We start from the raw sequence: 256,884 nt of genomic DNA on the forward strand, positions 1-256,884 counted from the left end.
AGGAAAAAAAATAGCTCACAGAGTGTTCAAGAGCCGCCTTTTCTGGCAGACTCCAGGTCACTTCAGGTGAGGTCAGCCACCTGGGTGTTTGTGAACATCACAGAGAAGAGAAGGAACAAGAAGCTACTGCTCAGGCTGCCCTTTATTTGACTCACTTTCAGGCTTCTTTAGGAGTTACTCATTTGAGTTTCCATTCCTCAGAATCTCTCAGCTCTTGAAATACATGAAAATAGATATGTTCACTTGATTTTATATGATAGATTCTAGTAACAATTGCTTCATCTTTGCACTCAACTCAGATCATGATGAAAGATGTTTTTATTCCAGAGTGCTCTGTTTTTGGGAAAGTCTGTTATTTAATGGACTTTTAATATAAGGCTAAAAGGAGCTGTAAGGAAATGTAAAGAAATACTATTAACTCTTTGCTCACTGATACCTCTCTATCATGAACATACTAATATCAGAGAAAATTATATTGGCAAAATAACCTTTTTGAATTGTTCCCTAATATTAATTCTCATGCTAGTGAATAAACCCTATATTGGCAAGGAAACTCATTTATTCTATATTCACTTTTCTATATAGTGAGAAAATATTCGATTTTTTTATCAGATATTGGGGGTCTTATAAAATGAGACTTGAAGTGGGAATTTACATTTTTGTGGATCCAATATATAGAATTGTACTGAATAAACTGTGTAAAACTCACTTTTTCCTACCCTTTCTTTTGCTTTTAGATGTATCTATTAACAACCAGAAATTGGTATGGGGGTTGGTTTAGGGTTTAAAGATCAAAATTCATTTTTGTCATTTGGACATTAAAATCCAATTTTATTTATTGAAGAGAACACAGTCAGTTTTGTCATGAATCATATGACTGTACAGATGTAGTTCAGTTCCTGGACTCAATTTTGCTCCAGTGCTATTACATAGGCTTAATGGTTGTAACTTCATAATGAATCTTAATATCTAGCAGTGTCCAATTCTCCATATTTCTTCAAAAATTTCCATGGTGACTCCTGGCCTTTAAACTACCATCTATACTGAAAATCAGTTTGGGTACTTTCATTATGACTAAGGTTGTAGCTAAGCTCTGGATGAATTTGGAGAGTTATGGTATGTTTACAATACAGTGTCTTTCAATCCATAGACATAACACTTGTGTAAGTACAGGAATAAATTGAAAAAAAGGTTTAGCGTGAATATGTAGAAGAGGTAAACATTGACTTCACCACCACTCTTTAGAAACCTAGACACTTCATCATTTCTTTTGGATATCTAGTTATCTTCATTTCCACAAAATTTCATACCACCTCTCTCTATTCAACAGTCACTCATCACATAGTTTCACAATATGGAATTACGATGAGTTAGTCATTTTAAGAACTATTAGTTATGATGGGGGTCATAAATTCTGTATCAGAAAATATTTTTATTATTGTCGCAGTTAACTATCATCACAATACCATTATGTAATATCAAGCAAAAAAAAACCCACCACTCATGGAATCGTAGAGGCATATAAGAATAAGTTCACAAATCTGAAGATTATCTAGACAATGTCTGAGTCATAGGACTGAAGTAGGGAGCCTTTGCTCTGTGTGTCTCTCATTTTCCTTCTAAGATTAGTGTGCTATACAGGATGTTAAAAAATTCTTCATCACTCTACTCCTTGCAATTGCCAAGTACTATCTTAAAATTACTCATAAAACAATTTAGCATCATGTTACAAACATATAAGGGCAAAATAACAAGTTCAGTCGTATGTGCTAGTCTTTGAGAACTAACTATGTCTCTGCTAGGAACATGATTCATCCCTACAGAGCATACTACAAAAAGAGCCAGACACTGGTGACTCATTCCTCTAATACTAGCTATTCAGAAGGATGAAGGCAGAAGATTGAGGTTCAAAGCCAGCCTGTATAGGAAAGCTTATGAGTAAGTTCTTATAGGGAGAGCAGAAGTACTAGTGAGAAAACTGTTTTCCAGTGTTTCTCAAGTCTTTGACTTCTGATAATCTACTATTCACTGCAAGTCAATGGACAAACCCCAAATGAAGGAGTAGACTCCATCCCTTAAAATAGGGAATGTTCAGGGTATAATTTTTTAACAGTAACCTAACATGTTATTGTTGAAAAACATTATAAATTATTAAACTTTAAGATGTTGCTAGCTGTTTCAGTGAGATAACCAAAGTTAACAAAGGCATTATATCAACCTAAGGATTATTCTTTTTGTATGTATCTGTATAAAATGGAGAGGATACCTATCATGGCTTCCCTACTGGATTAAGTTTGCATCCTTTCAAAATTTGGCAAGGTCTTTCTTCATCTGGAAACTTCCCTAATGTCTCCCACTGCTGGATAGTTTTTTAAATATCCACCACTTGCCAACAGTATTCACACTGTGCATTAATCCATTAAGGCACTTAATACATTTGTTAGAAATGGAATTTGTTTTTCCAGCATGCAAAGAAGGTTTTCACATGTCTGCACTCACAACTGCTCTGTTATCATCAATACTGTGGATCTGCAAGGCAAGATTAATTCCTATTTCTTTATCTCAATTATTTAACATTTATTGTTGATAGCTCACACTGAAGGAGCAAATGAATGATTTCCATGAACATGTCGTGAGCCCATCTTCCCAGGATATGTTTTGTGCCTCCTAGAAAGAAGGAATATATTTAAATTTAATGCTTTCATCTATTTAGATAATTTATATAGACCCCCAAAATGGAAAATTTTCCAGTTGGGGAAATTAATTCAACATAAGTCATTATTTTTGTTATTTTTGTATTGATGGGGCTGGAACCCAGGGCTTTGTATATACTAGGCAAGAAATTGAGCACTGAGCTATATCATGGCCAGGAGCATTATCTTGACTTAAAATAATAATCAGTTGCCTGCTAAAAGTGTTTTATGTGACTTCAAAAAGAGATCAAGTATTTCTACACCTACAGTATTTCTATCATTTACCACTTCAGATTCTTTGAAATTGCTTATTGAGATTTAAAGAAAGAAAGGAAAGGAACACAAAACAAAACCAAAACCAAAACACCAGGAAAATGTTCACCGTCCTGAAGGAAAAATGGTTCATGCTCAAACTGACTTTAAAGACAGCTCTAAGCAGCAGCCATACACATGTGACTTGCACAGCTGGCATTTGCTCATCCTACTTCCGGCAAGATTACCTCCTTTTTCCCCCCAATCTAAAGATACGTTCTTTAAGTTTACTCACTGGCAAGATGAAAAGGGAGTCCACATTCCAGAAGATAACAGAAACTTTTTGACCATTTTTTTTCATTCTATTTTTTGGGGGGGCTGTGGTAGACTACCTGGGAATTAAACCCACAGCCTCTGCCTGAACACTAAGCAAGCACTCTACCAATTGAGTGGTAGCGCAAGTGTAAGTAATAGCTAACTTTCTGGGCAGAGACTAGAAGTAAACATATATGATTGTATGTAATATATTCCCTTCTTGTACCACTACCAGGGCTTGAACTCATGCTGATGCTGAACTGACCTTCTGTCTGGCTTTTTGAGAGTTATTTTAGGAATGGACTTTTTGTCAGTCCTGGGGATCAGGGCCTGGGCACTGTCCTTGGACACTCTTCGCTCAAGGCTAGTACTCTGCCACTTGAGCCACTTCCAGCTTTTTCTGTGTATGTGGTTCCATGGAATCAAACCTAGGACTTCATGCTTGTTAGGTGAACACTTTATCACTAAGTCACACTCCTGGCCCAGGAATGGATTCTTATAGACATTTTTTTCCCCTAGACTAGCTTTATACTTCAATTTTCCTGATTCCAATCTTCTAACTGGATAGAATTTTAGGTGTGAACTACTAGCATCTGGTTATATTCGCTCTTTATGCATCTAAAACCTCAACATTCAGTTTAAGGGCTGGGTGCCGTGGCTCACACTTGTAATCCTAGCTACTCAGGAGGCTGAGATCTGAGGATCACAGTTCAAAGGCCACCCAGGCACTAAAAAGTCCATGAAATCCTTATCTCCAATTAATCACCAGAAAACCAGAAGTGGCACTGTGGCTCAAGGGGTAGGGTAGTAGGCTTGAGCTGATAAGTTTAGGGACAACACCCAAGCCCAGAGTTAAAGTCCCACGACTGACAAATTTCAGTTTGAGTGCCTTGTGTGTACATTTTCACTTATTTTATCCTCTTTGCTAATAATAATTTAATGTTTCTCAAATAATGCATATCAAACTATAGAAACTAGATAATAGTAAAATTTAACTAGTAAAATTTAAATTAGGTCTCATTTCAAAATTATATTCTCATTTTGGAAAATATAGATCATCATAGAGTTGCATTAAAAACTGTGTGTGTTTTGCTGAGTGTAATAGTGCACCTACAATCTTTGCATTGGTAAAGATGATGTAGGACAACTACAAGTTTGAAGCCAGCCTCAATGAGTGTGTGTGTGTGTGTGTGTGTGTGTGTGTGTGTGTGTACTTAGACACATATATTTTAAATTAAAATACACAAATACTGTAAATGTTGTTCCTTAATTTGTCTTTAACTTTATAATATATGCTAAGTAGTATTAATATCCATAGTTCTATTTCTTCTTTAGGGATTTGAACTCACGGCCTTGCACTTACTAAGAAAATACTCTATTACTTCAGTCACACCCCAACTTTTTTTGCTTCAATTTATTCATGGTAGGATCTCATGCTTTTGCTTAGGGCAAGTTTCAAAATAAAATCTGTGTAGCTATGATTATAAAAGTGTACCACCCTCTGCAGCTCAGTTTTTGAAATGAGAATTTCTCTTAAGTTTTTGCCCACTAGGTTGAACACAAATGACAATCCTCCTCTGGAGGGGAGGGAAAGTGGGAGAAAAACATGGGAAGAGGCAACAATGTTCACGAAGTAATGTATCCACTACCTGATGAATGTAACTGTAACCCCTTGATACATTACTCTAATAAAAAAAATCAAATTTTAAAAAGAAAATCTTCTTGGGACCAGGAGTTTGGCCTAGTGGTAGAGTGCTTGCCTAGCATGCACGAAGATCCGGGTTCAATTCCTCGATACCACATACATAGAAAAAAAGCCAGAAGTGGTGCTGTGGCTCAAGTGGGAGAGCTCTGACTTTGAGAAAGCCCAAGGACAATGCTCATGCCCTGAGCTGAAGCCCAGGACTGGCAAAGAAAAAAAAAAAAAGAAAATCTTCTTTCATCTCTATCCACCTCTCCCACATCTGAGATGAAAGGCATCTGCCACCGTGCTCAGCCATCCATAGTTTTTTTTTCTCTCTTCCTTTCTTTTCCTTTTCTGACCTGAGACCAGGAGTTGTACTCAGTACCTGACACATTCCCTCAATGGCTAGTGCTGTACCAACTGAGCCATGACTCCAATTCTCCACAGTTCTTAATTATCCACACACTATATTAATATCTGAATTAAGTTTCATTATGCAATTGTATAATAATTTATCTTGCCCCTTTGAGTGCACATTTAGGCTGTTGTCAGTTGTTTTCACAAGGATCACTTTAGCAAATATTCATGTAGCTATAAAATTTCAAAGCCCAGTGATTTCTCCCCTTCATATGTTTTAGGATAAATTCCTAGAAGTAGATTAGCTATATCAAGATATATGCAAAATACATATATATATACACATACATAAAATATACACAAATAGAAATGTGTATATTTTTAGATAATATACATTTAAATATTTATATATGATATATGGTAAACCTATATATTACATGTTAGAACACATTATAATGTATATAGTTTTAAAGTTACAGGCAATATATATTAGGAGCTTTTTCTGCCTTTTGTTCTCTTCTGTATTTTCTGGGAACCCTGAGGGACATGGGATTTTATGAGCTATGGTTCTACTGTATGCTCAACTGTGCAAGTAGAGATTAATCCATGTCACACACACACACTATTATCTGTTTTGTTGTGGCTCATCTTTACAGAGAAACCCCTTAAGAATTCATTGTAGCTTCCCTGGGATTTCATTGTAGCTTCCCTGGGAAATAGCCAGCCAGAAGTTTCAAATCTCAAGTCAAATGTCATGCCAGCAACAGTAAAAGGGATTGCTGTTGGCATTTCATTGTTGAAAAGTATGGTTGAAGTAACTGCAAATGGCAAACTTCTATTCCTGAGAATTATCGAGTTTTTTTTGACAGAATTTCACAAGTGGCAATATGATCACAGTATTTGTTCTGTGGAAATAACAAGAAATCACTGGAGAGAGGGGTCGTTGTTACTCTGAAACTGATAGGTAACATTGGCATATTACTGTCTTCCACATCTTCCCATTCAAATTTCTAGTGTGGAGCATAGTTCATTGTAGGCAGTTAGTAAATATTTATTTAAAGTTGGATGGATAAATGAATGAATGTTGTCTGTGATTCTTAATGTGCAGAATTTATCTATAGATAAAATGTTTTAGCCAAGACCAGCACATACCAGCATTATTTTGGAGTCTCATTCAAGTCTGCAAGATGATATAGATGTAAAAATGCTTTTAAATAAGATAAACATATTTATTTTTAAAAAAATAACAAATTTATATCACATGGCTGAAAATAAGGTAAATGGGCTGACCCAATTAAGTAATCCTAGTTGATTCTGGAACTTTGAGTGTTAATATTTTAGGAGTGCAGCTAGCACTAAGTATTGGGCAATGAGAAATAAGACTGTGGCTATGGAGGAGTAGGGGCATAAATCTCATTGGAATTTTGCCTGTTTACACAATGATCACACATATGCACACACACACATATAAACACACATATTTTTTGATGATCTGAAGACAATACTAATGTTTTAGGAATTTTAAAAAATGCATTGTCTATTCCTGCATAACAAATCAACGGAAAACAATGCCCTTAAGCAACACATACTTATTTTGTAGTTTCTATGAATCATGATTCCACTTATTGATTAACTGGGGCCACTCTCCTAGGTGTCAAGTAAGGCCCTTATCATTTCAGGACTCCTGCTTCTGATCCAGGAGGCTGGCTTAGTAGTAGAGTGCTTGCCTAGCATGCATGAGACCCTGAGTTAGAGTCTTTGGTACCACATACACAGAAAAGGCCAGAATTGGTGCTGTGGGTCAAGGGTAGAGCGCTAGCCTTGGGAATGATCAAGGACAGTGCCCAGGCCCTGAGTTCAAGCCCCAGGACTGACAAAGAAAAAGAAAGTTCTGCTTCTTGGTTTACTCATGAGGTTTTTGGACTCATGTTGGACTGAAGTCCTCCTTTCCTCCCTGGCTTTGTTCAGATGCCTCTTTCAGTTCCTTGCCATATGACATTACTCATTATTGATGCTGGCTTCATCATTTTGAACATATAAAAAGAAAGAAAGAAAAGGGAGGAAAGAGGGGAGAAGAGAGGAGATGGGAGGAGGGAGAGGAATGGACAGACAGAGAGAACAGGATGGAAGGAAGTTACAGTGTTTTCAAATCTAATCAAGTACAAAACTTTCCACTCCTTTTGTTGCATTCAAGTGCAGAACAAATTATTTTAAGGATGGTAGCCACCTTGTGAACACTATGATATGAAAATGCCTTAGAGCCATCTGAGAAGTTTGCCTGCAACTGAATTTATTAAGGGTAGGTACTATATCTCTGTATCTACATCTATTAATTCCTTCTCATCCCATCTCATCCTCTCATCTCTCATCTCACTCCTTCTCCTCTCCCCCACCTGTTTTCTCTTCCTCCCACCCTCCTTTAGGTTATGGCAGCATTGATTACTTTTCTCGACATTTCCTCAAAACTGATTATGCATTCACCTTTCAGGAAGTAAAACCTGTTTTAGCTTCATGTTGAGAAGAATGTTATGACGTCATTAGCAACAAGACTAATGAAGTTTTCCTGAGAATCTGCTCTCTGCAAGGACTACAATGATATTGAACTCATTCATTCTCTTAAAAAGTAACAACCATTTGTTGAATATCCCCTACCTACTGTATGCAAAGCATTTTAGAGACATAAAGATGAGCATGGGCCAGATCCTGTGGCTCACGCCTATAATCCCAGCTACTCAGGAGGCTGAAATCTTAGGATCATGGTTCAAAGCCAGAAGGAACATAAAAATCGGTGGGACCTTATCTCCAATTAACTACCAGAAAACCGGAAGTGGCACTGTGGTTCAAGTGGTAGATCACTAACCTTGAGGTGAAGATCTTAGTGACAACATCCAGGCCCAGAGTTCAAGTCCCATGATCAATGAACAAACAGATGGGTATCAATGTCACACTGTTTGTTCTATAAGTCATTAAAGAAGTCCAGTGTTCATGCTCAAGTGATTTGCTGGATGTGACTCAAGCAAAGAAAAACTGCTACTCAGTTTTTCATTATGCAAGTCCTTCCTCCAACAGCATTTTGTGGCCAATACAGCTGAACTAACCTCTATAATCTCTGTTAAAACCTTGAGGGTTAGCCCAGACTGTCAACCCAAGCCAACCGCCCTGTGGTTCTCAATGTGTGGTGATGATGAATCACAAGCATCAGCATCATTTGAAAATTTGCTCCACATAAATATTGTTAGGCTTTCCCCTGGACTCAAAAAAATTGAATTTTGTAAGGGTGGCACTCAGTAATTTGGGTTAGGAAACTTCCCAAAATGATTCCAGTTAAGAACCTCTGACTCCTTGATTTTAGAGAAAGCAGGTTCCTCAAACTCCAGGTCACAGAGTTTGCTTGGATCCAAACTCCACTGTGGGGATTTGGCTTAAAAACTCTGACATGAAAGACACCTTTTCTTCCATTGTATTTCAGCTGCATGTCACTTGTCCATCCTTTCCACTTTCTGTCTTCTATGTAGCCTACTGCATTCCTCAAATGGACTTTGTCCTTGATCTTTAGATTATTGTTAAATAAAATTGGGAAAGCTAGCTATTTAAGGCTGGACATATATACACACATAATCAAAGAAAGGACTGAATGAGATGAGTCCTAGTAATAATAATCAAGGTAGATATAAACTTGGGCTGAATTCTGGGGAATGATTGTTTTGTTACAGTTGGAAGGATTGGAGAAGGTGTTAAAGAAGAGATGGTTACTTAATCTAGGATCTGAAGAAGGAGAAGCATTTTAATAGACTGACAAGTAGAAGGATTGTGTTTTGACACATACCTGAAGTGATGTCAGAGGTTTGTAAGATTCTGTAGGTTTAGCAACTATAATCGCAGCTTTTTTTCACAACTTGCAGCATTATCTGCTTCAGCCTAGAGTCTTCCTAGTCTATCACAGTTCCTTTGTTAAAAACCCATTGTCTAAGTTTTCTTCTTTTTCATCTTGTAAATATTCTGAGTTTGATTTGGCCTGAGACTATTACCTAACAAAACAAGTACATCCAGACACATCGGTAGCTGATGGAGACAATTTGAGAGTTAATAGCCTGAACAAGAGCATATGAAAGAAATTTCACTTTGGTCTTAGCCCAATAAAACATCAAAGCTGGTTGATAATTATGGATGTGAGTGATGACTTGTGAGAATTGGTTGGACAAGAAGAGAAGAGTGGGTGTTAAGAAAAAAAATTAATTTCAAAAAAAGAGGAAAGAGCCATGATAAATGAGCATTAGTGATCATGTTTTACTTAGATTCAGAATGTTAAGATAGATTATAGTGATTTTCAAGTGGGCAAAATTCTGCTTCATGTGGACATTTACAATGCCTAAAGACATTTTGGGATGTCATGAAGGAAATGAGCAAGAGAGTCCCGGATGTGGTATTCTATAGGCCTCCAAATGGGTCAAGGTCAGGACTGTGGCTGAGCATGTTATCAACACAGGACAGTCTGCCCATCAATCCTGTAAAGGTCAGCCAATTCCAACTGTTAATTCTGAACTTGAGAAAACCTGGATTTAAACGTACATTCAAGTAAGCCATTTGTAACAACAAGCCTCATTTCTTACAATTAGTGTATGTCTAGGATTCTCCTCACAGTGGATCATAATAGCTCAAAACCTGTGTACCTGTGGACATAAAGGATAATGCTAAGTGAAATGAACTACAGATTATGGAAACAAGAGGTTTATCTTTGTGATTGTTGTTCTTAATGTACTATTTCAAGCTATTTCTTTTCTCTTCTTTTCCCCTTATGGTTTATCTCATTTTGTTACTGTATCCGAATGCGGTACCTGGTATATTGTATATGCGTTTATTTGTTTATTTGAAAAAGGGAAGGTAAGGGAAAAACAAGATGAGTGAGAGGGCATGGAGGAGGGAAAGTGGGGAAAGTGGGAATGGGTAACAATGTTCAAGAAGTAATGTACCTGGGGGGAGGGAAATGGGGACAAAAACAGAGAAGATGGGATATCAATGTGTGAGAAGTAATGCACCTACTATCTGGAGAATGTAACTGTAACCCCTCTATACATTACTTCAATAATAAAAAATAAAATGAATAAAAGAAGTAATGTACTCACTTCCTGATGAATGTAACTGTATCCCCTCTATACGTCACCCAACAATAAAATTTTAAAAAGTACATTCAACATCTATTTTATTTGGTGGAGACTCACCAAATGCCAATAAGGATGTGGAGAAGCCAAGTGGAATCATTCAGTCACTGCTTGAGAGAGAGTGTAATGCTATGATCACTTGGGAAATAATTTACAGATATTTCTAAAACTAAGTCTGTATTTCTTTTGCAGGCCTAATAAGTGCACTCCAGGGTGTTTGTCCAAATGAAAGAGAAATTTGTTTTCAGTCAAAAAAAATTCCTGTGTGCAAATATTCAAAGCAGGTTCATTCAGAATAACCCCAAACTCAAAACAATGGCTTACAATGGGACAAAAATGTAAACAAATTATAGCTCATTCATGTCATGGAATATTACTCAGTAGTTGAAAGAGTCGATTATTTGTAAAGACAACTAGGTTGAATCTCCTGAGAATCACACTGGGTGAAACCATACAATCCCAAACGTCACATATTGAATGGCTTCATTTATATACTATTCTTGAATAGTAAATCAAATTGCAATTTTAGTGGACGCCAGACAATAAAGATGGAGCAGAGGAGTAGGAGGGAGGTGGGTGCAATTTTCAACACAAACTTACTTGTGAAGAACTTGAATAGAATTAAACACATATGCGTGTAAGCACACATACATGCTAATCAATACAAATCAAATTAAGGAAAGGTTAAAGAGTTTGCTATACTGTGTCACTGTCCATACCCTAGTTATGATCAGTTTTCAAGATGCTTCAGTAAAATTGAACAAATACACACAGAGTGTAAATTTATTGTTTTTACTGAGACACAATATAGGTACAACTTTGAATATAGTAGGATAATTCAATATATGTAAATAATATGTAATGGTCAACTCTTGGTTAAAATGCTTCTATTTCTGTGAATATTAATAATTTCTATGAGCTAAAGGTTTTATATTCTTTTAATTATTTTGAATCCTATCATAGATCATGGTAACCAACTATAACAATACCATGTTACCATACCCCTTACTTTGCCACAGAAACCAGAAGTGATTTCTCCACACTTAGATAAGGTTCTGTATATCTAAGTTCTTCCTGTCCTTCTACCCTTCCCAGTCAGATAAATATGTGATTCCTACAAATGACTGAGAGCATATCGGACTTGCTTTTCCCATGTATAGCTTATCCTACTGAACATAATGCTTCCCAGTTCCATTCACAATGCTATAAATGGTAGAATTTTATTTGTATGGATGAATGATTTTCTATTGTCTATATGTACTGTAGTTTCCTTTCACTTACCCATTCATCTATTGATAAGCACTCTGGTTGACTGTGTATCTTGGCCACTGTAAATAGTTATGACAATAAATATTGAGACTACAGTTTTCTCCTTGATATAGTGACTTCATTTCTTTTAGATATATAACATATCAGTGTGATTACTGTATTATCTGATAAGTCTAGTTTCAATCGTAAATGGAATCTTCATATTATTTTTCATAATGGCTGTAATAATGTATATTCTCACTAGCAATACATGAATTCCCTTTTCTCTCCTGTCCTTTTGAATAGTATGTGAGCAGTATCAACCTTTGAGCCTGAGATCTTATGCTCTATCTTGGCTATTTTGCTCATAGGTGGAGTTCAGATTTTTGCTGGTTGATTGGAAATAAGAGTCTCAAGGATTTTTTGGGGGCCTCATACTGCCATCTTCAGATCTCAGCTTTATGAGTACCTAGGATTATAGGTGTGGGCTCACACTGTTCTTAATTGAGTTATTTGGTTTTTACTATTCAGTATTTGGTTACTTGTAATTGGGTTTAGTTTTATGATTCATCCTTATAATAGTCTAGACTTTAATATGCATCGTCAGAATAGTTATGAAATATTTTCTTCCATCCCATAATTTGTCTCTTAATTGATGGACAGCAGTCTATTAGTTTAAAAACCTAATTTGCCTAATGTACTTTGGTTGCCTGTGCTTTTGACCTACTATCTAAAAATTTCTGTGCCTAAATCATTGTCTTAAATATTTACCCTCCATTTTCCGGTACTATTTTTAGTTTTAGGCCTTACCTTTCACTCTTTGGTCCATTTTTTTTAGTTAATATTTTGGTCTGGTTAAAGGCAAGTTCTATTTTCATTCTTCTTTATATGTATATCCAGTTATCTTATTTTCATTTTTCTTTATATGTATCTCTAGTTATCCTAACACTTTTTATATTGAAAAGACTGCCTTTCTCTAATGTTACTCTCAGTGTCTTGTTTACTTAAAACATCAGTTCCCATATGCATATGGATTAATTTCTATCATTTCTAGTCTGCTGTAATGCTCTGTGTTGTTTATGTTTGTTCTAGCCTATTTTTGTCCAGTCCTAGGGCTTGAACTCAGTTCCTAGGTACTGTCACGGAGCCTCTTTGTGCTCAAGGCTAGCACTCTACCTCTTGAGCCACAGCGCCACTTATAATCAACACACACTTCTAATTAGAACTCCACATGATATTAGCCATGTAAATGTTGAGTGTAAGTGAGATGTATTCTTTTATTGTCAGTTAGAAATACATCTTTATTTCTTTTCTTCAAAATGAACAGTGATTTGCTATTCCCATTAAAATGGTGTTAGTAACTTACTTCTAAACCAGCTACTATCATACCTCTAGTACTAACAGAAATTCAGACAATGGTGGATCAAACATGGAAAATCTGCTTTGGGAAGTGAAGGATATTGCTATTTCTGAAACTGTGCAAAGTAGAAAGCCAGAGGAGAGAATAAGGTTAGGTCTTTCAACTCTCTTCCTTTTGATTTATTTGACACATAGAAGATAATTATAGTCTACATGTCAAGACAAGATAGAAGCAGTGTCAGCGTGATTTCCGAGAAACAGCCTAAAAGTTACAGAGGACAATGATATTGTGCCTCTGTAAAAGGTAAAAAAAATCTCTGTAGCTAGTAATCAATATGATGATTATAGAAATTAACTGACAAAAATTTTGAGGATAAAATTGGATTAGATAAAAAAATCTACTTACTTGAATAAAAGTGGTATCAGGTCTACACAATAATTTTGAAAAGTGTATGAAAGTTTCTTACTGTCTAAGATTTTTAAATAGCTTAATTAATTGCTAGGTTAATTGCAAGAATTCTTGTCTTGATTCTGTTCTGAGTGAAAATATATGTATTTTACTATGTGGGAGTTGTTTTGTTTTTGTAAATTTTATTTTTTTTATCAGGAATAATAGTTATGTAAGATAGGTAACGAGAGTGTTTCTTTTAGGACAATGTCACCCTCATTCTCTCCCAGTTTTTTTCTTCTATTTTACTATTTAGGAAATATTTGCTTATAGCCTTGATAAATATATTTGCTTCAATTAAGAAATATGTTCTTGGTGAATGTAACTGTAACCCCTCTATGCATTACCCCGACAATAAAAAATAAGGTAAAATATTAAAAAAAGAAATATGTTCTTATTTGTAACTAATAATTTTATTACCAATTTGCACTTAATTTTAGCACATTAATCTCCACATAATCAATTTTTTTCATTTTAATTATGCAAAACATTTTCTGATGTGAAATTGCCATTATATATTTAGCTTGGGCAGTATTGGCAAGCACCCACCATATGAGTCATGCTTTCAATCTCCATTTTTTTTGCCTTAGCTTATTGTTTGGATAGGGTTTTGTATTTTTTTTCTTTTCTTTTTGTTTGTCATGAGGCTTGAACTCCCCCTGGGCGCTCTCCCTGAGCTCTTCAGCTCAAGGCTACAGTCTTACCCCTGGACCTAGGCGTTGTCCTTGAGCTCTTCAGCTCAAGGCTACCACCTTACCCTTGAGCCAAGCCCCACTTCCAGTTTTCTAGAGCTTAATTGGACATAAGATTCTCAGGTCCTTTTGTGCCCAGGCTGGCTTTGAACCATGATCCTCAGATCTCATCCTCCTGAGTAGCTAGGATTATAGTTGTGAACCACTGCACCCACAGGGTTTTGTACTTCTGACTGACCAATCTTGGACTCTGATTCTTTTATCTCTATGTCCTAGTAGTATCTGGGATTATAGCCATGGGCCACCAAGCTGGGATTGTTTATTGAGATAAGGTATTATTGGTTGTGCCCACTGGTCTTCAATCTTGATCTTTCTATATCTGCATACAAAATAGCTAGAATTACAGGTGTATGATACAATATACTGTCCTTACAATTAATTTCTCATGTCTGATATGTATTGTTTAATATATATATTAATATTTGATTTCTTAATGCAGGCATTAAATATATAAATGAGATTAAATGAGATTAGTCAGTAATTGTCTTTAAAGGAATAGGATTCTCTATATCTGATTTTCATCTCAGTAGGGTTTCTCTCACAGAAATGAATTTGGAGCTTTATAATTTCCTTAGAATTGGAACAATTTAGAAAGAATACACATGATCTTACGTGAAAGATTTGATACCCTGAATAATAGGGGCTTTTGTTGAGGAAGAGAAAATCTTAAGAATTTTAAAAAATATATGGCTTTATTAAGTCTAAATTAAGTCAGAGTTAATAACTTATTTTCTCAGAAAAGTGTTCTAATCATGGAGATTTGTCAAAGCTATTAGATTATAAGTCTGTAGTTACCATGCATATTTTTCAATGTCTTGAACAAAGCACTATTTGAAAATACTTATCTTCTGCTTACCAGCTATTTGTAAAAGAAGTCTGGATTGAGGCAGACTGATAGCTTGACCTAATGAAAGGCAAGGGTCAAAGCATGGTGAGAATGCTGAAGGGGTGACACTAATCAAGATACATTGTATTCATAGACTGCTTTGTTAAATGGCACCTCCTTTGTATAGCCACTTAAAAGATAATGAAAAACATTAAAGCAAAGAAAAATTGAGTCTCAGAGTTTTAAGTGTCTTTTACTTTCAGAAAGACTGGATCTAAGCACAGGCAAAATTGGCAGTTTTCTGGATGGCATAAACTAAGGCAAACCAAATACGTATTTGTCTCACATTCTTTATCACATCTTTGTCTCAATAATTAGCAATTCCACCATTAAGATAATGTCCAGCATAAGACTTGGGAGGTTCTGGCTTGAGTACAAATATGTTTTGCATAATCGGTGTCACATTTCTCATTTCATGTCACCACCAATTTATTCAGTCCTAACAGACTTGTGGACACTTCCAGGGGCCTATATAACCATAGTTATAGTTTACAAATACACATGCATCTAAGTACTTGGAACTGAGAAATATATCAATGCTAATTGTTTTATAAGCTCTATAATGGATTTTATTCCATGTCAGGCAACTTAGGCTTAATTGTGGCCTCAAATTTTCTAGCATTTTTGATTATCTAAGAATAATTCTAGTTTTGATGTTTAATCTTGATTGTGATATTTGGTGAGCTAAGATATAATCTATCAGTAGGAAAATATAGACTCCCCATAGCAAGTGCAGTCTTGAGCATACATAGATGTCCTCCGACCACAAATGAGCAGGTGGAAAAATTAATTAACAATAGCAGAACTATCAATAGGTATTGAACCAACGGCCTGGAAATTTAGTTGTTCATTACTTTTGAAATTTACATTGACCAAGATACATCTTACATTGCTTGGCTTCTCTATTTAAACAGAAGGAATGCTTAAAACTACCTAAGTAGCAAAACCAATGGAAGTAATAAGCTAGTTTTCTTTAATTCTAAAAATGGAGTCTTGGAGACTCCTACATAGTGTATTTATCAAAGCTAGTAGTCTGAAATTTAACTGGCCATGTGTAGCTCTCTCTATGCATTGTCTTCCATCAGCACTAAGTCTGAGCATAATAAATATCGATCCCTATACCTCATAGGGATTTGGGGTGATGTGATGAGCTGCTTGTGTAAAGCTCCTTAGAGAAAGCAACTGATAGGATACAGCACTTCAAAATGCATGGAAAAATAAATCAATGGAGCCCTTATCAAACAAGATTAGTGCATAGCTACATATATCACCCCTCAGTATTCTGAAGAAAATCACACTCTTTTGTTTAAATCAAACAAGTGTTAAAACTTCATTCTTTTGCCCCATTAGTCCCAAGGAGATAGATGCAAAGAAATCGCAGAATGGAAGTACCCAGACAGAATAAAGTTAGGGACTGATTTCATCTCTGCTGTGCATGCTAATGCCTCCCCTAGGAGGGTTCCACACAAGAATGAAAGAGTTGCCTTGATGCTGCTCACACTCCTGTACTACTTTTTGGATACTGAACTGTGTGCTCAGCTTCATGGGAGTTCTTAGAGGACAAGAAGGTTTCCTGTTAGCTTATTCGAAATCAGCATTCTCACATTGAGTCAGTGTATCATGTGAGCTACATTCTGATGTTCCTATTGAAATGCTTCAGAGAGGTTCTAGGTTTGTTTCTGTTTCACAAAATTCAAAACACTTATACTTAATAATATTAGTTTTGGTGTATATTTCAGGGCAAAAGATGATGCTTGAGTTCAGAAGGGATTGGCAAATGAATGTAATTCTAGCATGTGCCTCACAAATTAAGTCATAGCCTTGTAACGTAACTCAAATACCAGTGATTTCCTAATTTGAAGGTCACATAAATCGCATGAGGCTCGTATTCAAATGTAGTCTTTTTTACTTAGATGGTGGTTGTTAGTTTATAAAATATGTTATGTACTTTCCCAAGCTTCAGAAAGAAAAATGGTTTACCCAAGACCCATAGGGCCAAATCAGGACAAGACCCAGAGGTTCTGTTGTTCATTCTCCAATATGATAATACTCTCTCTCCAATGAAGTGCATTTCTTTGTACTCCACAATCTATTAATTGGGCCTTTCTGCTTTCTTTTTTAAATTTATTGTCGGGGTAATGTATAGAGGGTTACAGTTACATTCATCAGGTAGTAGGTGCATTACTTCCTGCACTTTAATACCCATTTTCGAGGTTTTCACCCTGTTTCCCTCCCCACACCCCTCCCAACCATCTTGTTTATCCCCCTTCCCTTCCTTATTTCAAATACACACATATATAATATACCAGGTAACAAAGTCAGATACAGTAACCACATGAAATTAACCATAAGGGGGAAAAGAGAAAAGAAATAATAGTACATTAAGAAAAACAATCACAGAGATACACCTCTTGTTCTCACAACTTAGAATTCATTTCATTTAGTCTCATCCTATATGACCTATGTGCCCAGCTTTTGAGCTATTGTGATCCTCTGCTAGGAGAGTCCTAGCTGTGTACTAATTATTACAAATGAGGAAAACCATTGAGCCTAATGACATCACCCCATTTGTAAGTGGAAAGACTTGGAAAAAAATCATATTAACTGAAGTAAGCCAGACCCAAAGGAACATAGGCTCAATGGTTTCCTTTCTGTTTTTCTATTTTATTTTATTGTCAGGGTGATAAGCAGAGAAGTTACAGTTATATTCCTCAGGTAGTGGGTACATTACTTCATGAACATTGATACCCCTTTAGGGGTGGGGGAAGTGAAAGTGGGAGAAAATATAGTCTTATTCCATAACATTGTGTGAGATTGGAGATACTGCATTTCTTAATATCTTACAAAGTGATGTTCACAGACCAGAGTATGAGGAAGAGAGCTGTACAGACATACAATGCAATTATTCTTTAGCTTAGAATGGTAGGATAAGAAGAAAAAGTGCAAGTAACAAGGTAATGAAGGAAGTATGGAAGTGTCTGGATTTTCGTACAATACTTGAGTTTCAATCTAGTGAACAGCAGATAATTTACTATCATTGTACAAATTAGAGTTGGATGATGTTATAGTTCTGTATGACTCAGCCATTTAAATTCTGTACAATAAGAAACTAGAAACAGTGGAGATTAGTTGTACATGTTCTCTTCTGAACCTACATCCCATTGCAGTTCCCAAAAGGATACATTTTTCACTCCCTCATGGTTCCTTAGGTAATTAGGAATAAGCTTCTGAAGTGTGACATAAATAGCTTTCAAGAAGCATCAGTGTTAAGATAAAAACATCTTTTACTTCAAGGTTATTGTGGGCATCTCATATTAGCAAGAATGGGAATAGCAGTTGGTAAAGCAGGACTTTCCTTTTTAAGTGGGTCAGATGATGGACTATTCAGGTCTATTCATAATCATCCAAATATTTTAAAGGTTGAAGGTGCATCAGTGGCAGATTGACTTGAACTTGGAAGGAAGTGTCAGAAGGAATCTTTCCTGCTCTGTTTCCTTCAGGGTGAGGAAAGGACTCTTAGATTATATAGAAGGCAAAATTGGAGCTACTTCATCCTTGAGTGAAAATGTTATCTTTGAATATTTGGTGATTATAAAGTTTTCTAATAAAAGGTACAACACTGAAGGTAAAACATACTCAAAATTAGATGGCAATAGATTACAAGGTTGAAAAAAATTAGCTTCATTTTTCTGGGCAGATATATTATTCTTATGAAAATATCCTAAAGCTGAATTTTTACTACTAACTGCATATTCCCTAATAGCAGTGTTTGGTTTATTATGCTTTACTTTGTTCAAACGTGATTTATGATGACTATTGAATTGCCTTTAAACTCACTCTAAAAATTAAAACTCATTGGTTTTAAGATATTGAAAACCAAGATCATCTTAATATCTCTGAGGGTAGGAAATGATAACCTTCATTTTACAACTCATCAGAATATTAGTACTAATAACTTTATAACAGCCTTTACATTGGGTGCATTTATTAGAAATTCTGGGAGGTCTTGCTTATAACCCTGTCTAGAAAAATGAGGTATACACAGAAATGACCTCCAGAGTTACTCTCTAAATTGTTATGAGCTGATCCATTAGAGAAAACAAGACACTCAAAGATGGCATAATGTTGATTTTACCCCTTTATAAATGGATTGAATTTCCACTCTTCCAATTATGTAATTTTTTTGCTGAGAAGCCCATATTACAAAATCTTATTACTGATATTTAAGGGACAAATCAAAGTTTTGACTGGAGAGGTCTTTTATTGACTTCCTATGATTAAAGGATAAAGAGAAGATTGTGCATTTCCAGTCTTCCATTGCCAGCTGCTGGTATTTTGACTGCAAATATCAACTTATATTTCCCTTTAGCATTCTTCAAAAATAAAATAACAGTGAATCTAAGAATTAGAGGTAGCAATAGTTCAGATGGTTTTGCCTTCAGCTGAGACCCCCAGATGGCTTAAGGACAAATGATCAGGTTCTTATTCTAAGAACTTTTATTTTAATAATTGGTGCAGAGTATGTGTTACCCACCGCTGTTCCTTACTTAATTAGTTTGCTTTTTGATCAAATGCTTTAATGAGATGAGATCTAATAAATCATGTGAAAAACAGTAAAGCTCTTAATTAACATGTGTTGCCCTGATTGATAGTGATAGAAAACCATAGCCATGCTGACTAGACTCACAAGGGCACCTTCAACCAACATGGTATTATGAACAAACAAAGCTGAGTGCCTAACAGAGAAAGTCTGTTCTCACTTAAGAACTAACCATGAGGACTTCAGATCACAATTTAACTATAATTCTTTTTCTTTTCTTTAACTTATGATCCGAGCTACCAGTTTGAAGGCTGAAAACATTAATGGAAAACATAAACCAACAAATACCAACGAAGTTTATTACTAGTCAACAGTATTTATTGAATAGATGCTATGTGCCCAGGGTTCTGCTTATGTGGCTCAAGTGGTAGAGTGCTAGCCTTGAGGAAAAGGAGGTCAGCAACAGTGTCCAGACATGAGTTCAAGTCCTAGAACTGGCAAAATAACAACAACAATAACATCAACAAGGTATATATAGATAGTCCAAGCTTCACTAAGTGACATAGGCCAGTCAATTTTATCCCATAGACTAATTAGATTTGCTGAAAGATGTTTTCTTCTGACTTCCCAGCTAGCCTGAAATCCTATGGGTGAAGAACAACTAACTGTAAGTCCCCAGAATAGAATAACCTCATAAATGGAATTTATACACAAGAGAAGACTCACTACATCTTAAATTTGGTTATATGAAAAGGATAGATCAGGAATAGAGGTACTAATACATTTTTTTACTTCTTTATTCACTGCTCCAATTTTTTGTGTGATACAGTTTTCCTGCTTTGAAAATGAGAAACAATGGGCAATAACACAGAAATCCCTTTTCAATTTCTACCTCACAAGAGTGTACAGCTTCTACTTCACCTACCCGAGACATACCCCCAAAGGATGACCATACTAACTTCACTGTTAAAGTACGTTTTCTCTGTGTGCTCAACACATAAGGGTTTGGGCCTCAACCATCAAGTTGGCTGATGATGGAACCCCATCAGCTAAGAATTCTGGGCTGGGCAGTTTGGAGCTGAAGGGAATTCATGAAGTTGTTTTTGTTTTTGGCTTTTCCTCATCTCCTGATTCCAGATCCCTTCTAAGAGCATTGGGGTGGCAGGATGAAAAAAAAATCTTTCTCAGACCTGTGTAACATTCTTTTGTATTGTGTCAGGTCAAATGAAATGAGTAGGCCTTGTTTGAAAGACTGATACACACTGGTATACACTACTTCTCAAACGAGGACTTTCAAGTCTTCAGGAGATTTATAGTCGGGAAATGTTATAAGGCAAAGTGTTCAGGAATACTGGGGGAGGAAAGCTATTATTCTGAGTATCTCAGTTTTAGAAAATATATCAAAGAAGACAGAAAACAATCCTGGCAGACAAAGTGAACCAAGATATCTCATGAGATCCTCATGACCCACCGCCTTCTTTTGGACCATGGAGAGAAACAGAGAGCATCTTGTGTATCATAGAGTTAGAAAAACTATTTTAAAAGGTAAAAGGACTACATAAGAAATATAAAAGAGGCTGTAGGGAAATTAGGGAAGAGATTTGGAAGAGAGTTACCCTTTCTAGCTTGACCCTTCCCTTGTCCAGAGATTCCAAAGGAACAATTGGAAAATGTTTCTTTCTTCCACATGAGAACATAAATATAATTTCTTAAAAATCAGGCAAAAGAAAAGATACATATTACATATTTGCAAAAAAAAACTACTTGTGTGCACTTGACAATCAGTATCTGAATTGAGTAGAAAATTAAATTATCTTTAAATATATCAAGATGTTCATAAACTACGTCTTCATACTTCTTTTAAGAAAATTAGGTGAGAACAAACATTCCTTTAAGAATATTATTTTAAGCTGGGCGCAGTGGCTCACGCCTGTAATCCTAGCTACTCAACAGGCTGAGATCTGAGGATCACAGTTCAAAGCCAGCCCAGGCAATACAAATACTCTTATCTCCAAATAATCACCAGAAAATGGGAAGTGGGGCTGTGGCTCCAGGGTAGGGCGGTAGCCTTGAGCTGAATATCAGCTCAGGGACAGTGCCCAGGCCAGAGTTCAAGCCCCATGACCCCTCCCCCCCCAAAAAAAACCAATATTAAAAAATACTTATCCCTGGGCCTGGGTATTTGGCCTAGTGTTAGAGTGCTTGCCTAGCATGCACAAAGAATGGGGTTCGATTCCTCAATACCACATGTATAGAAAAAAAAAGCTGGAAAAGGTGTTGTGGCTCAAATGGTAGTGCTCTACCCTTGAAAAAGTCCAAGGAAAGGGCTCAGGCCATGAGTTCAAGTCCCAGAACTGGCAAAAATATACTGAGCCCTATCAATAGAGAAAAGTACAAATATTCATACAAATGAATCCTTGTGCTTAATTCTGATGATTTTTGAATACAGAGATATCTTATCCGTGAAGCCTGTTAGAGAATAACCGTCCTTGCTATGGTCTCTAAATTTCTACCACCCTTCTTCCTTAAGTGTATGCTTCTCTTGTGTTGTAGGTTCCTACATGTCTTGTCATCTCATACATACAGCTCATCTTTCATTCAAATGTTAATGGTTCTCATTTAGAACAAGAAAATAGGAGTTCTGGCTTTTTACAGGACACTGTTCCAGGATAGAATTTCCCTTTATTTATGATCTGTGTTAGAAATTGCTGATATCATGAAAGGAAACTATTTCAGATTTTAAAAGAAAAAAGAAATCCTTTCAACTTGAATAAATGATGGAAGAGAGATTCCAGTGTTTCCTTTTACATTTTATGGCATCATTAAGAATGGAAAATGGGGGTGGGGCAAGGTGCATTAACACTGGGGCTTGCGTGGCTGAATCCTGCTGCTCTATTTCTTATGTAAGAACATTTTCAGAATAGTTTTGTTAGGGAATCTAGTCTGAATAAAATATTGAAGTATTACACAAGAGTGTCCCTGTCTCAACACAAATAATTTTTTATAAAAATGGTCCAAAGAAGTACGTAGGCCTATGAGGCCCTGCTGTGTACAATGACCAAGTTGATTATAACAATCTGGAATTGCTATCATCCTGTATAATCCATTACACATTGACTGAGTGTGAGTTATCTAATTTTCCAACTCATCAGGTTCTTCTCAAATCATTTCAAATTCTCACGAATGATCAAATTCCAACTATTCTGCCCAGTAGAGATTTATTATTGTTTACTCTCAAGCGTCTGCTTATTAGTCTGTTTTGAGATACTCAGTGCTTTAATCTGCCCTGTATCATGGTATAGTTTGCATCATATTGGTGTTAGGAGACTTGAGTGAAGATTGAATTTTAACCAGTGATCACTGGCTAAATGTTTTATTAACCTTCATTAACAATTTGAAACACCTGAAAAAGTAGTTAGGAGCTTAACACCAGGAAAGCCAGGAATTTGATTTCTTATCATGATTTTCAGAGATTGGCAATGTAAAATAGGTTCAGCTGGATGATTCTTCCGGGCTTAGAGTACTCAGCTTGTCTCACTGTACAGCTGTAATCATCTGGTGGGTGGGATGGATCTGAACGGTATAGAATGATCTTGGCTGGGAAAAGAGTGGTTCACAGTCTCCCATTAGCCTTTCAGCTCACCTGGTTTGGATTGCACGGGAAGAATGCAAGTCTAACCATAAAGCCTTTTTCAGATATTTGCTTGTATTGTGTTTGTGGTGGTTCACATAAAATCTAAAGTATAGTCTAGAATTACTGTGGGAGAAGTACCACAAAAGAGCCTGGAAAGGGAGAACAATTAGTGACTTTTGTTGTAATCTACCAAAAATCCATGACATGAAGCTGATGCTATATCAGCTTAAAGAAAATTAAAAAAAAAACAACTCCTCTATTTCTAGGTAATCTACGCATTAGATATGTCTTTTCCCAATTCATTTTTCCAAAGTTGCTACCACTTTCTAATATTCAAAAGTCAGTGCATATGTTAGTAGTGACTCTTTGCTCCAATATAAGTTTGCTCTTATTACATTGTAAGTCATATTTTACTTAAACAACTTTCAAAGTCAAGCAGTCCCAACAAGTTATTGGTTCTTAAACAAGTTATTGGTTCTTATTGTTTTGGTGGGTTTTTTTTTTACCAGTCCTGGGGTTGAACTCAGGGCCTGAGCACTGTCCTTGGGCCTTCTCAAGGGTAGAGTTCTACCACTTGAACCATAGAACCATTTCTGGCTTTTTCTATATATGTGGTACCGAGGTATCGAACCCAGGTCTTCGTGCATGCTAAGCAAGCACTCTACCACTAACCCAAACAACCAACCCCTTATTGGTTTTTAATGTTCCTTTGAAGGAAAGACTTATAACCAATTCATAAAAATTTAAACTTTGCAAACCACACAGCCTTTAGCTTTGTATGTGATTTGGACAGAAAAATATAGTCTGATTTATTAACTATGTAAATATTAGTTATAGTCATTATATTAGAAAATATTTATCTATAGATCTGCATCAGAGTCATCTGGAATGCTTCCTAAAGTGTCAATTTCTGTTTCCCACCCCAGGTCTAGTGCCCAAACCTCTGCTAGAGTCTTAGAAATTTGTCTTTTACACATCTAAGAAATTTTTATGTCAAAGTGTGTAAACCACACCTACCTAAACACATATACGTACACAGAGACATGACGGACAATAAAAGAAAAGCCTTTTTAGGAAAAAGTACTTCAAGTGTGGGTTCATTCGTTTCTCATCATTGTGACAAAAGAGCTAAGAAAATTCTACTTATGAGAAAGATTTATTTTAACTTACATTTTCAGGGGCTTCAGTCTCTGGCCAGGCAGCGTCATTGCTTCTGGGCTTTTGGCAAGGCAGCCCATCTTGATAAGGTACTGGAGGTAGAACAAAGCTTTTCACCCCACTGCAGCTGGGAAACAAGGAGAAAAAAGAGGAGGGGGAAGAAACGCAAGATCACTTTCAAGGCAGCCCTCAATGACTTAGCTACCTTCAACGAATCGAGTCTCTACCTCTTAAAGGTTCCCCACCTACCAATAATTCCGTGAGATAGCAACCAAGTGTATAACACATGACCTTCAAAACACCTTTAAGACTTAAAACCTAACTATATAGTGAATATTTTCTCCTGGAAGTTTGCTATAATGCCTGTTCATACTTAAGTGCATCATAGTGTCCATTTCATAGGAACAGTGATTCTAAGAACCAGCACTTATTAAAGCACATCTGAGATCCCCTTTATCATTTGATTCATTAAGGCTGAGATGTGGCTGAACCTTTTAAGTTTTACTACATTTTCAGTACTGCTACCCTTATATATTCCAGGCTCCTTGTCTCACAGACCCCAATCCCTGTTTCCTGACTTCTTTGTATGACCAATTTTTAAGATACTTTCTCTATTTCATGATTAGTTTTTACTACTCTTTTCCAAGTACATGTGTTTCAATTGGTCTTCCACTCCCTCAGACTTCGCTTGCATTGGGTAATGAACATATTGGATTCATCTGGTGTTTTCTTAAACTCTGCCAAGTGTACTCCAACCATTGTCTTACTGGCATTTTTCCTATGATGCTAAAACTGTTCATTTGGTCCCTCCATTTCTTTTTTTTTTTTCAGAATGAAATAAGATGGCTCAAGGCCCAGTCAAGTAGTGCTGTTTGTTCTGTAAAGTTAGAATATTGCTGTCTCAAAGATCACAGATCAGTCTCTCAAGGATGTCAACCTGTTCCTTATCATCATTGCTTCTCCAGGGGTATGCCAGGTCTCATCCAAAGCCTACTGACTTAGGGAGGAGGCAAATGTGTATGATTGTGCTTTCAGCTGCTTGGAAATTCACTGCAACAAGCAGAGAATAAAACATTCCTGTAAATGTTATCTGTGTGCTGGGAATTAAACAATGCATCAAGTTATGATATTGCTTTCTCTCTTCTCAGTGGATAAATGTGACTTTGGTTTTACCCATTCTATCCAGTTTGTCTTGAGTGTAAGGAAAGGGAAGAGAAGACACAGATGTAAGTCTAAATCTCCTCGGATATTCTCACTATCTGTGCTCAGATTGGAATGCAAAGGATGGAGAACTCATTCCTCTCATGAGAACCATGCTTATGCCATTGCTAGAATGTCATATATTTCCATAGTGTCATGGCCAGTCATTCTTTTCCTGGTCATGACAAGCTGATTAACTCCTTCGATGACTTCGAGGGAAATGTAATTTGTGACTCTGATATCAGGTATATTCTTTTTTCTACACTGTGGCAGAGAGATTTTTTTAAGCCAGAACGGTGATGCTATAGTGGTCATAAAATTTGACCTTAGCATCATCCGTTAGAATTTTCAAAATCAAAACAATGTCTCCTATATCCTAGGGTCTGTTTATCTGAGGAGGGGGTGGGATACTTGAGATATCATGCAGACCAATGAGCAGAAGTTCACTTCTTTACTGAGAAAATTTGGACCTTGTACTCATATCCATCTGTTCTCACTTCCATATAAAGTTAAGATACTTTTGAATCTAAGTGATAATACAATAAAGTTCTTTAAATTTTAAAAATAAATCCATTTTTAATATTTATACATAGCCATTGGAAAGCAAAAGCCTGAATATTGCTTAATTCAATAATACAAAATATGTAGTTATCTGATTCAGGAACTGATTTTTGATTCATACCTTAGGTTGAAATCGCTGTTGAGTAAGTTTATATTTACAAGAGACAACTTCCACCAATCATGTCAAAACCTTCTTGGGTGCCAGTAGTTCATGCCTGTAATCGTAGCTAATCAGGAGGCTGTGATCTGAGGAGTGTAGTTTGAAGCCAGCCATTGAAATGATAGGCATGTGCTACTGTTCCCAGCCATTGTGCTTTTTCCATCAATTTCTGCCTCCCAAATACAGGTATTGAGCCACTACCCCAATATTCTGTGTGTTTATTTGTGCATATATTATTTCAACTACAAGCTGATTACTTTAATGTAGTTGTCTGACAAATGCATATTGACAAACCACTATAATGCTAACCATTATTGTAAGAGTGTAACAGTTTAATAATCTATAATATTTTTCTAATTATCTTGCTTTCCCAGAAGCTTGTAATTAAATTTATTTGTTAGTTATGGTGACTAATTTCATAGTACAATTTTATTCTTTTTTTTATTACAGCATTGTTTGAAAAATGATCCCTGACTCACAATTTTAATTCCTTTTACATGTTCAGTATCCAAATACGTAAGCATATTTATCTTTCATCTTATTTCCGTACTTTTGCAAAAAGGTTGAATATAAATTATTTGGAGCTGGTAGTAATCAAATTTGATTCCATTTGGGTTAGTCCTTGGAAATTAAGATGATATTAGTTCAGGAGTTTAGTCAAGTAGATAGGGCCAGCCAGGTGCTGTTCAAGCCTGTTGTGACTCAGAAGACAAAGGCCCAGATGCAGAGGCAGAGCAGGATGAGCTGGAGAATCTGCAGCTTTCTGAGAAGGACTGAAGGCCTCCTGCAGTGTCCCAGAGGGTGACGTCTGTGTAGTTAGAGATGAGTAGACAGTAGTCAGGGCTTTATTATTAACAACACAACTTGCCAAATGTACCAAGAGTTGTGCTTACCTAGAATAGTAAAGTCAACCAATACAGTAGACACTGCAGCTGCCTGTGTAAGGGGTTGTATGCCATCTGATGCCAGGCTTCTTCTACCTCCTTTTCTCCTTTTGTCTTAGGTTTGTTCGCAGAGCTTTGCACTCCTTTTGAGACTTGTTTCCTTTCATGTCACATGTATTAAGATTGAGGACCACAGTTTGTAGCCATGCTTGGCTGGAAAGTCTAAAAAACTCTATTTCTAATTAACCAGAAAAAAAAAACATTTGACAGGAGGTATAGTTAAAGAGGTAAAACACCACCCATGAGCAAAAACGCTGAGTGGGGGTATAGGCCCTAAATTTAAGCTTGGTATTCACACACCCACACACACACACACACACACACGCACACACACACACACACACAGAAGGTACATCTATGGGAGAGGTAGGAGAAATAGGGAGAATACAAGATGGTCTGAGAGAGTGGTTATATAGAAAACAGAGGCCAATGGAGACTTAACACTAAAGTTGACATTGAACATTCATTCTTTCCTTTATTCTCTACAGTTTTAGTGGGAACTTGGAACTATGGTGAGTGCTTGTACACTGTCACTGAGTGACAATCTAGAACTTGATGCAACCAGTTCCAATTAAATATTGGAGATCCAAGGAAGTTATTTGTTTTTATGTCCAGGCTAGTTTTCAGTGGATCTCCTGCCTTTAGTTTTGATCTATATTGCTGGATTCCACTTTTCCACCTGGTAGCCTAATTTGTGACTGCTTGACCTCTCTCAACCTCTGCAAAGCCTTTGCTATCTGCTGCATATCTCAAAGTCAGGACTAAGTGAATATTAGGCCTGCTCATGATAGCATATCTTGCTGAAGTCAATGGCAAGTCAGGAGATGGGGATGAAATTTCATATAGGCAGCTGGTACTGCATGCAAACTGGCAATTTAGAGTGAAAATCCAGCTGCCTTCCTTAAGCTTTTTCACTCTAAAACAATGGGTGTTTACTGGCAAGAGAAGAGAGGCCTGTAAAGGAAAAAAAAAAGAATAGAGGATAGAAAATCACCCAATCTTCATTACTAAAATTAGAGCCTTATTACTTCTCTTCACTAGATATTCTAATAAGCCAATTATATGTTGCTACAGAGAGTTTTCTTCACTGTGCTACTACAAATGAATTATATGAGATTCATAAAAAGACTTCTCACTTCAGAGCCTGTGTGTCATTATGACAAGTGGGCATATAACAACACACATACAGACACATGCGCACACACACAGAGTAGTAAATTTTTTCTGCTAATTCAATGGAATTTAGTCATATATACAAACCTGTATCTTAGCATACTGTTACATGTAAGATAACATTGTAAATATTGCTTCAGAAAGTGGAACAAAAAATCAACAAAATATTTCTATTTTATCAAACTGAATACAATTAAAATAATTAAATGCATGCATACATTAACAAGTTGGACTAGCCATTTGGTTTAATTATATAGCCCAGACTTTTAAAAAAATGTTCTATAACTCACGATTGGTAATCTCTAAACAGTAAAAACATTCTCCCATAGTGAATAGAAATGCAGAATCTGAAATAACCTTTCTTGGCATCTTCTTATTTTTTACATAGAATATGTATGCTCAGTGAAATTGACTTAGGTAAGAATCTCCAGGGAATTATTCATTGAAATTAGTTGTGCCTGGTCATAATAGACTATGGATTGCAAGTATGTCTATGAATAGTATACATAATGAATTAACTAAGATAGTTATACACATCATTATGATACTATTTCTTTAATTTTGGGGAAATCTAAATTTATTCATAAGACTGTTGTGAGTCATTACCATATGTATATAATTTTAATGCCTCTGTATATCACCTTGATAATAAACTTAAATTTTGAAAAAAGTAAAATAAAATACTGAATATTTTGTTTATTATTGTAAGATATAAAGGTCCTAAATGGAGTGTGTTAACAGAGGTTTTATTTTTATTTATTTATTTATTTATTTGGGCTTGAGCTTAGGGCCTGAGCACTGCCCTTGGACTTTCTCAAGGCTAGAGCTCTACCACTTGAGCCTCAGCACCACTTCCGGCTTTTCTCTATGTATGTGGTACCAGGGAATCGAACCCAGGTCTTCATGCATACTAGATAAGCACTCTACCACTAGGCCAAACTCCTGGCAAGCAGAGGTATTTTTTTGTCATCATCATCATCATTGTCACAATGTTCACTCTTCATAATGTACTTAATTTTTATACAAACTGAGGTAATTATTTTTCCCTTTAGTATTGGAGCAAACTATGTCGTAGTGCAGCTACATATATGATGTTTAAATTCAAAGTATACTATCAATCCACTTATTTGTTATATAATCACAGTGTTAAGTATTCATTATTTGGAACTCTTTTTTAATTTTTTTATTTTTTTGGAGCTCTTCTTAAAACATCATTTAAGCCCAGCATGGGTATTCCCAGTGATGTAAATATAGACACAGTCAGTGGCCTGAAGGGCAAAACTGCTGCAAGCAGTATATTTTTTTGCCAGTCCTGGGCCTTGAATTCGGGGCCTGAGACTGACCTTGGACTTTCTCAAGGCTAGGGCTCTACCACTTGAGCCTCAGCACCACTTCCAGCTTTTTTCTATAAATGTGGTACCGAGGAATCGAACCCAGGTCTTCATGCATGCTAGGCAAGCACTCTACCACCAAGCCAAACTCCCGGCCTGCAAGCAGTATTTTTATGATCTTTTGTCTTCTGTGCTTCTTCCTCCCCCAGGTCCCAACCACCTGCACCCCCAAAGGCAAATCTATTCCCTATCTGGCCAGATTTCCTGCAGCAATGCTCCTGCCCTTTCCCACCTAGCTCCCAGAGTGAGGAAGAAAGAATCAAGGAAACTCAGGAGCAGCAGAGGTTGGAGCACAGCTCTGGCTCCTAGTCTGTTTCCAGGGGCAACTTCAAATTTCTTTCCAATAAACAATGGCTCAAGGTTTGTTCCTGGATCTGACTTGCCCATATCACTAACTACTCAGGGTCACAGTTCAAAGCCAGCCCTCAGCAGAATAGTCTATAAGACTGTTTTCTCCAATTAACCATCAAAACAAAGAAGAAAAACACTGGAAGTGGAAGTGTGACTTAAGTGGTACAGTGCTAGCCTATAGTAGAAACATCTAAGCGTCAACACAGAGGACATGAGTTTAAGCCTCCATACTAGTATTAAAATAGAATAAAACAAAAAGTAAGAGAAAACATTATAATGAAAATTTCAAACTCACAAATGAAGCCTTTGTAGCCTACCCAGGTCATGGAATGTTGTAAACTGTTTTTCAGTCCCCTGTGGCTTCATTCCAACCAAAGGTGGATCAATAGCTAAGAAGGAAATCCTGGAACAACAGATCTTTAACCTACCCTAACCCTTAAGTTCACATGGCACTAGGTTGGTTACTATAGTCTGAGCCCTAAAGGCCACAGGGCTAGGGAATTCTCAAGGACAATCCCAACAAGCATTCAAACTCCACAGCTGACATTGCCATTCTCATCTTGGTCTAGAGCCCTTTGTATTCTATTGAAAATGTGTTCTTTTCCTAATAGACTTTCTTGTCATTTTTACTGTTTTGCATATTAGTTTGTACACCCCCCCAATTCCAGATAGGTATTTTGAGATATTTCATATAGTTACTGTAAAATAAATAGAAAAGAAATCAAGAAAGAAGTCCCTATTCCAGGCTGCAGGATGAGAGCTGAGGGAATTTGGTACAGAATAAAAGGTCAGTGAAACAAGATAAAGAGGACAGAAACAAGTCCTCAAAGATGGGAAATTAAGTTATCACCAATGTGGCCACCACACACTGGAGGTGAGAAGGAAAGATTGTTTAGTAGGTGGTGAAGAATTAACTTCTGCCTCATTCCCCCAGGTCAAGCAAAACATCAGGTGTGTTCTCACCGGCTTGCTCCCAGCTGGGCCACTTCCCCCAGGTTCAGTGGAAAGTCTCCATCACCGCAGGCAGGACATTCCACTCTGGACCTAATTGGAAATATTCACCCTTAGTCCCCTCCCCCTAGTAACTACAGCTTCCTTTTTACTCCGTTGTTCCCTTGTTAAAATCCATATAAGATGGACCCCAAATCCAGTCCCTTGCACAATCTCCAAATCTGCAGGCAGGTCTGTGTCAACAGTCTCATCAAGCCTGTTGAGAATCAAGTCCTGTCTATTCCTTTTCATTCGCCTCCACTTTCCTAACAGGTAGCTCTTGCTCTGTGGAGAAATATAAGCCAAGTCATGTTTTGTGTCTGTTGAGACCTAGAGACTTGAATCTCCCTCTATAATCCGTTCCCTTAATATGTCTCATCTCTTGCTCTTCTCCCTGTCTTGTCAGAGATTAAAGTTTTCTATCTTGAGTGTTATGTAAAGGGAAGCATATATTAGTTAATGTTTTGTATAGGACTCTTTTCTTTCAATACTGTAGTAATGAAAACTTTGTGATGTTGTATCAACATTCGACAGATTAATGGAACAAAAAAGATTCGTTAAATATGAAACAGATTAAGTACAGATGAAAAGAGAGGACTTGGATTCTGCCCTAGTACATGATTTAACCTAGGAAATCAGTGAGTAAATAGCTTCTATACCTATTCACAAACAAAAATTGCATGAATCGTTACTTCTATGGAAAGAATGCATTTTCTTATTCATACCATATATACAAAGCAGTTGCAGATTGGTAAAGAATGCAAATGACAAGAAAATTGAAACTCACCAAAAATATGATACAATAGCTCTTCAACCTTTGGGTATGGAGGGTTTCTTTAATATGATAGGGAATGCACAAGCAAAATAAATTCATGCTGAACTTAAGTACATTAGAGTTCAGAATTCCCATTCAATTGCCAGACCATAAGCAGTAAAAGGCAAACCCTTAAAATTCCAAATATCGTAATCTTCCCTTAATGGTAGTTTCACTTTCCAGTTTTACTTAACATAACCATAGTTTGAAAATATCAAATAGAGCATGATAATTCATAACTTCTAAATTGTGTCCTATTCTGAGTAGCATTCTAATCCCACTCTATTTCATCTCAGTCATGAGTCATCCCATTTCCTACCATGTCTCCATTCTATGTGCTATTCACCCGTTATTCAAGTGGTAGGTGTTAAGGGGAGCAGGGAGTGTTAAGGGGAGCAGGGACTGGCGCCATCCGGAATGCCTAAGAGTTCCCTGCCCCATTGTGGAGGGTCGACAATGGTACAGCCCAGCCACCTTTGCCCTTCTAGGGAGGGGCAACCTTGACCTTCTCCCCACCCCCATGAGGAGGGATATCCGCTTGGGTGGGGAGGGCCCCCTTTGTATGGAGACCTTCCCAATTTCCCACCAACTCCAACTAAGGTGATAGGTAAATTCAAACACTGGGCTGTAACCCTATTGGCTACCTGCGTGTGGCCGGAGCTGGCAATAGTCCCTCTGTGTATGTGACCATCCCATTGGCCACCTGTGTGGCCAGGTTCGACCGCCTGGGTTTTGCCCTTAAAAACCCAGCGTGAGAGCCGCTCGGGGTCACAGTGTCAGCTCCCGAGTCTGCACTGTGTCCCTGGCCGGTCAGTTCTCCATCTACTTCCCCAATAAATTCACCTTTTTATACGAGACTGTGTCTGTGTGGTGGACTCTGGTGGGACGTGGAATCCCCACCTGGAGGGATGTGGAATCCCCTCCTCTTGACCCCATAACAGTAGGTGCCTCAGTTAGCAGACCAATATGTTCTCGCACTCGTGTTCAAGTCAGATTTATCTGGTAACCTGGTGCTATATCACAATGTCTGTCTGTGACATTCATTTTCTTTCATTTCATCACATAGATAGTGTATTACCTCACATCATCACAAGAAGGTTTCACATAACTTTTATTACAGTGTGTTATAACGGTTCTACTACTAATTGTGGTTTGTCTGCTATTGTGACTAATTTACAAGTTAAACGTTATCATAGATTTACTTGAATAGAAAAAGAAATCCTGGTGTAGGACTTGAAGAAGAGTAGGGGATCTATGAAATAATAATGTCTCAAAAGTCAGTAAAAATAAAAGCAAGTGTGTTTATCAAAAAAGAGAGACATAAATAAAAATCTCCCTCATTCCGTAAATAATGTGAGGACGCTAATAGAGGATACAATGAGATGACAAGTCATGTCTACTAGATTAACAAAATGTAAAAGTCTAACAGAGATGATTATCAGAATCTAGAGATCCAAACACCTCTTGAATTACTGATAGATATATAAGTAAGAATAACTTTGGAAATAATTTGACATTACCTTGTAAAATAAAAATACATTTTCATGCCAAAGATATAGAGAATACAATTATATTTGTCAAATATTCAGAATATGTGGAGTGAAAAAATATTGTTTGGGAATGTATACGATTTTTGTGGAGTTTTGCTTTTTTTTTTTTTTTGTCGGTCATGGGACTTGAACTCTGTCCCTGAGCTCTTCAGCTAAAGGCTACCGACCTATCCCTGGAGCCACAGCGTCACTCCCCATTTTCTAATGGTTAACTGGAGATAAGAGTCTCAAGGAATATCATGCTCCAGCTGGCTTTGAACTTGATCCTCAGATTTCAGCCTCCTGAGTAGCTAGGATTACAGGTATGAGCCACTGCGCCCTGCTGTATACAAATTTTGATAAAATCATACAATAAAGTACAGAAATGCTAAATATAAAATTCAAGGTAATAGTTACCTCAGAGGTGGGGCGAGGCCCAGAAGAATCAGGTAGCGCCATATGGACAACTTCAGAGGTTCTTAACATAGATTATATGATGAACGAATTGTTTTTTTCAATCGTGGGGCCTGGGAACTGTCCCTGAGCTCTTCAGGCCAAGGCTAGCTCTCTACCCCTTGAGCCACAGCCCCACTTCTGGTTTTCTAGTGGTTTATTGGAGATAAGCGTCTCATGGTCTTTAGTGCCCGGGGTGGCTTTGAATTGTGATCCTCAGATCTCAGCCTGCTGTGTAGCTAGGAATGCAGCCATGAGTCACTGCGCCAAGCTCTGAATGGCTATTTTACTATACTTGGAACTTCATATATAACATGATCTATATCTATAATATGTTTAATAACAATATAGTACCCATAAATGGAGGTTTTTCTACAACTGTACAGTATAGTATGGTAATCAAAAGATGAAGAGCTATTTAAAATTAAATTACTTAAAATGAAATAAAATTAGAAATTGATCCCATCATTCACACAGACCCCATAGACCTATGTGTGTCTATGGCTACCATATCTTATGGTTCACATTATTGGCTAGCACTGTTCTAGAACATTCTTATCTCCCTAGAGGTAGATACTGTTTTATCCACTTGTTACAAAAGCAAGTAACTCACTGGATTTCTGTAAAAAGCATCTTTATAATTCTGTCAATAACAGCAGTAGGAGATGAATCAAAGATTTACTTCCTGTGGACTTTGTTGATTCTCTTGGTTAAAGGAAATGCCATTAAGAAATTTGTCAAACATCATAGTTCAGTTCATTTAACTCATCAAGTACCAGCATGAGCCTGATTATTCTTTGGCTTCAGTAAGTCAAAGACTCTTTCCATGCATATATGTTCACTAGCATCACCACAGTCATTAGCCAAATTTCATTTATTAGTGGTATTTATTGTATAAGTATTTAATGGCATTCAAAGGAGATAAATAGGTAGGCAATGATCATCTACAATGAGATATCCAAGTACTACAGAGCAAAAGCAAAGATATCTTCTTTCTCACTTACTTTTTAGTTCCATCTTCAAAACAGGCATTGCTAAGAAATGTAGTTCAGATTCTGTTATTATAATATTTATCTGACTGTGTGTGCCAGAGGCAGACAGTGGAGAATCGGGATTTAGAATTGTGCTTCTTTCTATACTTTCCAATATTAAATACTTTTTAATATTATGAAACTCATATTTTTACCTGTTGTGTGAGTGAAGTTTGGAATTAGACAGAGGATAAACTTTGTTTTATTTTCTTGTGTCTAAGCTATGGATTTCTCTCCCGTTTCACAGAAAACTTGCATTGGAATTTCAAGTCCAGACTCACCGATAAGAAAGAATATTCTTTTCCTTACCAGGCCATTGTCCAAAATAGGTACAATGTGTTTGGGACTTTAGGAGAAGAAAAGATCAGATCCCAATGATGCTTTAACCTTTGGGCAAAAGTCATTTAATACCATTTGAAGCTTCCTTATACCACCAAAGAGGTACTAGTTAGAGTCAAAATTAAATAAGAACTTAGAGAAGTAACAGTGATGAGCCTAGTTGTAGATATAAAAGGACTAGGACCTAACTTCTACTAGGACTTAACATGTCTTCTTTTTTTCATATATTTTTATTGTAATTAATAGAAGGGTTACATGATATTTGCCAGATAGAAGGTGCATTATTTCACATACATTGATACCCTTTCACATGTCTTGGTCCCCATTTGCCTCCCCCCTACCCCTCATCTTTTTCCCCCCTTCCCTACCCAATTTCAAATAACCAAATACAAATATATCCGATATATCAGGTAACAAAGTGAGATACTGTAACAATATGAGATACCCAAGGGACAGCAAAAGACATGAGAGGTAACATAGTACCTTAAGAACAACAATCATTCATTATATGGCTTATGTTTCTATATCCTGGAAGTCCTTTCATTTAGTGTCTTACTATATGGCCTTTTGTATCAAGGTTTTTCTCTATTGCAAATCTCTGCTAGGAGAGCCCAAGGTTTGTACTGATTATGACAAATGAGGGAAACCATTGACCATAAGTTCCTTTGAGTCTGGCTTACTTCACTTAATATGATCTTTTCTAAGTCTTTCCATTTCCTAACAAATGGGGCAATGTCATTCTTTCTGACAGCAGTATAGAATTCCATTGTGTACAAACACCATATCTTGTTGATCCACTCATCAACTGAGGGACATCTAGGTTGGTTCCATATCTTTGCTATGGTAAATAGTGCTGCAATGAAATTGTTGTGCTAGCGGATTTAGTATGTCCTTGTTTCTGGACGATTGGGTAAAAGCCAAGTAGTGGAATTGCTGGGTCATAGTGGAGCTCTATGTTTAGTCTTTTGAGGCACTGCCATACTGCTTTCCATAGTGGTTGAATGAGTTTGCACTCCCACCAACAGTGTAGTAGTGATCCCTCCTGGCCACATCCCCTCCATCACCTGTTGTTATTAGTTTTCTTGATCCTGGCCATTTTAACTGGAGTGCGGTGGAATCTTAGAGTTGTTTTGATTTGCATTTCTTTTATGACCAGAGATGTTGAGCATTTCTTCATGTGTCTATAGGCCATTTTTGTTTCTTCTTTAGAGAAGACTCTTTAAGTCTTTGGCCCATCTTTTAATGGGATGGTTGTTACTTTGGAGATTAGTTTTGGAGTGATTCAATTTTTTGAGCTGTTGATATATTTTAGATATGAGGCCTTTGTCTGTTGGATGGTTGGTGAAGATCTTCTCCCACTCTGTAGGCTTCCTAATTAGTTTACTAGCTATGTCCTTTGCCATACAAAAGCTCTTCAGTTTAATGCAGTCCCACTTATCCAGCCTTTCTCTGATTTGTTGTGATTCTTGGTCCTTATTATCAACATGTCTTCTTAAACAGATTGTCTCTCACTTGATTGCTGGCCATGGTGTCATTTTAATACTAATCAGTACATCCTCAGAGGTCAAATTGATTTCCAACAGAGCCTAGATTACTCAGGCAATGTTGAATCTCTGTTCCATTCTGAAGAGACTCAATTTTCCTATATTTTGCTGATTAACCCAGGTTTGTTTCCTCCAGTTACTTGTTTAGTTTTGTTTGTTCACTTGTTTGTTTAATATCATTTATTGTCTAAATCACTGGAGTCAAGTAGGAGATACTCAGGAATTTGAAATGCTGTGCAAAAGGAACCTTCTTTCTGGTCCTCAAGTATTAGCTGTGTACCAAACAAAATAGATCTTTCTGTATATGCACTGCTATTTTTAGATGTCTGCAGGTGTCGTGATTAATCAAATACAAGGTGGTATAAACATTTTTTTATCATCCTAGTTTAATGCTTTCTCAATGAACAAATACTGGAAAAATATACTTCCTCCTCCTCCTCCTCCTCCTCCTCTTCCTCCTCCTCCTCCTCCTGCTCCTCTTTCCCCTCCTCCTCTCCCTTACTACTTCTTTTTTTCTTTTTTTCTCCTCTGTTTCTTCCTTGTTTTTCCTCTCTCTCTCTTTCTTTCCCTCTTTCTCTCTTGCTCTCTGTGCCCACACCTGTATTTGTGCTAATACTAGGGCTTAAACTTAGGGCATGAGCGCTGTCTTTAGCATTTTTTGCTCAAGGTTGTTGATCTGGGGATGGGAGTTTGGCCTAATGGTAGAACACTTGCCTAGTATGCACGAAAACCCGGGTTCAATTCCTCAGTACCACATACATAGAAAAAAGCTGGAAGTGATGCTGTGGCTTAAAAGGTAGAATGCTAGCCTTGAGGAAAAAGCCCAAAGACAGTGTTCCGGCCCCAAGTTCAAGGCCCAGGACTGGAAACAAAAAAAATAAAATAAAAAGGTTGGTGCTTACCTCTTGAGCCACTCCTTCACTTCTCTTCTTGATGCTTAATTGATGACACTTGCCTCAAGGGCTTTCTCATTCAAACTAAGTTTGAACTCTGATCCTCAGATCTCAGCCTCCTGAATAGCTAGAATTACAGAAGTGAGCTGTTTCAGGTATCAGGCAGGGGTTGTGTGCAGCTAACCTATTAGTGACCACTCTGTTCAGAAAACACTCTGCCTGGGTTTCAAAGTGCAGGAAAGTAGGTAGGCAGCTGCTTTCTGAGAGAAGGCATTTCAATGTGTCATATAACTCTACAGTACTGGTTAAATGGTCACCATTATCTGTTCTACTTCAGTAAGTTTCAATTGAAATTGGTGGGGGATGACAGAAGGGGAGACTGAGTCAGGTGATGCACTCATGCACCAGTCCCGTGATCAAGAGATAAGATGTGATGACTATGACATGTAGTGATTTTTTTCACAGGTAAATTAATTGGAAAAACAAAGTACAATCTGATAAGTGATGCATGTCTTGTGCTTAAAACCTGAACAAGGAGGACAGAAATTTCTCCACTAAGAAAATTCCTTCTGTATAATCAGCTTTCTTAGCTCACTTCCATTCTGCCATTTTCACCTCACATTTCACTTCATCAGCTAGTATAGTTCATAACCTTGGTAATAACTGAGAAGGAAAAGGGGACACAGAAAATCTTCATGGTTGAATGACTCAAACAATGAAAATTCTGTGTCCTTGATGCTAAATCAGTACTAGGAGCTTCTTGTGTCAGAAAAATACCTTGAGAGAGAATGGAGAGATTAGAGAGTAGAAGGAAAGTATGGGTTAAGGAGATCAAAGCAACATCTCTTTCTAATACTTCTATAGCATTTTATTAAGCTAGCTTATCATAGTTCCAAATACATATAGTAACGGGTGGATTCAGCATGTGGCACAATCCACACATAATAAGTATTCAATGCATACTAACAGAAGCTGACCAATTCAAGATCAATTTAGGAAACTGTTTCTTTCTCTTTTGCCAGTCATTTTCTACCAAATGTTAGACTGAGATTATAATCAGAATTACATTTGAAAATATGATCATTTAGCCCTGATACTGTGATCAGAAAGCAATATTTTTATATAGGGAAACATCATAAACAGCTTCTTGTCTCTGTTTTTTTGAGTATTATTTTACAATTACAAAGATATAAGGGACTTTCTTCATTTAAAAATTAGTTTACTATAAATTAGCTCAAAACCAAGGTTGTACTTTGACCTACACTTCATTTACTGCCCGTGACTGCAAAGTTGGTTTTGTCCACTTATGTTATTGAAACCATCTTAGTTCTTCCTTTTATAACTTTCTTATAGACTTTCTTGTAGTTTTATAATTAATTAGAAATCAGTAATAGACCAGCATCAGTAGAAATCTGAACATATTAGAGGAAGCATCTCATTTCCTCTTTCCAACTTCTTAATTTGTTTTTAATATATTTTTATTGTAATTAATAGAAGGATTACATTATATTCACCAGACAGAAGGTACATTACTTAACAAACATTGCTACCCCTTTGCATGTATTAATTTGGTTTTATGAAAAGAATAACTTACTAATTGTTTGAATCATGCAAGCACAAGAACACCTTAAACAGCTATAGATACAAGATTCCCATACCTAACCTCAGAAGTAATATTAAAAAAGGATTGACAAGGCATCAAGTAAATACCAAGGTGATGATGATGATGCAGGTATGCAAGCCATGCTTTAAGTGGCACCTTTCACAGGGCCTAGATGAGTTAATGGAGCTATTCAAAATAACTATCATCTTCCTAGAAAATGAGGTGTCAATTCAAATAATCCTGATGATAAATGAGGACAGAAAACAAGACCTGAGCATCTTAAATCCTAAGCTCTGGCTATATTAGAAATATTATTTTTCGACAAGCTCCAGTTTGACAAATATTATTTCATAGGTGATTGTCATGGCCCAGGCCCATAAATTCTGTTGCAAAAGCAGCCTGTGTGTACTTTAAAATATATGTGTACTTTAAGGAAAGCCTGCTTTCCTATCTTGAGAACTACTGGTTCAAATGAAACTTGAAGTCATTCCAGTAAACTGCAAAAGGCAAAAACAAAGGCACTCTGGTGAATCAAGTTACTTTCTAGGACAGCATCTTAAAATACCCTAATCTAAGGGGGAATGAATGAACTTATCCCTCTGGGAAGTGAAATGCAAATTCAGAAAATTTAAATGAACTCACACAAGTTGATTGTCACACTCACGTTTCATTGGAAATTATGCTACATACCAGCAGACTCTCTACAAAAGAGCAGATGAGATGTCCTTGAGTGTCATTGAAATGCATTCATAGCATCTGATGTCCTCATGCTGTTAATTTATTTGCTTTGCTATCTATCAGATAAATGGAGAGCATATTGAAGAATGTACTTAAATTCAATTCAAAGGCACTGAGGACTTCTGAGATACAATAGGTACACTTCAACTGTGTTCCCACTAATTACAAATAGAAACTCTGGACAGACTATATGAGGTAGTTACATAATGATGTTACATAAACTCATGAAAACTTAATGATCATCATCACTTGCTTTGGATATGCGTTTAAAATCACAATAAGATATCACCATGCAGTTATCAGTATGGATTACAAAATACTTGTCCATAACAAATAATTAAGGTACAGAGTAAGCAGAGACCTCATGCAATTCTGCTGGGAACCACCAAATGGAGCAGTAATTCTTGAAAACAATGTTGTAGTTTCCTAAGGAAGTTAAAAAAAAAAAACAAACACCAAATGAACCACCATTCTTAAGTGATTATCCTTTGGCTTAATCCATTCTTTCTGCCATAATAAATACCCAGTGCTGTGTAATTTATTAAGAAAAACAGCATTTGATTCCTCATTGGCTGGGAAGGCCAAAATCTAGGTGCTGGCAGGTTTTGTATCTGTGAGGGCACTGCGTTTCCTCTCAAAGGTACCACTTCTTAATACTATTTCACTGAATGATAGGCTCCACCATTTGTATACTGGGTAACACAGATTATCAAATCATACGATCTAGAAAAATGAGAAATATATTTCAAAACTTGTATAAGACTATGCACGGTGCCTTTAAGTACAAATGATTTTCAACATGTGAAGGGTTTAAATTGTGATAAATGTGTACATAGAAGACTATTCGATAATGTAAAGAATGCTAGGCTCGATAAATAATTAACATGAATCTCCAATATTTGTCATAAATGAGAGGGATTGGTTTATAAGTGGCTATACTTACAGAACGTTATGTTAACATAGCGTGGATTTTACCCTCTATAGATTTAAAAATAAATCAAATTTAAAATAGTGCTTGATGAGGCTTAATATATGTATATATATGCATATTCCAGGCCTAGTCATTCTCCTTTGTTTACATCAAAAATGCATCTGTTAATGCACACATGTTGAAGAAATGCATGAAACAATTCATAGTAATACTGTTCACCAGAGCCTAAATCTTTAAATAACCCCCCACAAATGTCCATAGATTACATCAGCTTTACAAAGAGTTTCCTGCTTCCAATATAACTGGAAAAGAAAGAATGGACCCAAATGACATTATGATAGGGTTGAAAAGAACATTTTGGAGGGGACGGGTTTTTTCAGAAGCGAATGTGTCTAAGTCCTGTTCTAGTTAAAGAAACTGGTGGTCCTGTAACATTCCCGATTCCTATCTACACTCCTACGAAAGCTCTTCTATGTCTGTTCAGTACTAGTAAGGGGTTTCTTAAGACCAGGGCTTTTTTACTGCTGAAAACTGTGGGCCAACCACAATAAAAGTGAAAGAAACATGCATCATGCTCTTTTTCAAAAAGACCAAATCTCCCAATGACCCTACATCACTGGAGTTATTGAGCTTTCAAACTTGTCTGCTCTATTGAAGCACCCGAATAAGTTTCACAGAAAAATTGGGTAACATTTCCAGCAGTTCCTGTATTTATAAAAACAAAAACAAACCATTAAAACACCCTAATTTAGATCAGGACAGCCCTTCCGAAATTCCCTAGTCTTCTGAGCTTGAGGCTGTCCACAAAATACCTGGCCTTTAATCGACTCTCTATAAGATGCTTCCTTTCATCTGCCATGTTAAGTGTAGGACTTGGTCGCCTGTGTCACTTCAGAGGGATGCCAGTTCAGTAGCAGCATCAGGACAAATGATTAAATTAATGTTTTTTCAGAATGGTTGCTGGTAATCAGATTCAGCCAGGGCAATCACATGTCTCTGTGCAATGAGAACTCACAGATGACCTAGTGGCTCTTGAGATTTTTCAATGTCAGTTCGGTTCTCTTCCTAACATTATGGCTTTTGATATTTTTATCTTATATTAGGTGACCGCCACTTAAAATATAGATCCAATATAAAACAAAATGTTTTTACCTAATAAAATAAAGGATTGGAGTAAACTTTCTAAAAACAAAAACAAAAAACAGAGGTTACTTTGTCTTACTCAATAACCATGATTGTTGCAATTGTGATTAGTGAATTATCTTAGCATGAGCAACAAGGTGGCTAGATTCTCTAAACATCAAGGAATTATAATGGAGGCCAATAGACTTGGGTTCTGCTGTGTGTGTGTGTGTGTGTGTGTGTGTGTGTGTGTGTGTGTGTGTGTGTGTGTGTGATTGCCAGTCCTAGGGCTTGAACTCTGGGTTTGGGCATTGTCCCTGAGCTTCTTTTCTTTTTGCTCTTCAACTTGAGCCACAGCCTGGTTTTAAAAAAATTAGTCATTTATTGGAGTTAAGAGTCTCATAGAGTTTCCTGCCCAAGCTGGCTTTGATTTGTGATCCTTAGATCTCAGCCTCCTGAGTAGCTAGGTTCATAGGTGTGAGCTATGGGTGAAGGCCACTTTGTGTTTTGAATTCATTATATAAATACAATCGTATACGTTATGAGACAAGCAGAGACTGATCCTACTCCATCTTTCAATGTTAGCACTTGGTGGTTTAGCTCATTTTTGCTAACATTTTCCCCATGCTCACCTCGTTTTATTATAGGTCTTTGATATTTCCCATGTGCTTTTATTCTGAAAAGGTTCACACTATTTTCCTGATTCCTTATGAATCCTCACAATATGTGCCAGAGGTATCCACTGTCAAATGCCAGGCCCATTTTACAGATGGAGGATTTGAGCAGTTTAACAAAAGGCATGTCAGTCATATTCTCAAAAAAGTGAGGATCCAAACCAACTGTGTCCTGGACTTGTTGCTTCCCCCACTGTTGCTCTCCTTATTAAGGAATGTGGCTTCTCCTGGTTCCACTCTGGTGCTGGACTTCAGCTGGTTACTAGGCAACTTGAGCTATCACAGCCTGACTGGTTCAAAATATTGGTACATCAGAGTCTTAGAAAAATTAGGTGAAATCTTTTTATTGTATACATGTTAAATTTAGTCTGGTACTGTGCCATTTGCAGCTTGGATCTGCCAGGAAAACAAAAGAAAAGAAATAAACAACAACAAAAAAGCAAGAACAATTTTTAAAAGCTTTGAACAGCTACCAAGTACTATGCATCTGATAGATTGGGTTAATTATAAGCTGATAGTTATCCAGGTGTCTTAGAGCACAGAAGAGAATAAAGTACGGGCTCCTTGTTCTAAACAGCTTAGCCTCCAACATACTCATATAAATCCTTGTACCCCATGGGGAAATGATGTAAACAGTATGATGAAGGGTCAAGATAGAGGACAGAAATCATACAATAACTAGAGCAACCTGACCTTAGTTTCTCTGTGCTTTGGTAACTTCAAGAAGAGAAAGCAGAAAGGTGAAGGGTAAAGGAACAAATTACCTGAACTTCTTATTTCTAAAGCGTAGAAAGGAATTCATCATAAGAGCAAGAAGAGAAAAACATCTCTGCACAGCTTTTTTTTTTATAATTCCAAGTGTGTATATCCATGTGGGCTTAGTTATATGAAATGAGTTTTGTCCTTGGGGACAGAGAAGGTACATGATGTACTGCTAGGCTTTGCAAACAATAGCTGAGCCCAAGATCTACACCACAGTTCTGGAAGATACAGTAAGGGAGTGGTAGACAACCCTGACCTCGCCATGCAACCACGTGGCATGTTCCTTAGAGAGTTTTTACCCTTTAATAAAGGAAGATATTGGGATTAAGAAAAGAACAAAAAATACCCTAAATTAATTCTGTGTGTGTGTGTGTGTGTGTGTGTGTGTGTGTGTGTGTGTGTGTGTGTGTGTGTGTGCGCTAGTAGTAGGGAGTACTAGGGCCTTGAAGTCTCCCTTGGTCTTCTTTCTCAAGGCTGGTGTTCTAGTATTTGAGCCACAGCTCCAGGCTGCCATTTTGCTGATTAGCTACAAAATGGAGTCACACAGACTCAAGTGAAACATAATCTTTCAGATCTCAACCTCATTAGTAGCTAGGATTAGAAGAGTGAAGCACTGGTGCTTGACAAAACATTTTTTTTTGTTTAAAAAATATTGCAAGAGACCAGGAGCATGGCCTACAGGTAGAGTGCTTGCCTAGCATACACAAAGTCCTGGGTTTGATTCCTCAGTACCGCATACACAGAAAAGGCCAGAAATGATGCTGTGGTTCAAGTGGTAGAGCTCTGGTTTTGAGAAAGCCCAAGGACAATGCTCAGGCCCTGACTTCAAGCCCCAGGACTGACACCATGTGTGTGTATAGGGGGGTGCGTGTGTGTGTGTGTGTGTGTGTGTGTGTGTGTGTATTGCAAGCCAGGCTCTGGTGGCTCAGGTGTGTAATCCTAGGTACTCAGGAACCTGAGATCTAGGGATTGTGGAAGCCAGCCCCAGCAGGAAAGTCTGTGAGACTCTCATCTCTCCAGTCAACCATAGAAGTGGGAATTAGAGGTGTTACTCAAGTGTTAGAACAGTAACCCTGAGAAAAAATGCTTAGGAATAGTGCCCAGTTGCCAAGTTCAAGCCCCAAGATGAGCACTAAAATCACTAAATCTAACATAATCTCAAATGTTAATTATGGGGTTTTAAAGGCAAAATAATTAAAAAGGCAGTTTTTCAACTCTTCTCAGGTTTCAATATTGAAAATATTGTCAAATACTTTCAAAATTATTTTGAAAATCAATTGATGGAAAAGTAAATGGAAATAGAAATTGCAAATATATATATTAAGTTTCCTTAATGATTGAGATGAAAACTACAAAATAAAGAGGAAAAATTCAATAGGGAACATATAAGATTTAGAGAGCTATAAAATTATTGACACACAAATTAAAAACCTTAGAAGTATGTCATACTCTTCAACATAGTCTCTTTTTAATATATTATATTGTATTTAATATATATTTATTTTATATATTAAATAAATATTATATTTAATATATATTGCTAGTGCTAGGCTTGGGCTCAGCGCCTGAGCACTGTCCTTGGCTTTTTCAAGGCTAGAGCTCTACCACCTGAGCCACAACACCACTTCTGGCTTTTTTCTATGAGTGTGGTACCAAGGAATTGAACCTGGGTCTTTGTGCATGCTAGGCAAGCACTCTACCACTAGGCCAAATCCCCGCTCTCTCAACATAGTCTTAATATTATGTCTATACTACCATTTTCCATATAAAGATATTCATTGAGTTCGTTTTAAAGCAAAATTCTGACAGGAGTTATGTTGAAATGTATTTTTAAATGTGTATAAGAAACCAAACTATATACAAACATAACTCATATAATGAATGATTGTTGTTCTTAATGTACTATGTTATCTCTCAACTCTTTTGCTGTCCCTTGATTATCTCATATTGTTACAGTATCTCACTTTGTTACCTGATATATCGGATATATTTGTATTTGGTTATTTGAAATTGGATAGGGAAGGGGTGGAAACCAAGATGGGAGGAGGGTGGAGGGGAGGGTAATGCGGACCAAGACATGTGAAAGGGTATCAATATATGTGAATTAATGCACCTTCTATCTGGCAAATATCATGTAACCCTTTTATTAATTACAATAAAAAATAATAGCAAAAAAAGAAACCAAAGTATGCAACAATTGCCACGAATACTTTTGCAAAGACAGAATATTTGTCTTTCTTGTTACTGAAATGAAAGACTATTGTCTTCCAGAAATTTCTCAGTGTCTGCTGCAGGGGTATTCAAAAGGATAGTTATGTTCAAGCTGTCACTGAACCATGATTGGGATATCAGAATTCAATTTCAGCACTGTATTTTTTTTAATTTAGGAAAGGAAACAAGAAAGAGAAGTGATATTCAGGTTTTTGTAAAATTACATGTTATGATTAGGTAAGCTATGGATCTGAAAAGCTGTCCTCACAGTCCTTTTCCTATTGTCTTATGCTTTGGGGCTTTGAGGGGGTTTTTTGTTTGTTTTTTGTTTTTTTTTGCCAGTCCTGGGCTTGAGCTCAGGGCCTGAGCACTGTCCTTGGACTTCCTCAAGGCTAGAGCTCTACCACTTGAGCCTCAGCACCACTTCAGGCTTTTTTCTATGTATGTGGTACCAAGGAATCGAACCCCGGTCTCCATGCATGCTAGGCAAGCACTTTAACCACTAGGCCAAACTCCTGGCCCCGGCTTTGAGTTTTAAACATTTGCTTTTTTAACCGGGTCCTCCTTCTTGGATAGATTGGTTGGCTTAAAAAAATCTAGCACCATCACTCCCTGCTTTGCTTGTAATTCTGTGATCTGGCACCATTTCTGGAGCTTTGTTCTGCTTTGGTCCACTTGGATTTGACCCAATTTCCAGCACTTTCTCTCACTTGTTCTTTCCATTCAAGCTGTTCCAGAATTCCAGATTTAGTCATAGGCTCATTTGGAATCATACTTTTTCATCCCTAGTGGATTGTAACAAGTGTCTAGACTCAGATTTGAAAGTGGGGCCATGTCTGATACATCACCAGGCATCTCAATTATAGCTGCATTAATTTGCTCAGTGGTGAATGGAAAAGTACCATGTCTAGGTGGACAACACACACACACACACACACACAAACAAACAAAAATAAAAAACAGAAATGCTTTTCTTTATAGTTCTAGGACTAGATGCCTCTACTTAAGCTGTCAACACTGGTAATTTCTTTTGAAGACCTCTCTCCTCAATTTATAATGATGTCATGTTCCCTGTGTCTTTATATTATCTTACCTTAGTGTGTCTTGTGTCTTGACTTTGTATTCCTATAAGAACACTGGTTGTATTGGACTAAGGCTCAATTTCAATGACTTCATTTTACTTAATTACTTTTGAAAACTCCAGGGCTGAATGCAGTCACATCTTGAGCTACTAGAGGTGAAGACTTCAGTATATGAATTTAGGGCAAACACAGTTTTAGCCCATAAAAATTAGTCCATAACCCATCTTCCTATACCCAGTATACATTTCTATCTTCTTCCTAAGGGACTTTGGGCAAGGTTTTTCATTTCTTCTCTCTGAAATGAAAAAAAGTGCCTCTTGGAAGTGTTTTGACCATGAAATAAAAATAGACATATAAAAAGTGCCTGAGTCATAGTTACCACTCAATAAAGGTTAACTATTATTGATATCTTTGAAGGTCCAGATTCTCCACAGACTCCAGTAAAAATACTCATAAAATACTTTCAAAAGTGAAATGTATTTACAGTTGTTCATTTGCTTAACAAATATTTACCAAGAAGTTATGTAGCATTGATTCTAATTATTTCTGGTGATTATTTTCTATGAAATTACTATGAATCTTGACTTGCAGAATACTAAATCAAGTTATATTCTTTGTGCCTGGTAGGCAAGCACTCTACCACAAGCCCAGACTCCTGGCCCTCAAATTATAATCTTGTTAGCCCCTAGTCACAACATTTTTGTCAACTGATCAATACATAACCATCTTTCATATATCTGTCTGATTAAGTGAATCTTACTTAATATATATTTTGATTACTGACATTGAACTCATGGCCAATAATGTGATTATGCATGCTTGAAGTAAGTTTTATATAATGTGTATTTACTTTCTGAGCTTTATAAGTGGGTATTATTGCAACATTCTCATATGTACTTCAGCAGTATTCACCCAATCAACCTTCCTCTGGATCCCTTAAGTTAGTCTTATTTTTCCATCGATGTTCTTTTTTCTTTTTTTTTTTTGGCAGGGACCAGGATGTGAATTCAGGGTCTTAAACTCTCCCTCTCTCTGCTTGGTTCGTTGGCACTCTACCATTTGAGCTATGCTTCCAACCTGGCTTTTTGCTGGTTTTTTTGGAGGCTGTCAAAATTTCCAGGCAACTGTTGAACCGGGATCCTTTGGATCTCAGGCTCCTGTGTAGCTAGGAGTGAGCCACCAGCACTGGACTGTCACTGCCTTTTTGGCTCAGGACCAGTAGATTGTACTTTAACACTACACTTGGAAGTCATGTTAGTTTTACTATATGTTGCTGCTAAGTATGGAACCTGAAGGCTTCATGCATGCTAGGCAAATGCTCTACCACTAACTTATACTCCAGCCCCCAAGGGCCATTTTAAACAGTGAATCCACCAAGAAAGCACAAAAAATGTAAAAAGTGCCATCCAATAGCCCGACTAAAGGACACTTATTTATAGCCTGAGATGTGAAAGAAGACAGTGTCACTTTATTCAACCTCAGCTGAGAAGACACATGCATACTGGTAAACTGAAGATTTTTTATTGCTCTGCACATGTCTATGAAAGACTATGAAAGTGCTATGAGTACTGATTTTGAGATCATAAATAAATTTCAGCAAGGAAGAAAATTTCTCAAATAATGAAGACAGACTATGTCACACACACTATTAGATCATTGCAGAATGAGGCAGTTTCTTAAGTGATGATTACTGTCTATAAGGGGTATAATGGCAAAAGAAATAATGAAAAATCTATGAATTTAGAGAGTCATTGGGTATGATCTGATGCCTTCAATCATTTGGAGAGGAAGGGGATCCAAGCATATGTCTCTTGTAGGGCTTCTGTGGTCACCCCACTTGCAGAGTAATTTGTTTATCTTTCTAGTGAGTATCACAATCAGGGAAGATCTTAATGAATTCCAAACTGAGTTATGTAATATGTCAGTATATCATTGTGCATCCTCTGTCTACAAAGAGATGCTTGTGTTTGACTGAGATGGGACTAGTGTTATTTCTTAATTCAAATAGTCTCTGGATTAAAGATTCTCCCTCTTCAGGACCATTCAGTGCTCTATTCCATGTCAACAGTCAGTGTTCTGCAAGATGTCATTGCACAGTCTCTTTAGGATTTGTAAAATCTAGCCCTGCCACTTAATATTAAAGCAGAATTACTCATTTTTTTTCATTGGTCATGGGTCTTGAATTCTGTGCCTGGACGTTGTCCCTGAGCTCTTCAGCTCAAGGCTACTGCCATACCCTTTGAGCCACAGTGCCACTTCAGTTTTTTGGTGGTTTAATTGGAGATGAGTCTAATGGACTTTAGTACCTGGGCTGGTTTTGGACCACTATTCTCAGATCTCACCCTCCTGATTAGCTAGGATGACAGATGTGAGCCATCACGCCCCATTTTAGAAATGCTTACTTTTTTTTTGCCAGTCCTGGGCTTGAGCTCAGGGCCTGAGCACTGTCCTTGGACTTTTTTCAAGGATAGAGCTCTACCACTTGAGCCACAGCACCACTTCCAGCTTTTTTCTATGTTTGTGGTACTGAGGAATCGAACCCAGGCCTTCGTGCATGCTAGACAGGCACTATACCACTAGGCCAAACTCCCGACTTCACCCTACTTTTATACTCATTCTTCCACTGATGTTGTCTCTACAGGAAAGCCAATCATTAATATTTTCTTCCCAACAGTATGTTTCCAACATCACTATTCACAAGGTTGGCAGGAAGTAAAGTGATGCTTTCTCCCTCGAAAGAAACAAAAACAAAGGAGGCCAAAAAGGATAATTCAGTGTTTCCTGACTAGGAACAAATGCACCATGATCTTGCACATGATAGTTGAACTTGAACACTGTGTGGCATGAATTTCAATGTCATTTTCTGTCTGTAATCACATCCCTTGAGAACTTAAGTCTGTGGCTGGAGAGAGCAGGAAAGACACAGATTTGAGTTAAGCACAGTTGAGTTTGTTTTTGTTTTGGAAAAAAATCACGTCTGAAACTCTGAAAAAATTGTTCAGATCAGAATCTATGAAGTGAGCTTAGAATAGATTTGAGTGGGCAGATGAACAGAGCAAAGGCCGCCAGGCTCCCTTCACAGGCCAAATGCTGAGTGAAGTAATAACATCACATTGGCAAAGTTCTTTCCAAATGAGTTGCTAAAATCCCATACGTAAGCCACTCAACAAACTCCTCTTTAAATGATATGTATTAGATTTACTTAAGACAAAATTATTGTGGGTAGAGGCATGAGGGGGAAACTGGGGGAAGGGAAGGAAGGGATGACATTGTCCAAAACAAGAGTATACTCCTTACCTGACTTATGAAATGATAATCCCCATGTACAATACTTTAATAATAACAACCAAATATTTATAAAGATGAAAGCATGAGAATGGCTTATGAATACTGAGCAAAAGTGATCCAAAGGAATGCTTTCTAACTAGTTGATAGATACAGTTTAAAAATGGGGCCAGGAGCTTGACCTAGGGGTAGAGTGCTTGCCTAGCATGCACGAAGACCCGGGTTCAATTCCTCGGTCCCACATACACAGAAAAAAGCCAGAAGTAGTGCTGAGCCTCAAGTGGTAGAGCTCTGGCCTTGAGAAAGTCCAAGGACAATGCTCAGGCCTTGAGTTCAAGCCCAGGACTGGCAAAAAAAGTATTCCTTATTGGGACCAGGAGTGTGGTCTAGGGGTAGATGTTTGCCTATCTTGCATGAAGCTCTGGATTTGTTTCCAATACTACATACTCAGAAAAAGCCAGAAGTGGAGCTGTGGTCAAGTGGTACAACACTAGCCTTGAGAAAGCCCCAGGTCAGTGCTCAGATCCTGAGTTCAGGCTCAGGACTGGCAAAAAAACCAAACAACCTATTCCTTATTACTCTGTTAGATTGGGATACTAAGTTCATGAACTGTGCAAGGCATACAATATATAGGTAATTTTCATCAAACAAGATATTATTTTTTTCAAAACCTTTTAGGTGAAAATAAAAAAGTTGAAAGATGGAATCGTTGAAAAAAATTCTTTTCTAGGTTCTAGAAACTTCTACAATAAACTAGAAGTTAGGAAGAACAAGTAGTAATACCTGGCAATAACTGCAAGTCACTTGAATGGCAAGTGACCCTTAGTAATATGTCAAAATGACATGTGATCAGATTCCAGAGGAAAAAAATCAAGGTTCGGGAGAGAGTACTGTCTAGGGCAGAGAGAATTAAGCATATAGAATATGTCTTCATGTGTGTTAATTAGAAGTTGTGGGGTCAGTCAGGAAGAAGAATTAGCAAGCTGGTATCGAATATTGTATTCTTCAAGTTGAAGCATTTTGTGAGTCAGAAATCTAATATGACATGGAAATTTATCCAGGAACAAAATCAGAAGTATTGTTAGAGAAAGTTCTGGGGGGCTTTTTGGTAGGGTCCCCACACATCCTGTTTTGGGACTTTTTCATGTTAACATTCAAAGGCTTGCAACCTTTCACTCCTGGAAAAAAAATGAGGATAATTGGTTACTCTAATGCTGTGTGATACTAAGCCAAGACATGTCATCTTCTGAATAAGAAAAGATCTGTTCTATGAATATGAAAAGATGCAGCCAATTCACAGAGAATGGTAGAGCTGGGACAGGGAGTTAAGGATGTACCTTAGATCACATAGATCTTCTGAATGTCATGGGATCTTCTGAATGTCTCTTCATCTCTTGGAATTTTAGTTTCCACATTCTCAAAATGCTTATTTGGAACTAGAGCCATGCATCTCAATCTTTTCTATTTTCTACCTTTCAAAGAAACAAAGCTCTTACTTAAAATGAAATATTACCCAGAAAGGAATACCTAAATCAGAGAAAGCAGAGATGATAAATTGAAGCTAGGTTAGGAGACCTATGAAAAAAAAAAGGTACAGTTTTTTTCAATACCAGGCTGGGAACTCAGAGCCTTGAATTTTCTCTCAACCTGGGTGCTTATGGCTGTATTCTACCACAGGAGCCATGCTTCAAGCCTGGCATTTTGCTGGTTGTTTTGAAGACAGAGTCTCCAAGACTTTTCTACCAATCCTGTCTTTGAACAGTGATACTTGGGAGTTGCTCAGGGTAGCATGAGCCACCAGCACCCAGCTCTGAAAATTATATTTTCAGAGCCACAATGGTTTTAGAGATGGCCTTACTGTGTCCTAGTTTGTGATCTTTTGGATAAATGCCCAAGAGTGAAATTGCTGGATCATAGCAGACCTACCTTTTTGATGAACCTAGCTAACTAAATTCAACAACTAATAAAAAAGATATATACTACAGTCAAATGGGATTCATCCCAGGGATGCAAGGCTGGTTAAGTATATGTAAATCAATAAATATATTATAACACATTAACAGAAGTAAAGAGAAAAAAATCACACAAATGTCCCAGTAGATACAGAAAAAGCCTTTGACAAGATCCAGCATCTATTTATGCTATAAGCTCTGGAAAGGCTATTAATTCACAGAACATTCCTCAATATAATAAAAGCTATTTATGACACGCCTTCGCTAACACTATACTTAATGGTAAGAATCCTTTTTGTGCCTATTCCCTTTTGCCTTGTTTTCAAAGTGTACAGCAAAAAAACATTGTTGGTTGATCTTTGATTTTAAGAAAATACAGGTATTCAAAGTTAATACTTAGAAACTTCTAGAATATCATGTAACCCTTTTATTAATTACAATAAAAAATTAAAAAAAGGAACTTCTAGATTAGAAATCCTTTGTTTTTAAAAGGTAGTCCCCACAAACACATTGAAAAACACATGTAGATAGGACCTCACTTGACAAAACATCTGATAAACAACTTAGCATATATATATAATGAATATTTAATGTTTCTTGAAAGAAGTGCTTTTCCAGGTGATTAATATATAATTATATATTATGTTATATATTATTATATATTATATATATTATTTTCCAATTGTTTTCACAGTATTAAGAATCCTGAAAAGTCCCCATCACATCATTACATTTACAAAGGACTCCTTTCTTTCTCTGCTCATCTGTTGGTGGCTGTTAAGGAAACAAATTAATGTTAACATTTGTTCAAAACATAGCTCAGAAAATCTGCTTCAGAAGCACACAGGATGCATTCTGAAGCCAACTAGCATTTCTGATTTGTGTTACTCATGCCATTTCTCAAAGCTGTCAGGGAATAATTAAAAGTCAGAGGAGAAAATTTAATTCTTTTTCTGTTAAGGTATAGTGGCTTTAGTGGAAAACAAGCATTAGCATTTTCAGAGGAGGAGGAGAACAGTGCCTGATTAAATCTAAAGAAAACAATCAATTCTAAGCCTATGCTGTGGTCACTTTATCCATTAGCTACAGGACAAGAGTGGCATTTGGAGCAGACTTTTCAAGGCCTTGGCACTGGGCCATTTCTGAAGCACACAGTCATTATGGAGCCATTTAATTAGCACATTTTGCATGATTGCCTATGGACACAAGACTGGCAATGTGCCACTTAGCTCTTTTAGGGTCAGATAATGACTGGGGAGAAGACCAGCTTGCAAACTCATGGTAATAGGAACTTCCTGTTAATTCCATTTTTCAATATCTGCCATGCCTAGCATAAGGCCTAGATCATAGTCGATACTTTGTAAAATGTGCGTTGAATAACTAAATGAATGCTTCCTTTCTTAGATCAAATCTAAGATACATCTGGAAACCTGATTCTATCACTAATCCAGTCCAGGATACCTGGTCCTACACAGTGACAACATGACACTTAAACGCAAAGCTTTGCAACTCTAGAGATTACACTTTACTACAGCCTGTCGAAAAGATGACACTAGAGATGAAATCCCATTTCTTTCCCAGTTTGAGCGGTTTCAGTGTGTTTGATAGTAAGAGTCACCCATTTTTCAGGTCTCACTGGCACTGTTACCCTTCACTTCTCTTGCTCTTCTAAAAAGAGGGATGTATAGTGGTGCCATGTATACTTCTGACTAGAAAGATAATATCGGATGCTTTTACTATTCTCATGTATCAAATATATTCTGGCCTTGTCTTGATGACCCCCAATTTGGTCCTTGGAGGTTCAAAGGGAGACTTTGTTGTGATCGACTGGAGAATGAAGTAAAAGTATAATCTGTTTCTAAAAATCCATTTTAGTCTTACGGTTACCTTGTTAGTTCCCAATGTCTTATCTACTGTATCACTCTTAAGCATCCTTCATATGACAATTTTGAATACAGCAGTAGAACACAACAATGCTTAGTTTAAGTAATCATGTCCCTTTCCAAGTAAACTGCCCCCTTTCCTTTGACCAGACAAAAAAGAAAATAGATATGATTGGGAAGGGGTCGGGAAAAGGAAAAGGGAGAGAAACATGAGAAGGCGTATCAAGATTCGAGAAGTGATGCATTCATTACTTGATGAATGTAACCGTAACCCCTCTATACATTATCCTGACAATAAAATGCAATAAAAAGAAAATAGATGAGCTCTGTGTTATACCCAAAAGGGTAGACAATATAGGCTCTGTTGTATTTAAGAGGCAAAAGATTTTCAGAAGCATGAACTCAAAATCATCTGATTTGTCATCGATAATTCTATTTAGTAGCTTTATGAAGAGGGACTTGGGACTTAAAGGATTGGGAGTAGGAGAAAAATAATGGTGAAGGCATGAGTTAGGATCAGAGGAAAGGAGAGGTTGGAAAAGAAGACAAGCAAATAAATAAAAAATGTATTAAAAATTCAAACTCAGCATTTCCGCTGTCTATTGTTGGTTTTCAAGGCATTTTGAAATGGTTTTCATGTCATATTTAAGTGTAATATGCCTTGCACCTAAGTAAATTATATAAATTACAGTACAGTTATAGTTGTCAGAGCAGAGTAAATGTGTGCTAGAAATGATGTAGAATGAGAAAAATAATATTGGTGGACAGTTTACAAAAGAAGTAAACAAAACAACAAAAATTAAAGGTTAGAGAAAAGAGTTTGAATCGGGGCAATATAGGAAAAGGTCATGGCTGGAAAATGAGGATGAACTTAAATGGAGTAATTGGACAGATGGACCATTTACAAAGACTTTTGATCAGAACTAAAGGGAAACAAATTACAGGTGGCAACAACAGCGTGACTCTGCTAACATTATAGGCCTGAAAATTTGGGAATAGAATGTTATTGCCAAAATCAGAAAAAGATCTGTAGCTATAACAGAGAGTTGCTTCTCAGGAACTGTGACCTCCAAGAGAAAAAGAAAGCCTTTGCCAAAGGGAGCCGCTGAATAAATCCCCCAATCTCTCTTTACTCTCTAACTCACCGGCTGGTACTTTTTAAAATGTTATTGTCACTGTAGAGCTGATACACAGAGGGGTTACAGTTATGTTTATTAGGCATCAGGCAATGAGTAATGAGTACAATTCTTTTTGAACCATTTCTCCCCTTTCATGGCTCTCTCCCTGTTTCCACCCACAAGATATCGCTCTCCCTGTTTCCACCCACAAGATATCGAGTTCATTTTTCACATAGTGTCTAGTGACTGTTGTATTTGTTTATCCTTGTTCCACCTGGTTCTTCCCTTACCCTCTCAAATACAAGCAAACAAATAAGACAAAAAGAGAACAAAAACAGCTACAATGGTAACTAAAACATTGCTTTCGTTTCCTATTCTTGGAGTTCATTTCATAGACTTAACTGGAAGCCAGATGCCAATGAAATCTAGTCTTTTCTGTGTATAAACATCAGCCTCCAGATGCACAGAGCAAGAGGAAGGAAGGATAGAGGATCTGGAAGGATAAACAGATGAAAACAAGGTATCCAAGGAAAACAAACTATCAAAGAGCCACTGACCCTTGATGATGAGAAGATGGTGAAAGGTGCTATCTCTAGGCATAATGGGTCAATTTATCATAACAGAATCAAAGGGACTGAAGTCCATAATAAGACTGCCTTTGATATAATTATGTGTTAAAATATGAATTGTGGTATCCTTCTCTTTTGTTAATTGCTTTCATCGAACACATTCATGGAGTACAATGTAATATTTCAATACATATATACAACAGGTACTGATCAAAGAACAATGAGTATTTCCATCTCCTCATCAGTACTACAAGACAGGAACTTCTAAGTTATTCCAGTTGTTCATAAATTACACAGTTGTGAGTTATAGTTACCCTACTCTTCCATTAGAACTTACTACTTTGTGAAATGGTATTTTGATTGAAATATATAATAATGATTATCAAAGACTGGGAATGGTGAGGAAATGGAGACAAGACATTGCATAATGGATAGCAAAACATATCCTTTTATTTCAATATTCAAGTGTCTTTTACTGACCCAAGAAAATGGTGTGTTACTAATTCTTAATATGTATTTTATTCTTATCTCTATCGATGCAACTTTGCATATATTATATTCATCCCTTCCTTAGGGAATCCTGTAACTAAATAGAAATGCTTAGTTTCTAATTAAATGATGGAAACTTGGAAAACTAAGTTTCCTGCATTTAGATAAAAGTGAATCTAGTTTTACAATATTATTTGGCTTTATCTTTAAGGTAATGTAAACTATTACAAAATAGCCTTATTTAAGAGGAAAAATATGAATAATTACTCTTTAGTTCATTATGCTTGGGCTATGCTGATCTAGAAGCAGATACAGCTCAATATATTCCATGATCCCAGTCTCATTAAACCCATTCTGACTTCCTATTTTTTGTGCATGAAGAAGACATAACCCTTTCTCTGTACATCAACTTTCTAATACCAGTGACTTTTAAAGGCTTTTTACCTTGTGTAAATATAATCTCCATGTACTCATATATATAAATTGATTCAAGTAATTTAAACATATTTTAAAACTATTAAAGTCAATAATCTAAAAGCTGGTTTATGTTTTCTTTCCAGAGACTCAGATAATAACATATCTAAAGAACATTTGGACCTTTTTTCTTCATTCACATATATTTTACATTTATTTATCATCCTCAAAATGTATCCTTTTTATTTCAGTAGGAAATAGTGAATACAATTATCTACAGAAATAAGGTAAGTGATTAAGAAGGAAATTATATAACTATTCTCTTGGGATTATGATACTAAAAGCATTCATTGAATGCTCATTGAAGAATAATAACAACTGACACTTAAAGTCCTTTAAGTCTATGACCCTGTTACTCATGTGATTACATGCTTTTGAAATGAGAGAATGGTAAATAGGAAGATAGTATTATCTCCTAGTCTACTGAAGTGGCAATCGGAGCTGAGAGGGTTAGAACAACTTGTACAAGATTGCAGAACCAGTAAGAGATTCAGAACTTGAATACATCTAAATTTTCATCATGTGCCACACATGTAAAGTGGGATTAGTGGGTTTTTTTAAAGGCATCAATTTTTTAAAAAATCATAATTGATGCTGATTCCACCCTTTCTTCACTGTCTGGTCCACACACCAACCATTTGCCAAGAATTCCAGCCATTGGTGAGTCCTACATGTCTATCCTAAAAGGAGCTGGAAATACATTGGTTTAACATTTTAGCAAATGAATTTTCTATTGTTTTGTACATGTATGCAGCTTCTGGGTCTTGAACTCACTGCCTAGGCACTGTCTATAAGCTTTTATTGCTCAAGGACAGCACTCTACCTCTTGAGCCACATCTCCACTTTCTGCATTTTGGAGATCAGTGTCTTACAGGTTTTCCTACCCAGGCTGGCTTTGGACCACAAACCTTAGATCTCAGTCTCCTGAGTAGCTGGGATTCCAGGTGTGAGCCACTGGTGTCTGGCAAGGTTTGTATTCTTAAAGACAGCAATGGAATTCTCCTTTAACCTTCTCATATACAGTGAACTAATTCTAGCACCTGGATCTGTGAGAACCCATTCTTCTCTGTATTTGGTGACATCTTTGTCAAGTGGTGGACAGAATCAGAATTGGATCAATTGCAAGCAAGCTTGGAGTGAAGTGGAAAGATAAAGATTGCTTCTTCTGTTCAGGATGCCCTTTAAGCCTTTTCCCCTACTCTTCCCTGTTATTGAATCACTGTAGATCTTTACTCAGATTGATTTTGATGCAATTCCTGGCTTCCTTTAATAAAAATTTCCCTTTTGTCATTAAAACTTACTTTTGCTTGAAACTAACATATACTATTAATGTGTAATTATGGTGTCCCATTTGCATGGAAATTTCTTTGTTAGTAACTTTTCTTACATTTTGCTCTTTGCTTCCAGGAGTATTTTTTTCCTGAAGTAGTTGTGTTTTCATTTTTACTTCTTTCTTGAAGTTATTATAATTATAATTATTACCATCACCACCATGAATACCAGGCCACATGCTCCCTCTGCATCCTTGCATTGCAGATACTCTATCACTTGAGCCATACCTCCAGCTTGGCTATTTGTTGGTTAATTGGAGATGGAGACTTTTGTAACCAGATTTATTTGACATCTTATGGATCTCAGTCTCCTGAGTAGCTAGGACTATTAGTGTGAGTTATTAATACCTGGCTTTGAAGTTATATTGTTATTAAATGTTACTAGTTTTCTTTGTTGAAAATACACTTATTTGCACTTGTTTTTGTTTGTACAACAAATTTGCAGATACTTGATCCTAGGTTGGCAGGTATACTCCCCTAATATATTGAATAAGTTATTTTATACCTTCTTGTCCTCTTTGTATTGCTGAAAATTTAGCTGTCCAGTTATTTTTCACATAGTATCTTCAAATTGATTTCTGAAAGATCTCAAGGTCTTTTCTTGGTCTTTGGATTTCTACTTTGACTTGTGTACAGTGTGTTTAATTGTAGCATGCTTCTATCTGGCCTGAATTTCATTGCAATTCCCCAGTCTGATGACTTAAAATTATTTTTATCAATTCTGGAAAGAAATGTTGTCTCTTTAAAAAAATCACCCCTCCTAATGTCTATTTTTTTCCTGTTTTGGACCATAGAAAAATAACAATGCTTTGTACAGAATTTACATGCTAAAAAGCTTGTCATTAGCTGAGGTACCAGAGGTTCAGATATGGCATGGGCCCATCCACCTACCCACCCACCAGGAGCCTCCAGTCTCCTGACTCAAAGACCACCATGCTCCACAAGTATTCATATGCCTGCTCTGGTCTAGGGTAGGAGTTGGGGGTGGGGACAGGACTTGTTTTTGTTTTTGTGTCTTTTTTTTTCTTTTCTTATTTTCTTTTCTGGAAGTACAAAGAAATGAGAAAGAAGTTTTCATGCTATGTTTCCACAGAAACAATATTTCTTAGAAAAATTCCTTTATGGCAGCAAACTCCTAATTGACATGTGTAAGACATTCTCCCTCTGTTTCTTCTATATTTCTTACATGTTTCTTAACTTCTCTCTCATGTTATCAAATTCTTTGTCTCTGTGTATTACATTCTGAGTAAGATTTTTGGTCTATTGTCCAGTTGAATAGTATGATAACCAAATAGTTCATTGGCTTTTACAGTTAAACTTTACATTTTTCATTTCTAGAGATTCTTTTTGTTTACATTTTGAATCAGTTATTTCTTCCTCATTTTCCTTTGTAATTGCTAAACAGGTTTATTACCTTTATTACAAATTTGATTATTCTAGTATATGATGGATGTGAGTATCTTACCCTATTAGTCATTGCTTCTACAGGCTCTTATGGCTTCTTTATTATATTACTTATTCAATGATCTACATTTGCAACTCATATCCACCATGCCTTTAAGTGAAGGAAAGCCTTCAAGTACATGTTAGAATTTGTATCCCCCAAATGGATTATTGTTCCTCCTATCAGAGACCTTAGCAATCATCAACTTTAAATACATTACTGCTTGAAGTGTTTCTATTATAGAGTCAGTGTGAATTAAGATCACAAACGTTACAGCATTTTCTTGTGGTTAGAAATTCTTGTCCTTTCTAATGCCATTTAGAGTCAAACCTGAGATGAGCTTGTCTTATTGCTATCTCTTCTTGTGTAGCATACTGTGTGGCTTACCCCTCTTCTCCCAAGTAGACCACTCACCTTGCCAAGGCTATAACCTTTCTCTCATTGTCCCATCTTATACGGGGAAACTGAAATTATAAGAACCTAGAATCAAAATATACTCAAAAGGCACTCTGCTTTTTTTTATATTTGTATTTTACTCTGAATTCATGCTTTCTTAGTTTAAGTCTCTGATAATTTCCATTAGTTCAGGGAAATCTCAGCTTTCCTTTAAACATATATATTTTATCCATAAGTGTTATGTGTTTTATGGTAAAAGGCTTTGTCTCTGTCTAATATTTTTGTTACCTGAATTAGAAGGTGATACATCAGTTTGCAAATAATTGAAAAATGCTCAAGAGGGATATGGTGGAGTCAAGGCAAGTCCACTTTTAATTTGTTAGGGAATCTCTATAATGAATTTCATAGTGGTTGTACTACTATACATTCCAACCAACAGACCATGCCTTTAACTAGTCATGAAACATTTGTGTGTATATAGGAAGCTTAAATACCAGTCAAATCTTTATGGGTTGACAACTCACTACTTACAGTTTCATTCTTTCTATATTTCAGGATCTTGGATATTATAGAGTTAGAATATCACACCTTTCTTTAGTAACATATATGGGTAACTAACAAGACTGATTTTGTAAATTGCCCAAGAGTCAGTGTTTAGATTGTGAAGAATAGATAGAAAAAAGCACATTTTAAAGCTTGTTTGTTAGTATGATAATTTTTCCCAATGATATCCTGTCCTAGAACTCCACATCTCTATTTATTTCTCATATTTTGCCCATATATCATAGATCGTTGGAAGCTAAAAGCAGCATTTTGCCTTATCTTTAAGGAAATCTGCATTACTTTCCTTTATATTGATGCATAGGTGATTGACAAGAACGTCTGTGCCAAATGCTTTAACCAGCTAGCACCTATATACTTTCATGATAAATAGGTCAGCAGGCCGGGAGTTTGGCCTAGTGGTAGAGTGCTTGCCTAGCATGCATGAACACCCGGGTTCGATTCCTCGGTACCACAGGCATAGAGAAAAGCCAGAAGTGGTCCTGAGGCTCAAGTGGTAGAGCTCTAGTCTTGAGAAAGTCCAAGGACAGTGCTCAGGCCCTGAGCTCAAGCCCAGGACTGGCAAAAAAGAATAGGCCAGGATTGACTGTAATGAATTTAACTATACTTTAGCTGCTAAGTAAAAACTTACTTGCCTATACACAGCTATTGCTAGTTTTCAAATTCAGAGAATTAATTATTTGCCAAAATTCAGCCTATTTTTAGCATTGTCTGCATCCAAGGCAATCCAGAAAATGCATTTCATGAGGCACAAGTAAATATGACTGAAGTCACTGACAAAAGTTTAAAATAAAAACTTACCCCCCCTCAAATATTCTAAAATGAAAGTTAAGTCACAGCAGTTTTCATGTTAGTGGTAAAAACCAAACTTATCAATTTGAACACAAATGATAATGCAACCATGTCTCTATTATTCATTATTTTCATCTTTATAATTGTAGCAAAGGAGGAATTTTTCTAACAATCAGATTGAATTTAATTTGTTCTCCAAATTATTATTTTTGTCTTGTCAATGAAAAAATTCTGCATTTCTCACATTAACCAACAGAGGTGCAATCATGTGCCATGAATCATTGCTGGGCATAGAAATTAATTAAAGTGTTGGATACATTTGTGGTTTATGAACATTGAACACTAATAACAAGAAGAGTTCCAGTCTTTAAATGACTTCCAAGTTATGTAATAAAAAAAACACTAGACAGACATCCAGTCGTCAGAATGGAGCCTGGAAGAACAATGATTTTACATTTAGGTTTCCCAGCCTTGAAGCTTGCATTGCAGCAAGCTGAGTATCTTCTGCATTCTGTAAAATAATGAGGAGAAAAGCAAACTATCTGAGAGAAGGAATATGGAGTGACATCAGCTCTTTAGACATTCTTGCTTTATGCACAATGCTGCCCATTGAAAATAGACTTCAATTGCTTAATGTTTTATGCTTGGAGCAACATTCAGGAACTATGATTCCCTTTTCATTTTCCTTCTTTTTGTCATTCCTGTCATCCCAACAACTTAGCCAAGCCAACAGAATGGGCTTTATGACCACCTTTCACTTACAATCTAACCAGTTGTGAAGGAAATAAAGGATATACGGGCAGGTGAGTGACTATGAAAGTCAAGAGCCACCGTGAAGTCTGCAATGATTGCGTAGAAGTCACAGACTAAGGGAAAGGTTTTCTACCTGATCCCTAATTTGTGCTGGTTAATTTTAGCTATCCAATTGACTGGTAACACATACCTAGCCAGATACTGTCAAAACATTATTTCTGGGTGTGTTATGACAGTATTTCTGAAAGAGTGTGTGAGTCAGTGGAGTGAATGGGAAAATACTTTCCTCAACGTAGGGCACATCAGCCAGTTGGCTGGGAATTTTCTTGCCCTTCACGATCACAAGTCAACACTGTCAAACATTGATATTACTTGGCTTTTCAGGCCTTCAGTCTTGAATTGAGAGTTACACAATTGCCTTCTCCTTTTCTGCAGCTTTCAGTGTTGAGTTGTGACATGCCACCTGTTTCCCAAACCTTCAACTTTCAGATAGCATGTCTCCTGATGGGGACCTTCCTGATTCCTGTACTCACATGCACCAATCTCTATAATACATCATTTCTCATCTACTTGCCCATCTGTACACAATATCATATGTAAGTGAGAAATATTAATCATTAATCACTAATTAATCTCATGAGAAATGGATTTTAATGAATGTCATAGTGATCAGATATCCTCATGTCAGAAAGTTTTCTTACCTGGAAATTTATTCTAAGATAGGAACATATAGCGAAAAGATGGTCTCTTTGTGAGTCTCTCCTGTAATTCAACAGCATTTTCCTAATTTGAAATTGGCTTTATTGCTCTCTGTGGGGAAACATCCCTTGATAATTAAAGATTTGATAGAACAACTTTTTGCCTTCTCTAATTTGCCTTAGACAGCATGTGCCAATTATAAACTAATAGGTGATTTCTTAAACTCAACCTAATTGTACCAAATGAAGGGAATAATGCCTGCATTAGAAGGAGACCATTTTCATACATGAAGATTCATAAGAGTTTGCTAGGAATCCTAGTGTATGGTATTTATATATTAGAAAATTTCTCATTCTTATAAGAATAAAATAAAATTTTAATAAAATTTTAATAAAATGTTTCCATTCATGACATTTGTGTATATATGTGTGTATACATTAATGTAATAATGACCAAAATTCTCTCAAGAAAGCGCACTGATTTCAATGGCATCAAAACATAATTATTAAAAAAACAGTTGTGGATATTGAGTGTCTAGTGATGTAAAAATTAACATCAATCACAAATGATGAGGAATTATTCTGTTCACCTTGGTAGTAAATATAGAAAGCATTTGTCACTTGGTAGTAAATACAGGAAGTATCTCTTACTTCAACATGTTGAACGGAGGAAGCTGATCAACTTACATGAATGTTAGATCCTCATTAAAATTTTGTATTGTTGGCCAGGAGTTTGGCCTAGTGGTAGAGTGCTTGCCTATCACGCGCGAAGACCTGGGTTCAATTCCTCAGTACCACATACATAGAAAACAGCCGGAAGTGGTGTTGAGGCTTTTAGTGGTAGAGCTCTAGCCTTGAGAAAGTCCAAGGACAGTGCTCAGGCCCTGAGCTCAAGCCCAGAATTGGAAAAAAATTGTATTGTTGTTCTTCCATGTACCATGGGCTTCAAACACTATGGAATGCCATGTAGATATGAGGTGCTCTTACAGCTTCTTTGTCAATAAGTGACAGTGATCTTCATAAGAAATATATCTATTTCTTGATATCAATTTCAAATTTAAATGTAACATCATAGAGAGAGAATGTTGTGCATTGCCTAAGTCAGAAATCTTGTTTTTCTGACAAAAGTGTAAATGATGGTGCCCTATGCTTCAACCAATTGTAATTGGGTGAGCTAGAAGCATTTGAGGAGAGGACTTAGGATTATGATTGCATTGAAAATAAGGCATTTTCAAAGTTCTTATAAATTACTGCCTTGAAGGTAGAATTGTCAAGAAGCAAAGTCAAAACACAATTTTTTTTGATGTCTTTCTGAATACGGTTTATTTCACATCACATGAAGATTATGTAAGTGACATTGTTTCCTTTGACTAAGTAAAACTTTGCCAAAATTTCCTTTGTTTAGCAAAACATAAATTTTAACCATCAGTAAATAAAAGGAACTGAGATTTAGAGTCTAAAATAAGCCCAGTCGGGGCCGGGAGTTTGGCCTAGTGGTAGAGTGCTTGCCTCCCACGCAAAAAGACCAGGGTTCGATTCCTCGATACCACATACATAGAAAGAAGCCGGAAGTGGTGCTGAGGCTCAGGTGGTAGAGCTCTAGCCTTGAGAAAGTCCAAGGACAGTGCTCAGGCCCTGAGCTCAAGCCCAGGACTGGCAAAAAAAAAAAGATATATTAAATAAGCCCAGTCTCAATGGCTCAGACCAATAATCCTAGATACTCAGGAGGCTGAAATCTGAGGGTTGAGGTTTAAAGTCAGCCAGGGAAGTAAAGTCCACTAGATTCTTATCTCCAACTGACAGCCAAAAAACTAGATGTGGATCTGTGGCTCAAGTGACAGCGTGCTAGCCCTGAACAAAAATAAATAAATAAACGAATAAATAAATAAAGAGCCCAGACTTAGTCAGGCACTGTGGCTCACCCCTATAATCCTAGCTTCTCAGGAGGCTGAGACCTGAGGATCGATGTTTAAAGCCAGCCGGGGGAACTAAAGAACGTGAGATTCCAATTAGTAGAAAACAGGAATTGGGGCTGTGGCTTAAGGGGTAGGGTGGTAGCCTTGAGCTGAAGAGCTCAGGGACAGCGCCCAGGCCCAGAGTTCAAACCCCATTACCCCCCCCACCACACACACACACACACACACACACACACACACACACACACACACACACACACACATACAAAAAGCTCAAGGAGAGCACCCAGTCTCTGAATTCAAGCCCTGGGACCAGCACCCTGCCCACTCCCCACTCCCCACATAGAGTCTAAAACACTTTCTCAGCTAAGATTTCCTATGAATTTTAAGAGAATTTACATAGAAATTTTGAATGAAGCAATACTATCTGCATTTTACATGTTATGAGAATAAAGCTCAGAGAGATTAAATGACTATTCCAAGATCACTAAACCAATGAGTGAAAGAGATAGAACTTGAATCAAGTGCATCAGATTCACACTCTTCTGTTTTGGTTTTCACTTAGGATCTAGATTCTGGAGCCAATAAATTTGGCTTCTTTGTGAATAATCAGAGTTGTAACGCGTTAATTACCCAATAAGTAACTTTTGAATAATCTATTTGTGAACCATACATCATTACCTATTTTATTTTGCTTAAGCAACATTTTTAGGCATATATTTAAAATTTTGTGTTTCCTATCACCAATCCAACAATGCCTATTGCCATTACCACTGAACAGATAAGGATACAATGTTGGACTGAGTCTGCTCTCCCTGTTCATTTCTAAGCTAATTATCTAAGTGTGAAGTCAGCTTTCTGTTTCTGAAGCTGAATACCAGAGAGAATCAACTTAAAGAAGGAAAGACTTATTTTGGCTCATTGATTGGAAGGTTTTAATTCATAGTTGTTTGGCCTCCTCACTGTGGGATTGTTTTGAGACTGAATATCTAGGGACCAAGACTTCAACATATGAGCCTTTGAGGAACATTTGAGATCCAAACTATAACACAACACACACACACACACACACACACACACACACACACACACACACACTATGCAAGAATGCACTGTATGAATCCAGGTTGCAGAGTATTGACACATCCTATAATTGTTAGAGTTATGAAAGTCAAGCAAAGTCTTCTTGAAATAATAGAACAGGAGGCTAACTGTGAGTTCACTGTGTCATAAGAGAAAAATACTTTAAGCAAGGAGAGGCCAGTGACATAGATGTAATAGAAATATCTAGTAAATTGAGAATACAAAAAATTCCTTTGGCCTCAGTTACAGGGAATTCATTGTGAGATTGAGGCCTGTGTGTATAGATTGACAGGGCTGGAATACAAACTGAAAAAGTGCTGAGAAGTAAAATGAAGAGATTAGACCACATCTTCTCCAAAGTACTTTCCAAATGTAAAAGAATATAATGCTGTAATTGCATGCTGCTTTTCAGAATCTCCGTTTGTTTCACATTACCTTATGCCTAGCTAATACCATGGCTCTGTTGTTGAAAGAAATAATTGGAAATACTAAAAGACTGTATTGTTTTAAGTATCATTTCCATCTTAAATTTGTGGCAAATAATTTTCTTCTATTTTTCCATTTTTTGAAAGAATCTTATGGGAGGAAGCTTCTATTATTTTTCCATTTAGCACCAATTGAAGAAATATATTTCTAAGAATTAATTTTATTATTTGAGACCGTATGGCAGGGATAAAATCATGTCTAGAGTGTCCATGTGGATGAATTTGGTAGTGAGCAGATTTGAAGCTGCAATCCAAGAATGTCTCACATAACACTATTCTGTTTCTTTTCAATGGCATCATGTTTTCTAGGATTTGAGAGATAAAAAATCCTATACATCCAAAGAATTGATTTTTATGGAAGCAGAATAATTGGGTATATTTGTATTCCATGTCAAAAGTGTTTCCAATTGTTAATGGCATACTAAGCTGGCAGAAGGGCACACAGAGCCTTGCTATTCAAAGTGTGATATGGAGGATTAGCAGCATCAAATGCAGTTAAGAACTTGTTACAAATTTCAGGCTCCAACTCTGACCTGTGGCTGCAGAATTTGCATTTCAACAAGGTCTTCAAGTAATTTATATGAAAAGATGAAACGAATGTGCACATCTCATATATTTATACATATATACTTTTTTTAAAGAAAAAGAATCTTTGTTACTCTGCTATGTTATATAAAATCATCCAAGGAGAAGATGGTTTATGAAACAAAAGTTAATGATGTTATTTTGTTTTTAAATTAAGCTTTACAATGAAATGCAGTGATGACTAACAAGCTACATTTACAGACAAAAAAAATGAGTTACCCCACTCATGGTAGGAGAAGCATATTCTTTTTTCATTCACTCTTTCCAAAAGCTGTTAATTACTTGTGCTGAAATATTTAACTGTTTCTCCAAATTTGAGATGGCAATATTATATGGCACACTTTTGCCCTGGACTTATTAACTTTTACTGTATTTTCAGACTCTCTAGCCAATATAGAAGTTCTACATATTGTTATCATGATGCTTGCTGGTGATTAATATCTGGGATGGGCAGATGAAAGCCTCAGTCGCACTTTTTTCCCTGCTCCATTGTTAACCTACAACCCAGTTCTAACCTTTAACCAAGGGAGGAAAAGATTACTACTGCCCCCTGCTGGCTCACTGTCTTTTCAGTCTCCACTCCTCTACATGTATGTGACTTGAGAGAAAAGATTCCCGAGGATTTTGAGCCTCTGAAGAAAGCTTAGTTAATGTAAGGGGCTTTCCCTGGTCCACAGGAAGAGGGTTCCTTTGGAAACAAGAGGCTAAAATCAAACAAAAACATTCAAGAAGGCACGAAGGCGTGAAGGGATGTTCAGTTAAATTGTTGATCTTTATGAACCGTTTTCTGCACACGCGATTCATTCTCTATGTCAAAGAAATGTCCTCTCTACTTCAGCACAGGACGTCTCTTTTGCCTCCGGCTTCCACTGACAGGGAGTGAGCTACCCACACCCCTATTATAATCTCAGTAGTCTGAATCATGTTCTCTGTTTCCGCAGTTTTCTTTCCTCACGCCTAAACCCTATTCCCTTCTCTTTTCTGCTTTCAAACTCCCGTCCCGCCCACCCACCCGCAGTCTTAACATTTCCAGGCGCTCAGACCCCAGACTTTCTCACCCTCCCTCTTCTCCTCTGACTTCTGGTCCCCTCTATTGTCATCGCACCCCTTTCACTGCTGCCAGTCACTCTCAGCCTTCAACAGCAGGCACATCCCCTCTAGAATGCTTCTCCCCGACCCCCGCCCCAAGCTACCGAAAAGGGAAACATGCGCACTTCAGAGCTAGGAGCTGTCCGAGTGCTGAAATTTATAGGCTGGGTAAGATCACGTCTCCGTCTCTTTCTGTAGCCCTCATTCCAGCACAGGATCTCAGCGATTTTTGATTTTTTCCCTCTTTCCCTCAAACACTCAGGCGCACAGAGTCTTTTTCTCTCCCCCATTTACAACTTCTTTTCAAAAGAGAACATTTTCTGGAAGAAAGGGCTTTGCTATATAAAACAAAAGCCACAGCAACCCGACTTTCAGCGTGGCATTGTCGCCAGCCCCCTTTACATGGGGATGCGATTAAGGTAGCAGTGTTTTCATTATCCAGGAAAGCAGCTGGGGGGGGGGGTTCATCAGTTCTGAGGCTTTGTCTTTCCTGAGCTAAGTGATGGTCCTGAGCCTCGGTTTGACCTGACCATGATGCCCAAGACTGGCACTTTATGTTTTTTCTCAGCAAACTACACAACCCCAAATCTCTTTTTGATTTTCAAGGAAACCAGATTCCTGCCAGAATTCGAATCTGGACAATAAATAGATACTTTGTCCTAGCTTCTTTCTGGAATCATTTCGGGATATCTTCCACAAGCATCACAGAAACAGGAATGAACCGGCAGCTAGTGAACATTTTGACAGCCTTGTTTGCATTTTTCTTAGAGACAAACCACTTCAGGTAGGTGAAACGACTTTGCATGTTGATATTTGCCACTTGAAAACTGTTGCGAACGAAAAGTGTCATGCAATTATCTTTTCTTTAGTGCTCTTGTTCATACTATTTTAATTTTAAAGAAGAGAGTCAGATTTCTTTTGTTCATTAAAAAAAGATTAATAATGGTGGGAGGGTGGAAAATTGTCACAAAAGCAAGTTTTATGGTGAATCTGTACTCTATGCATTTCTACACACATTTTCACACTCACTGCGATACAAAGGTAATCTGATGAGTTGCATGCTCTTTATATTTCTATATAAGGTTAATGGGTTTTCTTTCAAATTCTTTCTGGAAGTAATTTAAAGAAGACATTGGGTGTAATGTTTTTCGTATGGTAGAGTTGATTAGATTAATTTCCCTGGAGCATGCTCATTTTATATAAAATACAAAAGAACCCTGATTCTCAGCCAACTTGGGACTTCTATTATATTTCATCAACTAAAAGAAGCATGCTATGAGTATTATGGTTCATAAATTTTCTTAAATAATCAAAATCTCTTTTTACTACTCTACTGACTTTGGAAATTAATTGCTTACCAAATTTAATTAAAATGACATGTATGTATTAATGTCTTATGAGAAATAGGGTGTGCATAAGTAAAATCATTATTTGCAAGTTCACATATTTTTCTAATTTTCAAGTCAATTGATACCTGAAAATGTCAATTTATTATCAGTAACTAGAATAACCATCTAATAAATAACACGCAGAGTCTAAGACAGGAATGAAATAGGAAATGCTTCATTTAATTTTTATAAAATTTTATGGTATTTTTTCACAGAATCAAGAAAAATGGAACACATAGAAATAATGCTATGGATACTGGGGAAAATCCCACTATGTTCCTTTCAGGTTCACATGTCCTACTGTGAGAGATTATAGGCTGGGTTTCTTTAGAATCATCTTCACTATCATCATCATCGTCATCATCTCCTCCTCCTTCTCCTCATCATCACCATTCCCACTACCATCATAATCAAATAACACTTGATTAATAAGATGAATCTGCATATGTGAATGTGAGTATTTCTTAATAATTATATTAATGTTAACTTCTACTAAATGCTTAAAACATCTTGGCACTTGGATTTCAAGTCTTTTCTTTGAAAATTTGACAATAATGTGGCATAATCTTAGTGTCAGAATTAACAAGTGCTAAACTGTTGAAAACAAAGCTCATAAAATTATACTTTAGTGACAGTCAACCAGTATACCTATGAAAGAATTAATATTCCTATAAACCTAACATGATCTTTTCATAAGCTCTTTATCACTTTTAACATAGATATGAAAATATGGCAAACCAACTTTTTGTGTAAAAAAGAGAAGTGATTTCAAAGTTTATTTTCATTAATACTATATTGGAGGGTCGACAATTTGAATACTCACAAACAACTGAAAACAAACAATGGAAACAATAGATAGGCTCATTATTGACCAAGATGATGTTAAAATTCTAAGTAAAAATTCTCTTTTAGACACCACACTGAAAAACATTAATAGTTGTTAACTGGAATAGAACCTGGCAGGTGAAAATGTATGTATATGATGATTGCACTGCTCACTTTGTTTAATCCATCTTTTTATAGATTTCTTATGAGAGATAAAAACTTACATATAAGGATGCAATCCTGTAATTTTTTAAAGTATAGATTTATATCATTGCATCAGTTTCAAAAATTGTCATCTCCACATCTGTAATAATTCTCAAAATAAAATTTCAGTTTTTATGCTCCCATAAAATCTGTAACCTATATATATATATTTATATATTATATATTATTTCATTTCAAACATCTTATGGTTAAAGTTTATAAAGTTGGGTGACATGACTCGGGATTTATACTTCTTTTAAAGTTGACTTTACATACAAGTTCAGCAGTTGATATGTGTTCTTATTTTTCTTCCTTTTTACTGTATATTTTGATTTTCTTTATGAAGGGTTTGTCATTCAACAAAGCAGTTTATGAATACAGTGCCACTCTCCCACCATATCCCTTACCTCAGTTTTCTTAATTTTTAGGTTATCCATTGAATTTTTGCCATTCAACAAAGCAATTTATATGTACAATACATCTTGATCTTTGACATCCCTTCAAAATCTTCACCTCCCTCCTTAAACATACTCATTCCCTTAGTTTTCTTAATTATTTGGCATACACAATGCATTCTTGTCTGCATTCTACTTCTACCCCTCTTGTCTCTTCAAGTATATATTTTGGGGGCTTTAACTAAGTCTTCCTAAAGAATTATACTATTTTTATTCTCCATAGAAAAGTAGGAAATATATCTCCTAAAATGTCATTTAAATATTCTGGGACTCTTAGTTCTCAGTAGACAAAAATGAAATTATTGCTAACAAAGTGAATGATCTCTATAGGGAGGCTTTCTGCAAAGACCATGACTCCAGGTCTGGAAAACAACCTTCGCAGACCCTATCGCCTTCAGATTTCTTGGATAAATTAATGGGAAGGACATCAGGATATGATGCAAGAATCAGGCCAAACTTTAAAGGTAGGTGCTACTTACAACTTATGCTAAACCTTTGAGAAATATTCTAGATGTCTGAACAGTTTAGTGTGCAAAGAATTTTGGTCTCTTTATGGAAAAACAAGCAAAGCTCATCTTATTTTAGCATTCTTTTCAATTAGTCATTAATTTGAGCATCTGAAATTCTACTTGTTGCTTGCCACGTTTCAGAAGTTCCCTTGTTGGTGCTCTATTCCATAAATCATACTAGCGCCAAAGATCAGTACTATCCTTATTTTGCCTTCAGTGGAACTATGACTGAAAGCGAATACAAGACAAATGTTAGTGTTGACAATCACAAACCACCACAAGGATGCATGGCAGACTTAATGACTATACCAAAATATTTGGATGGTATCTAAGTATGTTTAAAGCTCATGATAAAATACATTTTTTACACATTTCCAGGACTGAAGTTTTTGATTTTGCAACAAGAGGCTGCAAATTTAATATCTCTGAATTTTTTAAATCCCACTTGACATTTTCTATTTATGTACTTGAAATCATTTGGGTGGAGATAAAGCAGATTATAGAATTAGAAATTGCACATGCCAAAATTTGTGGATATTTTTATTCTTCAATGAAAAGCAAATGGAAGAAAATTTTATTTTTTTTCTTGTTTAACATCATAGAAATATACCAGATAGCTTCTAGGAGTTTTTCTTTTGTCCATTTGTTTTATTTTAATTTTCATTTAGAAAAAAATGTTATAAGAAGAAAATCACCAATAAAATTGAAATCTTGTGATGCTTTCATTTTAAATACATATTACAATGACAGGTAGTTTATAATTTAACTTAACATAATGTATTATAAAGTATTTATGTTATTTTATAAAAGGAGAAACTTATCATCTATATACTATGTAGTAATTTATGCATTGCTCTGTAATTTTTTATTCACAATTTAATTGCATTGTTTCCCTTGAGTTTTGATTTTTATTGCTGGAAAATATAAGAATTACAATAAGTTCTAAATTCATTTGTTCTTTAAGTGCTACACCTCTGAATCTACTCAGATATGGAACATTTCATAAAGAAAATATATCAAAAATTTGAAAAAACAAGTATTCTTATTTAAAAATATTTCCAAAAGAGATCAAGTAGCACAGAGCCAAATTTTCCTGAAAAAAGAAAAGTAAACCTTCAACATTGTCCCTTTTCCAAGAGGTTTGTGGTCACTGCATTGGAAGTCAATATTTGCAAGAAAAACATGTGGAAAACGAGCCAAGATCCAGCTTCCAATGAGATTGGATTGCTCATTTCATACCTGGGTTATGTGCAATACAGGAACTGCTAGGTGCTTTGGAAAGGTGAAAGATGAAACAGGTGTGTCAGTGTGTGTGTGTACCTATCAATAATTTGAGAGGCGAGAGATGTTGTGTGAATGCTTGTAGCATTAGAAATAGTTAAAATCACTAAGGAGACTGTAAGCCCTCTATACATTATCTCGATAATAAAAAAATAAAATAAAATAAATCCCTAAGGCAGTTTAGACAAAACACTACAGGATTCCACCAGTTGCTGTCTATGGAAATCGAATCATGGAGGTGGTCTAGAGATGGAAAGACATTCAGGTTTGTAAGGTTTGTGAGCACCTCTCATGTCACTCATTGTTCATTAAGGTCAAGGTACCTTTACAAAATGGAAATGGAAATGAAACAAATATCAATGATACCATTGCTACTTTAAGTGACACAGAAATGAGGCATCTTTTGAAGTGATTTTTTTCCTGATTGTTCTGAGGATGTCTCTCTTTGAAAATGGCATTTGCCATGGTCCTAGAGAAAAATGAATAGAGTAGGCAAAGTTGAGCCAAAGCATAATGACATCTTTGTGATTTACTTGCTATGTACTGCCTTAAGTACAATGACTTAGAGAAATGGGGTAATTACTGGAAACTATAATTTATTAACTTCACTGATTTTTTCTTCTATTGAACTCTGCACTTCAATGAATACCACTATTTTTATGAACTTTATTTACATAGACTATATCAGATCAATTTTTTGAACATCTCCCAAATCCTTCTATTTGGGGGAGCTTGGCTTTTCCAATGTAAAAGATCTTCCATTATTTCTGAGTGAATCAATTCCCTCCTTTGGTCTTTCCATAGAAATTTACATATCTAACATGATCCTTTTTCATATTTGTATTTTCTGAATCCACTTTATACTGTATTTGAGACAGGACATAGATGTGTTCTTTTATATGTACACACAGTATTGAAGACCTACTAAAATTTTAATGTTGAGATAAAATATAAACAATTTCACCTTTTTCTCCAGAATGAGAGACAAGAGAGAGAAGAAAATGTAGATCAACTATGAAGACTGCTGTTTCCAATTAATTGTCATAGAAGTTGAGGTGGAAAATTTGTCAGTAGTTACAGTGGTAAATAGAAGTGATCATAGCTTAGTCAATGAGAGAAAAAATGTTAGGGACAATAGATACCTAGCAACATTATATTTATTTGGCAAGATATCAAAGAAAATTAAATAGGTAAAAATGAAGAGCGATTAGAAAATCCAATTGCGTTTAAGATAGTGATAGTCTCCCTATGAGTATTCCAAAGCAAATAAGCTACAACAACAATAAACATTATCAAGCATGCAGCCAGTGGCTCACGCCTGTAATCCTAGCTACCCAGGAGGCTGAGATCTCAGGATCACAGTTCAAAGGTATCCCAGGAACAAAAGTCCATGAGCCTCTTATCTCCAATTAACCATCAGAAAACCAGAAGTGGTGCTGTGGCTCAAAGTGCTAGAGCACTAGCCTTGAGTTGAAGAGCTCAGGGATAGCACTCACGCCCCGAGTTCAAACCCTATGACTGACCAAATAAATAAATACATACATAAATAACTACCATCATCTTAATAATATTGATAATGATCAGCAATTAATAAAATAGAAAGGCAAAATGTGATTACAAGAACAAAAGCATAAGCCAAATGTGGGCTTTTGAAGTAAAAAAAAAGGCTATTCTGGCAGCCTTATTCAATATTAACACATTTTTCTGTTTCCCTTGTTGCCATGCATCAGCAAGAGAAAACACAAATGCATATGCATAATTTTTTATTGGAAATAAATTTCCCTGAATACTTTCAAGTCAGTAAAATGTTGCATGTCTTTCCCATATCCCTGATGGAGTCTGAAAGATGTCATAATGGGCATACATACAAGAAAGAAGATGGATGTTAGCTAGAAAAGGAAACCAGAAATGATTCAGAGTTAGGCTCTGTAATTGAGAGACATTCTTAGAAACTCTAAGAAAAAATAGCTTTTCTGATGTGCTAAAGCACAAGTGTATAAACAAAGTCATGAGTCAGAGTTGCCAACTGAATTCTATCTATAAGGTCCATAGAGACCTGGGCCACATCTTCTCAAAATACAAAATGTTTAAATCCTCAGTACAGATAACATTCTAGCCATGTCCATTAACAACTACCTTGTCCTAGTACAATGGCAAATGATGATTGTATATTAACAGAGAAGCTTCTTTCCTTACTTGGTGATTTGTCTACATTTAGGTGATTTATCATGGTGTTATTCCACCATCCAATCAGATTTTCTTTCATCAGTATTTTTATATAACGAAAATGTCATTTTTAACATTATACTTTTAATGAAATTCTCAAAGCTGGGTAAAATGCATTAACTCTGTTTCTCTCTTTTTGAAACAAAGCCTCTATTTTAATGAAATTTTCTTTGAGATGAAATTAACTTAGCATTATATCACACATTTCATCCCAACGTGAATAAATACATTTCACTACAGCATTTTGGGAGGAAAAGGATCAGAAGTAGATAATACCAGGAGATAATAAATTCATTCCATTTCTTTGTGTATACCAGGAACACTAATTTTTTCATGTCTAAAACCTAAATTTGGAAGTCTGATATGTGACATTAAAAGATACATTTTGTGTGCAAGATAGTTTCCTGAAATTTGAGTTAGCAGCTCAAGTGATCGTTCAGATATAAGTACACCTAGATTGGTCTATTTTCATGACATCAGAGGTCTTCTAGTTTTGCCCATTGATAATGTGTAGCTCAATAGAGTCCAAGTTCAAATGTAAATGGAAACTCCAATAAGGGGCACTTGCACAGTAGGACACTTGAAAAGGATATTTCTCTCATTTAGTGAAAATGCAGCTACAACATGATCATTTCTCTGATCATTCGATTGCATTTGGACATTAGACATTACTATGGATGTTGATAAACAGAAGCAGGATACTTATGAGAATCAGAATTACATTTGAATGTACAAAATAGCAGAACTATCCAAAAGAGCAAATCCTTGGTTATGCTGAAATTTTGGTTTTATAAGGAGTTTCAAAAGACAATTAATGCAACTATAAATCAACTTGGTAGAGCTTATGGAATTATCTGGTTTATAAATTACACAATTACATTGTTCACAGTAAAAAAAAAGAACAAAAACATAAAAAAACATACTCTGCTTAAATTCTGTGTCTCCTAATCAACAGGCTTGAGGTAAATTGCCCCTTAAATGCAGAGAGGAAAAGAACTCTAATGGAACAATGCCAATGTTTAAACACACTAGAGTCATTGTTAGAGTTATAAAGGAAAATGGATTTTCAGATGTCTATAAATGTCAAGCATGAGCCAGATTTAAAGGACACAAATACAGCATATAATTTTTGAGATGCTTTTAATTATGCTAAGGGAATTCATTTTAACTGACCTAGTAAGCCCAGTTGCAAGATAGTTGACATTTTGTCTAGGAAAACATTGGTTTTGGCTAAATATATTGTGCATAGCTACCAACAGGGATTCTTCACTGAAGAGACTGAAAGACAACTAAGGGAGAAAGAAAAGAAGATAATAAAATAACATGGCTGAGCTTGGCACTGATGGCTCATGCCTGAAATCCTAGACACTCAGGGTCTGAGATCTGAAGACTGAGATTCAAAACTCGAGAGAACAGGAACATCCATGAGATCCTTAGTTCCAATATACTCCCCCCCCCCCAGAAACCAGAAGTGGAGCTGTAGCTAAAATGGTGGAGCACTAACTTTGAGCACACAAAGCTCAGGGAGGGTGCTCAGGCCCTGAGTTCAAACCCCAGGACTGGTAAATTTTTTTAATTACTTGGCTGAAAGAATTGATTTAAGATTAGTTATTACAGCATTACCCTACAAAACACATTCAGTGTGCATATATATGAAATGTGGTTCGTTTTTAATACATGCATTGGAGTGTCTAATAGATTAAATATGTTGCTAATATTGATGTAATTGTTTCAGCAGTAATTTCATCCTGGGATGTGTTGTGGGTTTTGCTTTAAGCACAAGACAGAATGCCAAATCGCTTTAGGGCAGCACTTTTGAGATCTGCTTTCCTATCTGTCCTCTTCTGTTCCTTGCATATGTGGTGGAGCTTTGAAGAGGAAAAGTCTGAGTGAGGAATTAGAAGGGCGGGAGGAGAGCCCTTCCTATGTGTTTCCAGGGAATAGTGAATGCTAAGGACAGTTGCTTGTTTCCTACTCCTTGAACTGATCTGTTTGCAGCTATGTATTGTGGTAATTTTGTTTCTTTAGGAATGTTTTAAAATCACACTCCCACAGAATTTTTCTTTCATTTTAAAAAATCAACTATACATGTAATATGGTTTCTTCTGCTTACATGTAAATACTTCAAGATGTTGATTTCTGAGAATGACTTCATATCCAACAAAATAGTTAAGATCGACTTTATCAGGTATTCTCTAAGAAAGAAGATGTCTTTTATCAGATATTCTGTAAGAAGGAGCATTTTTACTTCCCCTCCTCAAATGTACAAAGAAAACAAAACATCTGTTTTCTCAATTTTGAAGCTCAAAGTCTGTAATGTGAGCATGCATGCAACTGGCAAACCACATTGCAGCAATTCAAGTTAGATGATGAAATTCAATATAACTTATTAAATATAATGTACAATGTTCAAAAAGTTTTCTTGTGCTCTTTGGTTTTATGTTTGCCACATGTGTATTATAAGGAACATACCGAATTGAAGGATTTAGGATTTAATATCAAAACAAATTTGTGACCAGAAGATCTATCTCTATCTCTCAAACCATGCTTTTACAAACCATTTCAAAACTACCCAAGGACCATATTTTCATGACAATGAAATGATAAATCTTGGAAGAGATTGATATGATTATCTTGACTTGAACCTTACATAATATAGTTGCATATGAAAACATCACATTGTACCTCATAAATATGCATATTGTATATCAATTTAAAATTTAAGGCATATTCTGGGCCCTACTTTTCTCCAGCTCTGCCTTTTCAAAATGTTTAGATCTTGGAATTTTTAACAGATTAATTCATTTTTTACACTCTAGGAATTGTAGAAGGAAAGAAGTTTCCCTGGAAGTGGTGCTGTGGCTCAAGGGGTAGGGGGGTAGCCTTGAGCTGAAGAGCTCAGGGACAACGCCCAGGCCCAGAGTTCAAGTCCCATGACAGACAAAAAAAAAAAAAGAAAACAAAAAGTGTTTCCCTTTGTACTTGAAAGATGATAACTTCTCTGTAGTATTTTTTTTCTTAAAACAACATTAGATCCATACTATCTTACCAAATAAAGCTAGAAATCTCACAAAACTAGAATCTGGTTTTGACTGTAGTTTTGACAGCTGTGATTCACACATGCCACTTAACCATTCCTGGTTTTATATTGTCAACTTCAAATAAAGGAATAGGATGTTTCTATAGGTCTGTTCCAACCTTGCTCTTGTCTGTCCTACCAGTCTAAATTAATATCTTTGGGAATACTCTTCCATCAATTATTAATCTAACCACAGAAGAGCTTAAGTACATCCAGTCTTCCTAGAGAATTGGTCTCTCCTCTGAGAAATTACTAGTTCTTTCCAGAATTTTTGCTCTTGTCCATATTTTATTTCCAATTCCAATGTTAACAAGAGTGTCAGTCTTCTGTAAGAAGACCCTGGAAACTTCCAAGGAGATTCTTAAAGAAATCAAAGATGTACAATTTGAGTCTTGGTTTTGATTTGATTGTTGCAAATTTAGGTACGAATAAAGCTACCGGAAAGGGAGCCATCAGGTTTTGTAAGATCAGCATCTGGTTAAAGATATATCACAAAACACTATTCCTATGAAATGTTCTCTATAAGATTTTAAATGTAAAGTAAATATGGAAAATTCTGTGAAACCACATCTGAAGACACTTAATATTTATTGCTATTTAAGAAGCTTTGAGAAAACTTAGAGAAAATGAACTCACAAAAATGTCTTTCCAATACTCAATTGATCATATCCTGGGAATATTAGTATTGTTTGAAATCATTTGGAAAATTTCATCTTCATAAAATCCATAAATCTAAACTACTATCATAAAAACAAAGGATAATAGAAACCCAAAATTCAAATAAAATAAAATGATATTCTGGAAAGATAATGTCCATAAGACTAAAAAAGCTCATATTTAGTAAATGAAACTTTCATTTCAATGCATGATCATCACCAGCATCCTAATGCCACAAGAGAATTTTTCAAGTAGTTAGAATGTTATTGGAAGCTATTTGTCTCCGGCTTTATTTAGTTATATAAAGAAATAGGGGTATTAAAAACAAATAGCAAAGAGACATTAATCAGAGTAGAAAAATATTTTATCTAAAACCTATCTAGTAATTTCTATAATATTATAATTTATAAATATAATGTACAACATTCACAATAAATTTCTTGTGCTGTTTTTTCTTTTTAGTTTTTCGATTTTAGCTTAATTTTCCATTTTAGTCTTTATGATTTTTGAAAATAGAATATCAAATACATGTTTCAAACTAACTTTTTTTGAAGTTGAGCCATTTCCTCAGTATAACATGATGACGTCTCGATTTCCACAACTGTTTGTTGAGATCTTTTCCATGACTTCCTTGAAATAAATTTTAAACATAGGCTAAATATGCCATTTACAAGTGAAATTAATCAATATGATCAACTCATATGAAGTGAACCTTAGTTTCCTCACCTACTATAATTAAAGTATCTTCTATGCTGATTTGCTTTATGATCATGCCTGATATATTTAGATATATAAATTCTCACTGAAACTTTTTTTTGTTGGAGATAGATACAGAAGAAATATCTTTGAAATAATCACTATATTATTAATAGATTATAATAGTATTAATAGTATTATAATAGATTATAACTAGTATTAGTAATAGATATATATTCTTAAATATATTATATATTTTGATTCTTTCTTACTAGTATCTCTCATACCTTTTCTCAGAATGTCATCATAGAGGGTGATGGAGAAATAGTGAAGTTACCTTAGAGTGTAATCAACAGCTCTGGATCAATATTAGTTGTTTAAGTAGAGTACACAAAGACACATTGTTGACAGACTAGCTTTACATTAAACTTGCATTCAAAACATTGCTTCAAGATATCCATAGCATTAACATTGCTAGGTTTCTAGTGTACAATCCACAGAGAATATAATACTAATTGAGTGTTTCTAGTATTTGAGGGTTGGCAATTGCAGATATAGCACACCCAGAAGAGGAACTGGGTGAACACTTATTATAAAGAAGTTATTTGCCATGTATATCCTTCACTTATGTCTGTTGTCAGATTTTGTTTTGTCCAGCCTGGGTGCCTGATTCAGAAGCACATGTTTCTCCACAGCCAGGGGCCATTGGAGAAAGCAGAAAGGTGTTTTTGCTAATTCCTTAGCTACAGATGTCATGGAATATAAGGAAAGCATATAACTCTACCACTTGAGCCACATCTCCTCTTTCAGCTATTTGGAGCTTAAAGATAAGAATCACACAGATGTTTCTGCCTAGGCTGTCTTTGTGCCACAATCCTCAGATCATATCCCCTTAAATAGCTAGTATTAAAGGCAAGAGCCACCAGCAAAGATAGAACTTTTGTCTAGAATTCTGAGTTTTGCCTTCCAGATTCAGTGTCTCTCCAAAATATCAAAACTTAAGACATCATCCCTGTTTGAAAGCAAATATGTGTACTGTGAATAAAAGAGGTGACAGTAAAGATTTTGTCTTTACTCAGAGGGTTTTTAATAGGTAATTGCCACACTACCTTCTCTCTCTAAAACTTGAGACCACTGAGTGTTGGCACCGATAATATTATATTATTTGGTATATTTTACTCTGGCTTAACCCCTTCCCATTTCTTGGAGTTAGTAACCACTACATCACCAATGATGTACTTGACATGATAAGCATCAAACAAATCCTGTATTATCAGTCATATTTTCTCTAGCTCTCCAAAACCAGGAAGAATTACCCATAGTCTGAGATATGTGTTCTTTTTATTTCCCCCAAGCACCTACATTTCTACACATCACATCTGTCTATCATACACATATGCCTCATTTATACGTACACTTGATTCCAATATTCTGAGAACTATTTCCTCTTTAAACCCAGCAGGTAGCTTCTTGTTCCATTGGTCTCTTGAATTCCAACAAAATTTATAACATTCAGGGACTTCAGCAAAATGCATGCATTTGACACTAGGGGCAAGTATCATGAAACCCACGAAATAAAAATTTCCTCTACGAGAGACTGTATTTATCTCAAGGAGAAAATTCTACTTTTCTACTTGTCAACTAGATTCTGTGAGTAGGACAATTACACACATATTGTATTTCATACCTACTTTTGAAAACCAATTTGTAAAGTGTTTCTGGGTAAAAAATATTCTACAGTGCCCACCCTTCTTTGAATGTATTTAAGAGATGCCAGTATATATTTAACAACACTGTGACTTAGATGAAGGATCGTTAAGGAGCTCAGAGGATATAGATTGACAGGTTGCAGCTTTCATGATTAAATTATTTCTTCATTGTGGGCCGTTACTCATTCAAAAAATATAATAATTACATAAGAATTTGGTGCCAAGTGATAACAGCATGTGCCATAATAAATAAGGCATCCATAAAATCTCAAGTGAGAAGGTACTCCTCAGGTTCTGACATTTCATATAAATGCCAGAATAAATTATGTGCTCCAGTCAAAAAGCAAAACACTTGACTAACAATATCCATTGGTGACATCAGGCAATATGCCATGTAGAGTGCAGAATGATGTGGCAGGTGCAAAGATGGCAAAGAAATAAACAGTGGATAACTAGATCCTGAAGGAAAGAGAATATAAAAATATACATAGATATAACATACACACATATACATATAAATACACACATATATATACATATATATATATATATATTGTAGTGCAACTGCTGCAGGGTGCCTGGTGTCTGAATGCACAGAAAACAAGCGAGTGCAGAGCTCAAATCTTACTAGTGTTTTAGGCCTCTAAGGACTCTCAAAACTCTGGGACTTCTCATCCCTTTCAGATAAACTCTGTAACTCTGCATATGGTTTACCAGAGTTATCATGGCTAAGTTGTTGACTATTTTTATATCTGATGCTGGGCTTCCTAAAAGCAAACCCTGTCTGCAAATGATGTATTAAAGGTAGGCAATCAGGGAAGACATATATATCAGGGTGAAAAATCAGATAAGGAAGATGGAAAGCCAAGCAAGGATATAATGTGAGCTAAAGTTGTTGAACAGAGGTTAGGGTCTCTAGGGTCCCTCAGGGGAAGTCTAGAGTATTGACGATGTGCAGAGTAGTCTTGAATGGAAACATAACTTGATTACCATTTTCTCTTCTGTGTCAGTGTTCAGTTAAGGACTGCTCACAGGGTGTGCACAGGTGAATAGGGGTGCATCTTAGGTACTTTCATCTCTGTGCATGTGAACAAGTGATTTTCAGTAGCTGCCCCCCTCTTTTTTTTTGGTCAGTCATGAGGCTTGAACTCAAGGCCTTGGCACTGTCCCTGAGCTCTTTCTATTTCATCCCATGCTAGTGCTCTACCACTTTGAGTCAGCTTCACTTCAGATTTTGTGGTAGTTAATTGGACCTAAGTGTCTCACAGGTTTTCCTGCCAGAGCTGGCTTTGGTCAGCAACCTTCAACCTCCTGAATAGTATGACCAGGCCAGGAAAGGTATTTTTGAAAGACCACAAATACTAGCTACTGGAAAGAAATAAATGTAAAATATGATGGGCTGGATCCAATGAAACTAGATAGAACTTCTATGTTGTTCATTTCATTGTTCTTCTGTCTCTTCTCTCTCATCTCCCAATTTTATGTTCCAGTCTCAGTGCTACATTCCTCAAGCCTTTTGCTTATGGTGTTTGGAATTGGAAGTGCTCTTTATCATGCTAGCCTTAAATAAGCCTGCTCTATATGTATCTTTCACATTTCAATTTCAACAAAATCTCAAAAAAATCTCTAAACCCTTCATCTAAAATGTGAGCATTTTATTGCGTACTTCATTGTCTCATTTCATCCTAAACAGTTTCAAAGAGACTGGGATTGGGATTATCTCATTTTTCATGATATACTTATCAAACACTTATCAGGTACATACATACATACATACATATGTACATACACATACATACATAGATGATAGATTATGTATAGATTTATATAGAGATAGGTAGAAAGATAGATAAGAGAATAGATTGATATATAGATACCAGTATTAAATTCTATAATCTTTACTAATAAAGTGGAAATGTGAGTGATGGAACTAAAATAGTAAATTGTTATCTTCCAAAATTCACTTTATTGAGAAAATTTGTATTTGTTATCTCATTTGTTTCCTTGCCACACTTTCCTGCATAGTAAACAATAAGAATTTTGTTTAAAATTCTTATTATTTAGGGAAAAATGATATTTTGCTGTCAAATGGGACTCATGCAAACACTACCTTTGCAGACATGTAAAGCTTCCAAAGGAGAGGAATGTAGGTCATTGAAGAACAATGACAACGTCATTTATTCTTGATCTGTAATACTTTATTGGACATATTTTTAACAGCTATATACTTTTATGAGTTGAATCTAATTTATATTTTAAGCCCCGGGTTATTGTGTGTACTTCCTACTTTCTGGAGGAACTTAATAAACTGAGTGGATTATTTCACATAGAAACATAATTAAACCTTAATTATGCATATGCTATGCAAATGCATACCCTACACTATGGTAGGCACCAGAGAAAGAATCATTAAAATGAGAATTATTAACTTTCCAGATTTCTAACCCAAACTCTTAATATCTCAGCCACTTTTAGTTTACCACTATTTCAGGGCTAATCACACTTATGAAAGCTTTATTTTTAATGCCCAATACTGAATAGTGATGGATGGTGGCATCTAAGCTACATAGTAGAATACACTGGCCTAACTGCCCAAAGGTTACTCTTCTCCACATCTATAGTGTTTAGTAAATAAACGCCACAGGTAATCAAATAACCCTCGTTGTTATTATGTGATATTTTAAAAATGACTAGGCAGGTCTGATTGTGAATGTGATATCAGGTTCACTTCATGGTTATAGCCCTCACTTTTGTTTGGCTCTCTGAAATAATTCTCCTTTTGTAGAATAAAAAAGGAGAGACAGAAAACAATGGATGGAGTAAAGTTTTCAAAAGGCCAGGAAAGATGGATCTCAAGCTACCTGGAAAGATTATCTCTTGCACTGGAGGAGAAACAGCATTCTCTTACTCTGTCAATAACTTTTGAAATGGAGGTGGAGGTAGTTGCCGTAAGATCCCATGCAATGGCCTCTCCCTTCTTAATGAAGTAGTATTCTGTCATGTGCCACAGAGATGCCTCTCCTACCAGCATACACTGCTCCCAGATACAGTCACTATGAAGATAACAAAGAGTACTAAAATCCTCATGGACTTTTACTATCATCCTTAGATGTACAAAGGAGTTTCTGGTCACCACAGCAGTTTATGAATACAATGCATCTTGATCAGTGTCACCCTTTTCAACATTTTTACCTCCCTGCAGCCCACCCTTTCCTTACTTTTCTTACAACAGATTCTTTTTTATTAAAGAATTTATTAACATTGATTTTACATCATATTTCAAATGACACGTTTAACAAACAAGTATTTAAAAAGAGAGTCTCTATTAGAACAGATTCTTGACTGCATTCTCTCTCCCTTCCTTTCTTCCTTTGTCTAATGCTCTCCCCTTATTCTCATCCCTCTTCTGTAGGTACCCATTTCCTACTGCTTATTTTGTTGCACTTTGTCTTTCTAAGGATTTTCCCTATTTGAGATATTTTGCTATTTGTTTGCTCTGTGACAGAGCAGAACACCAAGACTTGGGGAAACTGTTAACAATCTAAAACATCATAAAAGTATTTTTATGCAAAATTAGTGTTCAATGGGCATATTCAGTAGGAGACAGTTTGTGTATTTTACATATTTTAAACTAAGACTCATGAAATCAAACCAAATCTAGATAGAATTCTCAGACATAAGATGAAGGGATATATTTCCTTACTGTACCCATCCACATATTTCATAAATTTCCCATTGTAGAGTTCCTGAAATAATTAATAGTAACATTATTAGCTTATATTAATGGAGTTCTAAGTTCTAAGGACTTCCCATATTAATTCATTTAATTTTTCTAGCAACCATATAGAGAAGGACACGCAAATTACAAATTTTTATTTGAAAAATAAAGAAATAAAATAGAAGTGTTACATGTTTTCTCATAAGCTAGCATTAGTAAGGGTGAAGAAGTGGCTTTGATTTCCATCCCCTTCACCAACTCAGTTACCTTCATTACCATTGGTGAGTGATATTGCAAAGGCCTTCAACGATTGTCTTGATGTATACCAAACTCATAAGCGACTATTGTTCTGATTAACTACATAGTCATTTTAGTGGTTTGGGTGTGTAGAGACCTGTATGGGCTTTCTGAATGATTTGCTTCAGGATCTGCTTCATGATCTCTTTACTTCCAACTTCCTCAGATCTGAGCACATTTTTTGCCAGTCCTGGGCTTGAGCTGAGGTCCTGAGCACTGTCTTTGGACTTTCTCAAGGCTAGAGCTCTACTGTTGAGCCTCAGGACCACTTCTGGCATTTTTTTCTATGTTTGCTAGGCAAGCATTCAACCACTAGGCCAAACTCCTGGCCCCTGAGCACATTTTTTGATGAATAACTAAAGGAATAGGTGAAGTGGATCTTCTCTAATAAGAGAACATCTTCCTGCTTGAATGTACTGGAACTAGCTTAGAGGTAGGGAGGTGTGGCTGGTGGCAGGAAAATTAGTGTGTGAGGACAAGAGAAGGATTACAGAGACTGCATTCTCCACATTCCACAATTTTTGTATGTAACAAATGGAGCATGTAATTTTATATCATATTTCAGTCAAGATTTATGATGTATTTAAACATAGTCTGAAAATCCTGCCTATGATACACCCAAGCATACCACTCCATCTGTCATATTATACAGTCTTATAGTAAGTACACTTTCTAGGAGACTTCACTGTGTGGCCTGGGGAATATTTAATAATCTCAATCATTTAGACAGAGTAAGAGAAAACTAAATCTGAGATCTAAAATCCATGTTAGAATTATTTTTATTATTACTCTGAAAATTCCAAACTTGCTGGGGAAACAGAAATGTGTAGGTTCTGAGGGTTGCTTGCTGGGATACCATTCTTTTTTTTGCCAGTCATGGGGCTTGAACTCAGGGCTTAGGCACTTTCCTTGGACACTTTTTGCTCAAGGCTAGCGCTCTACCACTTGAGGCCACAGCTCCATTTCTGGCTTTTTCTGAGTATGTGGTACCGAGGAATCGAACCCAGGGCTTCATGTACACTAGGGGAGCACTCTACCACTAGGCTATGCTCCCGGCCCACTGGGATACCATTCTTTCAGAACTAAGGAGACTTTCATAACATTTCCTTGGTCTTAAGACCACTTCATATGACAAAATATTAGAGGGAGATGCTTATGGTGAACTCAACTTGTATGGACCGAGGAACTTCCAGAAGCATTCGCAGATAACTTCTGTGCTTCATAGAGGTGTAACACATTCCTGAGAAAATGAAATAATACATAGGCAGCCTGTCTTAATGACACAAACCAATTCTTAAACGTATAATCATGGAACCTCACATGAAATTATGTTATAGAGACTAGAAGTTCTGGATAAAGGGAGTTGACAATGGCTGAAGTATAAGGAAAAGACGAAAACTTAGTGAACACTTAGAGTATGGATAGGCTTTACAAAAGAAATGTGCTCTAAAGCCAGGCACTGGTGATTCACACCTGCAATCCTAGCTACTCTTAGAAGGCCTGGATCTGAAGACCATGGTTCAAATCCAGCTGGGGCAAGAAAGTCTCTTGTCTCCAATTAACCACCAGAAAACCAGAAGTGGCACTGTGGCTCAAAGAGTAGAGCACTAGCCTTGAGCTGAAGAGCTCAGGGATAATGCCCAGTCCCAAAGTTCAAGTCCCACGACTGACCAACAACAACAAAAAAGTGTTCTTCTTATACCACGCATCATATTAAATGTGATACATGCATATTCTCATTTGTTCCCTCCAAATTTGACAAGTACTATAGTTACCAATTCCCATTTTCCTGATCCAAAAATTAGTATTCAGAATCTTCATAGCTGGCTAGCTGTGAAAGACTGAGCAGCTGAGCAAATCCAGGCAGCATGATGTTAGGGCCCTGTACTCACCCACTGTACTGTTCTTTATTGTGGCCTATGAAAGCTACTATTGTGTGTGTTTACAAATGCATGCACATATGACTGGAGATGAATGTTTGAAGAGTGCAGAGTAAACTCCAAAGAGAAGACTCTCCTGGGAAGATTCTTGCCTTTTGACTTGGAAGACTTTCTACTTCCATTACCTGAGGGTTTGGGAATTAGGCCATTTCTCCTGAAAGGACTTTCTTTTCTACAATGTGGCTTTATTATGTTTGGTACAAGATAAAAACAAATCAGAATCTTTTTAAGGCCTCAGGAACCTGGTCTCTAGTGTGAAAGAATCATAGATATAGACTCCCATTCTTTCTCCTTGGCAAACTGTCCAAACTCTCCTGTTTTCACATTTTAATCCTCCAGCGGTCAAAAGAGCCCACAAAATGTTCTGGTGTCTAGACTATAAAGTCCTTTACTGCAAGGGTAAATTCAGCTGTGGGGAATGAGAAGCCATATGGCATCTTCTTTCTTAGAAGGGATGCTCTATTCAGCTTAGCACTAGAAATCCTAGCACATAGTTGGCCGGTTGGTGACTTAAGACTGTAATGCTAGTCTAGAAGGCTGAGATCTGATGATCCCATTCGAAGCCAGCCTCAGCACAAAAGTCCCTGAGCCTCTTACCTCCAATGAACCACCAGAAAACTAGAAGTGGCACTGGGATTCAAAGTGGTAGAGCGCTAGCCCTGAGCTGAAGAGCTCAGGGACAGTGCCCATGCCCAGAGCTCAAGCCCTGTGACTGACAAAAAATAAAAAGCATCCTATTACACTGAGATGACACTATAAAATAGAATCTGTGTTCTTCTTTTTGTATATGTGAAAGAGATACATTAATCCCTTGCAAAAGATACAGGCTAGAAAGCCAGTGGCTCACGCCTGTAATGCTGGCTACTCAGGAGGCTTAGATCTGAGTATTGTGGTTCAAAGCCAGCCCAGGATAGAAGTCCATGAGACTCTTTTGTCTAATTAACCACCACAAAGCTAGAACTGGCACTGTGGCTCACAGTGGTAGAGCTGAAGAGCTCAGGGACAGTGCCCAGTGCCAGAGTTCAAGCCCTATCACCACCAACAAATTTTTACCTTACTATCATACTATATATCACTTGGACCCATCTGCATTTTTCTGCCTTGAAAGATTATGAGTTGGTTGAATACAGACTTTGAGTATATTTTATATGTATTTCCACAACCTTACAAAGCACCAGTGTCAACATTCCAACGATATCAACCTCTTCTAGCTTGCCTACCTTGTCTCCCTTACCATGTCTCATTCCCCTCACTTCCCATCCATTTTTTGTTAACATTCCTCATCAACTACTTTCACATGATCCCTGACTTCAAAGAAATCAAACTAAGTAAGAAACTTACATACACAAAGTGTGTATTGCATTGAAACCCTTTTTAGTATACAGGATCAAAAAGATGTCTGGTGTAACACGAGATAAGACACGGAAGAGTTATGCATGGGAGCTGGGATCTTTCACTCAAATGTGAGCACTTATACCCATTATTCCAGGGTTTCCCTCTGAAGCAGGGAAGCAGCTGTCCTAGTTGTTGGTACGGACGAGTACATATGAGGAAATCTGCCTTTTATTTATAGATCTCTTGCTGACATAGAAAACCTGTTTCCTAACAGTACAGCAGTGACCTTCTCACCTTTAAAGAAATGGTGCAGAATGCCTAAGGAAATAAGTCTCCATTAGTGGGAAGATACAAAAACCAAGAAAAGGAAAAGGAGAGCTTTCAATGCTGTTAATTGGCAGACTTTATCCTTAAAAATATCTTTTGAAATTCAATCACTCCAATACTAATCATCAAAGAAACAATCATCCCATTAAAAGATGGGCCAAAGACTTAAAGAGAGTCTTCTCTGAAGAAGAAATAAGAATGGCCTAGAGACACATGAAAAAAAGCTCGACATTTCTGGCCATAAAATAAATGCAAATCGAAACAACTCTAAAGGGGCCAGGAGTTTGGCCTAGTTGTAGAGTGCTTGCCTAGCATGCAAAAAGGCCAAGGTTCGATTTCTCAGTACAACATACATAGAAAACCACTCTAAGATTCCATCTCAATTCAGTTAGAATGGCCAGGATCAAGAAATCTAATAACAACAGATGCTGGAGGGGATGTGGCCAGGAGGGATCACTGCACTGCTGGTGGGAGTGCAAACTCGTTTAACCCCTATGGAAAGCAGTATGGCAGTTCCTCAAAAGACTAAACATAGAGCTCCCCTATGACCCAGCAATTCCACCACTTGGCTTTTACCCAGTCGTCCAGAAACAAGGACATACTAAATCCACTAGCACAACGATGTACATTGCAACCCTATTTACCATAGCAAAGATATGGAACCAAGCCAGATGCCCCTCAGTTGATGAGTGGATCAACAAGATGTGGTATTTGTACACAATGGAATTCTATGCTGCTGTCAGAAAGAACGATATTGCCCCATTTGTAAGGAAATGGAAAAACTTAGAAAAATAATTTTAAGTGAAGTAAGCCAGACTCGAAAGAATATAGGCTCAATGGTTTCCCTCATTTGTCATAATCAGTAGAAACCTTGGGCTCTCCTAGCAGAGATTTGCAATAGAGCAAAACCTAGATACATAAGGCCATATAGGATGATGCTAAATGAAAGGACCTCCAGGATATAGAAACAAAAGCCATGTAATGAGTGATTGTTGTCCTTAATGTACTATGTTATCTCTCATCTCTTTTGCTGTCCCTTGGTTATCTCATATTGTTACAGTATTTCACCTTGTTATCTGATATATAGTATACATGTTTATTTGGTTATTTGAAATCAGATAGGGAAGGGGGGAAAACAAGATGAGGAGCTGGGGTAGGGCAAGGAAAATGGGGACCAAGACATGAGAAAGGGTATCAATGTATGTGAAGTAATGGACCTTCTATCTGGTAAATATAATGTAACCCTTCTACAATAAAATATAACTGGAAAAAAATCTTTTGCTAGGGGCCAGGAGCATGGCCTAGTGGTAGAGTGCTTGCCTAGCATGCACAAAGACCTGGGTTCAATTCCTCGGTACCACATACATAGAACAAAATCCCGAAGTGGCATTTTGGCTCAAGTAGTAGAGCTCTAGCTTTGAGAAAACCCAAGGACAGTACTCAGGCCCAAAACCCAAGCCCAGGACTGGCAAAGAAAATGTCTTTAGATAGATAAATAGAAAGTGCTGGGTTTCCCAACACTGCAACGGCCATGAGCAGGATTTGGGTTTCCAAAGGTGTATAATGTCTTAGAAAAAAAAACTTTATTATTTAAATAATTTTTAAACAGGCAAATTCTGGTAAGGTAAAAAGATAAAATTATAACTCATACAGGTATAAAATTAATAATATGTTAGTTTTTCTCTAATTCATTAATCAATGAGGAAACTAACAAATGGCATAATCAGTTCCAAAGAAATTCGGAAGATCAGATACAGATCAAGCACGACCTGATAAATATAACTCTTACCCCTCTATACATCACCCTGACAATAAAATACAATAAAAATAGAATACTGAAATGGAGCTGAGCACCATTAGCTCATGCCTGTAATCCTATCCACTCAGGTGGTAGAGATCTGAGGATCACATTCAAAGCCAGCCTAAGTAGGAAAGTCTCTGAGACTTTTATCCCCAATTAAACACCTAGAAGCTGAAAGTGGAGCTATGGATCAAGTGATAGCATGCTTGCCTTAAGAACAAAAGCTGTGACAGTATCCAAGCCGTGAGTTCAAGCCCCAAGACTTGCACACAAAAAAAGAATACTGAAATGGATGTAAAATTTTTCTCTATTTTCTCAGAGTGGGAAAAGGAAGTCACTTGAACCTCTACTGGACAGAATTTGTGTGTCTATAAACAAGAGATATTTTACCTTGCTATCAGTTGTACAACTTACACAGTTTTAAAATTGTTTCCATAGAAACAGTCAGATAAAAATGAAGGATACAATAGACATAAAAACCTATGACTCTATAGACATAATGTTTTATTTCTTAAATTAATATGTTTCTATGACATACAAACCCTTAGCCTAATTTTGAGTAAGTTCTAAATACTAAGTCCCAGTGATTGTAAATAGTTTCCCTCCTTGAACACTTGTTTGTTAAACTTGTCATTTAAATTATGATGTAAAAGGGGGGGAGGGTAATGGGTACCAAGACATGTGAAAGGGTATCAATGTATGTGAATTAATGCACCTTCTATCTGGCAAATATCATGTAACCCTTTTACTAATTACAATAAAAAAGAAAAAAAAAGAAAAAATATGATGTAAAAATCAACATTAATAAATTCTTAAAAAAAATAAAAGCTACTTTTGAGCTATATTTAAAAAATGAAGGATACCATACAGATCATGTAGTTTCCCACTGAATTTAAACATTCTTCTCAACACTCATGATTATTACACTTAATCATGTAATATTTCTCCAATATGGAGAGAGAAGAAGACTTTTCTGGAGTCTTTCCCTTACCACTGTGAGTAGGGATGAGAGTACTAAGTGCTCAAGAAAAGTACAAGTGATTGTAAAACAAAACCCTTGATAGGAGAAGGAAATGATAAACGAAAGACAGCTGGCATTTCACACACATCATATCCTTCCTTTGTCCCTGTAAGGCTGAGTGTGAGATATTTTATCTTTTATAAATTAAGACACTGGAGTAAATAGTGTACACAGTCACACCATCAGTGCCTAGCAGAGCCACGCTACAGATCAAGTCCTTCTGGCCCTAATGCTTCCAACTTCTTTAGTACTGATATTTTATTGCACAAAAGATGTAAAATAGTTTTCTTTTCATCAATATAATTCCATACTCATTCACTCGGTAAATATTATGTGTTTCGTACTCTAGTGATTGCCCAAAGGAGTCCATGCCCTGTCTAGAGATGACTAGAAAAAAATTAGGCTGTAATAAAACATGGCAAAGGTCATAGAACTATGGAAATGGCAAAAATGATAATATTCAGAAGGAGAAAATCATGAACAATTTCATAATCACTTGAATTTGATGAACAAGAAGAGTTGAATATAAAATCAAATTTGTGTATGTTTATGGATCTATACCAGTGATTCTATAACTATAACACCAAGAACGACGTGGCTTCTTCCTAAAATTATCAATGCAAAAAAGATTTTCAGGTTGTTAAGACATAACAAGTTGAAGAACTTGTTATTCATTTTGCAAAGTAGTAGCGGATTCAATTAACCAGAGAGGATCGTATTTAATTCTATTCTTATTATTTCCTACAATATAAGGAACTGTCATTTGGGTTCATGAGAAATTTTCAGTCCTTTTATTTCCAAACTATTTTCAAATAGCATTGAAAATTGTCTTCTTCTAAGGATAAATGGATTTTTATTTTTTATCTTCAACAATCCCAAGATGAAAAGAACTCTGTATTTTCCTGCACATTTCCATTATGACATTTTATTTTGGCACAAACAGAAATATATGTAGATTGCACTTAGAAATTATTTTCAACTTGAAAGTTCCATTTTGTCTCTGACATATTTAAAATAAGAAATAAACACTGTTATCAGAGGCAAAATGCCATGATTCTCCCAAATGCAAATGACTAATTTAAGGTCACCATGATCTTCCAATACACAAAAAATTAGCAGTTCACTTGTTTTAGAAAGAGGCTTGGGAAAAATAACCTCTCTTAGATGCTTGGTTGGGCACACACTTTGTTTCGCCTGACAATTCTTTCAAAGTGATTCAAGGGATTCTCAGCAAATTGTTTCTGACTTGTCACAAATGCTTTATTTCCTTATATTCCGCCCCATAATCTACCATCTAATTTTAAATAATAATTGGTAGAATACCAAATAGAGTGGCACAGAATTAGTACTCAATACATATTTGTTAATTTTGTGAGTGTTTAAAGTTTTAAACACAAAAATATTAAAAAATCAACAAATTGCTGCATTTAATTACTTAATGAACAAGCTCGAGTAAAAGTGAAAGTGATGCTGCCTACCTAATACAGCTTATTTTCACAAAAAGTATGTTTATATATTTTATAAATCTATTTTAGTGAACTATATGTTATTTTTCCTTAATGTCATATAACTAGTAAATATTTATACCATAGTAATATTTGTCAAAAAAGAATAATCTGCAGTTAATTTCATAGTCATATGAAATGTGATTCTTGTTGAATAAGTTTTTCATTCATTCTGCCATTTTCCCTCCTTTAAAAAAATAATTTAGTGGCCCTCAACTGGCAGCAATTTACCCTCAAAAGTAAACCACCTACATTACATAGAAAACCTCCTCACAGCAAAGAATGTTCTTCCCTGTGTACTATTACTCCCAAAGTTGAGACTCTATCTGAAAGAAAGAAGCTAGCAATAATCATCTGAAACCCACAGTGGCCACATCACTTTGCCAGACAATTAAGCACATGCTTATGCATAATTCCTAGAAGCAATAATGGCATAAAAATGTTTGAGTCCTGTGAGAAGTTCTGCAGAGATAAAGATACCTTAATAGAGATAAGAGAGATGAAAATGGTTAAGATTAGAGCACATTTCATTAAAGACTGACATAAGTGGATGTCAAACTTAAGTTATAGTCTCACGAGTTCAGCTTATATTACATTCAAATGACGTTCTATCTTTCAAGGCTCTTTACTTCTCATGAGTATCCACATACCATACAACACAGGACACCCTCACAAGAAACTGTATATATCGATACCAAGTCCCTAACTCTTTAAATTTACATCTTCTTGCTTCATCTATGAGCTTTATTTTTCCTTTATCTCTTGACCTTATAAAAAAGATCAGTCTGTTACAAAATCTTATTCCCAAGGAAATTTAACTTCTCTAAAAGTCAATAACATGTTTTTAATATTCCATATTCATCCAACAACCTCTCACTAAAGCAACTATGATACTTGAATACATGTTAAATTATTTACAAGAAATAAAATGCAAAATGAAAATGCCATTCTTGTCTATTTGTGTCAAGAGAGAAAAACATAACATTTTCATCTCAGAACTCAAAGATTGTTCCATTTGTTAAAGTAATATTTCCTAAAAATGATGCTGGAAAATATCTGGTATGAAACAAACCAAGAATGTTAGCTTGTACTCCTTGTATTGGTGTCATAGAAGACCGCATATTCTTTTCTAAATAGACATGTCATAGAGCTTAAAAAAATTCACCTCAGGCTAGTATGTAGCTCGGTGGCAATGCACTTTTCTAGCAAGTGTAACGTCTTGGGTTCAACCTCCAGTACCAAAAAGAAAAGATACAATGTTTGTGAAATAATGCACCTTCTATCTGGTGAATATAATGTAACCCTTCTATTAATTACAATAAAAATATACGAAAAAAGAAAAGGCATAAAAAACTACAGTGACAAAATCCCAAACAAAAAAACATGATGATTCTCATTATATTAGAAAGTGTTTGTCAATATATAGATAGATACATATGCATATAAATATTAAACAATAAATCATCCACAAGATTGTATAAATATAATCACTCTATGATTATAAAGGAAATATTTAAAGACAAAAGACATATATTAATAAAACAGTCAATTCATTAAGAAGATATAACACTTCCAATACATGCAACTATATATCTCAATAATCTTTCTACAAATATTTTTAATCATGACATTTAGAACCACATAACTAATCCTATTCAACCTTTTCTCTGAAGCAACACTAATCTCAACTCCAATTATTATTAACTAATGAGGAAATCAAACAGAATGATTAAATAAAGTCTTCCTATTTGGTACACTAATTAGTTCCATTACCTTGACTGTTAGAATTAACTCTGTCCAGAATTCCACAGGCTGATTGTACTCTTCAATAGCTTACAATAGAGTTCTAGAATACACAAAGCAAACATTGATAAATTTGATGGGAAAAAAAATAAACATTCTTACAATAGTAGTTGAAACAAGGGTGTTCACTGAACTAGGTTGCTGAGACATTGTTGAGTGAAGAGAAAGCAAATTTCCTCAGGAAAAATAGAATGAATAGATGGTTTGGGGTAACATATTCTTCTCTCAGAGAGCATTATGGGAAAATGCCATCATTGCAATAAACATAAACTTCAGCAAAATCTGAAGCCTAGAGTCACCAGACAGGGACTTACCTATTGAAAAAAGGCAAAGGGATAATAAAACTAGCCATCTTGTCTCTAGTTTCTGGGTGTCAGGAGAGAAAAGCAGGCTCTGTTCAAAGTACATCTGAAATGTGAATATGGCCTAGTGGTCGAGTGCTTGCCTAGCATTCATGAAGCCCTGTGTTCAATCCTCAGTACAACAGAAACAGAAACAGCTGAAAGTGGCTCTGTGGCTCTAGCAGTAGAGTACTACCCTTGAGCGAAAAGAAGTTCAAGGACAGTGCCCAGGCCCCAGTTCAAGCTCCAGGACTGGCAAAAAATAAATAAGTAAAAATAAATAAAGTAAAATGGGATAGTCTCTGTTTTATACCATATTAACTCATGCAACAATATACTTGAAATGGCTTTTTGCTTATCTTTTTAAAAAACTTAATTTCCTTTTTGCATTTCTTTACATTTTTTTCATTGGGGTTCACTATAAAGAAGATAAAGAAGATAAGGTATTGGGGCCAGGAGTTTGGCCTAGTGGTAGAGTGCTTGCCTAGTATTCATGAAGACCCGGGTTCGATTCCTTTGGTACCCCACATACATAGCAAAAATCCGGAAGTGGTGCTGAGGCTCAAGTGGTAGAGTGCTAGCCTTGAGAAAGTCCAAGGACAGTGCTCAAGCCCTGAGCTCAAGCCCAGGACTGGCAGAAAAAAGAAGAAGATAAGGTACATTTAGAGGTGTCAAGCTATTGAAAGGAACCTGGTTATTTAAAGTAACTCACACAAAAGGAATTGCATGGTATTCTGCCATCAATATGATAAAAAAAACGCTAGCGCATTTGGATCTCAGATTTCAAGTTATTTCATCACTATGAGACATCCACTGTCTAAAACATGGATGATTCTAAGGTTAAAAGAAGCCACTCATCCAAGAAATACCGTTATATCATTTTATGTCAGTGAATTCAATGATATGATTTTAGCTTATATTTTCCAGAAATCAAAACTCCTTGGTGTAAGTTACCATCAGTTAATACTCATTATCCAAACTACTAGCCAGAATGTTATCATTGTGCAACTGTAGGTAAGATTTTTTTTTTGGCAACTTCACCCTCATTTTAATTTTATTTACATCTCTAGCTATTTGCACAGATGTTGATGGAGCTGAGTTTTTGCTTCAATGTCTATTGCAATATTCTTATTACGTTCTGCAGGTCCTCCAGTAAACGTTACTTGCAATATTTTTATCAACAGTTTTGGATCAGTCACAGAAACCACTATGGTAAGTGTAACAATGCCGTTGGCAAGAGAAAAACGTGACTCAATTATGCCATGAACACAACCTGTCAAATTTTCTATTGTTCAACTTGCAGGGCCTCCTGTAAATGTTACGTGCAACATATTTATCAACAGCTTTGGGTCAATAGCAGAAACTACAATGGTGAGTGGGACTGAGCATTGAAGCCATTGTGTGAAGGAATGGGATATGGGATCAGAGCACTGGTGCATATTTGGGTGACATTTACTGAGTGCCAATATCCAACTTCAGCTCTAGAAATCAGTATACTCCTTCATTTTTAAAGTCATTTGCCAAGTGTTCATTACATAAAATTCAAAGATCTTTTATCCAGCTAACCAGAGAAGGTAAGCCCATTGGCTCACATTTTAAATGTGTTGAATTTATAAGGGATACACACACACACACACACACACACACACACAAATTCACACATGCACACATAGTATTGTTGACAATGAAATGTACTGAGTTCATACCAATTATACACACACCATAAAAGTATAAACATAGATTAATTAAAAGATAATCATAGAATACATGCAAACATCTTTCACTCATTTGAAAGAGATTTCAGATATTATAAAATCTGCCAAGAGTTATTATTATTATTATTATTATTATTATTATCATCATCATCATGTTACTTGTGACATACCTTTAGTCTATATAGTACCAAACTATAGTATGAGGATTGCATTTGAGGTGAAATATTTTCTTGATATCCTTGTAATTTCTTTTAAGTCCTTAACCAATTTTATTCTAATTTGCATGCCTATGTAAATTATGCAATCATATTATTGAATGAGACCAAAATAAAATATAGCTGTTTTCCTAATAATACTTAAGAACTAAATAAATGAGCATAGTGTCAGAGAAGTAAAAAACATGATTTGCCTGTTTAGTCATTTTCTCTTTTTGGTTGCTAAGATCATGTACCACATTGTGGTGCTTTTGCTACTAGGAAGAATTAATTTATCTCTTAGCTTTCGGTGCAAAATTAAACATAATGCAAATACACTACTCATTTTAATATTACTCTGAAAGAGCATTGTCCACAGACAAAACTTCTGGGACTTAGGCAGGATGTAGGGCTTAAAGAATTATATGTAAATAAGGTATTTTTGCTAGAGATATAAATGACTCTTAAGAAAGATTAAGCATAGAAAAATAACCTAACTCTGGACTTGGCATTCAGTTTCTGTCTCTGCACCACTTTCTTTTATTCTTCTAAGATGGAAACATTTCCAGTAGCCCAAACACAGTCACCAGCTTTACACGATGGCATTCAATGACAATATTTGCACGACCTAATGCTGATTGCATTAATTAGACTCCTAAGTTGCTTTGATTAAATCCCCTCATTGCATCTTACTCTCAATCAAAAATGTAAATGTGCACCTTTCAGTGTTCATTAATGCAAGACTAAGCTAAACATTTAAGGAAATGAAAATGGAAGGAATGGGTATTCTGTTTTCCTGTCATTAAGAGTTACAACAGAGGCCATTTAGAAAATTGACCATGAAGGCGCTTCCTGAACACTTAGCAAGTGTCCTTTGTCATGTTCCCACCAAAATGTTTGTAAACAACGGTATTATCTTCACTTGTGTATTCTACTATGTAACACAGATTCAATTGCATGGTTAGGTGATGTGTATTGTGCTCCTTTTATTTTACCTGACGTTTGATGTAATGACAAATTTCTTTTGGCTTTTCTTTTCCCTTTGGTCATTTTAGTGTGGAACTATATTTATTTGAAAATCGATCATGCTTGTGTGATAGAAAAAAATCTGGCTGGGCGTGGCCGCTCACGCCTGTAATCCTAGCTACTCAGGAGCCTGAGATCTGAGGATTGTGGTTTAAAGCCAGCCCGGGCTTTAAGTCTGTGAGACTTATCTGGAGATAAGTTAACCACTAGGAAATCAGAAGTGGTGCTGTGGCTCCAGGGTTAGGGCAATAGCCTTGAGTTAAAGAGCTCAGGGACAGCGCCCAGGTCCAGGGTTCAAGCTCCAGGACCGACCAAAACACATCTCATGCCAACTAGGCTGTATTGGCCCACTTTCTCTGTAAAAGGTCAGTAAGAAACACTTACGTTTTTGAGAGCCAGATAGTCTCTGTTACAACTGCTCACTTCTGCCCTTTTGGCAGGAAAACAGCCAGAAATGATAGTAAGCAAATGAATGTGGCTGTGCTCCAGGAACATTTTATTTGCAAAAATAGGCGGTGGCCAAATTTTCCAAATCCTAATTAAGGAATCAGTATTTAAATGGACATAATTCAGTTGTTCATGAAAAGGTGACAATTGTTCCATATAAAAAGGGTCTTGGCTTTGGGCACCCTGTCTTAATTAGGTCAGGCTACTAAATAAATAATATAAATTGAGCAGCTGACAAACAGCAGCAATTTATTTTTTTCAGTTTGGGAGGCCAGAAGTCCAAAATTAGTGTTCCAGCATGGTCATGTTTTGGTGACAGATCTATTAAGGTTGCACCATTCATTGATTTCTTGTATCTTTACATGATGGAAAGAAAGTTTTCTGAGGCTCTTCATCATTGAATTACCTCCAAAAGCTGTTAATCCCATAGTAAGAGGGGTTAGGATTTAAACGAGGAAGTATGAGAGGACACATGTAGTCTACTACACAGACACAAAACATTACCACGTCCCAAACTTTACCAAAATTCTAAGATGACTTCGCTGACAAACTTCCTAAAATTGGACATAGAATCAAAGAATTAAATATAACTAGAATCTTCCCTCAACCCGTTTTAATTGGAATCAGACACTTTTGTTTGTGTACACAGTGATGAAGCCATAGAAGACATTGATCAGTACTGACCTTGGGGATGATAATTTTGTTTTCCCTACATTTTCTGAAGGAATTTTTTTTCCTGAGTATGCTTTTGATTTTTGAGTTTCTGCCTCTGTTGATTTTTGTCCTTTATACTTTTACTCCATTTCAAAATATTAGTATTGAAGGATGTAATGTTGAAATGGTTATCCGGGGCCGGGACTTTGGCCTAGTGGTAGAGTGCTTGTCTCGCATGCATGAAGACCCGGGTTCGATTCCTCAGTACCACATACATAGAAAAAAAAAAGGCAGAAGGGCGCCGGTGCTGAGGCTCAAGTGGAAGAGCTCTAGGCTTGAGTAAGTCCAAGGACAGTGCTCAGGCCCTGTGCTCAAGCCCAAAACTGGCAAAAAAAAAAGAAATGGTTATCTGTTTCAAAAACTCACCATGACTCTCTGTATGTCCTATATAAGCTGTCTATCTTATGGTTAATGACATTCCTCTAATTTCTTGTTGATAATATCTGCCCACAAAAGATTGACCTACAGACCCAATATAAATTTCTACTTCTTTGAGACATGAGTATAATGTGTCTGCACAGCATGACACATCTGTGATAATCTAAGGAAAAGTTTTCTAAATAAGCACGATAATATACATAATTCAAAAATACAGTTTTAAATTAAGATACACAGGTAACTTTTAGTAGCCATTCAAAAATGACATGGATTAACATTACTTCATGGAACAAATGTATCTTCCCAAAGATATGGAAGGCTAGTGAGAGATATATAATGAGACAGATGGGATCATGGTTTAGAAATGTCAACTTATCATTTTTTAAATTTCTTCTTCTATTTTCTTTACTTTATGATGTCAAATGAATTAACAATATAGAGAATATATTTTCAATATTTTCTTTTCTTATGTAAGGATGTGGTTTGATAATATTACCAATGTCAGTAAAGGCCAAGTTTGCATATATTTGTAGACAACTTTCCTCAAGGCTGTTCATCAAGAGAATGTAGAATATACTTTCTTCTCAGCTTCCAAATGACTTCCCATAGAGATATGGGTAGAGAGTGCGTGATTTGAGTCTATGGACACTGAATTGCTACCCATACCACAAGCTTAGATCTTGTTCCTCTCCTTGTTTAATGGATAGAGCTAAAAGTGCATAAATATGTTTACTCAGGGAATATTACCAGATTCTAATTTTGGCTGTTCCTAATTCTAAAGATATATTCCCATTTGGTGTTGGTTACTGCTTCAGGGTGAAGTGATACCAGGCTTCTGTTCTGAAATCACATTCCTTAGGAACTGAGGACAGCAGTTTCTTTACAAAAATATCTATTTGTTTTATAACAACTGAAAGAACACTGAAGGTTTCCTTTTATTCTATTGCTACATAAACAAGTTACAAGAGAATGCTAACTAATAGTATATGACTATATTTCATATTCCTGATACCTTAAGGAAGATATAAGAAACTATTAAAAATCTGGTATTACCCTTCTATTAATTATAATAAAAATATATTAAAGAAAAAAACTCTGGTATTCTCTTCAAGTGGATATATGAAGTGAAGCTGGTATTTAAATTACTAATATAATATTAAGACTTAATTCATTCAAATAACCTGTCTCCCTCTTCCATAAATTTAAACCAAGTACCATATAGTGACAGTGGAAAATCAATCACACAAGCATATCTTTGTCTTTGATACCTTTATGACATAATTAGATTGAATAACATATTTATAAAATAAGACAGTAATAGTAAGGTTTAATAGGAATACTTGTAAGAAACTGAGAATCTCTATGTACAAATGCTAAGCTAAATATAACAGTGTCAGTATAATTCAACTTAAAGGAACCGTCTTTATGGCATGGGGAGGGCATTAGAAGGTATCAGAAAAAAATTCTGGAAACCCTAAATTTGACATAAAACAATAATATGGAGTGTGGCTAAACACACTTACACTTGTTAAGAATATAACAAAATGATGTGGCTTACACATAGTTTTTGTATATGCTGAATGCTTCTGTTACCTAATATAATACCAAAATAGTCAACCATGGGAAAATAAATTTTAGTACAAGGAAATCTTTCATATATTTGAAGTAGAATCTCTCCTTGGAGAAAGAAGGAAATATAAAAGAAAATTCAGTCTGCATTTAAACACATTTCTCAATATTTACCTCGCATTTAATATTTCATTAAACCTGGAAGCAAAAGTGAATGGAAAGAAAGACTACAAAACAATATAACTGTTCTCTTGTGATTTGGTATTATTATGAGAGAACTAACCTATCTGTAAATGAACAGAAGTGATATATGGATAAATCATACATGCCAAATATTTACCCTACATTGAAAATGACAGTGAACTGGAAGATTTACAATGCACAGCCCCATAAAATTCTTTTCTTTGGCATCTACGGGCACATTATTTTATTTTTAGACTGTTAAGAATTGCTGTTTACTTTACAATACTGTATATCATATATAACATTATAGACCAATTTAATTACTATACCTTAAAAAGGGTATCTATAATGCAAAGTTCTGGCAAGTATCTTAGTTCATATAATTCCTGCAATTGTATGAAAAAATATATTTTATCCTCTTTTATATTTATCCTTGCTTACAAATAATGAGAATATTATCTCACTAGAAACATTAAATGCCTAAAGGTTAATTTAAAATAAATTGTTTCATCATTTTCTATCTAAAGAATTGAAGACAGAAAATGAGCAAACAATGGAAAACACTCATGGGAAAGATTTTCTAAAAATGTATATTAGCTTTGAAAATCTATATCAATATATTTTTCTTAAAGGTCATTGTTTTTGTATTGCATGTCAATGTCACTTGTTTAATGTATTCTAGACTCTGAAGTGTGTCATTAAATCATTCTCAGGCTCAAGGGAGAATGACAAGAATGTTCATTGTGATTGTCTGTCTAGTACAATATAACTGGATTCTCATGTCTTTCCCATCCTAGTATTACTTCCTGACGGTTGTTGCCCCACCCACCCCCAACCCAACGGTCAAAAATATTTAACTCATTCACATCTGTTGTTTCCAGTATCCATTACTTCCTACATTTAACTGTCCTTCAGAACCTGTTAAGAGTGGGAATCTTCTTTCCTATTTCCCTTTGCTATAAGCATACAAACTCCTGAACAATTTTGTTAAGAAATGAGCAACGATAGGGCGCTGATGGTTCACGCCTGTAATCCTAGCTACTCAGGAGGCTGAGATCTGAGGATCAAGGTTCAAAGCCAGCCAGGGCAGGAAAGTCCATGAGACTCATCTCCAATTAATTAACCGCCAGAAAACCAGAAGTGGTTTTCAGGGGTAGGGTGGTAGCCTTGAGCTCTGAAGAGCTCAGGGACAGCACCCAGGCCGAGAGTTCAAACCCCACGACTGACAGAAAACAAACAAACGAAAAACGTGTGTAAGGAACAAGAACAGAATCAGAAGCAGTGAACTTGGAGTCAAATGGGAATGAACACATATATCTTCCTTCATCATGTCACTGTTTTATAAAATTTTCATTACCCAAATGACATAGTGGATTTTCCTCTACCCCAGAGAATTGGAACAGGTAGAAATTGGAAGTCATATGATTTCTTATTTGAAAAGTCAATTCAGGCTGGGCGCAGATGGCTCAAGCCTGTAATCCTAGCCACTCAGAAGGCTGAGCTCTGAGGATCGCAATTCAGAGCCAGCACCAGCAGGAAAGGCCGTGAGACTCTTATCTCCAATTAACCACCAGAAAACCGGAAGTGACTATGTGGCTCAAAGTGGTAGAGTGCTAGCCTTGAGCTGAAGAGCTCAGGGACAGCGAGACAGTGCCAAGGCCTAGAGTTCAAACCCCCCGACTGAAACAAAAAAGAATCAAGTTTATTTGACAATCTGCCATTACAGATTGATTACTATACTCCTCATACTTTCCCAATGTAAACTCATCCTGAATACAAGTTGTGTTCTGGTTTGGTTGAATATTATTTCGTTTCTTTGACCCCACTCCCAATGAAAGTGATTATTTTGACCAAGATCTGTATAGCATGGGTTAAGAGAGCAATTTTAATTGCATCTTATGTCAATGGGGGCAATAAGTAGCTCTTGTGTATGACATTTCTGTAGGACTACCGTGTGAACATTTTTCTGAGACAACAGTGGAATGATTCACGATTGGCATACAGTGAGTACCCAGATGATTCCCTGGACTTGGACCCATCTATGCTAGACTCCATTTGGAAACCAGATTTATTTTTTGCTAATGAGAAAGGTGCCAACTTCCATGATGTCACCACTGACAACAAATTGCTGCGGATTTCAAAAAATGGCAAAGTACTCTACAGTATTAGGTAAGCCTCTAGTGGTTGTGCCTTGTTTCATTTCCATTTCTCTTCTGTACTAGAGCTCTTAATTTCCAGGCCAGGATATATGTGGATGTTTGAAACTGTGGTCTCTTATATTTCATTTGAATTTTATAGTTAATAGAGAACACAAATGTTCCCATGGTGGAGAATGTGATTCTCCCATCCAAAGAATGTAGTTTTCTAGGTTTGCAAGTAGTTGTTAGCACTATGTAAATACCTAAGCAAATGTATTTTGATTGTTTCAATGAAGAAATAATAGGTTTACCATTTCAATTGTCATTAGGCATAATGTATACATTTTCATTGCCATAATTTTGAGGTGATTGTTGATGTGGCACTATGTCAGTCTTTAACTTTTCTTGGGCTTGAACTTGGAACAGAAATATACTAAATTCATTTGTTTGTTTTTCTCACATCTCTATCACTTTATTTTCTTTCTTTGGCATTTGCTAGCATTGGGTAAATAACACCAGAAGATCCTTAGATTCAATGTGAACATTACAAAATTCATTTTTAACTCAAATATTTTCTCCATACCCTTTATCATCTCAGCCTTCAAACAATATCCTCCTTTTCTGATTGCTAATAGCAATTTCAATATAAAAGGCTCTTATTTCTTACCAACTTATTTTTCGTTATTTTCATGCATGAATAAAACATAAGAACATGGAGTTTTGAAATCAGATTTAAAATCAAATGCAAGCTTTGGCATATATTAAGTTATGTGACTTCTAGCACTAAGTTACCTTAATTATAATCGGGAAACCATTTTACAGGTTTCTGGGTATTGTTATGAAAATGAAAGATATAGAGGTCAGCAAGTATTTTCTTTTAAAGACCAGATAATAAGTGTTTCAATTTTGCAGGCTAGATTGCCTCTGTCCAACTACTGACCTATGTCGCTGAGTTCACAAGCAGTCAGAGACAACATGCAAACAATTGGGCTTGGCTTGTTTCACTTAAACTGTAATTCAAAAAATGGATATTGGGGTCAAGGAAGATGAATAAAGGTGATACATCTTATCAAAGTACATAAGCATGCATATAAATATCACAGTGAAATGCCTTTGCACAATATAATTTTTTTTCAAATTTCATTTATGAAGTAGATGGTGCTGGGCATGGATGGCGCATGCTTACTACAGTCCAAGGTATTCGGGAGGCTAACATTTGAGGATCTTGGTTTGAAGACAGCCCAAGGAAAAAAGACTGCTATCATCAATTAACTAGTAAAAATCCAGAAGTGTAGGTGTATCTCAAGTGGTAGAGTGCTAGATTTGAGCAAAATAAGCTAGTGAAAGAAGCCATGAGTTTAAGCCCTAGTATCACTGTGCACAAACAAGCACGTACATGAGTGCACGCATGTGTGCGTGTATACACACACGCACACACACACACACACACACACACACACACACACAAACACACAGGTTGGCCACAGTCTCTCATACAGAGTACATGAATGGAGATATATATATATATATATATATATATGTATATATATATATATAGTGGTGGGTCATGGGGCTTGAACTGGCCTGGGCGCTGTCCTGAGTTCTTCAGCTCAAGGCTACCGGCCCTACCCCTGGAACCACAGCACCACTTTCAGTTTTCTAGCGGTTAATTGGAGATGAGTCTCAGGTCCTTTTGTGCACCGGGCTGGCTTTGAACCTTCATCCTCAGAACTCAGCCTCCTGAGTAGCTAGGATTACAGGTGTGAGCCACTGTGCCCAGGATGCTATTTATATTTTTAAATCAATGTTCTTTTTAAATAATGAGCTTTTTGAGTCCGATATGCTTGGGATTCTATTTGTGACATCTTCCAATGTAACATATAGAAGAGAGATTTAGTACTATTGCTATTTTAAAAGCCCTTAATATAATACCCTCATTGTTCCAATTTTATTACCCTTCCAAAAATATGGGCAGTTAGTATTGCATGTATTTTTTTACAAGTTTGCGGATTCATTGCCTTAACAACTCTGTATATAACTTGGTTCTTAGATGCTTATTTTATTCTTATACTTATTAATTATATAATTTCCTGTTGACTTACATCTCCTTTGTCTTATGGAATCAAAGAGGCTGCTCATTGGAAAAAGGTGGCAAAGTCACTGCTATCACAAAGAACTAGGAAACTTTGCCCAATGTCCATACCATTTTTTTTCAGGAAACAAAATATTCTGCATGGTAATTCATTTTGTTTAGTGTAAGATTCAGTGTTGGGCATGACCTAAGTTGATGTGACCTGATGAAATGGGACATATGTAGAGCATGGTGCTGGGAAGGAGAGTTATAAAAAGCAACACAGGGTATCAGCTGCTTCACTGAATCCTCCAGGCTTTGGGTGGTGTTTGCTCTAGTAAATACCTGGCATTATTCGCTGTAAAATCGGGTTGCTGTTCTTTTCTGTCAATCTATGAAGGGCATTCCATTCTAGTACAAGAAGGGTATATGCTTCCTAGATCTGGATCCAGAGGTATTTTTGTGTCTCTGGTTCCCAAGTACAGCATAATTACAGAGTCTGCAATATCCTATGGTGGGCTATGGGGATTCTCTGAAATGAGAAAGAAAATCCTTGTTGATGGAAAACTGGAGATGTTATTTTAGAGAAACACGAGCTCTTGGCAGGTTTGAATTTCAGGAATGTAACTTATTTACCTAGCAGTATTTTTTGTTCTTATTTTCCTTACATTTTTATTAGCTTACATTAGTTATACGGGGGGGGGGGTATTCCATTGTTACATTTCCACAGATTCACAATATATTCCAATCAGCTTTCTGTAAACAGTAGAGTTAACTTTGCATGTAAATTAAAGTCCAAAGATTTTAAGGCCTAACCAAACCTAAAAAGGACTGAAGGGTGGAAAATGTCTGGCCCATGGGCCACATACAGCTGTGAAATCATATAGTGCATGAGAAGATAGACATCTATGCTTCTTGTTGGCTGCCTGTAGCCTCTGTCCATATTGATAGTTTTGTAAAGCCGATGAATGATGTTACAAATATCTAAATGGCCCTTGGCAGGAAAAATGTTTCTGCACTCCTAGCTAATTTTAGAACAAGCAAGATCGTAATTCCCAACATTTTGTACAACTGTTTCCCAAACAGTACAGGCCTAGAAGAGGGAGTAGTTAACTAGAACTAGACACTATTCAGTACTTCTAGATTCATAGTAGAATAATAAGGTGATGCTTGAGTGCTGTACATGTTATTGCCCAAACAATATATGCTGAGTTTAGTATAATGGATTGGTGTAAAGGATAGAATATAATAGGACATGGTAAGGAAGAAGAAAGGAAAAAGGGGACAAGAAACATGACCAATGTTTCATTCCTGAGACTTGTTTTCCTTCGAATTTTGTTACTTCTCAGACTCTCCCAAACCACATGTAATTATAGGAGTGTTCCTCTGCTAAAGCACTCCATATCTCCAAAGCATCTGCTCACCTTCTCAGTAACCTTTATCTGACCCAAAACTTATTCTTTATGACATCTGATGTGACATACTTGTTCATTCTTTTTGATTCAGTTCACCATTCCAAGAGTTGATGATTCAGTCTTTGAATAGTGTTTGAGTTGTAACAGAGAACCCATGGGGATTGACATATCTTCGTCCTTTAATGACAGTGTATAGGTACACTGAGTGTAGGTGGAGTGTGGATTTCTAGAGACACCCAGCTGTGTCCCCAAACAATCCTGTCTAATGACCAATTCTATCCACACACATAAAAGGCCAACTTCTCCCACATGGCCTACCACATTTGACTCATCCTACAGTTTGATGCAAGAACTTCAAAATATTCTAACTTTAGTTATAGAATAATGTTTAATGGGATAAAGAACATTATTCAGATGTCAGAACTGAAAACAATATGAACAGATCTACTTACATGTTACCAACAATGATGTTCTTTTATCTTAATCTCAGTTTGGATGAGATACAGAAACCTCTGTACTTTGCACTGTAAGTCAGCTATGAAAATACATGATCTCATTGGGCATATTTAGACCATATTTATTTTTGCAACTCATACTCCAGGAAAATTGCATTGTTATCTTCTTAATGTTTTGTGACTCGATTGGCTGTATAATTAACAATTACACCATAAGTGTTCATATCAAAATTAAGCATGAAATTTTGAGGAAAGTGCTGGAAATGCCATAGAAACCACAGTGATTTCATTCTTCTTAGAGGGGAGTAAGTATGTGGCATGCACATACACTGATGGATTTGGCAGTGTTGAAAAGAGGGTCATATTGGAGAAGGGTCTGTAAAACTAGGGCTCAGTAATATAGAAGCATTAAGATCCAATAGATAAGTTTTGTGTATGACAGATCCTCATAATGTGCTGGAAAGCTTTGTGGATGGAGCTCGAAGATTCATAAATGCACGCTGTGGAGAATAATGTTGCTTGAAATGTAACAGAGCAAGGACTCCATCTTTGTTTGAAGGAGACAGGGGAATTGTTCAATTGCATGCATGGAAGTTGTTTTTGTCCATTTACTTGACTTGACAGGCATTGCTAAGATTTTCCTCCCTTTGGAATGATCTTTCCATTCCATTAACATTCACAAAAATTTGTTCTTCAGGTAATGAAAGTGAGATGGTATCTCAGGGCAATGTGAGATCTGCACTTCCTTCTATTATTTATTGAATCCTCTAGAATCACAGATGAGTCTCTCCCATCCCATCAGGTCATCGTTCTGTCTCAGTTTATTTTGGAAAGTGTGTCTGAAAGACCTACAGATTCCAAAAGACTACCCAAAGTATAGGTCTCTGAGCTCTATCCCACTATGATTCTGGAACTCCAAATGACCTCCCTCTTATTTTGAAATCACAAAAGTACTTCCTGACAAACAAAACTAGTTCTTCCTATGTATTAAAACTTGAACTAGCAAGAGGAGAATGACTTGTGAATCTTAGGACTCTTGTTTTCCAAACTGAATAGCCAATTCTTTAGGAGAGGTACCTGATTTAAAAGTGGTAGATGTAAGATTGGGCTCCCTGTGGTTTAAGTAGGGGCTTGTAACCATTCAACATGTTGTTTACACAATGACAAATACTCAGTAATAAGCTTCCACTTAAGAAATTTCTCAGTCACAAACTAGATCATTTGGACCCAGTGATTCAATCAGTAAGAATAACTAGGAAATATTATTTTAAATATGTTAACATTGATACACGTTTAAACAATTCTACAGAAAGAGTTTACTGGAGCAACAATTGACTAGATGTGTAGGCTAAGTAAATCACAATTTAGGTTTGCTCCAGCAGAGATTAAGAACTACTCTACTACTACTCATTATCTAAATTTCCTCTTGCCAAAGGGGAAAAGAAACCCAGAGGTTCTGGTGGAGCTGCTTGACTTCTGTTGACTTAGGCTTCTTTTTGGAACATGCTGTTACTTTTCAAAGACTCCCTGGATAGCATTAATCCCAAAATAAACAGGTATAATATTGCCTTGTTTCTCAAGGGACACACAAATTACTTGGGTTCATTCTCATAGCAGAGGCCTGAAAGAATGGCACTCCAGTTTAAAAATGGGAAAATTTTGTCCATCTGAAAGCCTAGTAGTCTCTCTAGTTTCTTCTTGCTTGTTGCATTTAGAATTACACACCAATATCTGCACTATGGAAGGCACAATAATTATCATTGGAAAGTTATTAAAAGGCATATATAGTTATATATGTACTTTATATAATTATATACATACGACACACTCTCTGAGCAAAGCCATTTCATATCTGAATGGTTATTTTAAAGGAGTATGAAACATAAAGTTGTTTCATTTTACTAGGAATATTTTGCTAAATTTGATCAGGTTGATAAAGGATAGAAAGCAAAAACTGAGGCAGAAGATATGACAGAATACTGGGGGTTAAACAGATGACAGTTTAAGGTAAGAAGTTATTTAACCTTTCTCATATTGTTACAATATTTCACCTTGTTATCTGGTATATTTAATATGTGCTTAATTGGTTACTTGAAATTGGATAGGGAAGGGGGGAAATCAAGATAAGCAGGGGGAGGGTGGGAGGGAAATGGGGACCATGTCATAAGAAAGGGTATCAATGTTTGTGAAGTTATGCACCTTCTATCTGGTGAATATAATGTAACCCTTCTATTAATCACAATAAAAATAAAAAAAGAAGTTATTTAACCTTTCTCCTAACTGAAGAGGTTTTTTTTCAGTTCCTTATTCATACTAAATACTGAATTTCTTACTCACCTCTGAGTTTGCTAAAGATAAAAGAAAGTGGGTTGGGAGCTTAGCCTAGTGGCTGTGTGCTCACCTAGCAAGCATAAAGGCCTGGGTTTAATTCCTTGATTCTGCAAATACAGAAAAAGCTGGAAGTGGAGCTGAGGCTCAAGTGGCAGAGAGCGAGCCTTGTGCAAAAAGCATCTAATTGTAGTAGTCTGGTCCTGAGTTCAAGCCCTTGGAATGGCAAAAAGAAGAATAAAAAAAGATAAAGGAAAGAAATAGGGAGACAGTTCTCTCCATTCTATCTTACCTGTCTCTTATACATATTCTCTATTCGGTAGCTGCACTGCATGGGCTCCACTCACCCACTACAATAGAAGTCATAATCTATCAAAATGCCAGCCAAGTAATGCACAATTATGCTCTTAGCTGTCAATGGGAACTCAGATACTTAGATTCTCTCAAAACTACATTTGTAGTTCATAATAATGCTGGCACTTGTTCTCTTTGCCCTTTTGCCAAAAGTAAGATAATTTCAAACAACAGGTTGAGAAAATTGAGTTAATAATACTTCTTTCTTGACTTCATTCCCATTGTCAAACAGCTGTAACAATAGACATAGAGTGATGATTGCCATTATTGTCATGTGAAGGCTGATAACATTTCATCTTCACAAATATTTCACTGTGAACCTGAATAGTAGGTGTGAAATAACTTTGGAGTTTAAAATGTATCTGAAATGTGAGCATTAATGGTTTAATTTGGTGATATGAGCCATTTTTCCCCCGCTTCAGTTTGTCCCTTTCTAATTCAACACCTCCAAAACATTTTTATTGAGGAAATAGCAAAGCATTTGGAAAAGTTTTAGATGCAGATTTATCAGTTGCTCTCCAACTGGAATCCAGTCCATATTTGGACTTAATTAACATTGGCTAACCATATGTGTGCACATTTTCTGAAGGGACCACACACAGATGGGAACAGATATTATATTTTCATCCTTCCCTGCTAGCACTGCTCAATGCGTATGGGTATTTTCTATGATGGCTTTGTAATGTTTGGTAAACACAGAGCATCCTACCCAGCTACATAGATTTTCGGCAGAAGAGAAGAACAGAAGGGCTGATGAGCCAGGCAGCATTGCCATTCATGTCCTCCATTATCTCCAAAGCAGCAAGAAAAATCAGGACCACTGCTTCTATTGGAATCAAGTGAGAGAAGAGACAAGTTATTTCTTGGGGACCAACTTTGAATTTAGCACCAACGTAGATTTGGGGCCTTCCGCTCTGTGGCAAACTAACCATCCATTTTGGGCCTCAAAGCCTCAAGTAGGTCTTTATGACCTTTTCTTGTTACTCAGTTGATGACATGATTTAACAAATCGCAGAGTGATTAACTTCCTTTTTATTATTGGAACATATCCATTTCCAAATTAAAAAAAAAAAAACATCTAGAAAGAAAACTTGAAAAAGCTGCTGTTCCATTCCCAGCTGAGACCAGATGCAGGAAGAGTTTCCTGCTTGTTGGAAATTTTTCTCAATGTGGTCTTTGATACTGCAAATAATTTTCACTCCCAAATTCTGGGTCTCTATAGAATTGTTACATCTTCCACAAAGGTAGGAGTAATTGTCCATGAACCCTGTCCTCCTTGAATGAAAGTGGAAAGTTCATTTTATAAAATAATCAAATACAGTTAAAACTATGATTAGGAATACAAAAATTGGATTGTTTCCAGTAGCAAATTGAAGTTCATGCTGTATGTTCTTGTAAGCTACACTCATTCCTTCTACTATTATCTTCGAATTTCTCAAAGGCAAAGCTTTCAAAATTCAGATGACATTTCCAGATTGTCACTTCTTCATTCACTTAAAGTATCCACCAACATTTTGATCAGTCTTATAGGAAAAGCATAATTTTGTTCTTATTTTGTAAATTGGTAAGTTGTATATTTTACAAAGCACAAACAGGTATTATGATTTATGAATACAACTAAAATAATTAAATGAAGCAAACATTTATTCATCCTCTCAAATATTTATTTTGGTAGCAAGAACATTTGAAATTTATTCTAAGCAATTTTGAAATGTGCAACATGTTATTTATTAAATTTACCATACTGAGCAATGTATCTCAAAGAACAGATTTTCCTTGTGTCCAATTGAGGCTCTGTAGCCTTTTGCAGCATGATTTGCAATAGCCAAGTTATGGAGGAACACATTTTTTTATGATGATAATATTTCCTATTTAAGAAGCAGAAAAGAAAAACCGAATTTCATTATAGTAATAACAACTGTAAGACCATGGATATTTTTGAGGCTCTTCATATTCAGTAAAGCATACAATTCTTTTGTAGGTCATGGGGTTTGAACTCTGGGGTTGGGCACTGTCCCTGAGCTCAAGGCTACAGCCCTACCCTTGAGCCACAGCCCCATTTCCTGTTTTCTAGTGATTAACTGGAGGTAAAAGTCTCACAGTCTTTAATGTCCTGGCTGACTTTGAACCTCAAACCTCAGATCTCAGCCTCCTGATTAGGTAGGATTACAGGTGTGAGCCATCACACCTGGCAGTATACAATTTCTTTTAAACTAGATTTTTTTCCTTTTTTAAGAATTAATGATATTAATCTCAACATAATTACATTTTCCGAAAAAAATTAGGAGTGAAAACTATTAATAGTATAAAAGACCATGTTGAGAAAACTTCCCAGAGAAAATAACTGGATGCTTTTACATTTCTAATCAGACCTATAAATGAAACCACAATTGACAAATATTGTGTCTAAAATGCTGTTTGAATCCAATCCTTTAAAATGTATAAAAACACTACTGTTCTCAAGGAATAATCATGTTTGGGTTCTCAAAATAGTCCAGAAAAAGATTGCTGATTAAATTAGTAATGAGGGTGAAGTAATATATATTTAAGAGGCAAAGGGGGGAGAAATGGGGACCATGACATGAGAAAGGCTATCAATGTATGTGAATTAATGCACCTTCTATCTGGTGAATATAATGTAACCCTTCTATTAATTACAATAAAAATATGTGAAAAAGATTACTATAATAATAAAATGCTGAATAAAATGAAATTTTATAATTTTATTTTTCAGTTATTGTTTGAAAAGGCACACTTAATTACACTAAGGTGAGAAAATTGATGAATAGTTTTTTTCTGGATATTTTCACATAGTTTATACTTGTCAACAGCAAAAAATGCAGAATAAATACAGAATAAAACCAAAACATGAATCATTTCACCAACCAGAAATGTGTTCTTAATATAGTCCTGTGTTTATTTCCAAGACTGAAAACATAATTTCCCATAATTGTCATCACTGCTTTGTATCTTGGATTTCTCAACCATTGCTATATTTTTATGACTTTGAAGATTGTCAGCATAGAGTTTTTATCTACTCTAACTTGAAATCTCAAGCCTTGCTTTCCTTTAAACCTTGTGCCACAAATTTTAGTTTCTTGGGGTTTTTTGTGGAGTGAATATAGCAAAAAACCTTATAAAGTAAAGAGAAGGGAACCAGCAGGGGAGAGTGAGAATGAGCAGAATGTCAAGGATGAGTTTGGTATACAGTGCCACAGTCAGAGAGAGGTTTGAACACAAAAACATGTGTGAGGGACAAGAACAGAATCAGAAACAGTGAACGTGGAGTGAAATGGGAATGAGCACATATATCTTTCTTCATCATTTGATTGATGAAGAAAAAAATGTTTAGCGTCAATATCTTGCTTAGGCTGCAGAGATGATTTTGGCAAGATCAGGAAGAGAACCTTGATCTGCATAATTCAATCCTAACATCCTTCATTGAATCCTGGAGGTATGGAATCATTTCTGAGCAAGAACTTCTTTGAAGAATACAGAGGAACATGGTGGGGAGAAAGTTAATAGCTTAATGAATATCCTGGTGTAAGGCTCATCAAAAGCTAATTGAAACTCAGAAAGTTTAGGGGAAGACAAAAAGAAAGCTCTTAGTGGGTACAGACAGATTTAAATTCCCCAAACCACCATCCTTAGATGGGTTTTGTAGGTTAAAAACTACTTTCTATATTTTTCTGTAATAGATGCTACAATGTATTGTTAACCCATCCAGGTAGACCAGTAAATGAAAAGTCTGTGATATTAATTTAGCAATTCCCCCATTTGATGCAAAAAGAAATAAAGCTCATCATAATCAATTATGATGATCACATTTATTGTCTTTGAACCAAGGCCCATGGATCTAAAGCATAATTCTAGCACAGTACAAATCCCATGTCTTTTGGACATCAGTGTGGGTAAGAGCTCACTGTTCATCTTACATCATTTCTTAGTGACTGAGCTTGAGACCAGTACCATTGGTGGGAGAGATAAAAGAAAGGATCAAAAGATGGGAAACAGAGAATAAGGCCTCATAATAAAGTACTATAATATTTTTAAATTTTACTTATGACTACAATTTTCATGAAAAACCAAAGTAGTTCTGTGTGTAAAACTTAGACTTCAGTATGAAAAGCAATATATTTTGCTTAATACTGAATGGGTTTTTGTTTGTTTCTCAAGTATTAGATCTCACAAATTGAAAACGAAGTTTTGTGTTTTTTCTTCTTTCTAAGACTCACCTTGACCTTATCCTGCCCTATGGACTTGAAGAACTTTCCAATGGATGTCCAGACTTGCACAATGCAGCTGGAGAGCTGTAAGTCACTACTGGTTGAACTGATTGCTTCCTTGTTTTATCCAATGACCTGATTCTTTTAGTGCATCATTAAGGAGGAAAAACCCATAAGACTCATTCTTTACCTACTTAGCAATGCTCAAGGTCCTAATGAAAGGACAGGTGTGTGTGTGTGTGTGTGTGTGTGTGTGTGTGTGTGTGTGTGTGTGTTTCTCATAGGAGCAGCTCATTATCTGTATACTATAGACAACAGTTCAATTTAACATAAAAATAAATTGTCTTGCTTCAAAGAATCAGGTCTCATTTAGTAATCTTTTCTTTAAAATGAGAGTGTCGCCTTATTAGTCACTCAACCTATATAATGAAATCACTCTATATCAGAATATTGAGCTTCTTTCATCTACTGCCTCCATATACCATCACTACTGAGGGAATTCTTTCAGGAGGGGACAGTGTTTTTGAGTACATGTTATAGAGGTCTCAGCCAGACAAGGATACAATAGGGGACTTAAGGACCAGGAATATAAATCTGTGGTAGAGAATTTGACTAGCCTGGGGAAAGCCCTGGGTTTGACCATGAGAAATAATTAAAAAGAATGAAGAACATGAACTGCGATGGAATAAGACTGAAAAACTGGCATCTTCCTTAGATAAGCAATGAATACATAAAGCAATAGTGAAAGAAGGAAGAAATACCATCTATGTTGTCCATTTTATGCCCTAGCTCAGGTGCCACCGAAATCTTTGACATTTGCCCTTAGCTGCTGATTGCTTCCAAGGTAATGGAATTTTCAGTTAAGACAGGTGGGATTTCTTCTGACTTGGTCTTTCGGTTTCTCTGCTTGTAGAATGCAAAGACTAATAAGTATTATTGACCTAAAGGGATGTTAGGAAATTTAATGAGGTAGGGGCATGAAAATACTTTTAACTTCTTGGTTTAGGAAAATAATAAGTGTAAAAAGATACATCTTAATTTAAGAAAAAAATGAAATGGTGACAGGTTTTCTTTCTGATCATTTAAAATCATTGTAGATGTCCCTTGAAACTTCCTCTAGAAATAAACAAAACAAAGAAACATCTTTGTTTTAAGACACTGTCAGAGATGAAATGAGAATTTCTGATTATAATAGGTCTTATATATCCTTTTTTTCCCTATTACCCCTTCTCTTGAGAAAGTAGTTGAGGAAAAACCCTTTTTTTAACATAAGGATTTCTTCTTCATGTCTTCTTTGCTAGTTGAAACTCTCCCCTTGTTTCAACCCAACACATTTATTTTCTCTGTAAAAGATTAGCCATAACTGTCAAGTGAGACTCATCCAAGGCTTAAGAATCCAATTAGTAAGTATGTGTGGGTCTTACAGGATCTCGAAATAATGTAATCAATCAGCAATGAATTTCCTACTAACTTTGTGTGTAACCAGGGGAAATGGCATTATTTTTTACGTCAACGTTTCTTCCTTGCCACCATTTAACTTCCGTCTGCTCTATGCCAAGGCTTCAGGGGGCTAATGACTATTCTCATCACGAGGCTCAGTAGAAAGAAGTATTTGTTGGAGGTGACCTGGATGTAATCATAGAGTTTATTGGACGAAAGGGAGCCCTTTTTCTTCGTGGAACACCAGTACCAATTATACAGGATCCATTGCAATTCCTTGCTTTCTATGTTCTTATTTTTGGTTGAATTTGAAGGATGATTAAATGAAAGAGGAAAATAGATGCCAATTAAGTTTGGTATTGATTTCTGGGTAGCTTGGGTGAGTCATAGTCTTTCAGTAAACAAGACCAAGAATCTATAAACTTAATAAATATGCTGAGGTTATTGGCCAGTTCAAACCACTTCTCACTTCCTTTGTCCTCATCCCTCTCATTTTCAGAGTTAAAATATCATAAACAAAAATGAAGGCAGGAAAATAATGAGTGAAAAAAAGCAGCTGTCATTTCTGGAATGGAGAATGATGAAGAAACGCATGACAAATAATGACCTAGTTAAGCAGGAGCTTGGTGACAGAGCTAACTTTGGTTTATGAAACCATTAAGTATCTTACTTTGGGTAGTTCAAGTCATATAATGATATGGCCTTACATAACAGAGAATCTGTTTCATCTCATATTAATGATTTTGAGAAGCGAACTTATTTATCAAGACATTACCATGAATGATTCTTCTTTTTTTGTCTATCCTCTCAGGTTATAGTACTTGGCTGTAACCTTTCCCACTTGTTGAAAGTAAATGACAAACTTCTGTAATCCACATCATTTTCTATAAGTAAAGCTAGTAGACCCTAGAAACAGGGCCAAATTTGCAATGTTTTAAGCAGGCCTGTAATAAATTCATTCTCAGTAGTACAAAGAATGGTTTCATTTGAACTACTAAGACTGGCACCATAAATTAGATCATTATACTGGACTGCCACAGACATAAGTTTTTCAAATAAAGGCAGTCTTCAAAGGAATTTTGTGTTTGTTTGTTTTTCAGAGATAGCCAGTAAAGAGGCAAGAGAAAAGAGGCTTTATAGACTCCATTCTTTCATTACACAGAAATAGCTTGCCATATTCAATTCCTTTGACTCCAATGACATGTAGCTGTTGTGGTGATTACAGCTATGTTATTAAGAATGCTTTGCAAATGATTGAACCTGTTTCTGTTAGATGATGTCCTTATTTGTTTATTTACATGTCTATATTTCCAAGTTCCTTTGAAATATACACTCCATTTGTCACTATTTCTTACTCCAGTTGGATACACAATGAATGACCTGATATTTGAGTGGTTAAGTGATGGCCCAGTGCAAGTTGCTGAGGGACTGACACTGCCTCAGTTTATCTTGAAAGAAGAGAAGGAACTTGGCTATTGCACAAAACACTATAACACAGGTAAGTTTGCGTTCCCATCTTAACCTAACTGGGCTCCATTTGCTACTTAGAGTACATAGTACATATCTTCTTATCTTAACTGATGCACATTCACCAAGCAAATGTAGCTCAAAAACCCCCTGACAGATAGAATTTCTATACTTACTGGAATAGATCAGTGAGCACAGTAGTTAATTTCTACAAAACAAAGAAACGGAGAAAAGTGGTGATCTTTTGTTATTCTCTTGCTAAACATCTGCTGTCAATTGATTCTAAGGAAAGGTGTAGGAGACCTCATTAAGGGTGCAGGAAACAAAGCCTGCTCATTGCTGGCATCCAATCTTCATATTGGATCCTGAGCTCAATTGGCACACCCAGCCTTAGTGGAAGAATGCAGTAATAATGAGGGTTTATAACCCCAGAAATAGAGCGGTTCTGCTCTACAGTCCTGAAAAATAATAGGAGTTTGGATGAACATCATCTGGAGACAAACTCTTCTGGTCCTAAAGTCATATGGTATTAGTACTGCTGATAGACATATGCTGCGTGGACTGGAGACAGTAGCAACAAGTGCACATCTGTTGTTGTGTGGATGATTTTTATTTTCCCAGTAAAGTTGATTTATTTTCCTACAAATGTCTTGGTCTATGGATATCATGGAAAGAGACAATCAAGGCATAATGGCTTGTCCAGGTAACTGGTTGGGCCTTGTGCTGAGCAGACGAGCTCATGAACACTGGTTGCAGCAGTAAATACATATTTAGTATGAAATAACTAAAATCTAACTTCAAGATCAGTATTCTCCTGACCAGAAAGAATTCACCTTATGTCTTACCATTTATGTGGAGTAAGTCAAATAATCTTCTTTGTTGGCCATTTTTACTTGTATGGTTACTCAACCCCAGAACAGAGCCTGATTCCTGTAAACTCCTATCATTTATAAATATTGCTTTCATTTTTACTTCCTTCACAATTAAATAATTTTGAATACCTCCTGATATCTTGTTTATTTGTACTTGTTTTGAAAACAGAGCAGTTTAAGGCCCATTAAATACTTGGAATGTTCGTCCAAGGACTCTTCAGGTGTATCTCTATTATTTGTTGAATTAAAAAATAATTGAATAGATTATGTCACTCCATATGAATCTATTTTACAATAATGTTAAATTAGGCTAGTGAAATTGAAAGATGAATTGAATTCAAATTATAATTTCAACGATTATTTCCTACTTCTAGGAAAGTTTACCTGCATTGAGGTCAAATTTCACCTGGAACGCCAGATGGGATATTATTTGATCCAGATGTACATCCCTAGCTTGTTGATTGTCATTTTGTCCTGGGTCTCCTTTTGGATAAATATGGATGCAGCTCCTGCCAGGGTTGCACTGGGCATCACCACAGTCTTAACGATGACAACCCAGAGTTCTGGTTCTAGGGCATCTCTGCCAAAGGTAAAAAATCTCCTTGCTTGACCATGAATGATTGCAGGGGTTCATCAACATTCTTGTGGGGTAGAGAATTCTGTGAGGACAGAATACAGGCTCTATTGGACATGCAGTAAGAGAGTGAAGAGCTGAATCTGAGAGCATTATGGCTCTGAGGGTATACAGAAATCTTCAAAATCAGATAGGTTAGAGAAAATTGAAATCTAGATTAAAAGAGAAGAAAACCAGGAATATAGCCTAGGGATCTGAAGAAACACTGGAATGACTCTTTAATCTCAGATGTTTGTTTATGAGTCATGACACTTGTAGGAATTAGAGTAGTAAGAGAAATATAGCTTATGTGGGATTTTTAACCATTTCTTAATGAGAATATTTCAATACAAATATCCAATGAAGTAACTTGCAATAATTTAAGTTTGAAATAAGATAGTGGACAGTCCAATAGGACATTAATGTCTAATATTAGGGTGCAGAAAATCAGGTAGATGGATTTTTGCTAAACATTAATTCCTTTAGTGATTGATTGGTTATTTTTGACTGACACAACTACTTATAGAAGGATTAATGAAATTTCTCCAAGATTGTAAACCAAAAAGGGGGAGCATAGGGGATCCACATAACACCAGAAATGGTTGCAGGTTAATGATTCCTTCAAGTCTATGTGATCGGTTCTTACGAAAGGCAGGCTGTCTTCATTTGTAAATATTGCTTAGATAAGTAATGATAAATGTAGTTTTTGTGCTTTCCACTTTCATAGAGTGCATTGAGCCATTGGTTTTGATTTTCCAGTTTAGTATTCAGTGTAGGACTCTGTCTCATACTGGTTGAACAGTCTCTCCACAATCCAGTTCCAGGAAATAATTGAGATGTAATCCCTCGCCTTTGCTGGCTTGAGCTTATGTTCAGGTGTGCTGCATCTGACATGACAAAGAGCATTAGATCATGTTCTACATTATCTCCTATGTTTGGAAAATAAGATGACAATATTGAGGTCTCTGACTAGAATATAAATGGACTAAATAAGTACTGGGGAAACAATAATACAACTTAATTACATTCCATTTCTCCAAAGGTAAATATTATCTTTGTTTGCCCATAAAGGAACACATAGAGCCTTCTCTGATACTTTTTGTCTTTTCTGGAATAACAAATAATATAATGCACTCATGTTATATGTCTACTGGAATACAGATATCAGAAATACTAGCAGCCTTTTTTTTCAGCTACATAATCACAGACCATGGACTTAATAGAAACTCTAATCTGTATAGTGCCCCCACCCCAGACATGTTCATTTGCTTATTTCTCTGTAGGTTTACATTATTGCATCACTGCATGTCAGCTCATGAAACCTGAGGATGCACAACCATAGACTTTATAATTTAGTAGGAATCTCAAGTATTCGTGACAAACTGTGAACAGATCATGTAAAAATATGAGTTAGCCTTCGACTGCCCATTGCTATGAGAAGTCATTTATTTTCCAAATGAGAGCTTGCATTTATATAGATTTCTTATTCGTCCTAGGAAGCTATTATGATTCTGCATCAACAGTCAAAACCATTTCTACATAAGTTGTCACTGATAAGTGTTCTTTTAATGCCGATGTAATCAAGAGCTCAGAAAAAGCAAAAGAGATTATAAATCAAGTCATTTAATACTTAGTTCTGAACTCATGGTGGTTATCCTTTCTCCACTAGTAAGTTTTTTTCCTCCTATGTATACATTTCCTAGGCTATTACTAAACATGGCTGGCTCTCAAGTAAGTGAGAGGAGATATGACTCATATGGATGGTGATGAGAAACCAAAATGAGATACAAAATGACTCAGGAAAGATATCAAATTGACCACAGACTTACTTATACATATACATCCATACCAAATACTCTTAATTTATAAATACTCTGATCCCCAACCAGATATTCTACTGTGCTATTTGTAGAGCTGTTCCAGAGCCCATTGCAACACACATTTTTACAGAGAAAAATGTGTGCACTGCAATTTGAAAATAAGGCATGCTAGCCAGGCACCAGTGGCTCCTGCATGTAATCACAGCTATTCTGGAGATTGGTGTGTGCAAGTACCAGGGCTGGAAATCAGGGCCTTAGACCTCTCATCTGTTTTTTCTGCTCAAGGCTGGCACTCTGTCACTTGAACCACACCCCCCACTTCCACCTTGTTGTTTTTTAATTGGAGATAAGAATCTCACATACTCTTCTGCCTAGGCTGATATCCAATCATGATACTCAGATCTCAGCCTCCTGCTTAGCTAGGACTACAGGTGTGAACCACCGGTGCACAGGATAAACATTCTTAATTTTAGACATTTATTCCTATGAAGACAACTTCATTGATTTTGCTCTTGCTTATATACACAACATGTGATTCATGTATAGTATGTCTGTAGACATTTGGTTAGTGAATTAATGGAGAGTATAGAAAATGCTTACAGTTAAATGGTATTCCCAATATAATTTAATTTGTGATTCATCCATCCATACATCTTTTGCAATTAAAACTTATTGAATATTTTCTCTGTGCCATACATCACACTGGGAATCAATCAGTAAATGAAACACAGTCCTTACCCTCAGGGGTTTGTAATCTGGTGGGCTAGAAACAGGCACTTGGAATGTTGATTATTAAACAATATGGAATACAAGGACATGGCAAAGAGAATGTTTAGTCTATTAAGAAAAGGAGGGAGTGATGGAGGGAGGATAGAGAGAGGGAAGAAGCAAGAACAGTGTTAGCAAAATGGCCTGAAGGAGGGAACCTGAGCTGAAGCTCTGAAGCATATTAAGTAGGTGAAGGAGGAGGAAGTAAAGGTCATTCCAGGCAATGAGGACCTTCTACTAATAGTGTTTGGGCTACATTTCCATCATAAGGTTTTTAGAAGGCAATCTGGGCAGGTTTCCAGCATGTTTCCCCAATTTTAAACACATTTCCAGTAAGAACCTTGTGTTTATGGAATCCAACATCGTTTCATGACTTCCTGCCAACCAAAGCTTTTTATTTTCATTTTGTTTTCCTTTCATAAGTTCAGCCCCTATCCTAAATCAAATGCCATAGGTACTTTCTCATTTGAAGCTGTATAATTGGCTTTTAAATATCAATCTGTGCCCACCTCCAAGAAGTTGTTCTTCTGGCAATGTTCTAAACATCTGGGGCATGAAGCCCCCATTGGCCCACTAAAGGCAGATGTATTGCTGCCTTTCCAACCCACAGGAAAATATCAGGATGAACTGAATGGAAGACAGTGACACGTTAGGCAGGCTTGATATCTAGTCGAGGTTAAATAATTACTTTCCTTCACTTCATACTTGATATTGCAGCTTCATGATTGAGAGCTACATTTGAATCCTCATTTGTGACCAGAGTCCAGATACGATAGCGGTAGGACAAGCACTGGCAAGGGACAGCAGGCGTGTGCAGGTTTGCAGGTGATTCTGACAGCTCCACAACTATTTCCTTGGAGCAAAAATGGAGAGGCATTGTCTTTAACCATTATTAACTATGGTGCCCTATTTTCTGCATAAGGAAATTTCCCCTTCATTGTCAGCCATCTGGTCAAGTAAGACCAGCTGGACCATTTCAAGCAGCTGCCAGCATAGGACAGGCATGGAATTTAAAACAAAAATCTATGGCAATCTTGCCATATCTAGTCCCTCCTTACTCCCCACAGGAAGGCTTCTAACTAGAAACTGCAGTGAGAGAAAAAGCTAAAGCACTAAGAGTGCTAAACACAGGAGTGTTAAATTATGAAATTGTTTGGATGTCTGTTTTATCACTACAACATATGGATAATTGCTGCTTGAGTCAGATACATCCTCAGCTAATTGCAGTAACTTTGTTAAGTCAGGTGTGTGTGTGTGTGTGTGTGTGTGTGTGTGTGTGTGTGTGTGTGTCTAGTTTGGTTTGATAAATTATGAGAATCTTATGAAATTCTTGGATAAAAGATTAAAAAGAAAGAACGCTCCACTTCAGTAACTCGATCTGTGGGCCTGCTTACTTTAGCCAGATGTCTACATAGAAGGGAGACTTTATGAGCTTTCCACTCTGACATTTCCCTAGCCACAGCAAATTGAAGGGTCATTGATGCAGTAAGTGTGTGATAGAAATATGCAGAGATAACATGTGTGGATTCCCTTAGGACAGAGCTGGTGCATAGCTAGCAGTCTAGTTTGAGAATGTTGGAACGTTTCTCAAGAAAGTCGACAGTGGAAATCATTCAAGCTTTTCTTCTTCTCAAATCCTGGTAAGGCTTATACATTTTTGTGAGGGGTAGCATTTGAGGTCCAGGATTACTTTTGAAATCTTCATCCATTTTCTTAAAATTGGCAACCCTGGCTCATACAAGCTAATGGCTTTTGTCTTCTAAATATTTCACAATGAGGAAAAATATTGTAGAATATGCAACATAATGTGAGGGACTGTGTTACATGCTCAGGATAAAAAGGAGATTCTGACCTCTACACATGACATACAGCTGAAACTTCTTTTGGTAAAAATGACTATGATAGGTGCCGGGAGTTTGGCCTAGTGGTAGAGTGCTTGCCTAGCATGCACTAGTTTGACTCCTCAGTACCACATGCATAGAAAAAAGCCAGAAGTGCTGCTGAGGCTCAAGTGGTAGAGCTCTGGCCTTGAGAAAGCCCAAGGATAGTGCTCAGGCCCTGAGCTAAAGCCCAGGACTGGCAAAAAAATGATTGTTAATTTCCTTCCCTATTGGCACATCTTTATATAATCATATTTTCTTATTTTTGCTTGCAAATTTCGCCATATGACTTAGCGTGGACTATAGGCTGTGGCAAATATGGCATGGACACTTGAAGACTGATTTTTAAAAAGAGAGTTGAAAACTGCATAACAGAGCAAGGCTTCTGTCTGTCTTTAAGATCCTATGACTAACTACCATTCCATGAACAAGGCCAAAGCTAGACAGTTAAATTGGAGACACATGACCCAGTGCTTTCAGTCACCATGGTAACAACTAGCTAACCTTTGAGACCATCAACTGCCATTTGACCATAAATAAGTCCAGCACCACCCTGTGACACAAACATGACTCATCACAGTTGATCCTAGTTCAAAATATTGATCCATAAATGGACCCACTGATCCATTTGTCCTCTATAAACAAATAAGTGGCCATTCTTTTAAAGCATTCTTTCGGTAGTTTGTTACATAGCAAAAGGCCATGATGGGATTGGATACAAAGAACTATGGCTGATTAATGAAAGATATTTGGCCTAAAGTGGAACTTCCTGGTAAAGGAGACATGTGGAGGCAGAGCCTGAGATACCCTTCTTTGAAAACAGATGGTTTTTGTTGTAAACAAATTCCACAACATCATTATGTTTTCAAGGAAATGATCCATATCAACTACACTATTTATGGAAGAAGTTTATACAACTGTATATGGTTCAGTCTGGTGGTATTCTTTCTTCATAACTATCAAACCACTCTTAAGACACTTATTCAAGGTAGCTTTCTCAATAATTTGGAAAACTTTCTTCATAGTTTTCTACTAGAAGTCCCAATGAGGCAATTGTTGAGTGACTATCTCTCTTTATAAAACATCAGTCAGAGCTCCAAAAGTAGCCAGATGCCAGGGTTTTTTGGAGGGTACATTTCTTTATACTGAATAAACATCTCCAGAGAAAATTGAGTGCTTCTATATAGACAATGCCATGCATTTATTTACCTAAAGGGCATTATGTTTATGAATTAGAATAGAGATAAGGCACAGTAGGAAATATCAGTAAGCTACCTACTGATGTATTAATTATCTATTGCTGTGTAAGGAACTTTGCAACTTAGAACAGAATCAATTTATTAGTTCACACTTCTATAGGTCTAAAGTCTTCCCTACAGGGATAGGCTTTCATGATCATGGTTTGAGAAGGCTGGAAGCAAAGTGTCAGCTGGGCTGAATGGTCCTTTTGAGGTTCTTCAGGGAAAATCTGTTTCCATAACCATTCTTGATTTGGGCACAAATCTGAATCTTGCAGCTGTAGAGCTGTAATTCTCTACTTCCTTGATTCTAGATGGTAGTTTGGGGGCTACCTTTAGTTTCTAGAAACTATGCACATTCATTTCCATGTGGCTTCATTCCCACACAGGCCTGCAACAACGCATTGAACCCTTCTTCTACCTTGAATCTCTGACTTCCTATAGCCCCAGACATACAGGGCTCCTTAATTAGCCCAAACCTGCTTAATAATCACCATAATTTAAGGTCAGTTGATTTTTGGATCATATTAATATTTACAAAATCCCTTCATAGCAGTTCCTAGATTAGTGATTGGGTTAATAAGCAAACAAGCAGGAGTGTTTACACCAAGACTTCACATCTAACAGAGATTGGGTGGCCAGAATTTGTTTTTCGAGCTCCAATGTGCAACCCTTTTTGGATAGTCCCTGAAACCACTTTGTCTTTTTATATTGTATTTTCAACCTATTAGGAAAAAAATCCTTTTTATGAGTTCTCTGTTGAAAGTTCTTCTATAGATATCTATCTCAGTCAGAGCAAAAGTCACTGTCCTCAAAGTGGGCTGCAGTGTCACACCCGATTCAATCTTGGACTTCTCTCTCATTGACTTACTCACTTGCCCACTGTTCCAGCCTTGCTAGCCTCCTTGCTATTTCCTGATCATGCCAGGCACAGGCTGCTTTCTCCAGTCCATTAAAATGGCTTCTGGGCTTGCAAGGATTTGCTTGCAAGTACTTAAATCACTAGTTTCCCTGCCTTCTTCAAATCTCCATTCACATATTGTCTTCTCAACAAAGCCTTTTCTATTACTGCTCCTACTGCTCATGCATTCACTTTATCTAGGCTCAATTCAACTCAATCAATCCTACATTACATATTAAACAGGCCCAAAGATTGCTAGCTAGTCCTTTCATCATGAGGATTTTATGACCCACTGCAAGTATCAGAAGCAGCCAGTTATGATGACATGATTATAATCCCGGCTGCTCATGAGGAAAATCACTCTTCAAGGACAGCTTGGGCAAAAATTATTAAGATTTCCATCACAACAAACACTGTGATCCCAGCTACACTGGCATAGGTAGGAGGATTATGGTTCAAGACTGGCCTTGGGCAAACACATGAGACCCCTATCTGAAAAATAACTAAAGTAAAAAGTGCAAAGACTGTGACTCAAGTGGTACAGTGCCTGCCCAACAAGAATGAGTTCAAACCCCAGTATGGTCCCCCAAATGTCAGAAAATATCATAAATACAAAGAGAAATAAATATTATGAGATGTCAAAGAAGAGTCATGTTAATATTCAGTTTGTAAATAGATAAGGTTTCTGTGGATGCAGCAACATTTAATTTGAAGTAGAATTTTAATAAGTGAAATTGAGAGAATACCTCAAATAAATACCAAATAGGAATAGGTACTGAGGATTTGAGAGAAAAAGGTAGTTATGCTGAGCCAGAATCTCTATTGCATTCAGGAGTGAAGTAGAAACATAAAGAAATGTAAACTCTTCTCATTAATACAGACAGAGATTATTAAACTCCTCTCCTTGGTCTTTTGTATGATTCTGTCTTATATTTAAGTTTTATATTTCCCTGTTACTTGACTAGACAATTCATACCTTTAGGGAATTCATTATATAAAATGTATATCTGAATCTGTAGCACAGAATGGCAGTCAGCAATGAAGCAAATACACTTGAGTTAATAAATATTAATATTTTAAAATAAGAGGTCATAGGTGGAAACATTAACTTTAGCCCAAACCACTTAGATTTACCTGATAAACAAAGGAGCTCTTCAGATATTTAGAAACTAGCTCAGAGGTTGAGAGTGGAATAATAGATCATGCATAGCATGGACAGAAAGTTCACAAGACCCTATCTTAACAAATTAGCTAGGCAATAGTGATTTATGCCTGGGATTTGAACTATGTGCAAGGCATAGGTAGGAAGTTTTAGTCCAAGGATTGATCAGAAGGAAAAATGCAAAGAGCCACCTCACAAATAAAGAAAGAAAAAATAAACATACAACAACAAACAAAAAGCCTGCCTAAGCAAGCATAAGGCCCTAAACTCAAACCCTAGTACTACCAAAAGAAATAAAAACAGTAGCCCATTTGACAGGACTACAAAATTTTCACTCTTCATATTATCCACATTATTATCCTTTCTTGTATTTTTTAATATATTTTATTGTAATTAATAGAAGAGTTACATTATATTCACCAGAAAGAAGGTGCATTAATTCACATACATTGATACCCTTTCACATGTCTTGGTCCCCATTTCCCTCCTCCCACCCACACTCCTCATCTTGTTTCCCCCCCTTCCCTATCCAATTTCAAATGACCAAATACAAATATATCCAATATAACAGATAACAAAGTGAGATACTATAACAATATGAGATAACCAAGGGACAGCAAAAGAGAGGAGAGATAACGTAGTACATTAAGGAAAACAATCACTCATTATATGGCTTTTGTTTCTATATCCTGGAGGTCCTTTCATTTAGCGTCATACTATATGGCCTTATGTATCAAGGTTTTGCTCGATTGCAAGTCTCTGCTAGGAGAGACCAAGGTTTCTACTGATTATGACAAATGAGGGAAATAATTTAGCCTATGTTCCTTTGAATCTGGCTTACTTCACTTAATATGATTTTTTCCAAGTCTTTCCATTTCCTTACAAATGGGGGGGGTGTTGTTCTCTCTGACAGCAGCATAGAATTTCATTGTGTACAAATACCACATCTTGTTGATCCACTTATCAACTGAGGGACATCTGGGTTGGTTCCATATCTTTGCTATGGTAAATAGTGCTGCAATGAACATTGTGGTGCTAGTGGATTTAGTATGTCCTTGTTTCTGGGCAATTGGGTAAATGCCAAGTAGTGGAATTGCTGGGTCATAGGGGAGCTCTATGTTTAGTCTTCTGAGGAACTGCCCTACTGCTTTCCATAGTGGTTGAATGAGTTTGCACTCCCACCAACAGTGTAGTAGTGATCCCTCCTGGCCACATCCCCTCCAGCATCTGTTGTTATTAGTTTTCTTGATCCTGGCCATTTTAACTGGAGTGCGGTGGAATCTTAGAGTTGTTTTGATTTGCATTTCTTTTATGACCAGAGATGTTGAGCATTTCTTCATGTGTCTATAGGCCATTTTTGTTTCTTCTTCAGAGAAGACTCTCTTTATGTCTTTGGCCCATCTTTTAATGGGATGGTTGTTTCTTTGGAGATTAGTTTTGGAGTGATTCCATTTTTTGAGCTCTTGTTATATTTTAGATATGAGGCCTTTGTTGTATGGTTGGTAAAGATCTCCCATTCTGTAGGCTTTCTAGCTTGCTTAGGCAGGCTTTTTGTTTGTTGTTGCATGTTTATTTTTTCTTTCTTTATTTGTGAAGTAGCTCTTTGCATTTTTATTTGCTTTGCTTCTTCTTTTTTTTTCATACAAGACCTTACTATGTTTCCAGGCTGGCCTAAAAATTGCTAGAATGGTCTCAAACTCATGATCCTCCTGCCTCATCCTCCAAGTGCTAGGGTTATAATCCTGAAACATTATGCCCAGCTTCAAGTTTAGTTTTCAACAAAGCTTTTGGTAAGATATCTTTCAATTATACATAGGTGAATTCCGTTAATTCTTTCATCATTTACATTTGACCATAATTAGTAGGCACTTGAAATACAACTTCTATGTTGCAATTCTCCACAATGTATTTCAAGAAGAAAATCCATATAGATAAGTACTAGAGCCATATTTTTTTCATCAAAATGTTAATTAAATGAATTAATCTTTATCTTTGAATATATTTTACATGGAATTAGGAATAAATAATTTAAATGGGTTCAAATAAATCAGTGCTATATTAAAATGAATATTAAAGCTTGGGAAGTGAGTTAAAAGTTTATGTGTTCAATTAATTATGTAGCAGCAGACAAAATTTCTTATGGCCAATTTAACCTATGTAGACAAGAAAACAGATAAAGTTTTGAAATCTCCTGGGGTGGGCTTATCAATGTTCAAGGAGTAATGTACCCACTACTGTAACGCCTCTGTTCATATTCATCACCCCAACAATAAAATACAATTAAAAGACATTTAATCACCAAAAAAGCAATTTGTAAAATATGCGGTGTCTCACAAATACATTGTTTCTACGAGAAGCACCAAAATGGTTAGCATTTAAATGAACCTCCTGTATAACAATAAGAGTAAATAACAGCAGAATTATAAATCAAATCTGTCATCACGCCTGAGAATATAAAAAGGTGGAATCTGACCTCACCTGTGCAGCAGGCAGAAGAAGATACCCAGAATCTTTTAAAAAATAATTAATTTATTTGTTTTTATTGTAATGTATAGAGGGGTCACAGTTACATTCGCCAGATAGTAGGTGCATTACTTCTCACACATTGCTACCCCTTTCTCATATTTTTGCCCCCATTTCTCTTCCCCCACCCCTCCCAGTCATCTTGTTTTCCCCCCTTCCCTTTTCTATTTCAAATAATCAAATAAATGTATATACAATATACCAGGTAGCAAAGTCAGAATCTTATAATGATGAGGTGCTAGGCATAGATAGTGATGTCATCCATTAGTAGGATCTGTTTACATAATACCTGTGTATCTGTGAGATGATATAGATGATATCTTATGAGCCAAAATGAAATTTGTTGGGAAATGTCACCAAATAAGCAAATAAAAGTTAAGAGCCCAAGACTATATACCTGTTCAGAAGGAAATGGCTTATATGACAAGGAAATAATGTAGATCTCAAAATACAAGCAATTTCTCTCATAGGCTTTTTAAGATCTAGAGAAGTTATTCTGTTCTTTGTGTAAATGTATCAGGTAAATGTCAAATGAAATGTGTCTTTCATGTTGGAAACGACTACTAAATAGGTGTTTTGAGCAGTATAATCTCCATCTGAAAATTGTGGGGACCTAATACTATTCTGTGAATGAAAAGAAAAATTCTATTTCTATTCCTTTCCAAATGCAATCTCTACTTCTGGTCTCTTGAAGTTCAATTGGCATTGAGTCAAACAAAAAAATTACATGTTGGTGATATGTCTGTCAAAGGCAAACAGAAATCAACTGAATGAATTGCCATCTTCCAAAGCTATAGCTATCAAAGACAACAAAATAATGTAGAATTGGATTATAACTCAACTTAAAAATAAATATCCATGCCCCCATACTGAACTAAATAAATATAAATATATTGGAGCAATTTAAATATCTCAGACAGAATAAAAAAATTACATGTATGCTTTATCACCAAGGACATAAAGCCTAACTCTTCACTACTTAAGTGAGGGCTTCCCATAATGATTTTTCTCCAAAGAGTAAAGTGTATACAATTGTAAAAAGAAACTTTATAGCCATATAATGTGAAGCTACTTGAAAGGACCTCCAGGATATTGAAACGAAAGTCATATAATGAATGATTGTTGTCCTTAATGTACTATGTTGTCTCTCATCTCCTTTGCTGTCCCTTGGTTATCTCATATTGTTATAGTATCTCACTTTGTTATCTGATACATTGAATTTATTTGTATTTGGATATTTGAAATTTGATAGGGAAGGGGGGAAAACCAAGACGGGTGGGGGATGTGGGGGGGGAGGGAAATGGGTACCAAGACATGTGAAAGGGTATCAATGTATGTGAATTAATGCACCTTCTATCTGGCAAATATCATGTAACCCTTTTACTAATTACAATAAAAATAATAAAAATAATAAAGAAAAAAGAAAAAAATTAAAAAATTAAAAAAAAGAAACTTTATAGTGTAGAAAACAGAAAGAATACTACCTCAGCCAGTGATAAGCCATGTTGACAATATGTACCGTAGACATGATATGACCAAAAATGGCACTTTGTCTGTGGTCCTGCTCCAAGCCCATAATCTTGGCATAACCATGAGTAAAAAATGTAGTTCCAAAGTACAAGGTATGATATTTAATTCCTAAGCAGTATGTCTCAAAACAATCAAGGCCATCAAAAATGAGCCTGTGTAAAAATGAGTTGATAAGCACAGCTTGTGTCTAAGGGTCTCAGTAGCTATAAGGAAACGAGTCACACACACACACACACACACACACACACACACACACACACACACACACCCCTGACATATATATATATATACATATATATAGAGAGAGATGGTATATATTTATATATATACCATCTATAATTATATATATATACAATGTCTATGGATAGATGGCATATGATATAGATGATGCATATCTAGATATATCATATGATCTGTATAAATTGATTATCTGTGTCTATAGATGATAAGCATGTATACATGATATATATTTATATTGAGATATAAATAAATGACCTAGATTTATATATCATATGATATAATATAGATGATATATGGATTCTATATATCATATTTATATTTATATACCTGGCTGCCAAGAGTCCCACCAGGTACGTGGTGGTGAACTATGGGAGAATTAGATCAAGAAACAGAAGAAGTTGGGGCCGGGAGTTTGGCCTAGTGGTTAAAGTGCTTGTCTAGCATGCACAAAGACCAAGTTCGATTCCTCGGTACAACATACATAGAAAAAAGAAGCCGGAAGTGGTGCTGAGGCTGAAGTGGTAGAGCTCTAGCCTTGAGAAAGTCTAAGAACAGTGCTCAGGCCCTGAGCTCAAGCCCAGGACTGGCAATAAATAAATAAATAAACAAACAAACAAACAAACAAACAAACACAAATAAATAGAAGAAGCTATCCCCTGGATGGAGAGAAAGTATCAAGGCAGCTCTCATCCACTAAAGGAACAGAGGTGACCATATATTATCTAAGATTGAGGAGTATGGGAAAGTGACTTTGCAGAAAACATAAATATTTCACACTTTGGCAAATGTACAGATCCAAAGTCCCTTAGTTATACTTCTAAACTCCCCGAACCACGGGTTTATCATAGATTATTTGGCAGGTCAACCTGCTCTGAACTGATGGGAGGCTAATTACAGGTTCCCATTTAGTATGAATAGTCATACTGTTTGCAAAGAAATATTAATGAGCTTGATTACAGGATCTTCCCAGGTTTACGCTAGTCCCAAATAGTGTGTAATAAATTGCATATGGTATTATGATAGCTTAATAAAATATGAAAAACTAAATTACAGTGCATAGTTGTTCCCATAGGTTACATAAGGGAAACATTTATATTAGTACACATATTAAAGTGCATAAATATCAATCTCTATATATGTCTAGAAATAAGAACAATATAAATGAAGACCCCACAATTTTTTTTTGAAATCCTGTAAAGCACTTGTAAGAAAAAATTCATAATGTCTATACTCTTTGGAGATCATATATACATTAACTCAATAGTAAAACATTATTTTAAAGTGTCTATAGTCCTCAAATATCTATTATGTTCTTTATTTTTGCCATGAAAGCAAGGCTTGGACATAAGCAGGACAAATACTCATATGACTTTTAATCACAAGCGAGTAGTACCTACAGAAGCCTTGACTGGAAAATAAAATAAAATCTTGGCACCAGGTTTTCTAACAACCAGGCAAGTGCCTCCCTATATCATCTTGAAATATTAAATTGGAGTTTTGAACACAGTTAAAAGCGTAAGAAACTATAAGGAAGTTACTTTATATGTGGGCTCTTTGATGCTTAGAGGACTACATAAAGGAAGGCTTGCCAATGTTTTTGGGAAAGAACCTGCACAAATTGATTCATGCATGCCTAGCATGCATGAAAACCCAGGTTCAATTCCTCGGTACCATACACATAGAAAAAGCTGGAAGTGGTGCTGAGGCTTAAGTGGTAGAATTCTAGGCTTGAAAAAGACCAAGGACAGTGCTCAGGTCTTGAGCTCAAGTCCAGGACTGGCAAAAAATTATCAACACTCAGAAAAAAATTCTCTTCTGCAATGCAATTATTCATGTTTTTCTATATCCAGTGATAATGCAATTCCATGACCCTATGTGTCTATTCTGCTTATTACCCATCAGCCTCAGATGCTACCATTGGCAACTGTGGTGTTTTCTTAGAGTTTTGTGGTATTTCCTTGGAGTTTTCCAAGTTTTTGTTTTGTTTTGTTTTGTTTTTAAGACAGGATTTCAGTGTGTGGTCCACGCTGGCCACAAAATCACTACTCACCTCCAACTGGCCTGTTACTTGTGATCCTCTGAGACTTTCATTGCCTTTATTAAGATTCCAAATTCTTATAATGCCTGAGGATCACACCAAATAATAACTGAAATTCGGCCTTTCCTGCCAGAGTAAGAATATTTGAATGCCTCTCAGGTTTGTCTTTGTTTAAGGCCAAATAATTCTCAAGAGTAATTTTGTTAAAATACATGTAATACAAACTGCACCATGAAAAAGTCATAACAAAACCTATTTTTCTAATTTGCAAGGCAGGAGATAGGTTTGGATAGGAACATAAAAGTCCAAAGCTGGGTCCAGGAAAAAAGGAAGACCTTGTATAAAAAAATAATAATAATAAACAAAAAAACTGGCCTGGGTAGTGCAAGTGGTAAGGCATCTGCCTAGCAATCATGGGCTCAGAGTTCAAAATCAAATACTTTTAAAAATGTAAAGTAAAATAAAATTTGCAAGGAATTTAGAAAGATATGTAGGCTGATGAAGGAGACATAGGAAGTGTAATAGAAACAAGTGAATGTAATCAATGTATATTATATACACGTATGAATATGTCACAAAGAATCCTTGACTGTATAATTAATATAGGCTAAAAAATACTTCTTTCTTTGGTCGTGGGAATTGAACTCTGGGCCTGGGCGTTGTTCCTGGGCTCTTCAGCTCAAGGGTACCACTCTACCACTTGAGCCACAGGGCCACCTCTGGTTTTCTGGTGGTTTATTGGAGATAAGAGTCTCATGGACTTTCCTGGCCAGTCTGGCTTTGATCCTCAGATCTCAGCCTCCTCAGTAGCGAGGATTACAGGTGTGAGCCACCAGGGTCCAGCCAAAGTATTTTTCAAAAGAAAATTTTATAGGAAAAATCTAAGTGAAGTAAACACACCATTTTGTTCTTTGTGTATATAATAAGAATAAATCCATGTATCCATAACTAGATGAATTGTGAAAAAAATCATGGCTGAATGTTAATCAGTACATGAAAATTCTTACATGGGTATTATGGGAAGTTACTGTCTTGATGATATCAACTGCTAAATGATGTGATTCCCTTCCAAATCGAAAGAGTCAGTGGAGAAAACATGGGTGGTCTGTACTGTTCTCTCTTCCCTCCTTAAACCCAATGGCCAATGAGCTGGATGACTAAAAGAGTATTCCTAATTGTGCCTTGAAATATCTCTTTCCTATGAAATTGTTTCTGACATGCCACTGGCACATACAAAGGGGTACTGATGAGGACTTATTTCTTTCAATATTATGAAGAGCAGATTCTCATTAACAACAGGACTGGTAAGCAACAAACCCAGGCAAATGGACTTATTGAGAGAAAAAGACCATTGCCCTATAAGTTACTGGCAGAGAGAAGGTTCTTGGACTTAGGCAATTTCCTCCCTTCCACACTGACTTGCTTTCTCTGACCATTACGATGCTCTTGGATAGATAGCTTTTATAGCAGTGTAGTGTAGATTCCACAAAATGATTCTTGTGAAATCCAAGTGCCTTTTCTAGTAAAGCGCTTCTGTGTCCTGGGCTGCTTGGAAGTGGAACTCTATTCTTTTCCTCCTAAATCCTTTAGTTAGCATCCAGAGCCAAAATGAACCATTTACTAGTCATGACGATGTAGAATTTGGCCTAGTCCCTCCTAAGGCATACACTAATGGAGCCACTAGGCATATGCTGGGTTGTTGAAGCCAAATGGACTAGAAAGAACATATACAACAGGCTTCAGTAATTATTTCAGTAGTCATTTCATATAGACAGTCCTCGAGGTTTAGACATAATCTTCCAGATCAGTATGGGAATGCTTCCCACATCAGTATGTGAATGCTTCCTCATTTGTTGGGTAATGTTTCCAACTTCTCTTGATTGAATACACACAGTAAGCACCTAACCTGACAACTCAAGACTATTATCAGTTGGGCACGGTGGCTCATGCCTTTAGTCCTAGCTACTCTGGAGGCTAAGATCTGAGGATTATGGTCCAAAGCCAGCCCGGGTGCTAAAGACCATGAGACTCTTATCTGCAATGAATCACTAGAAAACAGGTAGTGGGGCTGAGGCTCAAGGGGGTAGGGCAGTAGCCTTGAGTTGAAGAGCTCAGGGACAGCGCCCAGGCTGAGAGTTCAAGGCCCATGACCCACAAAAAAAGGAATATTATCAATAACCAATATTTATGAAAGGCTTGCTATACCTTAAACATTGCTCTAAGAAGTATACTTTATTTTACTTCATCTGATTTTATTTTGTCAAGTACAATGGTTTCAATTTAGGGCCTTGTGCTTGCTAGGCAAGTGGTTCTACTGCTTGACCCACACCCTCAGCCTATTTTTTTTTCACTATAGTTAGTTTTCACACAGGGTCTCACATTTTTTTCAGAATATTGGCTTCCGACGGCAACTCTCTTACCTATAGTCTTCAGATTGCAATCCTCCTCTCTATATAGCCTCTTGTGTAGGCGGAATCACAAGCACCTGGTACCACACACAGATAATTGATCAAAATTGTGTCTTGCTGACTTTTTGCTGAAACTCACCTCAAACCACAATCCTACGGATCCCCACCAACTGAACAGATGAAATTCCATCTTAGAGCTTTATATAGCTTCAAGTTCTGACCCGCTACTTCAGAAGGAGTCATCTGGCACGCAAACGACACTGTCACATACCTTGAATTTACATATCTCATCCAATCACGAAGTTTCTGAGTGGAACTTTATCTCATCTCTGATAATACATAAAGAAAAGAAAGCCTACCATAAGGTATTCTGATCTTGGGGAAAATGATTCTTTTAAATAATTTTGAACACACCACACCTATCTATTGCTGAAACAGTGAAAAGTTCAAGGCTGGCCTTGAACAAATAAGTAAGGAAAGAAAATAAGGAAAGTAAACATTTAAATTGATCGCCACTTATAATATTTATCTGGGCTGGGCACTAGCGGCTCATGCCTTTAATCCTTGTAACTCAAGAAGCTGAGATTTGAGGATCGTAGTTTAAAGCCAGAGAGATTCTAATCTTCAATTAAACACCAAAAAGCTGGAAGAAAAAAGCCAGAGTAGAAAAGGATGCTTGTAGGTTGCAAAAGATATATTTCCTGGAATAATAGACCCTCCTCATATGTCAAATCCAAGAAGTATATTGCTTTTTCTTGGACTAGTAATGATTGATGCCTTCATTTTTTCCTTCTCATTCCTGATGGCTGTACATGGTTCATATGCTTATTGAATTATATTGTTCATTCTCTTTCTTTGAGATGGGAGATATTTATTTACCAAAAGAAAACAGAAAAGTACCAAAAATGATAGTAAACTTTTATTTTGTATTTCTTTTTAATCCTACAATTTGCTACTGTAAACCTATGTATGCAAATCACTGAACCACTTTTGAGCCAAAATACATTAAACATAGAGGCAAATACAGTATAATTCCCAATTATTTGTATTTAAGATAAAAGAGAAAATAGAACAAGAATATACCAGCCAGGTGTTGGTGTCTCTCACCTGTAATCCTAGCTACTCAGAAAGGTTGAGATCTAAGGATCCATTCAAAGCTAGCCCCAAGCACAGAAGTCCACCAGACTCTTATCTCCAATTAACCACTAGAAAACTGGGAGTGATGCTGTGGCTCAAAGTGGTAGAGCACTAGCCTTGAGTTAAAGAACTCAGGGCCAGCGCCTAGGTCCAGAGTTCAAACCCCATGACAGACAAAAAAAAAAAAGAAGAAGAAGAAAAGAAAAGAAAAAAAAAGAATATACCACTTCTTAGCTTTAAAACCATTTCACAGAGGACCTGCTAGATGTAGTGTACTATCAGATAAAGTTTGTCCCAATTAAGACTGGCCATTTGTATTCTCAAACTTTGCTGTCTTCCTTTTACTGATCCTCTGTGAACTGAGAAATTTACAAATCTAGTAAAAATAGTTTTCCTGCTTTCTAATCTGTCTTTATGAATGTTCCATTGAACCCATCCTCCTAATATAAATGGGGACAACTGGATGGTGTTCTAGCAGGACCGAATGAAAGTTATATGGAAGAATTCCAGAGCCTCAAAAAAAAAGACCAATTTAGTTTTATACTTTTTATATACCAACACATCTGTTCACATTGATATTATTATATATTATGTTCTTTCATGTTTAACACTATACCATATGATAATGTACTATTACTATAAATGAAGCAATTGAAGAGTATACTGATTATCTATATCTAGATTGTATGGATGGACGATAAGGGGAATGGATAATAATAAGAACCTGACATTTCAAAATTCAAAGCTGTGTACCTATAGCTCTGTTCTAGGTTCTTTTAATTTTTCAAGTTTGTAGAAATCCTTGTGCTTTTATTGACTGATTATTTGGCCCCTGGGCACTGTTTTTGAATTTCTTATATGATTGAATTAACACTCTAGATTTAATAACTCATTTTATAAAAATGAATGTAGTATGGACTTTGCCTTGCCTACTTCATAATTTTATAAACTGAGACAAGGTGAGTTCAATAACTTGAATTCTTTAGAAAGGGAGCATAATAAAACTGGAATATGAATTCAGAAAATCTTGTTGAAAAGGCCAAGAGGAGGTTGAGAAATTAAACTTCCTTGAGGGATCTAGATTGTCCCAGACTAGTGTAGAAGGCGATGGCAATGTACAGGAGGATATGTGGCAGCGAAGACTGAGGAATATAGTTGAGATGTAGAAATTTTACACAGGTGGAAAAGGTCCATTTGCAGTGAAGAGGGGACATCCCACTTTGGCAATAAAGTCACATCTTTGCCTGGGGTAATAAAAATATGAAGTAACTGGAATTCAAAATTCCCTTCACGCCATCTGTGTCCCATGACTTTATAAAAGACAGTGACAGCCACCTTCAGGCCAGGTTTTCACAACTGCAAAAACCTGAGTGAATCAGGCAAAATAGGTCAACATAGCTTTTCAACATTCGTTGTACAGAGGATGTCATGGAGGAAGCATGAACAGATGGTAGACAGTGCACAGAGGGATCCAAAAGCATCTCACTAAACAAAGTGAAATGCAGATGGTGCCGCAGAGGAAGAAGTTTAGGGATTCCCTTAGTCACATGGAGACTCAGGAGTCCAGAATCACTTGCAGGGAAATGTCAAAAAAGACATTTACCTCAAAATGCTTCCCCAAACAAATGTATTTGTTCTCAGCTGTGTGGTTGAAAAAATGCCTGATTCAACTTAAAGACTGATTTCAACAAGGACATTAACAGCTTATATTCACATGGCACATCAAATTTCCCATTCATTGGTTATTCAATTTCCAGCATCTTCAGTGGAAGGCAGGACTAGGTCTCTTTTCCCAAGGTGTCAATTAAATGCTGGAGTCTGAATGTACCTCAGTTGGAATCCATTTTCCCGAACTCTCAGTATGATGATAAATAGGACAATCTGGAGGGTATGTCCAGAAGGGAATAATGAGTATCTACAAATAGAGCAAAACATTCTATAAGCCAAGAGATAGATATTTAGAGAAAAGTGATGGAAAATTATGGATAGACAGCATTTATTTTATTTAAGGTAGATTAAAGGTAGAGGTTTATGATTATGTAAATAAAGAAGCCCTCACATTTATGTGGTCATTTAGTCAAATCACAGGAAGGCACACAAAAGTGGTAACTTTGGAGATGGGTAAGACAGATGTGGGCAGAATAAGATAGAGAAAATTTCTAGAAGAAACAACATGAACGGAAGGGAAGAGGAAGAAATTAAGAATATAGATGAAGAAGAATGAGTTGTTCAGTTTAATTGTTGAATTGGATATGTGAAAGAGGAGAACAGAAAATAAGGCAATACAGGTTGAAGTATCACATCATAAACAACTTTTATTGCCAAACTAAATATTTTGTAATTCATTAAGATTTTTTAAGAGGAAATAATCATTTTTAACATGGAAAGAACACACTTGATGCATAATAAGTTTCAATACAGAGTGTAATGTGATATGGAGTTTAGGAAGTAATTACTTAACAATTTAAGAAATTAATATTATAATCACTTTAATTTATTCATTTGTAAAAATAATAAATGAATAAGGGCTTAAATATGAGGCATAGGGCTGGGAGTTTGGCCTAGTGGTGGAGTGCTTGCCTAGCATGCACGAAGGCCCAGGTTCGATTCCTTGGTACCACATACATAGAAAAAAAAAGTCAGAAGTGGTGCTATGGCTCAAGTGGTAGAGTTCTAGCCTCGAAAAAGCCCAAGGACAGTGTTCAGGCGCTGAGCTCAAGGCTCAGGACTGGAGGGGGAGGGGAGTTTCAGGTCCTTTGGGCTGGGAGTTTGGCCTAGTGGTAGAGTGCTTGCCTAGCATGCATGAAGACACAGGTTCCATTTCTCAGTACCACATACATAGGAAAAAGCTGGAAGTGGTGCTGAGGCTCAGGTGGTAGAGCTCTAGCCTTGTGAAAAATCCAAGGACAGGGCTCAGGCCCTGAGCTCAAGCCCAAAACTGGCCCCCCCAAAAAAATATGAGGCGTAGTTTAACCATATGGTACCTATAAGATTTATCACTGTGAATTAAAGTTTATATTCTGCTGGAGAATATGAACCTTTAAATAATTAGAATTAAGTAGTACAAGGTAAAAGCATGTTTGGAGACCAAAACATGAGAAAGGGTATCAATGTTTGTGAAGTAATGCACCTTCTATCTGGCGAATATAATGCAACTCTTCTATTAATTACAATAAAATATGTGGAGAAAAAGAAAAAAGCAAGTATACAAGAGGGTTTTGATGAACTCTTCCCAGAAAAAGCATTGAGGAAATAATATTTGAATCAATTCCTAGATAACCAGAGGTCTTAATATAGGGACTAGAATAAAACTTGGTGCATCATGTGCCTGCCCCTCTCACTCTCCAATTCACATTTAATTAAAGAAAGCACTAGAGAAAACTTCTGGAATATTGGTTTAGACAGCTGATCATAAAAAGCATGTCACATGAAAGGAAAATGATAAAAATATGACATTGCTAAAACTATATTGAGGGCTGAGAATGTTACTCAGTATTACAGTGTTTACCTAGCATTCATGAAGCCCTGGTTTCTATTTCTCAGTACCCCATAAACAGAAAAAGCCAGAAATGGCCCTGTGGCTCCAGTGGTAGAGCATTAGCCTTGAACAAAAGCTCAGGCCCTGAGTTCAAGCCACAGGACTGGCCAAAATAAAATAAACCAAAAACAAAAAAGCCTATAGACACTTAGAAAACAGGAAATAAACATAGATTTGGAGAAAACATGTGCAAGTAATATAATTCAATAGGAAGTATACATCTAAAATAAAAATAATAAATTAAAAAAAACACCTCCTGGGCTGAGAGCTGAGCCTAATGGTAGAGTGCTTGCTTACCATGCACTAAGACCTGGGTTCAATTCCTCGGTACCACATAAATAGAAAAAAAAGCCAGAAATGGTGCTGTGGCTCAAGTGGAAGAACTCTAGCCTTGAGAATTCCCAAGGATAGTGCCCAGGCCCTGAATTCAAGGCCCAGGACTGGCAGCAAAAAAACAAAACAAAACAAAAAACCCAGATCCTATAATTCAATAATAACAAGAGCAACAACCCAATAAAATGATTGGCCAAATATTCAACTGATACCACAAAAGTAAATACATTAAGTACCAATAAGCACACAATAAGATGCTCCCCATTATCAGTCAGTAGGATAATACAAAATAAAATCACAATAAGATACTTTTATTTATCTTCTGTATGTGCAGTGTCTCATGCCTGTAATCCTAGCTCCTCAGGAGGCTGAGATCTGAGAATCATGGTTAAAGCCAGCCCAGACACAAATGTCTGTGAGACACTTATCTCTAGTTAACCACAGAAAACTAGAAGTAGCTCTGTGGTTCAAGGGGTAGGACAGTAGCCTTGAGCTGAAGAGCTCAGGGACAATCCCTAGGCCCAGAGTTCAAGCCCCATGACCCACAAAAAAAAGTCTTTTGATACCCATTGTATAAACCAGAATCTTCATGTATTTCTAGTATGAATAAAAAATGTTAAAGCCCAATTGAAAATGATAATATGATGGCATATCATGAAATTAGAGATACATATAGCATATAAAAACAACCCTATTGCTAGGATTGACCCAGGAATGAGTATAACATATATGTCACACAAAGACTTGGATATAGATGTTCAGAGTAATTTTTGTCACACTATACAAAAATTGAACATAAGCAAAATCTCCATTAACAGTTAAATGAATAAATATACTATGGTATAAACTATGGTATACTTACAATATAATACAATATACTATAGTTATACTTAGAATACGAGATCTAGTGGTTATGACTAAATACATTTAGTTATAAATAATAAATAAATATTTACCTACAGAACTAAAACTAAATTAAAGTAGAATGAGAATAATAAGCTCACTACTTTATAATGAAATAGTAAACAACTCTAAATAAACTTAACTTTTAATACTGAGATTAAAGTGCCTTTTGTTATTGTTGTTGTTATTGTTGGCTTGAACTCAGGGCCAAAGCACTGTCACTGAGCATTTTTGCTCAAGACTAGTGCTCTAACTCTTCGAGCCACAGATGTATTTCTAGTTTCCTGGCAGCTAATTAGAGATAAGAGTCTCGTGGACTTTCTTGCTCAGGCTGTCTTTGAACTGCAATTCTCAGATTTCAGTCTCTAGAGTAGCTAGGATTATAAGCATGAGCCACTAATTCCTACCTATTAAAACGCTGTTTTAAAGTAAATAAGGTACACAATTCCACGTTATCTTTCTCCCTAATATTAACAATGTTGTCTTTATCTACCTAATTTCATTTAAAATGTACTCTTCTCTAAGTCTTCTTCCCCACCACCCACTGGGGATGTACAGATTTCAATTGCTTCCTATTAAAAAAGGAGAGCTAAACAATGCAAAAACAAATATAAAAAGTAATTTCCTAAAAGTCAATTTTTAAATCTCATCATTGATTTAAATTTGTTGACAACTGCAGATTTATTGTTCAATGCAAAAACTATAGATAAGCTAAGAAAAGAAAAAAGTTACATATTCATATGAAATATTCCAGCCCAGGTAATACTGTTTCTTATACAGGAACCTAATAGGAATATTTAGTTTTTGCTTGTCAAAGGACTACTGTGCTAATGACCTTCAAGAACTAATAATATATTGGAGTAAGGAAAACAAAATCTAAACACATCATAATTACTACCAGGAAATCATTGATGAAATATTATTATATATAGTAAATGATGAGTTTGAAAGCTCTCTCAAACTGTTTTAATCATGCTTGTCTCCATTAAGCCAGTAAGTTAATGAAATAGGCACACCAAATTGAGACAGGAAAATTGATTTTTCTACCTAGGACACCTTTAAAAGAATAACACACATAAGGAAAGGTTCAGTGTTCCTTCATGGTGTGAAAATTGGGCTATGTTCACTCACAAAAAATTAACAGGATCTCTGTTTCCTTGTTCCCTGCTGTTCTTTTGTTCTTTAGTGCCATGTTAATCATGTAAATCTGGCAGGAAAGGGGAATACATCAGAATGTTCCCATACCTTTCACCTTTGGGAAATTTTCTGTCTCATTAGTCTCTAACCATGTCTAGCCTCCTCCCTAATAGATCCTGGGATTGAGGCCTAATGAAAAGATCCAGCTACTGTCGATGGACTGAGGGATTTATTTGTGTGTGGTCTAGTGCTGCAGCTTAAGTTCAGGGCCTGGGTGCTGTACCTGAGCTTTCATACTCAAGGGTAATGCTCTACCATTTGAATCACACAGCACTGCTATCTGGCTTTTTGCAGGTTAATTGGAAGTAAGAGTCTCATTGACTTTCCTGCCTAGGCTGGCTTTGAACTGTCATCCTCAGACCTCAGCCCTCTGAGTAGCTAGCATTATAGGCATGAACAACAGGTACTCAGCAGCCTGAGGGATTTTAATAGCATTTTTAATAATTATTAACGTTCAGTCCATTTCTTTATCTCCTTTTTATCTCTACCCCACTGTCCACAAATCGCATCTTAAAACAGACGTCATGAAGGTGGCTCACACCTGTAATCTTAGCTACTCTGGGGGTTGACATCTGAGGATCATGGTTCAAAGCCAGCCAAGGCATGAAAGTCCATGAGACTCTTATCTCCAAATAACTACCAGAAAACCAGAAGTGGCACTGCCCCTCAAAATGATGGAGCACTAGCTACCTGAAGGGCTCAGGGACAGCTCTCAGGCCCAGAGTTCAATCCCCATAATGGACAAAAAAATCACGGGGACCTACTAAGCAAACATTTAAAAAGGCTTTGCTGTGGAATCCCAAGCCAGATCCCTTTGACAAAGGATTGCATTGCTTTAAGGATTGTATCAGCTTCAACTTATCATCAGGAATAAGTAAATGAAAGTTTCATTGAAATAATCCTTAATTAAGACCCCAAATTATATTCTTTTATGAATGTTGATGCTATTCTTGAATGGAAAGTGATAAAAGTGATTTTTTCCTGTACCACTTTGCTATTGTCTACATATGATTATATGTAGAGATTATTAAGGGGAAAAGTCTCCATATTCCAGAAGATAGATATATGTCAACAATTCATATCATAGTCTAGTTTAGAAGCCTTAATCCACTGTGTGATGAGATTTGGAAATGGGGCCTTTGAGTGGTTATTCGGTTGAGATGAAATAAGGAAGGTGATGCCCTCGTGATGGGCTTAATGCAGTTATGAGATATCAGAGAGCGTGCTTGTTCTCTCTTTCTCCTCATGTTGAACATACAGTGAGAAGACCAGCATCTCTAAGTCAGTTATTACCCTTACCACATCACCACCACACTGCTTCCCTCATCTCAGATATGTAAAACAATTTCCTCTTGTTTAAGCCACATAGTCTATGACATGTTATCCTAGTAACTTGAGTTGAGTAAGATATTACCTTAAAACATATTTGCTTGGGGCCAGGAGTTTGGCCTAGTGCTTGCCTAGCAAGCACGAAGACCCGGGTTCGATTCCTCGGTACCACATACATAGAAAAAGCCGGAAGTGGTGCTGAGGCTCAAGTGGTAGAGCTCTAGCCTTGAGAAATCCCAAGGACAGAGCTCAGAGCTCAGTCTCTGAGCTCAAGCCCAGGACTGGTAAAAAAAAAAAAAATATATATATATATATATATATATATATATATATATATATACATTGCCTCCCTGCTTTGCCAAGGTATCCACTACTTTGAAAAAAAAAAAAGTGAACGTAAGAGAATCAAGCACATAAGAGTGTCATTCTTGTATCCATGAGGTAGGTATTCTTCCTGTGTGTTTCTTCTCACACTTCATTAAATTAGCATGTTCATTAATCACTAGTGCAGTTTTTGTCATTCGTGGGGCTTGAACTCAGGAGCGGAACCCTGTCCCTTAGTCTCTTTGTGCTTACGGTTAGTGCTGTACCAGTTGAGCCACAGCAGCACCTTCCATTTTGGAGTGGTTAATTGGAGATATCAGTCTCGTGGATACTTTTCTTTCTAGGCTAACTTCAAACCACAATCCTCAGATTTCGGCTTCCTGAGTAGCTAGGATTACGTGCGTGAGCCATTAGCACCCAGTCACGAATGCATTTTTACTTCTTAAAACCAGCATCTATCTCTGATGAACTTACATTTAGACTCAATCCCTAAGTGTAACAGGGCAACATGTGAGGCTGAAGCAAAGGTACCTTGGATTTTCAGAGTACTCAAAACAGAGGAGAAAGAAACAAATCAAATGGGATATCAACACAGTGTAAGGCCTCCCTGCACTTGGAAAACTCTCTCAAGTGATTACTTGAGTAAAATCCTAGAACCTGGAAGTTTCCTTCTATAAATACGGAAAGGCAGAGTAAGTACAAATCAGACTACATCAGAGCCAAGCTAGGTTGTGTGGCATATCTGTGGAGCATGGTACTGGGTGATTGCCAGGGTTCTCGATTACCCTTACAGTGGTGAGTTCCTCCACTCCCACCTATACTCTGAATGAAAACTCCTGAACCAGACTTCACTTCTTTTCTTCAACCATTCCTGACTCCCCTACTCCCCTCCACCCAGTCTATGGAGTATGAAAGCTGACAGCCAGATCAGATTTCCGTGTTAAGCCTATTGTTCTTGATGAAATGAATCCAAGTTGAGAATATCTACACAAAATCCCTGCCAGATTTTCAGATAGCCACTGTTCCCTGGAGAAGTCTGAAGTCAGCTTCTATAGCTACACTTTTGGATTTGTTCCATTCTCAACATTAGTCCAGAAGAACTTTTGTATAGTTTGATACTTAGCTTGTAAAACGTGTTCCTTCCATATGATCCCAGTATTCATGGCTTATGTTTGCAACTGAGTTTACTTGCTAGTACTTCTGAGGATTTTAAAATTCAAATATAATGTATTATAATAGTAATAGATATTACAGTAATTCTCATTATCAGTATGAGGTCTATGCCAGAGCATAGGATTCTTTAAGTAACTTGAGGGATGTAGATTGTTTATTTGGAAGCTGTTCTCAGAAAGGCCAGAAGACACTATGAAGTGCATCTAACAAAAGGAGAAAAGAAAAGAAAGTATAATATCACATTGATTATTATGAAAGCAACCAAGTTTCATTCCTACAAGGAATACTCTTAAAACTGTGTAGACTTAGATACCAGTGGCTCATTCATGTAATTCTAGCTACCCAGGAGACTAAGATCTGAGTCATCAAAGCCAATCTGGACAAAAAGTCCATGAGAATGTTATCTTCACTTAACCACTGAGAAATCCACAAGTGGGTCAAGTGGTTAAGCACTAGCCTTGAGTGAAAAAGTTAAGGAACAATATGCATGTTGTGAGTTCAACCCTCAATGCTGGCACAACAAACCCCACATACCTTGTAGGACTCCTGAGTTCCCCTACTAAGTAGTAGGAAATCTAGTGTTCTTATCGTGCAATAGCTATTTCTCTATGGTTTTAGGTTTCATCTGGGAGTGTTCTAAATTTCTTACATACATGCTGGGTAGCTTACTGAGGTTCCAGAGAACTCCCTTGTGTAGAAAAATGAAGAGATGCAGAGCTGAAAGTGACTTGCTGATCATTTACATAATTGCCCATTGATTTTGTAACTAAACTCAATATACTTGTTACACACTTGGTACTACATATGTAATCTGTTCTTCATCAATACCATTTGTTTCTAAGCAAGTAATCACCATCTTGGGTAAATTCTGTCTGGAACATAGAGATACCTAATGAATACATATTTTCATCTGACATTGTAAGTGCTAAGAAGGCAGAGTAGATGCCCTAAAGCTGATACTACAGCTCCTATCTTAATGCCTTGAATTCAGGCTATTGATTTTGTTTCTTTTCCTATCACTTTTTCTAAGTGAGAGTCATAAAATGCAAAGAATAGCACATTTGCTGGGTGCAGTGACTACGCCTGTAATCCTAGCTACTCGGGAGGCTGAGATCTGAGGACTGCAGTTCAAAGTCAGGCCGGCACTAAAGTCACTAAAGACCATGAGACTCTTATCTCCAATTAACCAGTAGAAAAGAAGGGGTGCTGTGGATCCAGGGGTAGGGCGGTAGCCTTGAGCTGAAGAGCTCAGGAACAGCGCCTAGGCCTAGAGCTCAAGGCCCACAACTAACAACAATAAAAAAAAGTAGCGAAATCTTTAGAAATGCTTTAATGGTGCTGGTGGCTCATGCCTGTAATCCTAGCTACTGGTGAGTCTGATATCTGAGGATCAGAGTTTAAAGCCAGCTCAAGCAGAAAAATCCATGAGTCTGTTACCTGTAATTGGCAAAAACTTGGAAGTGGAGGTGAGGCTCAAGTATTGGAAGACCAACCTTGAGCAATATACCCAAGTGAGCGAGGCTCTGAATTCAATCCCCAGTATAGCATACAAAAGTAGAAATTATTCCTATATTTTTATTTGCTAAAGAAGAAAATTGAGGCTCAGAAAGATGAAATGGCATGGCATAGTTTGCGAAGTTTACCAGACACAAACCTAATGTCCACATCCTTGACATCACCTCATTGTTTTGGCTGCCTCGTCTTAACTTATGGAATTCCATAGGAATGAGTCGTACCAACAGCCTGAAATTGAACAAAAGTCTCTGAAGCAGATATTTGCAACTGATACATTAGAAAGTGATGCGCTCGGTGACTTCAAAATCTTTTCATACATCTACCATTAATCTTTTCAGCATGTTTTATATTTCCATATTAAAAAATAATAATGCTCCTTAATGCTGTCCTTTATTCATTCCTTTAAAACATACATATACTCATGACATTTTATTCAAGAAACTGTAGGATAAATTTTTAATTACTATCAGGTTGTTATCTGTTAAAATATGTATGTTATTATTAGGGGATGATTCCTTCCTGTTTTTGTGGTAAAGAAAAAGGCATATAGCTCACTTACATCAAAATATACTTTAGCTATGGGAAATGGACACAGCAGAGATATGGTCCCTGGTCATTTACACTGACAAAAAGTGAGAAAACCAGCCCCACAAGAGGCTTTTGTGCCACATGAATTCCAAGGCTTTGACTGACCTGCAGCTCCTTCTCGTTTTCTCCTCCCCATATGGAACCAGGAGCATGGTGGGGTCCTAGACATTTTCAATTTCAATTTCACCTTGGATAGTATGAAACAGTAGGCAGCTGATTAGCTTCAAGAGCTTTAAGTTAGAGCACTCTGGGTTTGAGTGCTGTGAGTCCCATGCCAAGAAGAGAAGGTTTCTGCCAAGTTAGATCCCATGGAGTTAACTTAGCTGACCTGAAGCCTGCACTGTACGTTCCCATTAAAGTACAGTAGTGCAAATGCTAAACCAGGCCACAGCCCAGAGCCTAGTCAGGAAAGATTCTTGGTTACCACTGACTCCTCCAAGCAACTGAAATAAGCACACTCTTCAGTCCCTCATGAAAGGAATTACTGTCTTCATCTCCAGGTTGCAGCATTCAGTGTTCCTGGGTTCAGGTTCATTGTGGGGAAGCTCATTATTGAAGTGATGTGAATAGTTTCCCAGAGTTATCACAAGATTCTAGGTGTTCTTAAATTAATAGCTTCTTTGTGATTGCTGGTTGAACTGCAATCTAAGACTTCTTATTTTTTAGTCCAGAAAAAAAAATCCTGTTCCCTCTACATTGTACCCACCAGACTTCGCAGACGTTGGCTGACATTGATAGAACACTGTTGGTGAGATTGCAACGGGATGATGAGGAGCTGACACACATTGAGGCCCGCCCACTCACCCAAGAAGGTTCCAAGTTTCAGAAATGGTAGCACATAAGAGGATTCATGAGTGCTGTCTTCCTGATCTGGCCTATTCATCCCACTCTAGGAGGTGTAGCTGACCTATGAATCATCATAAATCCTCCAGCTCCATTTAGGAGATGGAGATTCCACAGAAATCTTATAGGTTCAAGTCCCCTTTCTGGAGGCCACACATGGAAAACAGTAGAAAACTTTTGTTATTATTATGAACCATATTAACCATTCCAAAGTCTTTCTGAATAGTGTAGTTTTAAAAAGCATTATGTTTTAAAATTATCTTTAAGGAATTGTACAACCCAGTTTCAATTCAACATGATATTTTATAAGTACAATGCATCTTGACCAACGTATAGACTTAAGAACAGGACTGGACTGTTATTATTAAATTGCACTCCACTTCTTCATTTTTCACAAGTGGGAAATATAAATCTAGAGTAAAATTAGGTTGAGATGTGAATCGAGAAATGGAAATACGCACTGGGTGCTGGTGGCTCACACTTGTATTTCTAGCCCACTTAGGAAGCTGAGATCTAAAGGTTGTGGTAGAAAGCCAGCCTGGGCAGGAAAGTTCATGAGATTCATATCTCCCATGAACTATAAAAAAGCCAGAAGTGGAGCTTTGGCTCAAATGGTACAGCACTGATCTTGAGTGAAAAAGCTCAGGAAAAGCACAGGCCCTGATTTCAAGCCCTAGGAGTAGGGAGTGTGGACACACATGCGCATGTGCATGCACGCGCGCGCACGCACACACACACATACACACACACACACACACACGAAATGGAACTAGCCTACAGGAAATGAAATAGTAATTGATGGCTGAGAAAGAAAAGGAAGAACACTATGGTCAGCATCCATTTTAGAACATTTATAATCATAGTTATCTCCACAGTGCTGCTGCTTCTTTCTCACCTCTGTGTCTGCCTAAACGTTCTCACCTCTCTTTCCCATCAGATGTTGTTATCTGGTGAAACTATCGTCTGAGAATAATTCTCCTGACTCATTCCCATAGAGAAGTTCCCCAGGGGTCAGTAAATCAGAAAAGCATAAAGTTTGGAAACAAGCCAGATTACACAAGAATTACAGTTGAATCACTTGCTGGATCTTGATAAAGTTAATAAATAAACTCTGTTTTTTTATCCTTATAATGGAGATAACTACTAGAGTTGTTTGTTTTTAGGTTTTTTGTTGTTGTTAATGATAGTGATAGGTATTTTTGTAACAAAGTACTAATCTTTATGACATACAAGTATGCCCATGACATTAAGAATCCATTTTATGTAAACTGAGTTATGTGAATTTAAAATAAGGCAATATAAAAATACTAATAAAGTCCTAATGCATGCACTGAGCATGAAATGCAACAGATTCCACTTTACATTTATTCCTCTGGGGGGAAATTGTCTTGAATTATGCAAGTTTTGAATTATGCAACATTTTTAGGAGTTCATCCCTTGCAAACCAATGTGACTGGGCATATACAATCTGTCAAATGAGTGTGAAGATTTACATAAACTGTCTTATTCAGTCTGTCAATGACCCCATAAGTTAGAATCCTTGGGCCTCTAACTTGATGTGAAGAAACTGAAATTCCAAAAGGATAAGTAGTTTTTTCAAGTGCATTGGTAATTCAGCTAGAATTCAAATATATTTGGCTAGGCTCCAAAGATATTTATCTCCTCCTCACTTTTCTTCTTTTCATTTTCACTTTCTTCTATACTATCTCTTCTCGTCTCCTTCTTTCTTGCTGTCTCAGTCACCTCTACATGTTTCTGTCTCTGTATCTACCCCATGTGTGACTACACAAACATTAAGTAAAACATCATCTTATTTCTTAAGTAAACATTTCAAACATCTAAAACATTTATTAAGTGAGACATCATCCAATCATCCCCCAAAACTCATTGCTGTCTTCCTAATGTGGAAGAAACATAACTGGCTCTTTTCTAAGAGTGTATAATTTACTGCTGACTGGGTGTGCCCCCCCCCACACGCGCACCGCATACTCCCTTTTCATTAGTCCCATGGTTAGAAAAGAAGCATATATCATATCACTTGTTTAGTCCCTGAAGGTATAGACATAGGAAGTAGACCGTGGCAATAGTATGTATTCTTATCACCTGAAAATGTAGTAAGAGTGACAGACTGAAGCCAAGGAAAGATATCCCCTAGTCCTACTTCTTCCTCCTCCTCCACATGCAACACTTTCTTAACTCAGAGGGTCCAGATGTCTATATTTGCAGAAGGCTGAGACTGGTGAGAACATATTTGAAGTGTGCCTGTATGGCACATCTATTATTGAATGTCTCCTACTCTTCCCTATGTATTTTAAGGATTGACAGTGCAACTTTTTCTCATATATCTCCTTCCAAAAACTCAGAAAAATATTAAGCTTTCTCAAGCTGCTCTGAATGGTTTCCTGCCATCATAATGGGGATAAACATGTCATCTTTAGAAATAATAAACAACTAACTAGGCCTGTGCATTATCCCCTGTCCAATAAACTAATTAGTCCCCAGGGATTGTTCATAACCACCTGTAACTGGTTGGTTCTTGAAGATACTATGCTTGGAGGCACTGCCACCCAATGGTTATTTCTATAAACAACACCTTCCCAAGAATTGGGTGGATATGTGTGTATATACATATATATTATATATATTATATAACAGCTGTGAACCACCAAGAATCAGATTAAGAAATGGATATGTTTAAACCCATTGTTCAGAATCCAACAAAAATGCCAAATGTGGAGAGAAAAATAGGGTAGCAGTGGTGACACTGGGTCAGGCCACATAGTGTTGCTTTCATCTCTCCTGCCAAGGAAATCTGATTTTCCCAGCATTAAACAGCAGGTGTAAGTTCTTTAATTAGGCAATAAAAATAGCAATTGCCAGTGAAACTATAAAGGATTGAATTGTATAACACCATGAATCTTTGGCCCTGCACTTAATTTAGCTGTCCATAAATTGTTCTAATAATATGGTGAATGTGTATAGATAAGAGACAAAACAGAAAAGCAAAGCCAGAATTCCCATTTTGATCTTTGTTGATTACTAATTGTATAAAATCTGAATACATTTTAATAAACTTATTTCTCTCATAAGGTGGGAAGAAAGATAGTAGTGGCATACTTCATAGCACACAGTAAAAGGCAAATTGACTAGAGATACCAAAAGCTTCTATTTTCATTAAAGGAAGCATGAGGCGGCTATGGCCAATATGTTTACTTCATTTCAATAATGTTGATTAACTAAGTTAATTATTTTTGTGGGTCATGGGCCTTGAACTCTGGGCCTGGGCGCTGTCCCTGAGCTTTCAGTTCAAGGCTATTGCCCTATGCCGGGAGCCACAGCCCCACTTCCTATTTTCTTGTGATTAATTGGAGATAAGAGTCTCACATTCTTTTAGTGCCTGGGCTGGCTTTGAACTGTGATTCTCAGATCTCAGCTTCCTGAGTAGCTAGGATTACAGGAGAGAGCTACCACATCCAGCCTAAGTTAAATTTTTGATAAAAAGAAATTGATTAAATGTCATTGTACTATACAGAGAAGAATAGTTCCTATTCAATTTTAGCAATGGTTTGAGAATCATTTAACACAGACTCAAGCAAGTAAAGATGAGAATTCATAGCACCTAAAGAAAAATAACAGATAACATGGACAAATCCTCCCTTCCAAGTACTAACCATGCCCGACCCTGCTTAGCTTCCGAGATCAGATGAGCTCGGGGGCATTCAGGGTGGTATGGCCATAGACTGACAAATCCTGTGAATTCTATATTGCTGCTTCTTTATTAGAATAGTACTTAGGTTGGTAGCTATTTGTAAACTTGCTCCCCTAAAAATAAGTCTCCATACATGTTTGTAAATATGACCCCTTGAGGAATGTCACAGTTCTGAAGTGGGGATCCAGTCTACAAGCTGGGAGTACAGATATACTTTAATTGGCACATTGTTACATGGGAAGTAACAATTCCTCAGCCAATGTGCCTGAGGAATGGAGAGAGTGTCTAAACTTCAAAAACATTCAGGTAATCCTTATAAAAAGATGACCCTTGGGGCTGGGAGTTGGCCTAGTGGTTAAAGTGCTTGCCTAACATGCACGAAGACTCGGGTTCAATTCCTTGGTACCACATACATAGAAAAAAAGCCGGAAGTGGTGCTGAGGCTCAAGTGGTAGAGCTCTAGCTTTGAGAAAGTCCAAGGACAGTGCTCAGGCCCTGAGCTCAAGCCCAGGACTGGCAAAAAAAAAGATGACCCATTCCTTTGTCTTGAAGATAAATACTAAGATAAAAATGGCTCAGCTCATGAACCGTCACTTTCATGTCTCAGATAACAGAGTACTTTCTAAACAGAGACGAATAAATTATATTGTGAAAGTAAATACATTCATGACTTGGTTTTCTATTTCAAAATTGAACTGAGAGTATAATTAAAGGGGAAAAATCGCTAAAGTTTTCAAAATATGACAGGATGGTACTGAAAAACAAATGAATGGGGCATACCTCCAAGAATGTACAAAGAATGATACTACACAAGCCCAATCCTTATAAATCAACAGAAAGAAAAACTCTACAAGCTTATAGTTTGTGGATAGGATCTGGGAAACCTATGGTCTAAGAAGGAACTGATAATATCTAATAGACACTGAGAGGACTACTATGAGAAAGATCCCAACCCAGATGTAAGGAGGAAGCTTGAAGTGGATTCTTAAGGTCGCTGGTATTCATGCCAGAATCTGAGCAATAGTGAGGAGACTGAGAACAAAAGAAAAATAGGAATAATAACCCCAGGTAGAAACAGAGCTATTTAGCTGGGCGCCAGTGGATCATGCCATCTACCTACTCCATAGGCTGAGATCTGCCCATGGCAGTTGGAAGCCAGTCCAGGGAAAACTGGCCCAGTAAGACTTATCTCCAATTAACCACTCAAAAAGGAGAAGTGGTGCTGTGGCTCAAGGGATAGGGCTCCATCCTTGAGCACAAAGAGGCTCAGGGACAGCATCCAGGCATTGAGTTCAAGCCCCACAACAGATAAAAAAAAAGAGAGAGATTTTCAAAGGAATTAGAGACAATTGGTGGACCAATTTATCAAAATATACCTGAGATAGGCATGTAGTTCAGAGTGTCTTAGACTATAAATGGTGAGCTTAAAAATATTAACTGCAATACATTAAACTTATAGGTGATATTTCCTTGTTAATTTTTTTCTTCTGAGATACTTCTACTGAAAAAAAATCATATCATTATGTGGCCAAATAGTTAGAAGCATTTATATGTCATACTTACTCTCTACTTGACAATATTCTAAGCTCTTTATATAGGTTAATTGATTTTATCTGCATAGCAAATTTATGAGGAAGGTACTATGATCATTCCTATTTGAAAGCTGAGGAATGGAAACAAAGAGGTTAAATAATCAAGAGATGTTAGAGAGACAAGAAATAGCAAAGCATCATCATCATCATCATCTCTCTATATATCTCTCTCTCTCTCTCTCTCTCCCTCCCCCTCCCCCTCCCCCTCCCTCCCCCCCTCTCTGTCACGCTCTCTCCTTTGCAATCTACCACTTCGCAGCTCAACTTAAATTTTTTCACTGAATAACTAGAGATAAGAGTCACATGGCCCTTCCTGCCGGGACTGGCTTTGAACCAGTCCAGAGATCTCAGCCTCCTAATTAGCTGAGGATGACTGGCACCCAGCCAAAGCAGCATTTATTACTTGGGGGGTCTCACCCCAAGCTCTGCTCTTATAAATTCTCTCATACTGATCACTTTCCAAGAGGAAAGCCCATTTTTCAGAGGAAAACTCCAATAATTCATCTAAAAATTAGTCTAATAAATAGTACACAGAGCATGTCATATATTTTGGAGTAAGAATGCTCATAACAGAAAAATTGACAGTCACAAAAAATGAAATAGAAATAGCCTAAATATCCAATGACATTAAATTATTAATTTAACATACACCATTATGCAAGCATTGGAAATTATGATTTAAAAGAAAATAAGCTGGGTGTGGTAGCTCATACCTGTAATTCTAGCTACTCAGGAGGCTGAAATCTGAGGATCAAGGTTCAAAGCCAGCCCTGGCAATAAAGTACTAAAGTCCAAGAGATTCTTATCTCCAATTAATCACTAGAAAACAGGGTAGGGTGGTAGCCTTGAGCTGAAGAGCTCAAGGCCCAGAGTTCAAGCCCCATAACTCACAAATAAAATAAAATAAAATAATATGTGAAATATCATAAAAGTTACAGGGAAATACAGGATACAAATTACATGATTATTAGTGGATTTTTTTTACTTATGGTTTGGTTTCATTGTTGTTTTGCGACAAGGGTACATTATGCAGTCCAGGTTGGCCTTTAATTCATGATTTTCCTGCTTCTGCCTCTCACTAGGATTATAAGTATATGCTACAACACCTGGCCCTACAAATTGTATTCTAATAGTGTGTGTGTGTGTGTGTGTGTGTGTGTGTGTGTGTGTGTGAAGGAAAACACACTAATTAAGACAGTTCAGTTCTAATCATGGCTCAGTCACTTTTTAACTTTACATTCTGGGATAGTAACCCCACTTTACTCATTTCTTCCTCAGAAAATAGGGTAATACAGGTTTTGTAAGGGTTAAAACTTAATACATATACAATTCTTCAAATGCTAGCTGACAAGAACTTATGTGACAATGTTTTTTTTTAAGTAGGAAACCTTATAGAAAAAAATGAGAGCTGAAGAATGAACTCACAGTTTTAGTGTCCTTTGGGAGCTGGGCCCCCATGTCCTAACTTTGCCCATTTATTTTCTTCCTTAATCTTAACCAATAGTTTTTGAGTCAAATGAGATTTGGACCTAAGCAGAGCAGTAGAGTTCACACACCCCTAACTTCTTGTTCTATGTCTCTTAAATGTAATCATCTAGGTGGAACTGATAAGATATTTTTTTTTGGCCAGTCCGGGGCTTAGGCTCACGGCCTGAGCACTGTCCTTGGACTTTCTCAAGGCTAGAGCTCTACCACTTGAGCCTCAGCACCACTTCCGGCTTTTTTTTCTATGTATGTGGTACCGAGGAATCGAACCCGGGTCTTTATGCATGCTAGGCAAGCACTTTAACCACTAGGCCAAACTCTCGGCCCCCTGATAAGATATTTTGTCTTATATACTGATAATGCTTTCAACTATTTGCTTGGATTTAGTATTAGTGCATGTGTATGAAATACAATGTGATACTGAGAACTGACTGCATGTGCGATATTGTAATTCATGTATATTTTGAATAATGAGCAACTCAGGGTGATTAACTCTACCATTAGCTTACACTTTCATCATTTTATTATGAGAAGTACATTAAAATTCTACCTTCTTCTTTTGACAGTCCTGGGCCTTGAACTCAGAGCCTGAGCATTGTCCTTGGGCTTTCTCAAGGCTAGAGCTCTACCACTTGAGCCATAGTACCACGTCTGGCTTTTTCTTTTCATGTGGTACCCAGGAATCGAACCCAGGTCTTCATGCATGCTAGGCAAGCACACTACCAGTAGGCTAAACTCCCAGCCCTCTACCTTCTACTTTGAGATATTATAATGCAGCACTGTTAATTTTAGTTACCCTTCTATACAACAGAAGACCAGAATTTATTCTTCTAATTGTAACATGTACTCATTGACCTCCTCCCCATCAAATGTCCCTTACTCGTTCTGTCTCTGGCAGCCAGTATTCTACTTTGAACTTCTATGAAATCATTTTTCACATTCTGTACATAAGTGAAATCATTTAATACTTTTCTTTTTGTGCTTGGCTTATTTCATTGAACATAATGTTCTTCAGTTCCATCCACATTGATACAAATAATAGAATTCCATCAATTCTGTGGCTGAATACTATTCCATTGTGTATGCAGACAACAATTTTTAAGGGTTATTCTGCTGGTGTACATTTAAGTGGTTTATGGTAGTACTATTCACAATAGCTTCTGCACTTTTTAAGGAAGTACTCTCTCTCTCTCTCTCTCTCTCTCTCTCTCTCTCTCACACACACACACACACACACACACACACACACACACACACACACACACCATTAGAAATCTGATCTCCTTGAAAGATTTTATATCTTTCTTCTCTTTTTCAGGTCTCCTATGTCAAAGCTATTGATATCTGGATGGCAGTGTGCCTTCTGTTTGTGTTTGCTGCCTTACTGGAATATGCAGCAGTAAACTTCGTCTCGAGGCAACACAAGGAGTTCCTGCGTCTTCGGAGACGACAGAAGAGGCAGACTAAGGTACATTTGGCTCTCAGTATAAAGCCATATATGGTTTGAAACACTTAGCACTCTTCAGCTCAAGTCTAGTCCTCTACCACTTGAGCTACAGTGCCACTTCTGGTTTTCTGGTGGTTTTTCTGGTGTTTCATGGACTTTCATGCCCAGGCTGGCTTTGAACCATGATCCTCAGATTTTAGCCTCCTGAGTAGCTAGGATTACAGGCATGAACCACTGGCACCTGGCTGTCCTAATCACTACTCAGATTGATTCTTTAAAATGTTGGGCAGTATTTAAGATTTAACAAACAAAAACATAATTCGTGCAATGCAAGTCAAAATTCAAGTCCCAAATTCTATAAAATTATTTGCTGTTTATCTGAAATTCAAATTTTCTTCTCTTCTGTATTTTATCTGGCAACTGTAATCACTCATGTGAAAGTTAATTTAAAATCCTGGTCATAATCATGTGTTTATATGTGCACATAACTATTTTTTTTCTTTCATTAGTTTCTCTGGTTTTAATGCCCTATACATGTATATTACAACTTGATCGACTCAGACTGATCTCATTTTCATGATGTAAAATTTAACTCAGAAATATCAGCTTTATACTATTCAGAATCTGTGGTTTGAAATATATTGCTCAAGATCTTCTTTTAAGTGGCTCTCAAACTTACCTGCACAATATAATTACCTAAAGATTTTGTAAACACTAAGACATAACCACACTAATTAAATCCCAATTTCAAGATGAGGTAAAAACATCACTATTTCTGAAGCTCTCCAGGCACTGCTCTCTGGTTAATAACTGTCTCATATAGTACACTGGAAATCTGACACCTGTTTTCCACTTCAGAATCTCTGTGAAAGAAACATGCTCTTTGATATAGAGAATGTGGCTTCCTGTATAATATCAGGAGAAGACTACACCAAAACCTGTTCCTCAAAACTTTGCATAGATTAAACCTGCTGGTGAAGGCACTGTGGACCAAAAACAAAAAGGTTTCGCCATCAATCTTAATGCTTCCAAATACCTACAATAAAACTGAATGTTTCTTTGTTAGACACAGCTTAGCTGGGTTTATGTGGATAAGGTCTCACCAAATACTACCAAAAGATTTTCTTAGAGTACCATGGAAAAGCGGAAATATGTCCTGGTTACTGTCTTTTTTTGTGGGTCATGGGGTCACTTATATTACCTGAGGGATATTGTAAGATTATGAAAGATGATATTTCAGTTCATAAACAGGACATAGTTTGAACAACTCACAGAGCAACTGCCTTAGTCAATGCGTGGTTTGAGTCATTCTGCTACCTTTGTTAGTCTCTAATGCTGATAATGACTTATCCTAAGTCATTAGGGACTCTTGTGGAGTACAGTTGTCCCTAGCTATATGGTACTTCACTTGTTTAAGCTTCACTGTGTCATGTGTTTAAAAAAATAAATGTAAACAGTGATCCCTCACCTATCCTGAGAGTTATGTTCCAGAGCCCTGAGAGAGGTGAAAAATATGCGAAGTAGCAGTATGTGAACCACAATACAGTGAGGGATGACACTAACACTACTAATGGATTTTCACCTATTGCAGGGGGTCTCTGGAACATAAATCTCGCGATAGGTGAGGGATCACTGTATTACTAACACTCAGGAAACTTCCCTACAACGTTAAGCTGGAATACAAGTATGTTAATGTTTAATAAGCACTCTAGGTGATTCTAATAATAACAAAAAGTTAAGTTGGCTCACTGATTGTGTGTTTTCCTAGACCTTACATGAAAAATGACTTTCGGTTTGATTCCCAATACTGAATATCAATAAGATATTGTTTTATGTCATATAGAGTAATTTTAGACTGAATCTTGGATCTTTGGGAATGAATTCTATGATGGAATAAGAGTCTTCAAGGGCTACTAAAAACTGTAAAGGTAAAGTTAATGTGTACAGAGGAGAGAAAAATATGGAATAAGCAAAATACAACTAGATCTAAAAGAAAGGGGCAATATAGAACAGAGTTTAAGAAAGAACACAGAAATTGGATAGGGAACGGGGGAAAACAAGATGAGGAGTGGGAGTGGGGGGAGGGAAATGGGGACCAAGACATGTGAAAGGGTATCAATGTATGGGAATTAATGCACCATCTATCTGGCAAATACCATGTAACCCTTCTATTAATTACAATAAAAAATATATGAAAAAAAGAACACAGAGAAAAATGGTAGATGAAGCACAAATATCACAGTAAATACCATAAAGAAAACTAGTCTAAAACTTTCCATTAAAAGAATGGGTGTGTGACTCAAGTAAGCACTTATCTCCATTTACCGACTAAACAAACCTGAAGTAGAGCTGTTGTTCAAGTGGTAAGAATGCTAGCCTTGAGCAAAAAAGTGTAGAGATAGTACCCATACGCTGAGTTAGAGCACTGGTACCATCACTACAAAAAAAAATCAAACAAAGACACACACACACACACACACACACACACACACACACACACGCATGCACACACAACTAAGAAAATGCTAGGAGAATGACTCAAGTGGTAGAACGATTTGTCCAATAAACATTAGGGATCTAACATTCTTTCCTGGGATATATAGGGAGCTTTCTCATAAAATGAATGGAACTCTGGATAGAAGATGTTGAGTGAGAATAGAATCTCTTAATTTTGGGAAGTGATGAAATACTGCTGTCCACTCTGGCCATTCTAAGAAGCCTTGACCAATAGCATGGCATGCAAAATTCATGAAGGCTTCAAGGCTCCTTCTTGGCAACAAACAAAAACAATCATTGGTTCTGTGAATATGGAACAAGATATCTTGTTGGGCAAGACATCTTGAATGATCAAGATTGAGAAATGATTTTTGACCAATCCTGGGCCTGAGCCAGGGCCTAAGCACTGTCCTTGGGCTTTCTCAAGGCTAAAAATCTACCACTTGAGCCACAGCATCACTTCTGACTTTTTTCTATATATGTGGGACCCAGGAATCGAACCCAGGTCTTGGTACAAGCTAGGCAAGCACTTTACCACTAGACCAAACTCCCGGCCCTGAGAAATGATTTTCATATGATAAAAATCTATAATTTTCATTAATGTTGTTAAAATTTTACAATAATCAACCTTATAGAGTTGCAATATCCATGAGTGCCACTTTCCACAATCAAGATTGTCCTCAACTCGATCAATTAAGTGGCTAGCCTACCAATATTGAGAGACCTATTTCTATCCTATTTTACAGATGAGCAATTAAAACAAAGAGCCATTGTATAACATGCCAAGAGCCATCCATGCAGGCCATACCCAGAGTCCCTGTCTTTAGTAACTACGTACTCCACTGGTCAATTTTTAAGTTTACATTTTATATCTTACTTTATGATCCAGTACAAACATACAACAGTTTCTAATTCATTTTAATATTTTCTATGTTACTTTAAAAATGGTAGTAGAGTCAAGACCTGGTTAAAACAACTGATATGAGTTATATAAGTACAGGGTCAGATCAAATTTTGTGTGTGTGTGTGTGTGTGTGTGTGTGTGTGTGTGTGTGTGTGTATTTGAGCGGGGGTTGTGGGTCTTGAACTCAATACCTAGGCAATCTCCTTGAGCTATTTTGACTCTGTGCTCAAGGCTAATGCTTCACCCAGTGCCATTTCAAGTGAGCCCCAGTGTCACTTCCAGTTTTTGAGTTGGTTAATTAGAGAGTCTCATGAGGACTTTTCTGCCCCAGCTAACTTTGAACTATGATCCTCATATCTCAGCCTCCTGAGTAGTAGGATTATAGGCATAAGCCGCCAACAATCTCAGATCTTGCCTCATCAACATGCCTCAGATCATGTTTTGATTTAAAATTGTATTACTTTATTCACCATGGATTACTGCATTAATAATAATATCTTGAGTATCAATTTTTGGCACCCTTCAGTTTTGCAGTTAAGGACTTCAGGTCAATAGTTTATATACTGCTAAATTAATTTTAATAGTCCCCAAATGCTTTTTTTGAGTCACAAAAAAACAACAAAAAAATAAAAATTATTTGAAAATATTCAGTAGGGTACCAGTGGCTCACACCTATAATCCTATCTATTTAGGAGGCTATGCCAACCTGGGAAGACAAATATAAGAGACTCTTAGCTACAATTACCCAGCAAAAAAAGATATAAATGGAAGGCTAGACTCAAATGGTGGAGTTCCAGTTTTGAGTGAAAAAGCCAACCAAAAACTTGAGGCCTAGGCTTTAGGAGTGCAAGCCCCAGTACAGCACACAACATAAAAACATCCACCTACATTTAACATTACCAATGCATACAATCCATAAAATCATTTCTTTTGTTTTTCATTAGGAAATACCCTTTAAAAATGATACAGAATGATTTCATCAGTGGTCTAAGAAAAAAAGCACCCTTTCCCAAGAAGAAAATGCAATTAAGATGTATTCAAAATCTATTGAGAAAGTAACTGAAATTACATTTGCATGTCTGAAAAAGAGTAAGTCATGTTTATTCCACAGTCAAGTTGGAAAACAGGATTACTTTTGAGGAAGAGCCAGGCATTTTGGTTTTTTTTACTATATATTTTTATATTTTTGATTGTGATTAATAGAAGGGTTACATTAATATATTCACCAGGATAGAAGGTGCATAACTTCACAAACATTGATATCCTTTCTCATGACATGGTCCCCATTTCCATCCCACCCTCCCCCTGCTTATCTTGATTTCCCCCTTCCCTATCCAATGTCAAATAACCAATTAAGCACATATAAAATATATCAGATAACAAGGTAAAATATTGTAACAATATGAGATAACCAAGGGATGGCAAAAGAGATTGAGAGATAACATAGTACATTAAGAACAACAGTCACTCATATGGCTTTGTTTCCTTATCCTGGAGGTCCTTACATTTAGTGTCATACTATTTGGCCTAATGTCTCTAGATGTTGTTCTATTGTAAATCTCTGCTAGGAGAGCCCAAGGTTTCTGCTGATTATGACAAATGAGGGAGACTATTGGGCCTATGTTCCTTTGAGTCTAGCCAGGCATTTTGTAACTAGATATATTTGCTTTGATTCCCTTTTCCATACATCACAAAGCAGACGCATCAATTTTTTTTTCTGAGTTTCTCAGAAATAACCACATCGAGATCTTCACTGAAAGAACAAGGACAAACATGGTCCATTAGAATATCTGTGACACCTTATGTGTTTCTCACAAACCCCACTTTCATGTGATCTCTTTTTCTAAACAAAGTATTCTCATGATAACTATTTTCTCAATAACTTTATAAACATTATCCCTTCACCACCAATCATTTTGCTTCTAGCTTTTGTCTATCTTCAGTTACTCAGATATCCCTGACATCTGTTTTCTCAGTGATTACACAGAAATTGTGGCTACTTGAGAACATGGTTATGGCATTATGAGCACCTAATGACAAGCTTCCTTTTAAAAAGAATAATGTTAATAAAGTACTGTTTAGCATCCCCAAGAAAATCTGGGGCCTCTTAACCAGATTAGATGGTGAAACTAAAAATGTCCCAGATGTTAATTATTTAGTAATGTGAGACTCCAGTACTATATTTTTATTGTTTTCCATATATTTTATTGTACTTAATAGAAGGGTTACATTATATTCACCAGATAGAGAGTGCATTACTTCATATATATTGATACCCTTTCTCATGTATTGGTCCCCATTTCTCTCCCCCTACCCCCACCCCTCATCTTGTTTTCCCCCCTTCCCTATCTGATTTCAAATAACCAAATACACATATATCCAATATATCTGATAACAAGGTGAAATACTATAACAATATGAGATAACCAAGGGACAGCAAAAGAGATGAGAGATAACATAATCCAGTACTATATTTTTTATGTGTGACTTTTTTTTCTCCACTCTTTTATCCATCTTTTAAGTCTTACCTCAATTGCTAACTCCTCAAAAGATCATCACCAGGTCCTAGAGGACTCTTTCAAGGACTTATAGTATCGAATATATTCTTTATGGTGGGTCACTTTTAATCCATTTATTGAACATATTTTATGAGAAAAACATAAAACTGAAATGATACTGAAGGACACAATCTTGGTTTTGAAATTTGATTTGCTTATCCAAATGTACACTGAACTGCATGGAAAAGAAAGCTCCTTCTGACTGAACTCATGTTTAAAAAAAAGGTGGTTCATGTAGAGCTAATCATGTATGCCTGATGAAAACAAATCTATAATGTTTTGTGTATTTTCATGTGTGAAGTATGTCATGGCTGATATCTGGGAAATACTAGTTATAGACTCTGAACTAATAATCCACATTTTGTGAAATGGAGATTTGCTTTTATATGGGTAGAAAAAAAGAAGTTTTTTATAATATGTGTTTACGAAAATGTTCAGTATTATAAAGAAACAGGATAATAGCTCCTTTTTTAGGATGCACACCTCAGTACATGTAGCTCAACATTTACATGCAGTGATGTTTAGTACAAAAGAGAAAAGGAAGGCCCTGAGTTCAAGGCCCAGGACTGGCAAAAAAAAGATAAAGATGACCACTGCATATTAATCAAGGGGTCAATTCATAGCCAGAATAATACAGATATAAACATTTACTCTCCCAACATGGAAGCACCTAAGAACATCAAGTGAACATTCATAGAGCTACAGGACAAGATAGACTCAAATACAGTCATAGTGGGAGATTTCAATATGCCACTCTCACCAAAGGACAGATCAGCCAAGCAAAAGATATAACAAAACCTCTGAGTTAAAAGACACCATAGCCCAGCTGGGCTTAGCAGACATCCACAGAGTTTTCCACCCAACGGCAAAACACTATACATTTTTCTCTGCAGTCCAGGGAACATTCTCAAAAATAGATCATATAATGGTGTGTCTTTTATCACTTACCATTCTTTCATTTTCTACACGTTTACACAGTGTTTAAAGATGATTCCGTAGATCATTAATTAAGGTAACAACGTCCTCCTTCGGAAGCATAGTGTTGAAGAGCTTGTAACTACTTCCCTAGGGAGGCGAAAGCCCTATTTGCCTTTTTTTTTATCTTAAAGGTTGAGGAATTTAGATAATGCATTAACAGGCCTGCATGCATTAGGAATTCAAAAGCCATGCAGAATAAATAACTGTCATAGTGTTTTGTAATTCCTCATATTACAAGATACAGAGCAGGTGCTTGTCAGGGACATAGAGGCTATTAGTGTTTGTAAGATGTCTTCTTCAAAGCATGTTCCATTTTGTTAGGTATTATGACACACTAAGATTTTAGGACTTACAATGTGGAATTCTTTTTGAAAACTGCCAAGGAATTTGCAGTATCAGCCTTGCAAATGAAATGCCTGTCATTTTAGTGTCTACTTTCAATCCAACTTCATTTCAGGCTACTTTCAAATAACCCTATTTTCTCTATTACCTGCCTTCCCCCTCAATCATATTTTTCCATTTCCTACTCTTAAAAATGTTCTCTTTATCTTCCCCTAATCTTATCTCAAGATTATCTCATTTATTTAGTCAGATGCTTGGTATAAATTTCATACACACAGATAGATGGATAGATAGATAGATAGAATGATAAATAGATAGATAGATAGATAGATAGATAGATAGATAGATAGATAGATAGATAGATGATAGCTCTACTATGAACCATCCATAAAGATCAATGAATGCTAACTTTGGAATGCTCATTGTTCAGGGACATACATTATCTAATATGATATTATATTTCATATATAGTGATATATTTGATATATTATGTTATATATATACATATATATTGCCAGTCCTGGAGCTTGAACTCAGGGCCTGGACACTGTCCTTGGGCTTTCTCAAGGCTAGAGCTCTACCACTTGAGCCACAGCACCACTTCCAGCTTCTTCTATGTATGTGGCACCAAAGAATCGAACCCAGGTCTTTCTGCATACTAGGAAAGCACTCAACCACAAGCCAAACTCCCATCCCATATCGGCTTTAGTGCTTGAAGAAAGGAAGGGGATCACACCAGGATCTTGACGGCATACTGAAATTTTGCAAGCATAGTTGGAAATGAAGAAAACTTAATACTTAAAGAATATTTCTCTGCCAATACAGTCAAGAGCTCAAGATAAATTTCTTAGCTTCCTTGCCCCTCTAGGTAGGTTCTAGATCAGGTTCTAAGGATTCCCATGGGCTTCAGCCTCAGTTGTCACAGTGAAACCTGATACCATGAGAACTGTGGACTGGTGACTAAATACCCATCATTGTTACCACTTGGAGATCAAGTATGAATCTCCCAGATTTGAGCAACACTTACTGTGTTACTGGGTTTTCCAACTTGACAAATTTCAAAATACAAGTAGAGTGCTCTATATTTCTGAAACAAAGCCTGTGCCTTAGCCTTACTATTATCGTATAAAAGCTATGATTGTGGATATCTTGAGCCATATTTTACTATCTATATCTTATTGGTATAAGAAGCCTTACGGTAACTTGTGCTATAGTTATGTAAACAACTGGACTTTTTAGGTGTTTAAATTATTATAAAATTTTTATAGTGTTATAAAGGTGATGTACAGAGAGGTTACTGTTTTCTAAGTAATGAGTATGTCTTTTTGGACAATGTCACTCTTTCTTTTTTTCTTTTTTTTTTTTTGCCAGTCAGTCCTGGGCTTGAGCTCAGGGCCTGAGCACTGTCCTTGGACTTTCTCAAGGCTAGAGCTCTACCACTTGAGCCTCAGCACCACTTCCAGCTTTTTTTTCTATGTATGTGGTACAGAGGAATCGAACCCGGGTCTTCATGCATGCTAGGCAAGCACTTTAACCACTAGGCCAAACTCCCGGCCCCACAATGTCACTCTTTCATCCATTCTCTCCCAGTTTTTACCCCCTGTCCCTAACCACAAGTTGTATATTCTATTTCAATGTAGTGTCTGCTGAGTACCGTACCACTGACTACCACTTATTAAAACTGGATATTTATAAATGAGAGGGAGGTCGGATCCCCAATAAGACAGTAATGAAATATGGGTTGGCCTAGGAACAGTAGTAATTTATCTTTTATCAGTATTATTCTTGTTTGTAACGAGCTCATTTGGGGATGAAACACTGAAGTAAAGCTGGAGGTAGTCCCCATCTGATTACTAAGGGTACCTTAGACAAACGCCCGACCAACAATATTTTTTTAAAAGAGTAAGTCTAATGAAATGTGCCCTGTCTTCTTAGGTTTCACAATGAGCTACTAGACCACCCCAGAATTCATTTGTTCAGCGAGTATTTTTTAAATGATTTCTTTACACAAAGAAGTATGCATTAGAAAAGGGGGGCTGAAGATAAGAAGAGTCTTAAGTCTGTAAATACAGCTTTACAGGTCATTAAGAGAAAACATGAGTATAAAATGTTTGAATGTGGCATAGGAAACTGTAAGAACATAGTTGTTATGGAGCTTCAACAATTCCTAGAAAGGAAAAGTGCTTCCCGCTCTTAGGTGGGTCTGTTCTCAAGGAGGAAGCCATTTTTGGAAAGTTACTTTTGGTTAGAATGTTAACTGTAAATTATTTTTTTCTTCTAACTAGAGATTAAATAATTAAGTAGATAATGAAAACTGCACTTCTGAGGTTGGCAGTTAGGACTCACCAGAAAACGCCTTCATCCCACATTATTAATAGACTTTTACATAAATTAAACCTGGAGAGTTTCCCACACAATGAACTGAAGATAAAAGTAAAAGCTTTGGGGGCTGGGAGTTTGGCCTAGTGGTAGAGTGCTTGTCTACCATGTATAAAGCCTGGCATACAATAGGTGGGTCCTTCTTGGGAAATTGCAGTGCCTTCTCAAGTATGACAAGTGACAGTTGCCATAAGTTTAAGCAAGCAGAACATTTAACTTATCACTTATCAGGATACTGGCTAGGTATTTGAAAGCCTCTCTAAGATTTTCCCATGGCTAGAACATTCTTATCATATGGTAGATGCTCAGTAAATATTTACAGAATTAATACTAAAAAAATGAAATCAATTATAATCATTTAATGTAATACTTTTCAAATTATAGACTGTGGTTGACCTAGAAGTCATGAAGCCCGCTCACTGGTTTCATAGTAAGCTCAATAAAGAAATAAAAAGTAGACAAAGAATATGAAACATTGGAGTGCATTTAATTGGACAAAATTGTAACTTGTTTAATGTTTCTGTTAGATATATCAATGTAGAGGGAATGTGGATATGTGTATATATTCTGTCTAATAATGGGAAATTTTGGCTTACAAAGAAAAGGGTTATATGGGTGGTTTGTATCCATCATTATATTGTTCTCATTATGTTTTTCTTCAACTTTATATTTAAGGAGCAATTGAGAAAACTATATTTATGGAGTATAACTTGATGATCTGTATGCACATTATGGTATAAGCACCATAATCACACTAATTAACATATTCATCATACATAGTTACCATTTTGTTTCTTTTAGTGGTAGAAAATTTCAAGTATACAATATAGTCAGTACATTGCTGTAATCAGAAGCCCACAATTTATTCATTTGGTGTAACTAAAACTCTATGCTCCTTGATCAACATGTCTTTTCCAATTCCCCTCTCACCAGCCTCTGATATATATATATATATATATATATATATATATATATATCATTCTATTATTTGCTTCTGTGAGTTTGGTTACCTTAGATTCCAAACATACATGTGATTATGAAGTATTTTTCGTAAAAGAGACATTGTGAAAGCCAGTACTTTCAAGATGGATGAGGTCATGTAAACAAATTCACCAGAGTTTCTCTGGAATAACTTTGTCAGAAACCCTTAAGAAGCAGTCACAACACCAATAAATAGCAAGGATCATTCTTTGGTTTCAATGATGATATGGACAGGAAATGTCCCTTGTTCTGGCCATTGCACCTCACAAAACCTCCCTATGCCCCTTGTCCATGCTTGTGTAAACAATTCACATCCACACCCCTCATACATAAGGACTGTGATGCTCATGACCCAGTGTGATGCTCATTATTCTGTTAACTGCACCTCCTGTGTCAAGTTCTATCAATCACAATCTGGCACATTTGTTTTAATGTAAGGCACACAGCTTGGGAGATATAAGTCAATTTTCTAGGAAAAATATGTGTTTGTATAATCATACAACCTTTTCTGTTTTGCCACTGATTATAGTTATTGCATTGACGTTTCTGAAAGGAAAGGGAAGTAACTTGCAAAATTATATTATCTATACTTTCATGGTTAACTAGAAACTCAGTTGGTCAAAAATTAGACCAGTCTTGGAGTTTGGCCTAGTGGTAGAGTGCTTGCCTAGCATGCATGAAGACCCGGGTTCGATTCCTCAGTACCACATACATAGAAAAAAGCTGGAAATGGTGCTGAAGCTCAAGTGGTAGAGCTCTAGCCTTGAGAAAGTTCAAGGAACAGTGCTCAGGCCCTGAGCTCAAGCCCAGGACTGTCAAAAAAAAATTAGACCAAAAGATATTGGTTCTCATTTCATTTCACATGTGATCAATCTCCGCCTTCTGTGTTTACTGCAACCAGTCTCTTCCTTCTGGGCCTAAAGACAGATTTTTCTGTCTAAATTCTTAAATCTGGTAACCAAAATAATGAAACATTTACTCTCTCAAAAAAATTCATCCATTTTTTTCCATTTTTTTTCAAGAGGTTCTTACAAGAGTTATAGTTGTAGTGGTGATGAATAAAGAAGGTAGAAGACAGCAAAGGCACAAATGATCTGCACAACTAAATGTTAACCAGAAAAAAATGTGTTTCTGCCTCACTCTGCTGCTTTGAGTGAATGTCCTTGGGAGAAGCAATAAGAAAATGCCTCCTGATGGTTTAGTGTTCACCTGCTTCAGTAACTGCTAATTTTAAAACAGAACCTACAGTCCATATTCATTAAAGAAAACCCTAGCTTAACAGGATTGCGCAAATGCTGAAGGAAATAAGGTTGGCCAGAGAAAGTAGGTTTATGGGGTTTTTTCACCAAGAGAAACATGTTTGTTTTGCAGCTGTGAAAAGCAATGAAGCAATAGCCCACAGATGTCTCCCCATTCCAGATATGCCTTACTGCTCCTCTGCTCAAAAGTGCCTAAACACTTCTCCAGGCCACATCTGGGTGATTGCAGGATGAACTTAGTAGAAAAGCATCAAGGACAAGAAAAAAATATAGATCTGATCTTATCGATCACTTCTCAGTTTTTTTTTTAGACTATTGAGCTACCTGCAGGAACCAAGAGCTCACCAAACTTTGCCAAAAGCATTGACTCCCTTCCCTCTGAGCTCCCTCAAGGAGAAATTGAATGAAGCGTTTATTTGGAAGGCTGATGTTATTGCTTGGAGCCTCTATGCTATGAAACCGAAGAATAACACTTGACTACCTCTAGCAATAAGTAATTCACAAACTTCCATATTCATGAATGCTCCATATTCAGTCAAAGATTGTTAAAGGATCATCTTCACATTGAGTTGGATTCCATCTTCTCATAATGCCAACCAATTATTTCTGATTAGCTACTTTGAAGCCATAGAAAAAATGTGAATCTGAATTCATAAAAACTTCATTCTTTAGAAAACAGATTTCATATAATCAATCTAAGCTTATCTCTTCAAGACCAATCTTTCATGTTACTTTTACTGATTCTTATATGGTGATCTTTCAGAAATATTTACTTCCCAGGAAGCAATATTTTACTTTTTACCCTGACCCCAATATAACTTTTTTGTATCTCATGTCACTTTTCATATCCAATGATTTATGGACAATAATATAAAACTGGAATATCAATAAGATATTCTCTTCCTGGATTTTGAATGAAGAAGTCCTAATATTTTCAGATAGATGATAGTAAGACCTTGATTTGAACAGTTTCCATGGGATAGAGACTGATGTGTCCTAATTGGAACATGAATAAATGAAGATTGTAGAATAAAAGCATAAATAGTCAGGAATAATAGCCCTGAGAGATGTAGAATAATCTTACCTAATGACTTGCTTATTAGTTTATACTATTATCAATATCAATATGAAACTATCACGTATTGAACACATACTATATACCAACTGCTACTATAAGCCCTTCAAGTCCATAGTTTCACTGATTCCTCTCAAAAATCTTATAAAGAAGATGCCATTGTCTCCACTTTACTGTGAAAGAGACAAGGCACATAGGTGATTCAGTGACTTGCCCAGAACCCACAATGAATAATGGCAGAACCAAGATTTGAAACAAGAAATCCTAGCTCCAGAACTCTCTTCTCACCTTTAACGGACATTGGTTCCGGATCCTAGAGACTTAAGAGATTAATTTATAATAATACTTTTCTTAAAGTGATTCATTAAATACATTCTTCCATTTAGTTAAAGTAACATTAGTAAGTTTCTGTGGTTTGCAACAAATCTTCCCTTGGATTTTAATGTAGAATGATTATAAGACAGCTACTCCTGCCCAAATGGTACATTTGATCTGCTCTGTGGCTGCACTTAAAAGCAGATTCATATAAAATGAAGCTGTTTTTACATAATGTGTGTGCTTCTATGTAACATATCTATAGTATTCTCATAGCTCTTCTGGTGGTAGTGAATTTTTCAATGCTATTAAAAGAAGAATGCTATAAAAAAGAAGAATCTAACTTTCCTTTAATTACTTTAGCATAGCATTACCTCTGCCATAGCATCTAGTGGCAAGTGCATTCATTTACTACAGCAAATATCACATTATATCATAAACATTTTTGCATATAAGTTTCCCCAGACTCAGCACTATTATTTTGAGCTAGGTAATCCATACTCTGTGGTTGGGGTTATACTATTCACTGCAAGATGATTAGCAAGTATCTTGGCTTCTACCAGGCTACTAATGCCAGTATAAAATGTTGGCTTCACTGTGACAGCAAAAGTTATCTCCAGATATTACAAAATGGCCTTTGAGGATTAAAACTGACCCTAACTGTGAAGGACTGGTTTATATGTTCTAGTTTCACTATCCCAAACCTGTCCTGACTTCATGTAAAAACCTTTTCTTCTCTATCCTTATTTCTTTCCAATGCTTGGTACAATATGGTGCTCAGTGAAACTGAGTTGAATAAAACTATACTATACTATACTATTAAAATAATATGCTTTATAATTAAATGTCTGAAGTACCAGAATATTTCGGTCTCTCTAGGTTTAGTCAAACAAACAGAGACACTAGAATTATACCAAAACAAGGAGTTCAATATAGTAATTATAGTTCATATGAATGTAGGGGTGAGCAAGAGAATGAAGTTCTAAAAATCAAGTATGAAAGGATGAGACTTTAACCTTCAAGTTCTGGATGTAAAAAAGCAGATGTTCATAAGATAACATTGAAAAGCTACTATATTTAGTCACACAAGTGGGTATTCACAAATATCTGTTATACTACTGTATACAATATTATAATAATTTAATAATATCATAATAATATAGTAATCATACACTAATACAGTGATAATACAGTTACTACTAATAATAATGAGGCTAAAGCAGCCTCAAAAACTCCCCCTCATGTCACTGACTCCAAACAATAGTGGCCTCTGCTTACTTTCCATCTTCAAAATCTAAATTCAGCTTCCAGAAAAATCATAACCCAAAAACAATCAAGAGGATACATCTTCCCAGTCTTAGACAGGTGCTAAAGAATTGGCAGTGCAAATTAAACAATAGATGATCCCATACAGAAAACATTTTGATACTCATTGGGTATGAAATTTATATCTATACATGCATAAATGTATGCTTATGTGTTTATATAAATTATCCACATACACAACACACATGAGAAAGAATGGGAGTGATAATAGCCCAGAGAATTGGGCCATCAGAATTATCCAAGTTACAATGCAAGCCAATGACTGTGTGATTTGTCACTGATGCTGTTATTACTTTTCCTATTGATGCTATTGCTATTGAGTTTAGCAGTAGGTTAACTCCCTGATTACCTGTCCTGTCCATTCTCGATGTTCACTTATCACCCAGAACAGATGGGAAATGATGTTAATAATTAAATAGCTCCTAGTCCAGATGGAAGATGTTCACCTTCATGCTTCTTTGAATTTACAGTGTCTTGAACAACTGTAAGCTAGAACAAAATTGACAGTGCTACCAGGAAGGAATTTCCGTATGTAAGGTATAACTACTCTCTTGAGGAATTAAAACATCACAACTATGTTATAGATTTCTCAGCTGCTGTCTCTAAGACAACAGTAGACATTAGAAGTGAAAATATTTTTGGTATATAGATTTTTTAAGCAGAAAGCTAAATTAATAATAATTAAGCAGTAAAAAATATGCTCCTACAGATAAGTTATATTCTGAAATAGAGTGAAATATATATTTTACTATGGAAAATTTGCTTCTAATTATATGTTAAAGGATGTGGATTGCAGAGATTACACAGTGTAGGAGATCTAAAAAATTTACACTGCACCTGTCTATTTACTAATTACAAAACAACTAAGTTGCAGAAAATGTCTGCTGACTTGGGTTAGAGGGAAATTAGCAGAACTTGGGGTCTGGTAGGTAAAGGAAGCATTACAAGAAGCTGTGAAGTGAGAGCCACTGAAGACCTTGACTTGACTCACTATTGCAATAATGTTCTAATATGGTCCTTAGCCTTCTGGGGTGTTCTTATTCACAATAATATCTATTTTGAATTTAGAAACTAGACAGATCTTTTATAAGAACATTATTGCAATAATTCTGATGGGAATGATTTTGACAAGCCATGATCAGGTGGCTTAGATCATGTAATCTTGGAGGTAGCAGAGTGACTCGATTCTCCATTGTCCCTTAAATTGATTTGATTCCAGATGCTTGATATATTGCATAGACTTACACAGGTGCAAAAAGGGATGGAGAAAATAGTCTTTCCATGTGTCCACAGATGACAAGCTAAACACAGGTCCTCAGGGAATTATTTTGCTCTTCTAGACCTTATCTTGCACATATACACAGTTTTGATTGTCACAATTAGGGAAAAAAGGCACAACTTGCATCTAATATGTATAGAAGCCAGGGATGGAGCAAAATATTCCAAATGTAAAACATATTCTGACAACAATTATCTGGACACCATTGTCAATAATGCTATATATTTAAGCAACATTGAGCTAAAGGACAATCTACTACTGAAAGATAAAATGGTTTATTTTGATAGCTAGAAATCTTAGCTCCTCTCAATCCCCTTTCCACATTCCTGCTACTTTTATGTCATGGCAATATCAGTTCCTGAATGTCTGATTATACCACAAAGAAGTACCCTATTTAGTTATCTCGGCCACTTTACCAATAAACCTAGGCATTTGTAGTTTAAGAACACGCATTATAGCTTGGCTATTGTGAATAGTGCAGAGATGAACATAGCTGAGCAGGTGTCCTTATCATATCTTGGGTTATGATGTTCAGGGTAGATGCCCAGGAGTGGTATGGTGGGATCATAGGGAAGGTCAATTTTCAGTTCTTTAAGAAACCCCCACACTGCTTTCCAGAGTGGCTGAACTGGTTTACAATCCCACCAGCAGTGCAGTAGGGTTCCTTTTTCTCCACAAGCTCGCCAGCATCTGACATTGTCTGAGTTCAAAATCTTGGCCATTCTTGTTGGGGTAAGGTGGTATCTTAGGGTTGTTTTTATTTGCATTTCCTTTATGACCATGGATAACGGGCATTTTCTCATATGCTTTTCTGCCATTTTAACCTCTTCTTTTGATAAGTCTCTCTTTAGTTCCCTTGCCCATTTAGTGATTGGTTTGTTGGGTTTGGGGGGGGATTAGTTTCTTGAGTTCCCTGTAGATACTAGACAAGATAAAATAATGGCATTCGCAGGGAAGTGGATGAATCTAGAGCAAATCATGTTGAGTGAGACAAGCCAAGACCAAAGGAACAAAAGGCTCATTGTTTCCTTAATATGTGGCTATTAGATCCAAACAGTACAAGAGTGAGGACTCAATATTTGCATACCCAATGCTATGGACATGGTATTGGAAATATAAACGCAACTACATAGACATAAAAATTTATGACTCTATAGACATAATGTTTTATTACATAGATTAATATGTATCTATGACATACCAACCCTTACCCTAACTTTAATTATGTTCTAAAATCTAAATGCCAACGATTGTATATAGAGATTTCCTTATTGAATACTTGTTTGTTAAACACGTAATTTGAAATATGATGTAAAATCATTGTTAATAAATTCTTTAATAAAAAAGGATTAATATGTATCATTATGCTAGTGCTTTCCAACAACAGGAGTTTCTTTGTTCAAAATTACTGCTGAAATCTAATAAATAGACTAGATTGATAAATGGATTTGGCATGACCATTCATGGTCCCTGCAATGCGAAGAACTGCATGCAGAAAAGCTTTCAGTGTTAGGCTGTGAGTGTGGCCTAGTGGTAGAGTGCTTGTCTAGAAAGCATGAAGACCTGGGTTCGATTCCTTGGTACCACATACATATAAAAGCCAGAAGTGATGCTGGGGCTCAAGTGGTAGAGCTCTAGCCCTGAGAAAAACTTTCAGTGAATTGTAGCTTTTCTTTCTCATCCTGCCAGTTTCATTATTGAATAAAATAAGCAAAAGTGGACATTACCTCTCCTACCTATATGACTATATACTGCTTTATCCCTCACTGATAAATGTAAATAACTACCTAATAATTATCGAGTCTTATCTTTTAAAATCATTCTGTAATCTTTTCCCATCTACGTCTTTTCCAATACTTGTATTTATTCATTTTCTTTTTTTCTCACTTTCTTTTTTTATATATTTTTATTGTAATTAATAAAAGGGTTACATGATATTTGCCAGATAGAAGGTGCATTAATTCACATACATTTCTCACTTTCTTTTTTATTATAGAAGAAATGTATAGAGAGGTTACAGTTACATTTCCTTAAAAATTAGATTAGTTTGCACTGGAGTTGGGTTTTTTCTTTATTTGTTTCTTTTTGTTGTTATTGTTGTTTCTGTTGGTCATGGGGCTTGAACTCTGGGCCTGGGCATAAGAGACACCTAAAAGCACTTCAGCTCAAAGCTAGTGCTCTACCACTTTGAGGCACAGCTCCACTTCCAGTTTTCTGGTGGTTAATTGCACATAAGAGTCTCACAGTGTTTCTTGCTCAGGGGAGCTTTGGACCGCAGTCCTCAGATCCGAGCCTCATGAGTAGCTAGGATTATAGGCAGGAGCCACTAGTGCCTGGCTTTGCACTCGAGTTTTATAGTTATGACTCTTCATGTGGTTTTCATAGAAAAAATTGAATATAAATCAGTTTTTATGGGTAAAATCAGAGACTAAGTGACCTTATGTTTACTAGGTACCAGAAGATCCTCCTATAAAGTAAAAAAAAATCCACCAGACCATAAGGATTTATGAAGAAGTTAGAGAACATTTATTAGATTCTTAGTTCTGAATCTAATATCAAGGATGTTACCTAGTAATTTGTCACATTCATTTTGTTCAGATATTTGTTTGAAAGAAAGAACTCTTTTTGTTTGGCTCTTAGAACAGGAAAGAGATTGCCTGATGAATAAGTGAGAATCTCTGAAATTGTGCCCCTGAGAATGTCATAAGGTGTGACATTGGCCTCCCGCTGCTGCATTATTACTGAAGGAAAGTCAAGATGTTTGTTTTTCACACAGGAGCCATGGCCCCCATCAACATCAAGTTCCATTACAGTGTTGTTCTTCAGAAATATGATTCCTATAGCAGGGTACATATTGAAACCTTAGGCAATGATGCTCTATCTCAGATAACCAAGAGAAGGTACAAGAAGCTCATTTCAGAACACACTGCTGCCAAAATTATTTAGCATGGCTTACAGAGCAGCTCTCATCAACACTATTATATAGAGAGATGTATATATAGATATATGTATATATAATTTTAGGTAGTTATAGACAGAAGTTGCCATTCAATAGAGAAGTTTATGAATATAGTGCCTCTTGATCAATGTCACCTCTTTTATCATTCTTGCCCACCCCTATCACCCCACCCCTTTCCTCACTTTTCTTAATGTTTAGGTTATATTTTTGCCACATAACAAAGCAGTTTATATATACAATGCATTATGACCTTGTCATCCCTCAACATCATTACCCCCTCACACTCTGTTCCCTTATTTTTCTCAGTTCTGTGATATATACATACTATGCATTCTTGCCTACATTCTGCTCATTTCCCTGTATATTCTTCTACCCCTTTCCTCTTAACAACACCCCCGCCCCCAAAGATATCAATTTCCGAGTACTCATTTTGCTGTACTTTGACTTAGTCCTTCTAAAGGATATATAGAAGTAAGCACACTGGGTGGCACCAAGTAGTTATAAATGAATTAACTGAAGTAAAATAGAATCCATGGAGAACCAGAACTGTGTTTAAATTAACAGCTTTTTATTTCTACTTTTAAAACTAAAAGGCCAGCATTCGCACAGGAATATAAATAATCCTAAATATTTGTAATATATCTTAATTTACTTTATGCTAGGAAGGTAGAGCAGGGATGATTTGTCTCTGTGCATGCTGTCTACGGTCTCTTCTGGAAAGACTCAGTGTCTAATGGATATTACCTGACAACAGAGTTAGTCATGTATAAACTTGTTTAGGAGAACTCTAACACTAGAAACGCTAATTAGAGTTCCTACATATGATCTTTCCATGTGTTTTGGCTTCCTCTCATTATGGTGGGACCTTGTATATGGTGGGTCAGGATTCCTAGCACAAGTTCACTAGTCAAAGGCAGAAGTTACATCATCTTTTCTGAATTTGCACTGGAAATCATACAGTATTGTTCAACTGTATTGTCTTTGTTACATAAGTTAAAAGCCAACATAGATTTGAAGAGAACAGAGATACTCAGTTCTCAGGAGAGTACGAAGGGTCTCAAAGGTTCATTGCTGGATGGGGGCATAGCTCAAGAGGGCCTACTGGTAGGCCCTGAGTTACAACTTTGGTGCCTCAAAAAGAATAAACTGGGCACTGGTGGTTCATGCCTATAATCTTACCTACTCAGGAGGCTGAGATCTAAGGACCATGCTTTGAAGCCAGTCGGGCTCAAAAGTTCCCTTGAGACTCATCTCCAATTAACCACTCAAAAAAACCAGAAGCGGTGCTGTGGCTCAAGTGGTATAGCTAGCCTTTAGCACAAAGAGGCACAGGCTGAGTTCAAGCCCTACAACTGACCTAAAGAAAGAACAAAAGAAAAAAGAATGTTGGGTCTTTTGTACAGTAAGCATGGCTCCAGTGGCAGAGCTTTGTTTTTCCCCATCAGGAACTTGAAATCAGGTCCTCAAACTTGTTATTACACGAACCAGGAACGCTATCTCCATTTCACTTTTTTTGGATGCATTTTTTCCAAATAGGACCCCATGAACTTTTCTGCCTGGGATATATTACTCTAGGATTACAGGCATGAGAAAGTTTTATTTAGCAAGAACCAGGCACTTAGTCCAATCCTCAATACCTCAAAAAGGAAAAGACACTGAAGCAAACATGGATGAGAGATGTGCTAGAGGTCATGATGTACAAACCCATGCTGCCACAGTCTACCCACTCACCAAAATAATCCATTCCCCTCCCACATGCAAAACACATTCATCTGTATTCTCAAAGAGAAGATTAAATACATACATACATTGCCCCATTCGTAAGGAAATGGAAAGACTTGGAAAAATTTATATTAATTGCGGGTCGGGAGTTTGGCCTAGTGGTAGAGTGCTTGCCCAGCATGCACGAAGACTGGGGTTCGATTCCTCGGTACCACATATGTAGAAAAAAGCCGGAAGTGATTCTGAGACTCAAGAGGTAGACCTCTAGCCTTGAGAAAGCCCAAGGACAGTCCTCAGGCCCTGAGCTCAAGCAAGGACTGGCAAAAGAAATTACATTAAGTGAAGCAAGCATTACCCAAAGAAACATAGGCTCCATGGTTTCCCTCATCTATAACAACTACTATATGTCTGGGATAGTCCTAGCAGAGGATCACCATAGCTCAATAGCTTTGTACTTACGACCATATAAAATATTGCTAAATAAAAATAAACTCTAAGAACTGAAACAAAAAGGATTTTATGTTTTTATTTTATAATGTACTTTGTGAAGTTATTTCCTTTTTCATTCGTATTTTCCCTTTGGTTTATCCCTTGCTGTCACTGGCTTTGATTTTGGTACCCTTTGTCTTGTATGTGCATTTATCTGACTTGGGGAAGGGAAGGTGAATAACAAAATGGTGAGAGAAAGGACAAAGGACGCACCAATTCAACAGTGATACTCATAAGACATTATGTTGGAAATGAACTTTACAACTTGGGAAATGGAATGGAGGAAGAGGAAGTGGGAGAAAATGAGGAAGGAGGAGACAGTGGTAGACAAGGAATGGACTCATTACCCTCCTAATGTATCTCTAACCCCTCTGTACATCACCCTTACAATAAAATAAAATAAAATAAAATAAATTTAAAAGAACAGTAAACTAGACAGCTGTTTTTTTAAATCCTTACTATTATCCTTTATGGATAAGAAAAATGTCCTTCCTATAAAAGGTTTACATAGGTGAAACTTATTACATACATTAAACTAGAATATGGTTCAAAACGTGGGACCTCATTAAGTCAGATGAGGTACTTTGGGTTAAGTACTCTGGAGATAGTTCAATCTGAAACCCTGAGTGCTGGGCTCCAGTGCTTCTCACCTGTAATCTCAGCTATTCCCGAGGCTGCGATCTGAGGATCATGGATCAAAGTCAGCCTGGGCAGGAAAGTCTATGAAACTTTTTTTAAGCCCATCTTGGGGATTGAAATTAGCCTCTGAGCACCTTTCCCGGAGCCTCTTTGTGCTCCACAGTGCCCCTTTTGGCTTTTTCTGAGTAGTTTATTGGAGGTAAGAGTCTCACTGACTTTTCTGCCAGGGCTGGCATTGAACCACAGTTCTGAGATCAGCCTCCTGAGTAGCTAGGATTGCAGGTGTGAGCCACCAGAGTCTGGCCTATGAGACTCTTATCTCCAATTAACCATCAGAAAACAAGAAGTTTCACTGAGGCTCAAGTGGTAGAGTGCCAGCCTTGAGGATAAAGAGACTCAGGGATAGCACCCAGGCCCTGAGTTCAAGCCCCACAACTGACAAACAAAAAATCCTGTGAGCTAAAAAGAAACAAGGGATCTGCCCAACATACCCAACAGACAATATGAAATATGCATAGGACTACTAGAAATGTTCCTATTCAAAAGAAGTGGTAGGAGGGCACAGCAATCACTGTAATCACTGAATTTAAGCTTTTGTTAGCATGACTAGGGATTCATCCCTTGGACTCTTCAGTTTTGCTTCACTCTCTGGATTCTTATTCTCCTTTGTTGAATCATTTTTCTCCCTAAGAAGTGGTACTTGCTTGTACCTAACTAACCATTTTAGTCTGTATCCTAACTATAAATGAGTAAGGGTCTAGAAATCTTTTTTTCATTCTGTATTTGTTCCCTTCATATCCAAGTAGATACAATTCCATAAATTGTTGGAAGCTACTTGTGTATTGATTTAAATTCATATTATTAGACAAGTGTCTCATCTACACAGCTCTTCAAGATATGCCTAATTTCAGTTTAACAGGAAGAATAAGATTTAGAGACATACTGCACAGCATGATTAAAGTTATTTATACTATATTACATATTTTAAAGTTCCTAAAATTTTCAATTTTTTGATAAAATGGTAAATGTGAGAGATAATAAATATTAATTACCTTGATTGAAACATTTAGCAATGAAACATATAGTATACTCCATAAATAAATACTACTATTATTTGTCATTTAAAGAGAAGGCTTTCTTGAGCCTTGTATGGTAATATATGACTGTAATCCCAGTACTCAGAAGGTTAAAGAAGGACAATCATGAAGTCAAGACCAGTCTGGTACACATAATGAGACTTTATCCCTATTGAAAAACAAATGATATAATGATTTCCTTATAGAAAATACCTTTAATAATGTATCTCAAACGACACATTGCCAGTTTAAATTCATTTCACCTCATCATTAAATAACAAAGGGCTATATTTGATTTTCTTTATTCAAACTTTTACAAAGTTTGATTAGAGGTTTAATAGAGACAAAATTCATAAAAAATGTAAGCCTCCAGACAGATGTGAGTGGTAGATGCAACATTTTTAATAATGTAACATTATAAACATAACTTTGAAAAGCTTTTCTTGTCCTTGGTGCCTTAGGAAATATGGGTTTTTTTCAGGACTGGTTTGAGATTGACTTGTGTTAAGTGTATGATAAATAACTGTAATAAATTGTACCTATTCCTAATTCATATCTATTCGCAAGGCCCTATGATATGAAGAAAGAAACTGAGGCTTGAAGAATTTAGGAAAAGTTCTTGTGGCCATCCCTCTTGCCTATATCCAGGTGATACAAGCACTCAGGTTTACAATTAAGCATTACCCACACATCATTTCCTTGGGGACTTTTTCACTGGAAATCTATCGTGTTTACACTTAACTGTTTCTTAAGGAAGGCTAAAGAATTCATCATATCTTACATTTATTGAAGTTCACTACCACTTTTGGTTTCAACTGAACAATTTCCTGTTCCAAAAAATAAAGAAAATTCAGTCTGATCAAAGAAATTGGCTGAATCTAAGCATAGCTATGTAGAAGTTTAAGATCAGGAGTATCATGGTTTAAGGCCAGCCTGGGCAGAAAAGTTATACATATACATATATATATATATATATATGATTTTTCCAAGTCTCTCCATTTCCTTTTTATACAATTTTTTATTTCAATGTATAGAGGGGTTACAGTTATATTTGCCAGATAGAGGGTGCATTACTTCTCGCATATTGATATCCCTTCTTATGTTTTTGTCCCCACCCCCTCCCCTCATTGGATTAGCTCAAACCCTAGATACATAAGGCCATATAGCATGAGGCCAAGTTAATGGACCTCCAGAACATGGAAACAAGAGCTTAATTATAAGTGACTGCTATTCTTTATGTATTATGTTTTTCTCTCTTCTCTTGTGTTGCCCTTTGGTTAATCTCATATTGTTATAGTATCCTACTTTGGTACCTGGTATATTATATAGATGTTTACTTGTTTATTTGAAATGGGCAGAAAAGTTTGTAAGGTAAACTTGTATAGTTTTGTCCTTCCCCACCCAAGTTACATGAGAGGGGGTAGGATCATGGTATCAGGCAAGATATGCAGAAAAGGACAGCAAAGTCTATAAGACTCCATCTACACAAAGGGAAGCTGGATTTGGTGTGTGTGCCTGAAACTACAACAACTAATCTATAAAGTATGGCTCAGGATATATGTCAGAGGAAAGTGACATTCTATTTCAAAAATAACTACCAAAAACAGTATTGGAAGTATGGCTCTAATATGAGTACCAGCCTAAGAAGTGTGAAGCCCTGAATTCAAATGTCTGCACCCTACTAACACCACCGCCCCCTCCCCACACAAAAAATGAAAAGAAGTGAATCTAGGTAAAAATGTTAATAGAAGTTTCTCCTACTTAAATTTTGTGGAATCCCTTATGTCTTCTTCTGTTTATCTATATTAAGATCATTTTCTTATAACAACCAATTTACTGTAAAGCAATTGTGTATTTTAGGTTCACTTTCACATCTAGATAAGTGTTATCCCAAACAAAAGAACTGGTGCCATTTTGTAAGTAAAAAAATAAAGTAAGTAAAAATAGAGAGTAAATCTCAGAATGAATGACATAGTGCCATGGTAGAACTTCCCACAGCAGGTAGGCTTTGAAGAGATCCTATCAGAGAGGAAAATAAAAATTGCAAGTAGTGATATTTATCAGATGATTCATTTTCTGCAGGAATTTAATCTGTAACAAAACAGGATCAGCTAGAGATATTTACTGCCTAGTGACTGGGGAGAGTGGACCAGGAACAATGATTTACTGGGTTCCTCGATAATTAGGAAAAGTACAGAATACATTCCTACAATCATTTACTTACTAGGAGAACCTGACTCTCCTGGGGTTGTTGCCCAACTAATCTGTACCTGCAAGACTGTTTTATATTTTAGTTTCATTTTACCCATGGCTCCAACTCCTCTCCATTTGCCCTTAGGAATCTTGCTATACAGCCACAACATTTAATTTTGAACCTGCTATAAAGGTAATTAGTCATTTGGTATAACATAAAATATTCGAATTGGTTGCCATTGCTGTGTTCAGAATCAAAATCATTCCATTTGATGGAGATAATTTAAAATATATATTTAAAAGGCATCAAATGGGTTGTATTGGTAAATAAGAAGACCTTTAAACTAACACTCATATCTCCTACAAGGGAAGAATTAAGTGGATAATTTCTACCTACAATGGATTTATTTCTTTTGGTAGAGAATTTTAAAGAATTGATTTAATTAACTGTAAGTATGCTCAGAAGCATAATTTGAAATATTTATGAATAAATGAGGAAGTATTTTTCAGCATAGGGAAAGCTGCCCCAAATTTCCATTTCGTTCATTATTCAGGAAATGTTTACTAAGAACCCACAGTTTGCATGACAATGAACAAAATAATGATATTCCAACTTGCATCCTTCTATACTAACTCCAGTAGTTAATTGAATGTGTTAATCTCTTCAGCTGTCCATTCACAGTATGTGGGGAAGGCTATAGAAATCAAATGAATGAGTCAGTATGAAAAGAAACATGGATGCATATATTTAGGATTCATTCTGTTTTATGAGCTAAAATGGGCTACTAGCTAACTACCATTTTTATGCCTTTAGGGGATCAGGAACTTAAAAGAATATTATCTCACTCAAGCAATGAATGATATGTTTACTCATGAATTTCTAAATGTTTTGTAGACCTGAGAATAGCAAGGTATGCGGTTCTACAGATATGAAAGAAAAAAATACAATTTAGGAAAATAAAGGAAACCATATCTTTAGGAGTTATTTTCATTTAAAAAGAAACTCTAGACTTAATGGTATAGAATATGTTGCATATTTTAGAGATAGACGTTAAAACTGAAGGCCACTGGTTTCAAATCTTTTACATTAGAATCACTGGGTTTTCTTTCAAGCATATAGATGCTATATTTTCATTCTCAGAGTCTGATTCAGTTAGTCTGTAAGGGGCTTGAAGGAAAGGAAGGCATATACATATTTTTTTTTGCCAGTCCTGGGCTTGGGCTCAGGGCTTGAGCACTGTCCTTGGACTTTCTCAAGGCTAGAGCTCTACCACTTGAGCCTCAGCACCACTTCCTGCTTTTTGCTATGTATGTGTTACTTAGGAATCGAACCTGGGTCTTCATGTATGCTAGGCAAGCACTCTACCACTAGGCCAAACTCCCAGCCCCGATATACATATTTTTAAAACCTGAGACCCACAACTCTAGGATACTCTAGACATTTTTTGGCATTAAGACTCTGAGTTCTTTCATATTTTTACCAGTCCTGGGGCTTGAACTCAGGGACTGAGCCCTGTCCTTGGGCTTTCTCAAGGCTACAGCTCTACCACTTTAGCTACCTACCACTTCTGGCTCTTTCTATGTATGTGGTACCAAGGAAACAAACCTGGGTCTTCAGGCACTCTACCACTAGGCCAAACTCCCAACCCCATGACTCTGAGTTCTTGCAACAACAAGTAGTTTGCCTAAGATCAACATAGTTTATAAGCCTCAGAGTGATAGCTAATACCTAAAGGGTCAAATTCCCTGTGTGGATCTGTCCTTGTTAAATAAGCACCATTTCTACATCACTCACAGACTGGCTGAGGTTTAATTAGCAACTTATAGTAGTAACAAAGCCCAAGATTGTCTATAATTGATGTGAAAAGCAAGTCCTTTCCTCCTAATGTGTACTTCCTTGTTGGCTAAGTGCAAAGTCTTCAGATGGTTATAATGATACCATAATGATTAATAAATAATGATTAAAGTTTATTCCACATTTTTAGAACTTCACATATTTGAAATTTTTACCTCCATAAAACATATCATTTACATATGGAGAAAAATAAATTAGATTTAGTAACTGAATCAGTGTCAAATTTAAGTGTTAGTTACTGAGTTTATACAGTTATGTGCAGGCAAATATTCAGATGTTAGGAAGCCTATTTTTGCCAGCTTCCTTGTAACTGAATACTTTTCAGTTAGTCTCTTCCACTGCATTCTGAAAGATCTATGCAGATAAAAACCCCTTGTTCAACTTCATTAACCATCTCCTCCAGCCTAGCACAATGCTTGTCACATAGTCAACAACCAATAATTAATTGCTAACTAGTCTTGATTACATTTTATTAAATTAGACAGTGTACATTGAATCGGCCCATTAGGACAATCCAATATAAATGAAAGGAGTGAAAAAATAGCTATGTAAACGCATACATTCATAAATACTTTTTAAAAAAGTTCTCAAGGACTCCATTGAATTCTTTTATTCATCACTAGGCTGCAATGTACATCACACCCAGGGAAATAGTACCTGGATACTAATCTAGCTAAGTGATTGATCTATTCTTTTCTTGGTTATTGGTTATACTGGACCACCTGAGCATATATACCGCAATCTACTATATTCATTGTAAACCATATATTCTCTTACTCCCCACTTGTATTCAATGAAGTATGACTAGCTGAAACACCTTCTCTCATTCCTTACCCATCTTGGGAACATCTGTTGACCTTGACAAATCTCATCTGAATGAAAGCATATGGTAGAATTTGGCCTTCCCACTCCATTTAGGTTGTACTTTGACCTTCCATTCCTATTAAGTTAAATGTTCTCACATTTGGTATACTTTTTACATGTAGCTGAAGGCACTGCTAACATACAGGTAAATTGATTAAATAAAATGAATTCTGAGATTCCTCATACTGTGAGAAACACAGGCATTAAAGAATGCAGCGAAAAGTTGGATAGTGTTGTGGGCGGGAATAACCTAGTTATAAAAGATGATTTTGCAGTTGATGGCTATTTAGAATTAAAATTATATCAACCTCAATATTTCTACACACCCACCAGACCCTTTATTTGACTCAACTACATGCGTACATCCCATAGATTTGTGTCAAAGTCTATTTGCTTATTACGTCAAGGAATACAGTTCTTTATTGTTAAGTCTAATTCACGTAGAAATCATCAATACAAGATATCACTGGCATCAGCTAAAATGATACATGTTTACACTTTGTAAAGACATTTCACTGGCCAAAGAAATGAAAATTACAAATCAGCACTCACCAGGAAAAAATTACTCATCATAAAAATATTCACACCAAGTCACAGACACTTTGTCCCTGCTCTATATCTGAGATAAACTAGAATGCTAGAGGAGGAACAGAGGTTCATCTTAGAGCAAACATTATCATTATTTCAGCCAATATCAATGAATGAACAAGACTATACATAGGCCGCAATGTTAAGCGACCCTAAGTCAGGCCAGGCATACAGCAGGGGCTCACTAAATGTTTTTATATGAATGAATGAACAAAAAATGAATGGTCCTCTGCAGGTTTTTAATATATTAGAAATTGGAGAACTAGTTTTTAAATAGTTTATATAAATCTATGGATTCATTTAACTGGACTAGTGAGAAGTTACCACTGAAGATTGTATAGGGAGTTTCTTGTAGTTTATTAACTAACATGACCACAAGCCATTATTCTTACACTTAATTTATCAGCCAAAACATGTAGTGAACTATATCTGTTTCATGGAAACTTGAGCTCTACTTAAAAGCAAACTCTGCATTCCAAATGTTTCCTACACCTCCAGTTAACTGTGATTTATCTTTTTGCTTGGAAGAATTTTAAACATCTTCCATCAAATTCAACTGACAACCAATCTGTTTCCCGCCTTTGTTTGCCCAGGAAGAAGATGGCACTCGTGAAAGTCGTTTCAATTTCAGTGGGTATGGAATGGGTCACTGCCTCCAAGTGAAAGACGGAACAGCTGTTAAGGCCACGCCTGCTAACCCGCTTCCGCAACCCCCAAAAGATGCCGACGCCATCAAGAAGAAGTTTGTGGACCGGGCAAAAAGAATTGACACAATATCTCGAGCTGCCTTCCCATTGGCCTTCCTCATTTTCAACATCTTTTACTGGATCACCTATAAGATCATACGGCATGAAGATGTCCACAAGAAATAGATGTGCCCTACAGACCCTGAGAACCTTCTTGCCTACGTGTTGTACTTGTAAATACACAGTAAAATTGTCTTTCTATCACGTTGACAGAGGAGAGGTTTGAGGGAGGGGGGAGGGAGCATCATGCGGGTGGGGCTCCTGGCACCTACATGCAAAAAGACAAGTTAATATAGGGAATGGAGAAAACTGCACAACATTAAGATGTTGCAGAATCATGAGCATAAATTCCATCTATAGTCTTCAGCATTGTTCTTTCAGATGACACATCAATCAAATATGATATGCAGGGTCTAGTGCTTGAGGGCTGATTATCTTTTGATTTGGTTTAGATTTGAATAATTGTAATGAAAATTTAGCTTAACACACACACACACACACACACACACACACACACACACACACACTTTGAAAATGCTTACCATCTGAACATCGTGACTAGTTGTTAGTGAATTGAGGACCAAACTTTTTCAGGAAAATGTTGCCTCATTTTTAAAACAAGCCTCCAGAGCTATGTTCTTTACAATGTCTGTAATTAGTGTTTCACATGAGAAATCCTTTTGTGGGTTGTAAATTATTTCTACTTATCCAGAAAACAACAGCAGCCACAACACCAATCAAAAAGAACAGATTTCTATTCTGCTGTCTACGTAGGTGTGCACATTAATTTTTTGTTTCTTTCCTAGATGTAAAATTGAGATTTAACGTGTGTGTTGTGTAGTTGTTTTGCTAGTATAGCTTCTTAAAGTAAATGCCTATTTTATAACCAAGTTATCACACTATATATATTTTTTTCATTTTTGCGTAACTTTAAGTGCCCAAGTGTGACTTAGCCATTGCAGCCACTCACTCAGCAACAGTATTTATGGTGTGTCCTTGAGATTGTGTGTCCTGAATGGTGTAGCTCAGATTACCTTGAACTTCCCATTTCTGCTCATTATAGATGTAACTGCTATTCTAGTGTGAACTGACACATGATTTCTATTGTCAACCCAAGTGAACATTGTTTTCAATATCCTTGACTAACTTAAAGAATCTTAAAATTGTACTGTGATTTTCATAACCTGTTGCCTTTTTGGTACCAGAGCTATGTGGTTTGAATTCTGGCTACTTGTTTTAAGTAAGAAAAAAAAAGACGTATTTTTGCTTACTCAAAAGACAACCTGTAAAAATACAAGGAAATAATTAAATTTTACATGTGCTGGCAAAGGGGTTATTTAAAAAAATAGCATTTGTTCAATTTCAATAAAGCTATGTGTGCCATAAACTTCTCTAGAGATTTTCATTTTTGTACTAAAATGTAAATCATCTGGGGTAAAAATAATAACTTAGATTTTTCTATCTGCTCTTCCTTATAAACTTGAAGTACGTAGCTATTATACTATTCAAATAAGAAAGAAGAATGTCCTATTCTCATTATAGAAACATGGAGATTGGCTTGTTATGCTGACACATGCATGCCTGTAATCCCAACACCCAGGAAACTGAGGCAAGAAGATCACAAGAGCAAGATCAGCCTGAGTTGCACAGTAAGTTCCCAAGCCAGTCTGAGCTATAGTAGACTCTGTAGCTAGCTAAATGGATGGATGGATGGATAGATAGATAGATAGATAGATAGATAGATAGATAGATAGATAGATAGATAGATAGGCAGACAGACAGATGCATACATACATATGTGCATGCATATATACATATGTACATACGTACATAGGTAAATACATAGGTAGATAGATACATTGATACATAAATAGATACAAAAATATAGAACTAGTGGTACTACCAATCATTCCGGACAGAATCTGAAACTAGATACTGGATATGAAGCATGGAAAAGTTCTAAATATACTCAGGAATAATATACTCATTGTTTTTGTTTTTTTTTTTTGCCAGTCCTGGAGCTTGAACTCAGGGTCCACGTATTGTCCTTGGGGTTTCCTCGAGGCTAGTGTTCTGCCACTTGAGCAACAACACCACTTACAGCTTTTTCTGTGTATATGCTACTGAGGGGGTAGAACCCAGGCTTCATGCATAGCAGGCAAGCACTCTACCTCTAGGCCATTCTCTTGCCCCGGAATACTATACTCTTAAAGTGAACAAAGCAACTAGTCCAACTACCAGTCCTGATTTGTCAGGATTGACATTCCAAGATGAACGAAAAATTCTTACAACCAAAGTGAGCAATGGTAAAAGTAACTCATGTTAACCCCGTGGAGATCATACTTAATGAAATATATCCATCATCATGTTTGCAAGAAGATGTGGATTTACAAACTGGCACTTACAACCTTCTAAACCTATTCAAATATTAAGTCATTTCCATACACAGATAAACTGCAGACTTACTACAAATTTGAATTATAGAGATAGATAGTAGTAGCTCAGCCATCTACCAAAACTGTGCTGTAATGAAGTATGCTAATTTCTGTGACTACATCATGTTTCATGGAAATTCCAGTGGTCTGACTGGGGAAAATAAAGTTAAATTCACTAGCACTATGCATGATATATTATAAACTCTCAAAATATAAACAATAATCAAATTAATATGAATCATACTGTTAATCCTCTGAACAAGAAACTTTAGAATGTCTAACCTTGGCAGGTTTAATACCATGCTTTTTGCATGATTCCTTATGTTTTACTCCATGTCCTATCTTATTGTTCAATTTTCTTTCTAATAAATAAGATAACGTATCCCTTCTAATTTCTTCTACCTCAAAATAATAAGACTGAGAATAAAATACCTTGCAAATGGTCCTGACCTTAGAAGTGTTCCTGGAAAAATCCCATTAGTACATGTGCTGGGATGAAGAGGCACGTTGAGAAGGCCTGATTAAGCCAAATGGTCATATTTAATCAATGTGTGTGCCATATAACTATACATACAGTTCAATTCTCCCATTAAAATACCGAAAACATGCCTGCCAGACACTCAAGTAGACAGACATCCTAGACAGGAAAAGGGACTCTTGACTTTTCTATGGTTCTAGCATATATTCAGAATAAATAAAGTACAGTTTGTTCTTACAAATTACATAAAATCCCAGAGAAAATACCTACAATACCACGTACTCTAATGGATGAGATAATTCCACTATACTGATATTGGGGGTCTCATTTTTCTTTCACAATATTATTTGAAGAAAAATAGTTCAAGAGTAATATAATATCATAGTTTGATAAAGAAAAAGAAAACATTACTACCTGTTTTCATTACACTGGAAGTTTCTGGAAGAAAAAGTGATTGTGCTTTCCTGGATTCTTCATACTGTGTTCCAGTTCATAAATGCCTAGCTGGTATTAGAACTAATGCCAGGAAAATGAGTGAAGAGAGTTCTGCTGCTGAAACTACTGATTAGGTTATCTAAGTTTTCCCCTATACAGAAATCACATAACTATCTGCCACCAACATTTTTTGTACAGTAGAATACTGGGGGCTTTATCCTTGACATATTTTCTGATTTGTACGATTTGGCTTTAAGAATACACCAGAATGACTTAGGTTTGAGACTCTTTATGGCTTATTCAAATACTTTAGTCCTAAACAGATGCCACAAACCAGATTAGCTGCAGATTTTTTTAAATCCTTCCAAAAACTGTTAGGATTATGCTCTTTTTCTTTGCCACTAAGGACAACTGCCAAATTCTGGAAGCAAAATAGCCAATAAAGATTAAATGAATATCATTTTACATCTCACTTACTCCATTCATATCAAATAAGAAGGCTACAACCAAAACATAGCATAAAATTCCATATCATGGATTTCAGCTTTGGAAAAGAAAAAAAATCTATTTAGAATTTTTCAAGACTGCATTGCCTACTTTAAGCCTGAAACCAACTTGTGGGATGGTTCTGAATCATATATCTGCCTTATATTGTTTTAAATTCTTTCAACTTGTACTTTAAACTCTTTATTGTGCTTATCAAATTGTTCTTACTTTTTTTTGTTCTTACTTTTTAAAGTACAAATTTTAAAGGTATAATTTTAAAGTTTCAAGAATATATATTCTTCGCTGATTATAAAATAGAATAACTAACGCTAACACAAGCTCCTATTCAGCATGTCTTATTGTTTTGTTTGTTTGCGTTGGTACTGGGGTTTGAACTCAGGGTCTGGCCACTTTTCTTTAGACTTTTTTGCTGAAGGCTGATATTCTACCACTTGGGTCATAGCTCTTTTTCTAAGCTTTTTGGTGGTTAATTGGAAATAAAAATCTCCATTTACTTTCCTGTCTGGGTTGGCTTCAAACAGTGACCCTAAGATCTCAGCTCCCTAAGGTGCTAGAATTCCAGACATGAGTCACCAGCAGCAACCAGTTTTTTATTCTAGCTGTCATTCAATAGGACTAGATCACGAAGAATCAGTGTCCACCTTTTGATCAACAGATAAACAGAAGCTTTATGAATTAAATATCTTGTGTCATATTAGTTTGAATATCAGCACAATTTGATTCTTAACCCCTAACTGAATCTTTTCACTATAATCTACAATGCCTAAGAAAAGAAAAGCTTGAAAATACAAAGGTTATAGTATCACAGGCCAATCTTCACAGATGACAAAACAAATTGGAAAAGAAGGGAAAATATAGATTACTTAGATTAAAAATGAATAAGAGAAATAGCATAGAATTGTACATGCAACATAAAGAACATTTTCAAAGGAACTCAGGTTCTTATGTGAATGAATGATCCAAAAGTAGAGTTTTAAAAAAGACCACAGAATTCAAGCTGCAATGTGTTTATTCTCATTGTGAAGGAAGGAAAAGAACCTTCACATTGTCACACATGTACCCACATGAGAAAAGATGTGACCTTCCCCCTCTGGTGCAAATGCATTTTAAAATAACAAACACTGTAGTCCGCCAGCTGAAGGAAGTGTGCATATACATGTTTTGAACTGTGAATCAGCATTTATAAAGTGCATTATCTTGCTGGTACAAATGAATCATCAATAAGTTAACATACATTCAAAGAGAAAGATAAAGCTCTGAGGGACACATTATGAGGTGGGTAATACACTGTCCTGTGTAACATAGGGGCTAGGTCTGCCCCCAAATGGACAGACAAGTCTTCAAGGCACATGGCCATATTAGAGGCCATTTCTCTCAAGTATCAGACTAATCAAGCATTTATCAAATTCAGTAGTAAATAATTTCTTCAAATGACCATGGCTTCTTAAGGAGAAAAACTTAGAGGCAGAGGAATGGGGAAGAAGAAATAAAGGACAGTAAACAGAAGTTTCCATTTAAGATGTAAACCAAAGCAGAACAGTCTGCTTTAATCTCCAATGACTGTCACGCAAGAGTCTCACTGTGGCCAGGTCATTCCTCCTGTCTCTTTTCTTTCTCATGCATAATAGCCAATTTACTAGTGTTTACACATACAATACACACTTGCATCACAGACCCTTTGCATATGGCATCCTCTTTCCTTTTAGTATAACTTTAGTATAAACTTTCAGTACAACCTTTTAGTATAAATACCATGACAGTATGTTGGATAAGCTTTGCAAGGCAATGTAGTTTTTGCTGCAAGTATTCAACCACACTACTGGAGAAAAAAAAAACAGTTATATACAGTTCATAAAAAAACGGCAGGGGTAGTGCTCCATTAACTTTGCTTACTCTGGATGCATGTGTGAAATGATGTGGCGTTTCAACAATTATTGCACATGTAAAAATGAATGATAGCAAGTTAAAACAGGTTATGCTTGCTGTATGGGTACTGGATGGTTGGGGGAAAGAAGAACAGAGAGTGAAGGAGTGTGAATATGATCAAAATACTTCATGCACATGTGTAAATATGGAATACTGATGCTTGTTGACATTCTTCAAGGAGTGGAAATTCCAGCAATTTAGACATTGTGCTTAACCCCAATATTTAGCAACAACTCAGTTTCTCACTATCATCAAGGTCATTCACTCAGGCTAATATAATAACATTTTACTTCACTTGCCCATCTATGACACAGGAAGGCTAAACTGTTAGGTGGCAATCTGGACTTCCAGTTCAGTAAAATTACTGTTGCTACCTGAAGGAAACTGAGGCAGAAATTCAGAAAATTTGTAAACTGGAGATGTTCTATCCAAATACACACAGAAATGATTTTCAAAAGAATGAAATCATAACTCTCAGGCAAATATAAAGTTGAAACATGTCAAAATTACATTTAACTTATTTCAGTTTGTTGGCTGTGAGGATTCAACTCAGGCAGGCCTGGGAGGTATCCCTGAGCTTTTTTGATCCAGGCTACTGCTCTACCACTTTGAGCCAGTGTTACTTCCAGATTTTTAATGGTTAATTGGAGATGATAGTCACACAGACTCTTCTGTCCAGGCTGGTTTTAAACTGTGATCCTTGATTTCAGCCTCCTGAGGAGCTAGGCTTACAGGGGTGAGCCACCGACCCTACTGATGCTTATTCATTGCTAAAACAAAAAATAACTAGCAAAACACTAAGTCAATCCAAAGTTAACTTGAGAAACTAAGTATTTAGAAGCAATGTTATGGGAATTTGGGCCTAGTGGTAGAGTGCGTGCCTAGCATGCACAAAGATTCAGGTTCCGAAGACTCAGGTTTGATTCCTCGGTACCACATACATAGAAAAAAGCCGGAAATGGTGCTGAGGCTCACATGGTAGAGCTCTAGCCTTGAGAACGTCCAAGGACAGTGCTCAGGCCCTGAGTTCAGATCCCAAGACTGGCAAAAAGAAAAAAAACTGGCTTATGTCCAATAGGGCCATAAAGAATAAACTTGCTCTTTGGATATAACTCATTTGTGCTTCTCCTTAACAAACTTCTTCAAGTTTACCCCAGGCTCTGTGGAGCAATAAAATAGCCTACATGATACAAAGTCAAGTTAGCACCAGGAATCTCCTTTGCCTAATTCCAAGATTAAGAACAACTTCAATTTAAATGTTACACTTAACAGTTCTCTATCATTATCATTCCTCAATAGGATCATGAGCCAGAGAGTCCAAGTGGCATGCTTTGTTTACACAGCATATATTGTACCTTATGCTCAGAACCAAAACCCACTGAATTCTACCCTGGTTTCATTTTAACTACTCTCATGAGTTTTTCTCCATACATCTCAGGAAGGGAAAGTTATAAATGGAGTTTATCTCCTAATTGTTCTAACTCCACATGAGTATTTGTTCTTTTTTTCTGGAAGGCAAGTGACATGGTCATAAAGGCTTAGGTTGTGCAATCTTCAGTTCAAATTCTGTCTCTTATTTTGTATGTCCATGGACAAACATTTGATACCTCAAGACTGAACATAGAATAAAATGTAAGAATTCTCATAGAATTACAGGTAAGGATTAAACTGATTTCTATGTGTCACTTAATGTATACTGAATAAATATTAGTTGGAACTTCCCTTTAATTAGAAACACTTTATTTCACTAATGATGCTATTTAGAATCTATTGCCTTAAGTACAGTCTGTTCTAGTATAATCTGCTCTAAGCATACAACCGAAATCTCAATATCAAAAAAGCTGACAGGAAATGAAACTGTGGTATCTAGAGATAGTCTGAACATACAGAGTTTTTTTTTATTGTTTCACGTTGGCCTACTACAGTTTTGTGGTTCAAGCATGAAAAAGGCTTAAATTGTCCTAATGGAGCCAGTGGGGCAAGTCATGAGAAGGACGTCGGCTATATATAACTAATTTTGATGAAACAACCAACACAGTTTACAAGTTGCTTTCACACAAATTTTGCCAAATCACCATGTGAGCACAGGGACCAGTTTCTCTTGAAGCCCGTTTAGTCTCCAGTAAAATGGAGAACTGTTTTTCACCACAGCATAACAAAGAGTAGGACTTTCCCAACATTATCACGACCACCAGCAGCATCACTGTCATCGTCACCGTATTTCTATCACTAAGGAAACTGAAACAAAACATGGTGAAGGAACTGTTTTGCTGACACAGAGTGCATTCTGCTTTTAAGTAGTATCTGTGGTAGTGTAGGCGATATTGTTAAAATAAAATAAGAATAATCACATTTGTCCTATCTCCTCATATTTTAAGGCTGCTGTGAGAACTAATAATAATACTCTACAAATATCAAAGATATCTGACAACTATTCCAGGGATTAGTAAAAAGGTTAAGGAAACTAAAGCAAAGGAAGGTCATAAAGGTTTCAGTCTGAATTCAAACCCAGTCTTTCTGAAGAATCCATACTCTTGGTCACCAAATTCAATTGCTTCTTTACCAAAAGAAATTATCATGATGGAAGTAATGCATTTTTCATATATTTTATTGTAATTAATAGAATGCTTACATTATATTTGCCAGATAGGAGGTGCATTAATTCACATACATTGATACCCTTTCTCATGTCTTGGTCCCCATTTCCCTCCCCCCAACCCCCACCTCTCATCTTGTTTTCCCCCTTCCCTATCCAATTTCAAATAACCAAATACAAATATATCCAATATATCAGATAACAAAGTGAGATACTGTAACAATATGAGTTTACCAAGGAACAGCAAAAGAAATGAGAGATAACATAGTACATTGAGGACAACAATCACTCATTATATGGCTTTTGTTTCTATATCCTAGAGGTCCTTTCATTTAGCGTCATACTATATGGCCTTATGTATCTAGGTTTTGCTCTATTGCAAATCTCTGCTAGGAGAGCCCAAGGCTTCTACTGATTATGACAAATGAGGGAAACCATTGAGCCTATGTTCCTTTGAGTCTGGCTTACTTCACTTAATATGATTTTTTTCTAAGTCTTTCCATTTCCTAACAAATGGGGCAATGTCGTTCTCTCTGACAGCAGCATAGAATTCCATTGTGTACAAATACCACATCTTGTTGATCCACTCATCAACTGAGGGACATCTGGGTTGGTTCCATATCTTTGCTATGGTAAATAGTGCTGCAATGAACATCGTTGTGCTAGTGGATTTAGTATGTCCTTGTTTCTGGACAATTGGGTAAATGCCTAGTAGTGGAATTGCTGGGTCATAGGGGAGCTCTATGTTTAGTCTTTTGAGGCACTGCCATACTGCTTTCCATAGTGGTTGAACGAGTTTGCACTCCCACCAACAGTGTAGTAGTGATCCCTCCTGGCCACATCCCCTCCAGCATCTGTTGTTATTAGATTTCTTAATCCTGGCCATTCTAACTGGAGTGAGGTGGAATCTTAGAGTTGTTTTGTTTTTAACCACCTATCTCTACTAGTTCCACTCTCTAAGAATTTGAACATTTTGAGTATTTCTTTTTTATACATCTTAACAGATAATTTTGAATGGTATATTTCCTTATACTATCTAAGGAAATTTTAAAGGAACTGCATTAATTTCCTAGGCCTATTGAACAAATGACCAAAACTTAGTGGCATACAAGAATGGAAATGTATTCTCTAACAATCTGGAAACCTAGAAATATAAATCAAGGTGTCTTAGCTTATAACTATATCATACTAAGTCCTGTGTCAGTCTTCACATGGCCATTTTCATTTTGTCAGCTTGTTTCAAAATCTCCCTCCCCTTATAAGGATATCTTACCAGGCCCACCCTATTCCAATGTGACCTGATCTTAGATTATATCTACAAATACTCAATTTCTAAATAAGGTCAATTCTGAGGTTCTGGGTAAGAATAGATTTTTTTAGGTAAGAAAATATTCAACCCTGTAAAGGATTCTACTATGTGTAATTTTTTAATATTCTTCCAGGTACCTAGCCCATGGTATAATGCAGATTCAACCAGATATAGCTTACTGGCTGAGCATGTAGGCCTGGGGTAAGATTGGCAGGGTCAGATTGGCCTTTACTGGCTGGGAGCCTTTAGGCAGTGATTTACAAAGATCTATGCCTCAGTGTTCAAATGTGTAAATTGGCCCATATCTTTCAGGTAGAGTTCTAATGTAATTGATTCACTGAGATCAAATGTGTAAAACAGTACCTATCTCGTAACAAAGTTCAACCAAAATTATTAACATTTTGGGCAGTAAATACACTATTTGTTAAATGATGAAAGCAAAGAGTGTCAGACAGTAGTAAAAATATATCAACACTATTAATATTCTAAAATATGTTTACATCATCCCTTGTGCATTAATGAACATTCCAGTTAAAAGAGAGAAAGGCTAGAGGAGTGAGGGGGTGGGGGGAAAAGGTTTGCCTCTTCTTCCCCCTTGGGGCAAAAAATAAAAAGGAGCCACATAAAAGCACTATTATTTCTAAGATACCATGCTAGGAAAATGGAATTGCTTTTTTGAAAGTAGAAGATTAATACCTGGAGGGTCTAAAATGTAATTATGGTATTGATCTCAGGAAAGACTTGGATGAATCTAACTGGGGTTCCTTCTTTTTTGTATTGTTGTCTGGTATCATTAAAATAGGCTCATATATCAAGTTCTGCAGAGTGCAATGTATCTGAATAGTATCCATGAAGGCAAACAAAAAAGTTTTGTTAGTAGGTTCAAAAGGTACCTTTGAAGACAATATTCAGAACGTGTCCACAAGGGCAATTTCTTTACATGCAGAAGGAGCTCGCTGGGGTGTTACTCTGGGTCTCTCCTAGCTAATCCCCAGAAAGCAAGCTTGACTGAATGTGACTAGGGATTTTTGGAGGTTTATCCTGCCCATTGTTCTCTCCTCTTGGTAAATACCTAGCCTCCAAAAATGATATAATGTACTTTTCTCTTGTCTTATGTTTTTAATATAATAGTGATGCTTTTTATTGTATTTTATTGTCGTGATAATGTATACAGAGGTTACAATTACATTCATCAGGTAATGGATGCATTACTTCTCGAACCTTCATACCCCTTCTCATAATGATGATGCTTTTTATAGGAAGAAAATTACACTGAGAGAACTATGGGTTTCTATAGTTATCAAGTGCTATCTATGACTTAATAAAAAAAGCCTACCAATCTTGGAGCAAAAATTCTACAACCAGTTGCTCATGGTGGTAGGTCACTTTTTCCAGTATCAACGCTATTTACAGTAAAAGGGATATAAGTACACCACACAGAATATGTCATTGGTAATGTTTTGCCAGAAAAATGCTTCTTGGTTTTTAATATCCATCCTTTACCTAAGGACTTTCAGAAGAGGGTTGTGTTTAAAAATTACATTTATGCCTTAAAATCAATACAATATTTTTTCACAAAAATCACATGTAAACATCTCATTTCACTCTAAAAATAGATGCCTTTTCAAATGGATCAGGTTTGGGTGCATCAGAAGTGCACATAAATATTCTCAAGTGGTAACAAGGTGGATTTGTGGCTAGTATGTTGCTGGTCCTAATAAAGATACCATTGCTTAATAACAATTACATTGGTTGGAATCAAAGAAGCAATTATTTAAGCAATAATTTTACTTGGTGATATAACAGTTCATTCTTTTGTGTGGGCATTCTAATGTTTTAGTTACTTGGCAGTTTGGGTTGATCTGTAGTGAATAGTAGACTTTCCTATTTACAATAATTACAAAGGGGCTCCTTTAGTACTTGCATGTAGTATGAGAAATTTCATTAAGAGAAAACCAATGTTAAGCAATATGTGTCCCTATTTTGTACTTCTCATTTGTTCTACCTATTTTTCTGACTTTTCAACTTGTGCTCAACTTAATGGAATAAAAAAACAGATGGCTATTCATAAGAAGAATAGGGCATAATTGAGAGGGTATCACTTTCAAGATCACACTGAAGAAGTGTGTGTGTTCTCTCTCACACTCAAAACCTTATTGTCTGTATATTCAGAAGAAGCAAGCTATCATAGTGTCAACTTTCCCATGGAGTGGACCACAGGACAAGCACCCAAGGATGCCTCCAGCCAACATTTAGTAAGGAAATTGGGCCCTAAGTCCAATTTTACTGCTGGCTATCACATCTCTTACCATCAAGCCTTGAATTGATATAGTCCTAGACAACAATTTTATGTTAACCTGGTAAAATATTAGTAGGCAGGTAACACAACTAAGCTATGCACAGATTCCTTCCCCACAGGCTCTATACAATAATAAGTGTTTCTTGTATTAACCTGTTAACTTGGGGAGGGGCAATTTCGTATGCAGAAATAAATAACTAACACTGACTACATGTATGCTCTGGAGAAAAATACAGAAAAATACATTCATGACTTAATTATTCCCCAAAGAACTCACATTATTTGGATCCTGGAGTGCTTACTACCAAGAAAAGACTAAGACTTTCTTTCCAAATATTCTCTGGTATTTATGGAAAATTAAATAGAGTGCTTGCCAAAAAATTGATTAGATGCTAATTTAAATGGGAACTAAATTTAAAGAATGATGGTGTGGAAATTCTCATATTATAGAAATAGAAACTAAGGCTTAGAAGAGTGGTTGCCCAAGCCCTTACAGCTCATGGCAGTGTCATGCCAGAATTGAGGGACCATTCTAGGTATCTTCATGATACCCTAGGACAGTGGTTAGAGGACAGAAAAATAAGAAGAGTCAGAGAAACCTTGAATGAAGAAAGTAAGGCTTAGGCAGGGCTTGAAAAAGTAGTTAAGATAAGGGGAAGGATTTGCTAGGGGTGCTAACTTACAGAAATCACAGGACTGGGTGCTGAGAATCAAAATCTCTGAGTTGGTCACTTATCTTGAACTTTATATGAAAGACAAACATATAAGGAGTGCTCCAAGCGGGAATAGTCAGAAGAAGTAGGAAGAAAAATCTAGATAGACAGGCAAGTCACGAAAAACATTTTTGGAAGACTTTATATATCAGGCAGTCAAAATGAATTTGGAAACAAAACAAGAAGAGATGTTATGCATCACCCTTTGGGAAATTTGTTAGCTTCATGGTTTCGATACCTTGGATCTTGACTATTACAGAAAGACACATGCATTAAAGCATAGTACCTGGCTTGGTGATATTAAGAGATGGTGGAAACTTAAAAGGTGAGACCACTGAATACCAGTGGTTTGTATCTGGAATCTTAGCTATCGAAGAGGCTGAGATCCAAAGATCCAGAAGCAGAGTTGGGGCTGAAGTGGTAGAGTTTATGGAAAAAATCTCAGGGACAGTGTCCAGGCCCTGAGTTCAAGCCCTGGGACTGGAGCAAAAAAGTGGGACATAGTAGGAAGTTTTAAGTCTTTAGGAACATGCTGCTGAAGGAGGCTATGGAACCCTAATCTCTTCTTGTGTTTCTTTTCACGTTCACCTATATGATAATTGGCCTCGTCTGTCACAATCCTCCCATGATATAACACCATAGGTCCAAAATTATGAGCCAAATCTTGTTTAAGTTCACTTATCTCCAGTATTAGTTATAGCATTGGAAACCTAATTCAACAACCTTGAAATAGAAGATAAAAGAAAAGTCTTCTATCTGTAGCTGCTGGACTCATATTTGTACAAACAAGTGTGCTGAAACCTTTATCTGGATTTTTATAACAATTGGATCCTCCATGATGTGCTCCTATGGTTATAGAGTGCTCATTCTACACAGCTGGACAGTATGGTACAACCCTGTGATAAATGCCTTGAAAACTAATATGTAAAATTAGTTCACAATAAGCCAGCCTTAAGGAAACTGTTGATTTTATTCTAAATTGGTGACTTCTTTTAATTATGGATTCTTTCGAATTAGAGAGAAGAACGCCAAATATAACATCCTGCTGTAACTGTTTAGTAGTGTCTGCAATATTTCACTGACTCCTGACACAGGGACACTGGTGGCTCTGAGAAGAACCCAAAGAACTGTAGCACAAGTCTGTATTCTACTACAGCAAGACCTAACCTCTCTGTTCTTTGTTTTCATCCACTGCACAATGGAGATCACAATAGCTGCCTTCCTTATGTCATGAAGCTTCAGAAAGTTTGAAATACACAAAAGGGCTGAAAACGTTTGACTACATATTTTAAGAGGTTCCATTAAGTTTTCCATGTGGCCATGAAAAGCCCTCTTCCACTCTGTAACAGTTTCTTTCACAAAGAACAGAAGTTCAAAGGCTAAATTGCATAAAATTGACTCACATTATCACAGCACATGCAATAAATAATGAGTCTGAGATGATTCATAAAGATAATTGGATCAAGGTCCTACAAGGCGGAGTGTTATGGTTTGAATCTGAAATGTCCCTTGAAGACTAATGTGTTGATGGCTTAATTCCCAGTGCAGCAATATTCAGAAATGGAGCTCTGGGGAAGTGATTGAATCATGAGAGCTCTGACCTCATCAAAGGACTCATCTATTGATGGTTTTGTAATTTGATGAGCTACTGGAAGGTGTTGGAAACCTGACAGATAGAACCTAGTTAAAGGAAGTCGATTTTTTAACTGAACCCTTAAAGTGCTACGTCTTGTCCCAAGACTCTCTTCTTCCCTCTCTTCCTCCTGCTTTCCCATAGCTTCTCTCTCTGATACCATGAGCTTAAATCAGTCTTTCCTCCTTCAAGTTAATTTCCTCACATATTTTGTCACCATGATGGAAAGTGACTAATATACAGAGCATTTTATTCCTATGATTCTGGCCAGTTGAAAGAACCCAGCCAAATGAGTAAGTCTTCAAAGTTTCTGCAATGAAGGAAGTATCAGAATCCAAACGACAAAAGCAGAGGATCAATGATTAGATGAGCATGGAGACTTCCCTTCTGTGTAAGATAAGGTAACACTAGCTGCTATAATGGATAAACCACCAAACACAAAGGCTTAACACAGTACAAAGCATTGGCATTAAGTGAATTCTTGGCATATGTGTAATGGGCCCAATGGGGAGAAAAAGGAATAGCTTCTTTCAACTACTTATGCGAGAGATGACCCATATCACCTGTACTCACTTTCTTGGAGTGAGAACTTATGGGTACCTCTAGATACAAGGGGGGGTATAATTCCTGATTGGTTGGCAAGGACTCAACACCGAACAAGGACTATAAATCTCTGAAGAACAGGTAGTCATCTCTGCCTTACCTAGGAGCAAGGAGACACGGATTTGTACTTGGAGTTCTTTCCTTATGTGAGCATTTTTAAGCAGTGCATACATCAAAGGTTGTTTTAATAATCAGAAACATTACCAATAAAAGAGATAGCATTGCTTGCAAAGCCACTGGCATATATCTTTAAGTCACATGGAAAAAGTCCTGGCACAGTTCTAAATCAGAGCTTAGAAGGTAGTGGAATGCATAAAAAACAAGCATAAGCTGAGCAGGGAAATACAATCCTGTAACTCCAGCACTCAGAAAGCTGAGGCAGGAGGATTGTGAGCTATGGGCGAGACCAGGCTACTTCCCTATCTCAATGAGCAACCAAAAAGAAAAACAAAAATAACCGCGAAGTCAAGCCAAATTAGGTTCTAATCACTGTTTCAGCTACACTTAGGAATGTTCTATTACTTAGTTAACCCTTCCAAACCACAATGTCTTCAGCAGCACCATAAGCTCAATATTATCACTGTGATGACATAGCAAGGGCTTGACCCATCAAGGATATTTATAAAACAATGTCCTCACAGCATCTATTCAAGTTAGGTCACATACATCTAGTGCCAGAGACTCCACTGCCAGACATAACCCAATGAATATATCTCTTATGAATATGTCTCTTTGCCAATGGTTAAATACCAGAATGATCTTAGCAATACTGTTTATAATTGCTAAAAAAATAAAAATCAAAAACTGTACTCATTGCCACAGAGTAGAATGGAAACATAGTTGGTTGTATATTTCACACAAAACACTGTCCAGAAGTATTCAATTATTGCTACATACGTCAACATGGATGGAACAAACATAAATGAACAAAAACCAAAGTACCTCTATGCAACTTAACCCAGATCAATAAAATTTTTAATTCTCTTAATCTTCTCAATCTCTCATTCTCTCTCTTTGTCTCTCTCTGTGTGTCTCTCAGATGCACACACACACACACACACACACACACACACTCATATATCAGAGTGGTCAGTCACTGTTTTTCTTTTAGAAACTGATCTGTAACAGATCTGACAATTTAGATCATGTTTAGTCAATCACTGTTTTTCTTTTTTTGTATTAAAGAATTTATTAACATTGATTTTTACATCATATTTCAAATGATGTGTTTAACAAACAAGTATTCAAGAAGGGAATCTCTATACACCATCACTGGCACTTAGATTTTAGAACATAATTAATATTAGGCTGAGTGTTTGTATGTCATAGATACATATTAATCTATATAATAAAACATTATGTCTATAGAGTCATAAGTTTTTATGTCTGGGTAGTTGTGTTTATATTTCAGTACCATGTCCATAGCATCAGAAAATGATCTGTAACAGATCTGACAATTTTAGATCATGTTTGAGAATTTGATAATTACCACAGCTAGAGAATAGTTTGTCTTTCCTTAGGGATGTTTGAGTTTTGTATGAATTATTTGAACTTCAGAGAACTAGTGGGGGACACTGAATGGGTACATCACCATGGCAATTCATGATGATGAGCTAATACCCAGAGGTGTGGCTACTCTGTAACATACATCAAGTTTGCAGTTGGGGTCACTTCCTATCTCAGACTAAGAGGAGCTTTATTAATGTAGAGTAGAGGATCTTGCTCCTCCAAAAGGTATCATTCCAGTCATGATCAATTACAACTGCAAGCCCAAAATATGAGTATTTGCAAAAAGCATGACCTAGGTGATTGCCCAATGGCAAAAGAAGAGATTAAGAAAAGACCTGGTATTCTTAAAAAGAACAAAAGAGAAAGGAAAAAGAAGAAACGGGGTAAGTAGGTTTTTTGGCATCTTATTATACTTAGATTAGGAAACAAATAATATATTAAAATGTAGGTTTCAGATAACATCCACTTTTCTGTGTCTTTAAATTTTTTACTTCAATACTGATTTTACTCCCTCCAATTAATACTACACCCATAACATTAAATAAAACAGAACATGAATTATTTGTATATAAATATGAATGCTGGGGGGCCGGGAGTTTGGCCTAGTGGTAGAGTGCTTGCCTAGCATGCATGAAGACCCAGGTTCGATTCCTTGGTACCACATACTTAGAAAAAGCCGGAAGTGGTGCTAAGGCTCAAGTGGTAGAGCTCTAGCCTTGAGAAAAATCCAAGGACAGTGCTCAGGCCCTGAGCTTAAGCCCAGGACTGGCAAAAATAAATAAATAAATAAATATGAAGGCTGGATTATATTTTTGTGAAGGGTCCTGCTCTTGAATTCTAAAATATAGAATATCACAAAAATGTAGACATTGGTGGTTCACAACTGTAATCCTAGCTACTCAGGAGGCCGAGATTTGAGAATTACAGTTTAAAGCCAGCTAGGACAAGAAAGACCCATCATATCTTTGGTTAATGATGAAAAAGCTTGTGAACTAGAGAAAAGCCATAAGTAGAGATAGTACTCAAACTGGCTAGCAACTCAGGGACATATCCAGGCCCTGAATTCAAGCTCTAGTACAGGCAAACACACAAAATGAACCTTTATATAACTTTACCCAGACCAATAAATATTCAAGTAATCCTTCTGTCTCACTTTCATTCTCTGTCTCCTTTCTCTCACACACATATCATATTAGTCAGTCACTGTCTTTCAGAAAGTAATCAGTAATGGATTGGACAGCTTTAGATCCTATTTGAGTATTTGATCAATACCATAGCCAAAAAATGGCTTGTCTTCCCTTAAGGATGTGTGAGCTTTATATGAATTATTTGAACTGTATGAACTTCGGAGAACTAATGGGGGACACTAGGTTACATCGCCATGGCAATTCATGATGATGAGCCAACACCTAGAGGTGTGGCTCCTTTATGACATACATCATTATACCAACCAAGTTTGCAGTTGGGGCTAGTTCCTAAGAAGACTTTCGTTAACTTGGTGCAGTATATCTCGGTCCTCCATTCATTATCAATTACAATTGTTAGCTCAAAATATGAGTATTTGCAAAAGACATAATCTACATGATTGCCCAGTGGCAAAAGAAGAGATTCAGAAAAGGCCCGGTATTCTAAAAAGGAACAAAAAAGGAAAGAAAAAGAAGAAACGGGGTAAGAAATTTTTTGTATCTTATTATATCTAAGATAGGATTCAGAGGATAGATTAAAATTCAGGCTTTTAGATCACATCCATTTTTTTGTGCTTCTTCTTTATTTCTTTTTATATTTGCTTTTATTTCAATGTATAGAGGGGTTACAGTTATATTTTCCAGTAGAGGGTACATTACTTCTCACACACTGATATCCCTTCTTTTATTTTTTTCCCCATTTCCCTCTCCCACCCCTCTCCACATTTTTCACCTCCTCTTTCAAATAAGCAAGTAAATAAGGGCTTAATTATGAACAAGTAAACAAATAAACAAGAGCTTAATTAATGGCAACAAGAGCTTAAATATAAGTGACTTTTATTCTTTATGTATTATGTTTTTCTCTCTCCTCTTGTGTTGCCCTTTGGTTAGTCTCATATAGTTATAGTATCCCACTTTGGTATCTGGTATATTATAGAGATTTTTTGCCCTTCTATGAAAGAATTTGAGACTTATAAAACTGATTTAATCCCCAGGTCCCCATTAATAACAGATCCATAGCATTTGATAAAATATGATATGGATTATTTGTATATAAATATGAAGGCTAGGTTAGATTGTGCATGAGATAATCCTTAACTTTTCATATAAAGAATGCCACGAAGAACCAGGTGCTGGTGACTCACAACTGTAATCCTGGATGCTCAGGAGGCTGAGATCTAAGTATTGTGGTTTGAAGCCAGCCCAGGAAGCAAAATCCATTAGACTATTATCTCGCAATAACTACCAAAAAGATGCCAGAAGTGGAGCTGTAGCTTTGAGCAAAAGAGCTCAGGGACAGCACTTAAGCCTAAATTCAAGCCCCAGGACACACACCCCAGGACTCACTCTCTCTCTCTCTCTCTCTCTCTCTCTCTCTCTCTCTCTCTCTCTCTCTCTCTCTCTCTCTCTCTCTCACACACACACACACACACACACACACACACACACACACACACACAATCCATCATGGACTGCCTTAATAGAGAATTGGTTAGAAGATCTCCAAAAAAGGACTATCGTGAGTATGTTCAATATCAAATAATAATTCTATGAATTCAATCAATCTTTCACACTTATTTGACCGGAGAAGTGGGTCGTTAACCACTTCTGCTCACAAAGCTGATTAGATACGAGAAATGGCTTTGAAACTGACAAACGAGTAATACAATGCTGAAGAGTGCAAGCATGCACAATTAGCCCTCCATATTCACAGCTCTCACATCTGTGGGCTCAACTGAGATGAAAAACTATACAACGGAAAATAAATCTGCAATATACACATAAAAACCTTTTGCATAAGAAAAACATAACTAATACATAGCATTTACATTCTATTAGGTATTATATCTAAAGACAATTTCCAGTATGCATGAGGATATGTAGACCTTTTCTGAAACTATTATGCCATCTTATAACAAGGGAAATTCGACTTGTAGATTTTTGTATTCAAGGATCCTGGATGCAATCCCTGCTAGATATCAAGGGATGGCTGCATCTATTTAGAAAGCTAGATTTCTACACTAAGAGTGAAGAAGGGGGCACAATGGAGATACGCATGATGTTGACATGATATTTAAATCTAAGTGGAGATCAATACGAGCAAGATGAAGAGCCTGGAATCTGAAGTCAATGAGGAAACTAACCAGAACTTTGTAGAGGCACTGTCTCCGTGTATGGGGAGAACAAAGGGTACATGCCTCCATCTAGCTTGAGTTTCCATGTCTATTACTAAGTCAGTAAGATCAAGCATTGCTCTACAGCCAACGTTGTTATTATCTGAAGTTGTCATTTAGACAGTGATCCTCAAGTTTTTCCTGTTTTCTTTACAGTGGTATTTGCAGACAGCGTAACTGTTGCAGGCATATACAATAGCCAACAGAAGCCATTGTACAAGGCCTACAGCTCTTAAATTGCTCCTGTTTAAAAAATGACTTCTACATCGTCTGTTCATAGAAGTGAGCAGGGCTAAAATGAAGATCCTGTACATCAGATCTTACATTGGAAAAGTTCAACATCAGACTCAATAAACTAAAAACCAATTTGTCATTCACAACTACTTTACCTACTAGTTGTTTTCTTTCTCGTGTACCAGGTTTGTTTCCTTCCAATTTATTCTCCAAAGTTATAACAAAGAAGATATATTTTAAATGAGTTTTGATCTTGTGTTTCACTATTTTAATTATTTAATGGCTCCTAAAATAATCCTTAAATGCTAATGTGATTTTCAGTAGAATTAGTAATCTAGCACTAGCATATCATCCTGGTCTCTATTTAGACCATTGTGTCCTCAAAACATTTGCACTTCTGAGTGGTCTAAATAGTTTGTAAAGATAGATATTGATCTAGATTAGATTTTACAGGTTTTTTTATTTCTGAAGTCTAATATGTTCTTCCTATGATTTAATTTTCCTAGGCATTTACTCAACATATATTGTGCAACAAACCTGTACATAAGGAAGTTCATAGCAGCAATATATATCATAGGCCTAAATGGAAGCAAACTCAAATCATTCACAATAGCATCAATAAATATAGTATCTTCTAAAAGGGAAATATAATATAACCACGAGACCAAGTTATCTGAAATGTGATTGGAGCTTTTCTGGGTGGCAACTAATGATTCCATTTTTTTTCATCTGAGTGGATATAAATGTAAGAAGCAAATTTAGGATTTATTCACTTTACCTCACCATAGTAGACACTTAAAAAATTCTCACTATTGTCTAGGTAATTCCTCTTCTTACAGTTTGCAATTTCACTGTTTCTAGAACCCCTTTCTGAGTTTTAGGACCATTTTAGCTCATCATTCTATGTGGTCCAAGACCCTCATTATTCACCTATCTTAAAATCTGTGTGTATTAGCCAGGCAAGGTGACTCATGCCTGTAATCCTAGCTATTCAGGAGGCTCAGGTCTGAGGATCACAGTTCAAAGCCAACCTGGGCACTAAAGTCTGTGAGACTCATCTCCAATTAACCACTAGAAAAGTGGCACCTTGGCTCAAGACGGTAGCCTTGAGCTGAAGAGCTCAAGGACAATACCCAGGCCCAGAGTTCAAGCCCCACGACCAGCAGCAGCAACCACAACAAAAATCTGTTTACATTAATTATAAGTACATGTTTAAGTTTTACAAATTGACTTTAGGGAACATAGGCCCATTAGTCTCCCTCATTTGTCATAATCAGTAAAAACCTCGGGCTCTCCTAGCAGAGATTTACAATAGAACAAAATCTAGGGACATAAGGCCAAATAGTATGACACTAAATGTAAGGACCTCCAGGATAAGGAAACAAAAGCTACATAATGAGTGACTGTTGTTCTTAATGTACTATGTTATCTCCCATCTCTTTTGCCATCCCTCGGTTATCTCATATTGTTACAATATTTCACCTTGTTATCTGATATATTTTATATGTGCTTAATTGGTTCTTTGAAATTGGATAGGGAAGGGGGGAAATCAAGATAAGAGGGGGAGGGTGGGAGGGAAATGGGGACCATGCCATGAGAAAGGGTATCAATGTTTGTGAAGTTATGCACCTTCTATCTGGTGAATATAATAATATAACCCTTGTATTAATCACAATCAAAAATAAATTAAAAATTGACTTTAGGGTTTTTCTTCAGGTACATTGAAAAAAGGCATAAACTTCAATAGAGGACATACGAAGGAAGGGATGATAGTACTTAATAGTGCTCTCTCAAGGGTAGCATATTGGCCCTGATTTTTTTAAGTGCAAAAAGCCAAAGGGTAAAGTAATTATCTATTGCTATATTAAATTTACTATAAATTTAACAGCTTATAACTCCATTCTCAGTTTCTGTGCCTCAGAAGTTCAGGCAGGTGCTGATCAGCTACAATTCTCTGTGTCAGGGTCTCCTAAGACTGGAATCACGATACTCTCAGTGCTGCAGTCCTTTTAGGATTCTCAGGGTTCTTTCCCTAGCTCACACAATTGGAGCTATTTTTTAATTTCTGTTTCTTGTCATTGATAGGTTGATATCTCTGATTTCTTGCTGTGTGTCAGCCAAGGGCCATTCTTTGTTCCCAGAGTCCGTTTGGAAAACTCTGGCAGGCACTCTTTTTTCCATATATTTTTTTTATTGTAATTCATAGAAGGGTTACATAATATTCACCAGCTAGAAGGAGCATTACTTCACAAACCTTGATAACCTTTCTCATGTCAAGGTCCCCATTTCCCTCCGCCCCTTCCCCCGCTCATCTTGATTTCCCCCCTTCCCTATCCAATTTCAAATAACCAATTAAGCATATATAAAATATATCAGATAACAAGGTGAAATATTGTAACAATATGAGATAACCAAGGGTCAGCAAAAGAGATGAGAGGTAACATAGTACATTAAGGACAACAACTACTCATTATATGGCTTTTGTTTCTATATCCTGGAGGTCCTTACATTTATCTGGCAGGCACTCTTACAGGCATTTCAATATGGAAAATTCTTTAAGGCAAGTAAGGAAGAGTCACTTGCCCAATCAAGTTGAGAGACTCACATTTTATAATAGAATTGTGAAAATAACATCCTATTGCCTTTATTATATAGTATAACTCAATCAAGGGAATAATATCACTCCATCTTTGTCATATTAGGTCAACCAGAAGCAAATCCCAGGTTCTGCTTCAACTCAAGGAAGAGATATTACAAAAGAGTAAAACACATTAGCATTATATCGATCACAAATATTGGTAATATCTGAAGACTACCGATTTTCTCAGGAAACCTTAATAAAGTATGGGAGCCAGCCTCTAAGATGGTACCTAGTGATTATACTTTCACAGTTTGTTTAAGGATGGTTCTATGTGCACAACAAAATATGGCCAAAGTACTGACATAACCTCTGAGACTTTAGATTTTAAAAAAAAAGCAATGCAGGGGCCGGGAGTTTAGCCTAGTGGTAGAGTGCTTGCCTAGCATGCAGGAAGACCCAGGTTCGATTCCTCGGTACCACATACATAGAAAAAAGCCAGAAGCGGTGCTGAGGCTCAAGTGGTAGAGCTCTAGCCTTGAGAAAGTCCAAGGACAGTGCTCAGGCCCTGAGCTCAAGCCCAGGAATGGCAAAAAAAAAAGCAATGCAGCTTCCACTTACCTGTCATTAGTTCTCAAGGAGGCTAGGCACCTGCCATCAGCAAATTCAAACAGGTCTCAGGACAGGCCCACGTGATCCAAAACTCTGACATCTACTGCAAATAAGGTTTCCAGATAAAAACAGAATGTCATTCCCATTTGAATTTTAGATTCTATAAGAAAAATAATTCAAAGTAAGTATGTCCAAATATTGTATGAGATGTACTTATAGTATCAAAATATATTCATTATTTATCTCAAATCCAAATGTAACCTGGTATCCTGAAGGTGTTTGGCATATGTTTTCCATAATATAGTAACTCTGTCAGCAGCCATGACAGGGTCCCATACTCCTCAGCTCAAATTCAGTCAGGTTGTTTGACTATAAATGGCAACTTCATGAGCCACTAAGGCTTAACCTGCAATTGTTGCTCTTGAATATCTAGTCTTCAAAAACTGAAAAAAATGTATGTTATTTAAAACTTTCATTTTGTGAAGAAAATGGTCCTTGAACTCACAGCCTGAAGCTCTCCATGAACATTTTTGTTCGACAAAGCTAGCACTCTACCACTTGAGCCACAGCTCCACTTCTGGCTTTTTGCTAGTTAACTGAAGATAAGAATCTTTTGGTCTTTTCTGCACAGGCTGGCTTCAAACTGCAATCCTCACATCTCAGCCTCCCTGAATATTTAAGATTAGGAACCTGGATTATTATTTAAAGCTTCTAAATCTGTGGGAATGTAGTGATTTGTTACACAGCATGAAAACTGATACAATAAATAATTGCTTACGTATCATCTTGTCACTTGGCCACTTTCTTTCATGAGATAAAATTCTCAAGAAATCTTCTATCATTTAAATGGCAAACTGTCTTCTGTAGTGCTAAAGTGAGAAGATATTGCAAAATGGAAGTTAAAGCCAGGCACTGTTGGCTCATATCTGAAATCCTAGCTATGTAGAAGGCTGAGATCTGAGGATCAGCAGTTCAAAGCCAGCCTGGGCACAAAGTCCATGAAACTCGTAATCCCAGGAAACCAGAAGCGGCACTGTGGCTCAGTGTGGTAGAGCTCTATAGCCCAGTGTCCAGGCCCACGACCAAGCAAAAATAGAGGTACGTTAGGTCACTATATAATAAGGAAACACCTTAGTATCTATTCAATTGAATTAATTCTGTCGAACAGTACTTCCTGCTAGGGAAGTTAGAAAGCTTTTCCTTTGTTGTTATTCTAGCTTACCAAAGATGGCAACAGCAGCTTCAACATAACAGAGGCTGACAGCTTGATTCACCCTGGAAATGCTAATGACAGGCAAGTGATGTCTGTTGTAAATAGAAGGTCCCATAGTTCCTGAAGCAAAAACAGAAATGGCAAGCGCACATTACAAAACCCAGAGATCAGGCAGTGTCCACTTTGATGGTAGAGAAGAGAAAGACGTTTAAAAATGATTTACAGATTATTAAACATGTAGCTGGAGAGAAGAGAAGACATAGGGATGCAAAGGATCTTATGAGCAGTGATTCTCCACTGCGGGCATCTCCCTCCAGGACATCTGGAAAGATTTCGAAAGGTTTTGGTTGTCATAACTAGAGGCAGAGGCTGCTGGCTTCTACTGGGACTACACAATTGCTTTTACACAGCTTGCAATGTACATGTGAAATGTGTTTGTGTATGCAAGCATACACAGTCCCCAAGTCCAAAAGAATCATTTAGTTCAAAATTTCATCATTGCTGAGGCTGCAAAATCTTGCTGAAGACACACATAAATGGACGATTTGCAGTACTGGCAAATTCAATTGCTCTAATTCTGTGCTGTTGGGGAGCTTTCTACTTTGAAAATACTTAGTTCACTGATCTAGTCTATACTCTAATTTTCTCATTTGATATTCTTTCATATGGTTAAACATTTAATTTATTTTTTTACTTAACTAAATTCAGTGTGGCAGGTGTTTGGGGAAAAATTCACTGTGTATAAAAAACTCATGTGGTATTAAATAAATTAGTGAGCACCTGGAAATGATATGGAGAATAAATCAAGTATGAATCCTTTCCTCAGAAAAATTTAAAACTTGAGTTAATACCAAATTCACACAGGAAAAATATAAGAAAGAATGAAGAGAAATAGCCGGGTTTTGCCAGTCCTGGGACTGGCAAATTCAGGGGCTTGAACTCCTTGGCCCTTGAGCCACCGTACCACTTCAGGCTATTTCTGTGTATGGGCTACAAGGAATTGAATCCAGGGATTCGTGCATGCTAGGCAAGCACTCTACCACTAGGCTATGCTCCTAGCCCAGAAAAACATTATTACATTATTTTTTTTTGGTAGGACTAACGTTTCAACTCAGGACCTCATATTTTCTAGGCAGGCACTCTATCACTTGAACCACCCTAATAGCCCTTTTTGCATTACTTATTTTTCAGAGAAGGCCTTGACTTGTGCACGGGTCTATCCAGATCTATTTGTACTTCCCCATGTATGGGATGACACATATGTGTCCACCATACCCACCATTGTTTGAAATGGAGTATCATGAACATTTTCTTTAGGCTAGCTTCAAACTGCAATCTTCCTAGTATCTGTCTCATAAATAGCTAAGATCATAGGTGGTGACAACCAGAACCAAAGGAAGCAAAATTCTTAACTGTTAAGCTTAATTAAAGCAGATTTGTATAACTGTAAGTAATTTTCTTACAGCAAACAATTGAAAAGCATTTATCACAACACTGGACTAGGCAATGGATGTGTCATTAGGCCAATGTGTGAAACTAGCTGACCATATGTGTTTTCATTGATATACCTTTCTTTTCAGTGCTGGGTTTTAAACTAAGGGTTGTTAGGCAGGTGCTCTACCATTTGAGTGATGCCTCCAGCTCCAACTTAATTTTTCTTTATACTTAGAGTATTTGTACAGACTAAAAAATATGAGTACTTATAAAAAGTAGCAATCAACTGAAAACTAAAACTTCAGTAATGGCTGAAAAGCCACTTACAGGATTTGTTCACCCAGATTGCTTTATGAATATACCTTCACCTTTGAAATGTCTCCTCAAACTCCAAGATCTATCCATTTTCTAATTTCTACAGCACTATTATGATATATCACCATTCATTTAATAAATGACATAGGGACAATTGATTATCATTCTGGTATAAAATGACTTCTGACTTGGTCCTTCACAGTGTATGCCAAGCCAGTTCCATCGGTTATTTAAAACTCTGAAATCTTAAAAGTCCTGGAGGGGGTGGGAGTTTGGCCTACTGGTAGAGAGCTTGCTTAGCATACACAAAGACCCAGGTTCCATTCCTCGGTACCACATACTTTGAAAAAAAGCTGAAAGTGGTGCTGTGGCTCAAGTGGTAGAGCTCTAGCCTCGAGAAAGTCCAAGAACAGTACTCAGGCCTAGGACTCAAGGTCTAGGACTGGCAAAAAAAAGAAAATAAAAAGTCCTAGAGGGCAGAAATGGATAATTTTTAATTAGCTCTATGAAAAATACATATACATTTGAACTATTGCAGTTTTCCTCCAATACATGTAGTTTAAAAGATACCATGAACAAATGTTTCAATTTAGCAATGGAGTCTTTGTAGAACATTCCAGATATAAACAATAGAAACAGTGAAATTAGTAAATTTTGAAGTACATCCTCTCTACTTACCCACCCTTTTAGTTTTCTTATTGTCCATTTTCTAATTTAACCTTGCAACTAACTTGCCTACTCCTAGAAAAAAAAAACATTCGAATTATAGGAGGAATCTCACTACATTTATGAAACACAATTTAAAGTTTTTTTAAGTTTCAAAGCAAACAAATTACAGCCTTTATTCAATAAAGTATATTAAAATAATTTCAGTTAGTAGAAAATAACTTCATATATTATTACGTACATAATTTGAAATCCTCACAATTTAACTGGGAAGTTTCTAGAACATCTTTTTAAAGTACATTTTAAGAAAACTAACCAAAACAATTGTAATCTTAACTAAAGAGAATGTGTATACATGACCACGTGTGATCTGTATGTCAAAACTGAAGAGAGGAAATTAAGATTCCAAAAATGTGTACACTGTAATAGTAGTACTTAAGCAAAAACCATTTACCTGCTAGTTAAGAACAGCTTGAGGTATTTATAGAGGCCATTTGTGACTTGTTCATACTGACATTTATCTAACCATTATACTGATTTTAAACGTTCAAATCACATGTGTTTATTGTTTCTTCACATTATTAATCACGTTCATTTTTCAAGTGACTGCTTCTTTCTCAGTCTAATCATATGATTTGGGTAGGAACATAAGGTACAGAAACTCACCACATTCTGGAAGCTGAATCAACACATGGATCTGTGACTTGGGCCAATCTGTTTTTCTTCTGAGACCATTGGTGTAGAAGTGTGAGCCTAAAGCTAGAAGGATGATTTTATTTCATGGTGAACACCACAGGGAAAAAAAGCTGATTTCTACAGAGTATCCTAGTAATACACCATGTATCTCAAACTAGAATCCTACTCTTGCTACTTATAAAAGACAAGTAATCTCATTTTACTAATTTTTTTGTGTGGGACATGGATGCTTGAACTTGGCCTGGGCTCTGTCCCTGAGCTCTTCAGCTCAAAGCTACCACCCTACCCTTGAGCCAAGCCCCAATTCCTGTTTTCTAGAGGTTAATTGGAGATGAGTCTCAGATCCTTTTGTACCCTGACTGGCTTTGAACCTTGACCTCAGATCTCATCCTCCTGAGTAGCTAGGATTACAAGCGTGAGCCACCATGCCTGGCTTTACTAATTTTTATTCCAATACTTGGGTTTCAACTCTGGGCCTGGGCACTGTACCTTAGTTTTTTGTTTGTTTGTTTTATTTTGGTTTATTTTATTTATTTATTTTTTTGCTCATTGGTAGTACTTTACCATTTGAACCATAATTCCACTTCCAGCCTTTTGTGATTAATTTGAGATAGGAATCACATACATTTTCCTGCCCAGGCTAGCTTCAAATCTCTATCCTCGGATCTCATTCTCCTGATTAGCTATGATTTTAGTATGAGCAAACACCTAACACCTAGCCTAAAATTGTTTTTAATTGAATGAGTACTGCACAATATAAAAAGATTTCTTTTTTCTCTACTGGTCTTTGCTTAGATGTGAGAATCTATGCTATCATGCTATCAGGGCATTTTTCTTTTTCTTTTTCTTTTTTTTCCGTGTGTGTGTATGTGTGTGTGTGTGTGTGTGTGTGTGTGTGTGTGTGTGTGTGTGTGATATGCAAGTATTCTATCACTGAGCTGCACTCTAGACCCTAGTAATGGATTTTTCTATCTGCTTCTCCCCCTCCTTTTCCTCCTGGCATATTTTATGTCAGCCAGAAATAAGTAACTCATATGTTAAATTGCATGTCATTCCAAGTAATATGGCAAGATCTTGTGCTGCTCTGCTCCATCCCACCCAAAATAACAATCAACCGTTTCTCTAATAATTCACCCATTAGTTACTTAGTACCTGCTCAGTTATCAGATCAACTGTTGCCTGTAGCATTATGTTTGTTATCAAGTAACTCTTATTTAATAATGAGCCAAAATACAAGAGTGGTAATGCTAGAAATATGGATATGCCAAAGGTAAAAGGTAAGACTTTTTGATTCAGTAAAGTTTGCTAAGACCTATGATAAGAACAATATTTTGTTAAAATATTAAAAAAGACAAATAAGTTTTGGTTTTATTAGGAAACTTCAAAATGAAAACGTTACTGTCATACTGCATACGTGCTCAATCAAGATGGAGAAAGCAGTAAAATTGTATTATGTATGTACAAGGAAAACCTAGTATATCCACAAACTCAAGTTTCCACTAGGGTCTTGGACAGATAATGATGGCTACAATACCTGAAAGATTATCCTACTGCCAGCTACTTCCTCACTCTCTTTACTCTTTCCAGTCAATCAGTGTTTGGCCAGATAGCATAGAGCAGATAAATTCAGAAGACCTAGGCTGAGTTAAGAAACAGGGTTATAAAGACACCTGGGACTTTAAGTACTGCTAGAAAGTGGCAAGAACCACTCAGTGGAACAGATGAGTGTCCAAGCTATATCCAAACTCCAGGCTGTGGGAAATACTTTTAACAGCATAGTGAAATCTCTGTTTAAGCTTACAGTGTGTCACCAAGGGGAAGAGACTCTAGGTATATCTGGGTATCCAGAAGATTGAACATGGAAATATTCTGTTTTTATGTCTTCAATGATGGGATCTCCTGAGACACAAGAAATCAAAATAAAACTTCCTATACAATAAACTGGCTTCAGTTATTCAGTTATAGTGATCATAAATTTGACATTATTTTGAGGACTATGTGGAATCAGAAGTTATCTCCTGGCTGGGAATTTGGCCTAGTGGTAGAGTGCTTGCCTAGCATGCATGAAGCCTTGGGTTCAACTCCTCAGTATCACATAAACAGAAAGGGCCAGAAGTGTGGCTTACTGAAAACAAGACACATTTGAAATTGGTTTACCTCAGGATGATGTGCAGAGAATGGGTGAAGGATGAGCCTGAGATGTAGCTCCAGTCATGGGAAGGTCCTCTTGTCCTCCCACATGCTCCAACACCCTGGTGGCTTGTCTGGTCTGTTGGTTTTAGCATTGTCTCCACGGCTCTAGAGTGAAGTGGGTGTCCACTGTCCACCAATCATGCGCATTTTTAATAAGGCATCTTTACCAGGGGCATTCTTGGACTCTTTTAAAGCTTTCAGAACCATGACTTGAAAACAGCAGACTAGGCTGTGGCTATGGACTTCAGCACGACCATCAACATTGCTGTTCAAGAATTTTACAATTTACGTCCATTCCAAGTTGTAAATGCTAGGGTTTTTTTCCAATTAAAAGACCATTAACTTAAAAAAAAAAGAAAATAAAGGGCCATAAGTGGTTCTGTAGCGCAAGTGGTAGAGTGTTAAGACTGAGCAAAGGGAGCTCAGGGACAAGTGGCTAGGCCCTGCGGTCAAGCACTAGGGCTGGCAAAAAAAAAAAAAAGAAAGAAATTATCTCCCTATTCATCATTCATCATTGGATAAATGTCTGTGCCTTATGGAAGGTTTTTGATCACATTTATAGACTTTCTATAAGGCATTGTATAAAAAAGAGAAGAGATTGTCCTCTTCACACTATATCCTGAAGCATGTGCAGTAGTGTTCAATGGACAGCTCATCAATGTCGACAAACAGTTGGTTGTCAGAGCCTGAGCCCAGCAGGCCTGATAAGAATCATCACAATAAGAGGAATAAAATTGATAATCTAAGCCCAGCATGGTAGTCTATGCTTACATTTCCAGCTATTTCTAAAAACAAAATGGGCAGATTTAAAGTTCAAGGCCAGTCTTCAATATAAAATAAAACCTCATCTGAAAAAACTGTGGTTCATTTAAAATTTTATGTGCAATTAAGTTGTTAGACATAATTATACTATGTAATTGTTGGGTCTGTTTTCTTGAGCTTATAATGTACCAAGAAAATAAACCCCTTGAGGAAAACATCCCTACTGATTATTGAAGGACTATATATGCAAATACCATGGTGTTGTAAAGAGGTAACTTGAAACTCCAAGAAAGCACTTGATGTTTTTATATGCTTGTAGTCAATTCATGTTCTAACTGTATTGATGCTTTTATATTTTCAGAACTTTCATATGTTAAAGCAAATTGTTTTGAATGTGTAACTTTTTTATTAAATATTAACATTGATTGTTACATCATATTTCAAATGGTGTGTTTAACAAACAAGTATTCAAGAAGCGAATTGCTATATACATAAACTGGCACTTAGATTTTAGAACATAATTAAAATTGGGCTGAGGGTTTATATGCCATAGATACATATTAATCTATGTAATAAAACATTGTATCTATAGAGTCATAAGTTTTATGTCTATGTAGTTGTGTTTATATTTCCAATACCATGTCCATAGCATTGGGTCCACAATTGGGTACTGTTTGGATCTAATAGCCACATATTAAAGATACCATGTGCCTTTTGTTCCTTTGTTCTTGACTTGTCTCACTCAACATGATTCACTCTATATTCATTCACTTTCCTGTGAATGTCATTATTTTATCTTGTCTGTTTGCTATGTAGAATTCCATTGTATATATATATATATATATATATATATATATACACTACATTTTTGTATCAATTCATCTGCAGTAGGGCATCTGGATTGTTTCCATCGCCTGGCTATTGTGAATAGTGCAGAGATGAACATAGCTGAGCAGGTATCCTTATCATATCCTAGGTTATGTTGTTCAGGATATGTGCCCAGGGATGGTATGGAGGGATCATAGGGAAGGTCAGTTTTCAGTTCTTTAAGAAAACTCCACACTGCTTTCCAGAATGGCTGAACTAGTTTACAATCCCACCAGCAGTGCAGTAGGTTTCCTTTTTCTCCACAACCCCGCCAGCATCTGTCATTGTCTGAGTTCAAAATCTTGGCCATTCTAATTGGGGTAAGGTGGTATCTTAGGGTTGTTTTTATTTGCTTGAGTTTATGTAAGCATGTATACACTGTGCTAAAAGTCATTATGTTTCAGTTTGTGTACAATATTATTATGCAACTTTTGGTTTAATTTTTTTCTTAAAACATTAGTGGCTTACATTTTAAAAAGAAAATCACCAGCATGTAAGTGCAAAAAATGTGGTTTGATGTGCCTTGATAGCTTTCAAAACCACTAGTGTGAGTGGTTAAGGGAGGGAGGAGAGCTCTGTCATTAGAAGGGTAGAAATGACAAGAGTTTCCACTGAGGTATTATACTTCAACTTATATATAATATTTTTCACAATTCTTTTATTGCTCAGCAGTAATGATAAAGCAAGTAGTTTAGACTGATTTAGGTCACTGATCCTAGGAAAAATAGCGACCTGCTTCAGGATGTCAAAAATGCCCACTTAAAATCTGACCAGAATAGTTAGGAGGGCTGCGAGGGAAATAAGTCTGGACAAATTCAAATCTTGGCTTTGTCAGAAATGAACAATGAGACTTGGTATTTGTGCCTGAATCACCTCTGGGTCTCTGTTTTTGATTTGTGAAACAAGATAAATCAGCAACTTGAAAACACCAGTCTCCCTTTATCCAAAGGAACTTACTTGTTAAGACTTTATGTTGATACTTAAAAGTGCAGATAGTACAGATCTCTACATATTCTTGTTTATTCCCATACATACATAGGTTTAATGAAGCTTAATATATAAATTATATCCATAATGAGATTTCTAACAATAACTATTAGTAAAATAGAACAATGATAACCTCAAACATAATATGTTATGTGAATGTGCTCTCTCTCTCTCAAAATATCTCTGAAATTTCTGTATATCTTAGCAACCTCAACATACAACTTTTTTTCTTGATGTAAGTTAGAACTGCTACATTTTCACCTAAACAAAGAACTACATGGATCTGCAATGGCATATCTGAAATTATTGCCACCACTAATTTTGAGTTTGGGGCCAATATTGAGTATGATAAAGCTTACTTGACCAGGGCTAATGGACAAGTAACCTATATCACATGGATATGCTAATCTCAAAGGTGATTTACAACCTTGGTAGGGCCATACTAGATTTGATCACATTACTCAGAATGTCATGCAATTCAAAACATATAAATTGTCTATTTCTGAACATTTCCACGTAATATTTTCAGACCAGGACTGAAAGCAAGTAACTGAAATCATACAAAACAAAACTGCAAATAAAGAAAGTACTCTAGTGTAACAGGAAGCATTCTATTCTATGCAGTGTCTGAGCTGAGAAGGGAATTGGAAGGAAAGGCTGAGATGATCCCAGGCTCCCTCCCCTGCTCCATCTCCCTCAGAGCAACAACAAACATGTCTGCTTTACGTATTGGATGAGGCTACAAAGTTGATTTTATTTGAAGGAAAATATTCGCTGGTAGAATAAAGCTGGACAAACATTTAATTGAAATAAAAGGCTAATTCAAAAGAAAATATCAAAAGAAAGCTGTGAGGAAAAATAATCAGTTAGTATGGGAGAGGGGGTGCTTATCTCTATGACAATTGGACAATGTAAGATGAAAAAATGATGTACAAAAAGTGAAGTATTGCTATGTAGGCTATGTTAGGTTGACTTGTGGGGAACAATTAGGGAGGTAAGGCTAAAGAGATGAGCTGGAAGATGAAGTACAAAGAGAGATCAAGAGAAGACTTACCTGGTGCCCATATGAAGTAGGTCACAGGTACCTGAAAGATGTCTAAATAGAAATGGTGGCCCCATCTTCTGGTCTTCAAAGGGCTTCTTCCTTTATGACATGTAAGAATAGGTTGCTTCCAGAAATCTGCCAGACATGTCTGAGTCTAAAAGCAAGTTTACAAAAATAAAACAACTTCATTACAATTCTGAAACACTTAAAGATTTACAAATTTAACCTATATCCCTACAAGAAAAAAACCTCTATTAATTGAAGTAAGCCAGACCCAGACAAATAGAGTTTGCATGCTTTTCTTCATTGTTGGTAACTAGATTATGATGAAAAAAAGGCTATAACTGAAGTATAATATTTTTTGGAAGGAATAAGTCAAAACGGAACAAAATAAGTATGAGAAAATGGGTACTTGCAAGAGACGGGGGCAAGGGGAGAGGAGGTAGAACAATGAATGGGGAAAGTGAATAGAATGTAGGCAAGAATGCATTGTATATACCACAAAATTGACAAAAACAAGAGAAAGGGTGGGTCAAAAAGTGTTGAAGATATTGGATGACACAGATCAAGATGCATTGTATACATAACTGCTTTGCTAAATGGCAAACATATTCAATCCATATCCGAAAACCTAAGCAAAATAAGGGAAGGGGCAGATTGGGAGGGGTGAGTGAGGATGTTGAAAGGGATAACATTAAGAGGCACTATATTCATAAACTGCTTTATTGAATTACAACTCCTTTGTATAAGGACTTAAAGATAATAAAATATTCAAAAAGGAGAAGTAATAACAGAAAAATGCAAAAGGATTCAGAAATCTTTATTAAATAAGGTCTGTTTTTAATATAAATAAGCTGATGTTTCACAGGAAACTGCCTTTTAGGTACCTGCTATGAGCTGTCTCTCAGCTGCAATTACCATCATCACTTCCAAGACACTTGAAGATGGCAAATTACTTTTCTGAGACTGGGAAAGCAATGTCTTTCTCTCAGTTCAAATTCCTGAGATTATAATTTTATTATTTGATATTTGTTTTTAACTCTACCAGCTTCTAATAGACACATAAATATTCAATATTGAAAACTGAATTCAGAAGATAATTACTGGATTAATATAAAGTTGTAATTCTAGTCATTTGATTATTTCAACTACTCTGGCTTTCTCTTTGAGAAGGATGACTGAGATAAAAATGAATGAAAACTGAAATTGGAACCAATAGGTCACATAAAAGTAAGCTTACTAGACAATATTTTCTAGAGGAATACTCAGTCCTTGATGTGGTTCATTAGAATCACAGTCACAAATTTTCAAATCTTTTCTTACTAAAAGGAAATTATCTTACCCAATAACTACTCCTTTCATTTCTGACAAAATATTTCATCAGAAAAAATAGGGTGGACTTTCATTGGCTAGCTCAAAAACATTCGATTAATTGAAGCAATCTCAAGTCATATTGTTCCTTCTTTGAAGATCTAGGATTCTTGTAGGTTCTCTGCATCTCCAAAATTTACATTACTGATAGCATGGTATTCCTCAAACCCTTTCACTACTCCCTAATGTCCAAGATATAATAATAGCAACTCTACTCTGAAAGAATGGGGGAAAACATCATGCAAGAAAATTTCAATTATTTATAGTGGAAAAGGGAGAAATATTTCCAGCATTTAAAGGATGCTTTTGTTCTTTGAGCTACATAGTTTCCACTAGAAATAAGTTCTAATCGTCTCATGGGTTCTCAACCAAGAGTGATTTTACTTCTTTGCAGACTTTTTTGCAATGTTTAGGGACATTTTTGGTTGTGACGACTTTGGGGAGTGCTTGCTACTGAGATGTAATGTTAAGAGGCTAGAGCTGCTACAAAGTATACTGGATAGCCACCCATGCAAAGAATGTTCCCATCCTAAATGTCACTAGTTCAATATTAAGAAGGCCCTCTTAACTCAAATTGTGCTTAGCTGTAATAAACAGAGCAGCTTTGCATACATTCTATTGCATCATACAAGGGGTGTCAGACATGAGCAGAATGAGGCAATTTCATATTTGACAGAAAGAATTTATGTTCTAGCTTCCAAAGCAACCTCTTTAATTTGATGAATATTCCTCTGATGCAGGTAGAATTAAACTCTTTTCATTGAAAGTGGCACAATCTAAGATGAAGTTAGTCATATGATCATGTTTCCTCAGATGAGTATCAAGCCACGTTTCTCTCCCAGATTGCTCTCCTTCCAATAATACTTGGTAGTAGCACTCAATTTTGTCCATAGAACCAAGTTATATCTTACCTGACACTTGACAAGCTCACACTAGGGAATATGTTGTGCTAAAAATATTGATTCTTCTTACAATTTCTGCATGCATTTCTACAGTTTTAGTTTTGTTTGAATGGATGTTATATCCTCTCTTTGTTCGAATGATACCCTTATACACCTTATGCTTTTTTATTGTTTTTTATTATCAGGATAATGTATAGAGAGGGGTTACAGGTACATTCAGCAGGTAATGAATGCATTACTTCTCGAACTTTGATACCCCTTCTCAAGTTTTTGTACCCCCTTTTCCTCCCCATACCCCTCCCAATCATCTTGTTTTCCCCTGTTCCCTCCCTATTTCAAATAAATAAATAAATGTATATACAATATACCAGGTAACAAAGTCAGATACAATAACCACTTGAGATTAACCATAAGGGGAAAAAAGAGACAAAAAACTTCACATAGTACATAACCTTATGCATCTTTGAGCACGTACATAAGTAGATGATCTAGAGCAATCTGCAGTAAACTCAGGTCTTTGAGAGAATAAAAACCCAAATACTTCTTCCCAAGTTAAGACAAAGTTTGAGAAACAGCTTATACTTCAGAATTTTCTTGTAGGATGGGTGCAATATCCTTCATTTGAAATTATATTTTACCTGTCCTGCTTCTTATTTTTTTTTATCATTTTCACTTCTGAATGCTTCCTTAAGAAATCATAGGCACACAAATCTTTGTTACTGAGTCACCTTATGGGAAACTCATCCCCGTGCATAAGAAGAGATGAGCTACTCTGCTATTTTTGAAGCAGAGATAAAAGAACCATAGCTGGAGGCCAGCCCAGGCATAAGCAAGAGAACCTATCTAAAAAACAAACTAAAACAAAAAGACTTCAGTGGGTTCAAGTGGTAGAATATATGCCTAGTTAGTAAGGCCCTGAATTCAATCTCTAGTACTGCCAAGAAGGGAAAGTAAAAGAGCAGGGGGTGGGGTGGGGAACTAAAGGGAAAGAAGGGGAAGGGAATAAAGAAAATTAAGAGATGATTTGGACATCAGGAATAACAGAGTGTTTCTCAGAGTAAAAAAATATTTAACTAGTTTGGCCTAGTGGTTAAAGTGCTTGCCTAGCATGCATGAAGACCCGGGTTCAATTCCTCGGTACCACATACATAGAAAAAAAGCTAGAAGTGGTGCTGAGGCTCAAGTGGTAGAGCTCTAGCCTTGAGAAAGCCCAAGGACAGTGCTCAGGCCCTGAGCTCAAGCCCAGGACTGGCAAAAAAATATTTAACTAGGCTTTAGGAAATTCTATAGTTTATATGGGTGCCCTCTGATATTCATGTATTGGCAATGTGATAGTATCAACAGATGAGCTCATTAAGAAATGATTAGACCACAAGGGTTTCTCATTTGTTAGTGGGATTCAGGTCCTGGTTAAAAACTCAAAAACAACAACAAAAAAAAAAAACAGTGTCAACTAGCATGTACTTCTGGATGCCTCAATATCAGAATGAAGTAATCCTTTCACTGGACACTAGATGCTGATACCTTGACCTTAGATTGTAAAGCTTCAATAAGTGTGAGAAAATATATTTCTGTGTAGGTCCACAATGACTCACACCTACAATCCTAGCTACTCAGGAGGCTAAGATCAGAGAATCATGGTTCGAATATATCCTGCAAATAAAATTTTAATACTTTAATCTCCAATAAGCCAGTAAAAGTGGTAAATAGACACCTAGCTCAAGTGGCAGAGCACTTGAACGAGCCAAGCAAGAGTGAGAAGCCCTGCGTTCAAGCCCCAGTAATGGCACACAAATATAAATAATACACACAAATACATACAAATGATAAGTAATTAAGTAAATGTCTGTAGTTTATAAATTACCTAGTGTCAGGCATTTTGCTGATAACAGCACAAAACATAATAAATCAATGACTACATAAGATTCAGGAAGATAAAGCGAGAAGTATGGACTGGATGACAGCGAGAGTTAAGAGAAATGGACTGCACCATGAAGAGTCTAACTACAGAATTTAGATGTTTCCTGCAAGCAATAGAAAATCACCAATGATTTGGCAGTAAGGAAGAACATTCTGTATGAAATATAATCAGCTTCATTAATAAATTTTAGTTGATACTAATATAATTTATTGGACATTTTCCAAGTGCATTACTAAGTAATGAGGAACTTGCAAGTGTGGTACAATATAATAGAGGGACATGAAAAATGCTTAGGTGTTAATCTCTTTTGGTGTTGTTTCTTTCTGTGCTTTAGAAATACATGAATAGAGTCATGACTGAATGGTGATTGTAGCCAAATGTAGAAAGGAATCTTAATTTCCTGTGCCCCTGGATCAGTTACTTTAGAAAAGAAACATTTATCTCTATACCTGAGAATATCTGAGTCTAGATTCTTAGATGAGATTCTTAATACTCCAGAGGGCATTGCACATACAACAAAGGATGAGCCCCTAAATCTTCTAAGAGAAAGACAATAACAGGGTATTGGTTTGCCATCCCAGACATTCACTTAGGAGAGAATGAAAGGAGATATAACTGTCTGAAATCAAGTTGGGCACATGGACAGTTCAACTTGGGGCAAAATTCTACCCAGGAAAGACAATTCACTCACAGTAGGAGTTGTCATAAAAACCCAGTGGGGAATGCACGGTGAACCACTGCTGTTTTCTGCCCCTATTTATTGACTTTTCTGGTAAAAGAAAAGCCTTTGATATTTTCTTGGGATATTCTACTGATTAATCTTAGACAAGGTGTTTCTAACTGGATTTCCTCTCACATTGGTCAATAAGTATCACTTCTTCCATGCCGCCCCTTTTCCTCTCCCTCTGTCTCTGTCTCTGTCTCTATCTCTGTCTCTCTGTCTCTGTCTCTGTCTCTCTCCATCTTTTGGTATCAATTTTTCTTTGATGTATTTCAATATTTTTAGTAGCCCATATTGGTCATATCAGGGGAGGGGATTGCATTGCAACATTTCCATATATGCTTACAATGTATCTTGATTAGACTTATCCTCTAGAAGACATGGACTACGTTGAACTTAGGAGCTGCACTTGAAGCTTCAAACTGAAAGACACAGGGAAGAAAGCCATATCCAAAGACAGTAAGAAGCTAAGCTTGGAAGCAAGCCATAGTTCATCTGGCCAAGAGAGCATGGTATATGCTTCTCAAACATGAATGTGTGTACATGCACATCACCTGAAGGGCTTAGTAAAATGAAGACCTTGATTCCGAAGGTCTAAAATGTAGCCTGGGATGCTTCATGTCTAACAAGCCCCTAGGGGATGTCCATATTGCTGATGTACAGACCACACTATGAGTAACAAAAAATGGAAAACACACTGAACTGCATATTCACAATCTGATTCAAGAACTCAGCAAGTTGACCCTAGGCAGGGATGAAATGCTAATTAAGCTGGATAGCTACTCCTGATGGGAATACAAAACTTGAAGCGTTCAGAATATAAACCTCGTGTGTCTAAAGTTTCACCTCAAGGCCCAGATTAGAATCAAAGTATTTATGTAACTATGTTATTAAAAAAAAACATTGCATCACTTCCACCAGCAGGAATTAATAGTCAACAATCTAACTCAGACTTTGAATTTGATTAAATCCTAATTCATTTATGAAATTTAAGTATCAGTTGAATTCACAGGTCCTTCCAGGTGTTTGATGTGAGAAAAGGCAGTGACCTGGAAAGTGCAATTCCAGCAGTTTGAATGGGAATATCCTAAACACTCTTGGGAGTCTCCTAAGTCCCCAGCCTCCTATAGAGTACTTCCTACAGAGTCCACTCTACTTACAGAATGGTCATTCCATCCTTACTTAAAGAAACTGTCACTCCAGCCGAAGTGAGTTCCTTACAGAACAAAGTTAGTCACTTATATTCCACCAGTTATTGCCACAACATCAATAACCACAGATTCAAGCAAACCCTGAAAGATAGGGAGTACAAAATCAAAGTAGAGAAGGGGAAGTTTATGTAATGGAAGTTTCGACAAAATGTATCAAACTATGAAAGAACAAGTTCAGGAGGGCAGTTGTGGGGCTTAATGCAAAATTCAAAGGGAGTAATATATAAAAGCAGAATAAAAAAGAATGTTCACTATTAAAAAAATCCTCCTGGTGCCGGGAGTGTGGCTTAGTGGTAGAGTGCTTGCCTAGTATGCACAAAACCCTGGGTTGTATTCCTCAGTACCAATACACAGAAAAAGCCATAAGTGGTGCTGTGGTTCAAGTGGCAGAGTACTAACCTCGAGCAAAAGTGCTCAAGGAGAGTACCCAGACCCTGAGTTTAAGCCCTAGGACTGGCAAAAATAAAATTTGTGTAACTGCACTAAAATCCAGGTATAGTCTGAGTCCTTTCTGGAGGACTCAGCTTTCAGAGGCTACCTGCATTTCTCAGCTTGTCCCTTCCCCCGTCTTCAAATCCAGCAATCATATCACTGCGACCTCTGTAACTATCCTTACAACTTCTTTGTCTCTCCAGCCTCCTTCTTATTAAGTTCATTTTGATGATATTAGGCCCACCCAGATAATCCAGGATAAACTCCATCTCAAAATCCTTAATTTAATCACATCTGCAAAGTCCCTTTTGCTATGTAAGACAATGTAATCACAGGTTCTGAGGATTAGAAATATCATTAACTATTGGGTTTTCTAGCTTTACCTAGTCTATCTAGTTTATAATATTCCTTTCTCTGAAAGTTTGACCTCTTCTTACATCGTCTGTTATGGAAATTTTGCCATTTTTTACTTGACTTGGAACAAGTTATTGCTTCATCCAAGCTTCCAAGAGCCATCTTAATTGTGCCAGAATGTTTCCTTGAATCCTTGCCACCGTAATAAATCCTGCATCACACAAAATGCTCTTAAATCAATATATTCGATTTGATCAAACTTTTCTTCCTTTCTCCTGGACAATCACCTTCAAAATCCACTAGCATAGTCTTCCTCTGCATCTTAAGAGCATATGTTAGCTACATCTAATATGGGGTATTATCCTTTTTCTCAATTGGTAGGAGACTGCTTTGATAAACATAGGACTATATACCAGAGGTTGTCTGACCTTCTCTTTCCCCTAATGGTGGCCTAATCGCCCACAAAATGGTGAATGATCTCATTTTATAGTATGCTTCCTCCGACCACATCCAACAGCAAACCTCTTAAGCATAGGCATGCTCTGGAAAATATGGACAAGGGTCTTGGGAAACCATTGGGCACACAAAGGAGTTATATGTATTGTATTCACCCAAACAATGGCCTTTGTTGAGCTGTCAATGACAACCAACCCATCTGGGATATGGGGAAATAGGTGGTTTAGTCCTGAACAGAAACTTGGATGATAGGCAGAAACAAGTAATATAAGGGTGATCAAAAATAGATGACACAAGCCTGCTACAGTACCTGGGGAATGCCAAGACTTATTTCTGGGCAGTGTAACATCCTGAAACCTAAATATCGTTAGGTCTGGCCCTTCTTTCTACCATCCATGATGAAGAATGGCATATAGCCAAGTGCTTGTGGCTCACACGGGCACTCCTAACTACTCAGGAGGCTGTCATCAGAGACTCATGGTTTGAAATTAGCCCAGGTAGAAAGTCTGTGAGATTCTTATTTCCCATTAACTACTCTTAAACTGGAAGTGGTGCTCTAACTCAGGTGGTAGCATGCTAGCCTTGAGCAAAACAACGTAGGGAAGTGCCTATGTCCTCAGTTCAAGCCCCATGAACAACAGGGGAAAAAAAGAATAGAATCCGACAAAAGAAATCTCAAAAAGGAGAAAAACATCTATTCTAAACCGTTGTTTGTTCTAATGCCTGTTTTCCCCAATATATCTTGAGAAGGAAGTTGAAAATGAACCTAAAATTAAACTTTTCATGTTCCTTTATGAAAAAAATCATCATCAGAAGAAAGAAAAGAAATCGGGGTCAAATTGTCCAAGAGGCAGGTAAACAATCTCTAACTGGCTGGTATTAAGTTACTGCCATGGGGCTATCTTTTCCCTGCTTGTCATCTCCCTAGTGCCAAACTTTCTAGAAATAAAAAACAGATCCAATGATGACAGATTTCAGACACCATGTATTTAATCCTCTGTGAGTCAAATGATGTGAACTATTAGCACAAGTGTTCCAGTGAAAATATGTCAAAAGCAAAATGAAGGTTCTTTATGACTCTGGGGAAGGTTCAATTTGATGCATTTTAGTCACTGCATGTTGGATTACATTAAAGAATGAGCCTCATGTGGGTGGGGGAATCCATTAGCTGGAGCCAGACTGGTGGAGGGCAGGGGGAGAAATAGGAAGAACTGAATGAATGAGTCCCAAAGAAAACTGGTAAGAAAAGTTCTTAAAAATGGAGAAAAATGGAAGTAAAAGGACTTGGCTCCTTTGTTTCCACTTCTTTTATATCAGTCATTGGTCACTGCAGCAATGGTTCTTTATCCTACAGGAGGGAGTTGGTTTTAGTAATGGTCACATTTGTAGACTTTAGACCAACTGTGTCAGTGCTTCAACTTCAGAGGTCCGGATCCCATTTCCAGACTCCTTCTCTAAACCTTCATCTTTCGTAAGTAATCTTTTATATAGTGGTGGGGTGCTATTTCTGTTTCCTCTATTTATACTTTTCAATTGTCTGCCAGAACAGTTCAATCAATTCTCTGCATTAAATCTTTTCTGTTGAAATACCTCAGATCTTAGGGCATGTGGGTACCTTCCTAAAATCCTAATCCCACGACTTCCCTCTGGTGGACATAAACATTTGTCTCCGCCAGGCCAGGTGGCTCAAGCCTGTAATCCTAGCTATTCAGGAGGCTGAGATCTGAGGATCGAGGTACAAAGCCAGCCTGGGCAATACAAAGCCTAGAGACTCTTATCACCAATTAATTACTAGAAAATGGGAAGTGGGGCAGGTGGCTCAAGGGTAAGGTGGTTGCTTTGAGCTAAAGAGCTCAGGGACAGCACCCAGGCCCAGGGGTAAGGCAGTAGCCTTGAGTTGAAGAGCTCAGGGACAGCGCCCAGGCCAGAGTTCAAGCCCCATGATATCCCCTTCCCCCCCAAAAACATTTGTCTGCATCACATAACAAGAGTTTCGCCTTCTATAATGAGTCTGTAAAGTAGGACAATCATCTCTACCTCAGTAATGGGTGACTTTTTTTCAACCAGATAATATCACAACCAACCCTTTTCAAAGATAGAGGTGATGGCAATCTTTTGAATAACTTCATTTAGAGTCAGTTCTTTAGCAAAGCACTTCCTTTACATTTCATTTAATAGCAGAATACTGTAAACCTAATAGTCTTCGGATATCATCTCTAAACTACAGAACCTAGATGTTAGAGTAGATAAGAAACTTGGCAAATCACACAGTAACAACTTAAAATTCGGTGTAGCATTTTTTCTATTGAACAGTATGTACTATGACCATTGTTTCTACAGTTCATTTAAAATATGTGCTTGGGGTTTAAAAGTGATGCAAGTTGTACTAAACAGCCCTTGATGTAGCATCCGGAATATGCATGTTAGGCTATTAAATGGACCACACACCTTGCAAAGAATATTTATTTGCTTACCACTGTTCAGTAGTATGTTATTTTTCAGAAAAAATCAATTGGACAAATAAAGCCAAAAATTAATAATGGCATCAAATAAAAAAAGGAATCATGCCAATGAAGTAATTAAACTGAAAATTTCCACTCTCAATAGTTATATAATAAGCCAACATGGGAGATTAAAAGTTGTCTTTCTAGTTTTTCTATTAAAGAATTTATGAACATTGATTTTTACATCATATTTCAAATGACGTGTTTAACGAACAAGTATTCAAGAAGGGAATTGCTATATACATAAACTGGCACTTAGATTTTAGAACATAATCAAAATTAGGCTGAGGGTTTGTATGTCATAGATACATATTAATCCATGTAATAAAACATTATGTCTATAGAGTCATAGGTTTTATGTCTGTGTAGTTGCGTTTATATTTCCAGTACCATGTCCATAGCATTGGGTATGCAAATATCGAGTCCTCGCTCTTGTACTGTTTGGATCTAATAGTCACATATTAAGGATACCATGCACCTTTTGTTCCTTTGGTCTTGTCTCACTCAACATGATTCACTCTAGATTCATCCACTTCCCTGCAAATGCCATTATTTTATCTTGTCTGTTGGCTATGTAGGATTCCATTGTGTGTGTGTGTGTGTGTGTGTGTGTGTGTGTGTGTGTGTGTGTGTGTGTACATATATATATATATATTACATATTCTGTATCCATTAATCTGCATTAGGGCATCTGGATTGTTTCCATCGCCTGGCTATTGTGAATAGTGCAGAGATGAACATAGCTGAGCAGGTGTCCTTATCATATCCTGGCTTATAGTGTTCAGGATAGAAGCCCAGGAGTGGTTTGGTAAGATCATAGGGAAGGTCAATTTTCAGTTCTTTAAGAAACCTCCACACTGCTTTTCAGAGTGGCTGAACTAGTTTACAATCCCACCAGCAGTGCAGTAGGGTTCCTTTTTTTCCACAACCCCGCAAGCATCTGTCATTGTCTGAGTTCAAAAACTTAGTCATTCTTGTTGGGGTAAGGTAGTATCTTAAGGTTGTTTTTATTTGCATTTTCTTTATGACCATGGATGATGAACATTTTCTCATATGCTTTTCTGCCATTTCAATCTCTTCTTCTGATAAGTCTCTCTTTAGTCCCCTTGCCGTTTAGTGAATGGTTTGTTGGGTTTGGGGGGGATTAGTTTCTTGAGATCCCTGTAGATACTGGATATTAAGCATTTGTCTGATGTATTATTGGTAAATATCTTCTCCCAGTTGGTTGGATGTCTCTCTACTTTTGTGGCTATGCTTTTATCTGTGCAGAAACTTTTTATTTTTAGGTAATCCCACTTATATAGTCTCTCTCCAATCTATTGTGACCCTGGGATTCTGTTCAGGAGTCTTTTGCCTGTGCCTATGAGTTCCAGTGTCTCTTCTACTCTTTCATGTAGCAGTTTCACGGTTTCCAGTCTGACGTGGAGGTCTTTGATCCACTTTGAGTTAATGTTTGTGCATGGTGAAAGGCTAGGGTCAATTTTTAGTTTTCTGCATATGGCTGCTCAGTTTTGCCAGCATCAATAATTGAATAGGCTATGTTTGTTCCACTATATATCTTTGCCTCCTTTGTCAAATACAATTTGACTATAGGTATGTGGTTCTATTATTAAAGCCATATATGACAAACCTACAGTCAGTATTATACTAAATAGTGAAAGACTGGAACAATACACCTTAAAATCAGGAACTAGACAGGGATGCCCACTCTCTCCACTTCTCTTCAATATAGTGCCAGAACACTTAGCCAGAGCAATAAGGAAAGAGAAGAACATCAAAGGGATCCACAATTGGAAAGAAGAAATTAAAATATCCCTATTCGCAGACGACATGATCCTCTACTTAAGTGACCCAATAAGGTCCACTCCCAAACTCCTAGAATTAATAAATTACTTTAGCAAAGTGGTAGTTTTACAAAATTAACCTTCGAAAGTCAGTAGCCTTCTTGTATACCAACAATACACAAACAGAAGGCCAAATCAAGAAAATGATCCCATTTGCAATAGCCCCCAAAAGAATGAAATACTTAGGAATTAATTTACCCTAAGATATAAAGGAATTATTTAATGAAATCTATAAAAGCCTAACCAAAGAAATTAGAAGAGACCAGGAAATGGAAAGACATCCCATGCTCATGGGTAGGGAGAATCAATATAGGGAGAACCAATATAGTGAAAATGGCCATATTGCCAAAATTGATATACAAATTCAATGCAATCCCCATCAAAATCCCAAAGACATTCTTTACTGAAATAGAAGATACACTCCAAAGGTTCCTATGGAACAAGTAAAGCCCTAGAATAGCCAAAACAATTCTAGGCAAAAAGAGCAATGCAGGTGGTATTACAATACCAGACTTCAAACTCTACTATAGAGCCATAATAACAAAAAAGCATGGTATTGGCACAAAAATAGACCAGAAGATCAATGGAACAGAATAGAAGATCCAGAAATAGAACCACATACCTATGTCTTTCTAGTTTTATGATTAGTCGTTCCACTCCATCCCACTCAATGTTTGGAAATAAAGTGGATTGAGACCTTACATTCTGGTTTATGATATTTACAAGATGACTGCTTATTTCAGATTCTTGTGACCTTATTTTCTCTAACATTTACCCTTGAAGTTATCTATGTCATGCTAATTAATGGCAATGAGGTGAAGATATACTTGGGTCAGTCAGTTATTAGTTTTGATATTGCAATACTTACTAAATTTTTTAAGCTTCAGTATCTTTACATTGCAGAGATATCCTAAGGACTAAATTAGATTGTGGATATATGCTAACAATTAAAACATTTCTGAAACATAGGATTTTACTATTATTAGTGAATTTAGAGTGAACCCCTACTAGATGGCATTAGAGATAGACATCATTATTTCTAGTCTGACATATACACACATGTATACATACACACATATATGTATACATGCACACATACATATATACATTTATTGAATCACTCAAATAAATTTTACTGAATGTCTATAATATTGTAGGTACTGTTCTACATACTTAGGTTTCATCAGTGAGTACACTAAACAAAAATCTCTACCACTATGTAGCAAACAGTGGATCAGCATTACACTGGTTCTCTGAACAATATAGTCCAATTATGTCACAAATGTATGTAGGAATTGTCTCTGTTTTTAAGAAACTTTTATTCCTTTACCTTAAAAGTTTTAAAATACCTCGCAAAGAAAATGTTTAATAATAAAGTATTCCTGGAAACAGGAATTAAATATATAGGGGAAAATGCTAATTTAGATAACATAGATCCTGGATTATAGCCCTATTTCTGTTTCTAATTTGTTCTATTATCAACTATATTCTTTGTGTTTGTGAAAATATGAGGATCTTAGAGTCTCTCAAAGATTTTGTCAGCAATACAGCTATAATTTTACATGTTTGCTATAATCATACTAACAAGCTAAGTATATGGAGACCATAAATATGTATTTTAATATTCATTAAATTAAACCTGACAAGCATTACTATTGTTATAACAAGATAGAATTTTATTGGGGATCAGTTATGGTTTTATACTGAAGATAACAGATTGGAATGTGTCACAAATGGAATCTAAGACAAGGAGATACTCTAAGAAGAATGTTGCTGATTTCTTTGAGAAGGAAGTCATGAAAGTTTTTCAAGAGTAACTGACAGTGAGATAGAGAAAAGGCCAAAATCAGGGATGTGTGTGGGATTACTGGTAGAGCGGTTAGCACCCCCCCATCAAAGTAGAACTTCTGAGAAGAGATAAAATTTCTCTGAGAATTAGTCAACCAAAATGCAGGATTCCAATGCATTTTCCCACTAGGTCCCCTTCTCAAGTGCTTAAGTATTGTCTCAAATATGTCAATATCCCTACCTCCTAAACTCAATTAATTTTTCAGCTTCAAATTGTACAATTGTCAATGGCTCACACCTATTTTCCTAGTTACTCAGGAGTCTGAGATCTGAGGATGGCAGTGCAAAGCCGGCCTGGGTAGGCAAATCCATGAGACTCTTATCTCCCATAAAATACCAAAAAAAATCCAGAAGTGAAGCTGTGGCTCAAGTTGTAAAGTGGTAGCCTTGAGGAAGAAAAGCTCAGGGACAGTGCCTATTCCGAGTTCAAGCCTCAGGACCACAAAGTTAAAAGGATCAGTCAAATTATGAAGGGGACAAGACCAAAATCATGGTGTGAATTTAAAGTGTGAATTGTATCTCTCCGAATCTCATTTGTTTCCATCCTAAACAGCCCTCCAAATATATTAGAAAGTGACTTAATTTGAAGATAGTCTTTTACAAATGTAATCAAGTTAAACTGAGGTCATTAAAGTAACATCTGATCTAATACGACTAGCATCCTTGCAAAAAGAAGAAAACAAGGCCAGGTATAGTAAGCCATGTCTGCATCTGAGCTGATTCAAGAGGCTCACACATTCCAGGCCAGCATCGGCTATATTGTGAGACAAAGTCTAAAAACAAAATAAGACAAAAAAAAAAAACAAGAAAATGTCTTCATAGCCAAGGGAGTAGCAGAAGACAAGAGAGAGTAACTGGAGCAGATCCTTTTCTAGTACTTTTCAAAGGAACAAAATTTGTTGAAGACTTCTTAGCCTCCAGAACTCTAAGACAGTATTTTTTTTCAAGAGTATCAGTTTGTGGTACTTGGCTACAATATCTCCAGCCAAGCAATACACATGCATCTGTGGAAAATCTGGGCACGAGAAAAACTGGGCAACACAGCAAGGCTGGATTTACAAGTGAGTAAAGGAGGTGATAAAAACACTGATGATACCTGCTACAAAGACAAATGATGTTAGACATGCTGGGGCTCAGAGAATAGCCTGTTGCTTTTCAGCAACCCACCAGAAGAATAGGAGAAGACGACCTGCAACAATCAGAACTAGAATCTAAACTCTCTCAAGGTTTCATGTTCACTATATCTAAAGCAATGTTAAATTCTTCTATTTTCTTCTCAATTGTAAATATTCCTTTCCTTCCTAGAGCAGCCATTGAAATTCCATATGTTCTTTTACATGATCCAATTTGATCTATGAACACATTTGAAAAAGGGACATTTAAATAGCCTGATTTCCAGAACTATTTTGTTCTTTTAGGATGAGATTCACGGAAAGAAAACAATGTATAGGTATGACACTAAATGTAAGGACCTCTAGGATAAGGAAACAAAAGCCATATAATGAGTGACTGTTGTCCTTAAGGTATATGTTATCTCTCATCTCTTTTGCTGTCCCTTGGTTAGCTCATATTGTTACAGTATTTCACCTTGTTATCTGATATATTTTATATGTGCTTAATTGGTTATTTGAAACTGGATAGGGAAGGGGGGAAAACAAGATAAGCAGGGGGAGGGCGGGAGGGAAATGGGGACCATGTCATGAGAAAGGGTATCAATGTTTGTGAAGTAATGCACCTTCTAGCTGGTGAATATAATGTAACCCTTCTATTAATTACAATAAAAATTATTAAAAAAGAAAACAATGTATAATAACAGTGCTACACTTATAAATCTTACCTTTACATTCTTAATCTTTTTGATTGGAAAGTTCTTAAAATTGTAGTGAACTCACTAAAAATATATCATAGAACTGCTCAGGAAGTTAGGTGTATGGCAGGATTTTTTAAAAAAAAATTTTCTTCAAATTTGAAATTCTCTAACTGGGTCAGGAATATCTTGCTAAAAGCACAGCTCTCAGACAGTCATTTTGTACTTTCCTTCCAAAAGTATCAATCTCAAAAGAGCCATGCACACATTAGTAAGAGGCTTTTTTTCAAGATGCTGAGTAAGTTTGATATGAACAAAGAACAAGACTTTCCATGGAAGACTTAATCACAGTCTGCTTTGTTTGGAACCTGACTCTTTGCCCATCTAGCTGACCTATCCCTCCCTGAAGTGAAGCAATTTTCTAGAATGAATAAAGAAATTGAACCCTGTTGACCAGCTGAAAGCAAGGGCATGATTTCCAAATCAAACCATTTCTTAAAAATTTAATATATTCAAGTCAAAATTTCAATATATTGTCTCACTTTTAAAAGAGCTATAATTTGTCAAGAGTTAAAAACAGAGAGGACACAAAACACTGGAAGTATCCAAGGCCTCTTGTCATAAACAATATTTCAAAACGAAATGTGACATTTAGGGTTTATTTTGCTGGATAGAAAATGAGAGGTATTATCATTTTCTAACACATATTCTCATTGCTAAATACACAGCAAAATATACTGTAGTACCATATTTTTTCTCTCACACAAAATTGACAAAATAAATGGCAAAGGGAGGTATTAGGTTTATTTCATGGTAAAGATATTCTCCACATACAATGTTTTAATATCGAATTTATTACTTTATATATTCAACTTATCATGTCTTGAGTTGATAGTTTTTATGACGTATGAAATATCACATCAAATATAAAATTAAAGGCATTTGTAGCTAATTGTGAACTGAAATCATACTGTGCATTGATGCTTCAGTGGAGTATAGCTTAATATATCTTCCATATTTGCCTTTTGGAATTTGTATTTAACATGCTAAGCAATTGAATTTTCAGAACTAATCAGGACAATATGTGATTTTTATCATATAAAGTATCTCACTGATTTGTAAAAACTTGAAGTCTTTAAAAATTAGATAAGAATTCTATAATATATTGGGCCATGAATGTTGTGCCCAGATTTTGGAGTCCCCAAAGACCACTAAGGAGCTGAATCTGATGTAAGAGCACAAGAGTCTTTATTGCAAGCTAGAGCCTGGACTCACAACTGACACCGACACAGCAGGTCTGAGTTGAGAGTCCCGACTTCACATTGCACAAGGTTTTTATAGGGTTCTGGGAACTTTCCAAGTAGACTCACAAGTTGGAGCAAATCATAACACACCATGGGAAAAATCAAAGACCAATACTCAAAGTTGATTTGTGCAGCTAGTGGCAGGGCAGGTATTTGGCTGTAAGTGATTGGTTAGCTCAAAGGGTTGATGTATTATGAATTGATTGGCTAGTGCTAGAAGATTACTTGAGGTTCATGCTAGGGGATACATGCTGAACTGCAGGGCAGCTGAAGGGCAGCTGCTCAGGATATCACAATGGTTATCACAGGATGTCACAATGGTTATCTTATCCTGTAGCCTTAAATCACTGGGGGTGGCTTTTACACAGGGAGTAGTCTGTAATTTATTATTTTCTTTGAAACTGCTATCTCTGCTGGTTTAGAATTACTACAGAGTGACCTTCTGGTGAGGTCTGAATGACCTTCTGGCGGGGCCTGCTTAAAAATAACTTTCTACTGAAGTTCATCGAACTTCAAAATTAATTTAGGCTTCACATGAACAGGAGCTAACTACTAATACATGCTACAATATGAACACCCCAAATAATGTGGTAAGTAAAAGAAGCCAGTCATAAAAGACAAGATACCACATGGTTCCATTTCTATGAAATACCAGAATAGGCAAATATGTAGAGATTGAGTATACATTAGTGATTGGTTGGAGTGATAAAAGTGTATAGGATTTCTTCTCAAGTGATGAAAAATTCCTAAAATTGACAGTTGTAAGAGCTGCCTTTGTTAATATACCATTGAATTGCATAAGTTAAATGGATACAGTATATGGTACATCAAATGTATCTCAAGTTCTTTCCCAAAAGACGAAACAATTCTTAAATCAATAAAAGTTTGTGTCAGTAAGAAATTCAATTAAACTGGGCAAGGAGGCACACACCAGTAATCCTAGCTACTCAGGAGGCTGAGGTCTAAGGGATCAGGGACAAAGCCCTCTCTGATACTAAAGACCTTGAGATTCTTTTCTCCAATTACTCACTAGAAAGGGGGAAGTAGGGCTGTGGCTCCAGGGCTAGGGCAGTACCCTTGAGCTGAATTGCTCAGGGACAGCGCCCAGGCCCAGAGTTTAAGCCCCATGACCTACCAAAGAAAAAAAAAAGAAATTCAATTAAAACTTTAATTCTGTAATGTTTGAAGTCATTCATTTACTAAACAGAAATCAAACGCGGAATTAACATGAGGGGAGAAATGAATGTGAAAATGGAAATGCCTGCTTCGAGTTGAACAGGAAGCTTTTTTGTTGTTGTTGTTTAAGTAAAGCTATATAAAACATGATTCCCAATTATTGAAAACAGCTGGTAACATATTTGCGAGAATCCAGACTCAGAAAAGGCATTGTGGAAAATGTGGACTTATGTGTTGAATAAGTAGATGGGAAGGTGGAAGTCAGAGTGTGAAGGATAAATCAGCTTTCCTTACAGGCACTACATACATTGTTCTAAGCCTGTTTTGAATACAAAGCAAATGAGTAACATGCTTTTGTCAATCACCCAGGGCAAAGAGACAAGGGAAGCCACAGCCAAGGCAGTAGAATTGGAAAGACATAGGCCATTATGTTATGGATGAATCAACAGTTTTTGGACTGACAGACCTGAGATGAAAACTGAAGAAGAGAAATGTGAAAAGAGCTGATGCTAAAGTATTCAGGTTATAATACAGTTGGAAGCATGAGTTTAGATATACAGAGAAAGTGGTACTACATGTATTTGAAAAGTCACCTGTGAATGGGGAAATCAATGAAACTGTCACCATAAAGCCTTTTTCAAAGCCAGGCTTGGTGGCTCACACCTGTAATCCTAGCTACACAGGAGGCTGAGATATGAGGACTGCAGTTCAAACCCAGCCTGGGCAATAAAGACCACTTTTGTCTCTAATCACTAGAAAACAGGAAGTGGTGCTGTAGCTCAAGGGGTAGGGTGGTAGCCTTGAGCTGAAGAGCTCAAGGACAGTGCTCAGGCCCAGAGTTCAAGCCCCATGACGCACAAAAAACATGCTTTCAAGGGGCCAAGAGTATGGCTCAAGTGGTAGAGCGCTAGCCTTGAGAAAACTCAAGTTCAGACAGTGCCCAGCCCCAGAGTTCAAGCCCCATAATTTGCAAAGAAAAAAAAATTCAAACACTATCTCATTTAATATTCATGACAATTCTGAGCTGTACATTGTTTCTGTTGATGAGGACACTAAGATTCTGGTAACTAATTACTTTCCCAAAGTCACATAGCAAGTAAGAAGCAGAGCCAGGTTTCAACTCACTTAAGGAACAACAAGTCCATGTTTGCCCTGTTTTCTACTGATACTTTCTAGGTCATAAAGATATGGCATTAGAGAGACTTGTTCCAGACATACCTGTAGAGTGAGAAGTAAATAGTCACAATATTGGGTGTGAGGTTACAACCCAACATAATATGTTTGTAGTTTACATTCCAAAGGAAGAATGTAAAAGAGGGCGTGGTTAAGAGGGATGATAGCTACTCTGAGATAGTGATTTTCCCACCTATTAAGGCTGGCTTCCAACAGAAAATTTCATCGTGATTTATGAGTAACTATACATTTCAGACTTTACAAAGTAAAGACAGGTTGGGAATGATTGGGTAAAAATAAGAGAAAGGGGTTCTTGCATCCCCAGCTTCTCAATTTCAGGTTGGGCAACTATGTGGTGTTGCAATAGTGAATAGTCAACAAGCAGATATAATTCTATTTTGTTTTTACTCTTATTGTACAGGTGATGTGCAGAGGGGTTAAAGATATATGTCAGATCGTGAGTACATTTCGGTTTGAAAAATATCACCCCTTTATAATTCTACTATTTGGGTCTATATTTCTGAATAGGTTCTAATTTGGATCTTAAGTTTCCCTTACCAACAAATGCATACAAATTTTAGGGTAATCCATTAAATGTTGCAGACCCATAGACACACACACACACACACACACACACATATATGTATATATATATTTGGTCATGGGGCTTGAACTCTGCCTGGGTGCTATCACTGAACTCTTCAGCTCAAGGCTAGGAGCCCTACCCTTGAGCCAAGCCCCACTTCCCATTTTCTAGAGGTTAATTGGAGATAAGAGTCTTAGGTCCTTTTGTGCTCAAGCTGACTTTGAACCTTGATCCTCAGACCTTAGCCTCCAGATTAGCTAGGATTAAAAGTGTGAGCCACATGGGCCCTCAGCCCCTGTAAATATATTATATTTATAGAGATTAGATAAATAGAGAGACTTATGTATAGGTATAGAGATACACATATTTATGCATGTATGTATGTACATATATCCATATACATATAATCATAAACAGAATATTTGTATAAACATGAAAGTTAGAGATGCTTCTGTTAAGACATCAGACTAGACACTGGAGGAAAGGTGATCCTACTTCCAAGTCATGAAGTGTCAGAGAATTGGACTAGATTTTGTTGTGGCATTTTGTGGATATCTAGCTGGTGACTTTTCCACATCAAATGACAAAGGCATATAGCTCAATTTGCCTTTGATGTTTAGAGTAAAATGTAAAGACAAACAGGTAAGTGAACGAAAATATTGTTACTCAAAAAGGAGCCAGCGTTTGATGATTTACAAAATTCTGTTACTTGGGTAACAGAAAATGCGAAATTTCCCCAGAAAAACTGCCAAGGATAAAAGTCACATAATCATTTGTTAGAAAAATTGAACATGTGACATGAAACCAACAACCATTTCCACAGCAGACAAAATTAGAGATGGAGTTGTCTGGGAAAGATTTATGGAGAACTCTCATGTCTCATTAGGACCCCATGTATTTGATGGAAAACTGATAAATCTGAGAATTTTACATTAAAAAAATACACTGTTTTCCTAGATTGAAAAGGCTATAGAGGAGAACACCATGTGAAGACAGACACAAAGATAATACCACATGAAGACAGAAGAGATGCACTTACAAGCCAAGGAAAGTGAAGGCTTGTCAGTAACTATCACAAGTTAAAAAAGGGAATGATTTTAAGCTTGAGCTTTCAGAGGAAGCATGGCCTTGCCAATACTATGATTTCAGACTTCTAGGTTCCAAAAATATGAAAAAGTACATTTTCATTTGTTAAGGTATTTATTTATAATACCTTGCTATTGCAATTCCAGGAAAGTAATACATCAGAGTATCAAAAATACATTAACTGAAATTTCTTTGTGTAGCAAACATACATATAGAATTATACTTATCTAGGGAATACAAATATTTTAAGAAACATTAGATTAAATTCATTAAAGATTTAAGTTTTTAAAACTTGGCTTATATTTCCAAGTTACAATCCTTTATCTTTTTCGTATATTTATATCTTCCTTCATCTCTGATTTTCTTCTATTGCATGATTATAAAACTCTCAGACAACACTTTTACATGCAAAATTTAAGGGAATAAACAAATGTTCTTTGGACAAACACCACTGCTCATTAATAAGAGATTTTAATTCTGCAGGAGTTTGTTTACATATTGATCTGCTAATTGTCAGTCATCTTGATAGGTGCAATATAAACAACCACAGAGTACAAAATGCAGAAGTAAATGCATCATTAGGCTGGGCAACCTTAGCATCATTAGGCTGAGGATCAAAACAATCCTCAGATGGTCCAAAAAAAAAGAAAAATCAGTTCCAATCACTGAGTTGAACACTCTGTATTCCTGTAATTTCTTCTAGCTCTTGAAAGAGTTGAGATAGGCCTGGATTACCCACATCTTTCAGCAAGGAATTCATCAGTTTGATACTGATCTACATACTCTCACCACTCCACCCCACAAACGCTTTTGTCATAAAGGCCTCTGGAAATCTGGAAAGGCCCATCTTCAGGCACATAGATCCATATACCTGAGTGAATGTGAGGCAGCTTAGGCAGCATTCTTCACCAAATTATTAGCCATTACCTACTAGTGAGTTGTAAATTCATTTAAAAAATAGAACAGGGCCAGGAGTTTGGCCTAGTGGTAGAGTGTTTGCCTAGCATGCAAGAAGACCCAGGTTCTATTCCACAGTACCACATACAAAGAAAAAGCCAGAAGTGGTGCTACAGCTCAAGTGGCAAAGCTCTAGCCTTGAGCAAAAAGTGTCCAAGGACAGTGCTCCGGCCCTGAGTTCAAGCCCCAGGACTGGCAAAAAAAAAAAATAGAACAGGAAAGATGAGATCGAATGTTAAACATAATGCCTGCCGGCCTGCCATATAGAAGAGTATTTCATGAACCTTTTTATTCTCTTTTTTTTGTTTTGCTGGTTTTATTTGACAGGATTTCAACCTTAGCCTCAGCTGGTCTCAAACTCTTCCAGTGAATCAAACTTGCCTTGTACTCATTATCCTCCATTAGCTTCCCAATGGCCTTCTCATTCTGTGTGTGTGTGTGTGTGTGTGTGTGTGTGTGTGTCTGTCTGTCTGTCTGTCTGTCTGTCTGCACTAAAAATTGGGAAAACATAGTTATAAGGAAATGATATAGACTTCTAAATTCCCTTCAGTCTTAAACTGATCTTGGACCCTTATACAGTTTATGTAGCTATTCTTCATCTTTTTAAATTAATCCCATATTCCCAATCCAAAGGGCCTGATTTCTGTTAGAAGAAAGTGACTCCCAAAAGCACCACTCTGCAGAAAACACAAAGAAAAAGGGTAAAATGTACAAGGTAAGAAGTACTCTGTGGTCTAGTTTTTTTTTTTAATAAACTTGTGATTTCCTTAAGAACTTACTATGACCTCACATGTTATCTTCTTCCCTGTATTTTGGCAAAGTTTGATTAGTGTTTCCAAACTGACAAGATAAAATATTTCCAAGATAATACAGCAAGTGCTTTGTGAGGGTGCAGCAAATGAAAACAGGTTAGGCCAGTGCCAAAGGTAAGAGGTTTTCAAGAGATAACTAGGAGATTTTTCAGTCAGAGAATGAGGAAGAAAAGCACACTGTAAGCAGAGAAGAGCCTGTGCAGGATACATCAAATAAAGAAGTCCATGGGACTTGGTATGTTATAGAGTATTATGCTATCATATGCGTCATTTGCAACAATAAGTGACAGCAGAATGGAAGACCATGAGTAAGTAACAAGGGATAGCAGACAGACACCAGACCACTGAATGAAAGCCGTGGAGGTTTTACTAAACAGTTCAGATAGGCTGGCTGAGTGTTACCGAGTGGTCTAGTAGTTGTGTAGCACTCACAATGTCATCCAGTTGTCATGGGAAACCATTGAGGACCCTTGAATTGTTACAAAATTATGAGATTTGAAACACAGGTAATTTGTAAGTAGAGTCAAATCAATAGCTGAGAGCAGGAATGGTAATTTATTTAAAGGCAGGAAACTTCAATAGGATGTGATTACCACAGACCAAATGAGACATAATGGTGAACTAACTAAAGTAGTGAGAATGCAAGAGAAGGGATAGAAACTTTTTTAAAATGTAAGAGATGAAGTCAAGAAAATGAGGAAACTGGTGAAGATGCAGAAGTTTTAGATAATATCTAGGCTTCTTGGTTGGGTGGTTGGGAATTTATTGACAGGAATGTGGAGGAGAGATGTGTATGGATTGGGCTAAATTGAGTAATTGTCCCTATGAGACATCTAGGTCAATTAAGATGCCAGATAATTAGACATGGCATTCCTGCACTTATCTTCCAAGCGCAAACATAATCAAACAATCTAACCAAGTGTGGGCCTTCGATCAATCAATCCTTTAATGTCATCAGGCAAAGGTTTCTACCATGTTCTTTTAAAATGTATTTTAGAAGATGGAAAAATGTTAGAGCTCATATCTGCAATCCTAGGTACCTGGGGGGCTGAAATCAGGATTCTGGTTCAAAGCCAGCCCAGACAGACAAATCTGAGAGGCTTATCTTCAGTTAACCAACAAAAGGCCAGAAGTGGAGATGTGGCCCAAATGGTAAAGCATGAACCTTGAATAAAAAAAGTAAGGGAGATCATGAGGCCCTGAGTGCAAGCTCTAGTATCAACATGAGTAAAAAGACAGTTTGAACAAACTTCAATGCAGATGCTAATATATTCAGGTCCTAGGTATTGCAGAGACTTGAATAATGTCTTATCATTCAATATATGCAAAACCAAGCTTCAATTTGAAAGCCACGATATTTACATGGGACAAGAAGAGTCAACCAGGCTTTGCTGTAATCTTGATCTCATGAATTTTTCTCTGACATGAAAAAAGTCAATCGTATTGTATATACAAAAAGGATTTGATTATGAAGGCTTCAAACTCAAGCTTTTCTACAGGGAGTAATTATTATTCTTAGAGGTATAGTAGGCAAATCAGCCAGGAATTTCAAGATCTTGCTGTCAATTATTAACCACAGGCATATATGATGTTGGGCCAACGCAGAGCTGCTAAAGGAGTTTCAGTCATAAATTTGGTAACAGCAAACATAATTACAGCACAAAGTTTCGATTTTCATCTATTATTTTAAAATAGGAATTCCTTTTGCCACTCAATATTTTTAAATGATCACTGTGTGTTTCTTTGTTAAGGAAGATATTACATTTAGAAATATCTTTTACAAGTTGGGCACGGTGGTTCACACCTGTAATCCTAGCTACTCAGGAGGTTGAGAGCTGAGGATTGCGGTTCAAAGCCAGCCTGGGCACTAAAGTCTGTGAGACATTTATCTCCAATTAACAACAAGAAAACCAGAAGTGATGCTGTGGCTCAAGGGGTAGCTGAAGAGCTCAGGGACAATGCCCAGACCCAGAGTTCAAGTCCCACAGCCAACAACAAAAAAAGTCTTTTTCAAGAAAAGCACTTAAGAATAACCCTGCATGTGGTTTTATGTGCTTATATCTTTTGTGGGGGAGGGCAGAGAATGTTAAGAAGAAAAAAATCATGCCATATTTTGTTTTTCTGGTGGGAGACAGGAGTATCATGTAATCAGCGATAAAGTTAAAATAAGAAAAATTAAGATGTTGCAAGTGAAAATTTAGCATGTTTTTTGGCTTCAAATACCATATTTGCTTTCCACCCCCAGTATACATAGATATCAAAGATTCCACTAATATCAACTACATTCTATTACCATTTCCAAATCCATTACTCACTGCAATCCCTAGGTTTCATACGATGGTTCTTAATAACTTTCACTAGTTTCCTTCTGTCTATGGATACTTCCCCAAACCCTCCATTACATAGTTCATTATCACCATTTCAAAGCCATTGGCTAAAGCACAACATTTCTCTGTTATCACATGTTACTCCTGTCCACAATGAAATAAATCTATTTCTTTGTATGCTCATCGAATGTTCTGAAACTTCATATTATTCCTTCCTTTTTATAGAATGTTTTGAGTAGGAGTCATAATCTAATAATGTAATCATATTCAGGAAAATGCTAATCTGAAGGAATATGCTTCAATAGGTATCTAAATAGAGTGGATGACCTCTGTTTGGCAGAATGCTTAGGTGAAGTTCATAAAATGAAAATGTAAAACTAGGGCTGAGTTCAATAATGAAAAGAGTTTCAAAGAAGTAGAATGAGAAGAGTTCGACAGAGAGAAAATGCTAGCTCTGACAAAGGAAAGCAGGAGCTTTATAAAGGAGAACGTGGAAAGGAAACACAGTACTGTACTGTGTGATGTGGCTTGTGAAAGAAGGCAAGCACTGAAAAATTGTCAGAGATCAGGATAGCCAAGGAATTCTGGAGAACTAGAATGTCTCTAATCAATTTTATATTACTTGTGAATAGTTTGACTTGTATACCCCTCCTAGGCCTTTTGTAAAAAAAAAATAAATCTGTTATATTTGTACTTTGTGCTAATAGTACTCCAAGCTAAAGGTATGTTTTTTAAAAAAAAAAACAGGCAGCTGCCAGTGTTCAAGGGATGATAAGGAAACAAGCTATAATATAGACTGACCATGAGAAAAATCAGATGTACAGAACTACTTACACATCTTAGCAACCCAGTAGATCTTCTATCTCCTAAAATTCACACAGAAAGCAAAGGGTTTCCAGATATTGCTAAAGCCAGGTTCACTCCAGTTTGAGCATTACTTTTTATTTGCTTCCTTTGAATATTGGAGGAATGTAGGAAAAGGTAAGATTATCCATCAGGATGAAACTATCCAAAATGGAGTCAGGTAGAAACAGATCAAAGATGAAACATGTTCTCCCAGACCATGACCTTTGAGTATGTTTTTAAATCTCTATTTACCTTAGATATAAAGTGGACAAAACAATGCTACCCTCTCAGAAATTTATTGAAAGTACCACTTTCAATAAGACACTAAAAATACTTACTCTTTTCCCTCTCTTTTCAGAAACTATTGCTATTTTAGCCCAATTCCTTTATTCACAAGAGTTTCTTTCTGGACCTTGTACTATTTTCCTTCTGGTGAGGGTGTCACATTGTGGAGATTATTGCTATTATTATTATTATTATTATTATTATTATTTGTTCTCCTACTATTTATTGGTGACTTGTCTAGGTAACCCAGTCATCAGAAAAGGGGTCAGAAATATAGGTATGAATAAAAGGCCTACAGAAACCCTGGATTAAAGTCCCAGTACATTTCACACTGTAAATTCCTAATAGTGAATAAGATGGTTTCTCAGTTATTTCAACCAGTAAATGGTTGCTGAGGGTCAGACATTAGTCAAATAAGCATAACATTACTAAGTTTTTTCCATATCACTACATGTTTAAAGTCTCGGATTAAATTCAATAGGGACAAGGAAAGTATACACACAGGCACGACCGATGTCAGTAGTAGGAAGTGACAGGATAAGAGTCTGACATTAAAAGAGGAAATTAAAGGGCAGATATTAATTAAATATAACCACATGCTCAAGAGAGTAAGCAGCTATACACATCACAATAGCCCCTTAGCTGTATTATACTGTCACTGAATAATAACTGACATTCCCAGTAATGACGCTGACATTTTAAAAATGCTAATTTCTGTTCAGCCTGTTCTATTTTAGAAAACTCAGAGTAGTGGATAAGGGATTCAAAAAAGATTTCCATTGTAGACTTAGACAATATGTGATTTCCAGGGTACCTTTGGGATTATCTAATCTGTCTGAGAGATGGCAAAAGAATCCAAAAAAGGTGAAGTGTATTTCAAGGACAGACTCCACAGATGCAGCCATAGCTTGTAAACTCCATGGCAACTTCTTTTTCTATTATTGTACGTTTTCACACACACGCACACACATAAACACACACACACACGTATAGACTTTAAATGTACAAAGATTGACAAATACATTCAGTTGAAAATTTCTCCAGTCTATAATCCTATCTACTTTGGAGGCTGAGATCTGAAATTCAATGCTCAGAATCAGTCCATAAATTTAAATTTTGAAATTTTTATCTCTAATACCCAAACCAAAAGCCTGAGGGATGCGGCTGAAAGGGTAAAGCACCAGCTGTAGATGTGCGCAAAATAAGTTGGAAGAGTATGAGGCCCTAAGTTTGAGCCCCACAAAGAAAAGAGACAAGTTTCTTCAGCAAGAAAAGAGACAAGTTTTATAATTTCCTAGTCAATAGAAGCATACTTCAACTATGTGGAATTTTTCCTTCATTAAGTTATTATGAAAGTCATTATGATTCAACAGTCCTTAACTGAGCCTTTTTGTTGTTCAAAATAAAACTAGATGTGATAGGTATATTACAACAAAAATCGTGGTGGATGGTGGTGGCTCACGCCTGTAATCCTAGCTGTTCAGGAGGCTGAGATCTTAGGATGGCAGTTCAAAGCCAGCCTGGGCATGAAAGTCCTTGGAACTCCAATTAACCACCAGAAAACGGGGAGTGGCGCTGTGGCATTTGAGCTGAAAAGCTCAGGGACTGTGCCAGGCCCAGAGTTCAAGCCTCATGACTGACAAAAAACCAAAAACCCAGAAAGCATAACCCTTCATTCAAATGACTTAAATTTAGGGAATCTTAGCATGTAAGAATTCAGAATGAGGTAAAGCAGTGCAAGTGATAATTTGCAGTGCACCACAACTGTAGGTTTTCTGGGACTTCTGTGAGAGAGACAATAACAACACATAGCAGAGGATCAACTAAGTTAGGCCTCTAAACATGTAGGCTTTGTACAAGAAAACCAGAATTCTCAGAACCAAAAAACAACATAAGAAATTGCTAGGGCAGTAGCTGGTTTATAATCCAGTGGCAAAAATGTCTACACAATATGAAGCCCTTGAATTCTGGTTCAGACCCCACTACTACAAAAAAAGAAGGAGGTGGGAGAGGAGGAAGAAATGGAGGATTAGGAAGGAGAGGGAGAGGAGGGGAGAGGAAGGAAGAAGAAGAAAAGAATGAAGAGGAAGGAGTGAGGAGAAACATACAAAGAAAGAAGGAGGGGGAGAGAGAAGGGGAGGGGACAGGAAGAGGAAAAGGGAGGGGAGGAGAAGGGGGAGGGGAGGGAAAGGACAAGAAGGGAGAGAAGGAGGAGGAGAAGGGGGGGAAATCAAGGAAGGGGGAAGAAGGAGAAGAAGATATATAAGAAGGGATGGAAACTTGGACCATACTTGCCAAACCATTCAAACAGGAATGAGTAATTCATGAAATTTGAGGAGGCATACAAGAAACATTAACATTTGAAACTTCCCCGGAAATAGCTTAAGTTGAAGAGATAAGAGAATGAGGAAAATGCTCCACCTGCTCTAGAATTGAATGTACAAGTCCAAATAGTTACAACACACTTAAAAGTTTTCCAGTGATTGCCCAGCACAGTGGCTCATGCCTGTAATCCTAGCTACTCAGGAGACTAATATCTGAGGATCGTGGTTCAAAGACAGCCCAGGCACTTAAAAGTCCCTGAGACCCTTATCTCCAATTTACCACCAGAAAACTGGAAGTGGCCCTATGGTTTCCAGGGTAGGGCAGTAGCCTTGAGCTGAAGCGGTGAAGTGAGGGACAACACCCAGCGTGGGAGTTCAAGTCCCAAGATTTGATTAAAAAAAATGTTTTCCAGTAATTGAATCAATTACCAAAAAAACTTATCTTTCTATTAACATTTACTTCTACAATGACAAGTGCCTCTTTTTTTTTTTGTAAACCCTTGGAAGTCAGAACCCACATGCCTTGAGGGAGACTACGGATGAACTGGTCTACAAAACCAAGCCATGCTGTGCTACCTCATTCTCAAAGAAAACTATTTACTCAAAAACCAGATTTCTAGAGAAATTAATCTAAAGGCAAATACCGAAAACAGTGGAAGGTTTATTGCAGTACAAGTTTATATAAGTATATAATGTTTCTTAAGTTTAATCAATTGATAAATGTTTGGTACAGAGCAGGTTCCAGTGTAATCATGGATCAAGGGAAATCAGAGCAAATTCATTGATAATGCCTAACTCTAGCTCTACATAGCAACAACTGTGTGAGTCTTACAATAAGTGGAGAAGATTTAGGGTTTCGAGACTGAAGCAAGAAAGACTAAAAGTGTCACCGCTAAGGATCAGAGTAGCTCTGCCAGTAAAGTTCTCTGCAGAAAATGAAGCGTTCATTACTATCAATAAGTACCTTTGTGTAGGGAAACCTATATAGAATTAGTAGGCAATAAAGATTCATACTGAAAGTTGAAATGCTATTATCTCTTGTTGATTAATTATTGCCTTGAAAATATATTTTTAAAATATTTTAAAAACCGTGAAATAAAAAGGTAGAAATGGCATCAGAAAGGAAAAATGGATTGGAGCCAAGGACCTGAGAGACAAATCGATGGAAGATCTGATCGAAGAGTAGATGTGATATATCATTCTTTTAATTTCTCTGCTGCCTCCCGACTCCCCCCCCCCCACACTATTATCTCTTACTTGTATTTTATGGAAAAGATTATATAACCAAAGGAGTTCAGTCTGCAGTATTTGATGACTACAGTACCTGTCAAATGCATTTAATATATGCTTTAACAGGCAATCTGTTACACAAGTAGTCATCCAGTTCTACCATTTTAGATGTCAAAACATTTCTCATTTCTCTTCACTTGTTTTACACTTTATCTCCCATCTGGATTACTGCTGCAGCTTCCCAAAGCTGCCTATTTGTATTTGCTCCACTCCAATCCATTCTCTAAAGCATAGCCAGAATATCACAGGAACTCTGTTAATAACTGCAAGTGTTCAGGTATAAATCTGACATAGATTTAAATTTGTTTTTAAAGATGCTATTTTTGTATCCATCTTCCTCCTCTCAGCTATGTAATCTCCTTCAACATAGGAATGCCAAAAAATGTCAACCCAAAAGATATAAGAAACTGATCATTTTCCTAAAACACATTTCAAAATAATTTCAGATGTGCATTTTATTACATTACTGAATGAGTGGTGATAAGTTTGATTTATTTCCCTTTTTTGTGCCAGTACTGGGGCTTGAGCACAGGGTCTGGCGTTCTCACTGGCTTTTTCACTCAAGGCTAATGCTGTACAACTTCAGACATGTGCTTCATGATTCTGCCTTATCAGTCAGAAATAAGGGGCTCTGAGCTAGATTTGAACTGTGATCCTCAGCTCTCAGCTCAATGAGTAGCTAGAATTATAAGTATGAGTCACCAGTACCACCATGAGTTTGGTTTCTTGTGACCTGCTTTTATTGTTATGAAGATAAAATACATAAATTGTAAAGATCATTTTTGTCACAAACATCTTTGATTCTAAATATTCTACAATGCCTCTAATTGTCAAAATATTATTTTAGTTAAAACTGTGTTCGTTGAAATACATTACAGTTGTATAGTTGAAATGTGGTATAATTATATCACAGTTCAGAAACAGATTATGTATCTCAATTACAGAAAACCATTGTGAAACAGCAAAGACAATTACATGGAAATTGAAGCCCCATGCTGAGGGTATAAGCTTGATAAAAGCCAGTTAAACAAGGGAAAAGAGTCTATCAAATTTCATTTTTTAATTATACTTTAAAATATCTGGTCATAAATGCTGCCCTCTTAGCAACAAATTAACACACAGCCATATAGCTGACAAATAGTTATGACATATGCTGTCACATCAAACACAGTAAAACATTTTCTTTAATTTGTGACACATATAACCTAATTATTTAAACTGATAACCTTTCTAGTTCTCTTTTAGGCTGATATGAATTCATATGGGAGTTTTATTTCTGTCTGGGAAACCCTTTGATAACTATACAGTTGTGGCCAGTGGTAAGAAGTGTCTAGTCATTCTAAAGACAGCTGCCAACTTAGTGAGAAGTAGAGAAACTGGTTCAGTGACAACCACCTACCTTTAGCTTATGTAAGAGAAACCCAAATAGACTTATTAGAAAAATGAGAAGACAGGCAATTTCTCAAAGTGAGAAGTGACAGCATCCTGACATTTTATATTCTTCATGGGGAATATTCTCTCCTTCATCAAGTTGGTTGATCAGGCAGCAAATGAATCCTTTGTAGAGATGGAAGGAATTCTGTTAGAAAAGGAGAAGGACATATCACTGCATAGCTAATGGTGCTGTACTGAATGTAGCCACAAGATTTCCCTGGACCCTACAGTAGAGTATGCACAGTAGAGCATGATATCTTCAGAAGATACTATAGCAACTCTACACCTCCTAAGAATACCAAGACCACTACCAGGCTGATCTTTGGAGGGGCCTTAAAGCTGCTCACCCAACATCTGGAAGAAAAAGAAGCAGTGTGAGAAAGTGATTTCCAAGATTAATGGGAACAATAGTGGTAATTTTCTCTATAGGTCAAATAGATTCAGTGGAATGTAGCCAATTAAAGCCATTTTTGAAATGATCTTGCCCAAAAGGACTGACTACCTGCCAGAGAGGGTTATTACATTAGATGTAAAGCTAAAAGGCAGGAGTTCAAGGAGAGTCAGTAAAATCATCACTGCCCCTGGTCATTGGAGGCAATAATGTTAATGTCTCCACCACAATTCCTGAGAAGTTTGACTAAGCCATGAGAAAAGTCTGTAGCTGACCACCAGTTCCCACAACAGAGTTCCGAATAACTGGATTGTGCAAGGTAAGGCAAGAAGGGTGGCTCTTCACCTATGAGTATTCAATTCAGGAGCCAGTAAAGTGCCACAGAGGGAATGAAGGTCCAGGAATACAATCAATCCCTATCCTCCAGCTGGCGGCTCTGCAGAATTTGGGGCCAGGTCTTAACTAGAAAGTAGGAAAACATTTTTTGTTGAATACAAATAGATTTTCAACACATTTTAAAATCTAAGTATATCATTTTGAAATACCATAAAAGATCACCTGTAAAAATTCTTCCTCCCACTTCTGTATTTCAATCACAACAATGTTACCAAAGAGGAGACGGTTGGTAATAGTTTCTTGGTCATGTTCTTATGGCTTCTATAAAATGACAGAATTTCTAGAGTAAAGAAATTTGAGAGTGTGTTCCCTACCTCCATCCCCTCTCGTCTCCTCTCGTTAGTTTTTTTCACTCAAGGCTAGGTTTCTATCACTTGAACCACAGCTCTACTTCTGACATTTTGGTGGTTAATTGGATATGAGTCTCATATACTCCTAATTGGGCTGGTTTCAATCTATGATCCTCAGAGCTCAGCTTCTTTGGTAGCCAAAGTACAGACATGAGCCACCAAGTGCCCAGCTGATTCAAAGCATTTTTAGACAAGATGTATGTATACTTGTGTGATATCATGTGATATCATGTGGTATCTTGTAGATACCTTAAGAAAATATTTTCATATTTTCAGAGCAAGCTTGCTTGAAAATAATTTCCTTAAACTGGTGTGGCTAAAATAAAAGTTTTGACATATCCAGGCTCCATTTGAAAACTATGAGAATCAGAATCTTTTTTGCCACTTTCTAGCTTCTGATAATTATTAGGCAATCTTTGGCATTCCTTTTCTTCATTGTCACATGTCAAAACTCCTATGTGTCCCAGTATTCATGTGACCATCTTCTAATAAGGCTATCAGTTCTTATTGGGGGCTTACTCTACTCCAGTATGACCCCATCCCAACCACATATGCAATGTATTAACAAATACAGTCACAGTCTAAGATAGTAGCATTTATGATCTCAACATAATCTTTTGGAAGCAATATACAACTCCATTTACAAATAAATACCTACATAAATGTTAATAATAAACATTAAAATGTAAAGTCTCTCACTGCACTTCCAGATCTAAGCAAATCAGTATAGGGTCATCGAATAGCTACAGATATTTAAGATTGAATGTGTGACTATGGGACAGTAAGAGATGAGAGGGGATTTTCATTTAGAAATGAAATTCATTTATAATGAATCTAAGAATTTTCTTTAGTTCCTGTCTCCCTGCCTCCCTCCTAAGCAGATCACAGGTCACATCTAAACAGTGGATCAAAATTCCCCATTCACACTTTCTCATTCAGCAAATCTGAGATAGGGCCCAAGAATCCATATTTCTTAAAAAAAATTTACTAGTCTTGGGTCTTGAACTCAGGGCCTGGGCACTGTCCTTGGACATGTTTTGCTCAAGGTTACTGCTCTGCTACTTGAGGCACAGTGCCACTTCTGGCTTTTTGTGTGTATGTGGTACTGAGGAATTGAACCAAGGGTTTAGTGCATGCTAGGCAAGCACTCTATGACTAGGCCATGCTCCTAGCCCAAGAATCCATACTTTTAGAGAAGCTCTCAGTTGGTACCGATACTGTTCCTTTCAGAATCACATTTTGAGAATCACTGATAGAAAAACAAAAACTGACTAAATTAGATACTCAATAGACTATACAGGGTCTCTCAAATGCAAAGTAATTGATTATGTGACACCGTGAGGATAGTCACTACCAAAAGAGCAGAAAATAATGGTAGAAGATGTAGAAAAATTGGATGTCTTATGCAATATTGGTGGGAATGTAAAGTGATACACCACAGCCATACAACTTAGCAGCAATCTTACTCTTCTGATATATACTTAATTGTTGACACTATTCACAGTAGCCAAAGGGTAGATTAAAAATATTTCAATTATATTAACAGATTTGTATTTTTAGAGAATGTGCTTTCCTTTTATCTCTTTTCATAAATAACTGCATTTCATTAATAGTAAATTGTCAGTTCATGATATATTTTATAATTGGCTTAATAAGCCAAGACATGGGCAAAAAACAAAAGTTCTATGTAAACTGAAGGATCTAAATTGTAGCTCTAGCTGAGAGTTTGGCCTAGCAGCAGAGTGCTTGCCTAGCATGCACAAAGACCCACGTTTGATTCCTCAGTACCACATAAAAAGAAAAAAGATGGAAATGGTGCTGAGGCTCAAGTGGTAGAGCTCTAGCCTTGAGAAAGTCCAATGACAGTGCTCAGGCCCTGAGCTCAAGCCCAGGACTGGCAAAAAACAATCAATTGTGGCTCTATTCCTTACTATTTATGTGACCTTGGGTACATTATTGTACCTGTTTCAGAGATAGTTTCTTTACCTATCCAAAAAGAAGTAAGAAATAGTGTACATCTTAGAGCTGCACTCTCTAATAAAACTTTGTGACTATGGAAATACTCTGCATTCACTAGATGCTAGTCACCACACACATGGCTTCTGAACACTTGAAATGTGACTTCAGCAACTAAGGAACTCCTTTACTCTTATTCTACGTAGTAAATTTACATGTATATTTGAACAGCCACACATGATTAGTAGCTACTATTCTGGAAGGTTGTTTTAGGCAGTTGTAAGGGTGTTATAGGTAAAGTGTTTAGGTTCATGTTTGTTTAAATACATTACAAAGCAGTCTATATAATTAAAAGATGGTATATAAGATATGTTTATTTCCAGTGTTTTCCCTACTCTTATGGATAATTATTTTTACAACTGTTTATATTTCCTGGGAAATTCTTTCCCCTTCCTGATATTACTGGCTTTAGGAAACAGCACACTGCTCTGCACGGCTAGCTACTAAGCCCCAAGTATCCTTTCTGTGCCCATATACTGCCAATTCAGTTTGTTTTTGAAGATTTTGCCACCTATAACAAATATCCGGGTATTTGCTACTTTTATCAGAATTTTTAAATATTGAAGTATTATTAATTTCCTGTTTGGAAAACATATAAGAGGATTTCATTATTGCACTTGACATAAACAAATTATTCAACCACTCTAAACCTCACATCTATTCAGGTTAAAAGAAAAATCAACTAAAAGTTATCATCATTTTGTTTCTATGGTGAGGTTAGAATGAAATTAGAAAGGGTTATCTTTCACTTCCTACTACATATCTCTTATCTTTGAAAGGCTACAAGCTCTAAATTAATAAGGCTGTGCCTGTATTTTGATATATAACAACACCACTCTATTTCCTAAACAATCATCTATGACATCAAATCAATTTTTTTGTTCGTAAAATAAAAATGGATAAACATTTCTTCCTCTTCCTACTGGAAAAGATAGCTAAGAAAATTAGAAACGTTGCTATAAGAAATAAGAACTGAAGATGGGTGTAGTGGCTTAATTTCCTTCTGATGAGTACTAAAATGTTAACCTCTGAAAATGTGAGCCACTTACTTCCTGGGCAATGCTCTAAGCTATTCCCTTCGGTCTGATTAGGCCCATCAAGTAACAGCTGTCAAGAATACTTTAGAACACTGAGAACTGACCTCTGGAACTGGGATTGGGACCACTTTCAAATCATCTACACTGTGGGAAAAGTTTCCTGAACAAAATGAAAGTTGTGATACAAAACAGGAGAAAATAAACATGGAAGATAAAATCAACTGTGATTCATGACTGACTTAGGTACCTAGTACTGAATGTTCTGATTAATGCTATGCTTTAGTAGCCAAAACAACACTTGTATTTTGGCATGTGGCTGTTGCTATGTGGAAATTAATGAAGATTAAGTTAAACATGGTAAAGAAGCATTTTAAATGGACTGAGGGCCGTGATGTTAACCCACAGTTAGAGACACAGGTTCTTTTGTCCATCACAGCTTCTCATAAGTACAGCAAAGCAAAAAGCTAATTATTGAGAACACTGTGGGTATTTGATCTACTGCACTTATAAAACTGAATAGGACCTGAGTCCCTACTAAATAGAAAGCAAGATGAGATTGCTGAAATAGGAGCATAGCAAGTGATTTGATTAAGGGTTGAAGTTAAAGGGTTTTCATTTTCATAGTAGAGTGCTGTCAGTATCTAAAAATAAAACACCAATAGATGATAAAAAGCTTTTCCAGTAAAAGCTGTACTTTTCATTTACCCATAATTAGGCACACATAAAATCTAGTCTTAGAAACTACTCACATTGCAAGACTAATTATCACAATAGTATAGGCCTATTTGTTGAAGCAGAAAACAATTCCTGTAACAAATAGAGACACCCCAGAATGGAAGACAACACAAATATTTGAAGAATTCAAGGAAATATACTGTTTATTCGTTAACATTTTTTCCACTGAATCCACTGTCTTTAGAAATAAAAGCATCGGGCCGGGAGTTTGGCCTAGCAGTAGAGTGCTTGCCTAGCATGCAGGAAGACCTGGGTTCAATTCCTCGGTACCACATACATAGCAAAAAGCCGGAAGTGGTGCTGAGGCTCAAGTGGTAGAGCTCTAGCCTTGAGAAAGTCCAAGGACAGTGCTCAGGCCCTGAGCCCAAGCCCAGGACTGCAAAAAAAAAAAAAGAAATAAAAGCATCATATATATATATATCACATATATATATATCACATATATATATATTTAATATCTTTATGGAGCCAGGAGTTTAGTCTAGTGGTAGAGGCTTGCCTAGCGTGCACGAAGACCCGAGTTCAATTGCTCGGTACCACATACATAGAAAAAAGCCAGAAATGGTACTGTGGCTCAAGTAGTTCTAGTCTTGAGAAAGCCCAAGGACAGTGCTCAGGCCCTGAGTTCAAGCCCAGGACTGGCAGAAAAATTATCTTTGTATGTTTTATTGTACCCTTAAAAATGAGCATTCTAGCTAGGCATGGTGGCTCATTCCTATAATCCTAGCTACTCAGGAGGCGGCTGAGATATCAGGATCACGGTTCAATGGAAACCCAGGGTACTAAAGACCCTGAGACCCTTATCTTCATTTACCACTAGAAAACCAGAAGTGGGATTGTGGCTCAAGTGTCCCTGAAGAGTTTAGGGACAGCACTCAGACCCAGAATTCAAGCCCAAGGACTGAAAATAAAAAGCTTTCTAATTATGTTTACCAAAAAACAGCTTGCAACATACCACTTAGAAAAGGGTGAAGGGAGTAAAAGTCTTAAACCAAAACGATTTCTGAAAAAATGTAATTTTTGCCCACGAACCTAAATTTTTCTTTCAGACAACCTTGCTGTATAGTGGTAACTGCCCCCAAATTATGTAGCCAGCTCAGTCTTCATTAGCCTCTTGGATTCTGGGATTGCTGCTGTGTGCTACCATGCTCAGTATCTGACTTCTTTCCTTCCTTCCCCCCCCTGCCCTCTTCTTCTTCTCCCTCTCCATTCCTCCCTTCCTTCCTCCCTCCCCACCCCCTTCTCTCTCAGTCCACTCCTGGGGCTTGAACTCAGGGCCTGGGCACTATGTATGAGCTTCTTTTGCTCAAAAGCCTCACATTTTTTGGAGGGGGCTGTCCAAGAAAGAATTTTTACCCACAAATCCTGATCACAGCAAGCAGTATTTTTGCTATCTAGAGGACAAGGAAGAAAAAGGAATCGCCTCAATATATGCTATAGTCAATGAGGAAAGGATGAAAGCAAAAGAAGGGGTGGGAAGGGGGAGGGGAGTGGAAAAGAGGGAAGGTGAGGAAAGGGGAATGGAGGAGAGGAGAGGGAGGGAAAGAGAGACTTTGTATTAGTTTCTCTCCTAGACTGGACAAATTTGGTTTTTATTAGGGAAAGCAGGTCAGGATGTAATTAATTTCATTTCCTTTCTGAAATTAGAAAAAGCCAATTTTAAATAGCATAAAGAGATATTATTACAATAAGATTTCCTTGTATATTATTCTTAAAATGTGTTATTTTGAAATAACTGTAATAGTTATACGGTCATGGTGTTTTGGGGTTTTTTGCCAGTCCTAGGGGTTGGTCTCAGGGACTGAGCACTCTCTTTGAGCTTTCCTCAAGGCCAGTGCTCTACCACGTGAGCCACAGCACCACTTCTGGCTTTTTTCTATGTATGTGGTACCAAGGAATCTAACCTGGGTCTTTGTGCATGCTAGGCAAGCACGCTACCACTAGGCCAAACTCCTGGCCCAATTCTGTAAATAATTTTAACCATACATATACGATACACATATGCATGTGTATATACATATATGTATAGATATGAATATGAATGTGTTTTTGTATCTGTGTGTACATGTACTCATATCCATGTATGTTTCAAAGTTACGATTTGACATTTTTCATTGTGTTACTGCTCCCTCATTAAACCTAATCCCTAAATTTAATCAGGTGCCACATCTAAGCTGGCTTGAACACACACACACACACACACACACACACACGCATGCACACATATTCTTTAGGTAGGTCAAGAATTTGGAGGCAAAAATGTAAAGCTGTATTCTCAAAAAAAGAATTTTAGTGAGTAGTACAAATTTGAGAATATTGTACTTTTGAGGGAAAC

The 256,884-nt window shown here is 36.6% G+C and overlaps 1 protein-coding gene and 1 long non-coding RNA gene across 3 annotated transcripts; both read left to right on the top strand.

Moving 5' to 3' along the window:
- Window positions 1–68,370: 68,370 nt before the first annotated feature.
- Window positions 68,371–186,626, top strand: Glra2 (glycine receptor alpha 2). 2 transcript variants are annotated; one of them, XM_090326664.1, is made up of 9 exons: window positions 68,371–68,668; window positions 71,087–71,220; window positions 96,146–96,213; window positions 103,173–103,396; window positions 114,218–114,300; window positions 117,015–117,152; window positions 118,368–118,582; window positions 156,099–156,248; window positions 185,098–186,626. In XM_090326664.1, the coding sequence occupies exons 1-9, from the start codon at window positions 68,439–68,441 to the stop codon at window positions 185,374–185,376; spliced, it is 1,521 nt and encodes a 506-aa protein (XP_090182790.1). In that variant the 5' UTR covers window positions 68,371–68,438; the 3' UTR covers window positions 185,377–186,626. The 2 variants fall into 2 exon arrangements, with proteins under 2 accessions (XP_090182790.1, XP_090182791.1); XM_090326665.1 differs by lacking the exon at window positions 96,146–96,213 and adding an exon at window positions 96,305–96,372.
- A 16,527-nt stretch (window positions 186,627–203,153) lies between these two features.
- On the top strand, window positions 203,154–205,434 carry LOC150040383 (uncharacterized). The gene is made up of 2 exons (XR_016533803.1): window positions 203,154–203,361; window positions 205,208–205,434. It is a non-coding gene; the product is annotated as an uncharacterized LOC150040383 (long non-coding RNA).
- Window positions 205,435–256,884: the final 51,450 nt, after the last annotated feature.

This window comes from Megascapheus bottae, chromosome X (genome assembly GCF_031878675.1).
Source record: "Megascapheus bottae isolate mThoBot1 chromosome X, mThoBot2.hap1, whole genome shotgun sequence".
Lineage (NCBI taxonomy): Eukaryota > Metazoa > Chordata > Mammalia > Rodentia > Geomyidae > Megascapheus > Megascapheus bottae.

Coding starts and splice junctions, on each gene's coding strand:
- Glra2 (XM_090326664.1), top strand. CDS start 68,439: ATGTTTTTTCTCAGCAAACTACACAACCCCAAATCTCTTTTTGATTTT. Junction 117,153..118,367: donor CACAAAACACTATAACACAG/GTAAGTTTGCGT, acceptor TCCTACTTCTAG/GAAAGTTTACCTGCATTGAG. Junction 156,249..185,097: donor GACAGAAGAGGCAGACTAAG/GTACATTTGGCT, acceptor TTGTTTGCCCAG/GAAGAAGATGGCACTCGTGA.